This window comes from Myotis myotis, unplaced genomic scaffold (genome assembly GCF_014108235.1).
Source record: "Myotis myotis isolate mMyoMyo1 unplaced genomic scaffold, mMyoMyo1.p scaffold_m19_p_11, whole genome shotgun sequence".
Classification (NCBI taxonomy): Eukaryota; Metazoa; Chordata; class Mammalia; order Chiroptera; family Vespertilionidae; genus Myotis; species Myotis myotis.
In genome coordinates this window covers 24706586-24950378 of record NW_023416315.1, presented here as the reverse complement: position 1 = coordinate 24950378, position 243793 = coordinate 24706586, and the positions used below count along the sequence as shown (strand labels likewise).

At 44.4% G+C, this 243793-nt stretch overlaps 1 protein-coding gene and 1 pseudogene across 13 annotated transcripts; both read right to left on the bottom strand.

Moving 5' to 3' along the window:
• Positions 1-6420: 6420 nt before the first annotated feature.
• On the bottom strand, positions 6421-202637 carry RAPGEF5 (Rap guanine nucleotide exchange factor 5). Of its 13 annotated transcripts, XR_004970859.1 has the most exons (27): positions 202301-202632; positions 163508-163558; positions 161505-161611; positions 154619-154740; positions 152770-152938; positions 138995-139061; positions 123178-123226; positions 99858-99931; positions 94986-95111; positions 68210-68316; positions 67685-67773; positions 50611-50689; positions 45745-45889; positions 44500-44597; positions 42586-42616; positions 41691-41769; positions 38699-38848; positions 34817-34914; positions 31871-31993; positions 29994-30172; positions 26156-26246; positions 23142-23192; positions 22228-22315; positions 17365-17429; positions 13282-13336; positions 10498-10640; positions 10261-10403 (listed from the first exon to the last, which is right to left on the bottom strand). XR_004970859.1 is itself a non-coding variant. In XM_036327921.1 (26 exons), the coding sequence occupies exons 1-26, from the start codon at positions 202529-202531 to the stop codon at positions 10285-10287; spliced, it is 2643 nt and encodes an 880-aa protein (XP_036183814.1). In that variant the 5' UTR covers positions 202532-202631; the 3' UTR covers positions 6421-10284. The 13 variants fall into 13 exon arrangements, 9 of the variants coding, with proteins under 9 accessions (XP_036183814.1, XP_036183816.1, XP_036183815.1 ...); XM_036327921.1 differs by lacking the exon at positions 10498-10640 and having other exon boundaries at positions 6421-10403; positions 202301-202631; XM_036327923.1 differs by lacking the exons at positions 10498-10640; positions 38699-38848 and having other exon boundaries at positions 6421-10403; positions 202301-202635.
• LOC118666521 lies at positions 156493-159571 on the bottom strand (annotated as a pseudogene).
• Positions 202638-243793: the final 41156 nt, after the last annotated feature.

Sequence of the window (243793 nt, the reverse complement as noted above, 5' to 3'; positions counted from 1 at the left end):
GTGTGGATCATCCCAGGAGCTTCCTCGCTGATGATTTCTTGCCTCCATCCTCGCCCCTCAGAGGAAAACTCAGCAGTGGTCTGGTTAAAACACTCATCAGACCCATCACTCTCTGCTTGACGCCTTCCAGGGGTCTCTCCTCTGAGTTAGAGACACGTCCTGGTTCCGTATGGTCTGGCCTGCCAGCCACGCCAGCTCCTGTGGTCCTTGAACCCAGGTGCGCCTTCAGGGTCTGCCCTCTCTTGCCCCTGTGTGCCAGGTGCTCGTCCCTCCGGTGTTGGCATGACTGGCTCCCTCTCTTCCTTCCTGTCTTCTTGGCAGGGCTACACGGCCTTCCCAGGACTGCTGTGCCAAAGCACCACCAGCCCGGGGGGGGGGGGGGGGCTAAAAAACACAATGTATTGCCTCCCAGTTCTGAAGGCTGAAGGCTGTAAGGAAAGGGTTGGCAAGACCAGTCCCTCTGAGGGCTGGGAGGGAAGGATCCCCTCCAGGCCTCCGTCCTGGGTTTGTCCGCAGACGTCTGTCTCCACGTTCAGGGGGCGTTCTCAGGACGACAGTCACACGGGAGCAGGGCCACATAACCACTGCATCCTACCGTGATCACCTCGGTAAAGACCTCTGTCCAAGCTAGGTCAGATTCTGAGATCCTGGGCGTCAGGACCTCAACATGTGACTTTGGAGGGGACACAATTCAACCCATAGCCAAGGCCTTCCCTGGCTGCCCTGCCTAACACGTCACCTATCTTCCTGGCACTCTCCAGCCCCCTTCCCTGCGTGAGCTTCGTGCTTTCTAGAACCCTCCTATCATCTAGGGCAGTGGTCGGCAAACTGTGGCTCTTGAGCCACATGAGGCTCTTTGGCCCCTTGAGTGTGGCTCTTCCACAAAATACCGACTTCTGAGCATGGGCCACGAAGTTTTAGTCGCACTGTCCGTGCGCGCCCGCACGTGGTATTTTGTGGAAGAACCACACTCAAGGGGCCAAAGAGCCGCATGTGGCTCGCGAGCCACAGTTTGCCGACCACTGATCTAGGGAACTGCTACATATTCCACTCATCTGTCATGTTTATTATCTCTCTCTCTCTAACTGTTCAGCTGGATCAAGGGAAGGGATCCTTGTTATCTTCATGTCTGTCTTCCCATCACCTAGGATGGGACCTGGCACATAGTAGGTGCTGAAGAAATATGTATTAGACAGATCTGATGAAGGCTGTTGCACATTAGTGTTAACTTACAAGAAAGAGAGGGAGAGAGAGACAGACATAGGGTGGGGGAGTGAGAATGAGAGAAGGGGGGGAGAGAGAAAGAGGGAGAGAAAGGTGGAACAGAGAGAAAGTTAGGTATTGGTTGATTTAAGGAAGAGAAGCACTAGGCCAGTTGTATCCACAGGCCCAGGGTGAGCTGTCCTTTCGGCCGCCCCTGCTTTCCTGCCTCACAAAGGGAACCTCACCTCAACCCAGGCTCAGAGGTCAGCCCTTCAGCACTGGTACCGACTGACTCTACATGAAGCCAGAGACAACTGCCCCAACGGCAGAGGGCAGAGAGCGTGTGTCCATCTCCATCTCCTCGGAAACGGTGATGCTTCTGTGTTGCCCCGGGAGCCCAGAGCTTGTGAGGTGCTTAAGAGCTCCCCATCCTGTGGTCCAAAGCAGGGAACAGGAAGCAGGGGGCGGGGCCAGGAAAAGCCCTCTGGCAGCTTCACCCAGGCAGGTGCCCAGGGTCAGTCAGCCGTTTTTCTCCTGTGTTATTAATATGTGGATGACAATGTGGATGCTAACATTAGGGTTGTGCCAACTCTGCAGGCTCTAAGCCAGTGGTTCTCAACCTGTGGGTCGCGACCCCTTTGGGGATCGAATGACCCTTTCACAGGGGTAGCCTAAGACCATCAGAAAACACATATATAATTATATATTGTTTTGTGATTAATCACTATGCTTTAATTATGTTCAATTTGTAACAATGAAATTGGGGGTCACCACAACATGAGGAACTGTATTAAAGGGTCGTGGCATTAGGAAGGTTGAGAACCACTGGTTTAGGGAGTCCTTGCTTTGTCCCAGCTTGGAGCAAGGCAAGTGGGGACTTAAAAGGAAACCTCGGATTTGTAGCTCACTGGAGCTCCCTTCATTGTCCATTGCCTGCTCACCACTGCCCTGGGCACAGATGTTGCTAAATGCCTTGTTGGGCAATGGAGAGAACCAAGGATAAGAGAAGTGAAGTAACTTGCAGGCCGTGGGGTAGAAATGCATGTATCTTGCATTAATCACCAACACCCTCACCATCTTCACTAGTTATTTGAATGCCCACTAGGTACCAGGCATGACACTAAGCACTTTACATGCATTTTCTCATGTGATTTCCATGCAACCTTGCCAGGTAGGGGTCAGAGTGACCCCTGTTTTATAGGGTGCGAGTTCAAGGTAGAGACCTTCGCCAGTGCTTTCAGCTTACAAGTTGGAGCCTGACTTGAACTTGGCAGCATTCTGGCTCAGAGGCCACACTGTTAGCCCTGCTCCTTTCCTTCCAGGTGGCCCACGCTGGGTGGGGGGCAAGACAATGCAGGGTGGTTTCCCCCAGAGTAACGAGTGGGACCTGCTGCAGGAATTCAGATAGGGATAAGGGGGTTCAGGAGGGCTTGGTTGTGGATGAGCCTTGCTTGGGAGGTAGGAAAGGGGTCCAGGGCATATGGTATCCAGGGAGCGGAGAGGGGACTGGGTGCAGGCAGGGAGCCTGGGGAGAAGGCACGAGGGGCCAGAGTGCCGGGGTCCAAGACCGAGGCTTAACCCTATATCAGCTCCCCACACCAGAGGGCTGGGCTGGGAACACAGCGACAGCGACAGTGGACCAGAGCCCCCTCCTCTCCCTTGGGCGGGGGGCAGCAGCTTGGTACCTGGAGGCAGGCCCCCTGTGTGGATGGAGGGCCTTTGTTGGGTTGTTTGTGGCAGGCCTGCACCCAGGGCAGGACTGTGGAGTCAGCAGGGGCACCGGACAGGGAGCGGCGAGGCACTCCTTTCCGGCTTCCGCCCTCTGCCTTCCCTGTCCAGCTCCGGCCCAGCCCAGGTCACTGGAATACAAAGGAGCATGAACAGTTCTTATTTCCCACAGCAGCCAAGCCACTTCCTTGAATAAACCGAAGTAATTAGCTCTAGCAATCACAGGCCTGCACGGCTTTCTTTACAGCCCGGCCGAAGGATCCCAGAGGTCTCTTAGCACAGCCGCATCCTGTGGCCGGATTGCGAGGTGGACTTAGGTCTGTTTGCACAGCTCTGGTGGGGAAGGGCTCCTATATCCTGAATGCAATTCTGGTGGCCTGGGCTCCTCCGGGGAGGGCCCCCCAACCCCAGCTAGCTCTGCATCCCTGTCAGTCTGGCTTTAAGACTTAATACCTTGCAAGTAGCAAATAGGCCTCACATACACTTATTTAGCAAATGTCTGGTGCATGTTACTTTCAACAGGCATTTTCGTTAATAAGAATCAGTTCATCTTCACATGAGGGATACAAGGTTAAGGGGCTTCCACCTTATCAGTGTCCTGGGCCATCGGACCCATCTCTTTGGCCCGGAACAGATAAGTAGAGGCCAAAATGTGAAGCCCTTGTATGCCATTGAGGTGTATTTAGTTCTATAGTCTGGGAGGCGCTATTGAAGGATTTTCAGATGAAAAACACACACATCAGATCTGTGTTTTAGAACAAAAACATGCTTCTGAGAGCAGCTTGGAGATTATGGGGGGCATTTAGACTTGAGGGAGGGCGATAAGGTGGCAGGTTACTGCCATGGCTGGAGGGAGGCGGCAGGGCTGCGCTCATGCCGGGTGGGGGGCAAAGAGGGAGCCGCTGGTGAACTGGAGGACCAAGGGGTGCTGGGCTGGGAGCCAAGATAGTTCCCGGTTTGGCCTTGGTGCTGGCGTCACTCACCATCGCAGACTCTGGAGAAAGGGCCTGCCAGTAGGAGCCGCCAGGAGCCACTGTGGCCAGAACTTGGGGAAAGCCCTTGCCCCCGCCTGAGTCTCCCACGGGCCAACTGCTGTCGGGACTTCAACCTCTTTATCTCTCTCTCTCTCTCTCTTCTTTGGTTAGGACTCCAAGTATCTACTGCAGGGATTTTTCTCAGAATGCCATCATTTTCACTCATGTTCTAACTGGCAATGACAGCCTCTAACCACACAGACAACTGGGGAACCTCCCACCGTCTGAGCAGGGAAGGGGCCTCAGGACGGAGGGCTCAGTGCCCCTCCCAGGCAGCATCCCAGCTCCTGGCTCCATGCTGGGACCGGGACCGCCTGCGGGTCCTCCTGGGAGGAGAAAAGTCTAGTCAGCACCGCCTGCTTCCCCCACCCCACCCCACTTACCCGGAGAAAGCCCGGATGGTATACACTGGGGTCTACCATGGGGCGGGCTCCTTCTTCTCTTCGTAGGTGGTCTGTTGAGAAGGCCTGCATGTTGGTGCGGTTTTAGCGGGAAATAAAGGGCCAGGTAGAGTGGCCAGGCAGCGGGGAAGGGCTAGGGAGAGTGTGGGGCCATCCAAGGAGGATGGGGAATTCCGTCACCTCGTCACCTCGGGGCTGGGTGAAGCGTGGGCTCAGGAGGGGCTGCAGGTGCCGTGGGGAGGAGTGAAGTGGCCGCGAGGCAGATGTGCCCTGACAGCTGACCACAGGGGCCCCTGAGCCACCTCTGAGGCCCTCCGGCCGAGACAGGGAAGGAGCCCTGCTGGACTGAGTAGGCCCAGCTCCTCCAGGGCAAACCAAGTCACCATAAGAGAAGCAAAACCGAGAGCTGCAGCTTGACCAGCTCTGAGAGAGGCTGGGGCAGGGGTCCCAGCTCGTGTTTCCAGGAGCCCAGTGAACAGGAGCCAGGCCTTGCTCAGTAGGTGCGCGGACAGCGTGGGGGTGGGGGTGCGGGTGGGGGGGCTTTCCGCCACGTCAGGATGGGGCCAGGACCAGGAGCACTTTACTAAGGACCAGCCCGTGTAAAGCTGAGGGACCTCTGGTGTAAGGCAGCGAGTGGAAGGATGCACAGTGGCTCACTGGGACCCAGAAGGCCCGAAAGGAGAACCTGCCTGACACGGAGCCCTCAGTGCCTGGAACATGGTTCTGTGGTTCGTGCACTGGGGCCAGGACCAGAGAGTGGATTTCGGGGTTTGAAACTTTGAACAAGAACTGGCTTCTGAGTTGGCAGGAGCCCTTGCCTTTCCAGTTCGGGAAACCCCAGTGAAGAAAATCCCTGAGTACCCGGAGCCAATGGAACATCCCTTTCTTCCCTACTCCCTCCCGACGCGGAGCCTGCTCCCTCCCTTCCTGGCCTTCGCTTGGATTTTATGCGGGCCCTGCCCCCAGGGTGGTGATGACCGGAACCCGCACAGCAGGAAGCTCAGGGGTCCCTCGCCCCTGTGCTCTCCACCCTTCCCTTGTCTCACAGAAGTGCCACTTCCTGGGAAGGAAAGTCCCGAGAAACTCCTCTGGGGTCCCCCATTCCCTTTCCCACGGAGACAAGCCCTTTGCAGGATCTGGGAGGACAGGGTCTCGTGCATTAGGGACTGTTGCCCACGCGTGGGCTGAGGGAAAGGGCAGTTAATCAAGGACAGTGTCCTGGGAGACTGCACCTACCCGCCAGCTCAGGCTAAATTCTCCAGAGACACCCCCAAGCCCCACTGATCCCCAATCCCAGTAGCTTCTAATGACGATGTTTTATTTCTCACTCAAGTTACACGTGCTTCAAAGCCGGAGAGGTGATAGAGCTGCCCTGCCCTGCTCACCTGGATCCCTGAGGTCGAGGCAGGAGACGGGCAGGTGCAGGTGCCAGTAAAGCTCCGGTTTGCAGGCCACACGGCCTCTTCTTCTCTTTGTTCACCGGACAGAGAAGGGCCTTGGCCACTGTGAGTTCAACCTGGGGAGACACACACCCTGTGCGGGGAGGGACCACCACGTGGGCCCAGCCGGACACCAGTGGGCAGGACGTGCCACCCTTCCACCGAGGGGGAGAGAGGGCTGGAGGGACAGGCCACTGGGGTGCAGGGTGCGTGTGCACCGAGACACCCCACGTCCCCCCTCTGCGGAATCATCTGCCCACACCCGTGTGTCAGGGCTCTTCCCAGGCCCAGGCCATCCCACCAGGGCTCAGCGCTTCCCTGGTCCCTGGCCCTGCTCCAGTGGGTGAGGTGATGATGGCGTCGCTGAACTCTCCAAATCCTAGGATCGAAGGAAGCGCTGATTTCCAGCCCCGGGCTTGAGGGTCTGTAAGTAACTCAGGGGCAGCGTGCGTGATGCGGGCGTCTGTGGGCTGCCCGAGACCGCTTCACCCCCTACCAGCTCTCACAGGGAACAAGCGATTTCCGAGCTTCAACTACTGCATGTGATAAGCCGCCCCAGCGCGGGCTGTGCGCCCACACGCATCACGGACACAGCAAGAAGCTCCCAGGCACGGATAGCGTTATTAGCATCATCTTATATTTGGAAAAGCAGTTTTAAAAAAACACTTGAAAATACAAGATAAGGTAACAGTGACATATAAGTTTTCACCTTATATTGCCCGGCCGTTTTTACATATAAATTATTGCTTACTAGCTTCGATAAATACACAGCACAGTCATATATGTACAGAAGCAGAAAGCATGAAATCTGAGGAAGGAAATACTGTTAATGGCAATTCTGGTAATTCAACCCATGTTTCATATTTACCAGCTCCTGCAATGGTGGAAAACTACGGGGTGTGGTCCCTGAGAAGAGAGGTGGGCACCCTGGTTGCGGGCTGTCTATCGGCTAAGCGTTCCCGCCCGCTGACGACGCCACCGCAGTCCTAATGCATGACACGTTGGAAGGCCCGAGTCCTTGCTGCAGCTCACTGATTCCGTCCCAGCATTTAACAGCGTGACACGAATACAATAAATAGGCTATGCAAATAAATAGTGCTCTGCTAAAAAACGTTTAGTATGTACAGCTTTGCTTTTTACAGTAGTACATTTTCATCTAGCTTTTTGGCAAATTTTAAAAACATTTCCCCCCTCCCAGTGTTCAGCACAGTGGCCCGCTCGTCACAAGCAGGCTGAAATTTTAAGGACGTGTTTGAAGCATTGAAAAGACACTCCATGTCAGACAATGGCAGGGCACCCGATGGTCCCCATTTTCATGTTTTCCCCTTGTTTCCGAGAAGCTTGCGGTACTGGTGCCATTTGGGAACACGAGTCTGCGACTGTGTACGTGACGGCTGTCACAAGGCGGCCGGGCTGGGACGGGGACCGAGGGGGCAAGCCCAGCTCTGGGGGCCCAGGCCCCAGGCACCCTCTCCTTCTTGCAGCTGTTTCTCCCACCAGGAGGCGGTAAGCCTCACCGAGTGGCATCTGCCCTGCCGACCGGGAGGGTGGGCTTTTACTTCATCCTCACGCTGCTGAGCTCGGTGCATGCCCCACCTGACTTGCCTGTGGACAGGGTCTGGGTAAATGAACTTCTTCTAAACATAATTGATGATATAGAATAAAGTGAATGCAGGCCATCATATCTATCAGGGAACCATTTGGCAATTGTGCAGATTAAAAGGAGAAGTGACTCTGAAACGCTGTGGTCTTTGGAGCGTCTGTAAGTATGGATGGAGAAAGGAGATATTCGGCAAGGTTGCGGTTGTGCCCACAGGAACCTGCTGTGCCGATTTCTAAGCGGGGCTGGTTCGCCGGGATGCTGACATCCAGACCCGCAGGCTGTGGAGGGCTGTGCTGCAGCGAAGAGAACCACTCAGAAGGGTGGGTGATGGCGGCAGCTGGCAGGTTTCCAGGGCGGAAGGAGATTTTATGCGACCATGACAATCTAAAAGAGCCGGAAAGCAGCAGAGACGTCTCCCAGTCCACCCATCTGTCTAGCCAGCACAAAACCTACTCCAAAGAGGCTGTGGCAAGGATTTGGAGGGAGCACAGCCCACCCCCACTAACAGGGAGCTGCTGAGCCCCACGTCGGCCGCTCACTGTTGGGCAGCTCAGATTTTTGGGAAGAGCTCCATGCTGAGCTAAACCCGGCTCCCACAATTCCACCTTTAGTTCTTTAGTCCCTGGCTTACGTCTCCTCTGCGCTTCTGAAATTTCTGAGAGCTGCTGCCTGGGGCATCGCTGGAGACAGTTGCTAAATTTCAGAAAGATTGGGAGATGTGGACATTCAGAAGATGGGGATGGAAAAGCAAATCTAATGTGAACAAAATCCTCCCTTCCCTCGGCTGCCCCAGAGCCACCCGCCCCGGCTGGAGGAAATGTGACCGCACCATGCTCTCCCCCACCCGTGTCCGCCCACGACGCGGGGCGTGCTCTGCCGACACCATCAAGGTGGGTTTAAACCTGATGCACGTGTGGATTCGTTTGGCCGTGGACATATCTGAAATGAGGTCTAAGCAACGGGTGCTTTGCTGAAAAAGTTCTCTACTAAAGGAACTGCAATAGTTTTCATTGGAGCAAAGTAGATCCTATGTGAATAAAAACTTAAATGCAAAACATGGAGACAATATCAAAATGGGCTTCGATGGTTTGACTGGGAAACGCTCCTCCCTGCACGGAGAGCAGACAGGAAGGCCTGGGCGTGCGGCGAGGCCCTGCCCCCTGCAGTGTGTGATCGGCCACCAGAGAAGCCTGCTGCCCTGGCTCCAGGCTCAGGTCTCCACCAGTGGGTCCCATTCCGGTCCCAGCAGCCGGGAACATTTCTCTAGTGGGCCAGCCTTGGATGGTGCTTTCGACAAAATCCTGTTAATTTTCAGAACTGATGTTTACATGCTCGGGCAGACGCAATCTCTCTGAAAGTTCTACCAACAATCTCCCCGTGGCTCCTTCCAGCGACTCCTCAAGCTCTCTGTGGCTCCTGAGCCAGGACACAGCCCTGCTGTGAGGGGCCAGGCAGCCCCGAATGGAGGTGCTGAGGCGGCAGGAAGTGGTCTGCGCAGGCACTTAGGAGACGCACAGGCGGCCGGGCTGAGAAGTGCACTGGGCTCCCAGGGCTGGAACGGGCGTGGAGCTGGCAGAGGGAGCCGGTGCCCTGGGAGTTTAGCAACGTGGTAGGTATCTAACTGGCCGGGTGCATTTCATTGCTGTATCCCACAGGCTTTTATGAAGGGCAAGGGGACGCCAACCCGTTCTGGAGAATAGCCAGGGTCTTATTTACCGGAGGAGCCCTAATCTATAAAAATGGACATTAAAAAAAAAAAAAAAAGACTTAAAAGACTCCAGGAGAAAAAAAACACCAAAGCCGCTGTCTTGGCTGGAAGGTGAGCTCTAGGACTTGCGAGGGTCCAGCATAAATCCGATGTTTGCTGTGAGACGGGCAATCAGCACCATCTTCCTCCTTGCGCTTCTGTAGGGAGGGAGTGCCGAGTGCCTTGCACATCCCACTCCACTCGCCTCCCTGCACCGGCTGCGACCCCTGCACCCGGCGGGCAAGGAGCCAGCGGAGGCGTGCAGAGCACCAGGGCCCCGCCAGGCACCTCTGACTGCCACCCTGATGGAGCCTTCGAGGTGTCAGGCACTGCGCTCTTTCAAAAATCGTATTGTTCCCAAAAGGAGGAGAGCCTGCTTGCATGTGCCAAGAAAATCCCCGGAAGTTAAACCATGAGTCAATCTCCTAAAGATCCCTATTTTCCTTACTGGCAAAGCCATGGAGCCTAACTTGTCCACAGTTGCAAATCAGTTGTGCAGAAACGGATTTCACCGGCGAGCCAACATCCGTAAGTGACTGTGGGTGCAAAGCAAGGCCTGCCCCGACATTTCCCTTCTGGGACTCAGGGCACGGATGCCGGCGACGGGTCCTCACGGCTCCCCAGACACAGGGGCCTTTGGTGACGTCACAGTGTGTATCAACAGAGACCACGCCTTCTCCCTGGAAATCTGGACGTGCCATCACCGTCTCCCGGTGTTCAGACAAGCCCCTTCTCTGACAGCCTATACACAACAACCTGCTCCCAGGCGACGTAGAGCTGCTCCTGAACCTGCACGCCCTCACTGAAATATCTGGCCACTGCACAAGACAGGCTCCCTGGCCTTGACGCTGGCACATCTCAAGTTGAAAACTGGATGGGATCAACAATGTCCATGTAAGAAACCAGGCTTCTCCATGCCAAGATGCTCTGAGTCTTCTGCCTTCTCGGCCGAGAGCGAGAGTGGCAAGGTGAGCTGAGGCGAGGCCCTTCCCCGCCGCGGGTGGCTGAAGCATGTCTCGTGAGTTACTGATAAAACTCAGCAGCTTCTTTTCTCCCAGGAAAGGGACGTGCTGGGCACGGACGTCCTGTGGCGGGAGAGCTGCAGGTGCTCAGGGGGGCGCGGCTGGGCTCACGCGCGGGGCTCGATCCGGTGGGAGAGCTCGAACAGGGCCTGCTGGCTGTCGATGACGTACAGGTGGGTGACGTAGGACTTCAGCTCCTGGTGCTCTTTTGGAGACATGTCCCCTCCTAATTTTTGGAGGGAAAAAAAAAAACCCAGTTAATCTCATGATGTTCTGGCTGAATCCCAGTCAACCCCACAGTAAGGCTAGTGTAAACCTACCAGGCAGACTGTGAGTCAGACTCGCAGAGGAGCTCTCGATGCTAACCGGGCAGTTGCGTTCTCAGCTCGGACTCGGTTCCTTGGTCAGGTGTTTAGACCCGGCAAGGTGTTTGTCTTACCGACATGTCTGTGGTGTTTACTACCTAACAATACACAGCCTTCAGCAGCTGGGTTATCACCCCTCTCAGAGGGGAAACAGCACAGACACACGAGTGAGTGGCTGCGTGGGACTGGAACCCGGGCCCTGTGGCTCCCGGGTCCGTGGTCTGAGGTCCCGTGTCACAAGACATGCCCGTTTCGATGGCTCTCACGGGCTCTTAATCTCAGTCTGGAGCTGTGGGAAATCACTGCTAACCTGGTGAGTGCACAGACACAATTCTTTTTGGTGTCCTTATTTTTGGGGGGGAAAAAATGAAGAACTAAACGTAAGGCATGGCTGACAGGCACCGCAGGTCCCTAAAGGACACGGCTGGGCTAACATCCACCCCCTGAAAGGCGAGGCGGGGGTTTCCACTCCCCATCCAGGACCCGGGTGGTGCACTGTGACCACACATGTGCCCTGCTGGTGGCAGCTCTGATAAGGAACCAGAGATAAGGGGGCCGGGACAATGGGGCAGGCTCACTTCCCAAACTCAAAAACAAACACATCCACCCCCACCTCAACCCTGGGGCCCCCGAGGCTGAGCTGGGCCGTGGAGGACAATGTGACCTTGAGTGAGTGGCCTGAGGTCACTGGCATCGGGATTTCTGGTGGTGGGAAGGGGGGGAAGGCAGGGCCCAGGCTGCACTCAGTCCAAGCAGAGGGGCGGGGCCTGAGGAGGCTGACATTTCAAAGCAGCTGTTTTTTTCCTCCCTCCTCTATGACCATGTGTTTTGTAATCTAAGGCCTGTATGTCATGGGTGGCTGGTCATTCTTAGGTTTAATAGAAATAAGACTTTCTGGTTTCAAAAGGTAAAAAGCACCAGGAGTTGATGTTTTTACCGTCCGACATTTTTGAAAGTGACCAAAGGCTGTGTCATTCCGGAGGCCGTTTCTGGAGACACCAAGATAACGTGTCTGTCTAGTGAGCATTGGTGTCGAACACACGATGCTACCAAGGTAATTTTGTTGTTAAATGTCTGGCCTTAAAAGAGGAAGACAGAACGAATGGTTCCAATCATGACAATGGACACGTGCAGGCACTCTGTAGTTTATAGGGGCCTTGACTAACATTATCTTATTTTATCCCAAATGCTGACAGTGGTTCACCGTGCCTATCTACACTGTCATTTTGGATTTAGGTAATTCAGTCACATATATGATTTTTAAAGATAGAGAAGTATAGAACACAAACAGACCTCATAGTTATTTGAATTTCTCCCTCGCTTTGTGCTAAGGAGACTTACTCTGGTGATGGGAGGTTTGAGACAGGGCCAAGGTCAGCCCAGCCTTCCTGTCCACACTTGCAGCACATAAACCAGGGCCCAGAGTAAATGCAGCTGAAGTCTTGGAATTAGCCCATAAATAATCGGGAAGCACAGGAGGATGAAAGAAGTATGAACTCATGAGCAACATCATACTTGTGCACTTGAATGGATCTCAGGATAACGTTACTATCGCTGTTTCTCCTGTAACAGCATTGTACTTCCGTGCTTAATGGAGAATTATATAAGCATGTATCAAATGGTATTGATATGAATATTTAGAAAATTAGGTCTTGTATTTATTCGTCCTTTCGAACAGAATTCATACAGATGTTCAGTTGTTTTGTTGGGGGATGATATAGCCAGCCAAGACCAGCCCAGACCAAAAAAAAAAAAAAAAAAAAAAAAAAAATTCTTAAGAATCTGCACCCATCCTTAGAAAGTGCGATTTTGATTTTTCTACTTTACATATATTCTGTATTGTTAAAGAAAAATTGTCTTACAATGAGGATGAATTATTTAACAAAGTAAGTTTTACTTAGCGGACACCTTTGATTGATTTATAATTATTGAATTGAACTTTCTATTTTTTTAATTGCCTTTTATATCTACTGAATCTGCCCAAGGCAAGGGAAGGGGTATGGGCCAGGAAATCGGGCAGACTAGGGGTGATAATGGCTGTGTGATTAACCTCTGAGCTTCCTCTGCCCCATACCCATAGGGGTAATATCTCCATTCACCAGTCACTAATACTGGTGACAGGATCCCACCGCCCATGAGAAAGCTCCGTGAACTCAATAAAGTCAATTTCCTTCCTTCCTGCAATGTTTTAACATGATCGAAACATAATGTAAATTGTGCCCAAGATTTAGAAAAGAACGAATATTCCTACTTACGTTGGCCTCAGTTGGGAGTCTACAAAAGCGCTCAGAACACACCTTTTCAGGGAAAGGCAGCCCCAGACAGGAAATTTTTGTTGGAGAGGAGGACAGACTCTGGGAGGCTGTACTAGGCACATTTGCAACGATACTCCTATGCCAGGAAGGCTCCAGGCAGAGAGGTTAGGGACGGGCCACCCCTGATAAACCCACTGGCAATTCTGTGCCAATGGGCAAGCTAACAAGACTTCCCGGGATGGGGTGGGGCGGGAGCTTCTGACGGTCCAAAGTCACTCTCTACAGTACAATCTTGCTGCCCTATCTTGCCTCCCTCTGCATCCCAAACATGTGAGATGAAACACAGGGAGTGCAGTGTATGTGTACAGCATGCATGTTATACTTCACAGTCTGCTTACACGTTTTACCACAAACCCTTGTGACAGGGTCACCGTCTACACTGCTGCACGCGAATGTACATTGCACGCCGACTGCGATTACTCACCAAACTGGTTGGCCCTGCAGTGTCTCAGGGTCCGGACGGTGTCGGCAATCATATGCTGGAAGGCAAGCAGGACGCAGGTCAGTGGGAGGGTCACTCCGGGTGCAGCCCAAGTAGCATGCTTGCCGGGACAATGGGTAGTTACACCCTCGGGTGTATCTTGGAGCTGGACTTTAAGTGATAATACTGAGCTTGGGTTACAGAAGAGTATTTAGTCCTTGTCTGTAGAAACAGTGGCTCCCACACCCAGTTGCACGAGTCTAAAGGAGCCCCGGGAAAACACACTACAAAGATGCAGCTCTCCTCCGCCCGGGGCCCACCTGTCCCGCTGTGCTAAGGCTTTGCCCTCCAGGGGGTGCTTCACCAGCCCCTTCCTCAGGAGGCCTTACTGAGCTCCCCGTGAACCTGGGAGGCGTCGCTCTCAACCTCCTCACTGTCCTTTGTACATTGCAATGGGCTTTGTGTTGTTGCATTTGTTGTGGAGCTTTCCCTTTAGACCAGGTCCCACCGGCCAGCTCTGCTTGCCAGCGTCTACCAGCTGTCATGCATGTTGACTCCCGCCACCTGCCGAATGGAGGTTGGCATTTTTGTGGAATCAAAGGTTCATGTGTCTCAACTGGTGAGAGGAAGGGAGGCATTCACGAAAGACAAACATTTCTAGAACCTCCAGATCTCCACAAAAATGTATAATTAGATTCCCCCCTACACTCTTTGGTGTTCTACTTCAATGTCTTTCTTTACAGTCCTCTCTGGTCTCCAGGCAAAAGTCTTCTTAAACTCGCGGCTGCTTCAGACGAGATCCCACCACCTCCTATTGGTGCCCCTGCAACCGTCTTCTAAGTGCCGTCACGCTCGGTTTTCCATGATGCAAGAAATACAGCATTTAGGGCAAGGCCACCCTCCGCTCCAGTTCCCCCCATCATGTTCCAGAACAATCTCCAGACACTCTCATCCTGCTCTAGTCTTCTGGAAAGTCGCAGTGATTCCCTAATTCATTTCAGATCAAGATCCAAACATCATCCCATTATTCAGGCATCCGCACTGTTCATTACCTGGTGCCCCAAACCCCTCCGGGTGGCATCACCTGCCATGCCCTGTGCGTGTGCACTGAGCCCAGGGTCGTGCATACACAGCAAACCCACAGGGGACCACTGCTGTCAAAGTTAATACCACAGAACTATAGAAACTGTAGTATGTGAATGTGACCTACTTATTAAATTGTTCTCACAGCTGTATTTTTAAGTGGTGGAACATTAAATAGGACAGTGATTAGAGCAGGAGCTCTGTTGCATGTGTGAAGGAAACAGGCCTGACTCATGTCTGCGAGTGTATTGTTAAGTTTCCTTCCCCCGTGGGCCGCTGTTCCCGGCAGTCCCTCGGCGTCACATTGATTTCTATCGTGTGCCATTTGTGCAGGGCTCAGTCCTGAGCGTGGAACCTGAGCCCTGATCCTCATTGTTAGGCTTCCTGAAGGCGGAGAGAGGACGATACGGTGAAAAGATGATGTTCTTCCCATTGAGGGATGGGGAGGTGGAAGGGGAGAGCATTTGTTCCTCCATGAGGTCACAGGTTGGACTGGAACACGGAGAGCCGCGGAGGCAGCGTGGGGAACAGTGGGAATCTCATTAGGCCCACTGAGTGCTCCTGGGTCTTCTGAGTTAATGTGTCGGCCTGCATCAGCCCGATAGATAATGCACTGAATTCTCTGCTAGCTGGTTAAGCTAATATCCATCATGAGGAATCGACTCCCCACAAGTTAATTCAGTTACGTCCTCTCGGTTCATTATTGTGAAAGATGATCCTGTTTTAGCGTAAGTGAAACCCTGTCCTTTGCTAAGAAATATCCTTAAAAACACTGCCTCTCCTAGGAAATTCAGTTTCATTCCCCAGCATCGGAGTATAACATAGGTTATGTACAATAGATATTTGCCCTTCTAGAAAATTCTAACGACACCCTGTCTTTTTTGTGCAAGGAGGGGGTCAGCAGCAGGTGTGCTGTATCTTAAATGCCATCTACTTCTAGGACTAGGCACCCACTGTGTGTCCTAGGGCCTTATATAACGTAGCTTCTGTCTTCTGAATAAAAGTTCTCTTTAGGAATTTAAAATTGAAAATAAGGTATTACTTACATAGGCTATTTCCTTAACCTTTCTTAACGAAACAAGGGTCCAGATAGTTACTGACCACAGTGGGTGTACACCTAGGTAGACTTTCTTAGTTTTAGCCCCAATGGTAAGTATGACATCTTAGTACTTATGAAAGCAAGACCCTGGGTGACATCAGCAGGTGTTGAAGGCCTTCCCCGGGGCTGCTCGGAAAAACAGGGGAGACCAAGATGCTGGTCAGAAACAAGGAGAGCAGGGGGCCGGGGCCCCTTCCATCGCTCGATCCCCTTTGTGCTGTTATTGAATTGTCCTCTCCCTCTGCAGCACTTAGGGGAAATGACACAATGAGCTTAACCAAACCACTGGTTCGCTCCGGGAGAGGGTCAAGCACCAGTCAGCCCTTAACAATGGGTAACCGTCTGTGTACAGAGTGCAATTGTCCTCCCATATTCCAAGGAAACTTACTAGACCTTTATAGGGGATTCCACCTGACGTGACAAACCCCACCCTATATCCTCGCACACACTCTCCAAAGCTTATCTGGTGCATTGGCCAGGATTTGGAGTAAATATCCACCAAAGGTTTGATAATCCTGCAATCCTCCCATTAATCCCAAACATCAGAGATTAATCTGCCTGGAAACCAGAATGTTGGTGCCTACAGCCTTTCGTTGCAAATAGCTGCCCTGTGATCTTCAGAACATTACACAGCGACACAGAACACACCTTCAAAGAATAAGTACGGAAACCCCAACACTTTAAATGCCCATTCCCAGCTGTGTTGTTTTGACTGTATGTGGTATCTAAATAACTGAGCACTGATTCCAAAGCACTTAGTGCAGAGAGAGACTTGGAAAGTGATAGGCACGTCCACTTCAAAAATAATGAGCCGCAGAGGGATGGTCCTCGGGGGTTACACCTACGGCAAGAAGCCTGACTCCTGCCTTCAGACCCTAGGTGCATGGTCCTCGAGTTGTACGGTGGCCCTGTGCCCTCTCACCCTGTGTGTGGCGAGTTAGAGCAGGGCACTCGGGAGGCAAAGGTCAGACGCCAAACCTTGTGTGGACTCAGCAGTTTGCACTGTTCTGTGGTCATGGTCTGCGTCCCCCACCTCACTCCCCCCCTCCCTCCTCCCAGGGAACCGGGGGTCATTTCCTGAAAGAGTTCACACAAATCCATCACCATGACTGAAAGGTTAGAGGCCAGGATCTATGGACAGGGGTCACTGGTATCATTCTTAACCATGAAGGACAATCTAATTCATGACTAAAGTTCATCGGTCAGACACATCCATCCTTCTTGTCGTCCACCGGGGCTCCTTGGAGCACTCCTATTTTAAACTCACTCAGTTCTGACAGGCAACTCCTCCTCTGCCCGGGACGTGCTGGCACAGAGGCCAGGAGGTGCCCACGCAGAACAAAGCTCCGGCCACGTCCTGGGAATAACTCGGGGGAATCCCTGTGGAAAAGCTCTGGCTGGGGACCCTCCTCCTGTCAGAACTGCCTCTCCACGGTGGCCCCCTCTGTCCACAGGCTGATGACAGGAGGTCCTTCCCCTCACACGCCTGCCCTTCCCATCTCCCCTTCCTACCCACACTGGGAGGTGCCCACAGAGCCGTGCATGCTGGGACACAGAGAGACACTGTTCAAGCTGTAAAACTCAACCTCAGGAGTGTGAATTCCCCAGACAGGACTCTTACGTTTTATTTTTGGTTCAATAGCATACCCTCCATTGCTGATGCTAACCTAATGAAGTTCCATTTTTTAACACTAAAAAGCAGATTTTTTATATTTGGTCCTCAGAACCTTGCTAGCCATGTAGTTTTAATTGTAATACATTTTATTGACAATGCACTACATGCAGCAAATAGCTCCTGGAAATCATCACGTGTTCACTGAAGAAAAGGGCTGCATCCACTGGCTTCTTGGTGCAAAAGGGAAAAGTATACACTTGAAAAGGGAGAAACAATGCGAGCTACTTACCAGCTTCTCAAAATTGACGAGATTATCCAAAAACGTTTTATTTCCCTCGTGAATAAATGTTACATCTGAAAATTAAAAGCAAAAAGATACATGTACCATTAGGAATGGATCAGGAGTCAGGACTGAAGAGGTCTTGAAGCAACATAACTTATTAATTTTACTTAAACATTATGGATTGGCCCATGCATTTGACACGGCACCTTGAAATTGAATCTGTGCATTATTCGAAGTGAAAGGGCATCATTTATGTGTGTGTGAGTGGGGTGGGGGTGGGGAACGTTATAACATTAACGCAAGTATATATTTTGCACTGACAATGAAGTGTTTGACTCTAACTTGCTTCATATAAACTAAGACTTAATACTATTCTATGACCTGACAGGTCCATTATGTTTTTAGGTCAGAACATCAAGCAGAAAACAACAGAATCTCCAGAAATAATAAGATCTTAACATTTATGTATTTTTTTTTAAAAAAAAAACAATTTTTGAGAGTGTAGGGAACCTGCTTTATATAAAATGTTCAGACTCAGATTTAGGTGTCTCATGTAGATTTCTGGCTCTCCAAGTCAGTGCCTGACTGTGTACCAGATGTGAGTAGGGAAGGAGGCAGGTTTGAAAATGGCAAGGTCCCCAGCCATGTTCGCTCGGTGAAGATAACCTGAGGATGAAGGTTGAAGGCTCATGGGAGAGGAAGGAAGCGTTACGTTTGGCTTGAGCGTCACTGCATTGAGAGTGACAGAAGATCTTCAAACACAGGTCTCCTTGTGGTTGCACGAAACAGAGGCGCCCTCCCAAGAGACAGGGCTGTGAGAATTGGGCACAACGAAGGCAGCAGCTGAAGCTATGAGAACGGATGAGGCAAACGTTCAGATCAGGGGGTCCATGACGGGGCATGAGGGAATCCTCACCGACAAGAACCAGAGTAAGAAATACTTGGCAACTTGAAGAGCATGAAAATAATCAGGTTTCGTCACAGACATGGAGGGCCAACCAAATGAAAATAATTTCCCCAAATCGATTAAAACAACCTGATGTAAAAGAGGGAAAAGGACACTGTACAATCCCTGTAGATAGAAAGGAAAAGCACTGGTATTTAATCAAGACTCTGATCCTGCTGGCTTGCCGGGCCGGGGGGGGGGGGGGGGGTTGGGGGCGGGGGGGGGGGGGAGCAAGTAAGAGCTAGGTGCTCCAAAACCTGCCGACAACACACTGGGCCACCTAACTCTGCCCACTGGGGGGCGAGACGAGTTCTACATACACTTTCCTCAAGGCACCCCTTACACAGCTTCCAGCACCCACTGCAACGTTTCCCTAAGCCTTTTTCCTTTTCTTTCTTTTTCCTCTTTAAACTGATGTCCTAGCAGAAAACAATGCAGTGACACACAGTTGTCTGACAAAGTCTCTGGCTATTGTACCACCTTTCATGATTTTGCTTTCAAAAAAGACTCGCAAGTTTTCACTGTGCGACGGTATTTAGGAAAGAGCAGTCAGCACAGGTGGCTTCCACCTTTTTTGTTTGGCAAACACAGCACCGTGTGCACGCTCTCCACTCGAACCACTGCCGACAGGCCTGGTCTCTCCGAACGCCCGGAGAATTCGGGTGACACACGCCCTCTGACTGCCATCCCGCGCCTGTGATCCGAAGGATGACAGTGAGGGGCGATGAAAACAGCGACAGCTTATATTTACTGACAGCGTCCGACGCGACATTAACGCGTCGAATCCTCACAAAGGACTGAAGGTAAAGCCCCGGCAGGACAGAATGCGGAGAAACACTGGTCCAAAGAACATGCACAACTGTCCCACGCTCACAGCTCTGCACGTCACAGCCAGGATTCCAACCCGGGGAGCCCGGTGCCCTCACCACTGTCCCTCTGGCACCTCACCCGCTGGAGGGGACTTGATGTTTCTTACAACCCGTCACAGTCAACGTGCCGGGTTCCCGGCACAGGGGGCGCCTGCAGCCACGGCTCCTCTTCCTGGGGGCCTCACTTACCCTCCATCTCAGGACTTGTCAGGGGAGCAGAGGAGAGGGCTGCTCTCTGAGGGCGGGGCGGGCGGGCAGATGCTGATGGGAATAAGGCCTGGAAGCTTCTGGCAGGTGGGGAGGGAGGAGAGGCAGGAGAAAGGGGTTCAGGTGACTGAGGGTTCGGACCCTTTTGCGTGGCAGGGGTGTCATGGGAAAGGTGTGAGAGATAAGCTAGGAGGTGGCTGAGCTCAGACACTGGGTGGGAATGGCACGTGCCAGGCCCCTTTTATCCGGAGTCACCCGGACACACTCCGAACACTTCACAGCACAGAACTGCCGGCGAAATGCTCCATCTGAAGAGATGGCAAGTAGGAGAGCGAGAAGAAACACACAAGCACCCCGCCATTCCTTTTAGTTAAATACCCCACAAAACTGCAACACTGATCCGACTCTAAGGCACGTACACAACCCACAGCGACTCAGTTTACCTTCACACACCTGTCGGGTATTCCCTCTGTGGGAGGGGACCACCATCTCCAAAAACACCACTTTCTACAGACTATTCAGCTGCTCGGGACCGAGAGCCTCAACACTTCTGTAGGGTTTCCGCTTTCTTAGCAGAGTCCACAGCACAGTGGCGGGGCGAGGGGGAGGAGGAGTATATCAAAAGGCAAGAAATTCAACTGGAATGCAGGAAAGCTGACGGCTGGTAGGAGCCTCAGGCTATGTGGTTACTTCATAATCTGCAGGCTTGTTGGGTACTGAGGACCTCGAAGAATGAGAGATGGGAAGCCTAGCCCTTCCTAACACCCAACAAGTTCAGTCCAGTCCCTTTAACTAAAAGGACCCAAAGCAGTGAGCACAGGTGGGGTGGTGGGTGTGTGTGTGTGTGTGTGTGTGTGTGTGTGTGTGTGTGTGTTTTCTAAAGTAGTTTATTGCAACTTTTAAAATAATTTTGCAGTTAAAAAAGCCTAACCATTAATGTAGTTTATTTTTTCCAAAATGTCTTATTCTCAGGCATGATATATACATATTTCAAATTTTCATCCTATTTTCCTTTGGAAATTATTTCAGACAAAAATGGCAGCTTTAAATACAAAAGACTGCTAATGATGTTTATTCTTGTAGTCACAAACAATTAATGTGAAGGAAAAATAAGTGCTTATTTAACTCAAGAAAACTTCTAATGAAAAAAAGAAAAATGCGTTTAAATTTCCTAGAGCGAATGGGTGATGTCTAGTCAGTAGAAAAAAAGGGGAATTTGTTGTGCTGCCAACAAGGAGGTCTCGATAAGCTCAGTGGAGCAGAAAATTGCATCCGAGCTAAGTTGTAGGTGTGAGACACCTGACTGCATTAAGTAGTTTTTGGGGAAAATCACCACTAAACAGCAGAAAGCTCTGCTCATATCTGATTAAGTTAAGGGGGCATTGCCAGCTAATTTCTCATTAAAAACATCTGTTTCAAAGTTTTTAATTCCTAAAGTCATTCCTTTCTAAGAGCTGTCCTCACTCTATTTTTCCTATTTGTGTCTAAATGAGTCTGTGATCCTCCCCTGCCACTCCCGCTCTCCCGCTGGATGTGTCTCATTTGCAAATAAAAATCATAAGCCTGAATAAACCTATCCTAAAAGGAAATAAATGTGGAGAACCAAAGGTCCCTTTAAGTTATTTTGCTATTACAATCTCTCCTTTTCCATCCATGTACATTTAGTGGACTCTTTTCAGGGTGGATGAAGTGTCTGTGCACCTCTCAATTGTTCTAATAGATTATTGTCTTTATGGTTTCACAGAGATGCTTGCTTTATGCCAGATGAAGACCAAATGAGTAGCTGCAAGAGTGAATAGCAACTCAGTAATTCTCCAAGCTCTGCTGTTCCTGAGAGAAGCCGAAGAGGGAATATCAGCTTCGCCCATGGGGTGGGCAAAGGGGGAGGATGGCCGGGCTAGCCAGCCCTCCAGCTCTAGGTAACTCATTTCCAGAATCACATCTAAGGACCCAGTCATGGGGGCCTGGCCCAGCCAAAGAGCAGAGGCTATGTAAAAAGAAAGTGTTTCTATAAAATCCTTTCAAGGAATCACAATATGGCCAAGAAAAATGACCAAATCCGTCCTGGCCGGATGGCTCAGTTGGCTGGAGCATGTCCTGTACAACAAAAGGTGGCAGGTTTGATCCCAGTCAGGGCACATACCTAGGTATCGGGTTCGATACTGGGCTGGGGTGTGTGCGGGAGGCAACCGATCAATGTTTCTCTCTCATATTGATGTTTCTCTCTCTCTTCTCTCAGATCAAAAAGAGAGCAAACCCCCTGTGGAAAGCTCACAGGTAGGACATGTATGGAAGGTAAGAAGCATAGGCCAGATTGAAATGAGCTTACCCTGCATGAATTCTCTGGTGTGAAAGGACCGCGGAGACCTCATCAGTACATTTAGCCAACATGTCTCATGAGGTGTCATTTACGGCCTGTGCCCCACACGGCAGCAGGTGTGGGCTGCGGCTCTGAAACTTGGGCTGCCAACGTGGCACCCAACTGACTGCCTCTGGGGTCCTGCATGCCAGCCTGGTCTCGGTTGAATTGAGTGGATTGTAAACTCACAGAAAAATAAACGGCGCATAGGAGCAGGTGAAGTAAACACACAACAGTTTGCAGTCCTAAATTCTGTGAGTCGCAGAAAATGCTCTGCTGTCTGCTCACATGTAAGTCCGTATTTTAGGCAACTCAGAAATAACGGCGCATTTGAAAAGCAACCACAGGGAAACTCTGTTAGTTCTGAATGTCGAAATTATTCTAAAGTGATAAACTGAACCCTCTTTTGTTGTTGTTGTTGTCTTCTACAGTTATAACGATGCATTTCTGGAAGATGGAATTATAAGTAGAAGAGAAAAAATCGTTACCTTTGAGCAGTAAGGGCATGAACGGGATTTTGGGCGGCTTCATCTTTTTGAACGCATCTCTGTAGGCTTTGTGGTTCAGGGAGGGATCCTGCGCAGCCAAGCGGATCACAAAGAGAAAGAAAAAAATCAATCTGCTATAGAAACAGCTCTCAGCCCACGTTGCTATGCAATTTGAACATGATTTGGATATGGAGACGTCTTCCCTAAGAACGAAGGGGACAAAGGTTTCCTAGGGAAATAAACTCACTAAATTAGGGCAGGAAATCTAGGTAATGAGTGAAAGCCAGCTTATTGGTTTACAATAATGGGAAGTGGCTGCAAAAAAGAGAGACACCTTTTGATGGCCCTATTCTTTTCCTCGAGTCAGTTCTGTAAGTACAGTTTCCTCCACATAATTTCTGTCATGAGGAAACCCTGGCGTCTTTTGTCAGGGACACGGCACAGAAAAATGCCCTCGTGATGCACAGACAATGCAGCGAGCATAAGAGAACCGCCTTACTGTGTTCTGGAAAGAAACTATGATACATTTTGTACCTGAGCCTAAGAAATGGTAAGAGGACAAGAGAAGGATGCATAAGCCAGTGACTGCACACTAAATTTACACCCGTGCACTTCATAGGCTTGGAGATGGACCACACGTAACAATCTGCCGGCTGAAAACCACGCCAAAGGGCCATTCTCAGTGCTGTGTTCCACGGAGAAGCAGCATTAACCGTGTACTTGCTTCACTTCATAAGAAGCAAAGCTACATGTTCAGGGCGGGTGAATGTGTGTGTGTCTAACTACCTGCCCCGATGGAGTGCAGGTCCCCTCCTTCCTGTCCCCGCCCCCCTGCCCCCCCACTGGAATTTAGAAGACAATCAGACGCTGGCAACTCATTGGAAGGATAAGTCCCCTCTGGGTCAACTACTTACTGTTAAACTTTCAAGTTCAGAGAAAAGTTTCTTAAACTTCCCAGGGATTTTCTAAAAACAAAGACAAAAAAACACACACAAAAAGGTCAAAGAGGTCAGCTATTTTGAGAGGCGACCGGGGAAGGGTTCATGAAGTTGTGCTGACGTGTGCCGTGGCTCTGCACGTAAATCTCTCACGTGGCTCTACCCTGACTGCTCCCCGTCGGCGGTTTTCATCACCCCGTAATGTGGCTGTGGCTGTGCATCGCTCGGGAATGTGGCGAAAACCAGTTTAAAATACGTAACAGCCACGTGACTGGCATCGGGCTGGTTAGACATTCCACACACGGATGATTTTTTTTTAATAAACACTTGGATTTCAGTCCATGTTCTACCTTCATCTTCTTAAATAGTCTTGCTGATTGGGAATAATAATGTCAGCTGATATTTTTTGTGTAAATGAAATAATGATGTCTCACTGCAGAGGGCTTACGAGTGCAAGGCTGTGAAACCCTCCATGATGAAGCCTGCACTTTGACAGGTAGAATGACTGGGTTACAAAGATCAGCCACACGGACAGGCGGCGTGTAAGTGACAGCGATATGCCATCCTTCCCATCACAGCTTCGGGCCTCAGGAAGAAGAGCCGGGGTTTCCCAGCCGCCTGTCAGGTGGTCAGCTACGTGCAAAGCTGGGTGCCTTCCACACTGACGTGGTCAGCAGATGGTCTGCCTCTGAGTTCTGCCTCCGCCCCTTGCTGGCTGTGTGGATTGGTGTGAGTCTCAAAGTCCTCCGACTGACGTGGAGACAAAGCCTACGAAGCGCACAGTTCATGGTTGGTGCTGAACAAATTCCAGCCATGAATGCCAGCGCCCATGTTCTGGAAGAGATCGGTGGGACTTTCTGCTTCCAAAACACATCGAAGTCATGGAGGCAAACCCTACAGTAATTAGACTTGTAAGTTATTTAGAAATAGACGTTTCAATTTGATGGTTTTGAATTTGGACTCCGTTTAGCACAGCACACAGACAGTTTAATATGTTTGGAAACTACTGTGATACAGACACACCTATATTCATGAATGGAGGACAAATCAAATGAGAAAAGGCAAAATGCAGCCATCTGCAACTTACTCCCACCGTTCTTCCGAGCTGCAAATCTTAGTCTGTTGGACATGACACACGAATGTCCCAGTGGCTCCTCAAACTCAGAGCCAAACTGGTCACCTCCAGGGGTCAGCCATGAATGGGCCAAATCCAGTTCACAGCCTGCTCTTGTAAATAATGCCCGTACTGGAATGTGGCCACGCCCACTCATTTACATACACCTTGTGCTGACTCTTGCACTGCAGTGGCAGAGTGGAGTCCCCGAAATAGAGACCGCAAGGCCTACACAGCCTACACACATTTGCTGTCTGGCCCCTTACCTGCAGAGCTGGCTGACCCCGTTCTATTCCTTTAAATCTGCTCCTTCCCCTATGGGGACCGTGTGCTCACTCATCAGCAGGCCTAACGGTCCCACGGTCACTTCTGCTTGGTGCCCACCCCAACCCCCAGCAACTCCCAACTCAACCTCTAAGCCCCTGCTTCTCAGAGCTTCTCTGTAGAGTCTTCTCACTCCTGGGAGGCAGAATGAGTCCTCTACTTGCTCCTCTGCGGTCCGACTGGACTTGGTTCAGCACCTCCTCCATCAGAGCCCCTCTGTTCCCATCTGTCTGACCGCCCTCCTTCTGCCAAGGTGAAGACGCAGTGTCGTGCACAAAGTAGGCAGCCAATGTGCTCATGGGATGGATGCACATGGTTTGGATTTCATTTCTCGCCCCCGTGCTTGCAAAGCAAAGCTTTTTTCCAGGTTTAACTCAAATTCCACACGCCTCTAGCCCTTGCCAGCCATCTGTTCCTCCTCTGGTCAACCGGGGCATTGGCGGCCCACCTCCTTCATCTTATGATGTGCACACACGGTCTCGTTTGCTTTGCCAGAGCAGGCAAGCCTTTCGTTTCTTTCTTTGAACCTTCTTAAGGGGCAATGGCCCCGACCCTCAGGCCACCCACCCCGATGCCTTCCGTCAGGGCATCTCCCTGACCCACAGAAAGTGAACCTGCAGGTTGCCCTGAGACCTACGCTGAGACCTAATGTAAGAAAAGGAACAGGGCCTATCGGCTTCTCTCCCACAGGAGTTTGCATTGGGACCCACGAAGGGAATGAGCAGTTACTGATCAGAGCTGAACCTGGGAAGATGGAGAGAGACCAAGGAGGCCGAAGTGAGCACATGCAGGCTGGAGCCAGGAGGAGGGGTAAAGAGAAGGGGTGAGGGGGCGTATGGTCCACAGAGTGAAGTGGGCAATCAGCAGGGAACAGGGAGTGAAGGAAACAAAAGCCCAAGGAGAGAAGAGCCCCACCTCAGTGCCTGGCTCAAGAGGGATGCCCCAACTGCAGCTCTTCCCACATATACCCTTCAAGTCCATGTTTGAGAACTTGGGCTAACTTTTGTGGGCCTCTCCATCTTAGAACCTAATCAGGCTTCATCATATAACAGCAACAGAAGCAGAACCAGGATTTGGGAGGCCTGAAACGTATAGCATTTTGTGGGCCCTCTTTAAGAAAATCAATACAAAATTACTTTACTTTTGCAAATTTTACAAAGATGTATATTGTCCATGTGAACACACTGCCAGGGGCCCAGCAAGTGTGAGGCCCGGAAGCTTAATTCGTCAGCGTCTCAGCCAATCTGGACACACGGCCCGCAGGTGAGCGTTTGAAAGGACCACCATTGGTACCCATGCCACCTCAGGGAAGAGCCGAGGAAGACCAAATCTGCAGGGGTCATTTTACAGTTCTCATCGCTTTCATACACATTACACAAGCGTTTTGAAGACCATTTGATTAAAACAGTCCCTCCCAACTGGACACATTATTTTTTATGTAAACCCTTTAAATCAATTTACGCATTGTAAACAAAGGCTTTTTGCGGGCCGTCTCCCATTCAGCTTTATCTGTCCCTCCCACTCCCCTCTCTGTGAGGACCCCAAGGCTCACCTCCCAGGTCTGCGACAGCCGGCTGACAGAAGCGGTGTTGAGACCCATCACAATAGCAAAGAAAGAATTCAGGTTCCTCTGGGCTTTGCAGCTGCGGCAGAAAAGAAAGCAGAAGGCACTTTGAGGCAACATCCTTTCTCCAGGTGATCGCAAAAGACACAAGTGAAAATACTCCCTGAGGCCAGAGCTCAACCTCAAGGGCAGGGCTGGACCCTGCTCTGTAGCCCCCACACGCCGTGAGCACCCCAGTGGGAGGGTGGTGTCCCCGCCAACGTTTCTCATAGAAATGAACTGATTTCAAAGGCTTCAGCCCATCCTTACTTATCTTTAGGAGAAGATCTATGCTCTGATACCTTCTGACACTTCAAAAACTTCCTCCTTTTTAACCATCTATTTTGGATGCATGTACAGTTTCAACTGAAAATTCTCAAACTCGTCTTCCTCTATATATACTATACCCTCATCATGCTAGCTCTCCAGTTCCGTCCCTTTCATCAGCAAGCTGTCTATTTTTTGATAGACAAGCCCCTCTCCCTTCACAGGTCTAAGTGGCCCCACCCATTACACTCAGACATACCTTCTTTGCTATCCACAAAATTACTACTATAGTCTGGATATACGTAAAATATGGCCCATACTATGAGGATACTGTCTCATTTAGAGAGAGAAGGAGATAACATGCAAAATGAGACCATGCTGAGCTCCATTCACTCTGCAAGGTTATCTGTTGTGCATGACGTCAACTTCGCCTTTGACTTAATTGGTCAAAATCCCACCAACATTCACAGCCGGCTGTGAATGAGGGCGTCCGGAACAGCAGATGGAGGCATTCTGCCCATCACCCAAATACCAGGTAGGCAGCAAGCCATTCAGATGGCATTTACTGGAGTTGAAACAGACTTTTGGGGGAAATGGATTATTATTATCTATATATATAAAAGCCTAAGTGACTATCTGACCATTAGACCATCCAACCCGTAGCTATGATGTGCACTGACCACCGGGGGCAGACACTCAACGCAGGAGCTGCCAATCTGCAGTGACTTGGCAGCTGCGGTTCTTGGGTGATGCACCCGGAACCAGAGAGGAGGGAGCCCAATTCTGGGGTGCGTCACTTGAGAACTGCCCTCTCACAATCTGGGACCCCTCAGGGGATGTCAGAGAGAGCTGGTTTCAGCCCGATCCCTGTAGGCCAGGCCTAGGGACCCCACCCTCTAGTTCATTATAAAAAGGCTTCTTCTTCTTGTTATTCAGTATCATTTATCTATGTGGGATCTTACATATAATTCTCATCTTTTTATCGTTTAGCCCTCCATAAATAATTTTCTTGGCCCAGATCTCTTTTTCACTCAGACTTAAAATAAAAAGGCACCTATAACTAACATCTGACTCTGTGAAAAGGAAAAAAGAATTAAAACAGACACGATTTCTTTAGAAGAAGAATAAATGCAATACAAATATTGGATACCATTCCAGTCTGGACTCCTCTGTGACTGAGGTTCATTCATTCCATGGTAAGAACAGACTGGCTGACACTAAACATGCCAGTTTAGCAAAACTCCTTTGTCTGTGAGAGGGAATAAAATCTACTCTACCCACAGGGGTGGGGGATGGGATGGTGAGAAGGAAGGGAGACATGAATATGCAAATAGGATGCCTGAGGCAGGGAAAACACTTCGTGATCACGGAAATTATTGTTTTCCCTAGGCTACCCCTACCACTGTGATGATAAAGAATTTAACTTCGTGTTTCTATTGCCATTCCAGTCCACGGGCTAGGGTTAGAGACCAGGACCGTAAATAATTCAAGATCATGGGGCCATACGGAGATGTGAACAGATTTCATTTCCCTGAGGATCCATATAATCTTACACTGAGAAGAGAGCTGTGTGGCGTCATTTTACTCCTTGAAACATTAATCTCCCATTTCTCCAAGTAACTGGCATTTATAAGAACGTGTGTTTTTTTATTCAAAAGAGCCTCACCTTTAGGTATTTCACAGGTTGTTATGGAATGTATTGGCCAAATTTAAAAAAAAAAAAAAAAAAAGAGGAACATTTAACATAAGAGCAGCCCAAGATTAAGGCTTCTGTGCTTCCCTTCCAGGCACACCAACCAAGTCAGGCAGCCCCACTATCTCTCGCCAATAAATGAAACACTCTGCCTCTGGGGTCTTCTCCCTACGGTTCAATCTACACGCAACTCTCAGGCCAGCCTTCCCGAGGAAACACTCCGAGCACCCGCTTCCTGCACAAACATTTTCAGTGACCCCCTACCGCCTCCTCCAGGCAGTGCAAACGCTTCCATCTGAAATTCAAAATCCTTTACAGATTGGTCCCATCGGCCTTTGCAGATGAATCTCCCACAACTTCCTTCCAAACACCCTCCGCGAGGGTCCCACTGGGTCAGGAACCACGTGTGCTCTGCCCCCAGTGAACGGACAGCTGTCCACTTCTACGTGGAATTCAAATGCAGCCTCACATGTTTTCACACCCTCCTTCCCACCTTGTTGGTATGTGAGCTTCCCCTCCTTAAAGCCCCAGAATGTGAGCTCACACCGTGACACTCCCCCGTCCTAATCTGCACGCTGGCTACCTGTGTTATAAAAGCGCTGCCCCGGCCCCCCGCAGACTGCAAACCCCCGCAGGCAGGAATGGGGTGTCGGCTCGGTCTGATTTCCCCACGGTTCCTGCGTGGACCCGCACCTATACTGAGCGATCAATAAGTATTTCCTGAATGCTGGTCTGACATGTATGCAGAACAATGATACAAACAGTATTCTGGAAGCCAAAGGAGAAGTAAAGTGGGAAGGCTGGGAGGGAGAAGGAACGGGAAAGATTCCGGCTCCTGCTGCCCGCTTCCATTGGGAAGCTGTCCCAGGAGCGTCTCAGGGCACTGATCTGGTATATGCAGAGATGCTCCCAGAAAGTTACTAAAATGTCATTCCACCCACATTTACAGAGTCCCTGCTAGTCACCGAGTCTGCTTCCAGGCTCCCAGCACAATGACTGCTTAGAACTGGTCCCTGTCCCCTGGAGCCTCTCATAGCCCAGGGAAGGAGCCCTATATAAACAGGTAAGTTCAATAAACATAATAAAGGCGTTTTAAAAAAGCAAACAAAGCATGAGTGTGTGTGTGTGTGGGGGGGGAGGGGGCGGGAGAGGGGTCTGGGTAGGGAGTAGTTGACCTTTCATTTGAAACTCAGTGATGTCGTCAAGAAGGAAGAAAAACTTGCCCTACATCTTAAAGAGTGACAGCAATCTGCGGGGTGGAAAGGGCCCTTCTTAGCAGACGCAACACATGTCCATGCTTGGAGGACGGTGTGCCTGGGAAAGAGACAGCCATTCAGAGTGGCTGCAGCATGGGGTGCACCCAGCAAGGGGTGAGGCTCAGAGGCCAGGAGGGACCAGCCAGTGTAGGGCCTGCTAAGGAGTTCGTAAGGTTCACACTGTGGGCATCAGGAGGCTGAGAGCAGAATTCTCGGAAGCACCTGATTCTCAGTGACGGTTACCCCGTCCCATCACCTCCCCCATTTTCCGAGCTGCTGTAGCTCCCCGGCCACATGGCGATTTGGCAGCAGGATGGGTATGTGTGCACGGCCCGCTTACTAGCTCCATAGCACAGAGCAGAGGGCTTCAGTCTGTGATTTTGATATTTACTTTAAAATAGAAATACTTCAAATGCAGAGTCATAAATATTCATGAAGAGACCTTTCCAATCATTCAGTCACTTAACCCAACGTTTACATCCACCCTTCCTGTCACCACAAGGGAAACAGTACTCGGCAAGGAGAGGAGCGGAGCGGAGCGGAATTGCAGGTTTTCCTATGAGGAACTCACTGGGCGGCGATTTTGATGAACTTCTTCACCAGCTGCACCCGCTTGCCCAGCTGGCTGCAGAGCAGAATCTCTGTGGCCACCCAGAGCTGGACCTCATTGCAGCGCTGGAGCAGGAGGCTGAGGTTCGCCGTGTGCTCCCCACTTCCTTGTCTGCTGAATGTGAAATAGATCAGCTCTTGCTGAAAGAAAAGGTAGTCATGCCAGTGTTTATTTTCAGCACAAAGTCAGGTTGATACAAAATTCAGTCCCTCTTTAAAAGCTCTTTCTGGTAGCCATTCTCATATCGGACTATGCGACAATATATTCAATTTGAAACGACTTCCCTTTAGTTTTAGGGATGCCTCATTAAACAATGTTCACTTAGACTTCTTATATAAATGTATTTCTTTAGAATGTAAGAATGGTGCCTTTACATGGAAATCTAAGACATTCAATGTTTAAATCACTGGCTGTATGAAATCCAAAACTTGTTACGTTGGCAAATTCTAGTGTAAATGAAATACTATCATAGTACTTGTTAAGATGCACGTTAGATGCTCACAGGTAGAGTCTAGGCAAGGGTTCTCAAAGGGGTTAGTGTGAATCAGGATCACCTCTCTTCCCCCAACCAGACTCTGATTCAGGTGGTCTGTGGTAGGGACAAAAATGTCCATTTCTAACAAGTTTCCAGGCAGCGCTGATGATGCTGGTCTGGATGCCCCGGCTTTGAGAGCCACGGACCCAAGACAGTGTCAAATCTTAAATAGAAAGAGCAAGGTCCAAAATGAAAAAAATTTGAGTAAGACCAGTTACTATTTACTATATATATGGACTGTTCCCATGCAAAGCAATAGAAGATTCTTATTTCTAAATGGAGGTGTGTGTATCTACAGAAGTCGTTCACATCCTCCCACTGCCTATGCAGGACGCATCCTGTTCTATTAACATTTCCAAAGTCACATGTCATTGAGCGGGAATAACTCCCCTACTTGCTCAAATACAGATCATCACGTTGAAAATTTAATGAGCAGATATGAGGACCTTTAGAAGTTATTCCCAACTGAAAGCAAAACTCAGGGAGCACACTGGGCCTGAGTCCCTCCTGCAGGAGGAAAGGCTGCCTCATAGTGAAGGTGCCACTACAAGGCAAAGCAAGGGCAGCAAGTGGTTGCACAGAGCTGCTCGCTGCTGGCCTTCTGGTGCCTGTGAGCTTTCCACGGGCTCAACTCCTTCACTCATTGTCAGTGGCATTTTGCCCATAACCTGTTGCTTTATAAATGTTATAAGCTGTCCTCCAGGGAGAAGTTGATGGACGTAAAAGTTTGAAATATACCTCAAAATTTTCAAGAAAGCACTTGACATCTTGCTGAATAGTCTAAATTTATAGAATGTTCTTATGTAAAAGCATGAGTGTGTGTGCACATATATACACACAATATACATATGTTTCTTGTATAACTATTATAAACTTCATGGGAAAAATTCAAATATCAGTATCAACAAATACAAAATAGCTCTTCAGCCCCATTAGAGCGCTCTCTCTCTCTCTCTCTCTCTCTCTCTCTCTATATATATATATATATATATACACACACACACACACACATAATATACATATATACATATCTATCCATACATATAAAACCATGACATGTTTAAATTACATTCTACAAACATATGACTGTACCAGGAGCAAAGAAGGCATGACCAAGTATTTTGATTTTCCTCGGACTGGATCAAATATCAAACATCTTTTTGGACCATGATATTCTAGCATAACGCTATCACTAGATAATGGATCTTTTAAACACCTAGTCACATGCACAAATATTCTTCAAAAAAGAATTCAGAGTTAAAAGAGCACCAGCATTTATTTGATCTTTTCTCTCCTTCCTTACCTCGTGAATGGAATTGAAGAGACTCCAATCAAAATTCATTAATTCCAGAGCAAGATCCCAAGTGTTCATTCCCAAGATCCTCAACGGCCTTTGCTGGGACTCCTCATTTTCTGCCAATGGGTTCTAAACCAACAGAAGCAAAAGGACCCTCAGAGACCTCGATGTGCGACACTGCCCTGGCTGCCCCTGGAAAGGCACTAGAAGCCCAGATCAGAAAAGCAATCTTGTCTGAGGGCACTTCATATTTCCCCCGGTCTGTTCACCTTCAGTGAGTTACAGCCAATTTAGGAAACAGCCTTGCAAAGAGGAGAACGTGATCAATGAGTTGGCCAGCCCCCTGCCTCCCCGATGCGTGCCGCACAAATCTGATTATAAAACACTGCCGGGCAGACAGCATAATGAAAGCAAAAGCTCTGAAGCTACTTGGGCTTCTGGTAGGAATTAATATGCCAACAGGGTGAGTATAAAAACAAACAGAAGAAATGTCACGGCACACTTCAATAAAGACAGACACGGCTTCTACAGGAAATGTGCTTAGTGAGACACACATTCACACATTGTGTTACAGCGCTCGTGGTAAGCGAACACAATTTAAATGTGAAATAATATAAAAGTGACTTCATTTATACCGTGTGGTGGGGGATTATTTTAAGTATCAGTGCTTCCTTAAAATATGGCATGAAATTATTGAATGTCACCACAACTTTAAATCTACTGTCACTGTTAAATGTATTAAAAATTACTCGGCCTCTTTTCAAAATATTTGATATTTTTAAATTAAAATAGAAATACTCCCATTGGAGGGTGGACTTGAGCAGTTAATGAAATAGTTACTGAGTCGGAAAAGAAAGAATGGGACTTTGCAAACTACATGACATCGCAGGATGGAGGCAATCGCTCCGATTCCAGGAATTAACCTCTGTTTCTAAACTGCAAAATAAACTATTTGCATTTTAGAATTTTTACATATATGAATAGTAATTTTCTAATTAAAAAAAGGAATGGCAAAGGACCTTCACAGAGCTTTTCCACAGACTTGATTCTGCTCAGAGCAGGTCAAGGTACAAACTGTCCCCATGTCCCCAGAGTGGGAGGCAGAGGGGAGCTCAGCCCGGGCGGATGGCCTGGACGCACATGCAGATATGGAGGCGCTGAGGTGGGGACAAGCCAAGGCTTCTCAGGGATTGTCTGATGGGACCAGACGGAAACCAGGCTGCACGGCAGACACTTGGAGGGAGAGCCACGGGTTGAGAAGTAGCACTAACCTCTGCTCACTGAGCTGGAGGCGTAAGGATATTTTCACATGGCCTTGAACCCCTCCTACTCTCTCCCTAAATATGCCCCTTCCCTTGGTACTGCCCTACGGTTTATTCAAGGTTGTCTACCACCCTCTCGGAGAAATGCTTTCTATGTATTCCTCCATCCCATTCATCCAGGGCTCCAGTCCTGCTTTCCAAGAATATTATCTACAATATAGTGGATACTGGTGGTTTCACGTGCTATTCATCCTTTACAATGTCCCCTGTCAACTGAATTATTTTGGAGATAAAATACCTACAGCTATGATTCTAATGGGGAAATGTTAGGTGGTGTGCAGAGTTGGTGGGGGAAACATTCAAGGGCAGGATGGTGTCTGGCTCATCTTCGAATGCACTTTGTAGCATCCACTGGGACCCCGACTCGGCCCTGCCTTCTCCTCTTCTGCAGCTGGCCCTGGGCAGAGGAGATGAGAGCTCTGGGAATGCAGGTTTCCTTCATCACCAGGAGCCCAGAAAAGCCACACAGTAGATTGTGCTCCTTCATGGGGAGGGGTAAAGTCCACTCAATCTCATTATTTACTCAGAGATGCCGTGCAGCATCAGTGTGTCGTGTGTCACCGATGGAATTACATTGTGTGCAGACACAGGACGAGTGACCTGTGGGATGCTCAGAACTGGAAAGGGCCCAAGTTAGAGCCGAATATAAATGGAAGCGACCCTAGGACTGTCCCCTCCCTGATTGTGGGAAGCTAGAGTAAGCTACTCAGCCTCTCCCCACTCCACAGGGTTACTGGGATGGCAAATGAGATATTGTTTATAAATTACTCAGCACCTACGTGTCTGGTAATAAGTATCCAAAATGACAGTGACTAATATTATGGTAGCTTGATATTCTGTAGGTAATTTAGCATAAAACATGTGTTATTGTAAGCCAGTCTGATTTACCTACATGGCATATACATTCTTCAATTATATGTACACCAGGAGCCAGCTAGGCAGCCCCAGCCCAGGGGTGACTCCATGACACAGACCGGAGACCAGGAGTCTAGAGGGTACAGTCACAACCTGGTAAAACGGACTTCTTATGGGCGATGAACACTCCCATACAGAAAGAACCAAACAGGTTTTTAGAAACAAGCATCTACTTAGGTGTCCATGTTCTTACATTTGAACTGAAATAACTTACAGTATGGTTCCTACATTTCCTTAACCTCTCACTCTTCAGTGGCCTCTGAGGTCCCACTGTTGTGAGACCATTTTGCATGGGGAAGGCTGACACCCCTTCTTCAAGAAAAGGGGTGCACTCCAGGTGAATCAAATGGATGCAAACCAAGGATGGAGTTTCTCCCTTAAATCCTCTCAGGGTGCATCTCTTGGGCTACTCTCCACATGTCCACCAGAAAAGAAGATGTGGAATTAAGATCCATTGGTAAAGAAGTCACTTCTCTCAAATCCCTTGTTTCAGGGGCTCAGAGAGAAGGAGGATTTAACTGAGGAAGGGTTTAGAATTCCTCAAGTTGTGCGTCTTTGATTTGCCAAGGCAATGTTACTCGACACGTGTACTGTTGGCTAGAAGAGGAAACAATTCAATGTATTTTTCTGGCATTCATTATGAAACAGACACAAGTATGCTTTCAGTCTGACATCTGTGTCCGTGTGTTTCAAGTGCAAGGCTAAAGGTCCTCACCAAAGTGTCAGCCAGGTCTTTCCGGTAGACATATATCCGGCCAGATGCTTCCAGGGATTTGGAGATGGCCAGGTCATTGGGATGAAGTTCACGCTTTCCTATATTTAAAAAAAAAAAAAAAAGTAATTTAGAAACACACAAACAGCAGTAGGCATACAAGGTGTATCTGAAGAGTGAAACGCACCAAAGAAAAATATTTCAAAGGAAATAGGATGCAAAGTAGATGGAATTGAGTTCTGCGTAGTCTCTATAATGACACCAATGATACTGTGGGGGCAGGGCCATCACTGCTCACTATCCATGAAGGAATCCTCTTGTGAGTCTCTTACGATATTTAGTCACTCTTTGGAACACAGAACATTTTAGGGGAGAAAGTACAATTTACTCATAACCCCAGCATTCTATGATAACCATATGATGGGAATATTGGTTAACATTTAGGCATACTTTTGTTCTGATTTTTATGAGAGAGAGAGAGAGAGAGAGAGAGAGAGAGAGAGAGAGAGAGAGAGAGAGAGAGAGAGAGAGAATTCATATACATACATATATAGTGGCAATTATTTATACATATGCATACATATTTATTATGAATACATTTATTTTTGATTATGTAGTTTTATATTCTGATTTTTATTATAAGCACTTACCCATTTGTCAAAATTATTTACATGTCATATTTAATTGGTTCCGTAACAGCCTATTATACTATCATTTAATTTTCCTGCTTTTGTTGAACATTTCAGGTTTTCTAATTTTTTTGGTCATATAAATTAGATGGCAAGATGTATGCTAAATCCTAGCACAGGGCCTGGGATGTAGCAGGGGCTTGATAAACGGGATCTATTATTACCGCAGCCATAATGTATACTGCTGAAGTCAACATCCTCATGCATAAATCTTTGGCTGCTTATGATGATTTTCTCAAGATAGGTTCCCAGTAGTGGGATTACTGGGTCAAAGGGAATGAATATTTTTGAAGTTTTTGGTGCAAACTGCCAAATTGTTTTCTAATACACTGACCAACACTGATCATTACTTTTGGTAAGTTGGCTTTTTTTTTTTTTCTGAAACCAAAAGCAGATTTGCGGTTTATTGTGTATTTCTTGACTGCCAGTGAAGCTGGAATTTTTCATATAATCTTCTTCCATTTTATTTTCCTTCTTGCAAATTGTCCCTGTCCTCTGACCATTTCTCTGCCATTGCTGGAGCGCTCCTGTACAATAGAGAAATGTACTCCTCCTAACAAGACGCAGGTGGGGATTGACCACAGGAATACTTGAGTTTATTCCACTGTAATGCAATCAGCCCCCCCCCACCCCCACACCCACCCCAAAAGCAGCCCTTTCGATACCCAGCCTGGCTGGGAAAGGCGACATTCCACCTCTTTTTCTAGGTAACCTAATCAGCGTAAATGCCAAATTTTGTTTTGAACAGTTCTGCTTAATACAGAGCACACGAACGATAATCTAATACATTCTTTACAGCCCCACATTATAAAGATCAATAGCACTGTCACGCTGGGCTGTTGACGTGTGTAGTAAATGGTCCCGCACGGCTAGGCTCAGAGGTTCTTCCATCTCCTCCCTCTTTGTTTGGCTATAATTTCTTGCAACCCTCTGTGTGCCCAGATGTACCTTCAATCTGAATTTATGAGAGCCATTCTGCACTTGCTATGGGATCGAATACCATGGCGTCTGACAGTAATTTTTCCAGGTGCTCAGAAATCCCCCTTCTTTTCAGGTTTGTCACCATACTATAAAAGATTAAAGCTGAAAACATTTTAAGCTCTGAATATCTGGGTAGGTTGTTATTACCTACATACATATACCTACCCTCGGTACAAAATAGCACAAAACCTACTGAAAGCTATAAGGATAACAGTACCAGTCTTTTTAGAAAAAGCCATGAAACCTACAAAAGGCCAACATCTTTAAACTTTTTTTTTTACAGTCAATCTCATTGTCATTTTACTTTGCAGTAGCATTTGAAACATTATTTATTGAAAATTGTGTAATTAGAACAAGGAATACATTAAGCCCTGTTTTTTTCTTCTTCTTCTTCATAAAAATATGATTGTTCGGGGATATTAAGCTGCAGGCAGAAAGGTTCTTAATGGATAAAACTGCTGATTGATGGAAACTGATGGCACATTTCCAAACTGGTGGGATAATTCCAGAGAGAAGCTGATATTTCTAGTGATGATTAGCAATGAGTCTACGCATATTAATTCGCCACTGCCCACCCTGGTGAATCTGATTTAATAGAGTGTAAAAATGGTATTTCATGGCCATCAGATAGAAACTGGGTAGTAAGAGAGCTGCTCATTAATTTCCAGGTTCACACATGGCCCTGTTGGGTCCCACATGACTCTCTGCCCCCCGCACCCCCCCCCCCCCCCCCCCCCGGCCCCGTTCACTCAGGTCCTTTCTCCTCCAGCACTTCTGAGCAGGGACCCGGGACTACTTTTTGTAGTGTTACTGTCTTGAGAGGCAAGCGTTGGTTTTGATGAAACTTAATATTGTTTAGGATCATTTAATAATTTGGTCACTTAAAATTAAATATAACAATCATTTGTCACATCTATCTGGAATGTCTGAAATATTTTATTAAAAATTCAACCACTCTCTGATTAAAATGCATGTAATCCCGTTTCTCAAAGTTTTGCTCTTTGTTTTTCTAGGTCAGCGGTTCTCAACCTTGGCTGCACATTAGAATCACCTGGGAGTCTTTTTAAAATCCTGATTTCTGGGCCTCATCCTCTGGAAATTCTGTTTCTTTGTTATGGGGTGGGGCCACAACATTAGTAACAGAATTTCCGGAGGATGAGGCCCAGAAATCAGGATTTTAAAAAGATTCCCAGGTGATTCTAATGTGCAGCCAAGGTTGAGAACCACTGTTCTAGGTAACGTTTTGACGGGATGCACACCTAGGGCCCTAGGAGAGGCTGGATCTGTCCGCGTTGCAATCCACTAGCCTGCAGGTGGGACGGTTTTACCTGGCTCCGAGTAACAAAGCAAGAGAAGCAGTGTTCTGTCCCATAATGCTCTCATGCCAAGTTAAATTCTGATATTCCCCTCCTGACTCCAGGATGCTAACAAAGGGTGAAGAGCAATGCGGTCATCTGCTCCCCTCCCCCACCCACCCGCTCACCTCCTCCCATTTTTCAGTGCTAAGTCACTTCCTTTGTATTTTTCTCAGGGTTAATGAGATATTCAATAAAACCATAAGCCAAAAAGGAGGCCAGCATGCTGCAGTCTCACAGGCTCTGGTGAAAGCAAAGGGTCTGCTCAGGCCGCCGGGATCAATAGTGTCAGCTTGTAATCTGTGTGATCGTATTCCAAACAGACAAGAAACCATCCTCTGAGGATCAATGAGGCCCGAGAGGAGACAAAGCTATAAGCAGGCCTCCCTCCCCACGTCCACCTGCGGGAACACGGCCTGCGAGCTTCGGGCCTGTGGTGCAGGCTTTATTTCCTGCAATAGGGAGTCTGTAAGTATTAAATCGTCAGCCAGCAATATGCCTAGCTGTGCTTCTTTTTCCTTCCTAAAGTAATTTCATCCTTTAGCAATTTCCCACGTTAATTTAAATATGAAAACAGAGGGCTTATCTAGAGTACAAAATATGAGAAGCTTTTTAATGTATTTCCGAGCATGGGCATGCCTCTCTATGCAGCTCTCAGGGAGGATGCTCAGCATCCCACGGTACCCGGCTGTCGTCATGGAAACTCCTCTGGTGGGCGGCATCTCATTGTCCCTGTGGCCGTCCAGCTGTGGACCCGAGGGGAACGCGCCGCACCACGTTGACTCTGTACGAATGTGAACTCCCTCCCCTCGGAGGAGACCCAGCGAAAGGTTAGTGTTTGGGGAAAGAAGGGCGCTCACCCCCGGAGAAGGAGACGGCCACCAGGGCCAGGTCCTCTTCCGCGTGCTGGATCTTCTCCGCCACGACTCTCAGGACCTCCTGGGCTGTACTGGACACCTTGGCCTTCACGCTGACATACGAGTGCTCCGTGATGTACACGTGGCAAAAAACTGCACAGGACAGAAACCTAGTCAGTACACGGAGGGCCGTGGCTCTGAGGCACAGACTTTTCTAAATCAAGGTGCCCACCCTCTTCGTTTCACTAGTATGGAACACCCACAGCTAGAATACCTACTGATGCACGCACGTGGGCGCCGGAGGGCATATGCACACAGATGTGTGCTTGCACACACACGGGAAACAGACTTTATGTGCTACTGAGCGAGTCTGGGTAGGACTCGGGCTTCCCACATGGTCATGAGAGACCCAGGTGCGTGCTCACGGTGGAGCTGGTCGACCCAGCACAGGGGAGTCTGCGGAACCTGTACTTGTGAGGGTTACTGATCACCCAAATCAGTCTACTGAAATGTCTAGCATACATTTTTACTTTACCCTCCATTTCTGGACAGTCACAGTGACCCAATCAAGACCGCCACATTTTGTTATAAGAATTCTCTTAAGCTTATCTACAAATTTGCCATTTGCCATGGTTTTTGTATACAGCCTTTTTTTAATTCTTAATTTTTTTAACTTTATCTTTATTGCTGACATTATTACAGATGACTCCATATTTCCCCGCTCCCGTAGCCCACCTCCACCCCCCACCCCCCACCCAGCCTCCGCCCTCTCTCCCCTCTGGCCATCACCACGCTGTGATCTGTGTCTACGGGTTATGCATACATGCTCTTTGGCGAATTCCTTCACTTTCTTTCATCTGGTCCTCCCCTCCCCCTCTCCTCTGACATCTATCTGTCTGTTCCATGTATCCATGCCACTGTTTCTATTTTGTTTGTCAGTTTATTTTGTTTATTAGATTCCACATATAAGTGAGATCATATGGTATTTGTCTTTGTCTGACGTGCTTATTTCACTTAGCACAATAATTTCCAGGCCCATCCATGCTGTTCAGTGGTGGTGAGTTTAGTTTCCAACTAGTGGTCACATTTCTAGCCATTTTAATTTCCTTTTTATTGTCTGCAGTGCTAATAATTATTACTAGGACATTATCACCAGCTGGGTGAACGGGTCCTGGAGAAATGCTTCTTTATGATTTGGTAGCAGAAACTGTTTTAATAGCAATCGAGATAACTGACACATTACTTGCTTATTTTCTCAGCTACTTTGAACAGTAGTGTCCCTGGGACACTATTACATGATCAAGGAAACGATAACGCCCAAAGGCTGTGTTTCCAGGCAACATTACACTCTTCCCACCGTTTCCTCTTCTTTAGAAAAGACAGGAGGACAATGATATACTGAGACATTTTTCTCTCCTATTATACAACATTTTTTAAAAAGGAGTGCAGATGCTGGAGAAATTTTATATGAAATTTAAACGGCACCACACAATAACCCCAGGGATGTTTGCACAGAAATGCAAGTAAAGCAAAGACAAACTATGAGTTTACATGTGCCAACCTCAACGTAGGCGCGCCACCAGGAGGCATTGACAGTATTTAGCTTTTGGTTTCATTGGGTGTGTCACTGAGACAACAGCATCTAGCAAATAGTTGTTTGATATGTTGTCAACAGACTCCTGAGGGACAAAAAGGCCTTTTCCTTGCATAGGAACATGGAACTTTTGAGCAAGGCAAAGATCCCATCTACAAGCCACTAAATGTGATGTAAGTCACAGCTTGCTTAACGTACTGATGAACAAACAAAAAGAGGCCAGGGCCTTGGAATACTCAGCTTGGAAAACAACGCAATTAAATTGTGAGACAAACAGGCAGGGAAGGTCAGCAAGCAAGGAATTAGAGGTGAGACCATTTTGTTTGCTCTTCCACTTCTTATGACACAACAGCACCCTCGCGAGCAGCGTGATATACAAACAACACCACAGAAGCATTCTTGTGACATTGGGCTAAGTGTTCAAGAGGCTGAGCAAATGTTAACGCTCTCGCTTTGAACTGCAGTGCTGACTGAAAGGCCAGTTAAGGGAGAAGGTCTCTGAGTCACCTCGAGTGAACATTTTAATTGCTGTGTTTCCCGGCTCTGCACTTGACTCAGCCCTTATCCAAACAGGAGGAACCCGTGTTCTGTTCCGTTACAAAATGTTACCATAGAACAAAGCATGTCAGCATCTTCAGGGAGCTGTTTCCCCTCTACTGACCAGTGGGTCCCAAGCCTTTTGGGCACTGATGGGCATGGACTGAGGACATACTGGGCATGGGGCACTGCCCAGCACCACCATTTCTTGCAGGAACTTTGATGGCACATCCTTCCTTTCATTATTCTCTCAGAGATTTCTTTTCTAAACGTGCCCTGCACATGGGCTTCAGTGGCCATTCCAGCTAGTTACAGGCCAGGGGCTGACCGGGGGTGGGGAGGGGGGGATGGGGCGGGGGGAAGGACCCAGAGGAAGGCTGCATTTCCAGGCAATTTTGCACCTCTTCCCAAGAATGCGGGAAGCTCTTTGCAGTCTCCTTTCCGTAGTTCCCAAATTGGGAATTGGCCAGTGTCCTTGGGCCTGGCCAGTGTGGCTCAGTGGTTGAGCATTGACCCAGGAACCAGATCATGGTTGGATTCCTGGTCAGGGCACATGACCAGGTTGCAGGCTCTATTCCCAGTAAGGGGCGTGCAGGAGGCAGCTCATCCATGATTCTCTCTCATCACTGATGTTTCTATCTCTCTCCCCTCTCTGAAATCAATAAAAACATAACTAAAAAAATGTCCTTGGTCCCGGGGGACACTATTACATGATGAAGAAAAGGGTAGCACCCAAAGCAAGAAAAGAAAAGCCATCATTTTTTGATGCGAATGTGCTGGTTAAAGGGTGTGACAGCTGGAGTGTTCAAGCTGTAGAGCGATGGTGACTGACAGCGGCTCCACCTGCCCCCACACCATACTCACTTTCCTCCGTTTCAGTCACAGCGCCTCGATGCTGGAGCCAGTTCTCCTTAAGGCTGAACTGGTGGAAAAGGGCCTTATTCTGTGAGAAGGGAGAACAAGAACAATGAATGAATGTATTCCTGCCCTTTGGAAAGCCACAGCTGTTTACAACATGTTCCAAAAGAGCTAGCCAATTTCTTTTTTAAATATGAAATCCACCCATCCAATCACAGAGGAATAAACTGGGAGTTGCCTCAGCTAATGTATGTGGAGGTGGACAGTCTGAGCAACACGACAGACCCCCGTCAAGGCCAGCAGGGCAAAACGTTCCTCCAATTACTCCCTGCCACAGGCTGCAGAGTATCTGGTTATGACAGACACCCCCAGATTCTTCTGAGAACCCCAGTATCCTCCCTGCTTTGGGATAAAGCAGCCTTGAGATGGCCTCATACTCTGCTGTAGGACAATGACTTTCCTAAGGGAAACAGGTACCTTATCAGCTTCTATAAAGCTTGTGCCTGAAACTCACTTTACATTCTCTCCCTCAAGTTGAATAGGAAACACATTCATTCTGGCTACTACCCCCCTTTCTGGGTTGCAAGTGCAAAACTTTTTCTTCTAAGACTTTTTTACACTTGCTGTCAAGATTCTTGCCTGGAATTTTTTTTTTCTTCTTCCGTGTTTGACATTCAGATTTGCATCACTCTGGGGACACTGGGAAAACTCAGAAACTTCAAAATGCCCCACCAGAAACAAAAAACAAAAACCTGAGAACAAGTCCAGGGCACAGGGCCGACCCTGAGCCTGCACTAGCCCAGGGAGGCTGATGCAGGAGAGTATAAGCAAGCTGCAGCCTAGGTCCCCAGCCTCTGAGCCTAATCACCCCATCTCAGGCAAGAGGGGCTGCCTTACTTACCTTCCTCTGTGGTGAATATTCATCGACGGTGCTGAAAGGAAAAGAAGGAGAAGTCGGTCTTTGTCCCCAACCCAGAATAACGCAGCTATTGTCGCTGAAGACTCATTTTCAGGCCCTGGGTGGAGGCTTTTGCTTTTCCAAAAGATAAGACACTTGACCTTGGGCAGTGGGTTCCCAGGGAACCGGGCAGACACGGAGCCGTCTGCCCGACGGGTGGGTTTTGCTTCCCACCCGCAGAAAGCGAACCCTGCAGGCAGAGCCAGCTCTCTTCCCTCCACAGAAGCCCCAGTGCCCTCAGAGGTGGACAGATTTCCGTGGAGAGCATCGTCACTGTGGGAGCCAAGTGGCTGCACTGCATCTCTCCCAGGATATTTCTGCGTGTGGTGGAACTGGGGACATTCTGCAGGGCCCCAGTTCAAATCTTCTTCCAGAATCTAAAGACATTTCATAATCGTGTGCCAAAAACCCAAGGACCGTGTCTTACACCATTTGCTTACTTTAATTTATTATTTCCCACTTCTACGTAAGTTCTTTAATGAAATGTGTTACATTCCATTCATGCCTTTAAGGCATTTAAGTGTATAAAGCCAAGGATGGAAGGTTCCCAACAGGAATAAGCCTTCCACAGGGGGACTATTCTGATGTTGTTTGTCTTTCCTTTTTGTTTCATTTAATTGTTCCTATTTTCACACTAGTCCCGGGCTATGGAAACGGTAGAGTGCAGGCTCCGATAAAAGAAGGCCACCCTAATCCACAACATTCATTTCTAACATACAGTCCCCACTTACACCTCATTTCTGAAGTTCTAAACATGTAATTTTCGTGTTTGAGGGTTTATTTGCTCCCTAAAATTACCTAGACATTTAATTTGCAGGAGGATCATTCTTTACTGAAATCAAGTCAGGTTTTAAATCTCACATCAGTAATCTGGAAGGCCTGAATTAACATTTTCTAGGAGATGTGCATTGGAGACTGCTGGAATCTTAATAGAAGTTTCACCACTTGACAACAGATGTGTTTTGTGTTTGCTAAGTAGAAACCACATTGTAAATCAGAGGACAATTTTCCCCTTCAGATTAACTTTGCAGCTATAGCTGAATAATGAGTTGATGTTTTCATTTACCAAAATGAATAGGAGAGTTCGTATAATCAGAGCAAAGTCAAGTTTTGGCAATTTGAAAGACTAACGACAGATACCTGGGGGGCCCTTGGACATGCTGAAAGTCATTGAGTAAATGGTTTCCTTTAATCTTTCTAAAATGATTTTTTTTAAAAAAACACCCTTGGGGGCCCATAAAATGGAGCTTTTAAAATGCTCTATGACTTGCTGGGACTTATTTATAAAATATTTTTTTCCTATTCCACCAGAGATAGCTATGAGCCCCTAAAACAGCAAGTTAAATAGTTACACTTTTAAAATTACATATTGATATATTAAATAATTGTTTTTTGTTTTAATCCTCACCCAAGGATATATTTACTGATTTTATTTTTAGAGAGATGAGGAGGGATAGAGAGAGAGAAACACTGACGTGCCTCCTGCACGTCCCAACCAGGAATTGAACCCCCAACCTAAGTATGTACCCTGACCGGGAATCGAATCTGAGACCTTTTGGTGTACCGGACAACACTCCAACCAACTGAGCCACCTGTCCAGGGTTGAAATTATTGTTTTTAGATTGTCTTGGCTCAGTTTGTTTCTCTTGTATCAAAAGAAAGTTAAAAAGTAGTTGATAAGCTTGATTTAGTGTTCATTCATTTTGAGACATAAAAACAAAACACAATTTACAACTAGAAAAGCTAAAGAAATCAAGATGACGCTCAGATTCAAAATGAACTTTCTGGGACATCTCGAATTCTACCACATTTGCCGCTTCCTTTCATTGACTGTAACATGGAAAATGAAATACATACTGACGACGGTGCATTCCAAGTATCTTTTGAAATTCTTTCAATTCTTTTTCAAGTATTGGATATTCATATACATCATCCAGGACGTTCCTGTATATGGTCTGGGGGGGGGGGGGAGAAAAATGGCAGTTGAATTGGTTTAATGTCCATTTAGTAATGTCCATTTAGACTTATACAATGGTTATGCCCAGGGAACGGGTGGCCCCCAGGACAACACAGGGGTTCACCCAGGTACCAGGGAGACCCTAAGTGGGGTCACATCTCCGAGCCCCTCACTCGGCTGGCATGGCCCTCTTGTAGCTCTTAGGGCTGTAGGTAGGAAATGCTGGAAACTCAGAGCTCTCTGGCTGGCTACTGCAGATTCCTATGCCTGTTCTATCCTTTAAAAAATGCTACCCACATAATCATCTGGGAGGGAAAAATGTCAATTGAGTTATATTACCCAGCTGTTTTAGAAACAACGTCAGTTTAGTCAAAGAGCTGGCTGAACAGCCTTTCACTGGATGTCGAAATGACGTCTGAATTTTGAATTCGAGTGCTTTACTCCATGAAAGAGAAACAGCCAGACACCTCCCTGTTCCGAAACAGAGCCCTTCCTGGCTCAAGTCCCATCGGCCCCTCTGCACAGCTATACGGTTTGGGTGGCCAAAGGACTCCAAGCACCCTCAAATCACCTCCAGAGAGTGATCTGTGTTGAAAAGATGGTGCAGCCTATTACTGATTAGAAAAATACATCAGTTTATCTAACTCCAAATGTACATCTAGGTTAGCATCTATCTTATAAGCTATTATTACTTAAAATTCTTAAAATATGCCATAGCCTCAAAAAGGTTCATAATGTATATATTGGGAATGTAGTTTTTAAATGATAATGTTTTATGCAAATATTGTATCTATGAGACCGGTTAGTTCAAATTTATAATAAATCCCAATATATTAAATACTATTAAGTTTTGAAGTACGTTTTATTTTACCTTCCTTAATCATTTCATTTGCACTCAAACTTCCCATGACTTGTATAAGGTAACACTAAGTTAGTGAATGTAAAGTTTGCCCTCTACGTTTTTTCATAATGAATTAAAATTTTAAAAATTCTATCTATGTAAGGAATATCAGGCCTTAGAAGTCAAAGCAAATTAACACTTTGTTTAAATCATGACTATAACCTACAAATGAGTTTTTCAAATGCATAACTAAAAATAAAAGCAGTCATCTGGCATCAAGGGATAGCTGGCAGTTTCCCATTACCTTTAAGAACATTTTGGAATGTTCATCTTCATGTAGCCAGTCTTTGTACAGAGAAATCCACTGTGAAACAAGATGCAAGACCTTACGTTTCCGGCAAGGAACGTCGGAGTTTTCTTCTTTGCCTTGATACTTCTTAGCAGAATAGGTGCAAGTGGTTAAGAAAGAATAGTGCCTTGTTGGAAATAAAAATGTTCTTATGAAAGCATATTTTCTAAAGAATCTACAGGTATCTAAGCTTACAAGGAAGAAAAGAATATCTGTAGAGAGACCAAAAGGTGTAAAGCCAGGAAAAGATTTACGCACACTCGGAGACAGGCCATGCAGATGAGGGTTAGACGATGCCACTCTCAGCTGCTGACTTAGTTCCGCAGGTGGCACAGGTTACTGTCACCTCGAAGAGATACCAGGTGGCCCATTAATTTCAAGGGTGGCTCCAAGGGATCTGGCCGCACTGTTTCCATGAAAGTTACGAGAGAGCGAGGCCACATGTCCTTTGCTCCTCAGAAAGTCACACCCTGTAAATCCAGTTACTTCTAAAGTAGCCCCAAATGAGCACAGATTTCTGAAGCATAATTTGTGACATTTTCCAAATGCCCACCCCTAGGAATTTACTTAAAATAAAAAGGGACTGGATAAATGTGCAAACATAAATAAAAAGGACTGCTAATTTTAATTTCCACTGGAATAAAGAAAATATGAATGCTTTAGTCACTGAGGATAGTTAATGAAATTATTTACATATCCACTTAATGGGCTATTCTGCAGCCTTAAAACTGATAGCCCAGCAGTACATTTACTGACAAAGAACATCCCAGCATATCGTTAAGTAGGAGAATAAGAAAAGGGCATGTTAGGACGATCCATTTCCATTAACTATGCTCATTTATACGAATAATTCCATTACCTGGAAAGATATACTGACAGTTAACAGTGGCTTCTCAAGGTAATGAGATTTCAGAACACATGAATTGCTACTCTACTTATAAGTGTGTTTTCTAATTTGTATACAATGACCATGTGTTAACTATGTTGTTAACATTGTTAAAAACACCCTAGCTGGTTTGGCTCAGTGGATAGAGCTCCAGCCTGCAGACTGAAGGATCCCAGGTTCAATTCTGGTCAAGGGCACATGCCCGGGTTGCAGGCTCAAACCCCAGTAGGGGGCGTGCAGGAGGCAGCCAATCAATGATTCTCTTTCATCACTGATGTTTCTCTCTCTCTCTCTCCCTCTCTCTCTCTCTCCCTCTCTCTCTCTCTCTCTCTCTCTCTCTCTCTCTCTCTCTCTCTCTCATCTCTGAAATCAATAAGAATATATATTTTAAAAATTATTAAAAATAATAACCTCAAAGGCAACATGGTTAAAGCCCGAGGAATGAGACAGAAGCTTGGTGTTTTCCAAATCAATCTAGTGTTTTTTCCTGCAAAATTAAGATTTCTGAGTCTCCTGGACACTGGAAGGTTCACTAGGAATAGGAAAAGCTAAGCTACAACACACAGGTAGGCTTTGGGGTTGATGGACAGGTGTCTATATTCCTTAAGGCTGATACATAATTGCAAAAGAGAAGCAGATTCTATATCAGGCTTTGTACATATTTTAAAACATAATTCAGTACCTGTCTCCTGAACCTGCAAAAATACATACGACCATCTGATTTCTTTAATTTCCACTGGTGACGTAAACTCAAGCAAACATGCAAAGACTGTTAAAGTATCCATTTCATTCAGTTTTTCTCTTGAAAGGCAAAATATAAAGATTTATCCCACTTATGCAAATGCCCTTTTTTCCTTTTCCTGTAACTATCATGGCTTGACTACTATGAAGAAAAAAAAATATGGAAAATTAAGAAATACTAAACTTCTTCCTTTTAGGTCAAGAGGTAAATAAGCTTTTTATTATGGCTGCATATACATTCTACAATTATGGGCCTGCAAATTAAAGCAATTTTGAGAACTGAAATTTCAATAACTCTTCTTCATTCATCATTATCACCACTTATTTGCTTAATCATGTTCTCTACCCTACAAGATGCACTTTAAAAGTATATACTGGTTAAATTTACATTCATATTATTCTGGTTTTCTGGTATCAGGACATATTCAAATGTATGTCCACACATTTTGCTCATGCTAAATTATATTGGCTTACAAATTTAGCTGGGTGTGGGGAGAGAAATAGTGGGAAAGTATTCAGTGTAATGCAGTGAACATTAGCCCAACTGGGCTGTGAGCTTGAATAATGCTCTTTATGATGATAAAAGTTGAAAGATCTTAAATTCTATCACAATAAAAGTATCCACCTAAGATATCCCAACACAATAAAATTGGCTCTAACCTATAAATATTCAAAAAACAATGGGGGGAAAAGACCAAAAAAAACAATTTAGGCCATTCTTTAGAATGTGATAGCAGTAGGGTATAAAAGATATCGTCACTAAAATATACTTCAAACTATCTCAGATTAAATATGGATATCATATTTTTGTTTGTGATTTGCATTATTTCATAAAAGGCAGAGACTGTAAATATATCAAAATAGTCATGTAAAAAAATTCCTGGCTTAAAATGTTCTGGATTCCATGGGTTTTGATAATTACTAAAAAAGCTGCTAAGGAATTGAACTAAATTTGTATATAAGACTAGAAGTCCGGTGCATGAAATTCATGCATGGGGGGAGGGGGTGTCCTTCAGTCTGGTCTGTGCCCTCAAGTGATGTCTGACTGCCGGTTTAGGCCCAATGCCTGCGCAATCCGGGACGCTGCATGCACCAGTGACCATACTTCTCAAACAGGTGAAAGGCATCTTGCTGTTGTATGGGCAGCTACATTTTTTTGCCCTGATTATAAAAAGCAGTACATAACATAATCCTTCTGAGGCAGTAGTACCATTTTCCCCATCTTATGGGTGGAAAAACTGAAGCAGAGAGAAGTTAAGCAATTGGCTTTGTCACACAGTTATAAGTGTCAGAATCAGGGCTGACCACAAAATGTGCAAGCTGGAGTCCATGCATGTCATCCCTGCATCATCCTGTGTTTTTTTTTTTCAGTGTTAGAGTAGCCTTGCCAGGTTTTAATTTTTAAATCTAAGAGACTGTTCCCAATATATAGGGTAGGGTCTCTAGGCCTGGCTGGCGATCAGGGTTGATCTGTGGGGCGACCAGTAGGCAGGGTGCCGGGGGGGGGGGGGGGGACCCCCACTGGCACCTGCCTTGGCTGGCAGCCTGGCGCGCTCACTGGCTCTTCCCTCTGGCACCCCCCCTGCACACCCCCCCCCCCCCCCCCGCCACCACTCACTCCCACCCCGCCCTCCCCGCCGCCACCGCCACTGGTCGCCTCCCTCTTGTGGGGCAGACCCACAATGCAGGAGCCGCCCCCAGGGGGCGGCTCCTGCATTGAGCATCTGCCAACTGGTGGTCAGTGCGCGTCATAGCGACCTGTCATTCTGCCATTTGGTTGATTTGCATATTAGAGTTTTATTATATAAAATGTCTTAGTCAAAGACTCAAAACATGTTTACCGGCAAGCAAAGTTTTAGAGATTCTTCAGGGAAATTCTATGAGGCATTAAATTACTCAGTGGTAATCACAAATTATGCTAGGATCATACTTAAAAATAATCATTGGGAGGCATGTAATGTGCTATAAAACAAACAGTTAAGGGATGGTAATTCTTTTGGAAATATGCTAGCATTAAAATATAGAAGGAATCAGGTCATAGATATTTTTTCAAAACACTTTTAAAGAAGGAGAAATGGAAAAGCCTTGTAATTATTGCTAAATTTCTTAGTTAACACCCCACTTGAAAGCTGTGGAAGAAATCTGTTTTTGAAATTTTCCAAATTCAAAACTATGTTTCAAGACCAGTTTTATGAACTGGTTCTGAGAAGTTTCATGATCTCTACAGTGGCCACACAATGTAGTAAAGCACTAAAAAGTTTCTAGCTTATATTTTTTAAGAGAGACTATGCCCTTTATAAAGTTTTGAAGTACTATTTTAAGCAAAAATGCTAACGTGGAGGAGAAATGTAACAATTATTTAACAGGAAAGACCATTCCTAGGGCTCAATAAAACATAGGTAAATGCAAAAAAATAATAATAATAATAAAATAAAAAACCCATCTTTCTAACGCCTTTCACGTGGGCTCGAGTGGAATCTTCAGTTTGGTCGAATAAATCCCTGACAGCTCCCAGCTCCCTGAATGCTCCTGCAGCATCCCTCCTTCAACACTGTGAGGCAAGGAGTGTGTCTGGGGAACTGAGGGAGTTTTCTTGGCTTGGCTCTTTGGCCTTTCATCTGTTGCATCTCTTCCACTCTGCATAAATCATAAAGCTCCCTAAACTGGTCATTAACCTTCTCATCACATCCATCCTTCTGGGAGAGCATGCCGTGACAAAGCTCTGACAAGACAACGGGTGGCTCCGGGGCGTAGTTCAGACCTCCCAGGTGAGGGGGTGGCCGGCCTCCCCCGGGACCTTTGCCCAGAAACATGCTATCACACACGCACACTTTCCCTGCCAAGTGGCCTGGCCCTGACGGATGGATTGCCTTGTAAATTCACTTACTGCCAGTTCACTCAACCTCTTAACTCCGGGGCTTACCCTGGAGGCCAAATTTGCCTCCAGATTTGTCAAGTCTTGAGACACAGGTCTGAAGAAGAAAGCAATAATGAACAGTGCAATTTAGAAGGGGGAAAAGGCAGCTGCATTTCCAGGCCCCCCGGTCTATTCTGTCTCACTTCATCTTTTACCTTGGCTGTCGTCACATTAATATGGAGCATATCCGTCCTCTACTGGGGGTTGAGTAAATTAAGAAAGGCAGTTAATTCCTAAATGTGAGCCATCTGCCTGTGAGGAAGCTGACGAAGGATATTGTCTCAGCAGCGCCTGGCACAAGTCGTCCGTGGTCATGAAGACGGTGTACGTGAGGAGGAAGTCATCAAGGAGGGTTTCTGCAAGGAAAGAAACACAAGCACGCGGTAAGCAAAGCAGTGACGAGGAGGACAACGGAACATGACAAATGCTGGAGGTGGGAGGGGCTAGGAGGGAGCATTTTAGCCAGAAAAGAGATTATTTATTAAAATTAAGATTTTTAAAACTCCTCACACAAAATGCTTCAAGTGGTGTGAAATTTTTATTACAAGACTCTAAACATACAACTTTTGTCAGCTTTTCCCCCCCTAAAACAGTATTTATATTTGTGGGTAAAGGTGTTATGGAAAACCAATGCATAAATCATGTGCTTTTAGAATAAAATTTTACAGTATTTCTGAGGTATACACTCCAGTCCTACAGGGAATGAAGCTGAGTGTGCTAATAAATGAAGCTTTCTAAAGCCATTCTCCTCAGTCGAGGGCAAGAACAACAGTCATAAAACCCAGAGGACATGTATCGGATTCCAAGGGCATTCACCTTATCTCTCAAATGTATCTGTTGGAAGCTGGGAAAGTGGCGAGTGATTTTCTTATTGCTGTGAAGACAGACAGAGCTGAGTCCTCACTCCGTCCCAATTCCTCTCCTACCTCCTTAACCAACAAGAATGGGCTCCATTTTCATCGCCTCTTTGCCTTGGGAGTTCTCTGAAAAGTCCAGCTCACATAGAATGTGGAACTGCAGACCTGGCAAATGTGACCTCGAATGTAACTTCCAAATGACAGAAAAGATTATATGCAGAATACAAAGTAGAGCTTCTGCCCTAAGTCTTTATCCAATCTCCTTAACTTCAGATTCATTTTACTATACAATTTCACTTGACATTCTGGACATCAACTTTTTAGTTATTTGAAATAGTAATAACTTATACGAAAAGTGGGCTTGGCGTGTACTCAAGAGTACCTGTGTTTTCCAAAGTCTAGCCACTAAAGACGTGGAGACAGAACTGCCCAGGACAGAACTTTATAGATACATGTTGGAGACTGGAAAAATTTCAGAACCTTTAGAAACAACCAGTACCATTCACTTTAAACGTCGTTCAAAGCAGAACAACAAGGCTATGTTTAGGAACACAGCACTCTGATGAAAGAGGCTGTGGATGGCATCCACAGTCCTATGGCAGCTGCAGGGCTCGATTTAGTTCTATGGTCTGCTTATATTGCAGAATGTCAACGATAACCCTGACCCACACAAATGGTAATGCTCAACAACAACAGCATAAGAAGGGAACTTTTTCAACTGTATTTATTTATTTTAGGTAACAATATTCCTTTTCAAGAATAAACTTGACAAATGGCACCTAAAATGTGAAACAAGCCTACACTTAGAATGTATCTCACTGTAACATGTTGTAGATAGTCACTGGTCTAACTTACTTTATGGCAAAAGCCAGTTCCCAAGCAGATGTGCCTGGGCCTTGCCGAGCATGGATTAAGTCCAGTACGAGAAGACCGTGGGAATGTGTCTGGGTGGACGATTTAATGTGAGGGGAGAGGCCCAGCCTGCATTCAGAGGAGAGCCAGGGGCTTCCTACTGGAGCCCCTGTTTACAAGAGTCTTACATCTGCACAAAAAGGCAGGGGAAGCTTCATTCGGAGATCTGCCCCCAAAGTCGTTAACCTGGCAGCAAAAATGTACCACTGGTCACCCTAATAAAAAAATGTGGAGTATACCTTTGAAACTTTGTATGTCTTTCATTAAGGTTTTTAAATAGTTTAAAGTCAAAGGATGGCATACTGTCTGAATCCCTGGGATATTTTAAAGAGGAATGCTCGCCCAGAACATTTTTCTGTATTAAATATAATTGATGAAAATCCTCAACTTCTCTTGTCTGATTAGAAATTGAAAAACATTTTTTTATTGTTGCATTCAATGATAGATACAGGCAGCAGGGACGAGAGAGAGCCCAGAATCTGCCTCAGATTGGAGCCAACGACATACAGAAACCACTGGGTGATGGAGCTGAAAACCTTACCCTGCCAGCATTTCAAATGCTTGATATTCAGGTTCAGGCTCTTTGGGGGTGATTGTACACTTAGCTAATTTAATGAGATTGGAAGGATTCTCTAATCAAGATTTACTCCATTAGGAGCTGAGATGAGGAACACCATTAACTTTGACATAACCAGTCTTTCCTTTCTGGAACAGCCTTAGGTAATGAGCTGAGCGACTGTGAGTCTGGTTGGATGCTGGCAAAACAACCTGACATTCGGTTCAATTAATCAGCTCACATATGACAATATTTTGTTAAGGGCTTTGACCCAGAAATGCTTATTTCCCCAAAGTTACTACCATATTAAATATTCAAGGCATTTGCCTAATTATCTCTCTGCCATAGAAATATTAATGAAATAAGAACAATAAGGCTACATAAAAACATCTCCAGCTAAAATCCTAATGAATAGAATAGCTAAAAATTGTAAAGAATAGAACAAATTCGCAATAGTCTTGAATCTCTATTTAATTAGCATATTGTTCTGAAATTTTTCTACATATAAAGAGCTTTCCTTTATTCTTTTTCAGCACTGGTATTTTTTATTTATTTATTTTTTTTGCTGCACATGAAAGTAATTGAGTGATATAATCAAAATGACACACTTCAAGTAAAAGTGCATTTTATAATAGCCATGCTTCAAAAAAGGCTGTCCCATTGGTACTTAAAGATATTTTTAGAACCACAATAGCTATATAAATGATCCCCTGAAGACTATTAGAAAACAATAGCCATTTAGAAAGACTAGAAAATCCATTGGCATCCACATTAACTCTATAATTATCTATTACATTCTATAGCGCTTAATTAATAGTAATTTAAGACCAGGCAAAAAAGCACCTTTGTGTATAAAAGCATCTTTCATTAAAACAAATTCCTAGTTGCCATATGCACTAACATTCTTATAAAAAGATGTATTCACTTTGATTTCTAACTCTGTGAATACGTAGGTATCAATATACAAAAAAACTTTTCTTTAAAATTCTATTCATTAAATCAATCACTTAATCTAATTCCAAGTTCTTGGCTCATCACTGAAAAAACTATTTGGCCATTCTATTGGGAATACCCTCTATTCAAAAATAAAAGATTATTTTTTAGAGGCTTTTTAAAATACAGGAAGTACTCTTACAGTCAAAAAGTAACATGCTAATGGCAATCAAAACTGGAAGGCAGCCCGGCCGGCATTGCTCAATGGTTGAGCGTCGACCTATGAACCAGGAGGTGGTCACTATTTGATTCCTGGTAAGGGCACATGCCTGGGTTGAGGGCTGGATCCCCATTAGGGGGAGTGTGGGAGGCAGCCAATCAATGATTTTCTCTTATCCTTGATGTTTCTATCTCTCTCTCCCTCCCCCTTCTCCTCTGAAAGGAAATAGAATTGCAGTTTTAAGTACTGTGTAACCTGAAATAAAATAAATCAATGTGTAGTCAAAACTAGAGCTTTGGTAGAAGGAGTTCTAAAATTCATGTCTGTAATTAGCCCCCAATGACGTTAATACAGGGCTCTTCCTAGCATCTGTTTTCATTTTAAGGCATAAGAATTGGTTATTTTTATTTGGTTTTACTTGAATGTATTTTTCTTTTATATATAAATTAAAATATCTTCTCAGTCTCATTTTGAGTGTATCAAGCACTAATAATTTCCATTTTATTTCTGAAAACACAAGCGTCTCTAGAGCCTCCTGGATGTGTCTCATGGAGGAAAAGTAACTGGTTTGGTACAGACCCTTTTTGTAATCAAAGTATAGAGAAGCTGTCCTAAATGTTTCCAAAAGGTCTAAGCTTAATGCTTTTGTCTCTCTCTCTCTCTCTCTCTCTCTCTCTCTCTCTCTCTCTCTCTCTCTCTCTTTTGGTAAAAAATGAAAAAAAAAACACACATAAAAACAAACCTTGAAGACTAAAAATCACAAGGAGTATAGGGTTACTTAGGAGCAATTAGAGAAAACTACTTCAATTATTTTTCAACACTCAGAAGCAAAATGCACTTCAATAATGAAACCACTCATCTGTTAAAGTGAATTACCAAATGAAAAGAATTTTGACAGACAACTGCCTATAGTGGCCATTTAATCTAAGTAAGGTAATGTGAATATTCGACACTTCTGTACTAACTCATATTCCTTAACATACCGCTAGCAGTTTTGTGTCACCTGTATTTCTACCTCAGATGCAATGGAATGTCAGGCACTCTAAAATATGTTCTACTTAACCTTTATTTCAAGGAGACAAGAAAAGCTTTGTACTTGAAAGGGCCCATTTCTGGCCCTGGAATGTCACAACTTACCATTATTTTTTGAGGAGCAGTGCCAACATGTACCATGTAATTTGATAAGCACACTCACACACGCGCACACGCACACACAAACTTTCATGTTCATGTTTGAATCGCAGGTTAAAGCCACGCTTCTTTCTCAGTGCCTTGGTCCACAGAACAACTGTGAAACAGCCGTGGAAGAGATCACATGGTATAACTAAGAAGTAAAGCTCGGAAAGTAGGTTGGAATAAATTCCGAGAGGGACTTTGAGCACCAGACTAAGGAGGCTGGGGCACCTTCTACAGGAACAGGGGAGATTCTCAAAATGAGGCGTGACAAGAGACACAGATGATGCCTGCTGCATCAGGGAGGTCAGACTGGATAAGGGATAAGCATGTGTTTACTTTCAAACACCTTGAGCTTGAGTTCCATGGGTTTAAGTGAAGCTATTGAGCAAAAACCTCAGAGATGAGAGCTTGCTAAAGAGGGCTGGGTGCCTGTGGGCGCTACTGCAGAAGGATGGCTGAGAACATGAATTCTCACACAGTCCTGGAAAGGGGTCAGCGGGGGGCTTAGGGTTGAGCTGGGTTGTATGTTTACATTTGGGCAATAGTAAGAGAAAGATGAGTTAAGGAAGGGGAAAGAGAAGAGAGACATAGGAGAATTGGGAGATACAAATGTAATAGAAGCCAACAAGAAAGAAGGATTAGAAAAGAGAGCAGATTTTAAGTGTCAAAAAAGTGGCTGGAAGAAAGTTTATGAGCCTGGGCATTCAAAGGCCGTTGGATCTGGTGTGTGGATAGTCCCTGGTCTGATGGCTTTAGAGCAATGCCGCTGAGTAAATGGTAGGGGCATACTCTTGTTAGACTGAAAGGAACAAAGGCTATTCTGATAATCAGCTCTCACACCATCTATCACACTGTTTTCCCCCAAAGACTCCTACTGCAGTTGTGCAGCTCACTGATTAGTAACAGCAGTTGCTCTCACAAATGAGGCAGGAGGAAAAATTTCTTCATGATCAATGCAAGTATCATTTTATTTAACAGAATACATTGGAACATGGGAATCGTCATGGGTATGTGGCCTTCAATACAATCTGCCAGCATCTACCAACAAAAATTAATATCCGGTTGTGAGATTCACTCAGTCGAACATAATTGACCTCTCTGGGTTGCTCCATCTGCATGATTAATATCACATAATACATTCTTATGATATAAACAGTGTTCTTAAGAGCTGGCCAATTAAACATCCTAAAACTTGATGTAATAAGTAAAAAAATAATTTAAACATTAAACCTTAAATTAGAAGTCTGGGTCACGATTATTTCAAACAATAACTCTAATACTATTTGAATCAACTTAGAACCAGGTATGATATTTTATCTCCCAAGCACCAAGAAGAATCTCTGCTATCAGCTTTCTTTCAAAACTAGAAATATATCACAGTTCTGAAAGTTCCCCCCTCCCCCCCCCCCCCCCCCCCCGATTGTTGTAATCATTAGCACTGAGTTTCAGAGAAGCAAATTTTTATTTATTTTTGTTTCTGGTTAACAGAAATTCTAGGGATACTAGAGAGACGTTATTTTCTTCAAGGTTTAGCAACTGACAATTTTAAAGCTAAGAATCAGGACAATAGCTAGATATATTAAAGATAACAAGATATTGCACAAACTTACTAATTTAAAGTAAATGCAACTAAACACAACTAATGCTCTTTCTAAACAATCTGGTGCAAGATCTTCCACATGCTGAAAGCTTCCAATACAGGGAAATTTAGTGTATTTCCTATGCTTCAAAGTATTTATGGGATAAATATTTCAACCAGTTGCTGATGGCAGGCGCGCCTTTGTGTTCTGATTTCCAGAACAGTCATTGGAGTCTTCATCAATAACACCTAGCTGCCTCCTTTCTCACACAGGTGGAAGGGAGACGTGGTTTAGGGTCACAAAGAAAGGTGTGGCCCCACTGAAAACCTATTACCTACGGTTGAGCACTGTGCTCTCTGTTCTGAAGAAAACAAAGAAAGATACAGTTGTGGTGAGGGCATGTGCCGGGGGGGGGGGGGGGGGGTAGGGGAGGCCGGGGGGAGGTCAATGGAGAAAAAAAAGGAGACATATGTACCACTATTTGTAATACTTCAAAAGAAAGAAAGAAAGAAAGAAAGAAAGAAAGAAAGAAAGAAAGAAAGAAAGAAAGAAAGAAAGAAGAAAGAAAGAAAGAAAGAAGAAAGAAAGAAGGAAGGAAGGAAGGAAGGAAGGAAGGAAGGAAGGAAGGAAAAAAGAAAGAAAGAAAGAAAGAAAGAAAGAAAGAAAGAAAGAAAGAAAGAAAGAAAGAAAGAAAGAAAGAAAGAAGAAAGAAAGAAGCAATCTCAACTTCTGTAGGGGTTTGGAATTTGACAGGTGAGATCATTAAAGGACCACATAAGGCAGCCTACAGACTCAGACTGATAAACATTCCATTCATATGAATGTCTGCGCAAACCTCCACATCCCACTCCTGCCTGCCTCACCTGTTTCTTACTGCGCACCAGGAAGCCAGTGGTGGCTTTGGTGGGCCATGAGGCAAGTAGGGAAGGGAACAGTAGCTACTCTATGACAACCACCCTTAAATGACCACGTACTGTGTTCTGTACCAGAGTTTTATCCCCTGATCTGTGCTCCCCACATCCACCCTAGGAGGGTCGGCCTTATTTTCTCTTTTGTGGTGATGACACTGAGACTGGGATACGTAAGGGGAATAATCACCGAGTTACTACACATCGATGTTGGAAGGTGCCTAGGCCCCAAAGTCTGACTCCCTCCCTGTGGGAACCACGCCAGGGTCCCCAGGTATTTAAGGCCAATGGGAGCACAGAGGCCTTGTTGTCAGTACACCAGAATGGCCAAGGCCACTCTGAGCATGAGCCTAATTGGGGTGCCCAAGGCCAAGATACCATAAGTGGGTGCAAGGACACATAGTACACTGTGCCCTTCTGTAGCCAAAATATGATTGGTGTCACTGTTGGCAACTAGCCTTCTTTGCTCTGGAGTAATACAGAAGTTATTGACCAGCTAGTATGCTGGGGTGAGAAGCAGAGGGGCAGGCACAGAGAATGTAGCTCCTATGTGTGCAGGAGAGAGGAGAGCTCAGACGGAGCTGAGAGCTGATACTGCTACGATGTAAGGCCGAGAGCTCAGGTATAGCTACGTTACCCAGCCAGTGTGCTGGGCAGGGGAGATGGGAGAAGCTGCTGAGCCCGCAAGGCTGGAGAGGCAACTGAGGCTGAAGCTCTAAGAGAGAGAGCTCAGGTACTATTGCTAAGTAAAGCTAGGCGTCTAGAGGCAGTGTGCGGCTGCTCAGATAATAACTGTGGGTACAGAGACTAACGCTGCTTTATGGGAAAGATATGTATTTACCAACGGTGTCCGGCTGCCTGCCTGTATGGACTTCGCTGTGAAGAATTGTCTTGTCTGATGGCTATGTGGCCACTGGCTTCTGCAATGAAGACTCATTCTTATATACCCACTAGAGGCCCGATGCACGAAATTCATTCAAGGGTAGGCCTTTGCAGCCCTGGCTGCCTCGAGGCCCCCTCCCCCGCCCCCCCCTCCCCCGCCCCACCAGCACCTGCCTTGACCTGGCACTGCCCACATCCGCAGCCACACCCCCCTGGTTCTCCAGAGCACCCCCCCCCCCCCCATCGATTGCCCCGCAGAGGGTGGCCAGGGCCTCCCTCTTTGGGGCAATCATGGGGCAACGGCTGGGCCCCTGACCAATCGCATCACACCCACCTTGCCTGGCCGGGCTCCAGTGGGTATCATACCATGGTCGTCCGGACAGTCGTTCTGCCGTTTGGTCGATTTGCATATTATGCTTTTATTATTACAGATAACCTCTCATGGCTTCTCCGTCTAAAACCCACCATCCTAGAAGGTCCAGCCCCAGGCAGAGGGGCTCAGACCTAACAACTGTTACTGAGCAAAGGATAAAGGAGGAACTTGGACTAAGTTCCCAACAGTTAGTACAGTGGGCAGGGTTCTAGAAGGACCTGTCCTGGTGCAGTCGGGAAAATTTTAGAAAAATATATGGACTCAGAACAACTCAGAGCAGCAGTGCTGAGCAGTGCTCCTGCTGTCTCTGACACTCCCTCTCCCTTCCTCTCTGAAATCAATAAAAACATATTTTTAAAAAGTTAGAAGATTCACCAAGTATCCTGTACACCCAGAACAAATGAGAACAGTGACTTTAAAATAGAAAAGGATACAGACTTGCTCTAAAAATAATTTTCTGTTCACTATTTAGGTTATAACAAGATATTTGGGGCAGTCTAACAAGATATTTTAGTTTTCCCCATGTTCTGCTCAGCCACATTTAACAATTCTAAGTTCATGTTTGTTTCTGAGATTTGGGGGAGGTGGTGTGGGGCGGGGGTGGGGGAGGAAGGATTGCCAGCCAAGTAGCTGCCTTAAGTAGAAGGCAGAAGGCTGCAACCGAATGAAAAGAATGGTTTCAATTATAGAGCAAGAAAGCCCCAAGGGCAGAAAATGAAGATAATGGGAAATGGGAGGGAAGGTTATAATGAAGAAGACCGTGAAATGAGGAAAAGCTCAATTACAGGTGTGTTACAGGCGAAGATCCCCTCACTCACAGAATGTCCCTTTCAGACATGTGCTTGTCAATTACTGCAATTGGGTGGCAATGCACCCCTTAAATGAAGCAATAATTTGCCTGCGACATGCTGTGAAAGATTCACACACAGTGATTACAATCAACAAATTGCCATTCACTAATGTTCTTTCCTCACGCGTGTAAGACTGTCTGAAGTACACACTTTTACACTGAAAAATCATTTTTTTTTCCATTTTCTGACAGGATGCTCAATTTTGCTTGAGGAAAAGTCACAGCATTTAAAAATACAGACATGGACATCTGATGGGTCTCACTTTAAATCCATCAACTGTGTGGGGAGGTCCCGCCTGAGATCTCTGAGAGACAAAGAGAGACAGAGAGGGAGAAGAGTGTTCTCATCCTTTGACATTATCTTCAACGGTCTCGAGTCACTCCAGGCACTGATGTTACAGTAAAACTATGGTTTTGCTAAAATCACTAGGTTGTTAAACTCACTATTGAACATAATATGTTGTCTCCATGGATTTCAGAATCTGTTGCTCCTTCCAATTTGCTGCTCCCCAAATGCCTGACTTACATCACACCTTTAAGCAAGTTTCTGGGAATGAGGCTGGACACTGAGAAAACTGCAAGTGTTTCTACTAAAGTACAATTATTATGACAATAGACCCAAACTCATTTAGAAAATATGATACATTTAAACACTTTAAGATTTGAGAATAGCATTTTCTTGTTAAAGGAACAAAAATCCATTTTCCTTTTAAAATAACATGAACAGCACACACACACAAAAAAAAATTACAAGAACAAAAACTGGCACCAAACTGCTGGGAACCTGCTGTAGAGATTACAGAACTTTAGATGGAAGAGAAACCGCCGTAGCAGCCTTCGTGCTTAAAGGGCGGAGATCAGGGAGACAGATTTAAAAAGGAAACTAAACAAAGCTGTCATCTTCCTCAAATTTATTTTTATGAGGAAAACTGCGAGCTGTATTGAAGACTTATGTTTCAAAATAACCTTCATCCTATGACAGCGAGACAATACAGATGTAAGCCATATCTTATTTATATACAATAAAACTGACGTCTATTAGGACCTCAAATTCTATATGAACTTTGGAACTTGTTAAGCAGGGTCTTTATATTTTAGAATAGATGATAATTTTATATCCTCTGATTTTTTAAAAGTTGACCAATCAAATACACACTTTTAGCAGCTCTCAATGTGCCAGAGTATTACATTACTTGGAATAACTTATCCTCCAGCCATTCTAGGAAATTAGAAATGTACTGAACAACAAGGAAAGAAATACCTAAGGTTTCCACAGTCATCTTTCTAAAAAGATGAGTATCAAACTGGCATTTGAGGTGGAGGGAAAGCAATTCAGGAGCTGCAAATACAATGTAAATAAGAGAATATGTGCAAATGCGTATAAAGAAGAAAGCCCATTCATTTCCAAGTCTTCCATATTGGCTGCAGTGTCCACAGGGAAACCCCTTATGATCAGGGGGTTGAGAGCACTGTAACTACAGAACCACCTCCAGATGGTCCTATCTTGTTTAGTGAGCTACTGAGCTGCTTTTTGGAGAGGATATACCAAATCATGCAGCCACAGCCAAAGCCTGTGCAGAGGAAAGAACTTTGATCTCTAGCTGCATCTGGAACCCAAGTCTTGACACCTGGCTCCCTTTCCCTTCCCTGACCCCCAAAAGCAAAGAACCAGGGCATAACCCCAACCTGAACACCAGAACACTTTCAGAAGCCAAGGGTCCATTGTCCAGGAAGATCTGGTGTTGATGCCCCTTTACCATAAATGGCCAGGTGCGAAGGTCCTCCAATTAAAACTTGTCTCACCAGCATGCCTGTCCCCCCATCCCCTTAAATACCCTTAACCTAGTCCAGCGAGTGGGATGGATTTGAGGCACCATTAAGTCTCCATTCTTCTCAGTTGGTGCTTTCTCAATCAATAAACTTTTCCTTACCCCAAACTCTGACGTCTTGAGTTTTGGCCATTTGAAGCATCGGGCACAAGAACTTGGGCTTGGTAACATCATCATCAAGGGGACTGACTTTAGAGACACAAGCAGTCACGTGGGTACTACTTCATTTAGAATGTAGTGTGAAGGAAACGTTCAAAGACTCTCTACCTCACCTCCAGGCTCCAAACCACCAGAAAGGGGTTGATATTTTCCTTAAAAGCATTCAAAGAAGAAAGTCGAAAAATTCTTGCTAAGATGCCCAAGTTTTTCAAAATTCTTATAGCCAAGAGGCTTAAGATCTACTTTCTAAGGTAATTCTTGCCCCTCACATATTTCATTTCCATCTTTGGATCCTCTTGAAATTAATTTCCCATAGCTTTACAATACTTTAGTTTGTTTCTAGTGTGCTCTAGAGTTACTAGTATACTTAATCTCTAAGTATTAGAAGAGGTCATGTGGAGTCAACATGAAAATGATGCAATTAAGAAAATGCATTCCAATGATCCATTCTCATGCTAAATGGGGACTAAACAGTCCCTGAAAAGCATCCTTATCCATTAAACATCTTCCTTTGCCCATTGGTTGTGCTGCAATGAAAATGTCCACATTTCCATTATTAATCAGTGCATGTTAATGACCTTATGCTCCGGCTCTGTCTTGCTTCATTTCACTTTGCTTCATTACCAACGAGAGTATTAATTAACCCACAATCTCCTGGCAGTGTAAAAGCATCACTTCACTAGCTATCATACATGATAGCGCATGTTCAAAGGTGGTGTGGATAGATGAGTCCGGAAGATGAACCCCTCAAATGAAATCCACAGTCAAAATCTGACTTCTAGACGCTTCTCATGTGACTGTCTGATACAGCACAATCCGCTGAAGCTAGGACTTCTTGTAACCTTCTTGAAGCAGTGAGCTCATGCATTGGCCTCTCTGCTCACAGCTGGGAACCAAGCAGCAGGTCTGTGCTGGAGATTAGATCGCTCTTAAGTGGCTACTAAAACACGTGATTTGGGGCTTATAGCTACAGTTGAATGGTAGGTTTTTATTTCATTTATGCCTTTCATCCATGATTCTAGTCACTGAACAAAAATGATAAAGGAATAAAGCTAAGAATATACCTGGGTTCATCCCCAGATTCCAATGATCACTTGATCTCTGAAACAGCTTAGTTAACTTCTTTCTTAGTTTCGCTGTCTATTAGATGAGGATAATGATCCTGTATAAGGATCTAATGGAGAGGAAGTTTAATGGATTAAATGAAATGGTGTCTTGAGTAACCTTCAAATCTCTGACTCTCAAATCTAGAAGGGAACTCAAACGTCACGTGGTCTAAGTCCTCTGCTTTCACAAATGAGGCAACTGAGAAGAACATTCTACACAATTCCAATGGATCCCATCACTTTGTCAATGCTAATTTATAAAGTCTCCCAACGCTTTATTTACAGCAAACACATTGCATTCTTCATATTAGTAATTAGAAGAGAAGCTAAGGGAACTGCCAAAAACACACACAAACCAAACCAAAAGAAACAAACCCTGGAGTACAAAGACGAGAGAGCAGAAACCATATTCTTCAAACACACACACATTTGTATTAATTTCAGAGAGGAAGGGAGAGGGAGAGAGAGAGAGAAACATCAATGATGAGAGAGAATCATTGACCGGCTGCCTCCTGCACACCCCCTATTGAGGATCCAGCCCACAACCTGGGCAAGTGCCCTGACTGGGAATCCAACTGTGACCTCCTGGTTCATAGGTCGATGCTCAACCACTGAGCCACCCTGGCTGGGCAGAAACCATATTCCAATGTAAGCACGTCTGCTCCAGCTCTCCCTCCCTCCGCAGCACGTGGGGATTTTCACTGTCACTGCAGAGAGCTGTCTCAGGCCTTTGCCCTACCTGGAAACAGAAGGTGCCTGTCCCAGCTTTACTCAAAGCTCTGGTGGTGGATTATACTCTACAAAGCCTTGAAGCTGGTGACGGAGAATAATGTTTGGACTCTATTGATCAAGTGAGACGCTCCCATACTACATGCCAGGCACTTTCACAGAGGTTGTTGCCTTGTTACAATGACATGCTCCCCCTACTAGGTGCTAAGCACACCACTAACATGGAGGCGCCTATAATACGATCAAAGCAGGCTGGGGAGACACTGCCACACTGAGCATAGACTATACCAGATAACCCATGAAGTTAAAGAAAATACCAGCCATACCTTGAAGAAATCAGGTCCAGCCTAATAAGAATCAGCTGGTAGGCTCTCCCTAGTTCCCCTATCCTAGTCTGTTTGTTTCTTGTTCTTGGAAACCTGCAATCATAGTGCATTTTCATCAAACAGATGAATAAGGAATTGGAAACTAAAAAAAGAGGGGAGCAGATAATGCATTTCATTGTGTTTTCCTGAAGGCCCACCCATCATACTGCAGATTTAGAGAGAAAAATCAATAAGAAGGTTTTTCTCTGTATAATCCATGTGATGCGTAGTTTCCCCCCTGCTTTGAAACAGACATTATTATTCCCAGAAGCATCTCTAATAAAACACGCTTTATCCTCTCGAGGATGGGGAGAGGCTAAACAGAGGCAGAAATGAGGCCCTCTGTGGCCCTCAGTCCAGGGTGGGCTGTGGACTTGCCCTCCATCTCTTCTGCTCACAACTCCTCCTCTCTCTTCCTTGCTGCCTTCCTGGTCATTCTCCTGGGCTGGGGATGCCAAGTGATGCCTGCCCCATTCTGGGAAGATGAAAGATACAGCTGTTTGATTTTTCTCTAACATTCCCAATGTTTCAAGTTAGAACCTGAACCTTGAAAGAAAATGAAATCTTTGACAATGGCTTCAATCACTTTCCATGATCACAAATAGATATCCAACTACCAGGCTCAAATACTTGTTCCATTTTAAACAGGGAAGATTCATTCATCCATTCATTCATTCATTCATTCATTCCACACCATTCGCGGGGTGACTCCTCTGCCTGGTACAGCCGGGGAGGAAAGGTATGCACATAGGGGATGATGAAGATCAGCAGGTAAATAGTACTGTGTGGACCTAATTGGTTGGGAAAAGCATTAATAGATTGCTTTTAAGCATTTCTGATATTACTTTTGCTTTGAAAACTCAGTTTGATTTGGTGATAGAATACCATTATGAATTCAGGTAGCCACAGAAACACATTATCTCAGTAGCCCTGACATTCTCCTCCCACTTGTGCTTTGGCATCACTTAGTAATCATTTCAACTGGTCCTTGGTGATGTAGGTTTCTTCTGCTTGGCCTTGCACCTACACTTTCACAACTAAGTGACTTTTGTGGAGAAGAGATGGGAACAAATTTGCATCTCATGCTTAGTTATCTTTCCCAACCTCTAGTGGGTACAGGAATGCCAGGTCCAGAACAGGTTCATGGCAGCCACTGGGACCATTTATTTCCTCCCAGGTACCCCGTTCCTCCTCATTGCCATCAGGCCCAGGCGGACTACCGCCATATGGCTCCACCCTACCCCATATGGCTCCATCTCCCTAGCAGGGGTGCTGGAGAACATAAAACACCGCGGTACACTTTTATTGCAGCCCCTTCTCATTCCCCTCCATCTGCCTTCCATATGTTTATGTGACTCTATCAGGCTCTTGCACACAGAGCCTTTTGTAATGAGGACTGCCAGCCGGACCAAGATAAAGAACTAGACTTCACCTCCCTCAGTGACAAGGAGCCTCGATTACTTTCAATATGTGATTCATTTAACATTCAGACGACCACACACTCATACCCGGTTTCCTTCAATTTGTACACAAAATGAATTTTCTTTCATATTTATGATCTCTTTCAATTTTATCAACAAAAACCACATGGTGGCTCCTCTGTTGATAGCCCTGTGCATGAAGTTTTGAAGAATTGTATGTGACTGCCACATAGGCACCCCTATTACATGCACATCAATCTAAAGTTGACTTTCTTATTGTCATAAAATTCTCCTTTGATCGGAGAAGTTGTTACCATTTCCCCCTTCAAGTGTCTGTGCAACAATCTGAAGTGTGTCCTCCACAAACGCTAAGAAAAGAAGGAATGAGGAGAGGCTGACCCCAAATGGTGTCTCCACCCCCCCATTCACGGCGCTCCCCCCCCCCCCCCCCTCCCCGCCATGAGTTGCCGGTATTCTAGTCCCAGCTTAGGTCAGACCACTGCACCCAGTCTTCTGAGCATGTGGCTAAAGTGACACAGTTGATCCCAGTGTTGGTATAATTGATAAAGTGGGATAGCAGTCACTAGACACCATGCACAACACCAGTTCCCAACAGGAGGCAACTCCTGGCATTAGGAAGAGTAATCGGGGTGATTTCTCACTCCCAGTGCTCAACAGTGGGAACTTATGATTGGCCATTTTCACAGGAAACAAATGGCAACAAGAAAGAAAAAGAAGCCGAAACCGGTTTGGCTCAGTGGATAGAGCGTCGGCCTGCGGACTGAAAGGTCCCAGGTTCGATTCCGGTCAGGGGCATGTACCTAGGTTGCGGGCATATCCCCAGTAGGAGATGTGCAGGAGGCAGCTGATCGATGTTTCTCTCTCATCGATGTTTCTAACTCTCTATCTCTCTCCCTTCCTCTTGTAAAAAATCAATAAAATATATTTTTAAAAAAAAGAAAAAAAAAGAAATCAAGCGAGGCCTTGTATTGGCTTTCATAATTTCTACCCTTATCAATATGACCTGGGCACAAAGTCTTGTATTAAAGAATAAATTGTGGTGCTATTAAGAAGAAAGCATTTAACCCCCCCCCGCCCCCCCCCCCCCCGAAACCTCTACCCATGTTTAAAGGTGTCCTCTTTGCGGCAGGTGAGCTGTGGGTATTCTAGTCCCAACCACCTGTGAGAGGCTGTCTGGTGATCAGTACATGGGAACCCTGGCCGGTTCCAGGAGGTGCTCTCTGATGAACACGGGACACGGGAATGTGCTCAAGCGCACCAACTATTAACCGATGGGCACACAAAAATCCCCGGCAAATGCCATGAGAATACACTTTTCCTTTAGCTTGTTTGTGTACAAACGGTAACTCCTGATTTTCTTGCCCAATCATACCTGCGCAAAATAAAGTATTTATTTGAAATTTGAGATACTGGAGGAAACCTGATTGGGTCATTTTGCTTTGTTTTCCTTACCCACTGACACATTTCACATCTTGGTTTTTCTTAATGTCCTTTGTGATGCAAGAGAGAGCCAAACATCAGGTAGGTTCAGAGAGACCTCTGGGACCCAAGTGAATTCTTGCTCCCACCTAGGCTGTCATTTCACAACCCTTCCTGCCTGGAAAAACCGAAGGAGTTACTTTGTCCTAATACAACTGAACACTGCCTCTTCCTGCTGCAGGCAATATGTGATCGCAAACTGGGCATCCCAGGTGCTCTGGGGGCAGCAAAAAGTGCCTTTCCGTCAGGGGATCAAGTTACCGGATTCAGGCTATAGCCAGGGGCCTAGTCATCGGAATAACTGCTCCAGGCTGGAACCATTTACAAATCTGGTGAAGAGAAGCAAGTACCCTTCTGTGAACAAGAAAGTGTGGCTAGTCCTTCTGTACATGCAATAGTAGTGTTTGCAAAAGGGCAAAGGTGAGAAAGCTAAACGGGCATTTTGCTCCCAGGTTAAATAGAAAAGACAAGGAGTCCTATCAGTCAGACTTCATGAGTTATAATTTCTGGACCGAGAGGGCGTGCTCTGAGCGGCGTGTAAGCTGCTTGGGAAAAGGCAGAAGTTGCTCAGCTTCTAGTTGCTGAGCTGTTGCAGTAACTGTTGACATTTCCGTAGGAGGCTGCTCCCCCAGTGCAGAGCCCCCACAGGCCAGGTGAATGCTCATTAACCTCTCGCCTGCATTTCTTCCCGCGGAACACTGGCCTCTTGCCAACTGTCTTTAGGGAAGGTCTGGTAAAAACTGCCCAGGAAACAAGCACATCTGCCTGCGTATCCTCTTCTTTGTACAGCTACTTCCCCGGCAGCTGCTCGGATCTCCATGTGTCCATTTAGTGGATTTAAACAAAACGGCACGGGGCCGAGGGGGAGGTGCACTGAGCAGACGCTGGAGCAGCCCACTCCCGGGGCGGCCACAGCGGGAGGCTTGCTCCTAAGGACACACACTGACAAGGGCAGCCGCCGCTGAGCCTGGAAGCAGGAGACAGCCCGGTCTTACCTGTTTCTTTGTCCTGGACTTCTTCCAGGTGCAAGTCATTCAAGAGGTGCTCCAAGATCTTCTCGGGGGTCCCGGACACGACCACGTATCTGTCAGAGAGCAGAGAGTCCACCGAGTCATCCTCGGTGGAGGACTGCGAGCGGCTGCTCCACGCATCGTCCTCGTCCTCCTCGTCAATGTATTTGAAATAAGGCACATCGAAGGTGGGCAGGGGCAGCGGGCGGTCCGAGAGCCCCGCGCAATCCTTCCTCTCCAAGTGCGGGTCGCGGACCCGCAGCCGGGAGCTGCCCATTGTGCCCGGCTCCTGACAAAGGCATCCCCTAAATGCTAAGAGATCTTGGCCATCTCGGGCTTTCCCTGGGAACTGAGTCCATCTGGCTGCTGAGAGCTCTGCAGTCAGCTAGAACGCTGAGAGGCGGAGAGAAAAAGGAGGGGGAGGAGAAGGAGGCAGAGGAGGGAGCGAGGGGGAGCGGGGAAGGGAGGCAGGGAGGGGAAGCGGCAGCGCGAGCCTCGGAGGAAACTCACCTCCAATCGCTGTCGGCGCTCCCGCCTGGGGAGGCCGGGCTGCGCTGCACTTTCCTCAGCACCAGGACGTTCTGCTCCTGCTCCCGGACTGTGGTCACTTCACCATCCTGCTTTCGTCGGGGACAGGAGAAGGAAAACGGGAGAGAAAATTAAAAAGGAACTCAATAAAGCTGCATTTTCTTGAGTTGCTTTGTACCATAATTTCTCTAAAGATTCGGAATAAATTAGGAGGCTGGCCAAGAATCTCCCTTGGACAGTGTCCAGGCTCAAGTTCCACAGACACAGAAAGCATGAGGGAAACAGAGATACTTTGAAGTGTTTTCATGTCATGAGGCCTTTGGGTCTCAGGGAACTTCTGTGGCAGCAGGTAGAGTTAAGTGAGAAGATGACCTTTATGCATGGGGGCAGAAAAGGGGCTAAAAAAATAAAGCGGGTAGAAAACCCATAAAGTGGGGATAGGATTCAGGCTTCATTTTTAAAGCTATCTGAACGATTTGAATGAAGGAACCCAGAGTTTCACAAAACACAACATACAAACTACACGTGCATTCCCTCTTACCTGGTTAATGCTCATTAACAATCGCTCTTTTAGAATGGGAAAGTCATTTACATTATTCTTTAAAATTTATCTTTATTGCTAAAAGTATTACAGATGTCCCCTTTCCCCCCCGCCCCCCCCCAGGCCTTCACTGCACTATTGTCTGTGCCCCCCACCCCCCCACCTCATTTAAACACAAAAGCAATGAACAAGCCACATTAAATAGTGGTGGTAGATACGTATACTCAGTCATGTCACAGCCTTGCTTTAAAAGGTGGGCCTAAAGCTACCCATTCAATCATTCAGTTCCATTTTTTCCCAGACTTGCGATGGGCCTTCCAATTTATCATGCACTTGTTTTGCCAGAATACAAGCAACAAGGGATCTCTAGTAAGAATCTCATCTAGGCTGAGACTCGGATGTCATGGGTGAGTGCCCTGACTTTCCTCACCTCAGTCCCTCTGAAAAAGGAGAGACGGCGGAACAATCAGTCATTTCTGCACACACAGCTTCCACGCCCAGAGCCAGCGTGGCCGCTGACGTGGCTGTCGGAGTGGGCTGGCTGCTGACCCAGCAGTGTGCTGCGGACCCAAAGCGATAGACTCTCTCAGAGTGTGTCCTGTGAGATCTTCCCCATGTGCGACAGCCAGTCAGTGTAAGAGGGCCCGGAAAAAAGAACCTTAACATGCATGTCAGAAAACCTAGTTTCTGGATATCTGAGGATTTGAGCAAAAGATTAAAGCAAGAAAAGTTGACAGTAAACTAGCCTTTATCTTAAAAATGATGTTGCGTCTTTAAAAAGGGAAACATGTCTAGGGTTCCCTGCATGTTTCTGCTGTTGGCAGAAAACCCTGCCTTATAATTAAGTGCAAACATAAAGAACAGTCTTCCCCAAAGGAGAAGAGGCACTAGGTCTGGCCTGCCTTATTATCCAAGAGTCCCACAGACCTACCAGGGATCCCCATGTATGTTGTTCACCCTTCATAAGGAAAGCAGGGCACTCATCTTGTTATAACTGTCAACCAAATCAGTGATAAAATTATGATTTCAGCTCCCAGGATCCTGACTCCTCAGACAATGCAGCGACCTAGTCATTTGAGTCCTCCAGATCTTCTTAAACACACAAAAATATTAATCATTCTAAAACAGCACTATAATTTTATGATGATTCTTTTTAAATCTTTTGGTGGCAAATAATTTTCCTATGTAAAGCTGATGTATTACATTTCAGCAAGGTCAGACACGCAGTTACTGTGGCAATTAATGTGGGATATTCATTGTTAAACTCCCCAAGGACAGAGTGCGACTCCTGCAACATGAATAGCAATGTGTAATTGCTCTCTCTCATTTCTCCAAAGGGCTTCTTTTGTTATCCACAGGAAGTAAGGTGGCCAAAGAGAGGGGCACATATTGAAAAAACACATAAACAGCAGCAGAACGTGGGCCTGGGATACTGCGACTCACAGAAACAAGTAATTCTGTAAACAGTAGATTTGAAAGGACAGAAATCTTCCCCTGGTTTTCCTCTTCTCAGAAGCCAGTACTCATTTTGCATGAGCCCACCGCCGTTCTGACGTACGTTGCACATTCTCTGTGCACGTGATCTATGGCATTATTAACTTCCACGGGCCATGCACACACATACGGATGGGAAGGGCTTCCCTAATGTCTGTGCAACTAATATGCATTACAGGGCCGTGCACAGAGCAGCCACACTCTGCTGGGCAGGGGACGAGCTGCATCATATTGATGTACTATCAATAGCACCTAATGTCATAGTGGTGGTTTCCATTTCGAAAACCTGTTAAAAACAAGGAAGAAAAAAAGCAGAAAAATCAATGTATAAAGGGAGATGTAAGTTATCTAAAATTGCCATGAAAACATGATAACCCTCTGCATCATAGCTGGTTCTCAAGAAGGAAGGTCAGATTAATGCCTCCCGACCCATGCATCCTCACCTACTTGCTCTTCCTGAAAAAGAGCAGAAGTGGCATGGTTGGGGGTCTGGGAGTGAAACTATTCTAGTGCTTACTTGATTAAGAATAACAGTACTCGGAGAACTAATGACGGAAAATAGGTTCAATGACAAGCAGCTCACAAGATGCAAGTAAAGCATTAAAACACTTAATTTACAGTCATTTATTCAACAAACAGTGAGGAGCTCCTATGGCAGCGGTTCTCAACCTGTGGGTCGCGACCCCTTTGGCGGTTGAACGACCCTTTCACAGGGGTCACCTAAGACCATCCTGCATATCAGATATTTACATTATGATTCATAACAATAGCAACATTACAGTTATGAAGTAGCAACGAAAATAATTTTATGGTTGGGTCACAACATGAGGAACTGTATTTAAAGGGCCAGAAGGTTGAGAACCACGGTCTTAAGGTAAGGGCACTGTGCTGGCCACCAAGTGGCAAGCAGAGATGAGCAAAGCAAGTCCCCTGCCCTTAAATGACAGGTTAATAGGCTCCATCACAATGTAAGTCTAACTTAGCACCCTAAGATGAGGCCAAATGCAAGAGACAATACAAAGCTATAACCCATGCGATTTGATGGTCAAAGATGACTGACTGTGGGTGACAGAGAATGGGATGCTATTAAATAGGACAAAATGTGCAGCAAAACTGGTTTTGGTGAGAGTGGTGAATCCGGTTTCAGACACTTGGTGTTTTAGTAATGATAACACATCATGCTGTCGACGTTTAGCAGGCAGTTAGAAATAAAGAACGAGGCCCCTGGACAAAGGTCAAGGACAGAGACAAATCTGTGAATTATTCAAGTTTGGGGAGTGGATGGGATTAAGAGGGAAGAGGAGAGAAAGGGTATTATAAAGGCGAGGATGAAGAGAAGAAACACAGAAAGCCGGGGGAAGCGGTAGGGAATCAAGGTCATGGAGGAAACCTATGGTAGGGATGATGAAAAAGTAAAATGAAGATGAGTCAGCAGAGCCTGGAGGGCACTGTCTCAGGAGATTCAAAGAAAAAGCTTGCCTGACGCTGTCAAGGTCACAGAGATATGATAAGTCTAAGACAAAGTGGTGAGAAGATCACTTCAGGCCCAGTGGTGGGGAGAGGGGTGGGGAGATGTGAGTGAATGGAGAGGAAGTGAACCACGTCCCAGGAATATCATCATGAAAGAGAGGAGTCAGACCGAAGAGCCTGCGTGGCTGGGAAGGCAGGGTGGGGAGTGGGTATGGAGAAGATGTGACAGGTTCAGGAACACAGTGGAGGGGTTAGGCTATAAAAGGACTGAGACGTCATCCTTTCAGAGAGGATAACGAGAAAGAGGAAGGATGAAGATTTAAAAAAAATGTAAGTAGAGATAATAAGGAAACTTAGGTAGACCTAGGACAGCGGTTCTCAACCTGTGGGTCGCGACCCCTTTGGGGGTCAAACGACCCTTTCACAGGGGTCGCCTAAGACCATCGAAAAACACATATACAATTACATATTGTTTTTGTGATTAATCACTATGCTTTAATTATGTTCAATTTGTAACAATGAAATTGGGGGTCACCACAACATGAGGAACTGCATTAAAGGGTCGTGGCATTAGGAAGGTTGAGAACCACTGATCTAGGAGATGGCTTCTATCTTCTTAGTACATTGGGAACCAAGGACATGGTATGGAACTTTGTGGTGAAGTTGGTGGCCGAAGGAGATGATTGGGGGGAATAGGCTCAGAAGATGGTGAGGTAGGAGACAAGATAAGAAAGCTACGAAGGGAAGTGGAAGAGCACCACTGGAGTAGAGGTCAGATGACCTGAGTAAGTGGCACAGACCTCAGGAGTGAAGGGACTTCTGTAAGTGCATCAATGATACAAAAGGTGAGGTGGGGAACTGTGTATATTCCCAGAAGGCACCATGCTTCATGCTTTGGCCCATGGTTGGGATATGCTGTGAGGAACTCCCCTCTCCCCAAAACATACCTTAGCCCCCAGATATGCATAAACCCGTTCTTTCCCCTACTTTCTTAAAGGGATGGTGGTAGGAACAGGAAAGTCCAACAATGAACAGGTGTCCTCAGCTGAAGGAGGGGGAGGATGACTGACAGGAGGAAAAGCATCACAGGGCCTTTGAACAGAGCCAACAGGAGTACGAGGGCTTCTGAGTTTCCCCGGCTCCTCATCTTTGTTCTGTGCTTTGGGTGAGTAACTCTGATTTCTTTTCCTTTAATGGCTACACTTCTCTCCTGCCCATGAATTCTGAATGAATAATAGAACCAGTACCTTTGACTTACTTTGGACTAACTTCCATGGTCATGATCAGCTTTTGTACTTTGAAATAAAACTTTTTTCTTTCATTTACTCACATAAAAGACATTCTTATTTTAAGATGAAAATACGTATGGGGCAATAAAAAATTATATATTTTTTTAAACAGGTGAAAAATTGGTGTTCCCAGTTTAGCAGGTGTTAACTTGTCCTGAACCATGTTTTGGTGTGTATTTATATTTCCACTTACCACCAACACTAACAAGAGAAAGTGATCACTAAGGGACTTCTCAGCCCTGCTGGCATTGCCACAACTGCTTCCTTGAGTTTTCCATTAGCAGAGATAATGGAAAATAATCCTCTCCCAAGCACTCCCATAAAGCAGCCACTGGCGTTCTCCATGGCCTCGTGTCCCTGCCGCTCTGTGAGCATAAACTCTTACAAGAGGGCTTAAGTAGGGGTTTGTGGATGGGCTTTAGGGACTCAGAAACCCTCTGAAAGCATATAAAATTTTATGTATAGGCACATTTTTTCCTAAGCAGAGTTCAGAATTTTAAGTCTCAATGAATCTATACACTCCAAAAGGCACAAACCATCCCATACGAGGCAACTCATATTTATCACCTCATCTTCTTTGACGAGTCTCCTGCCACTAACTCCCTTTATCCAGATGAGATGCCCAAAGAACCCTGTTATGACACCCATCATGCTGACCTTTACTTATCCGATCCCTCTGTGTTTGCCTCGAAATTACGACATCTTCAGGGCAGGGACTGTGACCCCTACTTCTCTTTCTAACACAAAGAGGTCTGGCATGTGATAGTCACTTGATAAATGTTCATTGAACATGCAAGTTACTGAGCAAGCAAGAGAGTGAGAGAATTATCTTTAAAACAAAGAATTCTCTCTCACATGGCTCAAAGGTCACTCTTACTAGGAGGCACCCTTTACCCGCTCAACTTAGCCACTTTTCTATTACAAAGCTCATTACAATCACAAGAGATAACTGTGTTTTGAACTTGAGTGTCATAATTATTTATTCTATCTGTCAGAATTCTACCAAATGAAACTCTCATGGAACTCACACTAGTAAGAGGCCATGTAACTAACACAACATTAAGGAAGGCATTCACTAAATGGTTTTGTCCCTCAGTCTAGGGCACATAAAAAAAGGGGGTGGGCATGAATAGGTCACACTATGGGCTATGAACTGGGCAAGATGTGTATTTTTTTGCCCTCTAATCTCCCTTTCCTGCTCCATTGGGCCTCAGCCAGGATCCTCCACATTCCTCCTGTGGTCCAACGCTCCATAATCAAACTTTGTCTGAAGCAAGCAGCACCAGGCACCCTTTCCGATGGAGAACACAAAGAATCACCTAGCTTGGCACCATGGCATGCAAGGTCATACAAGTGGCACAGATCACAATACTGTTTTCCTTCAAGTTCGTGAACACGGTAACTGAAGATGTTTATTTATAGGAAGGCATTTGCTATGGACTGAATGTTTGTGTCCCCCATCCAAAATCTCATATATCAAATTACACTTCCCAGTATGATGGTGTCTGGAGGTGAGGTTTCTGAGAGGTAATTAGGTTATGAGGGTGGGGCCCTCATGAAAGGGATTAGTGCCCTTACAAAAGAGGCCCCAGAAAGATCCCTCATCTCTTTTGCCATGTGAGGACACAGTAAAATGGCCAATTATGAATCAGAAAGTGGGCTCTCATCAGACAGTGAACCTGCCTGTACCTTGATAGAAATTAATTTCTATTGTATGTAAGCCACTTAGTTTGCCATATTTTGTTATAGATGCTGGAATATACTAAGACAGCATTTATAGCAATAGTTTGTTATTACTCTTTTCATATCATAATTTCTTGGTTTAACTTTTATTCATCCCAAAAAGTTGACTTCAAGAACCATCTCCCCCAGTCTGGTTTGGTTGGCCCCTGGGCAGCACATGAGTCCTTCTGACTCAGCATTCCAAGGAGCACACGCTGATGCACTTGTTGTCTCCCTTCTAAAGCATAAACTCACTTGTGGGCAGGTACCATATCCTCTTCAGTTGTGAATTCTCAATGAATAGCCAGGTCTTGACACATCACAGATACTGAAAGAACATTAACTAAATGAATAAATAAATGAACAGAATTGTAAATGGGTAGCCTTGCCGGGTGGCTCAGTTGGTTGGAGCATTGTTCTGTACATCCAGAGGTTGCAGTTTCGATCCCTCGTCAGAGTGCATACAGGAGCAGAGCCTGTCTAAAATATTACAGAACCAGGGAAGGCCGTTCTTCAATGAGTGGGAGCTGGACAAGATGACCTCAGTGTCTCTCCCAACACCAAGATTCTACAAAATTCAGCTGTCTTGACTCTACTTTTCTCACAGGAGCCCACAGTGTTGTCCTTCGAAATAGCAAAGATGCACATGAGTTAGCAGTTAGGTGTGTCTTCTCATCTTGTACTACAGAAATTCACACACAGCTTGCAAACCAAACCGCCAGTGCCCGCATCGCATCTATTCTTGTCCTGCTAATGTGGGTACAGCAGAATGGATGCACTTATCTGAAAAAAAAAATCTCTTCTGGCCAAAACCAATTTTGCCTGAGAACAACCTTCATAAAATTTGCTGACAATGTATCTCATGATTCTTTATTCTCATGGGGAAAAAAAGTAAACCGATTTTTAAAAAATATTGCTGGCAAGATAGACCTGATTAGGAACATACTCTGAGGAGAGACTAGTAAAGCAGATGTGTGTCAAGGTGAGTGGTGGTTGAGACTGACCGGACTGCCAAGTGCTGGCCTGGCAAATACATCTTTGTGCAGAAACAGAGTACTTAAATCATGATAATTGGTTCCTTTTTAGAATGCTACATATACTAAGATTAATAACCCAAATTAAAGCCTAAATGGGACTAATAGGATTCATCATCCCCAAAGTTACAAAATCTAGGGAAAGCCTGACTTCCATGGGTGTGAAGCCAACACAAAGCTGTTCTGGAATGTGAACGAACTCCCCCAGGAAACCAGGAAACATGACCGGATAGGAAGCTCTGGCTGTGAGAGGGGAGCTGTACTTATTAAATCTTATTGCCTCTAATGATTATCATGTAAAATGAGTTCTTAAATTTAAGAGCTCTTAAATTAGGGCAAGCTGGGAATTTGATCCTGAGGCCAACTTCCTCTAGTAAACCTATGGGAGAAAAGAGCAGGAGAACTGAGGATAGACCGTAAAATCTTGAAATATAAAGCCAATATCTTTGCATCCCAAGTATATTTCAATATGCTTTATTAGCTTAATGGATCATTCTGGCAAAAAAAGAGAGGCACATTCATCTTTAATGTTTAATGAAGGGACTATTTACAGAAGTGTAGGTAGGTTTGAGGAAATTAACCGAAAAGTGGTGAGATAACCATAAACCAGCAAAGAGGGGCAAGAGTGAGTACTGGATCCCATTGGGAGCTACAAGGAGTAAGTGAGAGGCTCCCAGGGAGGAGCTGCAGTCACCGAGGGGTGTGGTCATGGCTAGGAACCTGCCCTCTCTCCTACACGCTGATGTGCTGTGGCATTTCCCAATGGCCAAGACCCACTGGACAGTGGGAGGCAAGCGATCATGAAAAAAAAAAAAATCCATAGTCCATAGAGGTCAGGACTCACGGCCTGCAGCACAGAGCAGGGCCAGAGTGAAGGAGGGATGGGAATGGGGATGATCCAGCACACCTGACCTTTCGGTTTCCAGAGAAGCTTGTGTCAACTGATGAATTTAGATGCCCCCTCACAGGCCATGCAATCCATCATCTTGATGCCAGGAAATCAACTCACACTCTAATAGCTTTAGAACAGGGTATGTTAGCATTTCCCTACCTGACTTAATCTAATTCTTGCATGCTTTATTGTCTGAACACTCTGTCTTGTCTAATACCCATATCAGTTTATTGTAATTCACACCCTACAATTTGCTTTACACTCCACACTCCCCACATGACCTTTGAGAAGTGTTATTAAATCACAGATTGTTACTGTTGATTTTTAAAAATCATACAAGCCTAAATTGTATTAAACTTTTCCCAGCAAGTCCTCCAGTTCCAGTATAAAAATTCTTGGTTGCCTGGCTGGCATGGCTCAGTGATTGAGCATCAACCTATGAACCAGGAGGTCACGGTTTGATTCCCAGTCAGGGCACATGCCCGGTTTGTGGGCTCAATCCTCAGTGTGGGGCATGCAGGAGGCAGCCGATCAATGACTCTTTCTCATCACTGATGTTTCCATCTCTCTCCCTCTCCCTTCCTCTCTGAAATCGATAAGCATATATTAAAAATAAGTAAATAAATAAAATTTCTTGGTTGATGACCAAATTTAGCAATAGGGATGTAGAGGAGAAGAGAGTGGAGGAGTGGCAGGACAAGTTCCTCTGATGTTAGCTGTGTGAGAACGGGGCTTTGGTCTGTTTTGCTCTCTGGACTATCCCACCATCCAGAACAACAGTGCCTGGGAAATGAATGAATGGCCTGCTGAATGATGGATGAGCAGGCAGACACTATACATCAGAATGGCCCAAGAGCAAGGACAGAGAGGAGGCAAAGGCAAGGAGGTAGAGGTTCAGCACAGAGGGACACAGTCCAGAGAGCAGGCTAGAGCAGAAAGGGGAAATTTAAGCTAGAAGTCCACAGAGCACAGGTCAAGATGGAGACCACCTGTGGCTAGGAACCCAGGCTCCGTAGTCAGATGTAGGCACAGAGTCAGGTTAACAGGCACAGATCACCCGCAGCAGAAACGGAGCTTGGTTCTGACTTTGAGGCCCTTCTCATCCAGGGAGAGCTCTGTCCTTAGAGAAAAGCTGGGGTCCCAACTTCCCAGGGGGCCTCCAACGGTATTGAGAGGACAGGGCTTTTGCCTCATCTGGAGAGAAATCCTACCACCATTCAATGGCTGTGTTCCAGGGGGAAGGTGGACTCCTGAAATCCCAATGTGACATTTGAAATATGAGGCTGTTACACCCTTCAGAATATGTTAAAGCACTAAGAGAAGGAACACAAAACTGTGAACGCAAAAGGCCTAGCACAGTCTCACCCTAACCACCCTATGATCACCAATGACTAGATAAAGTAATTTATCAATTCACACACCTTACCAAGCTCCTGCTAGACCCCATGCAAAGGGTGTGATCCACGTCTATTTCATGGGTAAGAACCAATTCTTAGTACAAAAATTAAACTCAGATGATGGCAGCTCTTAAAAGAACTTATGACCCAAGTCAAATTAAAGTGATAGCAACACCAAAGTGAAGACAGACCTGCCTGGGTTCAAATCCTAGAGCTGCCACTTACTAGCTGGGTGATCTTAACCGAGTTGCTCAATCTCTCTGAGCATCAGTGTTCTTGCCTGTAAAATGGGATAATAACTAATTCATGATTGACCCAATTATTAATGCTGGAGGCAGAGAAAGCCCTCAATAAATGGATGCAGAAAAATATACCAACTATTGCATTTGTATGACACCCAAGTATAGTAACATCAACGCTGGATTTGTACCAGGGCCTTGCTACAATTTTGTTTATGTGTATGTGTGTTTAAAATCCCCATTAAAAGCACACACAAATAATGTCCTCACATTTTTTTAGTTGCACTGAAAACTGATCCTTATGGAGGTGTGTGCACCATTGGGCGCCCAGAAGCCACCAGGGGAGTCGATTGCAAAGCTCACTGAACCTGAGGAAAGAAGGCTCACAGCCCCTGCTGGAGACCTGGGGCTGAGGAAATGGATCACTTTCATGGGAGTGGAGGGCTGTGTCTCTCGGCCACTCAACTTACCCTTTCATATTAAGTCTCTCTCACCAAGAAGCCATACCCTTCTAGAAGCTGAAATCTCAAAGAAGGGAGAAATGAAGTTCAGTTGTCTCTCACTCTTACCTTTTTTAAAATATAATTTCAATAGTTAGTTAATGCCTTATGAGCCCTGAGTCTTTGGGTGGGGTTTCTGATTATCTGCAAGGGAACAGTCAGCATCCTTTAGCATCAGCAAAACTGAAGCATAAACAGGAAAAACCATCAGCAGCAACAAACAAGGCGTGACATCAGCCACGGCCACTGGGGCAAAGCCATTGAACCCCGCTCCTCTGCTGTCCCTCCGTTCCAGACATGGTGGTTATTTCATTCTGCTAAGACTCATCAGATACATATACTAACTCCCCTGCCCCCTGGTTAGTGGGCCCAGAGATATATATATATATAAAGAGCTGAGCTGGAATCAACAAGCCTAGGTCAAAGGGCACCTTGGGCACTGCCTTGGACATACATGATCTGATAGAGGCCTATTGAAGGTAATTCAGGAGAAATGAGATGCCTTCAAATCCTAAATTAGATCCTTCTGCATTTCCTAACACGTGGAAGCAAAAGGGGGGAAAACTGTCAATCCCTGGGATCACTGGAGAGAACTCTGCCAATACTTTGCACATGTGAATTCCATGCCTTGTTTGTTGCTGCTGTTGGTTTGTCCTGTTCATGCTTCAGATTTGCTGATGCTAAAGGATGCTGACTGCTCCCTTGCAGAAAATTCTGTCAGTTCATGGCATCCATGCCGACTGTCTGTGAGTTATACTTGCAACAGGTTCTGCTGCACTGGGATTTGCAAAAATGTGGATGACTCAGTGCTGGGAACAGCACTTATTTCCATTTCGTATTATTGGTGACCCTCAAAAAACAATTCATAGGTTATCTGAGATTTAAAAAAGAAATCAATCTGGAATCCTGCTTCCTAGATTTTATAGAAATGACACTATACATGTTATACAGAAATGTGTGTGTGTGTGTGTGTGTGTGTAACATACATGCATAGTTATTCTAAAGGGAAAATGTCAAACTGGTATTTTCCCAAGCAGCCCAAGGTGGGATAAAAACCTATGCTAAATTATGACTCCAAGTCTCTCTATCAGGGGTGGGCAAACTTTTTGACTCGAGGGCCACAACGGGTTCTTAAACTGGACCGGAGGGCCGGAACAAAAGCTTGGATGGAGTGTTTGTGTGAACTAATATAAATTCAAAGTAAACATAATTACATAAAAGGGTACGGTCTTTTTTTTCTTTTCTTTTTTAGTTTTATTCATTTCAAATGGGCTGTAGTTTGCCCACGGCTGCTCTATATTCTTGTAGGGGACATACTTGTCACCTGGGTTTGAATAATTCCAGGTAGCAGCTTTACAAAACCTTTAACAGGACAGTGTGGATTTTAGAGCAGCCTTGAGAGCTAGCCCTCACTGATCCTTATGGCTCTGGTTTCTCCTTCCAAATTCCTCTCTCTGAAAACTCAGCTGTGTTAGGCAATGCCCCTGGTTAAGACCTAATTCATAAACTGGAATACTGGAAAAGCTAACTTTTTTATTTGTATGTAATGAATACTGTTTTTTATTACAGTTGTCTCCCATATCCTTCCTTTGCCCACCTTTCCCCAGCCCCTGCGTGCATCCCCCTTCCCCGGCCTTTGGCCATCCCACACTGTTGCTGGTGTCCATGGGGTATTCATATATGCTTTTGGCTAATCTCTTCACCTTACTTCATCTAGTCTCGCCCATCCCCTTCCCCTCTGTCAGTCTGTTCCATGTATCCATGCCTCTGGTTCTATTTTGTTGGTTGGTTTATTTTGTTCATTATGGAAAAAACCAGCTCTTAACTCTGAACACACCTAAAAGCAGCATTCTTCACATTTAAAAAGCATTGAATACCTGAAATTTGCTAAGAGAGTAGCTCTCTAGAGTCTCTCTCTAATGGTAACTGTGTGAGGTATGGATATGTCCATTAGCTTGATTGTGGCAATCATGTTACAATGTATAGGTTTATCAAAATATCACATCATGTACCTTAAATAGATATTTTTATTTGTCAATCATACCTTAATAAAACTGGAAAAATATTAAAATAAAATGTAAAGATAGCATAAAGTAACATGCTTAGAAAATGCAAAGGCTTCCAGTCAAGGAACGCTACAACTCTCTCAATTCCTTCTGTGTTTACTTGTGTGTGTCTGCATGTGTGCATGCAAATATGCTTGCGTGTCTGTGTGTACACATGTGCATGTGTGTAACTTCAGCGAGGGCAAAGCATTAATAAAAAGGGCAGCCTCAGTACTTGTACAAGTTATGGAATAAAAAATTCCTAGTTACCATAGCAACTGCTAGATCACATAGCCTGGGAGCATGGAGATACAAAGCATTTTGAGTAAACACCTTGTTTTTTCATGTTTCGTACATTCCTGGATGTTTTTAGAGAAGCACGCCTTTCGTCTCTGCAGTAACCACCTCAGAAACCTCATTCCACTGTTTGCAACAAATTGGGAGAAAGGTAAGATCCTGTCACTCTTGGTCCATTGCACAGCCATGGAAAGTTGGTATTAAAACAAGTTAAGAGAATTTGAAAATGCAACAAAATATTGTTAACGCTATTTGAGAAGCAAACAAACAGAATTAGGAAATGAAAAGGAAGAGAGGAGGTTAAAAGAAGATAAATTAAATTTGGTTGCACAGTAGGAGGTCATTCTCTCTCTTTTTCTGGGGTGGGGATGGGTACATGGGGAAAGAAGAATGAACTGAAAAGAAAGGGAAGTATTTAAGCGATGGACCCCAAAGAGTTCTCTTTTCCTGAATACTGATTTGCACCTGGGTGACAAAGAGGATGAAACCTGCCCAGGTAAGATCCTTGCTTCATAAATGGACTCACTGACGTTTCAAAGTTTGTGTCTACTCTTCAGCAAGTATGAATTCTCCCAAAGGCTCGTCCACAGTTACAAATTGACTATCACATGGACCTCCCAGCTGTTGCTGCTTTGTCATTTCCAGGTTAATTTCCCGAGGGACACGCCATTTCATTTAAAGCTTGATCTCCAATGAGTTGGAATCCTGGAGCTGGTACAACTTGGATTTGGAGAGATCTGGTCTGAGGGCTTGAGCTTGGGAAAGATTCTAAATCACCCACAATTGCCTTCTCTGCCCAATTCAGGCCCACAAACAGTAACTGAAAGCCCAGTGCTAGACGCTGGGGATAAAAGTTCAAGTAAAACATGGGATTGCCTGCAAAGAGCAGATTCTTTATGAGAGAGATAAAAATTTGCATTTTTTTAGAAGCAGTGGTTGGGAGCTGGGCTGTAGATAGGGGTTAATGACTTTAGCCAGTATAAACAAGTAGGCCACTTTCCTGTCATTTTGAGGAGTTCAAGGCAGTACAATCAAGTATTTTTTTAGTTTGTCATTATTCAGGAGTTCCGTATCTCAGTCCTCATCAGGACATTCTGAACTCAGAAAAACAATTCCAAATATTTAATGACTTGACTTGAAACATGGCTTTAATACCCTGATAGCAGAGATCTTTCTAGCAGGATATGTTAGCTCAGCCATCTGTCCCATATCAACAGCATTTCACAGAGAGTAAATTTTCAGAAGTTCTATCCACAGGAGTATTTTTAGAACATAAAAGAACAGAATGATTCTTGGCATTGATAGGCATATTCAACCAGAGTAAAAACTCAAAGCCTCCTGAATAATCAATTGGCATCCACTTAACGTGGCGACAGTTTCCCCAAAACTGTATAACACCCAAAAGTATGGATGCTGCTGAACTTGAGGAGATGTGTGTCTTCCATTTAAGAAAGGAATGTTAGAGCTAGAAAAAAACCTTACATCTTTCACCTTTAAATTTAGAAATGAGAAAACTAAAGCTCAGAGAGGTAATGTCACTCATGAAATTTGTAGTCAATATATTTAGTTTGGAGGAAGTTTGTTAACAGAGTTTCAATTCCTCCAGAATAAAATGGATTTTTTAATGTGGGTAACAAAATAGTAAATTAAATGAAAGAAAATTTTGCATGTGATAGCTAACCAAGAAATCTTACTTTCACATTACAAAAATAAATCCCAGCAACACTGAAGACCTGAGTGAAAACTCTAGAAGAAATAGTAGAAAATAAATAAAATTAAGTATTTGGCCAAAAGTTTGGGAAGGGCTTTCTAATTTTAAAAGCAATTTTAAATTAAAAACATGAACCAACAGTTTTGCTCTCAAATGTATAAAAATAAGTAAATAGGTAAGAAACAAAGTGGGGAAAACTACATGCAACAAATATGACAAAGATTTATATCCTTATATTTAAAGAATTTATTCAAATCAATGAGAAAAATCCCAATGGAAAAATGGGCAAAGGAGATAGATTATTTACAGAAGAAAGGTAAATGGATTAATATAAATTGTAAATATTCAACCTCTCTAGAAAAGCAATGTAAATTTGAACAAAATAATATCTCCTTACCCCATTATCCTGACAAAAATATTTAGTTTCTCCTCCTAAGAATCATAATCCTCAATGGGGATGAAGGTGAGGGCGAGGGCATTACAAAGCAAGTACTTCCATGTATTGCTGAAGTAAGTGAAAACTGGAACATGCTTTGAAAAGGAGTTAAACAAAAACATAAAAGAGGTAACACAGTTCATACCTGTAGGTAGGTAGTAATGACTCAGCTAGGAATTTATCCTTAAGAAATATAAATTAGGTAAAGATTTTTTTGTAGAGAAGTGCATGTCAGATCATTCAGAATAGCAAAATTTTGAAAACACGTTTGACATCCCCCCAAATGGAGAGATGGTTAAGTAACGTATGTTATGGAAACATAAGGAAAGCCTCATAATGTACATACTGGGAAAGGGAGGGGGAAATGTGGTTAGTCATCACTACACTTTGCTTTTCTTGCTTGTAGTTTTTATTATTTTAAAATTCTCTTCTCTCTGTTAACTGCTCTTCCTCTTTGCTGCCTTTGTTTTCTCATCCATTTCCTTCACTAAATGGTGGGTGCCTGTGGGGCTCAAATCAGATCTGGTTCACTTCTCTCTCTGTCCTATTTCTGTGATGCCTGGTTCACAGGTGCTCAACAAATGCTTTTCCCAATGCATAGAGGCAAGAATAAATTAATCTTAGCCAGATCTTTTAAAAATGTGCTCTGTATATGAAAAGGGGAAAATCCTCCCGAGACTGAAAATTACTTAGGCCCTCAACATAGTCAGCTCTATGTGTTGTGGCTGAATGGCACGTCTGGTAGGAACAAGCTAAATAGCGATTTGGCTGAATCCCCTCTTCACCTAGTGCCGTGGTCGGCAAACCGAGGCTCGCGAGCCACATGTGGCTCTTTGGCCCTTTGAGTGTGGCCAAGAAGTTTCAATCACACTGTACGTGCGCGCCTACATGTGGTATTTTGTGGAAGAGCCACACTCAAGGGGCTGCAGTTTGCCGACCACTGATCTAGTGTGATTCCCTCTAATGACCTCCATGAGCTCAAGCGTGGGAATCTGAGATAAGCTGCCGACGGTAGAGAAACTAAGTCTCTGGTGGCGTGATGAGGGATGCTGGCCTCTGTCTGAAGACCCCAATGAAGTTATGTAAGTGGCTGAATTCCCCTCACTCAGCTCAAGACACATGCAATTCATATGGGTCGTCCATAGGCCTGTGCTACCCAACGCTTCCTCTTAGGGTCCCCAGCGTGGGAGGTCTGCAGCTGGCCATCCCGTGTCACTCATGGATTCATGTCATCCACTCCTGGCTTTTCTATTCTGGATTGAAGCCGTCTCAAAAGGTTTGGGCCAAAAGGGGACCATCAAAACACCCTCATACACCCTTCCCTAAAGGTTCTGCAGTAGCCACACGTGGAGCAGAAAAGTAGAAGTCAGAGCTAAGAAGCAAAACTGGCAAACCTCCGAGGGCGGGCCCAGGGGAATAAGCAGCTGCAGATGTTGAATAGACCTAGGGCCACTCTGAGCTTTATTAATAAGGGTTTTTCCAGGGTGTGGCGGACTTTTCTCAGGTCTGTGCAGATCTCCTGTCTATGCCAAGATTATGCGTAATACCCAAGGGCAGGAATTTACTGACTTGGGACGGAAATGGGATCTACTGAAAACTGAGATAAAGGTCAAATTTGATTGCCGAACCACAATGGAAATGGCACTTAACGGGTCAGAAGTCATGAATACTCCTGACCACAAGCATCTGGCAGTCAACTATATTCCTTCGGACAATATGAATAGGGTGGGCTCTCTGCTTTACTCCTAGGTTCCTTCTCTTGGGTTTTAAGGGTTAGTCAGAATCCTGCCTTATCCCAGGTAGAAATCTTCCCTTCATCACCTTGTTGGCTTAGCCCTTCATCTCAAACTTGCAGGTAAATTTCCGCACCACCTGGGCCATGTGTGCGCTGTCTCTGCCATTTTATATTCTGTAGTTCTACTCACATCTTTTAAAATTTGAGCCATACAAATTCTAGAAGAGACAGTATTATCTCCATGGCTTCAACTACCCTCTGGATTACCCTGTTTTTAGAGTCATATCTGAGTATTGTTTTAATACAGAGATAATTTTTAGGTCCCTGCTTCCCTATGGGTGTTTCATAAGAACTGCTGAATGGTCCCATTTATTTTTTGCTGACAAAATCCTTTGTGCCTGCTTGCAGGAGATGCTGTGCTAATTTCCTGATGGAGTAATTGCTGATACTTAGGGGAGAAGCAGTTCGACAGAACGTTTCATGGGGACCAGGGTCATTTTGATGGGGCCAGCCTCGCATTAGGGCCCCACAAAGTACAACTTCGGGGGCACAGAGAGGTAAGAGTACAAAGACTATAGGACAACTTTCTCTAACAAACCTGCAAGATCACTGCTATTTTTATTCATGACTCTTTGCTTCTGATGACAGAGGTGAAAGGGTATCTATTTCACTAACAGACTATTATCAATTGAAAATATTTTTAAATATTTTCTTGTGTTTAATAAACTTCCAACAGAATTAATGGGATGTACAGTATTTACTGCCCATTCTAGAGGAAACTCTATAATCCTGTTGAGCAGGTGCCAGTTTTTGAATGAAATGATTTCTTACCCAAACAATCAAGACACATGACCCCTAAAGTTCTTCCCAACGCCCGAGACTCTCAGAGGAAAATCCATGGTACTCAGATTGATTGGGAAGAACAACACATCACAATCCCCCGACTCATAATAACAGTAAGCGCACTGAGCAGGGAGAAAGTGATAGCATCTGTCAACCATAAAATTTAGTTTGGGATTTCATTTTGCATTGTGCCCTTTGCAGATCATTAGCCATCTTTATTCATAAGAGTATCAGTATAGAGCTTGTTTTACCTCTATAAATCCTAGCCAAGGGAAGACCATGAAAAGTCTAAAGAATCATCTGTATGAACTATACACTCTCTCCCCTCTTTGATTGCAAAGGGCCAAAATTTTACCTTGATAAATTCCACCCCACCCTCACCTTTGTGACCACCAGATTATGACTCATTACATTTTCATGAGCCCCCTTATAAATCCCTACCCCCAAGCCACTTCCTGCCATCTTAATTACCTTATTCTCACCATTATTCTCTCCCTCTCTGTGTTTCTTGGATCTGAAGCAGCCCCTAATCCCTTATTCTGACTCAGCTTGCCCCAATCATGCCCAGCCATTCCTGGAACCTGAACAAAGAGAACATTTACAAGTGTTTGTTAAAATTGTTGAGCCTTGTTCACTTAATTATGTACAAATGTATAATAAAGGAACATGCATGTCATATCTTATTTCTCCTTTTTTTTATTATAGGAGGAAAATATTGGAAAATAAAAAAAAATGGGAAAAACCTAATTCCAGGTAAACCTAACTGCTATAACATTGACTTCAAAAGACTAAAACAAGTCCTTTTCATTCAGGAATGGAGTGGACTATTTTTTAAAAATTAAAGACAAATTTTCATGTAACGACAAATAAGAACATGGTCATGTTTTAAGTAAAATATGGGTATTTAATCTGACTTATTAGAGAAATATGTACTGCACACTTGCCCACAGTCTGTTATGTTCTGTTATGATATTTTCAGCAATCTTCTATTTTTGTTATTTTAAAACAACATTTAGGGCTGCTGTATGCCAGATGGAATTTTTCCTTTCCACCCACTTCTCATTGCAAAAGGAAAAACATGGTTCTTTGCATTCCATATGGAAAACTTTTATAAATTCCTTTTCATCATCTTTATCAATTGAAGTATTCGAACCACTCAGAAATCACCAAACTTTGGCTGAATCAATCCGGGGCAAACTCCATACAGCAGAGTGAGAACATTTAAAGTGAACATATATGCCCGCATGGTGTTTGTGAACAGAAAGTGCTCATGCTGCATGCAAGCTCAAACTTCATTTCTAAAAAAACAGGACTGACTCAAAGTCGACTTTTTAAAGAAAGCGATGATGTGGTGGCATATTTTAGGATAAAGCTAATGAACTAGACTGGAGCTATAATTGGACGTTCTGTCTTCGCAGGGACTTTAGCTCACGTCCCTGGACTTGAGCTCCTCACAGCAGAGCCTTCGTGTTTATGCTAGTTACTGCCTGGTAGAGCCAACAGAGAGGACTGGGAAGAAAGGAGAGTGAGAGAGAGAGCTTTGAGAGCAGAGAGCGAGACCCATCCTTCCGCAAACCTGTTCCCACATTGCCGCAGAGGACTCTCAGAAATTCGAATCTGACCATCTTTCTCTTGCCTACTAAATTCCTCACAAGGGCTGCCTCGTGCTCTTAGCTCTCAGCCCTGCATCCTCTGGCCCCTGTGCCTCCCTCACGGGCCTGCCTCTTCCCTCGTGCCCCCGCCCCCTACGCTCCGTGGACTTGGTTGTGCCTCCAGAGAGGCAGCATCCTCCACATTAGACTCCAGCTCATCACACATGTTCTTTCCTCCGCCTGGAATGCCCATCCTTCCACTTCTCCTGGTGACTCTTCTGACCCCTCCAATTCTGTCTCTTCATCAGGGACACGTGCAGGTCTCCCTGGACCAGCTGAGCTCCCTGGGACAAGCTTCCATAGCGCCCTGTGTAACACCCTGCAGGGAACTGAATTCCGCCTCTGTGTTCCCTGCGGAGCGTTAGTTCCCTAAAGGCAGTGATGTATGAGGGCAGCACTGGGACCCAAGGCACGTCATAAGTTGGTACCTGTGTCTCTCTGCTCCTTGATATCTCTTCATGCTATGTCTCCAAGCCTCAGTGGTACACACTGTCATGGAGAACTGTCCGTGTCTGTGAAGGACTGTCCGTCTTTTCTCTACATGTTTGTCTTAAAGCGTCCAATATACTAATAAACCCAAATGAAACTGAACCAGCAAGGATTTCTAGTGTTATCTGATCAGACAACAATCTATAAGGCAATAAAATTGTTATATTAATTCAGATCAGGTCTTGATAAGGGTAGAGAAGAAAAGAATATATAGTTGCCAGGGGTCTAGAATGAGATATACCAATGAGGAGGGCAAAGGCCAAAGAAAAATAACCTATTTTTCAATATTTCACTTTAATGATTTCTCTAACATACTAGAGATGCTATGGCTACTTTAATCAAAGAGAACTTATTAAACTCAGGGAGCAGCATCTGTACCATAGAGAATACAAGATCCTTAAAGAACATGAGTTCGATCAATCAAACTGACTGAGCCAGTATCACTTTTCTTAATTGGGCCTTTTCAAATAAACTTGGATATTTTTAGAAAAATAAACAAAAAAAAACCCCATAATGACCAATTCCTCCATCTTTAAAAATGCTGAAACTAAATCTTTTCAACTGTCAGGACGTGCAATGGGCTTCTTGTGAGAACCTAAAAATACAGCTGGTGAGCAGATGGCTCCTGCACCCAGCACATCACTGGCTCTCGCTGGCTGCCGGGCTGCTGCTTTTCTGGAGGATCTCTCTCTCTCTCTCTCTCTCTCTCTCTCTCTCTCTCTCTCTCTCTCTCTCTCTCTCCCCCCCCCCCCCCCCATTAAAGAGTACACGAAACGAACTGAACTTGTAAACCCTGAGTTTGAAGAGCATGATTGAAGCAACTGTGAAATTTGTTTATGGGAGGTATTTCCCACTCTCTGAATGCCTGTGGAATTATTTAAAACACTTTATTGAATGCTGTCTTGAAGGCTTACTGTTTCTCATGTAGCCAGCTAGATTGTACACTTCCTGGAGGCAAGAACTGTCTTCGACCACTTCTGTGTTACTCTGCTGACCAAATTAATTCTGGTTAAAAAGGAACTAAAATTATTCACGCAAGGAAGCTATTTCCTCTGAAGGGGTGCTTTCGTACCCAACCAACACAAAGTCAGGGTTTTGTTATTAAGAAAAGTAACATGGTTTCTACATAGGAGGGCAATTTAACGTATTAGGAATTGTCTATTACACCTGAATTCTGGCTTTTGACACCAACCAGCAATGTCACAAAATTCTCCTTGTCTTTAAGTAGTTTCTTGGTTAAACTAAATTATTGGTCAACTTCAAATAACGCCAAGATTGCTCTTAACTTTAATTGACTAGATGGATAATGCAACTTGAAGTATAGACTGATAATACCACTTTGCCTTTTAGTATTTCACACAGTAAGAAGAGGGCTTTCAGCTTATATTTAGGCTTTTTATTTAAAAAAGTCACAGACGAGATGAAAGTTGGAAAGAGGCAGAGACCAACTTGTAACATGTGAACTAAGTGTGACAGCAGCCAGATTGCTCCCAACCGCTTCTGCCCTAGTGATCCTTGTCCAAGGACCCTTTGGCGCAGGCAGAATTCCAGGATGAGGCTGCAGGAAACAGGGAAAAGGAAGCCCCGGTCGGGGTCGAGGGTGAGGAACCCTGCCCCGGCCGCCGACTGTGCCAAGACTCAGTTTCAGAACGTGAAAAGTCCCTTCCCACCCTATTTCATAAGTGCATGGGAAACGGGGAAGGAAGTAGGGTGGGTCCCCAGACTTAACAAAGGAATTGAAGAAAGCGGGAGAGAGGGGAGGGCATGAGGTGGGAGGTAGACAGACAGGGTCCCTAGGGAAAGTGTCTCCCAGCATGGCTGTCACGTACATTATATAGATCCTCCTTTCTGCAACTTGGAAATCAGGAACTCGGTTCAGGAGCTACTTTCTGTTGGTATTTCCACTGTCCCAGTTAATTAATACACGACACAGCATAAACTACATCTCAGGAAAAAGTTTCAGTTGTCTGGTAAATAGTGCCGTTGTATTCCAGAAAAACGGACCCGTAGCTAAACGTATATTTTAATACAGCTACTCCACTGATAAAATGTGAACAGTGTATAAGCTTTTCAAAGCTGAGTTAGGACTCCAACTAAGCAAGCACCTTTGCATTCCCTTTCCTTTGGTCCTTCTCACACTTCCCCCCACCTTTTTAGTAAGTTATTGTTCTGTCTTTCCTGCAGGGCTGTCCTCCAAATCGGCCCTCGTTCTCAGGACTATGGTGATTCTAAGCCTCTTAGCTTCCGTCCTCCTCTCAGTCCTCCCTCCAAAGGTGACCGCTGAGGCCATCAGGCTGAGTTCACTCCCAGCCCAACTCTGCTTACTGACGCAGCTGCTCAGCTTCCTAATCTGTCAAACACCAGCTCAGACCGTGTGGGTCAGGAGAGCGCCCCTAAAGTCACGGTTCGTTCTGAAGAAGGAATACACATCATTGCAGCAAATGCCAACCTTTGGCCAAATAATCCAGTTTATTCTGGGGCTTCCAGAGATTCTCGCCGGTTAAGGTTTTGTCAAGGTCTAAGAAGAAAGTTCATGTAGTCCCCACACTGTTGTCAAGAACCCCATCAGACAATTTGTTAATGAGATAAATATCCTGTGCCTTAGGAGACATACTGCAGGAAAACAAAGCAAGGTGCATGTCTCATGCATCTCTTTGGCAAAGGAGACCAACCATTCTGGCAATAAACAGAAATTTTTGTGTCTACACTGTACCAAAAAACCTTCATACAAATTCAAAAAATGCTGAATATAAAATAACACACACACACACGCACACCCCTTACCAGCCATCAGATTCTGCAAATTTCACCTAAATCTTATTTCTCATAGTTACTTCCCCGGTGTAGGCTTACATCTTTCAACGTGACTCACTACGATAGCTTTCTAAGGGTTCCCTCCAAAACTTTCCTCTCCCTCGCTCAATTTTTCCTCTAAAGAAATGTGAGAGAGATCTTATGAAGACCACATCTAATTATGCCACTTCCCATCTCTGATGTCTTTCTTTTGCCAGAAAAGCAAGTCTCAACTCCTTAGGTTGGCTTACTGGGTCTTTCATAATAGAATCCTAACCTCTCCTTCATCCCACTGCCTTCTTTCCCCATGAGTCAACTCATGTGTCTTCCTGCTGGTACCTCTGCCTAAAACACTCTGCTCCATCCTGCCTTTCAGTGACCTTAGGTCATCCTACAAGGTCAAGCTCAAAAGTTCCCATTTGGTAACACATGCTCCCTCCTCTATTGATATAATCATAGAATTAAGACGAGGACATAGGATGCCTATATAAGAAGTAATTTATTTAAATAATTAATGACTAAATGTTAATCTCACTATCATAATATTTAAAAGAAACAGCCATTTTCTGGCCCCTTCTTAAAGTCCCCACATAATTTTCAACACTTAGGAATAAATGCGGGGTAATTTTGCCTACAGCTAATTCATAGAAAAGAGGGAAACCAGGTGCTTCCTGAGAAACTTGTGATAATTATACATTTCACTTTTTTCATTTCAGAAACACCCTGGCAAAAGCTCAGAGTGAAGCGTTTCTCTAATGGCATGCATTTATTATAATCATGGCATTTATTGTAATCATGGCAAAACTTAGAAACGTCTCCTCAGGAAGCTCGGAGCCCCTTCAATTTGCAACAAGACCTACCAGCAACCAAAGCTTTATTCTACCAAATTCATGTCTTTCTCTATGCAGTACGACTTCAAAGTAGCTTTCTCATGTTGGCACATAGGTATAAAAAGGGATATGGCGTTCCAGAACTGGGGAAGCAATGCAGTTTAGTAAAAAGAATGACTCGATAGGCAACTGGGATTCTAACTGGAATGAATTTTACGGCTATCTCCTGAACCAGCATTGGCCCAGGAATAGTAGATGAGGCAGATGAACCATTTTAAAAACATTAAAAAAAGGAAATCTGTATGTCATTTCGGTCTTTGCTATTGTTATAACAAGAAGAGGAAACGGCAGACCTGGGTTTACATTAAGTAAACTGTAGTTTCCTCTGTACATGCTGTGTGCTATACCTGAGTTTTCATGAGTAAGAACAGATGACGGCTATTGAAAAGAAAACAAGGGCAGGAAAAAGAAAAATGCTGCACCCACCACATGGCCACTGTGAACTCAACGTGCAAGCACAGGGACTGATATACTGAATGCTTAAGACATAAAAGAGTAATATAACCTACCAAATGGTTTTTATTACTAATAAACTATTATAAAAAGTATAAGCATCTAGTATCAAATAATCCATTTAGTGGAGCACCCAATGAATATCAGCTTTGAATATGGAAGCAACTGAAGGGCCCATCAATAGATGACTGGATAAAGAAGATGTGGTACCCGTATATAATCGAATATTACCTGGTCATAAAAAAATAATGAAATCTTACCATTTGCAACAGCATGGATGGACCTAGAGGGTATTACGCTAAATGAAATAAGTCAGATGGAGAAAGACAAGTACCATATGATTTCACTTATATGTGGAATCAAAAGGTCACTATAAACAAACAAACAGAACAGTAACAGATTCAGAGATACAGAGAACAGACAGATGGTTGCCAGAGGGGAAGGGGATTGGGGGACTAAGTGAAAAAGGTGAAGGGATTAAACAGTACAAATTGGAAGTTACAAAACAGTCATGGGGACATAAAGCACAGCTTAGGGAATACAGTGAATAATACTGTGATAACTATGTCTGGTGCCAGGTGGGTGCTAGAACTATTGGGGAGAATGCTTTGTAAAGTATACGATTGTCTACGTGTGTATATTAGTTTCACACCTGAATCTAATATTAAATAGTCTTGAATGTCAACTGTGATTGAAAAATTAAAAATAAAAACATTTAAAAATAAAGAAAAATAGCATTGAGAGCTGATTAGTTCAACTGGTGTCACCCTATAGGAAGGAGTGCGCGGAATGCCTCCCTTTACATTCACCACCAAGGAGAAAAGCTCCTCACCTTTCCTCGCTGTCAGCTTTAGTAGGAAAAGCCTACAGAGAAAAGGCCTTGATGCTCATGTTTATTTAGACACCATCTTTCCTCCCAGAAGCACCAACACTTCAGCTGTTAGTGTATCCCTGTTATGACATCATGCGAGAAGTAAAAAAAACAAACAAAAATAAAACCTTCATGTTCTATTTTACAATCTTAAAATGACTGTTTGAAGATGACAGAGTAGATAACATAAGCAGAGTTGCACGTCTCCTACCACTAAATTTCTGTCTCAAGTTAAAAGTCTTTACCATTATTGGCACCAAGTTCATATTCCTATTATGACATATTCAGAGGGCATTATGTTCTCAATAGCTCTAACTTTAGTATTCTGAATTGAACTAAATATAAGTCAAACACAACACAGGGACCATTTAAATAAGCATAAAGTTGTATGTGGCCGAAGGCTGATGATTTCTAATCTTGGCGAAGTGGTACTCTACTGTGTGTTTGATTTTAAAAGATCTTGCCCTATGCTCAGGTAATCACTGTCCCACTGAGGTGAATGTGCAATGCATTATAAAATATATCACTCATTTTAAGGGCCAGTTGGAAAGAAAAATGCCACACCTAAGCTATAACATGCTTTTATGTCATCATTCATTAAGACTCATCCTGATTTCAGAGATGCTAAAAGGTGGGAGAGATGTGCATCTTGAAATCAATGAAGTATGGCAGATGAAAACTGTTGCTCTTCTAATTAAAATTTATCAAAAGGAATACTGCTTTTGAGAAATTTAAGCCATGGGCTGGGATATTCAAATATGCTAAGGACATAGAAGGGGTCAGGAGTCAGTCTTTGATGTTGTCAACCTTCAGGGTGCTTTTAACAACGTAAACAAGTTCCTAAACTTTTCAATGGTGCCTAGCAAAGTGAAGGCTCCCGACATCTCCATTTGTCAAATCAAACAGTAACCCTTGAAATAGTTCAGTTACGAGGCTCAGAAACTGCGAAGTTATCTGTCCCTTGCGACACCAGTTGCTATGATCTGAAGTGACACCGTGAGAGGTGTGGTTACTGCACTAACCAGCCTCCTTTCCCAGAACATGCTCCTCTCCTGCTCAGTGAAAGCCTGGCATTGGTATTGACGGCCTTGGAGCAGAAAAGGCATGAAGCGCTTTTTCCCCCTTGGAAAGGGTGGAAAATAAAATTCCTAGGAAAAACTAAAGTCAGAGAAAGACATGTGTATAAGCACTGAGGAATTTTCCCTTCATGAGCAACTCTGGCTAGCTCAGCACTGAGAGTGAAGTCTTACAAACAACAGCGAAAGTCAACAGACAACAATGTGCAGCAGAAGAAAGTGGCTCCATTGTCTCCCGGCCATGACAGCAGTGGTCTCGGGTCTGAGGCTCAATCTGAATGGCTGCTTTCAGGGGAGCCGGGCACAGCGGCCCTTCCCTCCAGTTTCACTATGTGCGAACAATATAGCTCTTGTTGGAACACAAACATTCGTAAGACACTGGGAAAACTCCCTTCTGACTCTCCCGCTGGGTGAGCGCCTCTACAATCGGTTCTTCTCATCTTGTCTATTTCTAGGGACTTAGGATACATTTGTTTGATAACTAGAACCACCCCTGTCCTAAACATAAAAGGTACATGTTCTTTCAAAATTCATATTCCACAAACTTTCTGATGGGATGAAATTCCCAAAGTCAAACTTGAAAGCCATCCGATCAGGACCATACGTAGACATGCGATCATCACTGCTTACATGTGTTCTTACATTTCTACACGATTTATTTTTGAGAAGAGTTCTCTTATAAACCCAGTGTCATACACCACTGGACCGGACCTGTCATTTTTACTAAGGAGGATGCCTTTGGGGGTGGGATAGGGGGTGGGGAAAGGGGAACATAAAAAGTCAAACCTTAAGGAATTTAAAATAAAAAGTTCTTTCCTTTAAGCATACAACCAGGAAGAAACATTTTCCACCCTTTCAAACCTGTACCCCAAAGAGGAAAAGGGCTTACGTGTTCAGATTTGTCCTGTTCCTTTTTGTCCGTCTGCAAAAACTGACAGTTCTCCCTTGCCAGCTTCTGGACCAGCTCAATGCGCCCGATGTCCTCTCTCTCCTGAAGCTTGCACATCACCCCCGCCTTCAGAGTCGGAGAAAAGGCAAAGATGTACTTAAACCCGCAGTCCCAGGACATGACACCGCCGCAGAGTTCACCCTAATGCACGCTCATCTCCTCTGTCGCCCGGATCCAGTCATGGTCTTGGTCAAAAAGCCGGCCTTTCCCAGATTGAAATTGTATGATTTTAATCTAGGAATGCCACTCCAAAAGTCTCACGGTGGAGAGCATGGATCGGTCTACTTGAAGAGAGCGAGGGCAGAGCAAACTAAATCATTTGCTACTAACGTGTGCTCCTGATATGCTGCTATTTGTTCCTGACAGCCTGTTTCCTGTTACATAAGCAAGGCCTAGCAAGAAGGTTAAAAACTCATGGGAAAGTTAGCCAGGAACCACTCCGGCAAAAAGGGCGAAGTGATACAGAGTTCTAAAAATAACAGGACACAGCCTCCTCATGTTTTAGCTCCACCAGATCATTCCATGTACAAATACACAGTTAACAAGATCACAAGGTTTTTTTAAAATTTTTCCCCCCACAACTGGAAAGTTACTATGGGTTATTAGCAGAAGATCCCCAATGTTGCATAAAATACAGTGGAAAATTTTATTAAAAATAATCTGGAGCCCTGGCTTGGGTGGGTCAGGGGTTAGAGCGTCAGCCTGCACATGGAAGGGTCGTGGGCTCACTTTTTGGTCAAGGGTATGCACCTGGGTTGCAGGTTCGATCCTTAGCCCAGGTTGGGGCACATGCGGGAGGCAATCAATCCATGTGTCTCTCTCATATTGATGTCTCTTTCTCTTTTTCTCTTTCTCTCCCTCACTCCTTCCTATCCTCCCTTCCTCTCTAAAAATCAATGGAAAAATATCCTCAGGTGAGGATTAACAAACAAACAAAAAAATCTGAAATAAAGGGCTTAAAATTTCATCAGGGTTTAGAAATGATTCATAAAACATATTTTTTATTACACCAAAGTATCTGAGTAATAATAATATGGAGAAGAATCTAGGACTTTGATTAGACAAACAATATGTTTGTTATAACACAGGTTATGAACTGTTTCTGCTCAAATCCTTTACAAAATGCTTCATACTGACATATCAAGACATGATTTAAAAAATAAATCTAAAGTTTTCTTAGCAGGAACAGCCCAAACTGGAATTTTTGTCTTACCCAATACAGGATTTAAATAGACTCAGCAACATAACCATGGTCTTAACACTTAGTGATAAAGGTACCCATTCTGTTGAGTGGCATCAGAGAAATGAGACCACACATGCAAAGCAATGGCTAAATCTTTATTCCCAGGGGCAAGGACATCTACTTAATCTAGCAGGTTCTCCGACAACGAGGAAGGAAACAAAAAGAAGTCCATGAAGTGGCCTGAATCACCAACTCCCAGAGGTCAGCAAGTGGAATTCCTCCACCCAAGTCAGATTTATATTTACAACATCCTCACAAGAGGTATTCCAGTTCCTGTCCAAGGTTGGACAGGCATCTGTTTATCTTAGGGCAGCCTGTGCATTGTGGAGAGTCAGAGTTCTTGGAAAGTCCCCTTCACACTGGACAAAACTCTCAAACCTCTGAACTTCAACCCATTTAGGCAACTGAAACTCTGTTTCTTATTCAATATGACAATCTTTCAAATATTTAACTACCCATATTTATGATAGCCTCCTTTTAGCATTATGTATATAATATATATATATTATTCATTGACTCATTCTTTCATTCACTCTCACAATAGATTTTATTTGAGCAACAAATAAAATGTGCCAAGATCAACCATAGGTCCCAGGGACAGAGTAGTGAACAACAACTACTCAAAGAAATTGCTACAGCAAAATGATGAACATTATTTAAATATTTTGACATTTAAAGGAATAAGTTTCTCTTATCTAGAAAGTTCATTTATGTCGACCATCTGTGATTTCTTCTCTCTCCACCCACGTCATCCTCAGTTGTAAATACTGTCCTGCTAGTGGAGAGAGCAGGCTGGTGACCCCGCACCTCACGCCCCTCGCCCTGGGTGTCTGTTCAGTAGAGGGAGGGGTTAGTCCTCATCCCTCTGCTCCTGGTGGGTAAGAGACTGAAGGGCACGTGTGGGGTTGGGACAGGTTGGGGTGGTGCACAGGAGAAAGCACCATGGAGCCATCACATTTGGCCACGGGAACAAGCCCGTTACCTCTTCTCACCAGCCCAGGCTCACCAGCAACTGGGCTAAGTTCCCCGAGGCTCCAATTTGAAGGGAGAATTGTTCCTCCTGTGTGTGGGTCCCTTATAATATCACCAATGAGAAAAGGGTGGGACTGAGTGGGGGATATTTAAGAAACCTTGACTATTTGGGGGTTTCTGTGTAGCATGAGTTTTTAAGGAACTCGAAACTCATATGTCATATGTCATTTCATATCATATGCTTAAGATTCTACTAGATACAAACTTTTTCTTTCTTAAGGAAATATTTTTATTAGAACCTGATACTTGGGTACACAAATTATGTATTTTAAACACGAAATGCTGTCACTTTTTTAAAAAATGGGTTTCAGATTGACTTATTTCATATTGATAATGAAATCATCTGATGATTTAACAAGGAATACTGTTGTCTTGATCTTCTGGTTTCCACATCATACCTAGATGCATTTTCACAAGATAATCAGTTTTAAGCAATCCTTACAGAACACTTATTATCAAAAGAGGCTTCTTCATTCCTGGAGAACGTTTAGCCCGGAGAGATGCCTACACGTCCTCTGTCATTCTGTAAGGCGGTTCTCTTTGAAAGTGCCACACTGAACCAGAAGTTTTCTGGAGCTCCCTTTCAGAACTCCATAATTTAGTGATCCAAGTCCAAAAACCTATGAATTTATTAAGATACTTTAGGAATGTTGCTCTGGCAGGAGAAGCAAGACAACTAACAGCTGTCGCTCTAGACGTTCACATGACTACTTGATTTATTGATGTGAAATTAATTATAAATAGTTTACCTAACACTATTAGGCCAGAAAAAAATTAATGTGTAAGCATCAGAAGAGTTATTGAAGAGCTTCACTTCAAGGTCTGCTTTGGAAAAACAAATCTGTGTAGTGTATAATTAAAGCTATTCGTGATTTTCAGTATTTGAGAAGAGAAATGTGTTGAATGTAAATGAAAAGTCTGTTTCCTTTACAAATGGAGTCATAAAAATGTTGGGCTCATTTTTCAGTGGCAAAATGAAACTTGGGCAAGATTCCCTTAGGAAAAGCTACGATGATAAATGAACAACCTTTATGACAAAAGGTGAAAGGACACAGTTCTATGTCTGCAACATGTTCTACATTATTGTACCTTTAAAATTCACTTAGAAAAAACAACATGCAAAAACTGCTATCCAGGGGAAATCAAGATGGAAGAGTCCACCTCCCAGGAAGCATGTTTACAATTACAGAATGCGATTCCATACAAACCTAGGGTATGCGAACGGATTCTTATTGATCATTACGTAATAGATTCATTTCTTTAAAAATTAAATCTTGAACAGAATTTCATAATAAAATGAATAAAATTTTTTTCATAAAAAAACTTTTTGCTCTTCTAAACAAATGGCAGAAAATCCAAATGGCAGAATAAAACACTGATGGGCTGGGATGATATACTACATCACTCAATTGTCTGTACCTATTTCCAACACAGAAAATATTAAGAATTCTTTCCAGGAAAATTCAGAAGACAATTAATAATAATAAGTAACATTATTACTATTATTATTATTATGTATTATTAGTAATATATTAGGGAAGCAAGTATTCATTTTCTCAAATTTCTCCACAGAAAGGAAGAAAACTAAGAAAAATTTCTTCCTGATTGGGATAGAAGAATATCCTCTTTGATAATTGGGAAGGACCAAGGAGCATTCAGAGTGAACCTGCATTTGAGAGAAAGCGTGTTGGCAAGGGCAGGTTCGCAATGCCCAGAGCATCCCTAGGACAGGCCTGGACCACCATGCTGGGCATCTCAGGGCCTCAGAAATCAACCAGTGCCTCCCAGGCCCTCACTGTACAGGTCAGGCAATGCAAGTCCAGGTTGGGTCATTCCTCTGGTCCTCTTCTTTTGTGGAATTACTGGTGTTAACACAGGATATTGGGTGAAAAGACCCATCCTATACAAACACTATGTGATACTGCAGCCTGCCAGAGCATGCTGGGAGCAGGGGAGAAGGCAGAAACTATGATTACATGGAATTTATTACTGTGATTTCCTTCAAATATTTTCTTAATGTAATATACTCATATACTGTAATTTTCTCTTCTGACGAAACCATATATATAAAAGCTAATATGCAAAGTGTCCCCTCAGGAGTTCGACCAGGAGACCGTGAGTTCGATCACTTGCTATGACATGTGCTGACCACCAGGGGACGGCGTGGAATGAAGGAAGGCCTTGGCCAGCAGCCAGGAAAGGGAGGCCCTGCCTGGCCACGCCCAGGCTGTGCTGTTAGCCGAGTATCCTGGGCTTCTCCGTGGGGTGGTCTGCCTCAGGGGTCCCCTCTCCTGTTCCTCACCACTTTCCTTGCTTTCTCTGGGAAGTGGAGTATGTCTCCCTACCTGTGTCTCCCCCATGAATAAAATTATAAATGTGACTTATAGAGCCTTTTTATTTTTGGTGAAATGTCTTTTTATGAGAAGTACTTTATTCTCATAATGTGACTATTTTTCCAAAACACAAAACCTGCACTCTCTCACCTCTCTCAACACAAAGAAAGGGGCCCTGAGGGGTTGTCATGGGGTTGGTCCTACCTGAGGATCTGGAACACCGTCAGCTTCTGCTGCAGGCACGTGCTTGTCACTGCTCTCCTCGTCTTGTTCAATTGCTTAAATAAATAAAAAAGAACAATGTTAAGCATATGCAGCATCCTCAGAAAACTGCGTCAGATCATTTTCTAGTAGCAATTGGACAGGGAAAAATTGGTAGGTAGATTCACAACATGTAAATATCGGTACTATTACTTGGATAGAAAGTTTAACCAGTGGAACTGGGCACTTTTCATATACATCTCATTTATTAAATCAATGGCAATGGGAAACTTTGATCTCATTCTCCTTTTCACCAAAACCTATCAAGCAAGACATCATCATGCCAGTTTCATCCTTCACCCAACAGGGAGTTGGGGTGTAGATGATGGCTTATGAAGTCCATGTGAGAATGTCATTTTAATGTGATTTTTTTTGGCTAAGAGTTTAGTGTTATATAATAAAGGAAGAACAGTATTGTATATTTGGGTTTCTCAATGCACTGTGACCACAAACTTCTGAACCGTGAAGCCCTGAGTCCACCTCATCTCCCACATTCCCCCAGCACCTCCCTATCCAAATCCTCGTCTCCCTTTCTGTGCTGGTGCAATAACCTCCGACCACAAAGCCCCTGGTTCCAGCCTCTCCCTGATACAATCCAGTGGGGGCATACCTGCTAAAATAACCAATCTCAAAAAATGTAACAAGTGCCATGCTTTGGCCTGTGTATTGCTTATCTTATTGAGTCTGAACTCTGTTCATCATTGGAGGTCTACCTTGAACTCTCTAACTTCACCCTGACATTCAACACCAAAACATATGGTACCCAACCCTGATGCAGGCGCAGTGATTTCATTATTTTTCTCCTTATACAGCTTGCTCTTCCATTTTAACCAATATTTGTTGAGCATCTATGATATGCCTGGCACTGGGTTATCCCTGTGAACAAGATAGATACACCACTGACCTCATGAAATACACACACTAGCTGGGGAAATAGCCAGTGAACAATAACCACTACTACAACTAATAACAACAGCAACAATAACTGTAAAAAAACACAACGGAATTAAAGATCATGGTAAGTGGGAGAATGACAGAAAACTATGTGGGATAGGTCATCTGGAGAGGAGGCAAGGGGGGTGGGATGCTTCTCAGAAGAAGTGATATTTGGGCTGAGACCTGAAGGCTGAGATGGAGCCACCATGGCAGGCGTGAGTGATGTGACGAGACAGTCCCGGAGAGAGTACAGACCATAGCAAATTCAGATTCTAGCCTGAGGACACGGGGAAGCACTAAGAAATTTAACATTGGGAATTGCATGATTCGACGTATTTTTTCGAAAGTTCTTTTTGCCTTCTTTGTGGAGAACAGACTTATGAGAGTCAAGACAGGAGGCAGAGAGACCAGTTAGGTGACTGTGCTCTCATCCTGGCTGGAGAGGACATAGGCTCAGACCAGGGAGGGGCAAGGAGCTGAAGAAACATGGAGGATTTGAGTTGTGTTTTTAGACAAAATGGACGCGATTTGCCGATGATTTGATTACAGGGGGTAGGTGGGGTGGGAGTGAGGCGGGGAGAAGAAACAATCAAGGATGCCTCCTAAGTAGAATGAGTTATTGCTCATATCCATCATACCATTAATTCTTTTTGTCCTCTCCATAAAAAGCAGACCCAAAAAGGCCCACCCAGACCAAAAACATACCAACCCTGCTGCCTGCGAGGTCACCCACTGCTCTTCTGGATTCAGCCTTTGCATTGTTTTATATACATTTAAATATGATGCTTTCTGCTCTGTATTTCTAAAAATATCACCTCATGTACCTTTCGCTTTTCCCTGGCTCTTATGCCCGCCTAAACATCGTGCACACAGGATGAGTTCTGCCACCACTGCTGGGATGAACAATTCCTCCCCAAGTGACCAAAATGGCACGGCTTGACTACACCTACTTACTAAGTCCTGTTCATGAAAAAAGAGGGGAGGGAAATTCTGTTAAACTCCGTGGATACCTAGGGTAACTCCCACCATCTGAGCATTGAAAGGCATGAACAGTGAATGTGGGTAGAAGCTGTTCTGTTTCCAGCAAAAAGTTCCATTCATGCTCATTCAAAGGCCCCCTGTTGCTACTGTGGTCCGATTAGGAGGAAACTTAAGAATAAAGAAAAACACGTTTTCTCTGCAAAACTGGAGGAGAATACAAAGGAAAATATGAAATATAGGATAACACCCTAAAATTCACTCAAAAATGCAATGGGCTGGAGAAGTAAGGAACTCCACCTAGTTAATTGAACTAATATAAGAATTCTCTCCTCATCCCATAATGGGAGTGATTTTCTTTGGGGAAGGGGGCAGTCTGATACTATACCCATGCGAGAAACTTCACCCACATGAAGTACCAGGAATACCTTGGCACTTAATTTATGCTTCATTTGAATTTTTGTTCTTCAAGTTTAAGTGTCAATGAAAGTGAAGAAAATCAAATTTTGGATTTTTTGTAGCCTATTAAGCTTATGTTTTTAAAACAACAATACTCTGTGGTAGAGGCATTTCTTTTTCTTACCTTATTATACTCAGAAGTAGGACATACAGAACAATAATAACAGTGTCAGGATTGAGAGTTAACACTATCTTTTGAGTTTTAGGCAACATTTTTTTTGGTTAATCCTCACCTGAGGATATTTTTCCATTGATTTTTTTAGAGAGTGGAAGGGAGCGAAAAAGGGGGGAGAGAGAGAGAGAGAGAGAGAGAGAGAGAGAGAGAGAGAGAGAGAGACACATGGACTGGTTGCCTCCTGCATGCACTCCAACTGGGGGTGGGAAGTGAGGCGTGAACCTGCTACACAGGTATCTGATGTGCCCTTGATTGGGAATCGAATTTATGACCCTTTGGTGCCCTGGCCCCGCGGTCGGCAAACCGCGGCTCGCGAGCCACATGTGGCTCTTTGGCCCTTGAGTGTGGATCTTCCACAAAATACACGTGCGGGCGCACATGTACAGTGCGATTGAAACTTTGTGGTCCATGCGCAGAAGTCGGTATTTTGTGGAAGATCCACACTCAAGGGGCCAAAGAGCCGCATGTGGCTCGCGAGCCGCAATTTGCCGACAACTGCCCTGGCTAACTCTCTAACCATTGAGCAACACCAGCCAGGGCTAGGCAAAATTCTCAATACACATAAAGAGAATCAAGGGGAAAGAGATTAGCAAAAAAGCATACTTGGGAGGAAAACCCAGTCTTATAGCGCTAGCTTCTCCCCAACAACAGTGCTGCATGTTTTTGGTCACATCTTTGAAGGCCTCAATATTTGTTGCCCGGCATTACACTTCAGTTAACAGAGCAAAAATCAGACACACAAGCAAGTTAAGGGACTTGGCAAAGGAAACTCAGCCATGGATCTCAATCAGCATCATGGACGGACTCTCCAAGGGCTGGTGGGCTCTCACCACAGCGCCCTCATCAGCAAGAGAAGACCTCCGTCTCTTCCAACACAGAGGCATCATTTTCTGGGAAATACTGAAAAATTATGACTCCAAAAATGCATTTTAGCCAGTGGTTCATATATACTAGTTGAGAACAAAAACTTAATTTATAGTGGCCTTTTTAAGGATTTACGATTTCCCCCACGAAGTCTCACGTGTGAAATACAGTCAGCTAAAAGGGAGTGCTCCGTGACCCTTTAGTACGAAGATTAACGTCAAGGAATCACTAAGGAGGCAGCTTCTCTCTCCGTGTCTCCTGCAGTGCGGCTCATGTGGTGGGAGGAGGGGGGAGCAGTTATTTAGATTTCCGAGCTGAGTTTTCTTCTCTTATCTGATCAGAATAAGAGTGGGCTGGAGAGATTTCCTCTGCAAATATTGATTCTGGGACAGTTCCCTCTCGGGGAACATGTACACGGGAATGACAGCTTCTGGGACCTGGGAGGCTCGAAGCCTAACTCTGCCAACACAAACCATTTCCTTATCTCTCAACACACAGAGTCTAAAAGCAAGAAAAGGCCTTTGAAAATAACTCACCACAACAAAAGTCACAAGCACAAGATCAAAAAGCATATATTTTGAACAGTGAACATGAGAGCCCACATGAGAACTAAGAGTGTATGTGGATTAATTAGCTCTAATTCACAGAAGAGCACTTAGTTTAAATGTCCCTATTGGTAACTCAGCCCGAGCAGGGCAGGGGGCGGGACAGTTGACAGCCTCCAAGAACTGAAGGGCTCACCCGATATCACTTTCTTGTTGCCTTGAGGACAACAGGTATTTTCTCCCTTCCACTTCCTAGAGCGATTGCTAAGAAAGCTCTCCTAATAACCCCACTAATAATATCATTCAAACGCAAAGGGGATCAATGTCCTTTCAAAGTGATGCTTATTGAATTTCTGCCGATCAACTTTGTACAAGTAAGAGCCACACGAACAATGAGACAATGATTACAAATCACTGGGGTGACTACAGTTGTTAACCGAAATTATTATTTTCAAAATCAACCGAAACTATTATTTTTTTAAATTTACAAACCTAAAATTTCTGGACAGGCAGTTAGCATTTCGAGTCTCAATGTGAGAAATCAGCAAACATAGTTAAGAAAAGTAACTGTTGAGTATTTTGCCAAGAATTAAAGTTTCATCAATACTACAACCTTTCACCTGTGCAGCATTTACAGGGAGAAAGCACTTTCATACGGGGTCTCATCTGATGTTCCCGCAACCTCACGAGTCGGGCAGGTAACATCCCCAGTCTATGAGCTTCTGCAGCCTGTCCCCGTCCTCCACATAAAATGTGTGTATCTGTGGCAGTCAAGTCTGCGTGGAGCAGGACGGAGCAGAACAGTGCTGGTCAAACTGCACATCCATTGGTGAGGACCTGCATTTCTTTTTTCTTTGGTTAATCCTCACCCAAGGATATTTCTCCAGTGATTTTTAGAGAGAGTAGAAAGGAAGGGAGAGACACACAGAGAGAAACAATGATGTGAGAGGGACACACTGACTGGTTGCCTCCCACCAGGGGTTGAGCCAGCACCCAAGGTACATGCCCTTGAACCCAGGAGGGACCCTTCAGTCCGCGGGTCGATGCCCTATCCACTGAGCCAAACCAGCTATGGTGGGACCTGTGTTTCTGTTCATGTCTTTAATGAAATAGAACAGAATGCAATAGAAAGAATATAAAACATTTTAAAAATCAATGCATCGCCACTAGTATGTGTCACAAATGTGGATGAGCTGTGTACAGGTCAGGCTCTTTTGCCTGTTCTGTGGGTTGTGGACACAAATGTGTTAGGAAAACACAGAGGTGTTTCTGGACCCAGTTCCTCATTATCTAAATAGCCGGCTATTTTTTGTGCCATTCCTGGAGCAGGGCCATAATATTTGTTTTAGGAGGTCCCGCCACAACACACCACCCACATTCAGCAGGCGGTACATCCCCTGTGGGATGACATAAAAACGAGCTTGCAGCAGGAAATGCTGATAGAGGGTGTTCAATGTTGGTTACCAGGAATATAATCACAAGTGCTTCAAAATGCTCACATCTTTGCCGTTCTTTAAAAAGTAAGGGAACCCTGGCTAGTTAGAGCATCGGCCCTCCCACCATAGGGTCCTGGGCTCGATTCCTGCTCAAGGGCAGATACCTGGGTTGCAAGTTCGGTCCCCAGCCCCTCTCGGGGCATATGCAGGAGGCAACCAATTGATGTGTCTCTCTCACATAGATATTTCTCTCTCTCTCTCTCTCTCTCTCTCTCTCTCTCTCTCTCTCTCTCTCTCTCTCTCTCTCTCTCTCTCTCCCCCCCCTCCTCCCCCCTTCTACTCTCTCTAAAAATCAATGGAAAAAATATCCTTGAGAATTAGAAAAAAAAGAAAAAAGAAAAAAGCAGCAGTTGCAACCTTCACCTTATGACTCTTTTTAGTGTTAAAATCTGAAAAATAGTGGTCACTGTTCACCATGGAGAGGTGCCATAGAGTATCCGAATCTGGCGCATCCAGGGCCGTTGGAACTTCACTTTGAAAGCTGACCTACGACCACTTTATCTCTGTCCCAACCATCTTTTCTCAGCCCCAGTCTGTTCCAGCCTGTCAGCTGAATGTGAGACTGTTGTTTTTAAACTCTCTTTTCTTGGTCCTTATCATCCGTGAACCCTCTAAAGATGCAAGCTTCCCGCAGGCTCTTTCCCGGGGATCTTATCTGTGCCTGGGGTGTCAGCTTGCACCATTATGTGGGCGAGTCCCAAATCTGCGTCTCCATCTCTTCCCTCTTCCCTGAGTTCCAGGCCCACATCTCCAGTTACACGCTGAGTGTGTTCATTTTGCAGACCATCCGTGTCTGCCGTGCGTGAGCTGCTATGACGGGTCCAGTGGCACAAACTCTGTCCTCAAGAAAGTCCCCTGTTTAACAGGGTGTGAGGACACAGAGGCCTGACATCCACGCAGAGCCCTCGAGGCAGCCACCCGCCTCCTCCTCCTCCTGGGCCTGGTGCTTCAGATGGGATCACCACCAGGCATCGCCACAGTTTTTCCTCTTCCCCAGTCCTCGCATAAATCTGTCCCTAAACCCTGTCACTTCCACCCCTGAGGTGTCTCCATCCCCTTCCTCCCTGCCACAGGCACAGCTCATGACCTCACCCTGTCGCCTGGCCAGTCTCTCCCTCAACCCATTCATTGTCCACAGCTGCCCGGGCTCCGCTTCCAGAGGCCAGTCTGATGGTGGCACCCGCACCTTCAGACTGCGGTTTCTCCCCACTGAGGGAACCTGAGAGGCACACAGGGAGCCCAGTGCTCCCGGTGCAGGAGGGACTCGCCCAGAGATGTGCAAGTTGAGTACCTCAACACTGGGGGTCCCCACTTTATTAAGAAACACTGGCCAACATTCAGGCTGAAGCTCACCAGGCCTGGAAAGCCAGGCCATCCGGGCTCAGACTCCATCCCCAGATGCATCTAACAGTTACTGGATTTATTTCATATAGAAATCAAGTTAAATGAGCTCATATACCTGTTATCCCCAAATGGATGTTTACTTCCCAGTGATGTTTTAGGACAGGTACATGGTTGGCCTTTTCCTTAGTCATATTCCCAGTGCTATTATGCCATCCTCATTTTACAGATGAGAAAACTGAGGCTGAGAGATGTGAAATAGCTTGGTCAGAACAACACGGGAAGAGGAAGTCAGCGGAGGAGAGGGTCTTATTCTTTATCTGCTCCAATATGCTATGAAAATTTAAACTGTCTAACTTCCGAGGGGAGGGGTGGGATAGGAAGAGTGAAACCAAAGAACATACATACTTATATGTATAACCCATGGACAGACAATAGGGTGGAGAAGGCCTGGAAAGTAGGGGGAGCGGGGTGAAGGGAGGGTCAATAGGGAAAAAATGGGGACATCTGTGATACTTTCCAATAAAGATACATTTAAAAATAAATAAAACGAACTGAACAGCAGTGAGACTGAAAAGACAGAAAACAGGAGGTTTATTGTAAACAGTCTAAGAACTGACTTGAATTTTCTACTAGGCCTTCAGTCTCTTGGAAAATTAGGGCCACAATGACCTACTCATCCTACATACCCCCTTCCCTACCAACGCTTGCCCTGCTTCATAACCCATGGGTTTACAGAGAGAAAATAACAAACGCCCGCTGCACGAAAGAAATGTGTAACTTTTATTAACATGTGTGTATAGGTGTGCTGATGTTCTGAAAATTCACAGCAACATAAAGAAGCTATCGTGAGAAGGCTAAAATCAGAGGTAGCTGAAAAACTGCCACCGCCCCCATCAGATTCACCGTGCCTGTACACGTGGCTGCCCTGCCCGCATGATTCATGCCCCTGAGGCAGACAGAGTTCCATTTCAGTTCCACGTCTCTGTCTTGTAGCAGAGACCCTCCCATCTCCCTTTCCTTCCACTTCTTAACAGGTTTTCACATTTAATACACGTGCAGTCCCCGGAAAAGTTAGTCAACAGCAATGATAACGTGTATCCTGTATCAATTCTTTCCATTAGACTAGAAATACACCGAGTGGCCAGATTATTATGACCACTTGACGTTTGTAGGCAAATTAGCTATAATTTCCTGCTGAAGTTGCTAGAGGGCCAGATCATTATAAACGTCTGAATAGCACAACATACCTAAGTATCGTTGCTGATCAAGTTCATCCTATCATGTTGATGGCGTATCCCAATGGAGATGGCTTCTTCCAACAAGACAATGCGCCATGCCACGGTGCTCATATTGTGCAGGAGTGCTTTCAAGAACATGAGGGAGACTTTACCTTGCTTAGGTGGCCGCCACAATCACCAGATCTCAAGCCAATTGAGCATTTGTGGGACGAAGTTAAAAGAGCCATCAGGTAGCTGGTTCCATAACCATCAAATCTCAGAGAACTGGACAGTGCTTTTCACCAGGCATGGTGTCAGATTCCTCACATCACCTTTCAACATCTCCTGGAGTCAATGCCAAGAAGAATCGCTGCAGTATTGAAGGCCAAAGGTGGCCCAATGAAGTACTGATGGAGTGTTCATAATAATCTGGCCAGTGTACGTGCTCTGTAGGCCAGCACAGTAAAGAGCTAATCCATACTTGTCCCAAATAATCCATTTGTTTGCCCTTCTTATAAGGAAACGTACCAGAAAAAACCAAACATGTTTCCTTTTAATGCAAACATGGCTTGTACATGATCCAACTAAAATAAAACCTCAATTTAAAAAATCAAGTTAAGCTTAGCTATCATTTTTCTTCAACATTTTTTACTAAGAAACAGAAAAACTTTAGTTTTCTAAGTGCCTTTCGAGGATGTTCTGGTGACAGGCAGGTTCAGGTCCATCTGCTGTGGTCACACAGTAAGGACGAGTAGCAGTGATGCTCAGACGCTGCAGGCCGTGCATTTGAAAAGGTCCCGGTGTTCTCTGCTCCTCCAGACACTTCCTCTCATGAATCCAAATTTACAGAATTTTAACTCAGGGGGTAAAAGAAAAGTGATTTCTGAACCTAACTATATGTGCCAACATGAAACTGCAAGCTTTTGCCATCTCATTTAACTCTCCTAACCCCTCACCAGCGCCCCCCAAACAAGCAAGCCCCAGAACTATAAGCCATCAGCTCCTTTTTGTTGCTGTTAATCCTCACCTGAGGATATTTTTTCCATTGAATTTTTTTCCTAAGAGAGTGGAAGGAACTGGAGGGGAAGAGGGAGGGAGGGAGGGAGGGAAGGAGGGAGGGAGAGAGAGAAACATCGATGGGGAAAGGAGAGAGAGAGAGACAGAGAGAAAAAAAGAGAGAGAGAAACATCAATGTGAAAGAGACACATCGATTGGTTGCCTCCTGCACGTGCCCTGACTATGTCCAGGGATCCAATCTGCAACCCAGGTATGTGCCCTTGACCGAGAATCGAACCTGAGACCCTCTGGTGTACAGGCCAATGGTTTAACCACCGAGCAATGCCAGCCAAGGTCATCAGCTCTTTTAGAATAAAAATGAGCCTCTGGAAGCCACTGAGTCATAGCAAGTGGCTATGGCGGAACTGAGCCTGAGTCTGTGGATTTGGTTTTCACAGCTACACGAATCTGCCTCTGGGACTGCAAACGAGAAAACACAGCAGTTCAGGTCTGCACACAGCAGGTCAGGCTTGCACACAGCAGGTCTGCACACAGCAGGTCAGGCCTGCACACAGCAGGTCAGGCCTGCACACAGCAGGTCAGGTCTGCACACAGCAGGTCAAGTCTGCACACAGTAGGTCTACTCACAGCGGGTCAAGTCTGCACCGATCCCCTTGTCAAGTAAGGTTTTATGGTAGGAAAGCATCTACATTTTAAAAATAACATTACAACCTTCTGCCACTCATACGATGCTCTTCAGATTTTTTTGTTTGAATGTTCAGCAATTCTACTGCTACATCTTCCCTTGACATGACAGCAGGATTCCTGGCAGAGGAACCACCAACTCCCTGAGAGACCTTTGTGTTTGCAACCACTAGCCAAGGATTGGTTCAGTCAATCAATCAATCAATGGAGGAGGGCAGCCCAAGAGGAGACCAGGAAAGATTTGAAAATTTCCCTGAACCCTCACCTAAAACTAACCTGCTAGACCTTAAAGGAATTTCCTTTTGTTACACATTTGGCATCCTTCCTACACTATTTCTAGTATTTGACCTTTGTCAGGTTACGTCAATTCACCAAACGTCAACTGCATTACTTGCCAGGGTGGGTGATGATAAGCACTCCCCACAGGACAGCGTGGGGAAGAGAGGATGGATGGAAGTGCTCAGTCAAGGAGGTACTTTAGAGTGCGAAACACGGTGACGTGCTTTTTACTTCTGCATTTCATCTGTGCATGGGAGCTTCTTTCTAATCAGACCCACCTCCTACTGGGGCAGAATGGAAAACGGGATGTAAAAGCAGAGTCATTACTACTTGTATTCCGACACCCAAGGCAGAACATTGTAGTAAGACAGGCTTGAAGGGCAAAAGCTGTGGAAAGACGTCCTTCCTTCTGCACATCAGGAGCCAGCTCTGGGAGGCTCCGAGCTCTGTCCCGCTCTCCTGGGTGTCCCCTGAGCTCTGTCCCGCTGAACCAGGGTGTCCCCTCGGGAGGCAGTTAAGACAGCTCAAGGCTGTCCCCAGGTTGCTCCCAGTGGACCTCGGGGAGGAGATGGGTAAAGAGGCAGCAGAGACGGGAGGTCCGAGCCATGGACCCCATCTTCCCTGGCTGGGCTGGGCTGGGCTTCGGCTCTGAGCTGATGAGGACCCTGAGGCCGGGAGTGGAGGTTCATGCCCAGACTGAGCGTGGCACACAGAGGAGACTGCCCGGAAGTCTGCCCCAGCTTGCCGGGGGCCCAGCATACTCACATCACAGCAGGTCAGCAGGGAGCACGGTAAGGCTGGGGGAGGCCAGGGCAGCCGCTTTTTCCTGAGTTGCTCTTCTCTCCCAGGATGGGAAGTTTGCAAGGAATCAAGCGGTTTTTCTACTTGCCCTGAAGACAAAGGCCAGCAAAGGAGCCAACCCTCATCAAGAGGGAGAGGCTGGCTGGAGCCTCTGACAGTTCACAACCCCAGCAAGAGGCAGTATCGGGGGGGTGAGCAGCTGGGAAGTCTCCGAGAGCCTGACCCCACCAAGATGGGCCCCTGACTGCCCCTGCGAGTCCTAAGGGGCAGCAGGGACTAGCATGGGCACCCCTGCAGAGCCCAGGGGAGCCCGGGGCACGTGGGCTCCATCGACTTCATGTGCCAGGGACTGAGAGATCCCAAAAGGAGGATTTAAACCAGGCCCAGGCAGGAGCCACGTTCTGAGCAGACTATTTTTCACAAAAACAGTTAAAATCAGGAGCAGCTAAACTGTTCTCCCTGGCAGTGGGAGCAGCGTGTGAGGACCACAGACAGCCCAGCTGCTGAGAATGAGGAACACAGCGTTTCCCACCTGCATTTCAGTGTCGCGAATAACCCTGAGCACCTGCCCCATTACCATTTTGAGTATCAGGCCAAGTGCTTTAATGGATCACAAGACAAAACAATCTTATAAGATCAGCAGATAGCAAGCTAAGCCAAATATGTTTGGGGGAAAAAGTTATGCTACAACACTGGCTATTAGCCAAAGCTATTTTTCATAGCATCGCCCAAGGCTCTGAGCCGTTATTTCCTCTCACATAAGTGAAAGGATATGTATTTTGGATTTTCAAATACAATAGACAAAATGGAGGTTATTTTAGCCCTTTATCAGAGCTTTCTTCCTGAAATATCAAGGTAATAAAACTGCATGAGGGCAGGCCCCAGGGAAACACCCTTGGAGAAGCCTGGACCATTCAAGTCAGTGTAATCTTTTGATGAGACTGTCCAGTTGGTTACACGGCTAACCCTGGAATTAGTTGACTCATGCAGGCCTGACACTACCAGCAAAATGAAGCAACTTTAATAACTTGGATTTAGGTACAGATGCTAAGCCTGAATTTGACGCCCTTTGTTAATTTCAGTGACAACGCTGAGAGGACTGGAGGGTATGAAGGTATGAGGTCCCAGGGACTGAGCCCACAGCCCAGGTGTGCCACTCCAGCACTGTGAGGCCTGATGGTGGAATCTGCCCCTTCCTGGACCAGACAGGGTAGTTACGCCACTTCCTGGGACCACAGGCTGCTGGGACAATGCCCACCCCCTTCCCTCGGCCATCTCCACTGTCAGCAAGAGGTGTCCTGGCCTGGGCTTATTGACACTCTCCCTTAATGCCCCTAAATGAAGGATGGGGGAGCCTGCTTTCTTACCAATCGTGAAAAGTTTGTGTTTGCTGCATAAGGTGCCCTTTAGACAGAGGAGAAGGTCCTACACTTAGCTCCACCTTCGGAGATAAGATCTAGAAGTGGGTCTTTTAAACACATGAAAACAAAACTGAAAATCAAAAGGAAGAAAATGAGAACATAGAAAACTAAGTTGGCCATTGGATCTGCAGGCTTTGCTCCCCATTGCAGTGAGAGGGGAGGAAAACTGGCAACATTTCTAAAAACTACCATCTGTTCCTAAGGTTACAAAGATAACCCCAGTCTCAAACGTGTCAGTCGTTTCTTCTACCAGAAAACAATAGCAGGATAAGGTGTAGACTTCCTCAATCGATCTTAAGTCTTAAAGCGAATGCTTCATTTTTATTCACTGTTTGCATTTTCAATAAATAGAAGTTAGCCACTTTTTGCAAAAAGAGAACTAGACAAGCCTTTAGCTCTATTGGCTTGGGATCTGTCCACAATTTACAAGGATATGGCTTCGTTCAGGTGCATTTATTTGGAGCCAGGATTAAAGTCACTTCCCTTTAACCTCCCACCCCCCCATGTCCTCCTCCTAATTTTAATATAGAAACTTCAGTGAGAATGTTCGCTTACTCCCGAGTCTGCCCACCAAATAAAACCTGGTAATAATTCTCTTCCTTTATAAAGCTTTTACTGTCAATGAGAACTTTGTAATAATTCTGTTATCATTCCCATAGGAAAATCTCCTTTCAGGTAGAGAAACACTGAAAAGTTAGGCAGTTGTCCAATAAATGAGTAAATAGCAAAAGTATAATATTTCTCATTCCTCTACCATGCTTAGTTCATTAGCACAACACCCTTCATAAAACACCAGCCATGCCCAGCCGGTGTAGCTCGGTGGTTGAGCATGGACCCATGAACCAAGAGGTCACTGGCTTGATTCCTGATCAGGGCACATGCTGGGGTTGCCGGCTTGATCCCCAGTAGGGGGTGTGCAGGAGGCAGCTTATTGACGATTTCTTTCCCATCAGTGTTTCTATCTTTCTATCCCCTTCACTTTCTCTCTCTCTAAAGATCAATAAAAACATATTTAAAACACACACACAAAAACAAACAAACAAACAAACACACACACACCAGCTGGCTCCCTGAGACTGCAAATCACACAGACCTTGGCATGTGTCGGTGAAAGCGGGCAGCTAAATCACACGGGGGTGAAGTGGTTATAATGCAGATGCCAAGGCCTCCATCCACACTTAATTGGGGGGGGGGGGGGGCGGGAGGGTAGAGCAGGGATTAGCACTATTAACAAATACCGCAGGGAACTGCTTTGCAAATTCGACCTGGAGACCACTGCGTTGGGAAACACAGTTTTATTTAGTCAAAGAAGAATTTTGATATAGCTTTACAGAAGGAGAGCCAGGATTATTTTTAAAAGTATGTATTCATCTTCCTAATCTCCAAACAAAACACTTATATCAAAAGGTACCATTTATGCAGAAGTTGTTCCATGTGAACCTTCTCTGACTCCAGGGTCAAAATTTCTATCACCAATCTCATTCCAAAAAACAGACTGCAATCGCTGTATTAAAATGAAGTCTTTTTATAACCTATCTGAAAAACGCAAATCGCTAGAACCACAGTTTGTTTAGCCACCTTCAAGGAGAATGTCTGATTTAGAAACGATCTAATATTAAGTATTCATGTGTCACTTAATGGATAGACTAGTATGTGAAGTAAATTTCACTTTTATCAAAACAGCATCAAGGCACTCTGCAGAACTCGGCTGAATCCAATGGCAGGCTTGGCTTTATGTACCAGGGAGCATTAGCTACTTCTATCCACACACACTGTGTTCATGTCATTTTCAGTTTTACTGAGAACGGCTCCACTTTCATGGCTGTTTATATAATTAGACTTTTAATGTGACGAATGATGGACAATAGCTGGGTCATATGGCCAAGACCACGATATCCCTGGGTAGCTCTTACCCCTCAATACAAATGACAGCAGAAATGTTCCCAGGGGCGTGGGTGTGTGTGTGGGGGGGGGGGGCGGGGAGTTATGTGTGGGGGGCAGGGAGTTATGTGTGGGAGAGGAAGGCCTTTGCAGGACTTTTACTTAGGAAAAATGTCAATGAAATGAACACAGCTCAGAAAGCAAATTAAAGGAACAGCAGTTATTATTCCTAGATTTGTATTGAATAGGCAGAGATGATTAAGAAGAGCAAAGCTGTCTCGCACTTGGTGTTGAGGACGTGGTCTGCAGGCCTAGTGTGGCACTCCAGTCACCATCTGAGCCTGACCTCTTCCTTTTATAAAAAATCTAGAGGCCCAGTGCATGAAAAATCATGCACTAGAGGGGAGAGGGTCTCTCAGCCCGGCCTGGCCCCTCTCACAGTCCGGGAGCCCTCAGGGGCGGCAGGCGACCTGGCGGCAATCAGGGGAAGGTGACGCCCCCATCACACCTATGCTGCTGCCACTGCTGGCAGCGCAAGCCTTGGCTGGCCCTGGTTACCTGCGCCTCGGGCGGCTGTGGTTACCTACGCCTTGGGCTGGCCCTGGACGGCTGGTTAGCCGCCATCCAAGGCTTGCCTGCGCCTCAGTCAGTGGGGGGTTCAGGAGGACCGAGGCCCCCAGCGGGGCTGAGGGGACTGGGCATCACCATCTTGTGGCTGTGAGCACCACCATCTTTGTGAGGGTGTGACGGTCAGTTAGCATATTCCCTCTTTATTATATAGAAGGAGGATGGGAACAGGACAAGAGAAGCCAGTGATGTACCAGAGTTTCTGACTACCAGCCTAGGGCACCAGATTCGGGTAGGAGACTGGGCTCAGCAGACGGCAGAATTTCCTAACTTTATAAAAACAGCATATGGCTAGGATTCTTCTTCTGCAGGAAGCTGAGAACCTCTGAGCCGGCAGCCTCAGAGGGGAAACTGCCCCGTTCACCATGTGTTAATGACACCCATTCGTTGCCTCAATCAGCGAATCAGCTCAACAAATTTAAACCTACATAATTATAGAAAGGGGCCCTGATGGCCTTGCTGGCTTCTGGTATGGTGCCACTTATCTGGCAGGACGGGGACAGGGTCGCTCCACCAAAAACAAAGCACTGTCTGCCCCGGGGAGCTGGGATGGGAAGGGACTTAATTTGTTAGGGACGTCGAGCCCTGCCAGGAAGTTTCACTGTGGAAAAGGCGGTACCTGGGAGATCTCCGTGTTTATGCTTTGAAATTTAAATCCATTTAAATATAAATTGCTCTCCTTTCCTGTCATTATGAGAAAGAAGTAGAATGTGGGTTTCGGATCTCTGGTGTGCATATGGTCATTAACTTTCATCTGACCTTGGGTGTAGAACTGATACTGCGTCTACGCACAGGGTACACTCATGACACTCATTTCGTTTCCTCACAGAAAATAGGTTCCCAGGAGCTGCGATGCTGGAAGCCGCTTCTCCAGCGAAGAGAAACTGTGGTCCTCCCTTTCACGCCTTTCTCCAGCCTCACACCCACCCCCTGCTCCAGACCTCAGGAAGCCCGCTCTCCTGAGGTCTGGCAACGTCGATGAAACAGGCAATAAGAGGTCAGAGTCCGGATGATGTAAAGTCACTATCCTGGACCACACAGACCCTGGCCTGGGAGCCCTCACAACCCTGAGTTCAGGGGCCTTCAGTGCTCATTCTCCTCCCCGGTATCTGATTCTCTAAAATAGAAACAAAACCCCATTTAGAGCAATAATTACCTTCGCCTAATAAGCGCTGCATACAGCCACCGAAATGCCCTGCAGCACGTTTTTGAAAGCGAAGGCCTCACAAACCTTCCATTCTCGAGTATACTCTGTTGTGGTTATAATTATTCACCTCCTTGGCACATCAGATTCAGTTACTATCTTAACAGACAAGACCATATTGAAAGATGAAAAGACAGTCATCTCGCTTTGCTAATTCCCTAAATTCCGAACAGTCCTCAGGGTTACAGGATTCCAACCAACTTCCTGGACTTGATGCTCTTAGCCCTCTCGCTGCTCAGGAGCAATCAGGGCAAAGGGCTGTTCTTTTGTAGGACGCCATTGCACGGTTATTTATCATTTCGACTTAATAGCTCTAATTACAAAAGACGGTGTCATGGGATTTTTTTTAAAAAGGCAATTTTCTTTGCATCCCAGTGGGAGAGTTAGGAAAAATTTACAGAGCATCTGCTGCGTGCATTTTTTTTTTTTTTTATTATTGTTCCTGGCCTTTACGGGTGCTATTATTTTCTCAGTTGTAGGAGTTTTACATTTTCAAGTATTACGTAAGTTTACACTGCACTGGGGATTACACTTTCAAGACTCTTGTTCTGGTCTTATGCCATTAAAATAAAAAAGGAAGATACAAGCTTTCAACCACTGAATTGATTGCTGGTCAGTAAGAACAGGCGTTGAATGGGATGCGAATGTACAAAGTCTGTTAGCAAGCAGGGGAAGAACAGTCTCGGGAAATGTTAGAACAAGGGGTTATTATAGCACCGCAGAAGGCGAGATTTTACAAGCTTCAACAATAGGCATGGTGTCAGACAGAGCCCTCTCTTCCAGGGAAAACATCCTAGACCAGTGGTTCTCAACCTTCCTCATGCCGCGACCCTTTAATACAGTTCCTCACGTTGTGGTGACCCCCAACATAAAATTATTTTCGTTGCTACTTCATAACTGTAATTTTGCTACTGTTATGAATCGTAATGTAAATATCTGATATACAGGATGTATTTTCATTGTTACAAATTGAACATAATTAAAGCATAGTGATTAATCACAAAAACAATATGTAATTATATATGTGTTTTCTGATGATCTTAGGCGACCCCTGTGAAAGGGTCGTTGGACCCCCAAAGGGGTCGCGACCCACAGGTTGAAAACCGCTGTCCTAGACCAGTGGTCGGCAAACTGTTGTTTGCGAGTCACATGCGGCTCTTTGGCCCCTTGAGTGTGGCTCTTCCACAAAATACCACATGCGGGCACCCACATACAGTGTGATTGAAACTTCGTGGCCCATGCGCAGAAGTTGGTTTTTGGCCTGGGCAAGTCTATTTTGAAGAAGTACTGTTGATATTTGGCTCTGTTGACTAATGAGTTTGCCGACCACTGTCCTAGACCCGTGGTCGTCAAACCGCGGCTTGCAAGCCACATGTGGCTCTTTGGCCCTTTGAGTGTGGCTCTTCCACAAAATACCACATGCAGGTGCGCACATACAGTGCGACTGAAACTTCGTGGCCCATGCGCAGAAGTCAGTATTTTGTGGAAGAGCCACACTCAAGGGGACAAAGAGCCGCATGTGGCTCACAAGCTGCGGTTTGCCAAGCTGCAGTTTGCCGACCACTGTGACCTAGACCATCGATCCATCAGGGAAGACCAGAATGCAGTTGATTATTTTAAGAGAGAACACTTGCTACTTCTTTCCTCTTGGTTAACAAATGCTAAATGCCACACTCAGTGGGGTTGCAAGGCCATCAGTATAGGTCCCTGCTGACCACATTGGGAGTGGTGGCCGCTGGCCAGCTCACCATCCAGGAGGTGGCAAAGGAGAAGAAAAGGCAGAAACCAAACCATGTGGAAATATCAGAGAGAACAAGACACGTTCTTGAGGATGGACTGTGAAAGACTCAGAAAGTTAAGTGGTTCAAAGTATTACTAAAAATTAAGCACAATATCTTAATTACTTAAAATAGACCCAAAGACGTCTGCCATTTTAAACTAGTATATTTAGCTCAACCATTCATGATAAGAACACTCAAAGATTAGATTTTTAAAAATAGCTTTTAAGACCTGACCGGTTTGGCTCAGTGGAGAGAGCGTCAGCCTGCGGACTGAGGGGTCCCAGGTTCAATTCCGGTCATGGGCATGTATCTTGGTTGTGGGCACATCCCCTGTAGTGGGTGTGCTGGAGGCAGCTGATCGATGTTTCTCTCTCATCGATGTTTCTAACTCTATCCCTCTCCCTTCCTCTCTGTAAAAAATCAATAAAATATTAAAAAAAATAGCTTTTAAGAGCATTTACATTTTTTTCAATAAAAAGATCACAGAAAACCAAAAGGTAGAAGGAGTTTGAGATAGCAATAATTGTACCAGCACGCGAGTCTATCTTTGCTGGCCCTTAATTTTATTATTAACATCTACTCTAAAATACCAAAATACCATTATATTATCCAGTCTTTTACATTTGAGTGATGTGTTTACAAAAGCATAAGGGTCAAGTCCAACTCAGTGCAAATGAAAAAAAAAGAATCTGTCAACTAAAAAATAAAAATTTAAACTGATAAGAACAGATGCCTATCTTGGATCTTAGTCAAGAATCAATAAAACTAAAAATCTGGAGCACCATAAAAGCCGGAACAATTCCATACATTTAATGGTTATTTTTTCCTTCTAAATGTGCAAAACAAAAGGCCTTATTTTCTACTGTTAAAAATAACCAGCCGATCTATCTCATTTCTCGTGACAAAGCCACACGAAAATCTTCTCTTTGGAATGCTTCTGCCCTGAAGGAGACTCTCTCTTGTCAATTGTGTCAGACCTCAAACCTTAGACAGAGCTTCCTGTCAGCAATCCCCCATCTTACATACATGCACGTAAGAAGGGGGCTGACTGCTAAAATGTCCCAGTAGGTGCTATTGGTGACCAGTGATTGTTACTAACAGTGGATCTTAAAAGCTGGGAGTTTCCGCAGAGTCCAGGGTCATAAAAGATGCTCCACTTGTCTGGTGGGTCCACCATGTTTGCCAGACCCAGGGCCGGCCTCCTTGAATATGTTACACAGAGTTCAACGTATGCAAACCGTAGTAACCCGGTTGTTGAAATCACACAAACATTCAAATGCCTCCTTCAGCTGGAATATAGGATTCAAGCCAAGATGATGAAACAAGAGGATGTCTGAGGCTAGGAGAAACAATTTAACTCCAATGTAAAACACTGACTGCCCCCTTATCCTTTCTAGCCCATGAAAAAGAGCATTTCGCCCATTAAAATGAACATTTATAGCCTGGCTGGAGTGACTCCGTTGGTTGGGGGTCATCCTGTGCACTGAAAGTTGCTGGTTGGATTCCTGGCCAGATCACATATCTGGGTTATGGGTTTGATCCGTAATCCGGGAGCTTACGGAAGGCAACCAATCAATGTTTCTCAAATCAATTCTCTCTCTCTTTCTCTTCCATGTCCTCGGGTGAGGATTAAAAAGAAGAAATACATTACATCTATAAAAAGCCAAAACTAAATGCAACAGGTAAACCATTTTCTACTCTTTTATGTTATATATATTTTAATATGTCAAAGAAACAATAAAATATATCGATGCCAATCAATCCCGTCTCTGGTTTCCAGCTTTTCTATCACTTGCACCTCAAAGAGTCCTGTGTAAAATATTCCTAGGGTTGTAACTCCATTAAGGATAATTAAGGCAATGAATGAAAATATTCATTGTTATGATTAAATGTTAGAGCTGGAAGGAATTGCTAAGGTTAGCATATCCTACACAACCCTCCCCTACTCCCATTCTTACCCTGCAAGATACAAACTGGAATCACTTTGCTAAGGTTCCAGAGACATTAAATGGCATAAACAGAAGAAAACCCTTCTTTCTTTTCCAAACATCAATGACCTAGGTATGTAGTTTTAAAACATCTAAATAGCCATGACTAAGCAGAGAGAGTGAAATATAAAAACTGCCAAAGAGATTTACCAATATGAGGTCTCAGGTTTTCCAGAAGGAGAAGCCCACCACGGCACAAGGTTCATGTGATCTAAAGACCACAGAGCTAAAGTGCTTTGGCTGGGAATTCCCTGGAAAAGGGAAGAAACGTATCTCCCAAGATTCGAATTAGCCAACATTAGCAGTAGAATTAGCAAACCAACAAAGAGAAAGACAAACAAAGATATCTGGGCTAATTTATAAAAATCTCGTGATGCCTTAAAATGCTATTCACATTCACTAGTTAGCAGTTAGAGGAGAAACTGTTTAAAGGCACATCCTAATGGCCTCTGAGAAGATTACAACCAAATGGATTTTTTACTAAGCTGGAGCCTTGAATCATTTATATAATTTATTGATTGGCTGTTACTTTCATTTCTGTTTATATGGGGAGCTGAAACAACAAAAAAACCCTTTTTTCTTTATACGAATTCTTATTTTAATAACCCTTCACAGTAAGACATAAATCTGGCAGGACCACCTGAGCCCTAATGAGCAGTTTTACTGCAAGACGTAAGATATTAGGGTAATCAATTCCTTCTGTCAAGCCACAGATGTACCAACTATCAGTTTAAGACTTTTTATTAGATGTTTATCAGCTTTTTTCTTCTTCTTTAAAGAAATAGTTTTAAAAAACAATAACAAGCACACACAGAAAGTGCCATTCTGCAGCTGGTATGCTTTAATCTTCATCTGAGGTTATGCTTAGAGAGAGAGAGAGAGAGAGAGAGAGAGAGAGAGAGAGAGAGAGAGAAACATTGATGTGAGAGAGAAGCATGATCATTTGACTTCCATATGTGCCGGGGATGGAACCCGCAACCTGGGTATCTGCATATTAATATATAATAATACAATATCTACAAATGAATAAAGAGATGTCTGAAAATATATACAAGACAAGAGTAACAGTGAGAAAAACTCACAGACACAGACAATAGTGTGGTGATTACCAGAGAGAAATGGGGGGTGAGGGAGGTAGAAAAGGGTAAAGGAATGATGAATGGTTATGAAAGGAGACTTGACTTGGGGTGGTGAACACATAATACAATATACTGATGATGCATTATAAAATTGTACAACTAAAATCTATATAATTGTATTAACCAATGTCACCCAATAAATGCAATAAAAAATTAAATTAAATTATTTTTAAAGGAGTAATACTGGTTATCTTTGTTGGTGACATGATGGATGATTTTTCAGTTTCTTCATACATTGATGCATTATCAAAATTTTTTCAACGAGCATGCTATCTTATAATTGTAATAAAAATAATTAAAACTATTTTATTATGAAAAAGAGAAGTAATACATGCTTATTGTATATATTTTTCCACTGAACATTTTACTACATTAATTCTTCAAAAAATAACTTTTAAAGCTGTTCAACATTCCATTACACTGATCTCCCAATTTTACCATTTCTCTACTATGGAGACTCAAGGATTGTTTCTAATTTCTTATTGTTTAAAACAACAACAGTGCAATAGATTCCTTCTACCTGAATCTTTACATGCCTCTCTGGTTACGCCCAATAGCTGGAACTCCAGTTTTGGAGTTACTGGATAAAAGTCAGGGATTCTAGAACACCGAAAAATTGCTGTCCTAAGACACTATGAATTCATGTCTCCATCATTAGTGAATGTGTGAGAGACCATTTCACTCTGTCCCTGAGAACCTGCCAAAGCTGTGTTTGCATGCCAAGCTCCATAAATCAAACAAGTAACAAAAACAGACATACTAACTTCATACAGCAACACATCAAGGCACAATCAAGCTGACTTCACATGTCTTCGACTTGGCGCAATTTAACACGCATGGGCCTTACTCCTCTTCATCTCCCTTTACCTCCTGAAAGTTCAAATTTCTTAGCCTGTCAACCAAATCCTACCTCTTTTCACCTTGTTCATCTGGCTCCAGCCGCTCTTGCCTCCTTGCTGTTCCTCAAACACATTTCACACGCTCTGCCCGAATGCTCTTGCCTGGATCCGCAGGGCTCACCCTCTCACTGACTTCAGCTTTCTGCTCAGAAGTCCCCACTCCCCACTGACGCTGTGCGAATTAGCACCCCCTTCTCCAGCCTCCCTGGCTATTGATTTGCTCTGTTTTTCTCCAGCATTGACACACTATGATATCTTTTATTATTTTTCCCAACATTTTCCGAAATTAAAAAAAAAAATCCTCCAAGGCACTGCCATCCCAATTTGTACAAACTATAAGTCTGTCTCTTTATCATAACAGGAACCAAGATCAGCTCTAGCACAACTTATTTCTAAGCCCTCCCTCCTACAATCGTTATACTGATGTCTTCTCCATGTTGGCCTCTGCCCATGCGAATACCCACAGCCCAATGCCGTTCACTGAGGAGCTCCGTCCGCTCTGCCCTCTCCGTGCAATAACCTTTCGGTCAAGATGCTGCCCTTTGCATCTTCCTTTTCACCTTCATTGCACCCAGGCTCTGTGTCCTCAACAGCAGCCAAATCCACAAAGATCAGTATAAATATAATCAGATAATTCCTACTAAGGTGTGTGTGATTCAGTAACTGAGAGAAAAGCAAATTCTTGGAGTTTCTAACTGGAAAAAAGAAAGAAATAAAAATATGTATGGCTTGTGTTCTTAAGACATTTCCATTCCATTTATTTCTTCAAATTTTGCCATCTCTTTTCTTTTGTCTTAGTCTTTCCACCTGAAAAGTCTTATTATAGTTTGACATTATCTAAGGAGCATCTATCTCCCTTGTGTTTGTCATGCCATTTAGCACTGACCTCCTCCCTCTGAACAGCAAAGGATGCCTCCTTCTGACACTCCTGCTCCCTAAGCAAGTGTTTTTCTACCTCAGTGAGTCTCCATTTCATATTGGATTTCAGCCTCTCCTTCAAAATGTATTTGAAAGCTGCCTTTCCACATATCACTTCCATCCCTTGTTTCCTACAGGGACTAGGCATCGGATCCGTGCACTCGGTCCTACGTAAAATGCTGGCTTTTAGACCTCATTACACACTTCAATTATTTTCAGGAGTAACTACTTGGAGATAAAAAAAAATATCTATTCAAAAAAGACAACCTTGATGTTGTTTATTGTCCTCTCTCATTATAATAGGCAATGCAACGTGTTTGCTTTTTTATGTTGTATATACAGACTTTTTCATGGCTGCAATGAACTAAAAACATTTTTAATTTCATTTTTCATGGAAATTTAAAATAAAGGCAGCGAATGTTTAAAGAACCATATGTAACAACCTGTACTATTTTGATGGTAGAATAAACTATTTTTAAAACAAACAATGATACTTTTCTACATTCTACACCAAAACTTCCTGAGATGCCCTCAGCTGCTCACTGCCACACGATATATGAAATATTCCCTCAGAATGAAACCTTCCTTAGGTCCATGAAAGACTACTCACCAGACTTCTTTGCTTTCAAAGCAATGACAGCTGCTAGCTCTCTCTGCACCTGATAAAATATTAAGAAAAAAATCAATTAGAATAAGAAAAATGTAGATATCAAAAGCAGTACTTTGTTTTTATATATGCAACCCAAGTTAAGAGCTATAACAATCAGAGCTAAATGTGCTGCCACTTTTTGGGTTTTTGTTTGATTTTAGTAATGTGGAAAAACCCCTGCATAGAAATTTTAAGCTAAAAAGCTGAAAGAATCATAGTGATCAAAAAGAAATTAGAGGTTGCCAGAATGTATCATGGAACATTGGTATTTTTGCTGTACTTATGGGAAGAACTTCAAAAATATAATTATCAAACACTTAGAGAAGTAATTCAAATGACAAATTATTAAAGCAGGCATGTATGTTGGCAAAGATAGAACTATTATTTATCTCTCAAAGATTCTAGCGTACACAGAAATTCTACAACAATTAAGATGGGTGACCCTGGTTTAACTGGACCTCTGCCCAAACACAATAAACGTTCATTTGAAATCTGACAGGTTTCCAGCAAACAGTTCAGAAAATATGCCACATAAAAGCAAGTGCTACCGAGTCATAGGGTAGGTGAAGTAGGAATAGGCAAGACAAACTTAAAAATCCTAAGTGCCGTAACACCCCCCTTATTTGTCCAGATTTTTGCTTGCTCATTCTCTGTCTCTCAACTCCACATATTTGAGTGCTTAAATCCTTTCCTAAAAGCTTTCCGGAAGAGACAAAAAAAAAAAAGAAAAAAAAGTTAACTACAATCACTTTCAAAGAAAAAAAAGTAATGAAGATTAACTTTGGGAAATCTGTGTTGGGCAGCAATTAAATATTCCATAAGAAGAAAGCTCATGCCCCTACAGGACACAGTCTTTGAAGCTTAGAAGTGTGTGTCATCACACTTCTAAGGTGTATGGAGGTGGAGGAGGTGGAGGTGGAGGTGGTGGTGAGTTTGGAAGGGTCCTGATAATGAATTTTAAAGGGAGAACATGGAAGTTCAAGGTTAAAGAAGATTTGCTGTTGAGATTTGTTTAATTTGTATTTATTTACTTGTAGGCAAAAGTAGCACAATATGCTAGACCCTGGGACTCCACCTAGGGACCAGGTTCACGGTGGCCAGGGCATCCTCACCTGAAGACAGCAGCTTCTGCGGCACTGCTCTGCGGCCTTGCTTTCCCTGGCTGGCAAGTCCCCGTGCCATTCAAAAGGGCATACTCTTTATCATGCTAAGTGAAGTAAGCCAGTCAGAGAAAGACAGGTATCACATGATGCACTCACATGTGGGATCTAAGTAACAAAATAAACTGATGAACGGAGTGGATCCAGAGACATGGAAGCATGGAACAGAGTGTGGAATCTCAGAGGAAAGGCGGGGAAGGTGGGCGGGTGGGAGGTAATAAACCAAAGACCTTGTATGCATATATGCATAACCCATAGACAAAGACAATAGAAGGCCTGGGGCAGGGGTGGGGGGGGGTGGGCTAGAGGGGGGTCAATGAGGAAAAAAGGACATATGTAATACTTTCAACAATATAGAATTATTTTTTTAAAAAGGGTATACTCTTGATTTAGCTGATTCTTTGATGCCTTAAAACTCTCTCCAGAAAATTATACAGTAACTAGAGTGCACGGGTAGGGTCCCTAGGCCTGGCCTGCAATCAGGGCTGATCAGGTTCCCCGCCTCCCCACCTCTCCACTTTGTTCTTCCCTCGCTTCCTCAGCGCCTTGCTGCCATTGCTAGTTCCTCACTATGTTCCGTGTCCCCCCCAACCCCCGTGTGGTCAGCGCATGTCATAGCGAGCGATCAAACTCCTGGTCTCCTGGTCGAACTCCCGAGGGGACACTTTGCATATTGGCCGTTTATATATACAGATGAAAAGACAATCAGTCCTTCTCCAACCTTGAAGTCCGAGCTCTGAAAATGCTCACGGTAGGAAAATGTGCAGTTCAAGATCGTCCAGGTAAAAGAGGGCTGGGGGAGACAAGTGATGTGTGGCCATAGGAAAACCTTCACAAATACTTGTGCAGGTAGTCAAATAAAAAACAATTGAACAAAACACCCATTATTGCATATTTTATATTTTAAAGTTGTTAATAAGTTTTATTATAGTATCACCATCTCTTTTCAGGATTGTGCCCCTTCATAGTGCCACAAATATTTGGGGGTGGGGCCAAAATATGGACCATAAACATTCACTGGGATCTTGTCAAGGCTGAACAATTCTATGACCTCCCAGGAAGACCCCACCATGGCTCAGAGACCAAAGGGAAGCAGGGGCAGAAAATGATGCTTGTGGATGGCTGCATTTGCTTACAGAAGACCAAATTCCATGCCTGACATTCTCTTCACGAGATCTCAGCTTTTCTTTCTCTAAACTGCAAATAAGGTATGAAATACAACTAGCTCAGAAAAGGAAAGTATTATATTCCTACCATTGAATGACATGACATCTTTTCAGAGATTTGGTGGGGAAAGAAAGAAGGAGTGCAAGCAAGAAGCCAATCTAGCATTTGAGGGGGAACTGGGAAGGTGATGAGAGGGGACAATGAGAACGGACTACACAGGTCAACTTAGAAGGAACCTACACTTTATTTATTTTTTTTTTTTTAATATATTTTATTGATTTTTTACAGAGAGGAAGAGAGAGAGAGAGTTAGAAACATCGATGAGAGAGAAACATCGATCAGCTGCCTCCTGCACATCCCCCCTGGGGAAGTGCCCACAACCCAGGTACATGCCCTTGACCGGGATCGAACCCGGGACCTTTCAGTCCGCAGGCCGACGCTCTATCCACTGAGCCAAACCGGCTTCGGCAGAAGGAACCTACACTTTAAAATAAAAACAAACATAAAGTAAATGAGATCACTCTAGACTCTGAATGCCCTGCATGTCTGCAATCTGGGAGGATGGAGGAGTGTTTTTTGCAGGGCCTGATGTAGACTGGCTTCCACTACCCCAGGAATGAAAAGGTTTCTAGACAAAACTTCAAAGGTAGGTAGGTTATTGTTCAGACAAAACAAACCACATTCTCTAGTGCACTGACCATCATTTCATCATTTTCAATTGTATGACTAAGGCCTGTCTTTTGGATGGTAGGGACCTGCCTGTCCTTTTATGGTATAACCCAGGGCAATCAACACTCATTCACTGACCCACAGGAGGCAATACAGGGGCAGCCTTAAAAGGACATAGGAAGGATTTAGGGGAGAGAAAAAGCTGCCCCAGGGAGGACAATGAAAATCAAAGGAGAAGACGACCCCGCCCCCCCACTAATAAGCTCCTCTCAGCAGGAATCTTCAGGACTGATTCGCACTCAAGGCCTCCTTTGCAAAGAACTGTTAGGTTTATATTAAAAAACTAAAACTTTGAGCAACTGCAAAAGCAGAAACTAGAATTCTCTCTTTTTAAAAAAATACATTTTTATTGATTTCAGAGAGGAAGGGAGAGGGAGAGAGAGGTAGAAACATCAATGATGAGAGAGAATCATTGATGGGCTGCCTCCTCCCACCCTGTCCTGGGGATTGAGCCCACAACCTGGACAGGTGCCCTGATTGGGAATTGAACTATGATCTCCTGGTTCATAGGTTGATGTTCAACCACTGAGCCACACCTGCTGGGCATGAAGTACTAAGGTACCTATTGGATTAAAAAATAAATGCCATGCATAGTCTAGCACCAGTCAAGCCTTCAGAGGACTGACATCCGGATCCACATTTTGACAACTTCCTGAGAAACCGTGAGCAAAAACCATCCAGCTAGGAGATGCTCCTGAATTTCTGACTTTCAGAAACTGTGTGAGACAATAGATATGTGTTGTTTTAAACCATTACATTGGGGGTCGCTGGTCATGCTGAAGACTCCTTTGTAGGACAATGGTGATTTTCTACTTGATCTACTTGGATGTTGTTGGTTAATCTCAGTTTCTCTCTCCATGACTGAAATGGAACCCTGTTCTCAGATCAGGCTTATGGACACATGTAGAGCCAAGAGCCACATCTGATGTTGGCCGATGTTTTTACTTAATGTGGGTGCTGAACTGCTGCCCAGGTAAATAGGAGAAAGGCATTCTTAATCCAACAGAAAGACTTTATTACCTCGGCCTTCCCTACCATGATCTGAAACCCCTGGGGCCAGATGGGTTTCAAAATTCAAACTTTTATACATTTCAGAATGGTACTCTACTTACCTCAAACCCTCAGTGAGGTCTGGGGCAACAACTTGTCATCAGAAATCACACATTAGTATTTATGCAATAAGATGTATGATTATTCATTCCAAATGAGATAAAGGAAGACTAGAAAAAGCATCAGGATTTTCCACTAAGTATGTTTAGTAGGTTAGATTTTTTTTTCTTCAGAGCTTTTAGATTTCAGAACTGAATAATGGATTGTAAACCTCTACTAATTTTACATTGAAAGCTTCTCTCCCTCATCTTTTTCTCATGTTTCCTCTTGTCAGATAGCTATGTAGTCACTACTCAAGTCTACTAAGAAATGCTTTCTTTAAATAGTTTGGAGTTTCATCTACCTCTCAGCGGTTCCCGAGCTTGGCTGCACATTAGAGCCAATTGGGAGCTTTGAACAACTACTTATACTTGGTCCCCAGCTAAATCAGATCCTCGGGGCATCAGTATTTGCTGCTGCTGTTGTTTCAAAGGTTCCTACGTGCTTCTAGGTTGTATCGCGAGTTGAGAATCATTCTTCTATTTAATAAGGTATCTTAGTTTTCACAAGACTCAACCTCTTTATCTTATGACCATTTCAACTGACAATCACTCTTTACTTTTTATTTTGTTCTCCTCTAATTTAATTAATCTATAAAGGATCATGGCCCACTGTGTTCTAGGTATTAAATGAGGCTATAACTCAACCCAATGATAAGATTCAGTTACTAGCAACAATTTGACAGACACCATCTCTTCAAGTACCAGGAAAGTTGCAGGGATGCTTTTTAAGAAACTTCAACTTTAATTTAAAATGCAGTTCATTCGATATAAAAAAAACTATGTAAATCAAAACACATCTGTATTTGGGTATGTTTGCTCTTGTAAATATCTGTATAGTGGATAATTAAATGACTGGTTAGACGTATTTCGAAAATTCCCCTTTCCTCATGTTGAATTGTTTGGATTTTCTATCTTCCATAACCAGCAGGGCTGTTCACAAAGTAGTCCTGAAATTTAACAGGCACAAGAATCCACCTTATGTCTAGCGTTCTGTCTTCTTTACTTTCTGGTACTTCGTTAGTGCCTGCAGCCTCTAAATCTGAATGCCCACAAAGTTGTTCTGCATCAACACCAAGACTCAAGAGGCAACAGAAAGAGTCAAATGCAGATTCTGGGTGCCCGGGAGCACCTCCGTGGGAAAGGTCAACCGAGAAGACACGAGCAGGCCTCATGGAGCAAGAGGCCCTAGAAAACCAAGTGAGAGCTGGAGAGAATGCAGGTCATTTGCGGGAGGACAGACCAATAGTGGCAAATGTCTTAGCTAACCGAAGCATTGTCCTTATAAATCAGTGTTTGATAGAATCACCAAGTCACACATTTCCTAAAGGTTTTTAGTAAATCTATTAACTTTGGAAACATTTACATGTTGGTTCCATGATAGAAATGTTTTTAAAACATAGAACTTATTTTCTAATTTCCTACATTAAATATAAGACGGAACATAATCCAGAATTCTTCCCCATTTTATTCCCAAATAGACTTACTCTTAAATCTCTGTAAGATTTTAAGTTAGTAAGGACTTTAACCACTCTAGGGAAAAAAAACAAATAAGTATACTTCTTAAAGTCATCAACGCACTTGCAGATAAGATACAAACTGAGCAGTGATGCTGGCTCGACTCTGGTCCTATGAATACTCATAGGCCAAGCAGCAGTTTTCGTTGTTCAGCAGAAGTCTGTTTTCCTATCTCCACGTTCATTATTTTGCTGAAGAGCTAATGTTGCCACAAATCTGACACATAGATAATGTTGCAATTACCTGTTCATGTCAACCAATAATTGAAAAATTAAGAAAGATATATAAATATCTGTCTAGACACCACTGTTCTCCACCTAATAGTTTATTTAACAAACTGCTGTTTCCCCAGTAATTGCTGTCACCACATCAAAGACGTGTTTGTTTAGCATGCCGAGAAGACAACATATGCTTACGCTTACGCAAATATATCAAGACGAGGGATAGTTCTAAAAGCTTTTTATTAACTTTATTTTTATTGTTGTCACTGTTAAAATCTTTTATATAAACTTGTTTTGAATACACACAGATATGCCTATTAATTTTACTAAAAACACTGTTATCCATTCTCAGTAATCCAATTTCCATTGTTAACTCCTACTCTGCTTGTGATCATCTGAAAACTATCAGATCTTTTTAATGTGAACCTCTGTCCAAGCAGGCATGTCCATGTAGCTGATGCACGTCCATGTAGCAAATACTTGTCCATGCACTTACATAAGAAACTTAAAAACCTAAATGCAGGACTTTATTCCCACTCATTGTGCTTTTTGGAGGTTAGATGTCACAACAATAGCCTTATTATAACCACAACACTAGTCAGGTCCCAGGTATCTCAGGGATCTCCTATGTAGGGGTCTCCTGTCTGTAGGGGGTAGACTCCTGCAGAAGCATAAAGGGATGTTACATTAGAAATACTGGATTGGGATGAATCCAGATCAAATAAGATCTTTGTCAACTAGAAAATCTTTAGAAACCTAACATGGGAGGGATTCCTGGGAGAACAAGATTCAGAACTCAAGGTCAAGATTCAAAAGCCTAAAACAGGCAAAGGAAATGTCCATTTACTTTAGGCCAACCTTGAAAGTAGTTCCAGGATTCCAGTGTCACCTGGAGCTTGCCCTTAACTCCCAGAGGCCTCTGTGGTCATCGCACGTGGGCTCCTCCTCCTCTGAGCCAGCAATGCTGTGTTTAATCCTTCTCGTGCTGGGATTTTTTTAACCTTCTCTTCTGCCATTTCTCTTTGACTTTTACCAGAGTAAGTTCTTAGCTTTTAAAGGTTCATAGGATTCGACTGGGTGCATGCAGACAATCCAGGCCTGTAGCCTTAATTATATTTGATGGCCCCTTTCACCATCTAATCATTTAATGTGATATTTGCAGGTGCTAATGAGGGCATCCATCTTTGGGGACCAGTCTACCAACCATAAAATCGTAACACAGATCCTCAGAGCCTTCCTGAAAAACTATCCCTCCACACCTTCTTAGGGTCTTTTTTTTAAAATCTTTAATTTCTTTATTGGTTAAGGTATTACAAATGTGTCCTCATCCCCCCAATAACCCCAACCTCCCCCCCAACTCATGCTCTCATCCCCCTGTTGATCTCTTCCCCTTACCCCCACCCTCCCCTACTTTCCCTCTGGGGATTGATAGTCTGATCGCTGCTCCTCTGTCTTTGGATCTGTCCCTGTTCATCAGTCTATGTTGTTCTCTATATTCCACAGATGAATGAGATCATGTGGTATTTATCTTTCTCTTACTGGCTTATTTCACTTAGCATAATGCTCTCCAGTTCCATCCATGCTGTTGCAAATGGCAAGAATTCCTTCTTTTTTACCACAGCGTAGTATTCCATTGTGTAGTTCTTAGGGTCTTATAGGAACTTGCTAATAGAGCCTAGTTCTGGAAAATGATTTATCTGTTATAAAATTTTTACCAGAGTCTGCACACTCCAGAGTACACATAATGAAGCCAGAAACCCTCAGAAGCAGTCTGAATGAATTCTCAAGTGCTAAACCACACAGCCGTGTTTACCAGTATTTAATGACTCCTGACCACTTAGAAACTAAAATGTTATTTACTGTAACTTGTCAAGTCTCATTTCATAAAATGCTTCCAAAAAATTCTATAATCTAATCCTAAATCCAATTTGTTGAGACCCATTCAGTAACTATATAGTGTTAAGTAAAGATGATGTGGAAAACTGTTTTAAGAATCCTAAATGGTTATTTTTAATTAAAGTGGACTCTCTCTCTTTTTTTAAATCATCACTTGAGGATATTTTTTCCATTGACTTCCAGACAGAGCGGAAGGGAGGGAAGAGGTGGGGAGAGAGAGAGGAACATTGATGTGAGAAAGACACATTGACTGGTTGCCTCCAGCATGCACCCTGACTGCCCTGACAGGAGCTGGGGATCGCATCTGAGATATATGCCTTGACCAGGAATCGAACCCGCCACCCTTTGATCCATGGGTTGATGCTCTAACTACTGAACCAAACTGGCCAGGAAAAAGTGGACTCTCAGTGACTACTTCTGTCTAAAAAGCTCCATCTCCCCACTGTGATGATAGCACACCCTGCTGAGTGAGCCTGGGGTGCGACGGTGCATGAAAAGCGTTAGCAGAACACCTGCACCAGGCAAAAACTGCAGATACCAGTCATTCTCAGTCTTTACCCACGTCTCAGGTGGTCTTCCAAAATCAATGGGTTAATACACTAACATCTGCAAGCCAGATTCTTCCCCATTGTACCCACACAGAAGGTCACCTCTGTGCTGTTTATAAGAGCAGAAGATTAAAAACAAGCATAATATTCAAAAGTAGGGGAAATGGTAAATCATGAAACGGGATACTACAGATCCACTATAAATGTCATAGGAGGTACTTTTAGCACTGAAAACTTATTAAGTGACAAGTACAGGCCACAAAATAAAAGGGTCATTTTTTAAAATAAAAATATACATATAAGAAAAATAACCTAGGAAGTAACAAACACCAGGAGTGTTAGTAAGTTATTTATAAGTGGTTTTATTATGAGCATTTTTCTATTCAGGGATTTTTAAAAATTGTAAAAGTCTCTAAGTCCAAGTTAAACAATCCAAGTGTCAGGTAAATAAGAAGAAAATTGCAGAGTTGAATCCAGCTCACCACCAGGTTTACCACCATTTGACACTTACAAATAGAGGAATAGATTTCACACTATTTCTACCCAGTAGTCACATGAAATTTCATCCTATTCTAACTTTTACAACAAAGTAAAAAGACAGAAACATTCAAAAATCTACCTATTTCATCACCACCAAAAAAAATCAAGTAATTTTTACTTTTTTTATATGCCTCCTGGTCCTTCTGCAATATGAATATACTCTATATAAAGCTATAACATTGACTTAAGAATACAAAATTACATTTCATTGAAGTAGCTGTAAGAAATTTTATTTTAAACAAATGCACAAAGAAGCAGCCCAATATGAGATATTCATGGATCATTCTTTTAAAGCTCATTTAACATCCCTCACACAGGGTTTCACAGTAACACTTCACAAACTCATGACTGTCAATACACCAAGTGACAGTTGAGTAGTATGTTTCTATTCAATCAAAAATGTCTATGTTTTCTAGGTGTATTGCATATCAAAATAATTTTCTTCATCTTGGGAATAGATATCCAAATACCATAGTATACATATATATGTACACATATACATGTACACACACTCGCACACACACAACACACACAACACACACACACACACACACTTCTTTTCAAAAGAGATTTGTTGAGACACGTTTTATTCTTGAATGGGTTCTACACACTTACAGTACCCGGAACAGATGCTTTTAAATAAATGTCCCCCCACTGGACTTGTTTCCATAGGCAAACAGCATATATTATACTGTTTACCAAAAACTAAATTCTCAAGGCTGGAGTTAAATTAGATTACTGCATAATCTGGGTAGGTGCAGGTTTATTTGGAAGCAGAGATGATAACTGAATTATTAATTTTAAAAAGTTGTGTGTGTACATCTATAATCTTGGAATTTGAGGCCGATTTCCAGGATGAAGAAAATCATTCTTATGTGCAACAGACTTAGAACATACATGCATTTTTTTATTGACAAATGATAGAAATATTCCATTCGGTTGTCTGTTCGGGCATTGACAATCATAGGTTTGGGAAGTGTTATGTGTGCTCCCACAAGGGGGCGGGTGAGAGAACTCCAATAGGCCCGGAGACCTGCGCTCCTCAGCTCAAGGCCCTTTGGACACTAATGAGCCCCATGACTTCTTCTGAAAAACAGGAACAAGGAATACTACACCAGAAATGTGCTACAATTCCTCTGGTGCTTTATAAATGCTCCTTGAAACCAGGTCTCTCTTCTAGGGTCTCACTTGACACTTTCTCTAAAAACTCAATCCACCTGGCCCTTCTCCAAATCACGGAGACGCTCTTAAGCCACTGGAAGAGCTGGAGCCAGGCTAAGGATTCCAAGCAGGAATTTTATGTTCCCTACAGATAAGAAATATAAGGTAACAAGATGTTCATGATCCTGTGGCAGCCAGACAGAAGGTTAGTCATTCCCTGGGGGAGTAACTTACTTTTATTCTCTGAACAAACATGCTCGCTCAGGTCTATGACAGGCGAAGAAAAGGGAGATTAACTACACTCCGCTCCTCAATTCCCCAGAAAGGAAGAGGCAGACAGCCAGGCAAAAGGTGCATATTTTTTAAAAACATATTTCTTTATGTGGTGAAAATCATCACTGGGTTGTGCTCATCATATATTAAATGTGACAGATTCTCCTCACGTTGACTAACCTAAGGTTATTTCTAGACCTTGCAAACTTGGCATAAGGTTTCTTAAGTAAGTCTCTAAAAGCCTAACTTTTTGAGATTCATCAAAACCCAAATCCCACGCTATTTCTGCTCGCTGAATCAGTACCAACTGGAAAGCTTCCGATTTAAAAAGCTGTCACTGTTATCTTCAGATACTACTGTTGAAAAAGAAATTCTCCAATGAATCAAATCCAACTTGCAGATTCATCGAGGAGTACAAACTACTGAAATCCTGGACACTGTATGCTTCCTGGACCCAGAAAGGGTAGAAATAGCATCTTGTGAAAGACACATCCTTAAAGAACACAGCTAAAGTTTCAGGTGAAAGATTAAACATGGCAAAGAAGAGGGGTTTTAAATGGGTGAAAGCGAACTATAAGAACTGGCAATATTAGAGGAAGGAGATAGCTAACAAGAGAGAAAATCTTGAAAAGTCGACATCTTTGAGTTTCACAGCATCATGCACTCAGCGATTCAGAACTGATTGTTCAATAGACTCAGTTCCTTGTGCCTCAGGAACCACCATTTCCCAAGAGAACTGTAAGGAAAAGAGGACTTGGGAGAAAAATCAAAGGTCCAAGTTAAGGGCAGGCCTTAGTGCAGGGGTCCTCAAACTACGGTCCGCGGGCCACATGCAAATACAAATATTGTATTTGTTCCTGTTTTGTTTTTTTACTTCAAAATAAGATATGTGTAGTGTGCACAGTAATTTGTTCATAGTTTTTTTAAAACTATAGTCGGGCCCTCCAACGGTCTGAGGGACAGTGAAGTGGCCCCTGTTTAAAAAGTTTAAGGACCCCTGCCTTAGTGAATGAAAGTGAAATCAGATCTGTTTTATGGGTCAAGCAGGATTCCAAATGGGGGAAAAGTGAGAACAAGACCTTAACTAGAAGGAATGCTAGGAATCATGAGAGAACAAGGGCACAGTAGACGTGAAAACTGGGAGTGTTACATCACAATTTCTGGACACTGAGCAGGGAAAAATGTTTTCGTGAAGTTGACAATATGCAGCAGTTAGTAATAATCACCTCCCTTTTGTTTTCCTTTTAGAGAAACACAGAAAGAAATCCCAAAGCAGGTTTCTTTTTCTCTAACACTTTCACCAAAAATATGGCTTACTTGCTTCTTGGGGCTTCATTTGCTTCATGGTCTTCCAGAACTTACAGCAGACACCTTCATTTATAATCTGGGTTTGATTGGCAAGTAAGATTTTTTAGCTCAGCGTTATTTCTCAGAGGACTGGTAATGCACCCAAAGACCCCATGAGAAGGAATTTAGAAAATGCCATTAAAAGCATCAGAAGCTTGGATTCTACCTTCAAATGGGATGAATCGGTGAACATGAGTGAGGGGACAGAGTAGAAAGATGCCGAGAAATTGAAACAGATGAAAATTATAAACTAAATCCGCTATGAGAAGCAACAGGAGGGTGTGAGAGTATCTAGTTAAGTGGTCCCAGAGTGTTGGGTTTTGCTCTCATCCCCATAGACCTCTCTTCCAAATTCTGAACACTTGATTTGTAATTTTAAATCATCTCTCAAGATTTGGCCACAAACTCTCCACCACTATCACCCCAACTTAGCATTATATTGTAGACACTCAACACTGTTTTCTTTCACCATCCAGGTGATGGCTGATTTCATAGGACCAAGCAGCACAAAGTCCTACAACACGTGCCCCTTAGCCTTTCATAAATGCCACTATGTAACCATACCACCAAACAGGCACCCGACACATGAAAGTCACATCTTAGCCTAACTCACATCAGCCTGATGGTTTGACAATTAGTCTGGGTGAACAAAATCCACGAATTTTACTCAAGTCCAGATAAGATGTTTGTGTTTTTGAATGTAGAATTATAGAGAAATTATCCCTACAATTTCCATCATGAAAATTTAGCCAAAAGAAAGAGAAATAGTTTAATAGCGATTGTTTGGGATGTTGCTTTTAAAGAAGCAAGAGACGGAAGTCTAGAATCAGTTTTTATCTCCTTTTAAAGATTTCTATGTTTCTGGTTTCCTGTCTTTGGATGCTTCCCAAGTACTCTCAGTTCTTTGCAATGCCTCAACGTTTAACATGTTTCCTAAATTTACATCCTAAGAATTATGGCTTTGAAAGCAACACTTAACTCATTGTAAATTATTCCCTATTTTTTGTTTACCCTGCATTGCAATACAAATATATAAAAGCCATATTATCAATTCTGAGTACTCTTTTTGTCATGAACACTGAAGGGATGCATGGTTAAAAATAAAATCATGCTCAGAACTTCAAGAGTGGGAACTGGGAGACTATGTCGTCCAAGAGCCCTTCTCGGCCCACCAGCTTTATCAGACCAATAGAGACTCACAGCAAATGAAAAAGAGAAAGTTTTCAAGGTAACAAAATTCGTAGGGTCAGAAGAAATTAGAAATGAAGCTAAGGTGCTAAGGCAGAAACTGTATATATAACAGAGAAACAGTTTCCAGATAATAATGTCCAGTGTTTCTGTAGACTTTCTATAATGGAAGGATTCTATTACATCTGTCATTTTCCCGTGAGCTGAAAACTTCTTACAGAGTTATATTGTTTAGGTTTGTGGACATCAGGCACTTGGGAGGGTAGCTCTTTGCTAAAAATCACCAGAAACATGACTGAACCATTTATATATTGGTCATGTTTGAATAAATTCAACCACTGTAAATCTGACTCATTTATAAAGCCATTTTTACTAGTATTTCTAAACATGCACTATCTTCTCATGTTCCTTTACTATGAAAACTTACTTGTGTTTTCTTCCAGGGTAGAGTTTCAGGAATTATTATTTTTTTTTATGAACCTAAACTGGGACTAAGAAACAAACTACTGGGGTTTAAAGAATGAGGACTTTTTAAAAGACAGCCAAGACTTTCAAGTTTGAATAAAAAGAGAGAACTGTAAAAGACAGTACAGTGAGTGGTATTGCTGGGAGAACATGATTGGGAAGTAGAAAAGTCTGCGTTTAGATCCTGGCTCTGTTCCATTCTACATGGGTGATCTTGGGAAAATTACTTAATGTCACAAGCTTTCATATCTATGAAACAGATATCCCACCTATTTCATAGTGCTGTTGTGGGTGCCATTTTAATGATTTTGCACCCATGAGGCACTCTTCTTTGGTCCATATTTTAAACTGCTAGAAAAATTTTCTAGAAAACAAAGCCATTGGATAAAGATTTTGTGTGAAGGATTGCTAGAGCCCTATCAAAGATGACATACAGAATGGCCCATGGGTTTATGCTCAACATCATTCATTGTCAGAGAAATGCAAATCAAAAGCGCAATGAAATATCGCACATCTTGTTAGAATGTCTATTATCAAAAAGACATGAAATAATACATGTGTTGGCAAAGATGGGGAGAAAAGGGAACCCCTGGGCACTGTTGGTGGGAATGTAAATTGGTGCAACCACTGTGGAAAACAGAATGGAGGCTCCTCAAAAAATTAAAAATAAAACTACTGTGTGATTCATCATTTCCACACCTAGGTAATTTATCTGAAGAAAAGTAAAACACTAATTAGAAAGATATCTGCATCCCCATGCTCACTGCAACATTATTTACAAAATATGTAAACAACCAAAGTGTCCATCAATAGATAAATGGATAAAGAAAATGTGATTTTATATCTATACTAGAGGCCTGGTGCACGAAATTTGTGCACAGGTAGGGTCCCTAGGCCTGGCCGGCAATCAGGGCCTATTGGGGCCGTTTTGCCCAGTCCTGATCGGGAGTTTGGCTGTAGGAGTACACTGACCACCAGGGGTCAGCTCCTGCATTGAGCATCTGCCCCCTGGTGGTCAGTGTGCATCATAGCAACTGGTTGACCGGTCGTTCCGGTTATTCAGTCGTAACGGTTGCTTAGGCTTTTATATATTCCTATATCTATATATCTATATCTATATCTCCAGAAGCAGGGGTGGGCAAAATGGGTGAAGGGAGTCAGGGATACAACCTTCCAGTTATAAAATAAATAAGTCATGGGAATGCACTGTACGGCATGGTAACTTTAGTGGATAAAACCATATTGCATATTTGAAAGTTGCTAAAAGAATAAATCTTAATGTTCACATCACAAGAAAAAAAATTCTATAACTATGTATGGTGACAGATGTCTAGACTTATTGTGGTGAACATTTCACAATATATACAAATATTGAATCATTATGTTGAAATGAATATAATGATGTGTGTCGATTATACTTCAATATAAAAAATAAATGGTGGGGGGAGGGGTTGGGTGGTGGAAGAGGGCATAGAGGGAATAAATGGTGATAAAAAAATAAAATAAAATAACTTATATAAATAAGTAAAAGTAAGCTGCAAAGGTCATGCTAAATAGTTTTTCTTAATATACTGTCAAAATTCCATTTCACATGAAGTTTTATACCACAGATCACTGTATTTAATCAAAAATTACTTTTCTAAGCTACGTTTTAAGAAGAGTAGGAAAGGCTACTTCTAACTTTCACACCAATCTGGTGTGTAAAACTGTACAAGATCAGTTTCAACCACATACATAACCTAATCCAGCAGGATTTTCAGCAATTACAATAATAAATTCCAATAATAAAGTTAAAGCAGAATTAAAGAGTCTTTGGTAAGGCTAAAACAGCTTCCCGAAAGCCAAGCCAGTGGATGAAGATTCTGTGCGAAGGATTGCCAGGGCCCTTCAAAACTGCAGCCCATGGCCAGTGACCACTGCTAGCTTTTCTATGAAGGTGGGCATAAACGATTCTTCAACCAACAAGGCAATTACCAATTCTGATTCTTGGCCTTAAAAAACACAACAAAAATGTTGCATTCCAGTACATTAAAAACCAATAACCTGGCCTTTTGTTGGCTGTGGTAATTCTTTTTTTGTTTGTTTTTTTCCTAACGAAACACAGTCTTTTCTCCTTTGTGCAGCAGGCCACAACTTTCCCTAGATTGAGTCATGTTGATTTAAAAAATCAGATTTTATGCCTCCATGGAGGTTCCAGAAATTTTCCGCCAAGAATACTAGTATCTATGGTCTTACTGGACAGGCTGCACCAAGCAGGGCGAGTCCATGCCGGGGCCTCCTTTCGCCTTGACTGGGGCCTCCCACAATGATGAGCAAACACAGGGCAAGTGTCCCCACATCACTGCCCAAATGCCTCCCTTCAAAAGCCCTGGATTCATTATTTCCGCACCCCTCGGAGGGAATGTGCGTGGCCTTACCGCCGACGTTAGACGCGCAAGAATTTCATCACTGCTTTCTTCCGAGTCTTCAATTTTCTGATGGGACCTTTGAAAAACAAAGAATGAATTACCCTTCAGCTCTGGTTACTCAAATTTATCTACCAAGTTATGGGGAATAACATGGCATTCCCACTGTTAAATACATGATTGTCTAATTATTCTCGTTTAATACATTAGTGAAAGTCCCCAAGCAAATAACGTGGTGTCGGTAGTGCCGTGGGAACTCAGTTCTGCTGCAGCCCAAATGTCCCTTCAAATTCAGTCAGCAAGAACTTCTTCACACAACACCAGCTAAATCCTAAAGATAGAGTGCTGCTCTCCAAATGCTTTCACAACATAATCCCGGCACACTGGATTTACAGATATGGGCATACACAAAGCATAAGTGGCTGTGAATATGTGCTGGTGAAGCACTACCATTCCCTCTACACTAAATGAAATCCAGATTTTGAAAATATGAATCATGAATTTTCCACTACATCTGAGTTCCAGCCAAAACAGATGTATTCTGAAATGGTCTATTACAGACCTAACACTATGACAGGATTTATGTGGAAAACAATAGCAGAAGAAGCCCTTTGTTCTTTTTTAAGAGAGACAGCCCAGTTGAGAGGCCAAAAAAAAAAAAGTGTATGCATATGTTGAATCACTACAGAGACATATATCACACAGAGACATATATCACACAGAGACATATATCACACAGTGTCAGATTGGTTTGTTTAGGCAAATCACCTTTCTAATGTAATTCATGAAAAAACGTTCACTGCAGAAACGCATGTACTAATGTACAAAATGATCTACTTTTTAAAACAAATCTTATAGAACTGCATTCTTTCTCTTGGTTTGGTCAAAGAAAAATATTAATGCCATTGAATATATAAATTGTCTCCCAGGTCCATTTCCACAAGCAATCCCTTCTCCCCTGTGGAACGGGAGGGGTCGGTGGCAGCTGCCCTGTGGAGCGGCGTTACCAGGATGGCAGTCCAGTGATTGATTCCAATTGTGCCAGTGGCAGCAGTGGGCCGGCTGGGGTGCTAGTCGGAGTGGCAGGAGGGCGGCTCCCGGCACACAGGGGAGCTAAGAAGCTCTTTAAGAAAATAAACGCTGGCCAGATCAATTCTGACATCGGCTTCCTGTTCTGCACGTGTTATTAAACCTTTTTATAGGAAACAAGCCATACCCTTCCAGAGCAGTGAGTTACAAACCACTCCCTTTATAAGGATTGCATGATGTAGGTATGAAACAGTGCGGGTGTTGTCCGATAGCTTAATCACTTATGCAGCAACGTGTTTCAAACATTACCTAATGACCTGCCCATAAAAACAATGGGAACCGAGCATGATAATTTACCGTATTCCCCCAAAACCAAGTTACATTGATGATGAATGTTCCAAACAATGAGCTTTACTATTAAAATGATCTATTCACAAGGTTTCCCTGCCTAGGCAGTGTGGCTCAGTGGTTGAGAGTCGATCCAGAAACCAGAAGGTCACAGTTCGATTCCCAGTCAGGGCACATGCCTGGGTTTTGGGCTCGATCTCCAGTAGGGGGCATGCAGGAGGCAGCCGATCAATGATTCTCTCTCATCACTGATGTTTCTCTCTCTCTCTCCCTCTCCCTTCCTCTCTCAGAAATCAATAAAAGCATTTAAAAAAAAAAAAGTCTTAAAAACGGTTTTCCTATACATGAAGTTATACTAAGGAGAGATTTGCAATCTTTTATAACCTCAGCCGCCAAACCAAATTTATATGATTAAGTTGAGGTGACTGACAGATCTGTCAGGAAATGAAGCACCAAACGCACCAAGACACCAGGGCACATCACAAGGGCTTGGATACTCCGTCTGGGTCCACAGAGAGCGCGGCTGCTCATGCTGTCCCCTGCCTCTCAGACCCTGCAGACACCTGGGGGAGTTGATGGGGTGAGGTATTTCGCACCACAGATTCTGTCATGAATGTCATTTCAACAAACTTCTGAGAGAAACTCAATATTCCCAGGGATTGAGTCCCTGGTGGTCTAGTGGCTAGGATTCGGCGCTTTCAATATTCCCAGGGAAGCCCTTGTGTTTGTGACTGATAATGACTACTTCATGAGTGATGGCTGAGCAGTTGCTGGCTCAGTGGCAAATAATGTCGTCCCTGTTCAGAAGCAAAACCATCTGTCATCATTCTCCCAGCACAAAACGTGCCTCAGCACAAGCGTTTCTAAAGGAAATGTGCCTGGGGAAAGCCGGGTGATGATCTCCAGCGAGCTGCCCGCAGCCCCTGTCCCACTTTTATCGCCTCAATCAGCACAGTTTAAGCCCGGGACCTCCCAAATCTTTCTCCTGCCCGAGCTCCCCTTGTTCTTCCATTTGCCTTCAACGGGGCTCTAGGTGGCAATTCCAGGAATTTTCACCCATGTGGGGAATCTTTAGGCTCTTGGAACTTGGCATAACTTACACTGAACTCCTCTTCCTCCTGCCCATGCCCCTCACAGCTCAGCTCCATGGTCGCCCTCTGGCCACCCCCTTCCTCCCGCCCTGCCAGACACCAGACTCTCTAGCTTCCCTTCCTCAGGCTCTGCTCTCCTTCAGTCCCTCATGGTCACGGTCAAGCCTCACTGACAGTCGAGGTCTGCACCTTCACTTGCACAAATTATTTTAACCACTTGATCAACTTCTCTGTCTCTGGCTTCTCCCCCTTGTGCTCAATCTCCTGCAGACACAAGGATTACCTTTCTGAGACCCAGATCTCATCCTGCTGTTCTCCAGACTCCAAACCAGCAAGGGCTGCCCCACTGCCTGCTGAGAGCTCTAGAATTCAGAAACACCCTTTCTTTCCTGCGATTGTGCCCCCTGCCCCTGGCATGAGCAGACACCCGCGTCTCGCCTGCTGGAAAGGGGAGTCTTGGGAGCAGAACTGGTGGGAATGAGCAAACAGTAGAAGTTTGAAAAGGGGAAAGCAAGAGAGAAGGCTAACCCTCAACCACTTGTCTTCCTCACCACTTGGGTCCCACCTCAGCTTGATGCCAAAATGCCCAGAAACACCCCACCGTCTTTCCCCAGCAAATGTATTTTCATAAAATGTAGATGAATTCTGATTATTTTATGTATGTAAATACACATCAGTGTAGTCCAGTGAAGACAACGTTGTCACATGTCAGATCAAAATAGATAATGAAACAGGTGGGGCAAGGGAGAGTAAAGCAAAGAATCAATTGCAATACTTGCATATTCCCCGTGTACTGCCCAGTGGACAAGAGAGGAAGAGGGAAGTTCCGAGTGTGGCTAGGGAAGGGAAGCACAGAAACCCGGGCTGGAATCCCCAGTTAACGGCAACGACCAGTTGACTTTAAGACAGAAAAGGACTGACCCCAGGAAGAAAGACCCCTCCCCGAGGGTGTGTGCCAGCAGGAAGCTCCCGCCCAGTGGGCACACCCCTTTAAGCATGTTCGTGGTTGCTTCTCTATGTCTCTGCTTAACAATAGCCCAAGCCTGAACCCAAGTCCTAGTGCTGCGGGCAGACGTCTTTATAAGTTGGAGAGGTTACTATCTAAGGGTAGTTGAGAGGACACAGGAGTGGCAAAAGCCTGTGGTCCTCTGCCCTGGTCCCTCTAACTATCAAACTGGACATATTATCATTCTACCCAGCTCCCACCAAAAAACAAACAAACAAAAATCCTCCCCTCCCCACAGATTTCCCTGAATTTTGAGGCACAAATTCAGCAAGTCCATCCTCCTAGTTGCAAGTCAGCCTTGATTTTCTCTCCTCTCGCTGCAAGCACAGCCACCCACCCACAATCCCCATTGCATGCACCCTGGAATCCTACTGGCTTCCAGGTGTATCTCTTATTTGACCACTTCTTACCACCTCTGCTACCACTGTGGTCCAGCCACAGAATCTCTCACTTGGACCCTGGGGCCAGAGTGGACTTATTAATATGCAAGTTAGATCATGCCCCTCCTTTGCTCAGAATCCTCAAATGACTCTCCATCTCCTTCTGCATAAAATCAAAGTCTGTACGAAGCCCTTGGGATCTGGCCTCCTGGTCGTTTTTTCATCCCTCCCTCTCTTATCTCCTCCAGCCACACTTGCTTTGTTTTTGATGCTTCTCCCTGCAGCCTCTGCACCGGCTGTCCTCTCATCCTGGAACGCCTTCCTCAGATACCCACATCCCTCAGACACCCACATCCCTCAGACACCCACATTGCTCCTCTCCTCACATCCTCCAAGTCTCTGACAACTTCCCAGAGAAGCCTTCGCTGACCCATATCCATAGCCCCCATATTTCCCACTTTATTTTTCTTCATGAAGCTTTCTACCTTTAACCAACATAAATCTGTTCATTGTAAAAATTCTGTCCTCCCCTACTAGACTGAAGGCTCTGTAGGAGTAGAGGTTTCTGTCTGTTTTGTTCATTGTTGCATTCTCAACACTTAGAACACAAACTGGTGTGACAGGCATTCAATAACTATTTGTTGAAGACAGGGTGTGGCAAACGTAGGTTTATAGCTGTGGGTACATGAAACACAGAATTTATTCTTATATTATTATTCATGGCATTATTTTCCACAGGAACAACTGCATATTCACTGAGTACCTTAAACTTCAAGGAATGCTCTGCTATGAACTACCATCCCAGGAGTATTGCTGCACAAGATATTAACTAGTTACCTCATCAAGTCAACTGAAGGACTCTGCTTATACCCAAGAACTATTCCCTCCAGTTATTCACACATTCTCCTAGCTCCCTGCAGCAGGTCTTCCTTTCAGTGAACTTTTTGTCACTAAAATCCAACAAGACTGACTTTCTTATACCTAATACCAAAGATCTGATAACTATGAAAACATATTCAATAACAGCAGCATAATTACCACCCCCACTGCCTGATCTTTTTCTAAAAAATAATTACCATAGCCTTAATGTCAATACCCAACCTAGGCAACTGCTTGACAATCAGTTACGTAATTCATAAGGCAAAAGAAAAGAAGCAGAAGTTCCCCACCCAAGAACATCTCTCAACACAAACTCTCAGCTCAACATGGTTGAGTTCTAATAAAGAGCCTTAGGAGGCAGCACACAGGAACCGTGCGTGATCTGGGCAGTAGTTTCATACCAGTCCCAGCATCATCTCCAGCAACTTGGATTTAACTGGCCTCCCTGCAGAGGTTCCCAGAATTCTCTTTGTGAAAATGTCTTCATGAGAATTAGTATAATGGATTTGAGATTATTATTCCAATGAAGTTCTCACAAAGAAAACTTACTGTAATTCTATACATGAGCTAGAAGATTGTTTAATCAAAACATTTGTGCTTCAAAATTCAAGAGCAATCAGTACCATCTTGGAGTTGGAAAAGCCTACTTCTTTTTCAAAAGTGGAAGAGGTTTCCTGGTATTCCACGGCGGGAGGTTGGAAGCATTTTCTTAGAGAAATATTATTATCATTTATTATTATTAAATATTATTAAAATTCACTAGTTCTGTCTATGTCGCAATATTGAATAGCATATGTGGGCTGCCAAGGGCTACCACAACATACAACATTGTTCCTACAGAAAAAAAAAATGTGTTAAATGCATCCCAACAACCGCAAAATAGACAAACATTTGGAGTCAAGTTGTTCAGGAGATAGAGACTGTGCATAACTGGCACCAGCCAATCCCGCTGAGAAGTCACTCATGACCTTGCTTCCAGGACTGCTGAGCCAGCACTGCTGGGCATGGCGATGTTGCCGATGCTGCAGGTGACAGACTCATCTAACAATATGAAATGTGGCCTCAGTCAGCTTTGGTGTAACATGCTCCTACTGCCATCTCAGAGGCTTTCATTTGTTTCTGAGTGTGCCTCATATACATACTACACATTAACCTATGGGTTAAACAGAGATATTCTGGATTGGGACTGATGAGGGTGGGTAACACACCTGTCTTCCAATTGGAATTCTTACAGAAAAGAGGATGTCAGGCAGGCTTGTCCACTACCTCCCACGGAAACACCCCACAGCCAGGCTCATGTTGACCTGTCCTGGTTCGTTTGGTTTGAAGGAACTTGAGAGAAACATGATTTTTAGGAGGGACTTCAGATTACTCCTGCTAGGGGCTAATGAAATTCCAGGACACAGACATTGTTAGAACCAAGACAGGAATCTTTCAAACAGGAGATATACAGCACACAAATATGTGAAAAAAAATCATAATACCCAGTAGATGTAGCAAAATCTATCTTTAGGATACTCTGCAACCAAGTGAGAGTCACTTAGACCGATCTGTGATGGTCAGAGGTGTCTTGGGAGAAGTAACATCCAGGGTGAGTTTCTGATGGGTAAGGATGGCCCTAGAACTGCGTCAGGGTGACCTGGACATGCAAGTGGAAAAATGGCAAGAGGTAAAGCCAAGGCCAGACCAGTCAGGCTCCATCTGTTATTGCTAAAGAATCTGGGTTTTAGGCTGAAAGCCATGAACTTCTGCTATAAAGCAAAGGAGATGGGTGAAGAAGTAACTAGAAGACATACAACCAAAGGTGGGTTTAGTTTTCTTGTTATGATTGAGAGAATCATTTGGTTACTGAAGGAGAATAGCCAACGGGGGGGGGGGGGGGGGGAGAGAGAGAGAGAGAGAGAGAGAGAGAGAGAGAGAGAGAGAGAAAGGGAACGAGAGAACGAGGAAGCCAGGGAGAAAAATTAGTCTTGGGCAGGAGGAGGGCTCCTCCACCAAGCTCAGAAGGAAATGGCACAGTTCACATTCTCCTGGGACAACCCAGAATCCATTTCACACCTGCTGATGGTCAGGCAAGGAAAGGTATTCTGGGACTTTTTCTTTCAGAAACATTTCCTGGGCCAGATATGAGCTTTTTCTTTCTAAGAAATCATTGCCAGCAAGTCCTCAAGAGAACACTCCTCAAGGAGCACAGACTCAATCTCTACCACGTCCAATACCTACTGACCCCAAGCGGGCGAGAAGGGCGTCAGACCAACACTCAAGTACTGTCCCATCCGCACCCTCCCCTAACACCTACGTTCTGGACAGGCCTGCTCTTCTTACTAAAGCAAATGCTATGACAAAAGGGAAAACTGGGGTGGTGGGGAAACGAGAATTGGATTTTTTCTTGAGGTCTTCAATATCATGAATATAAACACCTCGTAAACCTTCTTAAGAGAAGATACTTCTTCATACCATCAGGCTACTTACTAGTTATGCTTCTAAATGAAAGTTATCCATCAGTAGTACATTGTGAATGTGACAGGTTTCATTAGAGTCCGGGGTATATAGTTACACACTCATCTAAAACTGAATAAAATTAGTTATTACTGATATCTCCTTTGTATATTTTACATTGAGGATTTTAGCATCAATCCTGAATATTTAAACAGCTACAATTCAAAAGCTAGCACAACCGGACCTAAAAGTTCAATTTTTATTAAAATTCCTGTACTACTCTTAAACACTGACGCACTCTGACAAAGATAAGCAATCTATTACCACACCTGCAATAAGCCTTGCGTGTAAACAATGGAAATTTGGGAGGATTTAGCATTTCCTTGGGAGAAGGGGTAATGAGTAATAGCAAAGATTAACGTCAGCTGACTTCAGAGTCATTTTTGTATAAACAATTTAAAGTGATAAATGGAAATTTTCTTCACCTTTGATCCCAACACAAAACTTATGCCAAATTCCATCATGAAAAACATTTTTGCGAAATGCTAAAAAAATGTTTTGTTTACTCGCGCAGTATTTCCTCCTGCCCAAAGATCGTAAAATGAAGATCCAATTAGGAAAGTCAACACTACAAAGGGTAGGTTTAGGATGCACGAATGGCCCACGTGAGGTTGAGCTCCTCAATTAGGAAGAGTTAATCCAGCACCATTTCCTAAATGAAAGATGCTGATGGGTTTCTCATGCTGTTTCTACCTGTCAGGTGGACATGAACAGCTAGGGAAGATGAGGAGAATGAAAGGAGCGGAGATGACAGGACAGTGGGAGGTGCCAGTGTAGACTGGGTGCTAAGGGGACACAGGGACATAAATCTGGAGGTCACCACTGTGGAGTTGATATCAAATACAAGACTGGCTGAGGGCACATCCAGATGAGAGAGAAAAGGTCTGAAGAATGAGCTCCGAGATGCTCCCTGTTTAGAGGTCAATGTTTCCAAAGGCAGGTTTTATTATTAACAGGTGTGGTGAGGCCAATGACCAGGAGGCAGCTGCCACTGGAAAGATCGGTCAGTTTGGGAAGAGTTAACATCCTAATAATACTGAGGCCTCCAACCTATGAACGTGGATGCATCCTCCACTTCTCTGTCTTATTTCATTTGGCTTTTGAAATGTTTGGCAGGCACCTTTTGCACACACTTTTACATTTACACCTAAGTAATTCATAGTGGGGTGTTTTTTTTTTTTGTCCTAATAGACAGAAATAGAATTGAATTTTGTATATTGACCTTGTATCCTGTGACTGTGCTAAATCCACTTATTAATTCTGGTAAGTTTTTTGTAGACTCTAGGGGATTGTCTATGTATACAATTGTGTTATCTGCAAAGATAGACAGCTTTAGTTTTTTCTTCTCATCTGTATACCTTTTACTTCTTTTTCTTGCTTATTGCACTGACCAGTACTGGAAAGAAGTGATAAGAAGGGATGCATTAATCTTGTTCCCAATCTTAAGAGAGAAAGACAATTCTTTCTCACTAAGCATCATGTAAACAAAAGATTTTATCAGGTGGAGGAAGTTGCCTTATATTCCTAGCTATCTGAGAATTTTTTTTATCATGAATGAATTTTGAATTTTCTCAAAAGAGTTATCTGCATTTATGGAGTTTATCATATAAGTTTTATTCTTAGACTGTGAATACAGTGAATTGCATTGATTTTTGAATGCTGAACCATCCTTGTATTTCTGGGATAAACTCCCCTTTTTCATGATGTATGATCATCTTTATACATTGCTGGGTTCCATTTACTAACACTTGTTGAGAAAGATTTCTGTGCTTGTATGCATGCGTTGTATTGGTCTGTTTTCTTTTTCTGAAAACATTGTTTTCACTGCCCGGGCAGCTTGGGCAAAACAACTAAGTCAGTTGCTCTCCTTTTGTCAAGGAGAGGAACTCCTTGAACACAGAAACAGATCACAGACCATAAACACGGCATGTCGATTAAGCAGACACAAGACAAAAATGTTACTGTGAATTCAAATAACAAACTATCTTATTTCTTCCAGCAGGACCTACAATTAGGAGCCGGAGAGGGTGTGGAGAGGCAGCCTTTTCACCAACATATGTAACAGCTAACGACAGGGACCTGGAAATGTACTCCAGTCGGATGCCTTTACTGAGCAGGTTAACAACACGGGCTCTTTTCCTTCGGTCTGGCTGTCCAGCAGGATGCAGGCTTATTGGGGAGCAGACAGACTGTTCAAAGAAAACGAAAGAAGCTACATTCTTCTTTAGATGTGTCTGAGCGTGGCGGGAGTCTGATTTTAGCAATCCTCTACAGCTCTTCTAAAAACGGCATCGATGCTGACTGTCCTGTAATTGGCAGAGTTTAGTTCAGGGCTCACAGGCACGGCTATTTGAGCACCTCCACACCCACCTGTAACGGTGGCTGAATTGAACTAGCGAAGCTTCCTTGCAGCCTAAATTCCGAGTCACAGAGTCACAGCTGGAAAGAAATGTCCCACTCGCCCTGAAGGGGTCATTAGGCTGCCTTTCCCTACTCTGTCACTTCAGCAATTCCTACCTCCCCCCCCCCCCCCAACCCGGCCTCAGGTTTAAATATGGGTCAGAAGTTCCAAGAAAAGGAGCTGGAACAAAGTGCATCCTGGGAGATTTGACTGACTTTCCGTTTGAATGAGGTGCCATGTCTGATATTTTCCCCCTGAGGTAATACCCTTGACAACCGATTCACTCATTCCTTTCAAATTATCTCCTCAGTTTGGATAGAAGCGTTGAGTAGAGGAGGGATTTTGTTGCCTTACATTAGCCCAGAAACCTGCAGCAGCTCCATTTTCCTTCCTGCTTTACACGTTTCTTTAAAGTGGAAAAACCTCACTTTTCTTTTTCAAAATACCTTTGTACAGAACAGGTTGCATTCACATAGAGATAGTAAGTAGTTTCCTTCCATAGTTTTAAAAAGATTCGGAGAGAAGACAGCAAATTAGTGAGGCCGACCGGAGAACTGCATGGCTGACCTTAGTAACCTTCAAATACCACAAAGGTCAGTAGGAGGACCAGGAGACGGGCTTTCTGCTCATGAGTGGTCAACCTCGATTACTGAACCCGGCAGACATTAGAGGCAGACATTTCAGTAGAATGGATAAAAAGCTGACTGGACAGGACTAAGAATGACAGAAAAATGGAAAAAGATTTCGATACAAACAGCAAGAACAGTAAGTTACTAAAGAAAGACAGACAGGGACTGGAGACATCATGGAAGTTTTGCAGTGAAAGTAGGACTTGGGCTCCCCCTTGAGGGGTGGGTAGAATTTGACTGGACAAGAAAGAAGCTGAAGAGAGAGCAGAGCATCCTATGGGCCTGAGGGAACACGTGGGTGTGGGGCGGGGCGGGGTGGGGCGGGGCGGAATGAACGTGGATCACCGGGCAAGAGCAGGAGTTATGACAGGATCATATGCATGAAACCACAGAAAGGGCTGTGACAACTGAGAGGGCAATGTCTCCAGGCACCTTTTTCCTTATTGTGCTTTATTGTAAGTCTGGCTTCCCAAAATTTGGCCGAAAACATTCTACCATAGCTTAGCGGTTGGCTTATAGCTCTACTGTAGGAAAAAAATGCACGTCCTCTCTCTCCAGAAGAGGCTTGCAGTGGTTCAGTAATTTTATCTGTTTATAGTTAGGACTTATAATGTGGAACTGACAGACCCATAACTTCCTAATGACCCAATTTTCCCAGAGGAATTTCTACTCCCAAATGCGCATGTTCACACCAACATAAAAAGTTTGCTGATAGGCAAGGCACGCTACAGTGATTCTCAATTCTAGAGGCATGACATTTGTGTTCAGGGGCCAGTATGACATAAGATTGGAAATAACCCGGAATAAATATTAAGACCCCACTTTTTAAAACATTTTCCTTTTCAGAACTTACAAGAGACCTAGGATTTCCCTATAGACAGTCACCTCACTCACTGGCATTCCAGTCTGCGGAGTAAGGAGAAAGGACTGGAGCTACAGCGTGAGGCCTGCTTGCAAGTGGAGTTCCGTTGCCCTTGTGCCCCGTTCATTCAGGTGTGCCCATGGGGGTGCACACAGTTCCATCTTGCCCTCAGGACGGGGAACGGTTAAGAGCTGCTAACGTATGCCAGAGCCAAAGCAAGGCACAGCCACCTCTAACTTAGGAAGCAGGCCACTCCTTCTTAGAAAGCTGGTTCAAGTTTATTGAAAGGCTCCTTGGCTTTTCTCAGGAAACTTCTGACCCATATTAAAAGCACATTACACTACAGAACATTTTCTGTACTTAGACAGCTGAGTGGGGAGTTAATATTTGAAGGTTGCTTTACCCTTGCAAGGTCCTCTGTAAACAGTGGTGGTGAATTCATAGCCATTTCAGAGTCAGTCTAACATTTTTATAGCTTCCATTTGTAACATCTCAGAAAGGGAAGCTAGAATGACCCCATACTGCCTAGGAACCAGGGAGCAGGTGCTAAAAGCATGGGCATGAGAGTCAGATAGACAAGCACTCACATCCTAAACACGCCACGCACTTGTATGTCCCTGGACAGGCTACCTGACTTCAGTTTCCTCACTTACAAAACAGGAAAAATAGTAGTAACTGTCTTACAGGATTCATCTGAAGATGAAATAATGAATATAGAGCAGTGGTTCCCAACGTGGGGCACATGCCCCACAGGGGGGGCAATTTTATTTTTAAGGGGACAATTCGAGAATGAGTTGTTAACAGTGAATTTTTGTATTTTTTATGGTTCTAGGGGTCTCATGCACAGTATATACATACATATTGTGACATGTTATGCATTTCAGTCCTCTAATATATGTTTTGAAACTTTGCTATTTTTTCGTATCACTTCATATTATTATTTTTAAAAATAATTTCTTAGTGATTTCTTCCTCAGTACTTCAACTGTCCTTTCATTCTTTTATTTTTCTCTTTCATGGATGCCATGTTCTTTGGAAGCTTGTTTAGACCAAGTCAATGACCTTTTAGGCTTCCTCCACATGAATAGGAGTTCATTTTTTTAATAATAAGAATTATGTGTCACAGGGGGGCATCAGGATTTTAGAGATGCTTACGTGGGGCATGGCCAAAAAAAGGTTGGGAACCACTGAAATAGAGCATTTAGCGTAGTTCCTGACATAAAATGTGTTCTCTACAATCAAACTTTCCATTAGCCCAGTGTCTCATTAGTATTCTGATACTTATTTTTCTAAAAGCCTATATTAACTGTTCAGTGTTGTCTTTTATTTTTTTCATTTTGTTAATTCTCACCAGGAGGATATTTTCTCCACTGATTTTGAGAGAGAATGGAAGGGAGAAAGGAGGAGAAGAAGAGAGAGAAGCATCAACGTGAGCGAGACACATTGGTGATTGGTTGCCTCCCGCATGTGCCGTGACCTGGGCTAGGGACTGAACCCAGTATGTGCCCTTGATCAGGAATGGAACCCGAGAGCCCTCGTGCTGGGCCCGACAGTTTAATCACTGAGCCACACCAGCCAAGGCTAACTGTTCTTTTTAACAAGGGTAACTGATCTTTGTTATGGGTGTAGGTATTTCTCCTAGAACCCGTGAGATGAGGATAATACTACTTGCCCAGCTAACTGAAAGAGTCAACAGTTTGGGAATACATTCTAAAAACTAAATATGTGAAAGTTATTAACTGAAATTTTTAATCTGCAATACACCATAGTTAAGTAAGCTTGTCATTAATGATGTGGACAGTTTTAAGTTGCACACGCAGTATGTCCTTGGTTTTTGTTTCCCCACAATGCCCCCATGTCAGAATGCCATATCATGACAAGTCTTTTTTCACAAACCTTCTCTAAAACGAGTTAACTTTAATTCATTTTAATCATATAGTGACTCAGTATCTTCATGTGTTTTATATTTTAATATCACTTGAGGATATTTTTTCCATTGATTTTTAGAAAGAGTAGAAGGGAGGAAGGGAGAGAAGAGAAAGGGTAGGATGGACGGTGAAGAAAACATTTGGATGTGAGAGAGACACATCAATTGGTTGCCTCCCATGTGCACCGAAACCAGGGCTGGGGATTGAACCTGCAACCCAGGTACAATCCCTTGACTGGGAATCAAACCCAAGACCCTTTGGTTTACAAGCTGATGCTCTAACCACTGAATACACCAGCCAGGGCTATGACTGGTGTTTTAATTTGCCAAATGCTGCTTCTAGATTATTTTCCTAAATGTCTGTTGAGCTCTTTCTTAGGAAAGTCACAACTTGGGTAGTGAATAAGATATGAGTTACTATTTTATTCTCAACTCAAGTCATGTTTATTTCTAATTTAGATAATCTACTAATATAGCAATAATTAAATTAGGTGCAGCACAGTGTAGCTGGCAAGGCAGGGACTTCTGAGATTTGAATATTAAGTCAGTCATTTAATAGCTGATTTCACTTTAAGCAATTTATTTTACCTTTCTGAATTTGCGCTGAGAAATGGGACCAGAACAGCTACCTTTTAAAGGAGATGGTCATCTTAAAGAGCAAAGAACAGTCCCCAGACACAGTAAATGTTCTTAACGTGAGAATAATTTAACAACAGAACGAAACAGCATCCACTTACAGTTCACAGACGCCAGCTCTGGTGCGAATGACAGGCACAAGCTGCAGTAACATTTTGACACCATTTTGCCATTCTTCTTCTCGTTCGAATTCACAGTATAGATAGCTACACTCATCAGATGAAAACTGATAGAAAACGTAAGTGTCCTGAAAGTATAAATGCTGGTCCACTGTTGGAAAGAAAAAAGGTGTGGATCAGTTTTTTAAAGTATATTATTTAGAGAGTCATAAACCCAATACTAAGCTGAAAGCATCACTAAGTACTATTCGCCAGGGGTGGGACTACAATCACACAGTCTAAATCTGTTCATGTTCACAATTTACTGACCAATCTATTTTTATTATTTGAAGCTTTGACCAGCATATTCACACATATTTGATCACTTTTCTGCTTTAGGGACAGGTAAAATCTATAGTTATTCAAAGATAGTGAGGAGACATTTCTTTAGAGTCCCAAAGTAGACTGATATATGTAATTACTTTAGTGGAACACAAGTACACCATGGTGGCAAGTTCTAGATCAGTGGTTCTCAACCAGGGTGACTGTGCCCTCCCCAGGGAACACTTGGCAATGTCTAGAGATGTTCTTGGTTGTCACAGCTAGGGGGTGCTACTGACATCTAGTGGGTGGAAGAAAGAGATGCTGCAACACATTCTACAATGTATGGGCCAGCCCCTTACAACTAAGAACTATCTAGCCCAAAATGTTAACATTATCAAGGTTGGTAAACACCATTTTAAAGGAATCAGAACTGGAGACTTTTCCAAAAAATATTAACACAAAATGTTTTGTGGAATCTCTCAAGCAAGTTGATAGCATTGCTCAAAGGTAGCTAACTGGTTTTCTAAATAAGAGAAGCAGGTGTTAGGTATTACTAACTCACTAAGATTATACCTCTTTCCCCATCTGAACCACTCTTCCACAGTGGGACTTGGGTTATGCCTTTCTGAAGCTTACTAAGTTCTCTGGCCCTCAATATTTATTACCTAGAGCCGTGGTTGGCAAACCGCGGCTCGCAAGCCACATGCGGCTCTTTGGCCCCGAGTGTGGCTCTTCCACAAAATACCACGTGCGGGCATGCACGTACAGTGCGATTGAAACTGTGGCCCATGCGCAGAAGTCGGTATTTTGTGGAAGAGCCACACTCAGGGGGGCAAAGAGCCACATGTGGCTCGCGAGCCGCGGTTTGCCGAGCCGCAGTTTGCTGACCACTGACCTAGAGGGAAAAAAGGGGGGAGGGGGCTTTACATTAACCAACCAGCATCTCTGTGAAAGAGCTAAAAAAAAAAAAATCAGATTGCATCACTCCTATTCTCCAAAACCCTGGGCTCAACAACAACAAAAAAGAGATTATCAACTATCTTTTTAGTTTCTAGTTAACAGCAATTTTCTGTTCTGTTTAAACAGCTAATTTTTATAGGTCATATCTCTAACTGTTCATGATTACTTAGTCAATCAAAATGGCATACACATTCCACTCATAAAATCAGTCTCTGATGATAATTCTAAGTACAGCAAGATAAAATCACACATTTAAGGCAACTAAAAATGTCACTGATTAAAAAAAAAAATTGCGAGCAGCATTTAGAGTAGAGAAGGGAGGGGGGTAAGCGAACAGCTCTTATAGGCAGATGTCTATGAATCAGCAGGTACCTAATTATTTTCACAAAAGGTGTGAGAGAAATAACAATCAAAAGATGACCTATCATTTTTATGTATAAAATAAGACAGAATGCAAATATTTATCTGAAAAACCAATGTCCATCCAGATAACTAGAATGTCAAGTATATTTTGTCTGGTCACTTAATAAAATAATGATTCTGTGCCTTCCCAGCGTGTCCTACTAACCTGATGATAGAATCCCCATGTCCAGTAGGAGCTGCCAGACCCCGATGGCCGTGGATCTGCACTGGACGAAAGGACAGTGTTCCAGAAGCCAGTCGACCAGTTCTGACCCAACACAGCTTCGCCTGCATAAAACAAAGCCGTTCACATGAGACATCGTGGCCACTCATTTGCCAAAAGATTGGTATTTAACAGCATCCCTCCCATGTGCTTGCTTTTTAAAACAAGTGACTCAATAATACATGACATGTACCTCTGATTCATTCCTCTTTCGGATTTTAGCTCAAATATCACTTCCTTAGAGGGACTTGGAATCAAATTCTCTTATTCTTTTTCTTCAAGTCACCTTACATTTAATAATGATACATCTTTCTGAGTGAATAATATCTGCTTTCCCCACTTAAGAATAAATTTCAGGAGACCAAGGATTATACATAACTATTAAATCCCAACAACTAGGACAGTCCAGGTACACAGTAATTTCTCAAAATACGTAAGTTTGCATATATGAATTTAGCAGTCCTTTATAGAAAGATAATGCTTCTGCCTCAGCAAGACAAGTACCTCAAGTTGGTGGTGATAGATTTTGGTTCCACCATTTATAGATTTTTATCTAGTCCCTTTTTTCCCCCAAATACAATATTTAATACAAGAGACAGGATATCAAACTATCTTTACTGTTTACAGTAAAGGACAACAAAGAATGTACAAATTGTGAACAAACAGCAGAGCCAGCAGACACCACATCCACACCCCAATAGCAAAACACAAAGGAAAGGCAAGACTCTGGGCAAGCAAGTGATGATGGTCCAGGCCACACTGTCCAGGTACCAGAACAAGGCAGAGCAGGGCCCTCAGGCAGCAGGGGTTCCATACAGAAGGGCAGGAGGAGAACTGAACGATTAGTAGGTACAGGCTCCAAAATGTTTCACAGAAATGAAACCACAGCCAATGCCAGGAAACAGCAGAGCACAGTCCGTGAGAACAACAAGAAGTCATCTTTGCACGGGGCCCATTTGTAACCACACTTTGAAGTCGCTCTTTGACACAAAAACATCAGTAATACTTCATCGTACTTTTTTTTATAGAGACCATAATTATTCATCAGAAGCAAATACTGGAAGAGATCTGAGGCCACAATACTACTGCCAAGTGAGAAATATGGGAATTGCTTTCCTCTGTATTAAAAGGGAACACCTGAAACTAATACAAAATAATATTGAATATAAACTGTAATTGAAAAAAATTTTAAAAGAAGGGGAAAAGCCAGTATCTGCTGCAGCCTGCTTTGGTCATGCACGATCAGGGGCCCTGGGCCTGGCCCTACCCCAGGGGACACTGGAGGAGCAGAGCGCCCAGGCCTGTGCTACGGAGGGACTCAGTTATTTTTCTTTTCACCTTTTAAAAAGCATTCCAGTATTCCCCCTTCAACTTTACCATATTCTCACCAAACTTAAACTTGCAATATTTAGCATTGAAAGAACCCACAGGACAGTAAGTGGACCTACAAGAAACAGTTAAGTGGAAGATGGTCTCCCCATAATGACCCAAAACTTGCCCACAGAAGCACCCCCACTTTGGTGATGTGAGATCTCTATAATGGAATAAGCAGGGGGTAAGATCCCCATCTAAACTAAAAAGCTTCGGGGAAATGTTGTAAGAGGGGGAAAGACAAAAATGAGAGCGAAAACAAACCCCCGAAATCTTGCAACTCATTTCCTAAACAGACATGACACTGGCTGGCCCGGTTCAGGTAAGGATTCGCCCCTGCAGCCAGTTTTGAGTGGCACCCGCAGTAAGTCAGAGAGGAAAGGAATTTTAGTGGATGTCCTGGGTTCCTGCAGACTCCTTGGTGATCGGCATGGTCACGTGTTCACTAGTCAACAGCAAATGCTAGGTCGATGACAAAGTTGGCTGGCCCCTCTACAGACCACATCCCAAGAGTCAGCCAGTTGCTATGAGCCTCCTGTCGGCAGCTGGAACACATCCATGGTGTCTTCATCCTCCATCTCCAACGGGGCCAAGGTGTCTGCTTCATTAATTGGCTGCCCATCAAACCGGAACCTAATCTGTCTCATTGACCAGCCCTGCAGCTCACAGTAGGCCTTCATCAGCTTGCTCAGTGGGGTGTGTCTCTTAATCTTGAACTGGACCACTGAGCCATCCTGCCCGGCCACTTTCAGATTGATGTGGTCATTCTGTCTTCACTCCCTCCCTGGGCTTCTCCTCGGATATGGCTGCGCGCGGTTGTGGGGCAGTGGGGCGGCAGGGAATTAGGCATGCTCTAGAGACTCACCGCTCTCCCACCACAACTACTCTCTAGGACAAGCTTTGCCCCCCAAATCCTGTCTCATGGGTTGGCTGGTCCGAGGTCACGTCGAACCCTGGGCATCGAGTGTGCGCCCAGTTGGGCTGAGGTTCCCGGCTCTAGTCTCTTTTTAAATAATAGTTTCGATTTTAAGGGGAGAGGGATGGAAAAGGAGAAATATCTACGTGAAAGAGAAAAATTGATCGGCTGCCTCCTGCATGCCCCTACTTAGGATTGAGTGCACAGCCTGGACATGTGCCCTGACCTGGAATCGAACCAGCGACCTTCTGGTGCATGGGATGATGCCCAACCAGCTGAGCCCCACCGGCCAGGGCTTATCTAGTCTCTTTAATAAGAACAAAATAATTCCAAGAGAATTAGGCAAAGTTGGAACACAGTGGGTAATAGAGAATTTTGTTTGCTACTTTTCAGAGATTAAATCCCAGAATTTGTCTCAGAGGGCAATCCATTTGACTGTGAATCTTTTTAATATAATCTAAGCAATCTAGCTAAGGAACCTAGATCATAACACCCACAAATGCAGACGTGTGTGAAGGATTCCACTAACCACACACACACACAATATTCTCTGTAATCTGTCCTAAAATATACAACTATAATCAAAGGCTGTCCAATCTTGGTGTTACAAGAAGTATCTCAATCCTTCTTTTCCACCTTTATGAGCCTGTGATGAAAAACCCAAAGAAGAAAGCTTGCTGAAATGTGGATTTTCATTTGCAGAAATCTTATTGAATCCCACTCTCCCTTATGAGAAACTGTCACCAAAATGTTTTGTTTTTTTTTAAATGATGTATCATGTAAATGGCTATGTTCATTCTATATTTGGCACTTACGGACCAAAAGATGTTAACTTTATTTGTATTCCTAAAACAGGAAAATATTGCCTATCTCCTGTGATTGGCATAGGCACAAATAGCTGGAAATCACACAGTGACCAACAATACAAAGATATGCTGCAAGGTGCTACAGTTTCCAGAGTGAAGAAAAAAATAAGCTTTTTCTGTGGAGAGATCTGATCAAACATTCTAGCTTTTGATAATGCATCACAGTTTTTGGTACACTGCTACAGTTTGTAAGATGCTCTAAGGCAATTAAGGCAATACCGGACGTGTTTAATCGCAGGTTAGCATTAAGGCAATTAAACAGATTAACAGTCAAATAAATGGATGTGTTTTTTTAAACAAAATGAGAAAACAGATCACAACAAAACAGTTAATTAGACAATATTAACTTCTAATTCGATAGGACACCTGTCATGTGAAAGGCTCAAAGTGTTAATTAATTCCTCAACACCTCTGTCAATTAGCCAGCATCTTCAAACTAATTGCTCAAAGCACAGTTATCACTCGGATTAAACACTGTATCATTTGTAATCCTTATTCTCAGAACAGTCCAGCTCCTCTGCCTACTGTGTGGAACGTGAAAGGACACGATGGAACATTTACTGAATAAATCAAACTGTTAAATTGCAAAGGGTGGCTGGATGGATGTGCGCACATGTTTGTTCACAGGCGATGATGGCGGAGAAATTTCTCAGACACGGACTCCTCAAAACCGTGGTTAGGCATTACCTGAGATCTGGCTAACCTGCAGATTCTTTTTTTTTTTCTTTTTTTAAAAATATATTTTATTGATTTTTACAGAGAGGAAGGGGGAGGAATAGAGACTCAGAAACATCGATGAGAGAGAAACATCGATCAGCAGCCTCCTGCACACTCCCCACTGGGGACATGCCCACAACCAAGGTACATGCCCTTGACCAGAATCGAACCCGGGACCCTTCAGTCTGCAAGCTGATGCTCTATCCACTGAGCCAAACTGGTTAGGCTAACCTGCAGATTCTGAGGCAGGACGGCTGGGTGGGGCCTGTGAGTCCTGGATTCTAACTGGCTCCCCAGTGATGCTGGTGGCCACAAAGCCCAACCCCCAGCTCTACCTTGTCATTGGGAAGGGTTCCCTCTGTTTGGGGGGCAGGGCTGAGTCAATATGCGAAAACATAGCACTGCCCTGGCAGTGGTTAGCAAGGAGGTGAGCTGCCTCTGCCTTTAACGCATCCTCCCGACTTCTTTTTTTTTTTTTTTTCACAACGGCATTATGGTTTATTAGCGGGGCCTTAGTACAGGCGCCCCACAGGTGCTGGGGCTTGCCCATGGTGCTCTTGATGTACAAAGCCCGAACATTCTGCCAGTTCTTTTTGAGCAATGACACCAGGAAATTGACAGCTAAGTGGATGTTGTACACAAGCTCATCATCTGTCATCTTCACGTGGCCAACAGCCACCGCCAGACACAGCACCTTCTTCATCTGGAACTTGATGGTGGACTTCACCTCATCGACTTTGGCCACCATATTCTCATTGTGGGTCAACAAGGAAGGGAACTTGCCAGCCTTATTCAGGCTGGGGCCCAGGATTCGTGGGATCTGCTTGATCAGAGACACTGAAGCCAAAAAGGCATCATACTTCTTGGCCAGCTTCTTGACCAGCTTCTTATTCTTGTTGAGCTTCTTCAGCACCTCGATGTCCATGTGCGGGATGTCCACGGCCTTGGCCTCGTCGCAGTGCTGCTGGTCCCCCAGCACGCACACGGAGAACTTGGGGCGGGGCGTGGACTTAAGTCTCATGGTTCCTCGAGCCACAAAAACCGGAAAAGGGCAATCCTCCCGACTTCTGACTAGGCCCGCAACAATCCAGTTAAAATGCCCAAATCCACAGGATTTAAGGAGAGCAGTGAGGAGGGGAACGGAGACGGTTGGAAGGGAGCAATCTGACTACGGACAGCAGCTCTTATTCTCAGAGTATTTTCGGTGTTGTCCTGAATCCAGAAACTGTTCTGAGGACATGCAGACCTAACCACAGTCGCATGTGAGGTAGGAACGTTGTGATACGGAGGTGACTAGCTACAAGGCCAATGGGATTGCTCTAACAAAGCATTCTTTTAACAATCTCTGGAGCTGAGCGTTTGCTATATCTTAGCTTCCTTCTGTCTCTGGTTACATTTTTAGCAATTATTTCATGAGAGTGCAGACACAACTTTAATCTCAAATATACCAGTATATGGGGCGATGCTATTCAGAGATCAGCTCTGAAAGTAATTCTCATGTAGTGCATAGGGAACACTTTCCCTTAATTCACTACCAGACACACGAAAATGATGCCTTCTGGGCCACCATATTAGCACTTTGTCTTTATACCCAGAACATGCATCAGTCCTCAGATTTTAAAAGAAGGGAGGTTCTGGCCTGACCATTGGGAATCTGAAATAGCAAAAACACATGCTCTCTTCCCATTCTATTCCCACCAGTATGTTCTAACTTGGATGGATGGTTCTTTCCATGAACCCAACTAATGTATATCTCTGCATTCTTTTTTCAATCTATATCCATAGAGGTCACATAAAGAAACAAAACAGAGCAATGACAGACGTTACACATAGCCTTATGTGTAGCGAAAATGAATCCCATGAACCCTGCTGAGAGCTCAGTTGGTTAGAGCCTCATCCCGATACCCCAAGGTTGTGAGTTTGCTCTCCAGTCAGGGCTCATACAAGAATCAGCCAAGAATGCATAAATAAGTGGACAACAGATCTCTCTCTCTCTCTCTCTCTAGTCAATAAAAAAAAATTTTTAATGAATCCTATTAGGTCACTCACAACTAAACCCAAAGACTTTGTACAGTTCTTGTTTAAAAAAAAAAAAAAAATCAACGTGTCTAAATTTAGTTAAAGAAATGACCTTTATTCTGGGAATTTTTCCTACTTTTTTTGCTGTCATTTATTCCTATTTTTTATGGTATTATGATTTCACTTCTATAAGAAAGAATAATGAAAATAAATGATAGGGTTTTTTTCTTTTTGAGGCTTTCTTCTGGTATTGTTTGGTGTGGTTTAATATCTTTACTTAACATAAAAACAATAATAATATGGAAAACTAATAAAAAAAACTTTTGTTTTTCCTTTAACCTCCAGAAAATGAAAATATGGGCTCCAAACTTTCTAAGTGACCACTCTCATGGTCCAGGTGTACTTTAAAGCAGGCCTCTAACCCACCCATTGACTCTAGCGCCTCTGCCCTATCCACTAGCCAAGGCGGAGAAATGCCATCCCTACGCCAACCTGCCCCTCCCGCTCTTCACAGCACCCAAGGGGATTCTCCCTCCCACCTGGCGAGCTGAGCAACGGTTCTCTCAGCCCATGGACCTGCGAGTCCTCTCAGAGCCTCGATAAGGTCCCTGAAGGGGGACCTATATTTATTGACATCACAGTGTAGGACACACCCAATAAAATTGTTTTAAACTAGCCCAGCTCAGAGGAAGCAGAGGCTCTCTCAGGAACCCATCCACACCCAGGGATGCCAGACCCTAACTTCAGAACCAGGAGCCAACTGTCAACAGACACTTAGCTAAGTTTAAAGAAGAGACAAGTCATCACCAGTGACCCAAAAGGACACTTCAACTGACCTACAGCCTGTTCCTACAGCCCGTCTCTCTGTGATCATGCTTAAGATTTTAACACTTTTTTTCATAAGGAGAGTTTCTGACAAGATGTTAGAAAACTGTGTTACCTGTAAAATCCCTTGAGGTTCGCTCTGTCCTTGATCAGATCAGCTGCCTGGACGATAATGATATTCCTCAGTGCTCTTCCTGCACAAGAAGAATTCTCCCCATAAATCTAAGTGGAAAAAACAAATATTCCCTATAAATGTAGAACAATCATGCCATAATTTGTGAGCATACTATATATATAAAAAAAAAAACGATGACCAAATCCATAAGCTTAAGACACTTATGCAGCTACCAACACAGCTACCTATTTTATTTTACTTTTGCTATTGGTTTATGCCAGTGGTCAGCAAACTGCGGCTTGACAAACCGTGGCTCGCGAGCCACATGCGGCTCTTTGGCCCCTTGAGTGTGTCTCTTCCACAAAATACCGACTTCTGCGCATGGGCCACAAAGTCGCAATCGCACTGTACGTGCGCGCCCGCACGTGGTATTTTGTGGAAGAGCCACACTCAAGGGGCCAAAGAGCCGCATGTGGCTCGCAAGCCGCGGTTTGCTGACCACGGGTTTATGCTATAAAACTCTAATAGCTATTTTCCATATGCTAAACGGCTTTAACTATAATTAAAAGTAATATATTTTACACAAGTTTTTAGTGTAAAATACCCACTGTTTTTAAAAACAGAGTGTTTCTATCAATAGGGCAAATCAAAGAATATTTTTGTTATGTATTAACTCTGCCATATTGATAATGCATCCATGTAAAGGACTTAGAAGATAGGAAACTAATTTTTCCCTGTCTCATGGACATCCTGTATCACAACAATTTGAAAGCAGGCTGTTGTCTGCTCTGTGTTTAAGGATCGCTCCACTGCAGAGTTCATAGTTAATTCTAAGAAGTATGGTTTCATCACTTTGCCATTCCAGTGAACAGATAAAAATATTTTCAATCTTCTAATTTGCGCATATGAGTCTCTGGTTCTTAAAGGATGAAGGAGGGCATTCCTTAAATCCAGAGAAGCTTATGTCCTTTAATATACCTCCTTTCCCCATAGCTGGCCCCTTCCTCTGAGTGCATTGTGCCCCACTAACAAAGGAGCCGCGTGGCAATGAACTGTCTTCATAAGTAAAGGCTCATGAGAATTCGTATATACAGGGGGTAGGTATTCATATCTGTTCCCTTGATTCTTGGTGAACTCTTTCTGCACCTACAAAATGTTGCCTCTATAAAATATAAATCTTCGCTCAAAGCAAACAAATGGATAATATGTTGATTATAACTTAACAGGGAATGATTCAACCCCATCCTTATACTTTTTAATTTTCCTGTTATCACCTCCTAAACACAACCCTATGAGAAAGTGAGGACAGAATATGACTTATTTTTAACACATTAAAACTTAAGAAGAACGTGAACAAGTCAGATGACAGAAACTATTACCCTAAGGGAGGTACAAGTCAGCTGACACTTGACTGGTCCTGACGTGGTACCAGTATGCAGTCCCTCAGTCATTCAGGAAAACGTTTAATGATGTTGGGGATATAATCATGGAAAAAGGCCAAAAAGGTCTCTGTCCTCACAAAGCTCCCAGGCTCCTGTTGTTTTAAAAATGCAACTCTCTGTCGACTGATTCTTTAACACAACGTGATAAAGGCGTCCTCATCTTGTCTCACCAATTAGCATACGGAGATATTCTACTATTAGATAAATGTAAGTATAAATAATCCCCTTGCCCGTTTCCAGTGTTAAATACCCACTATTTTTTTTAAAAAAATACAGTGTTTCTATACAGAAAATTGAAAACATATTATGTATCAAATTCTGCCATATTGGTAATGCATTCATGCAAAGGACGTGGAAGATGGGGAAATCCTTTTTCCTGTCTAGTGAACATCTTGAATTCTGACCCAGTTATCAGGACATCTCATCTGACTCTGGCTGGGTCACCCAGTGAAGGAGACGGCATGATCAGGAGCACAGAGGGCAGCTGTAACTAGAGAATTCTACATCAGGGTCTGCGAATCACTGTTTCAGAAAATACAGTAAGAGAGAAAAGAATCGTACCTGGGAAGAAGTGTGCTCAAGGTATGGATTGGAAATTCTTCTCTGGAGAGTCTATTTTAAAAGAAAAAGAGGAAAAATTAGGACCAAGTAGAAAGAAATCGTTGTACCATCAGGGCACACAATACGCAACAGTGGGAGGCCCAGGAGTTGTCCCTGCCAACAGATGAACTTAAACCTCCAGTCACAGATCATTAATGTCCATATTCTTACTCTGTAAATACCTGGTTAACATTCACTCCAATGGGACAGGATATATCATTCAAACGGGTCCCAATCTACAGAGCCCAAGTTTAAAAAGTGCAACAGAAAGACTGGGGTGTTTTTGTACTTGTCACTTGGTTCTTCATGTGATTTTTATTCCATTTCTCCTTTCCTCACGTTCACCAGTCTAACCAAGCTTTCATCCCCAACCACCGGAACCGCTGCTGCAGCTGCATGATGGATTTCCCTGCCCTCTAGTCACGCCCTCTCAGGCCACCCTGCAAACCTCCCCGACACAAATGTCTCTAAACCGACCCCTCAACTGACAGTGGGGCTCTTACCGCTTATGTGCATCAACCCACACCCCCCGAGCCTGCCCTTCTGGGTCCACCACAGTCTGCCGCCAACCGGCAACTAGTAGTTTCTTTCCACCTCACTACCTGGGTTCTTGTTTGTTAATCCATTCATTTTTAGAGAGAGAGGAAGGTAGGGAGGGAGACAGAGAGAGAGAGAAACACTGATGTGAGAAAGACACAGCGATTTGGTTGCCTTCTGCATGCGCCCTGATCAGGGCCGGGGATCGAGCCTGCAACCCAGGTACATGCCTTGGGCCGGAATCGAACCCGGGACCTTTTAGTTCAGGGGCCGATGCTCTATCCACTGAGCCAGACCGGCGAGGGCACTTTCTGGGTTCTTTATTCTTCAAGAGGTACTCACAGAAGAACCTGCCACTCCAATACCTCCGCGCATGCCATTCTCCATAACAGAAAGCCCTCAATCTCCCGACACTTTCCTGAATCCCACCAGACTCCCAAGTTCAGGTTTTGTGCAGTTGCCTCCTAGGCGAAGCTCCTCCCACCCACCCGGTTCACCAGGGTTTGTCGTCTTTGGAGCTCTTTGTTTTTTGATTGTTCACATGCCAGCTCCTGGGTCCGTACTATGGGCTGTCTCGCTGTGAGTGCATTTGCCCCAACTAATCCATACGCTCCTGGGGAGAGGGCTGGCCGTTCCTACAGCTTCGCTTTCACAGCACCCAGCTCAGCAATGTTCATTTTTCTGTCCAGTTATTTGTAGATATTCGCATCTCTACATCCACTCGGTAACGCGGGAGCTAATTTTTCCCACCTAACAATCCAGTGGGCAGCACCATCACCCACGTGTGCTTAAGCACAATGGGAAATCACCATTTCCCAATTCAGGCAAAAGAACAGAGGAACTAACATTTACTGAGCTTTCAACCTATGTTTTAAAAGCTCCTTTCTCCTCTATTCCTACGCTTGCTGTCTTTTCAGATCCCATGGTTTTCAGTCTGCCGCCTCCACTTCTTAGAATTTGCTAAATTTACAAAATATCTCCTGCCAATCGTCGTTTTCTGGCATCTGAAGCTTCTACCAAAATGTAATGTAAGACAGAATTCCCCTTCCGCCTCTTCCTGCTCCACACGCCTCCCACACTGCTTATCTTCTAATTAAACTAAAATAGATACATAGACGCTTTACCCAAAAATGCCAATTGGTACACCCTGCTAAAGACTGGCAATGGCTTCAAAGAAAATGACATTTATAAGGTAGAGAGGCCATTTTGAATCCCCATCCACCTCCCCCTCCTGCTCTAGTCTCACCCACTCCCAACTGTCTCTTCCCGGGGCTTCTGTCATCTGAGCCTTGGTAATGTATTCACTTATTGAAATACTGAACAATTTAAAATTTGCATATGCACCAGATTTATAATTTGACGATGAATCATCATGATAAGTGATTTCCCTCCTCAACAGAGCGACTTTTAAAAATCAATATAGCAGGCCAGACCTGACAATCTTTATTACTCATCTATTTGCCTGGATCAGCTCAGAAAAGCAAATACTTCCTATGATCTAGTTAAAAAGAAAGCATTTAGGGAGAAACAAGTTCTAAAGAGCCAGGCAGGGGCACGTTCACAAAAAGAAAGCAGCCGGCTTCCTTTCTCTCTGCTGCCAACCTAGGCCTGCCTGTCTCGGCCCTAGCCTTACACTCCCAGTCCCACTCACAGCAGCTTCCCCCCGGATGGCTGGTCTGAAAGGATTGGTAAGGTGAGTAAATAAAGCAATGGGATTCTTCCCTGCTGACTAGATAACAGCGTTAGATAAGCTGCTGGCCCACAGGGAACCCACAAGAGCAACACAAGAACTGCCTTTTACAGGACACAATACCTAGACCTGCTGTCAGACACTCCCGCCAAGCCCTCTCTTAACGGGGCCCTAGGGAGCTTGGTTTTATCAATGTCCCTGGTCAGCAGCTCTCGAACTCCGCTGAGCTGAGGGAGCCGCAGAGCTCTCTGCAGATCTCCGCAAAGTCCTGATTTCTTACATTTAAAATAACTACATCACTACGCTCTCTTTTTTAGAGGCCACTCTATGTAAGTTGTTGCAAAAATAGCAGGTGCCGAAGACTTAACGGAAGAAGCACATGGAGGAGCAGTCCATCCGTTACTTCATTTTTAATAGGATTGTTGCATCATTTCATCAACAGAGGACCAGCTCACAGGAACCTGAGGCTCCCTACTCCCAATCACCTCACAACGTGCTCTGTCAGCATCTACCTGGGAGCATTACAAGAACCCCCTTGACAGTGCACCCCTCTCCCTTCAACATGCCTTCACCATCACACCTCATAAACACAATGCCCAGAAAAGATAATGATCCCCCCTTATTTCCCAATTTCCTAGAATTACTTACATTAAATGTCATGAGTCTTTCATGAAAGACATGCATATACCATAGAGAGAGGACTGCTAACAGCACAAATAAAATCAGATTGTAATTCAAATGTATTTCTTCTCCTTTCCGTTTTAAGAAACCATGAAAAAGGATTTCCTAGATGATTTTAGGCAAACTGCATATTTTAAACAGGTATTAGAAAATTACAACCTTTTAATATTCGCTTCCAGAAAAAAAATAACGGTATAACTCAAAAGGATAATTGATTAGCAATCAGATATTACCTTCATGTTTTCTTGGAGTCAGGTGTCCACTAAAGCTAAACTGTAATAGTCTGTGAGGCTGGGTGTGAACCAAGCATGAAATTCATTCCAGTCACTAAAAATATCTTGGTGAACTATACGATAGACTTAAGGCACATTTCTTATCAGCTCTTAAAGATCATCTTAATATACTCCTTGGATTGAGTTAAAATAGTTAGGCTACTGAGGGGAGAGAGAAATCAAAGGAGAAAGGCTGAATCACTTCCATCACCACAGCAGTGGGGCCCGCTCTATCACAAATACGCACCAACAAGAACCACCAAGTGTATTGATAACTTAAGAATTCAGTTCAGGACACAACTTTCTTTCACCTTCGGCCACTGTCCTTTGCCATTCTCAGTAGATGTAAGGTAGAGTAAGTATACTTGGATTTCTTACAATCCTATGAAGCCAGAAAGCTCCATAAGTACCTGGAAGGCACCTATAGTAAGAGATTATGGACTAAGACAAGAAAAGTTGTGATCTGGTAGGCGGTCTGGTAGAGTGCTAAGACGGTGGGTCCTTTTTAAGCCACAGGATACACTTACCTCTCAATCAAAACGTGGTCAAGGTTAATAGGACAGAATCCCAGCCACTATGTTGGCTTGAGAATTGCATGGTCATCACAAGTTAAGCACAATGTAAACTGGAGGCATGAGCCAACTGATGACATAGAAGGGCAGGGCAGTTCACCACGACTCCCTTCCTGCAAGCTCTGGTCACCATTTCCCCAAGGAACCTGCTCCCAGCAGCCAGTCATAGCCACAAAGGCCATTTGTCATCATATCTTCTCAGCATAGCCTGGCCACACCAAAGTCCATGATGTTCTTGCAAGCACTTTTTCCATGGCTCTAAGTTGTGTGGAATGAAAGGGGAGGTCGCAGAAATGCTTACTGAGCACCCCCCTGGTCTTGAGCACTTTCCCATAATAGTCACTGTATCCACCTATTCACATTTTTACAGACAAGAGGCCTGAGGGTGAGAGAAATTAAGAAGTTTACTTACGGCCCCCAAGCTGGGAAGTTACAGAGCCAGGACTGAGACAAAGCCACCACTCTCCTGTGACACGCTGCATGTCGTTAAGACAACAACAACTTCCCTGGCCCCGGTGGCTCGCTTGGTTGTCCCGTGCACCCACCAAAAGATGCGGGTTTGAGTCCCAGCCGGGGCACTTAGGGAAGGCAACCAGTCAATGTTCTCTCTAAAATCAATAAGCAGATCCTCGGGTGAAGATTAAAAAAAAATTTTTTTAAGTAACAAGTGGTTAAAAAAAATAATAATAAATAATTAAATAAATTATTGAGTTTCTAGTATGTGCCAGAAGTTATGCTAAATGTTTGACATGCAACATATCACTTAATCCTTCAAAAACTATGAGGTCGGTACGATCATTAATCCCTTTCTGCAGACGACAAAACTAGACTCAAAGAGGCTCAGAAATTCACCCGAGTCTGCCGGTTTGGTCTATCTTTAGTTACTGCCCCATAGACGCATCTTCTAACGTAGAATGTGGTGATTTGAGAGGAACGTAACAAACGAGTGCATTTAACTGCATGAGGACGTCACAAGTGGCATCCACTAGATCTGGCTTACGAATTAGAACCACCTAGGAAACTAAAACAAGCAAACGAAACAAAGCAGGTGTTCAGACCTCACCTCAGGCCACAGAACTAGAACCTCTAGTCTAGCAGTACCTCTGCTTTTTGCCAATCTCCCCAGGCAATCCTAACCCGGGTTTGAGAAAAACTGTCAAAATCAGTGGAAGAAATGGGCCATTTGAACCTCTCATCATCCACGACAGCCAGGAGGCTTGGAGCACCCTCAAACGTCGCCGCCTCCATCACATTTCCGGCCTCCAGCACAGCAGAGGAATAAGTCACCTGGCCAATAACGCCGCTCTGCGGCTGAGCTTCTACGTCTGGCTGGTGCGGAACAAAGAGCCAGTGTTCGCCACGCTGCACCTGTTGGTGCGGTTTGTGTTTTACATACCCCAGCCCAGACACAGCCCTGAGCCACGATGCCTGCACGTCCTCAGAGCAGCACGGCACCCTCACACCTCCTGAAAGGGCATTCCCTTCCCATGGCATCCATGGCGTTCAGCTTCATTTTTACCTCCCATTATTAAAGGACTCTTCAAGTATAAACATGTCTGCCCACTTAAAAGCTAAAGTAAAAAAAACAAAGAGGGTTCTAGGAATACCTGTGTTCCACAATCTCGCCTGCCTAGGGACATAAATCAGCAAGAAGCTGCAGATTCTTGGAAATATGGACACAACAGGTACAACCGAAACAAACCCAAAGGCGCCATCCACTTGATTGAGTCCAATCCTCGGGAGAATACCTTTCTTCTCACTGTTTTTAAAAGCAAGAAACAGTGTCGCCTGACAGGGTGGGCTTCCTCGCTGAATGCAATCACATAAAAGCCTTTAACATTTAGGAATCAGGCACTAAAGGTGGTTCCACAGTCAGATTACCAGGTTGCCTATCTCCACCTTTCACTGGAAACTTGACTTGTATTAACACCAACCGACCAGTCAGACCTGGACTCCATGATGAGCCCTTCCCACAGCAGCCAACACGAAGAAGCTCTCACTAGCCAAATCGGGGACAACCTGAGCAGCAAAATGAAGTACTACATTATAACCCACAGACTAAATATCCATGAGTACTTACAGGTAGAATAATTGAATAAATAAATGTTTTCTTGAGGGGGGAAGCTCTTCCTTATGCAGTAACTCTATGACTAAATGCAATAAAAAGAGGAAAACAGAAGTCCCCATTCAGCAAACACCACAGTGCTAAATGTTGTGGACAAGAATCATCAGCGGACGCCATAATGTGTGGGAAAAGTATAATGAGATACAGGACATGGATACAGTCCAATGAGATACATGGTGTCTCCCCAGAAGATAGGAATGAGCACAGAGGAAAAAAGATTTTCAGCAGACATCACCTGAATGTGATAAAAGTTATTATCAATCATGAGACAAGCTGACATCATTTGCCTGCTGATATGATACCCTATGGCAAGGGTCCTCAAACTATGGCCCGCGGGCCATATGCAAATACAAATATTGTATTTGTTCCCGTTTTGTTTTTTTACTTCAAAATAAGATATGTGCAGTGTGCATAGGAATTTGTTCATAGTTGTTTTTTTTAACTATAGTCCGGCCCTCCAACGGTCTGAGGGACAGTGAACTGGCCCCCTATTTAAAAAGTTTGAGGACCCCTGCCCTATGGTATGTTTATCAAAATGCATACCTGAATTTAATGAGAAAACATCAGACCATTCCACACTGAAGGTCATGCTTCTATGCAACTAGATTGCACTCTGCAAAAATAGTCAAGGTTATGAAAGAGCAAAACCAAACAAACAAAAACAAAAACAAAAACAAAAACAAAATGGCGGGGCAACCTCAGACTGAGAGAGACCGAAGGAAACTGACGAAGAAAGGCAGTGTGACCCTGGGCCAGGACAAGGACCTGAGTGGGGCAACTGGCGAAATTTGACTGAGTTCTTGTATTTGACTTTTAATGCTGGTTTTCACAACTGTACTGTGGTTATCAGGGAACTCTCTTTGTAACATGTGTACAATGTTTTAAGTCCAAAATTATTTCAAAACGAAGAGTCAAACAATAAAGTAATGGCCTCTTTCCTCCCCCCAAATAAATTCTCGAAAGAGCCCCACACATTCAACTATTGTTTCAAAAGACAGCACCTCCCTCCTAGGGGAATGCTGCCCAGCCTTCAGCGTGTCATTTTCTGCAGCTGCACCTCAGGATGACCCTACTTGCTTCCTGCTCTCGCTGGCCTCCAGCACCTTCACACAAAACAGATTAATCTTCCTGGAACACTTCCTCACATATCACCTGGGTTTTTCCCTTCTTTTGTTTCTTTCTTTTTTTTGGTTAATCTTCACCAGAGGACATTTTTTCCTTTGATTTTTAGAGACAGTGGAAGGGACGGGGAGAGACAGAGAAGCATCGATGTGAGGGAGCTACATCGGCTGGTTGCCTCCCGCACACGCCCCGAACTGGGCCAGGGATGGAATCTGCAACTGAGGTACATGCCCTTGACCAGAATCTAACCCGGGGCCCTTTAGTCCACAGGCCAAAGCTCTAACCACTGAGCACCCGGCTAGGACTCACCTTGTTTTTTTGTTTGTTTTTTTTTTTAAATATATTTTTTATTGATTAAGATATTACATATGTGTCCTTGTCCCCACGTTACCCTCTACCCCCCCACCCCCCCACCCCCCCGCTCATGCCCTCACCCCCCCGTTGTCCATGTCCATTGATTAGGCCTATATGCTTGCATATAAGTCCTTTGGTTGATCTTTCCCCCTTACCCCCACCCTCCCCTACCTTCCCTCCAAGTCCCGACAGTCCAATCAATGCCTCTCCGTCTCTGGATCGGACTCACCTTGTTTTTAAGAAGTAAAATAGTTATTTAAAAACAAACGCAGCCAGGCCGAGTGGCTCAGTTGGTTGAGTGTTGTCCCAAACACCAAAAACACCAAAACGTTTGCCAGTTCGATTCCCAGTCAGGGCATACACCTAAACACCTGGTGTTGGGTTTGATCCTAGTTGGGGGTGTACATGGGAGGCAACCAATCAATGTTTCTCTCACACATCGATAACTCTCTCTCTCTTTCACTCTCATCAATAAAAGTATCCACAGGTGAGAATTTCAAAAAAATATTAAAAACAAACACGGTTGCCTTAGCTGGTTTGGCTCAGTGGATAGAGTGTCTGCCTGTGGACTGAAGAGTCCTGGGTTCAATTCCAGTCAAGGGCACATGCCCGGGTTGTGGGCTCAATCCCCAGCAGAGGGCGTGCAGGAGGCAGCCCATCAATAATTCTCATGGTTGATGTTTCTCTCTCTCCCTCTCCCTTCCTCTCTGAAATCAATAAAAATGTATTAAAAAACAAACAAACACACAAAAGCCACGGTTTACCTTTCCTGAATGCTCACTGACAATGTTCCCAGTCCTGACCGGAGCAGTCAATGCCCTCACTGTCCACGTAGCCCCTGCTGCCCGTCCCTCCTACGCACTCTGCGTGGCACGCAGGGTCACCCTGAGGTGCAGCCGCGGACAGTAACATGCTGAAGGCCGGGCAGCATTCCCCCAGGAGGGAGGTGCTGTCTTTTGAAACAATATTTGAATGTTGTGGGACTTTTTCAAGAATTTATTTGGGAGGCAGGTTGTCATGTTTTCTCTGCAAACCATGTCATTCTCGCCCCAGGACTTGCCATGACCCCCACTCCCTGCATTTCTCCACATCTCCACACCCTGCCCTTCCTTCGGTTCATGTAAATGCTGCAAGGAGCCCACCCAAGCCCTGAGACTCCCATGGTTTATCTCTTCCCCCAAACGCTCTAACACTTGTTTGCCCCTAAAATAGAAAACCTCCAGGCTCCATTGCATGTGTACCACCTCTTCTCAACCAGCCTCGGAAACCCCCAGGGGCCTCAGACCTTTTGCGCATCTGGGACCTTCTACAGTGTGTCCCAGGGCTGACCTTTCTTCCAGGGTCGCACTGCCCGGTGAGTCTCAGGCCACATGGTAAGGAGGATGCTTCCGCCTGGAAATCCATGACACCCTTTGCCACCTTGGCCACGCCACCGCCACCACCATGGCTTTCACTTCTCAACTCAGTCTCAGGTGGTCACATGTGGAGCAAGTGTCTATAGCGAGCCTTCATGGGTTTTAGGAAACTGCGACTTTAAGAGAAACTAAATCTAATCCATATTATATAACTTTTGTGTGGAATCTAAAGAACACTATAAACCAGAAGTGGGGAACGTTTTTCCCGCCAAGGGCCATTTGGATATTTACAACTTCATCTGCGGGCCTGTGAGGGAGAGGCCAGGGGAGCTCTGGCAGCATCCTCTCACCCCAGGTTCCTCCCGGTCGGTCGGAAGAGACCATAGGATTTTGGAGAAAGAAAACAGTCCTGCTGGCAACATTCCCAGGAGTGTCTCTTGGACAGAGACCCTTCCGTTCACCCCCAAACCCACAGGGTAGTTCCACTTCCCATACTCGGAGTCTGGAAGGGCTCACTCAGAATCAGTAAGGCTCTTGGGGCCATGATTTGTGCCCAAGTGGGTACACGATTTCTACGGGCTTCAAAGGCAGCACCCCTCTCTAATTCTAGGAGCAGTCAATTCTCACATAAACAAAACTCTTACCTGGACACTGCCAAGTGGGAATCCTGGCATTCATCCCCAATTTATACTGTCTTTTCGTTATTACTACTTACCTTCCTTAGTGCTCCAAAATCTTTTAGTTCATAATTCATTTTAGGGTGTGAGAGGATGAGTATCAACCTTAGCGGTCTACAGTACCCCGTGTATAACTTATGAAATTCACGACACTGGCAATGCCAGGGTTATGACACAGACCCTCCACGATTAACAGTAATCCTCACAGCAGGGCGGTGACCCACGGGCAGACTTTAGTGCCACGGAAGGCCACGTTTCTAGCTCCCCCACAGTCAGCTAGCGCAGGTGGGGGCTCTGTGACTGCCTATCTGATCTGTGCAATTCCAGTTTGAAAAATCATTCTCTTGCTGGAGATAAGAATAGTGTCATCTCACTGGTCAGTATCTTACCTAGGCCTTCCTTGTTTTCTTGCTCTGATCACACATAAAACTCTCAGCTTCTCTGACCTTCGCTTGTTTCACGAGCCCTCCACGAGCCGGCACTTGAGTCCCACGGGCTTGTGAAACTTTACTTATCCTGGGTCACATAGCCTCCTTCCTCTCTGTACCTGTCGTTTTAAAACCAAAGGTCCGTTGAAAGCTCACATTATAGCCACGTGAGTTTCTTTCATTTCCGTTTACTTTCCTAATATATTCTAAGAGGAATACTATAGCATCCTATGTGAATTTCATTCACATTTTGTTCACATTTCTTCTTGCTGTTTCCAGAGATGGCACCCTAACAATCGCTTCTCTTAATTTCCTGAGACCAGATTCCATGAAGTGCAGGGTTCCAAACGGGGTCACTTCCTCCCCAGGCCCCACACTAGACCCGGCAAAGCCTGACCAGTATCAGGCGGCATTGACGTTGGCGGCTGCGCGCTTCCACTCTCCAGGGCCTGGACACGGACTTCGGTTTCCTTCTGCCTCCACTGAATCACCTTCCTTCTAACCTTCCCACCAAATGATTTCTTCTCACCTGTCTAGACAGCCTTTCTTTTCTCTAATAAATCATCACAGACAGGCCCTTTCAGGCTGTTTTCTGCCTCCCCCACCCCCAGCTTTCTACTCTGGCACCGCTACAGTCCCAGCAAACAGAACCAGTGACCCCTTCAGCCAGAGCGAGAAATGAAGCGCACATCCACAGGTCACCCTAGCAGCCTTCAGATGCTCTGGAATCCAGGGGATCTTTGGTTTCCCTCTGGAAACTCCCTTTCACCATAGCAGCTGCCAATCCGTCCTCCTGCTCATCAAGGGCCTCCCAGTTAAGGCTCCTGGAATGCTACTATAACTACCTGGCAGGTAGCACCCTCTTCAGGCCCCGGCTTGGCTCATCTCAGTGCTGGGAACAGTGACCTACACCCTTCCGCCTAGTGTGGTCCGTGGAGCAGCTCGGCCTCCCAGAGCTCCCTGTTGCCCACCACCATTCCAGCTCCATCCAACTCCGCCCCTCCCACATCCTCGTCGAGGTACATGATGAAATATTATGCAGCCATTACAAATATTTTAAAGATCTCGTAACATGTGGAAATATTTTGGTGAAAGCGGCGGGAGCAGGGAGTTAAGTAAAACAGAAGAGGCAGTGCGAGGTCAACTCAAACAAGTAGAAAGGAATATATTCCAAAGCGTTAAGAACAATGGTCTCTGTGTGATCAGCTACTGGTAGATTTTTGGTTCTTTCCAAGCTTCCAGCTTTTCTATATTAGGTATATTACTCTTATAACCAGAAAAAAAATCTACCTTAAAAGCAAGATACCCCACTCATCCCACTGCCCTCCACCTCCAAGCCTAAAAGGACAGTTGAAGTTACACAAATGAAAAGGGCACCTCTTCACACATAAAGGGTTAAGAACATGTCTACGGTCAGAAAGAAATCCAAACTTCAGTTATCTCTAACGTAGGTGTATTTATGGGTTGGGAAGAGTAAGATAAACCTGCAGGTAAAGAGCCAAGAAGATAGGGCAGTTTTCTACGCCTTCCTCCTTTGTGCTCAGTGGAGTCCCTTTAGCCACTCTCAGCCTGCCCTGAAGAGACATGAGCACGGGGAGAGCACGGAGCTCAAGTGGAAGGAGCTCCCGGGAGAGAAGAAGGAAGACTGAAGACCAGGAGAGGCTACCGTGGGGAAATTTCGAACGGCACGGCAAGAAGGGATGGGCCAGCCCTTCCATTTCAAAATGCCCTTGTGACCTACATATGGGTCATAAATCTACCCAAAGTTCCTTTCCTAATAGAATGCCTTGCTTTGTGGCCAAAATGCTGAATGGTTTGGGATCACTTTCTCTGGCCATTAACCTCTGACTACTCAGCACTAACAGCATCCAAAGAAAACAACTGAGGAAGTAAATACCCCAACATCAAATGTCAATAATGTGGGAGTTCCCAGTGTTTGAATTTAATTGTCTGCACACAGCCAGGTCAGATATCAGCTTCCAAGGGAAGAATGAGAGATACACAATGGATTATGCGACAGCTACACTTAATACGTGACAGGAAGGCACACGGTCAATGTACTTTCTAGTAACATCTAAACTCCCTCTCTGCCCCAGAATACAGGCACTGCATTCACTTGTCTTGGATATGAAAATTGCACATTGATTTTTTTATTAATCATGATCCTCACATATAGGACACTGGCTTCATCAGAGCCATAAGAGTTTACGTTTCCATCCCAGCCTCATGGGCTTCATTGTCCATGACTTTCCTTCCTGAATCCCTAGTGGCAACTCTCCAGTTCCAGACAAGAGCATGTTGTCAGTACTCAGACCTCCCCATGCAGACAGGGACAAAGTTCTCAAGCCCTGAGAGGAAAGGGGGTTTTAAAGAGTCTTTAAACCTGGCCAGTGTGGCTCAGTGGTTGCGTGTCAACCCAGGAACCAAGAGGTCACTAGTTCAATTCCCAGTCAGAACAACTGATTAATGATTCTCTTTCATCATTGATGTCTCTCTCTCTCTCCCCTTTCCTCTCTGAAATCAATAAAAATATATATATATATTAAAAAATAGAAGTGTAATTACCAGAAAATGAAGCTCCAGGAGTTAACACAATTGTGTGCCCATGTTTTCTTCCTATAAATGTATTTAAATGCAGCACAAAAAGTCATCGGTATAAATAAAGCCTTAAATCTGAAGGTAAAAATGAGGGTGGTTCCCCCTGCAGTGAATAGAACTTGGCTCTTTCCTGGCAAAGCACTTCCTACCTCCACTCTCACCCACATTTCTGTAGCTGATTCAATGCTAACAAAGGTTTTCAAAAGTCAATCCCCACTTCTTATTACTAAGTACATTTGACACACGTAGGGAAACTTGTTTTTGAAAGCTTTCCAATTATAAACTAATTCCATGACTCATGGCAGGCAATTCCTTCCACATAACTCCTACTTAAGTCCTATGTATCTCCAGCTGGATAGCAAACACTTCCACACACAGTCCTGTTAACCACTAGGTGTTGCATTTAATCTTCAACCATTGTCTCTCTTTTTCTCACACGCTTCTATGCCTGAGGGAGCAGCCCACTACAAGCTGAGCTGAGACACAACTGGAAGAGGTTGTGGCTCTTTATTTAAATCTTTGCCTTTTGCCCACCCAGCGTGGCTCAGTGGTTGAGCGTTGACCTAGGAACCAGGAGGTCACGGTTCCATTCCTGATCAGAGCACATGCCCCAGGTTGCGGGCTCAGTCCCCAGTGCAGGGCGTGCAGGAGGCAGCCAATCAATGATTCTCTCTCATCACTTATGTTTCTATATCTCTGTTCACTCTGCCTTCTCTCTGAAATCAATGAAAATACTTAATTAATAAATAAATAAATCTTTGCCTTTCAAACTTTTTTGACTGCAACCCACAATATGGAATACATTTTATACGGTGACCCAGGTCTCATAAACATGTATACATATGCATATAATTGAAACAAAACACTTTTAATAATCCCCTTATACTGCCTGCCAATGAGATAAACTCTGAGTTCCTTATTACATATATACTTATATTAAATTCTAATATTCCACTATAATGATTCTGCACTTCTCATATTCTCGATAAAAATACTTCCACTATTTTAGCTCCTTGAATTTTCAAAATATTCAATAGATGAAAATTGTAAGTACTTACATATCTACATATTCACAATCAGGCAGAACTGCATGACTATACATTTAGATATTATATGCGTTTATGTGCAGAAAAAGAGAAGATAATCAAGTAATCGTGGGACCCAAAATAGAATATTCAATGCATGGAATATACTTAGTCACTGATTTTTTAAGTAAAGCATCTCTATAAATAAATATTATGATTTGCCAGAATAACCAACACTCAACAATCTTACTTAAAGGAAAGAGTATCTTAGCAAAAGAATGAATAGATGTGATTTTATTTTAACCAAATTGACAAGGGAAAGGAATATGTATTGCAAATATTTCCTGTTATTTTTTATCATTAAATATTATTGCTACATTTTAAAAAGAAGGGGGCTCCTAAAAATCTTCATAGAGGTTGGATGGTTTATCTTCTACAAGAGTTTCCATTTGGGCTGTTTATAATTTAACAAAACAACAGGAGGAAGAGTAAAGGGGATGTTACTAATGATCATGAAAACATCGTGCCAAATAAACAACAACAACAAAGTGGATGAAAATTTGACTATACAATCACTGAGGGTGATGTTGTTACCTACGAGATGGGCTCTTGGTTCAGCGACCTCGGTTCTTGAGTTTGGCAAAGAAAGAATTCAGAGACAAGAACTCTAGTGCAAGAGGAAGTTTACTTAGCGCAGAGGCAGAAAAAGTGAGCCAGTTGGACTCTGTGGACTTGGGAAACAAGCTCCAGAGGCAAAGAAGAGCTTTAGAGAAAGAAAGCAAAGATACATGCCTGAAGAAGGTGCGAATGCGTGCGCGCGCGCATGTGTGTGTGTGTGTGTGTGTGTGTGTGTGAGAGAGAGAGAGAGAGAGAGAGAGAGAGAGAGCGAGCGAACGCACTTGCAAGCAAGGGAGCTGGGTTCTTTGCTTTAGGGTTTTTATTCGTTTTCTAAAGGCAGGAATTTTATGGGAGGATCTCAGTAGAATTTTTAAAAAATATTTTTATTGATTTTTAGAAAGAGAGAAAGGAGAGGGAGAAAGAGAAACACTGATCAGCTGCCTCCTACTGGGGATCAAGCCCACAACCTGGGCATGTGCCCTGACCGGGAATCGAACCCAGCAGCCTCGTGATGCACAGGATGATGCCCAACCGTGTGGCAGCAGCCAGGGCTCAAGAGAATATTCATCAGCTTTCCAGGTGTGTCCTTTTAGGGCCGTGGTCTTTACTGATCGGTCAGCACTAGGGTAGGGGGTCATTAGTCATTGCCTCAGGTCCTGATGTCAGCCATATGTCATCTGGCTTTGCTGCTTTTCTGGGCCTAGAGCTGAAATGCAACTGAGGCCTAGATGTGATCTCTAGGTTGACCAAAACTCTGTCTCTGGGGTCAACAGACCCAAGGCTTTGTTCCTAAGATTTTTTGGTGCTGAGGGCCAGTGCTTAAGGGAGTGGTCACGCAAGGACGAAGGAGGCAGGTGAGTTGGGGTGCTGGATGAGGCTAGTTTGAGTCAGCCATCTGCCTCAGTTTCCCCATCCCACTTGTCACAGAATATTCCTAGCTGCTTACTGTCCTGCCTCAGTGTGGTGGATGAAGGAACTTTCTCCTCTACCCTCAAGGGTTCTTTTGGCTATTCTAATACTCAAATAGGCATGAAACAGATTAGCAAGGGGAAATGACAAAATTTAAATATATACATATGTATGCGAACCTCCATACACCTGAGAGTCAGAGACCCCCCACATACATGAGCGTTCCAGGCAAAAAAGGGAAAATGAGGTAGATAAGACATTCTGGGCTGAGGATGAGGTAAAGCATGCTGGGGATTCAGAAGGTAATTATAGGGTGAGCACATATTCAGTAATCGGTAATTTAGCCCTGCCATGTATAGGTTACCTCTGACAATCTCTTACTATGGATAAGGCCCCTAATTCAAATTGCACTAGATAATTGGGGGTGGGGGTTCAGAAGTTTCTCTTGAGCCCGGAGGGTCTCAGTTGCCTTTAGCTCCAAATAATCCGCATACCACAGAGGCGCATCTTGGGGTGGCTCGTTCTAAACCCCTACAGTGGCAAAGTAAAACTAAAGCCCCAAATATAGACTGGGATCTCTACTTGTTTCTGTCATTAATAATGTTCCAGAATCAATGTTTCTGAGGGAACCACAAAGAACTGAAACAAAGCCTTGAGCAAAGGTTGACAATTTGTAATAAGGGTAAAGCCAATGTGAGCAAAGAAGAGGTGGCGGACATAGACTCTCTGTAGCTTAGAGAGTGACCTGGCATATATCTGCCAACTAAATACCTGTGTACTAGACACTATTTTACATATATATATATATACATATATATATATATACATATCTATATATATCTATATATCTATATATCTATATCTACATCTATATCTATATTTACCAAACATTGATATACTGTTTATCATTTGCCAGGCACTGTGTTAAGCACTTTTTATGAATGTTAATGTGTTCACTACTCATAATTACCTACGAAGGCACAGCATGGGTAAGTAACTTCCCGTGGTCATTCAGGTGTGAGCAGCAGAGAAGCCCAGCCGGCTGGTTTCAGTGTTGGTGCTTGTATTGCCTACGTTCTGTGGCTTCTCCTCTGTAAACACTCTTGGTTCCTGCCCCTTTGGATGCCTACCTCTCCAGCGTCCAAATATTCTGCAGGTCAACCTGCACTCCAATCTTTTTCTAGTAATTTCAGAGTTGGTTTCTCTGTTTGCAATCAAGACCCCTGACTGACTCGTCCCAAATCCAGTTAAAGAGACAAGCTTAGGTGAACACAAAAGCCTGCACTGTCCTCTGGCCCAATAACAAGTCAATTACATGAGAAACACTAGGGAGAGGAGGTAGACATGGGGGAGGAGGGCACATACTTGTCTTATAATTGAGCCAAGTCCTCATCTTAGAGGGTGGGAAGCAGCGATCATGAAATTTATGAAAGCAAGAAATAGAGGTGTTCCTGGTTCTCAATTTCAAGCAGAAGGCAGGTGGATTTCGCGTGGCCAGCTACAGAAGCTGGCAATGTTCTTTCTACCTGAGTCTGCTGTGAAAAGCAGCTCTGAGTATCTTCAGGCCACCATTCCCAGGACTTCACATGCAGAGAAATTTAAGAACTGGAAAAAGTCAGGAGTGATGAGAAGAAATAAACACTCTCCTTTGTATCCAGTCAGCTGCCTCTCTTCCCACAAGAGCTATCTTCTCCCTATCTCCCTCAGCCTAAACCAAGGTTGGGTTTGAGGGCAGCTGGCACACCGCTTATCTGGCACTGAAGGTGTGGACCTGGCACAGAGCAGATGCAGCCTGAGGACACATGTTGGGGAGGGAGCGAGGGGGAGGCATCCATCTCCGGCTCCATGGAGGCCCCAGGGCAGGAGGGGCTCTGAGGGGAGGCACCAGAATGGGAGCCATTTCGTTTCTCCTTCCCTAAACCAAGTAACTGAAACTTCAAAAAGTGTCCTGGAGATAAATACCACCATTTAGTCACTTAAAAAGCATACCCGCCCTAACCGGTCTGGCTCAGGGGAGAGCGGACTAAAGGATCCCGGGTTCGGATCTGGCTAAGGGCATGCACTTTGGTTGCTGGCTCGATACCCAGTAAGGGGGGCGTGCAGGAGGCAGCTGATCCATGTTTCTCTCTCATCGATGTTTCTAACTCTCTATCCCCCTCCCTTCCTCTCTGTACAATCAATAAAATATATTTTTTAAAAACAAATAAATAAAAAGCATCCCCTTTGCTCTTTTTCCTTTATATAAGCTGACTTACACACACACACACATAGAGGCAGCTCTTCATTTAAACACACACACACACACACACACACACACACACACACACACACACTCTGTCTCATAGTTTCTCAGATAAGAGTCTCAGGAATCTAAGAGGCTTTCTATGTAGAATAAGGATAACCTTTGTTGTCTCTATTTGGTCATATTTCCAACAGTTATCGCTCTCTTAACCCCAGGATCTTACTCTGAGTGCTGGCTGACTTTTAGCTGTCCGTTAACACAGGAAAAAATCACTAAATCCTAGCACCCGTCCTTCCCCAACTCACAGCCTTCTCATTCCCAATGCCTCCCCCTTAGAACAGGCCCTCCGCCCCAAGCACCTGAACTGCAACCCTCCAGGTGACTTCCCTGCCTCCCACCTCTCCTTTCTCCAGGCTGCACACCAAAGCCTAGATCAGTGGTCGGCAAACTGCAGCCCCTTGAGTGTGGCTCTTCCACAAAATACCATGTGTGGGCGTGCATGTACAGTGCAATTGAAACTTCGTGGCCACACTCATGGGGCCAAAGAGCCATGTGTGGCTCTTGAGCCGCAGTTTGCCAACCACTGGCCTAGACTAATCCCCCTTTGATGGCCATTTTACATCTGTTAGATCGCGTCCACATATAGCCTCAACCTTCTTGTGTCCCAGAAACCATACATGTATGGTGTGACGTGGTTCCCAAATGTCTATGTGAGGCACAATAAGAATAAGAACAATGTAGTAAGATTTTTATAAACATTTTTATAATTAAGTTTATTTAATTATGAATAGTAGTCCTTTAGTTATTTGTGGGGTTTTTTGCCTTTATGCTAAGATGTCTTTCTCTTATGAAATGTAAGAGCTATTGAATCTTTTTCAATCTTTATATTGCAAAATAAAAGAAGTTTGAAGTCATATGTTAGATCCCACTTTTAAAAAAATTTTTTTAGTAGGGCATTAAATACAAAATCTGGCAACCTCTATATGAGTAGATTTTTCCATTTCTGTTCACAAGGTTAACACAAAAACAAATTCAAGATCACTGATCACCTTTCCTCAATTTCCAGATCCCCTCTGTTTACCCCATTTTATCCTGCCTCAGCCAGGCCACCCCTCAAAACCCCTATCACAGGCCATGCTCTTCTCTGCTGTCTTACCAACTAGTTGTCTTGTCCTGAAATACTACCCTTGCCCAGTAATCCCCTTTAACCCTGCTAATCGAGCTCGATCTCCTTTCTCCTTCTTATAGTGTAGAGTGTCTAACGGGGGGGACAAACTTTTTGACTCGAGGGCCACAATGGGTTCTTAAACTGGACCGGAGGGCCGGAACAAAAGCATGGATGGAGTGTTTGTGTGAACTAATATAAATTCAAAGTAAACATCATTACATAAAAGGGTACGGTCTTTTTTTTTTTAGTTTTATTCATTTCAAACGGGCCGGATCCGGCCCGCGGGCCATAGTTTGCCCACGGCTGGCTAAACCAATTATTATTAAATGAGCCTTCGTGACACACTTAGTTGCAATATGCCATAGAGCTTTATTAGTAGTAAGTGGAGTTTTCTAAACTGAGGTTTAGAAATAAATTTTTTTTATCAAAACAGATTGTTTTTCTAAAGTATCTTTTTTCACTATAACTTTCTGGGAGAATAAGATGTGAAGACCAACTTCATGTACTGTTTGGTAGCACCCTAATGGAAAAAGAACCCACCAGTTGACAGAGGGTTCACTATAAGCATGGGGTGGCCTAGCATGTGCACGCCACCCTTCATGTGCCTCACGAGAGAGAAGCTGGGAGCCACTGGAGCGCACCAAGCGGCATTGGGGAAGGTGTTCGTGCCAGTTCGTGATGTGAAGGGACAAAGCTTAAGTCCTAGCCTATTCCCCCCGAAAAAGAGAAGCTTCTAGAGAGCAGGAACCCTATTCAGTATTGACACACAGTAGGCACCCCAAAGTTTGCTGAATTCAATTAAATATTACGCAGAATCAGACAAGTTACTCCACCAGACTATGAGCTCCTTAAATGGTCCTCAATCTTATTCCCCTATGGCAGTGATGGCGAACCTATGACACGCGTGTCAGAGGTGACACGCAAACTCTTTTTTGGTTGATCTTTCCTTGTTAAATGGCATTTAAATATATAAAATAAATATCAAAAATATAAATCTTTTACTATGGTTGCAAATATCAAAAAATTTCTATATGTGACACGGCACCAGAGTTAAGTTAGGGTTTTTCAAAATGCTGACACGCCAAGCTCAAAAGGTTTGCCATCATTGCCCTAGAGAATGGTATTGGTGCTGTAAAATATTTATTGATTTAAAAAATGATGAGGCTTTGTGGAAGACAAATATATGTACGTATACAACTTTTTGTACCGTTCTTTATGGGGGGAAAAAATCCCCCATACGTTCAACATGTATTACTGAGAACCTATTATGGTCTAGTCACTGGTCTGATTATGGATACAACCATGTATAAAACAGAGAATAATTCTGGCCCTGGGGAAGCTTACATACTAGTGGGAGAAGACTGATCATAAATAAAATAAATAAGTTAATTATCAATTATTTATATTAGAAGGTGGTATATAAATAAGACAGTAGAAGGAGGTAGATGTTACAATTTTAAGTAGGTGGCCAGGGGCCTCTTTGAGAGAATAGCCTTGGAGTGAAGACTTTAAGCAGGTGAGTGGTATCTGGAGAAAAAGAGTCTCAGACAGAGAAAACAAGTACAAAGACCCTGAGATGGGAGTCTGTCCAGCGTGATGAAGGCCCAGCAAGAGGGCCAGTGGGGTGACAGCAGTGAAAAAGGACAGGAATATGGCTGTATTAGACCGGAGAATGAGATTGTCTTCTTTTGTCTATAAAGCAAACTCTTTGCACTGTTAACACACCACCCACATTCATATCTAATGTAAAATATGTCAAAATCTCTAGGCAAATCAAAGTGCTGCATATGCAACTTTTGTTGCCTAATAACTAACCTTGATTGTTATTACACACTTGGCTTTGTTCTTGTCTTACTGTAACAGCAAGTTTAATTTTTGAGATCAAAGAACTGTCAGCAGCATAATCACTCAGTGAAAGTAGCTCATTACAAGTCGCCAACTATGTGTGTTGCATTTCATGTGACCCAGCAGGTCGGTTCTATTGCTGACAGACTGTTCTCATGTCTTTCTTGAGGTCTTAAAGAACAGATAAGCCTATTTCTTTTAGCAGTGTCCCAAATTACTAGTTTAGATGTTATGCAGCGCATACAATAAAATTAGATACCACCCTTACCAGCGAACTATAGATGTGAACCCGGGGAACACACAAATCCCAGCTCTCATGTGACCTCTGCTCTGAAGTGTTCCTCTCATTCCCAAGCCCAGGGAGGTAAATTCTCTCCCTTTGTGCTCCTACCTACTTTCTGTTCTATCATAGTGGCTATCATGCTATGTACTTTGTTTTTAGCACAGTTTTGTAAAACTATATTACAATACTATTAACATGTTTCTCTCTCCAACTGGACTTAAAGACTGGGATCATGCCTTAATTTATTTCTGCCTTCTGAGCTTCTGATGCCTGGGGTAGACATTACTAATATTGTTCTTCTTTCCTCCTTCAAAGCTCCTGGGAAGAGGGCAATTCCTCGGTGTCTTGAACCAGGTAACGTGACTTGCTTTGGCAAATGAGAGCTGAGCTAAAGTCACTTCAGGCAGAAGCATTTAAAAGCCTGTGTGAAATTCTCTTTCTTCACATGTTGCAGTCCCTGTGGAAGTCAATGACATGGAAATGTCATGAGGTGGAAGCAGAGCTGTGACATGGAGAGCACCCAGACACAAAATGTTCCTTTTGTGAGCAAGAAGTAAACTTTTCTTAGATCACAAGGATTTTGATGTTATTTTTGTTACTGCAGCAAAACCTGCACTATCCTGACTGACAAATCAGATCATAGGGGCATAATACAGATTTTTAGAAAAAAGAAATGATACCAGGAAATGCAAAAAAGGGGTGACCACATCGGAATTCAGTCTGGGATGTGAGAGGTAAGTGCTATATTATAAGACACTGTCTACAGTGGAAGAACAATGAATAAAATCATTAATCCACTTTACTACATCTTTTCTTTAGCCTTGCACTTCCAAAGATAATTTCTTAAATAGAAGCTTCATTTATTACAGTTATTACGAAATGAAACTGATTTTAAATTTCACAACCTTACTTCACACCACAGCAGTACCTTTTTGCATACATTCTTTGACCAACCTGTTCAAATGAGGTAATTTTGAAAATGTAATGCTGATTAGCAATAAATACCATTTGTAAACTCTTCACCTTCTAGTGTAGATTAGATAGGTAATGGCTACTTATTTGCAAAAGTTCCACTTCTCTTGGTGGGAGGTGGGGTCAGAGTTGGACATGGAGAAGAGAGGATAATATAAATGTTGTAAGAGTTTAAATAAATAGTCTGAAAAAAAATTAAGGGAAGTTGGATGAGGGACTCTCAGGGAGTCATAACATAATTACCTGTAACATGCAAAAGTAGCCTTGAGTAGTCTTGAATCACCCAAACGCCTTAAAAAAGCATCTATCATCATTGTCCATATGAAATGGAGCCCTCAGCTGGGGCCAGGTGAATGGTAACAGGGTGAAGAAATAAGAGGGCTGTGCAGTGTAACAGGAACAAACAATGGGATGAGCTGATTCAGGTGCTGGGCAAGCGACCCACCCGAAAAGCCTTAAGGGAACAAAGCTTGGAGGGGGGAGAAGGAGGAGAACGGGGGGGGGGGGGGGGGTCGGGGGACAGGAATGGTAAAGCCAAAGGAAACCAAACCCAAAATGAAGACGTATAGCTTGTTCCAAGAGAAGTAAGGAGATGAGTCTTCAAAAAAAAAACCCAGGAGTAAAGCTAACCAGACATTTCTTAGGGCCAAACCAGTGAGGAAGATGCTGAGAAAGGGCTCCTTCCCCAGCAACGGGCAGAGGGGGGACTTCCATTCTAGACCAGAGGTGGAAACCAGGTAGACCAGCAAGACCATCCTCAGGGCCCAGCTGCACCCTCCGCACTGAGCGCCTCTGTTCCCTGAGCCGAACTGGACTCCCCACCAGTGTCCTGCGCACTAGAACCCCTCGCTCCTCGCTCCCTCTCAGTGTTTCCCTCTAACACCACTTCTGGGTGGCCTCCATCTAGGGCAGCACCCCCTTTCCTGAAAATTGGGGACCCTGGCCTTTGTGCTCCAAGTGCTTTGTCTTCTTATGGGCCGGCGGGGGGGGGGGGGGGGGGGGGCACCAAGCCTTATTGGGCAAATGACCAGAAAGGAGGGGAAAACAGAGCAAAAACAAAGGGCTTATATGACTTAAATCTGTGCCACAATGAGTAACATGTGATTTCATCATGATTTGCCTCAGTTGTAAGAGGTCATACCCCTGACTCCCTGACACATCATGTTTCCTGACACATAAGTATATGAAAACCCAGGAAAAGGGAAAAACATTCAAGTTAAGTTTTCCTCATAGAGAATTTTTCTTCTTCCTAAAGAACTGTAACAGCAGAAAATTTAAGATTGAGGGCCTGTTTTGTCTTTAAACATTTCATCTATTAAGACAAGGTATTTGGATGTTGGTATTCAACCTTTGATACCCCAAAATTACCTATAGGAGTTAGGAAATAGTTTCAACCTGGGCACAACATTTCAATACCAGAGACCTGACAGACACACAGAATTGGTAGGAGTCTGTGTTGAGGTCTTGCTTCATGGGGAGGTTACTGTAGAAGATGATTTGGCTGAGCCCCAAAACCATAAAAAATGCTTTTCATCTCATCGACACGCCCAGCACTGGAACCGATGGGCAAAGGCACCCAAAGGTATAATTATTCCATTCAACTATTTGTTACTTTGTGGATGCAGTTTTGGCAGGCATTTCAGAACGTGTTCAATATACTGTGACAAAGTTAGCAAGATCAAAATACCCCATAAACCTCTTATAACTCCTGTGTATAGACTAACAATGCTAAGGGTGTTGGGGGAAAAGCACGGGTAGAGAAAAAAGAAACTGTCAGGCAACTGCAGAGAAGGAATGTGAGCTCCTCATATAAACGCTCCTCTGATTCTGAACCCTCGCCATGCAGGTTTATGCACAGGAATGATTCAGGAAAGGCACGTGGGCCTCTTTCTAGTGCAGGGTAGCTTCCAGCAGGGACCTTCTGTGGTGAAGCCCAGCACCGCTTTAGAGGCCAGGCCTCTTCCCTGCAGTCCTCACCCTCCACCTAAACTTCAGGGGCTACGCTGGCTTCCTTGCCTCAATCAGTGCCAATGCCCACTCTGTCCGTGAGGCTCTTCTCAGCAAGGTTACACCTCCTACGTCACTCCCCCAGCACTGCTCTCCCCTGGGCTCGGACATCCAGGGTCTGCTTGGGAAAGGGCCTCCTGGAGATGAGTGGGCAAGGTTCAGAGACCCATCGGATGTTGCAGCACACGGGGGCTAGCAGTAGCAGGTCTTTCACAGCCATAGGCAGGAGGGGTTGGGAAAAGACAGATTTCCTGGAGACTGGAGAGAGCCAAAGCAATAGAGGGGGGACTTCCCCAGTGGTGGCTAGTTGCTGATGGTCCCGGTCACTGCACCAGCACCACATAGAAAAAGAGAGAGCAGGAGCGACAGGTACCCGATTTCTCTCTCCTCCTGGCCTTCTGTTGACAACCCAAATCAAAGCCCGATGATCCAGAGAGCCCTGGATGAACATTCACCGAGGCAGCCTCCAAGGGACAGACTAGAACAGAAAAGGGGAGAGAGAACCTGGATGGACAAAGAGAGATTGGTCAGCACAGCTGCCGGGGCACTTCAAGTTTCCCATGCTCATCGCTTCTTTTAAAAATATGTCTTTATTTCTTTTAAACAGACAGAGAGAGATAGAAACATCGATGAGAGAGAAACGTCGATGGGCTGCCTCCTACATGCCCCCCACCCAGGCATGTGCCCCGACTGGAAATCAAACAGGTGACCTCTTGGTACATGGGTTGATTGATGCTCAACCACTGAGCCACACTGGCTGGGCCCTCACTTCTTTTTAACTGCCAGTCACTCTGTAGAAGCCAACAAGGAGGATTTTCCCATATTATCTATACTAATAAAAGCCTAGGTGACCCTCGAGTGCGACGTCGTCACAAGATGGCTGCCACGAGATGGCCACCACAAGATGGCCACACGCACAGCGGAGGCGGGGCCCAGTGGCCGCTCCGCGCAGTAAGGCCTGGGGGCATTCTGTGGGTCCACACGGCATGGAGGCCAGTCCCGGCGGAGGAGGCAGGTCGGGCAGGGGAGGACAGTTGTGGGCAATCAGGCCGGCAGGGGAGGGCAATTAGGCATCAATCAGGCTAGCAGGCAGGCGAGCTGTTAGGAGCAAGCGGTTCCGAATTGTGAGAGGGATGTCCGACTGCCAGTTTAGGTCCAATCCCACAGGGATCGGCCTAAGCCAGCAGTTGGACATCCCCCAAGGGGTCCCCGATTGGAGAGGGTGCAGGCTGGGCTGAGGGAAACCCCCCCCCCCCGCATGAATTTTGTGCACCAGGCCACTAGTTAATTCAATAAAGGTCTTAGAGTCATGGGTTTCCCCTTGGTTTGGCCTTCATCATAAAGGTGGCAAACAGAAAACCACGCAGACTCCTGGCTCAATAATGTTCTGATGATGAAGGTACCCTTTAGACCAGTGCTACTTACTAAGTGTGGTCCATGGACCGGCAGCATCAGCATCACCTGGAATCTGACAGAAATGTGGATCCTTGGGACCCATTCGTGCACCATTAAATCAAAGTCTCTAAGATCAGGTCCTTGGAATCTGTTGTTCAAGTCCTCCAGGGATTCTCACACATGCTAAAGGTTGAGAACTCCTCCTTTCGACCCCATCTTTGACAGCTTTAAGAAGAACAGCCCATGGATAACCGATCAGAGACACTTACACTAAATGGAGTCTAGTCTAGGGAGCCCCTGAATCTCTTTCAACTTCCTCACTGTGACCTTCAGCAAGATACCAGTGTCTGAGCCTAAGTTTTTGTACTTAATTGCTATCAAGATAACCAGTACCATCTCTTTCAGCTTTCCAAAGGGACTTAGCTTGGAAACCCTCAGATCTGTCATTTCAGCCAGTGATGATGATGGTGTGGTGATGGCAATGACAACAGCAGGAGCTCACACTTACTAAGCCATCTGGACATGACTAGCTCTGTCTTAATATCACTGCATATATTAATTTACTCAGTCCCACCCCTATGGGATGGGCTCTATCTTTGCTTCACAGATGGCGAGGTCCTGACCTAAAGAAAAGCTCAGTAACTTGCCTTTGAATCTGCAAAAGAAGGAAACACCTATCCCAAAGTTATGAAAACAGTGAAATAAAAATGTATGTGAATTGACGTTACTGAGTTTTTTAAGCTCTAACTTCATTAGATATTCAAGGTAAATTAGAATACGACTAAGTGGCTTTTTTTTAAGGAGGTATGTGCCAAGAGGAATGGAACTGAGTGCTTCAATTGGTGCTATTTGAAGATTTATGATAAATTTAAGATAGTAGAAGACAACAAATGTTGGTGCTAATTTGAGGCTAAGAAACAGCTTTCATTGATGATAAGAAATAGCAACAAACCTCTTATCTAAAAATAGATAAAACCACCTTGTAATATTTCCCCAGACACAGAGTTGGCTGCCACAAGTTCTCTTCTGACATCTCTCCCAGAATTCTGTTTATGGCCAGTTTCATCTTCTACAGATTTATAAATATGTTCTTTTTACTCTGTTGATAAGACACATTCTTGATTTTATCAGATTCTTCCTGCATCTTCAAATGCTCTTCCTACTAATGCATTAGCTTCCCCCTCCCCAACTCAAGAGCCATGGTGAATGTTAAAGATCCATCTTTCCATTTGCTTAAGATATGCCCCCAAAGCATTCTGGAGGTTCATGGCATCTCAATGGAGAAAAACCACTGCTCTAACCTAGGTCAAAGAGCAGGAAAAAGAAACTGGCTCCCTCTCCCATCATTGATGTCCATGAGAGGATACATGAGAGACTCATAAGGTAATTTGACCTATTCCAGGTCACACAGTCATTAAGTAAGAAACAGAAAAAAGTTCTCCCGCCAAAACCGGTTTGGCTCAGTGGATAGAGCATCGGCCTGCGGACTGAAAGGTCCCAGGTTCGATTCCGGTCAAGGGCTAGTACCTGGGTTGCGGGCATATCCCCAATAGGAGATGTGCAGGAGGCAGCTGATCGATGTTTCACTCTCATCGATGTTTCTAACTCTCTATCTCTCTCCCTTTCTCTCTGTAAAAAATCAATAAAATATATTTTTAAAAAGAAAAAAGAAAAAAGTTCTCCCTACTACATCGCTGCCAATTCTATTTTAATGGATAGAGGCATCATACTTCCCCTAATTTCTTTTTTTTTAAATCCTCATCCAAGGATATTTTTTCCATTGATTTGTAGAGAGAGTGGAAGGGAGGGAGAGAGTGAGAATGAGAGAGAGAGAGAGAGAGAGAGAGAGAGAGAGAGAGAGAGAGAAACATCAGTGTGAGAGAGACACATCACTGGCTTCCTCTGCTTGCGCCTCCACCCAACCTGCAATAGAGGTATGTGTCCTTGACTGGAAATCAAACTGGAGACCCTTGGGTCTGGCCGACACTCCAAGCACTGAGCAAAACTAGCCTGGGCTTCCCCTGGGTTCTAAAAGGTATCATCGTACATCTTCCCTACCTTTGTTTTCTACAAAAGATTTCATACCTCTATACAAGTTCACAGCACACCATGGAGGAGTAGGCCATTTGTAGTGTTTATTCATTACAGTCAACACTTGGTGTGTTAGTTTAAGCAGAAGTGATAAGCTACTCACTGCTCTCAAGAGGAAGAGGAGAGAGTAAAACAAATTTACAGTCAGCACCAAAGGCGTCAGTGTGGGGCAATCGCAAGGATTTGCCTGTGCGCCTCATAACAGCTACAGGTAAATGATTTGACAGAGTCAAATGCAGCCCAATGACAAAACCACCCACAGGGCTGCAGTTCAAGTTGCTAGACCAGTTAGGGGGGAAGTACGGGAAGACAAGCAGCTCGACCACAGAGGCCTGGCTTTCCGGACCCCTCAACTTCAGCCGGGGCTTGCTGTGCCTTTATTAGAAACCTGAATTAGGTGCTCTCTGCAGGAACACAAACAGTGCGAAAGGAAAGAAAAGCCTTTTACCCGGGGGAAGCCAATGCCCCGTGAACAAAGCAGACAAAAATAAAAAAAGGTGAACTGAGTCACAGGTGAGATCTGCCAGCTCACCACCCAAAGTCTGGTGATTCAAAGGCAAGTCTGAATCTATTGTCATTTGAGCATATTCACAGGCCTTTGTTTTAAAAACAGAAATTTATATGGGAGGTTTAACTTTAAATTTGACTTTAAAAAAAATCTGTGAGGAAACCAATAATGAATTTTATATGTCTATATAATTTCACTGAAAAGAATTTTGGTTTCTTCCACTTTAATGTTACTCTGAGGCTATTTTCATGCTTTCTCAAGAAAAAAATTTAAATTTATTCTCCTGACATTTAAATCAACGCCTAAGCAACATCAGTTTCATATCCCCTGTTAAAATCATCTTAATTCACATTTTTCACACTTCATAAATAGATATGGATTTTGTTTTAAAGCTGTGATTTACTTTGATATTTCTACAGATAAACTATGCAGCTAAATTTAGACACTAAAACATGACTCTACTATAGTTCCTGCATTCTAAAACACCAAAAATTTTAAGACACACCATCACTAATAATAGCTTTACAGGGGGAAAATATATTCCATTAAATGATCACATCATTGTAACATACATCCCTACTCCATAAAAAAAAAAAAAAGATAAGAGAGTCGGGGGGAAGACTGCAATCAGGAAATACATATTTTATTGAGAGGGAAGATACAGCAGGAGAGGTAGACCTTTTCATATGGAGCCTGCTTTCTTGGGTTCAAATCTTGGCTCTTCCACTTAAAGGATGATCTCAGGCAACTTTGCTTCTCTTCTCTGCATCTCATTTTCCTCTTTGGATAAAAATAGACAATGAGAGAATCTGCCCCATTAAGGTTGTTATAAGGACTAAAAGAGTTAATGTTCTTAAAGTACTTCAAACAACCGGACCACAAATGTTGTATAAGGACTTGTTAAATAATAATAATCATCGGCACCACCACCACCTACCAGGGCTCACTAACCTTTAGAGGCGAACCATTTTCAATCCGACTAACCGACAAAATACTTTACTTCAAGGAAGTATTTACTGACAAGAGAATCATTGCTTGAGACTATGTTAGGTTTTTGAAGAAAAAAGATTTTATAAAAAGTAAAATCATTATAGAACCACGTGCTGCTCTCCACAAAAGCAGGGTCTGCAGTGACCCAGGCTTCACGGCCTCTAAAGGCCCCAGAAATGAGATGCAAAGTTACGCCTGCACGTGCATTTTCCTGGGGTGCTATCCTCTCATTCTTCAAAAGGCCTGGGATCCAAATGTCAGGGCCATTCGCCCAGGGTCCTCACACCACATTAGAAAATAAAGAAAGATCCCAGGGTTTAATGTTACAAAAGATATCTGTGTGTTCTCAGACTTTATTCCAGGGTAAGCACTTCCCATTTCCTAATCTGAAGTTGTCAAGATATCAAGTCGCCATTAGAAGTGAAATTCTATTACCAGAAACTCCGCCCTCTGCTCCAGTCTCCCAGGCACCCCAGGAGAGGAGCCCGCTTGTTCATACATCTCATGTGCATTTGCAATGTGGACCTAGTCAGCTTCCAAACCTCCTGGGAAAACAATGGCTCTGGGATGAGTCATCCTAAGCCTTCAAGTTTCTTTTAAGAGGCTGGTATTGCTGGGAGATGATGATAGCTGCCGCTCAAGCCATTGCCAAACGATCTAAAGGGTGTCCCAAAATTCACGCAAGAAGTAATTTTGATAGAAAACACAGGTGTATAATTAAAAATTGTAACTTTTTTATTGATTCATAAATTATACAGTATAGTGTTATGTATGGAATAGCATACATAAAAACTGGATTATCATGTTGCGATAGCGAGCACCATTAACTGTTATTGCCTGAGCAGCTGCATTTTCGAAGAAGAATGGTCCGATGATGCCTCCAGCCCAAAATCCGCACCAAACAGTGATACGTTGTGGATGCATTTGTTTCTCAACAATCACTCGTGGATTTTCTGAACCCCAAATGCGACAATTTTGTCGATTAACCAAGCCATCAAGATGAAAATGAGCCTCATCAAAATTCAGTCACATTTATGCAAAACAGTCATGGAAAATTTCAACAAAAGAGTGCGTATGTGCCAGCAAAACCGTGGAGGCCATTTACCTGCTATGCTATTCCATACATAACCCTATACTGTATACTTTATGAATCAATAAAAAATTTACAATTTTTAATTATAAACCTTTCTTTTCTATCAAAATTACTTCTTGCGTGAATTTTGGGACACCCTTTATATACATAAAAGGCTAATGGTTCGTCCAGCTGACCGGTAGCTATGACACGCACTGACCACTGGGGGCAGACACTCAATCCAGGAGCTGCCATGATGCGCACTGGCCATTTAAAAATAAATGGCACCGTGGACTTGGCGCTGACAAACCAACATTTGACTTCCCCCAAATGGGACACAGGCCCCACCACCACCCTGGAGTAACACCCCACCAAATCTCAGCCAACGCTGCCAAGACTCCATGGTGCAAAATGTGGCCCCCAGCCCAGTCCAGCCTGGAAACAGTGGCTGTGGGCACCAAGTAATGATGTCATGTAGCAACACCCGGCTTCCTGTCCCTAGCAACTAGCATCCTTGGAGTATCTTCAGGCCAGGAACCCGACTTGCTTTATAGCCACGTGCAAACATTTTACAATTTAACCAAATGTTTGGGAAGCATTTTCCCATGCCTCATCTCATTTGATCCTCACAGAAGTCCTGGAGTAGGTAGATAGGAGACTCGGTGGAATCCTATTTTCTTTTCATTAGCAAGATGCAAATAGTGATATTAAAATACTTCTTCTAATTAATTTCCTTTCAATGTGCACGAATTCATGCACCAGGACACTAGTGTGCAAGAAAGACCGCTCCTGGAAGCCATTACTGAAGGCACTTGAAAGCGAGCCAGCTGGGTTTTACACTAAGCCTCAGAATGTCCGGTGCATCCGTTGTTTCAATCAACCATGTGTTATAATTATGTCAAAGTCTTAGATTACATGGTATTGTGGAAAAGACACAGATTTTGGTATTAGACCAGGGGTGGGCAAACTTTTTGACTCAAGGGCCACAATGGGTTCTTAAACTGGACTGGAGGGCCAGAACAAAAGCATGGATGGAGTGTTTGTGTGAACTAATATAAATTCAAAGTAAACATCATTACATAAAAGGGTACGGTCTTTTTTTTTTTTTAGTTTTATTCATTTCAAAGAGGCTGGATCCGGCCCGCGGGCCGTAGTTTGCCCACGGCTGTATTAGACAGTCCTGAGCTCTCTTCTGCCTCTCCTACTTCCTTGCTGGGTGACCATGAAAAAGTTATTTAATTTCTCTGGACTGCAATTTCCTCCCTGTAGGGGGCTATTGAAGTTTCAATCTAATAAAGATATGCCAGTGTCCACAATGGCATCTGCGGACTTTCCCTTTTCCATATCCATTTATGAATGATTTTTCATAACACTAAATTACCGCAAAAAGTTAGGTCATTGATTTTAACTATTTTACCTTCAGAGAAAATTGTATAACTTCTCACAAACTACTTCCAGATCATATATTACTGAAATTATCGTATCCCTAACAAGGTTTATTATGCAGATATTGTATTAAAGCAAAAAAGAAACCTCAAAGTCATCACCAATGACTTACCTCCCACCTTTCCACCTATTTTTAGCTACACAAGTTACCAATTACTGCCAATTTAAGAGATGGTGCAAGTGAGAAACTCAGACTATTATGTATGGCACCATTATTTAGGCACCACCTTAAATACTCACTATCTGTTAGGATATCCCAATTTTTAAAAATATAGAATCTGACGTTGCATACGAAAGCAAAAATAAATTTTTGTGCCTAGCTTCCCATAAATATGTCTACGAAAGCCCATTCCCCTAGAATAAGCACCCAGCTGGGGAAGGAAAAGTTTAAGCTCCAATGTGCCCCAAACTTTCTATGTCTTATCTCTATTCTTGGAAAACCTGACCCATAGTGCATCTCATTACAGAAGAAGAAACTGAGGCTTAAAGAGCTCAGAGGATGTCATGCAAGGACACAGAGCGATGGCACTGGGATTCAAGGCCTATTCTGAAGCTGTAACCCAGGCTCTTTCCCTCTGGTCTAATTAAGCACCCACCACCTGTGTGAGTGTCAGAAGGAAGACAAAGAAATGAGTCAGTACAGCATGAACTTGCCATTGAGTGCCTTTGCTAAAATTCACATGAAATTAAAAGAAAATAAATGAATCTATCATTTCTTTCCTTCTCCCCAACTAAATATTTTTAGAGGTGGCATCCATGGTGTTTACTTTATTTGTAGCCATGGTCAACATCTATGTATATAAAAGCCTAAGCGACTGTTAGGACCGAACGACCGGTCACTATGACGTGCAATGACCATCAGGGGGCAGATGCTCAACGCAGGAGTTGCCCCCTGGTGGTCAGTGCGCTCCCACAGCGGGAGCGCCACTCAGCCAGAAGCCAGGCTCACAGCTGGCGAGCGCAGCGGCAACGGCGGGAGCCTCTCCCACCTCCAAGGCAGTGCTACTGGGCGGGAGCAGCAGCGGCAGGTGCAGCGGGGCCAGGAGCAGAGCTGCGCCTGGCCCTGGCTGGGGCTCCTCCCTGGCTGCCTGCCGCTTCGTCACTGCTACATCCCTTGGCAGTCCGACATCCCTCGAGGGATCCCGGATTTCGAGAGGGCACAGGCCAGACTGAGGGGCCCCACCCATGCACAAATCCGGGCCTCTAGTAGTTGTATAATACTGTCAAGGCTAGAGCTGGTAGACAGTCAATGCTTCTGAAATAATATCAACATGTGTCCCTCGTGTCTGATCTGACTCACCTTCCCTGGAAGATGCCAGCCTGCCTTAGTGACCTTATTTAAACAGGTAAATTCATAAGCTTTTTGGATTGACTTTGATTAAGGTGGGCCTGGCTGATTTTTGCTTATGACACACAGAATGCTACTTTTAATTTTAGTATTAGTTACCATTCACCTATGACCACAATATGTACTCCCTCTCCCTGCCTGACCTCACACCCAGCAGGTCTATCCCCAGCATTTGTGTGCTCAAATGAAAAGAACATTAACGTCTGGCATTACCAACGGCATGACCTGCCCCTCTGGGGGTGACCAGGTGGTAGCAGCAGGTACTCTAAGGCTATGGCAGTTCAGAGTAAATATACCCTTTGCCCTCAGTGCATTTGAGGAAAACCAGAGTCAATTCAGAGCATGGACTATGGAACCAGAATGGCTGGATTCAAACCTCCCTCCACCCACCCACTCTGTGACCTTAAGAAGTTGCATGTTTCCCTTCCCTCATCTGTAGAATGCAAATAACAACATCCAGAATGCAACTCACAGACTTGGTGTGAGGGTTCGAAGAAGTTTATATCAGAACACGCATGGCACTGCAGTTAAGTGTCATGAAGTGTCAGTCATTGCTTTTAATTTAAATACAAAGAACAAAGTACACGCTTTGCCTGGAAGATCTGTGTATAACATGACTATGAGTGGGGCCTGCCGGTCAACTGGAGCAGCCAGTGTTTCTCAGTCAGCACAGCCTTACTTCCGGCAGAGGAGGGATGAAGTCCCAGGTAACGCGCTTCACCCTGGACAGGGCGACGGGCTACCTTGTTCCTCGTGGAGAGGGACTTTTCCGGGTAGTGACGCAGATGGAAATGAGAGGATGTCAGCACAGAGCCAGCAGCAGTTCAGCCAGTCTCTCCAGCCTCACCAGCCAGGTCAGGGGCCCTGCCCGAGGGAAGGGTGGACGGGGAAGAGATCGGGGAGAGAAGCCAGTCCAAAGCCTGAGAATCACGGCTGGGCTTTGGGGAACACGGTGGCACATCGGTGAGCCCTCTGGCTGCTGGAAATGAACAGATTTCCAGGAGCTGAAGAAGGTGGCAGAGCACCGCAGAAAAGATCACGGAGGCCAAAGCTCAGAAAAAGTTGGAGCCAGGGTTCTGGCAGGAGATACAGACGGAGGGGATGGTCGTCACCAGCTATTTTATTAGAGGGAGAAAATGACGGTCTTAGACACAGCCTGATGAGGATTTAAAAGAAACAAACACTTAAGATGAAAGGCTTAAGACCAAGGTAAAAAGAATATAACTACTAAGAGGAGCAAAAATCAGGGGAGATAAATGGTTTTCAGTAAAAAGAATTAGTTCTCCTTGGGAAAATGGCTGACTTCAGGTCCGAAGCCTGGAATGGACAAGATAAGCTTCGAATATCTTGTACCAGAAAGCAAGAAAGTATCAGACACTACTGGGGCCTTCGTAACAGTATACAGGAGACGAGGGCAAATTGAGCATCAGAAAGAATATTGACTGCAATGGACTGAAACAAATACATTAAGATCCACAGTTCTTAATGATACATTAAAAAGAGAAACATTGATTATCTAACAGAGGTTGTTAGAGCACAAATCATTATTCAGAAAATTGATTAAAGGAAAAAAATTAAGCCTTTTCCCTGTCTTTCCTGCAGAATCTAAATTTCAAGAGACTCAGATAGTCCATGAGGGTGACTTTTTTACAGACAGAATTCCAATTAATAAATGCAGGAGGAGTGATACAAAAAGGACAAGAAATAACATGTGCTGGTGAGGATGTGGGATGTGGAGGAAAGGGAACCCTTGTGCACTGTTGATGGGAATGTAAATTGGTGCAGCAACTATGGAAAACAATAAGGAAGTTCCTCAAAAAATTAAAAATAGAACTGGCATAGGATCCAGCAACTCCACTTCTGGGTATCTTTCTCAAAAACAAAAACACTAACTTGCACCCCCATGTCCACTGCAGCATTACTTACAATAGCCAAGACATGGAAACAACCTAAATGTCCATAAATGGATGAACAGATAAAGAAAATGTGGTATATATACAATGGACTATCATTTAGCCATTTAAAAAGAATGAAATCTTGCCATTTGCAACAACATAGATGGAACTTGAGGGTATTAGGCTAAGTGAAATGAGTCAGACAGAAAAAGACATATGCTCTCATTATATGTGGAATCTAAAACACATACACACACGTGCGTGCACACACACACACACACACACACACACACACAAAACCTCACATACAGGGAACAAACTGCTGGTTGCCAGAGGTGGAGGTTTGGAGGGTGCATGTGGGGTGAGCAAAATGGGTGAAGGAAGTCAAAGGTACAAACTTCTAGTTATAAAGATAAATGTCAGGGGATATGATGTACAGCCTGGCAACTATTGTTAATAATACTGTATTGCATATTTGAAAGTTTCTAAGACAGTAAATCTTAAAAGTTCTCATCACAAGAAAAAAAATTCTGCAACTATGTGTGGTGATGGATGTTAACGAGACTTATTGTGGTGACCATTTCACAATATCTACAAATATTCAACCGTTATGTTGTACACCTGAAATTAATATAATGTTATATGTCAACTACATCAATAAAAAAGATAAACATTTTTAAAAAGAGGAATCATAGATTTAGATCTAGGCTACAATCATCTATGATGCTAAAATGATTAGGCGAAAGGTTGAAAGGTAAGCTGATTCTACCTCAATCCGATAATCAATCTTAACATCTCAAAAAGAACCATCTAGACATCATGCATCTTGTGATGTGATGCAATGGATTTTACGCAGCACCACCTACGAAGGATGCTTGCCTTTGAACTTGGATCTAATCAAGCCTCTACATGTAACTGCCAGCTTACAGGAGAAATGGAGAATAGAGAAACAAGTGAAACAACACCATGGTAAGAAATCAGCCCAGAAAATGGGACATTCTACTGGGAAAATGATCTACTCTCCCCAACAAATCAATGGCATGAAAAACCAGGCAGGGGATAGGGGACGACAAATAAAATATTTCAACACCTAAGGACCTTATTTTGTTCCTGAATCCAACAAATCATAAGTAAAAGGAAATCTGAATATGGGAATAATTAAGGATTACTGTTAACATTTTTGTGTATAAAAAAAGGCACAGAAGTTGTTTCTTTAAAGGGAAAAAGTCCTTATCAGTGATATAAACTGAAACATTTATGAGTGAGATGACATAATATTTTAGATTTTACCTTAAAATACACAAGCCTCCACCAAAAAAAAGTGGAGAAAGAGGAAATAAATGAAACAAGACTGGCAAATGTTAATAACTGTGAAGCCTGGATGCTTATTATACTAATTTTTCATAATCTCAACAAATGAATAAAGGGTTTTGGTGGGAATTCAAGCTGTGCCTTATCTTACCACTAATTTTTAAGCAGTAGCTAGGGTCCTCCCACAGGTCAAAATTTAGTAATTCCCCACTTAGCCTAAAGAGGTGCAAAGAGTTTTAATCAGTGTGCATTTGGAATCCAGTATGATTAGAAGTTACTGAACCCAGGAACCCTGGGGTTCTGCAGTATTAACCAAATGTCAGCCTGATTTTCCCAGGAAGAGATTGCCTACAAGGCATTCTGGTTGGGCAACACAACCCCCGAAGAGTTTACAGGATGACAGCTGCTATCAGATTTGTGAGAGCCCAAGGCAGCGTGGACAAAAGCTACCAGATCCTCAACGAGATCTTGGTCAATGCAGAAATTGCAAACTTTCATACCAATTTGTGTAATGCACAGAGCTGCTTTTTATTTTTATTTTTTTAAACCAGGGGTAATGATTTCATGTTAACGTGTCCGTACAATCACTCAGCTGTAATCTGGAGGTGCAGCCCATGAGATACAAAACAAAAGGTCCAGAGAAGATATAGCCATGAGTCGTTCGCATTAGCCTCACTGCCCTAACCAAGGGGCTAATCAAATTACCTCAGATGCTCACAAGTCACCAACTGGTTTGGTACATATAGTTCTTCAAAGCACTTCTGTTATGGGCTGAATGTGTGTCTCCTCAAAGTCCATAACGTGAAGACCTAAACCCAATGTGATAGTATTTGGAGATGGAGTCGGGGGTTGGGGGGGTTAGACTAGGTCATGAGGGTGGGGCCTCTGTGATGGAATTAGTGGGCTTATAAGGAAAGGAAGAGAGAGATTCTCTCTCTCCATGTGCATGAGGAATGGCCATGTGAGGACGCAGGGAGGAGGCAGCTATCTACAAGCCTATGAAGAGAGCTCTGACCAGAAACCAAATCAGCTGGCACCTTGATCGTGGACTTCCCAGCATCCAGAACTGTGAGAAAATACATTTCTGCTGCTTAAGCCACCCAGTCTAGGGCACTTTGTTATGGCAGCCTGAGCAGACTAATACCGGCACACATTTCACCCATTCTTCTTTCTTGCACATTCCTACACTTTCGTTATGGAAGGTTCCAAGTTCCAAAGCCAAAGGAGGGCAAGACCGGTGAAAAGTATGAGTTTCCAACCATGGAAAATTTGACAATCTTCCCCCAATAAGAAACTGGCCATGCACCTATGAAATGTGTCTGGACTGTCTCAAAGAGACTACAGTATCAGAACTGAAGAAAGGTTCATAAAGTATACATTACTTGAAGTAACCATATTCAGAATAATTGAGAAGATAAGTGTAAACTTGCATATTGGCAAGGCACACGGCATCACCGCAGGCGGCGAGAACCACTGGCTCCGTGCAGATGAACACTAAGACCTGTTTACACAAAAGCCTCGGCATTCCCTTCCCAGCCTGCCTGGCTGCCCGCGTGCCTCCGTGCGCTGTGCCACGAAGAAGTAACTGTCAGGAAGACAGGAGCGTGATCTGACCTACTTTTCCCTGGATTCCTGCAAAGTCTACAGCTCTGGTTCTTGTCACATCTTTGGGACACAGTTCCTCGTATTCTTTGCAGGCAATCCCCTATGCTACACCGGGAGGTCACTTGTGGGCAATACTCAAACTCCCCTGCCCAGCCCGGCCAGCACGGCTCAGTGATTGACCGTTGACCTATGAACCAGGAGGTCCTGGTTCGATTCCCGGTCAGGGTACATGCCGGGGGTTGTGGGCAAGATCCCCAGTGTGGGGTGTGCAAGAGGCAGCCGATCAGTGATTTGCTCTTATCACTGATGTTTCTATATGTCTCTCCCTCTCCCTTCCTCTCCAAAATCAATAAATATATATTATTTAAAAAAATGCCCCCGGTCATGAACCCAAAGACACCCTACTACGCCCAGCTAATCCCCAGAACATCTTTCTGAGGTAGACCATGTACAGCCATCCCACCGTGGGAAAGGAAATGCCTAAGAAAGGAAGAACAGCCTAGAGAGGTTGGAGACCTACGTGAATTCAGACCCTCCTCGACCCACAGGAAGCCACAGCAGAACCAGTGGTTCTCCCTGGCTCTCAAGCTTCCACCAGCGCCCTGTGCAAGAGCTAAAAGTCCCCACGGATGTCTTTCTTTCAAAGGCAGACAGCCAAGACTTCGTTTGTTAAGTTCTAGCCCCCACATCTACCTTGTTGCAGCTTCTCAGTAAAGCCTGATTAATAATGACACATTTTTTTAAAGACTGAGTAGAACCCACCAACGGTGCCCCCGAAGCCTGGTGAGCAGGGAGACCTGAGGGCCAGCAGGTGCTGAGCCTCCTGCGTGGCCAGTGGGAGACGCCAGGAGGTCCGCAGGCCATTGCTTCTCGCACACAAAACATGTCTGACTGTCTGACCTGCTTGGGCCATCAGATGCTCTTAAACCCCAACGAGGGACACTCACACACACACACAAAATCATATCTGAACACACCGTCAGAAAGTATTACGATTTAAGATTTGGGGGGCGTGCACCCTCCTGTGCAAGGGGGCGTCGCCACCGAGCGCTAAGAGCTGGAGACTCCGGAGCCAGGGAGCTAGCAGCTCCTTCGTAACGGGTAACGTCCCACTCCAGGGTCCCCCACGGTCCCGGTGGCAGCCAGAACCAGTCCCGATGCCCAGAGCTTGCAGCGGGGCGTCCCAAACAAGCACACACGTCCCCGCCTCCTGCAAACTGGGACCCCGCACGTGGGCCCCGATGCTGCTGCCTGGACGGGGCTGGCCGCTGCGAGGCACCGCACACCTGCAGCCTCCCGTGGGGAGAGGCAGCGGCCCTCTTCCGGCGGCGCGGGTCCGGGTCCGGGTCCGGGTCCGGGTCGGGCGGCGACGGGAACCCAGGTGTGCTTGGGTTCAGTCAGGTGCATCTGGGGAGAGGGGAACCGCCGCTCACCGGGACCCCCTACGACCTCGCCGGCGCGTCCCAGCACCTCTTCTGCCTACTCCCACACAAGGTGGGTCCTTCCGCCACCCCCCAACTTCCAGACGCCCCCCGAGCCCTCCCGAAGGTGGGCGCGGGCACCACGTGCGCGCCGCCCTTGCCCACTCGGGCCGGACCCGGCCGGCCACTCACCCGGCCGCCGGCGACGCTCCGCTTCCTCCGCAGCGTGAGCCCGCTCCGCAGCAGCGCCGGCAGGTCCCGCAGCCGCGGCCGCGGCGGGGCGGGCGGCTGCTCGCGCTCGGGCTCGCGGGCGCTGGGGCTGCGGCGCAGGGCGCTGTCCGCCGCCGCCACCGCCACCGCCCGGGCCAGGGCCGGGCTCTCGCACGGCGGCTGCATCTTGACGGAGCCCACGGCCATCCTCATGCCCTGGCGGCGGCCGCGGCGCCCGCAGCTCCTGTCGCCCGCGCCGCCTCCGCGCGCCTTCTCCAGGCAGCGAGAGGGCGCGACTGCGGCTCGGGCGCAGGGCGCGCTGCCAGCTGCGGCCCATTGGCGCGCGCGGGGCCCCTGCCTGGCTCAGCCCCGCGCGCCTCCCCTCCCCTCCCCTCCCCGCCCAGGTGCGCCGGCCCCGCCCCGCGCCGCCCCGCCCTCTCCTGTGGCTCACCTTGGCCTGAGGATCTGGACCCCTCAGCCACTCCAGGAACCTGAGAGGAAAAGGGTAGGACACCCTGGACGCCGTCTCATCCATAGACGCGGGGTTCCCAGAATCCTCCACCAAACCCACTTTGCTACCCACCCCCAACTCCAGTTCCCTTCAGGCTGAAAGCCCCATTCACTGCCTTTCCCTAACAGCCAGGGCGGACTTGGACTTCGATCGAGTGGCCGGGAAGTCTGAGACACGCCCTCCCCGCGAACCCTCCGTGCTTTTTGCACAGCCCAGCCCCAAATCACAATCGCTATCCCTAGAAAAGGTTTGCACCCAAGAACTTCAACATAGGCTCTGCGTTCTGCCCCAAGTCAAACACCATGGAGACAGCATGGCCCCCACTACACTGTCCCCTCTTGGGCACACTCGGCCTGAAAAGACGAGGGGAGAAAACTTGCATTGTTATAGCTGTTTAGCAAAATAGGTGCGCGTCTAGTGACCTGAAGGTGAATCCCAGCTAACGTGTTGGAACCTGACATCCCTGAAAGCCTGGTGCCGGGATGAATGTGCTGGGTAAACTGAAGGCCAGCACGGTGTGAATCACTGTTTACACCGTTCCACACGCCAGGATAGTGAGCCCAGAGAGGAAACTTCCAGCAGGGCCTTCAAATCCAGGCGGCGTGGGTCTCCATGCCCCACGTCTTCAACAAAGGCCAGTTAGAGCCTAAGACTTGTAAGAATTGAACAAGCTTACTCACATTAAAAAAACAAATAAATAAATAACGTGGACAAGTAAGGATTACAGGAAGTCAGGGCCCTGAGCTGGTTTACTGTGTCCCCTTAACCACTCACGGGGAGATGCATGGCAAATACATATGGAAATGTGGCCATGTCAGGAGAAAGGAAGCATGACCTGTGACCTTTGACTGCAAAGACCTTAGATTTGGCCCAGGAGAAAATAAACATAAAGAAAAACAAAGGGTTGCCTTGTATGCTTGGTAATTGCCAAGTGAGTGTGGATAATGGGGATTCCGAGCCACAGGAGCGAGAAATGCTTCTGGCCTAGGATGGGCAGAGAAAAGTCCATGAAGGCCCGCTAAACTGTGCCTGAAAGCTGAGTGGGGAAGAGTCAACCAGGCGGAAGGAGGAAGGGTCCTTCTAGTAAAGCAGAAAACCGTGAGAACAATGCCAAAACCTAGCTAAGCACGGCTTGTGTCACACTGGCGGGAGAGAGCGGCCCATGATATCATGGGGAGCAGGAGATAATATCAGAACGGGTGCTGCTGACACTGCGGAAGGCCTTCAATCCTGTCACCACAGGCTGTGTGGAAAGAGCTCTGCAATAAACTGTGTAGTCCATTAGATTCCAAATACCTATCACATCTGTTTATTCCAGGCTGAAATCCCACTTGTACAAACCATGAAAGACTTACCAGTTGGCGTAATGTTGAAATACTTCAGCTCCAGCTGGAAATCAGTCATTGCCTTAGCCCCAGAATGTCACCCCATCCTCCAGACTTCCACCTGTCACACCAACTGAAGGCCCAGGAGTCCTGGTCCAGTCCAGGCCACCCAGGCTGCGTTCGGTGTGTTCACTCTGATTAGTGGGTGCTTGTGCCATTTCCTTCCTGATGATACCTTTCAAATCACACCACAGACCTCCTCTGCTCCCAGATTGCACACGTGTCTGCCCCCTGCTCCCGATTCTTGGTCTTTGCCGTCTTTCACACAGCTTCTCAGCGCAAGACCAGGGGCTCAGAATTCATCCTATAGCTTCTATGGCAGTGATGGCGAACCTATGACACGCGTGTCAGAGGTGACACGCAAACTCATTTTTTTGGTTGATTTTTCCTTGTTAAATGGCATTTAAATATATAAAATAAATATCAAAAATATAAATCTTTGTTTTACTATAGTTGCAAATATAAAAATATTTCTATATGTGGCACGGCACCAGAGTTAAGTTAGGGTTTTTCAAAATGCTGACACGCCGAGCTCAAAAGATTCGCCATCACTGTTCTATGGCATTGACCAAGGGTCTAAAACTCACTATCAATAAAGGCCTTTGGAAAGTGGGCTTGAATTATGGTAATATGTGAAAATTGCTCTTCAGCCACAGTATATAGCAGGCAACAGAGGATAGTTGGAGTGAGTAAACAGAAGAGCCATGCCACTATTTAGCTTAAGTCAATCAATGTCCCACCCAGGACCTTTACACTTGCTGTACCCTCTGCCTGGAATAGTCTTTCTCTGCAATGCTGTTCAATAGAACTTTTTGCAACAGCGGGCATGTTTGTTTTGTAGCCACTATCCACTTGAAAGGTGACTATTGTGCCTAAAAAAAACTAAACATTTAATTTAATTTGAATTCATATAAATTTAGATAGCTATATATGACTACAGGCTACTCTATTGGAAAAGAACATTCTGGAAATCCGTATTTCCCTTTCTCTACTCAAGTTTTTAACTGAAATGCCTCATTTCAGTGGTGCCTTCCATGACATGTGACTTAAAATTGTAGCCTTCCCCACCCACTCTTTTTTTAAATATATTTTTATTGAATTCAGAGAGAAAGGGAGAGGGGGAGAGAGAGAGAAACATCAATGATGAGAATCATTGATTGGCTGCCTCCTGCATGCCCCCCTGGGATCCCCCACTGGGATCGAGTCTGAAACCCGGGCATGTGCCCTTGACCGGAATCGAAACCCAGGACCCTTCAGTCTGCAGTACGACTCTATCCACTGAGCCAAACCAGCCAGGGCCCCCACCCACTCCTTTATTGTCCCCTTCCTGTCCCTCCACAGAGCTTATGGCCACACAACATTGTATATCTTTTACTTGTTCATTTGTCCATTGTCTGCCTCTCCTCAGGGACCGATATTTTTTTCTTTTGTTCAGTATCTAGAACATATTAGTTTAGTAATTGAATTTCCACATATGAGAACCCAGTTTTTCAAAAGGAGCCTAATCTGGATTTTGCAATGTTGAAAGTTAAAAAAAAAGTAAATATTATATATGCCAACATCACACAGATCAAACAAAACCACTGTAGTACTTGAGCCAATTTCTACTTAGGACATCATCAAAGCTAAATTTTATGGAAATACCTGTGTAAGAAAATACAAGTTTTATTGCCTATTTGCAGTGAAGGGATATTGGAAGGGACCAGGAAGGTAACTCTGACAATTAACTAGCTAAAAAGAGATGAAGGTCTGAATGAGGGGAGTCAATGGCAACAGAGGGGAGGTTAGATGTTAGACTTTACAAAAGGAAGTTCCTTAGGCTTCTGGCATGTGTGTTTGGAGGAGTAGAGAAGGATTTCAGGTGGTGCTGCAGATTTTATTTTACAAAGATGGCCAACACTGTATGCCTATCCCCAAGAGCTTCTCCAATATGATCTTGCCACTCACCCCCCTGAAAACACAAGGCTTATTTCTCCATCCCCTTGAACTTGGGCAGGCCCTGTGGCTACCTTGGCCAATGGAATACAGCAGAGGTAACGGTGCCAGTTCTGTAAGTAGTCCTTATTGTCCTGGTAGCTTCCACTTCCTGCTCTCTTGGAATGCTCACTCCTTGGAGGCTCCCACCCGGAACCCAGCTTCCTGCTGGGAGAAGCCCAAGACACACGGCAAATTCATGCAAAGGTGCTCTGGCAGCTGAGCTTCCGTCCAACAACCAGCATCAACTGCTGACCATCTGTGCGCCACTCTGGGACACCGGTCCAGCCGAGCCTTCATATAGCTCCTGTGCCAACCAGCGTCTGACTGCAACCACGCACAGTTCAAGAACTCAGTGCAAGAACTGACAACTAGCAGGGTCCTATCAACTCACCAAACTATGAGGGAGAATATGGAACTGTTTTAAGGCACTATGTATAGAGGTATTAGTTACACACCAGTAGAACACATGGTTCAGAAAGGCGTGAAGAATATAATCCCTTGTGAATAAAAAGGAAGGAAGCTTATATTCATTATTTGTATGCGGGTGAAGAAACTTGAAATTTCTTGCAAGTGGCTGGAATTGGCTACATGGGGAAAGGAAAGAGGAAATTTTTCATGTATAACATTTTTTAAAAAGCCATGAGACTGTGTTACCTATTTTAAAAATTCTATTTAAAAACTGGTTCCAGGTTTAGAGAAGTCATGGAAGTAGGGGAAGCTGTTCTGGGGGAGAGGGAGGTTAATTTTGCACAGCAGTTAAAGTGAGCAAACTAGAGGGCACCCAAGTGAAAATCTGACCAGCAAGAGCAGCTGCAGCTCAAGAGAAAGGACTAGAGATATAAATATGCCTGTGTCCCAAAATAGGACAGCACAGGGTGGAGCCCGACCTTGTGCTCGGGGTAGAGAAGGAGCAAAGACAGTCCACCCCTTCCCACGTTGGCCCTCAGAGAACATGCAGCAAACGCCTGTCTGTTCCCAGCTGTCTGTGGAGTGGCGACTCTCAGGGATTTTCCTCCTTTAATTTTTGTTATCTCACGTGATTACCCTGAATATCAAAGAGAGCGCCTTTTGGCTGGGATTTCCCTGTGTTTCCCCACTCCCTGAGTACCTGCTTGTCTCCTAATAAATGTACAAATGCTTGTCATGCTAATGAGCCTCCCAACACCTTGGTGAATCCTCCTTGGAGTCCATCCCTTCCCAACATCCTCTGGTTTTACGTTTTCCCCCTTTTAAGATGTTTGGCATCGCTTTACCAACTCTCAAAACTGGATAACCTAAGTGCAATTTATTTTCCTATTCAAACCTGCCAACACGTCAGTATGCAATGATCAACGTGGATTGAATGTGACCTTCCCTAGGACTAAGGTTGAGCAGTGAGAGACCAGACGGCAGATAGAAACCCAGTACTGTCCATAGTCCTCTACTGAGAATGCGAATGCCAGATAGAACTGTGTATGTGGCACTAATGCTATTTTTATGTTTTCTTGTAGAATGAATATGCAATTGGGAGAAATATAGAAAAATAATGAAACATGTTTCAAACCTAAAAAATGTGAAGCCTTACTCATTTCATTTTCAAGAATCCTAAATAGAATGATCTGCCATCAAACTGTTCATGACAACCCTGTGTGATACTGCGCTGTTATTTTTGTAGTACATCACGTAGCAGGCGTCATGCAAATATTCCCCTTGGGATGATACATCTTCTTTACACTATTTGCCTTGGTGGCTCCAGCCTGACACTGGCTGATAAGGATGGGTGCCATTCCTTGTAAATTTATCTTCTATTCATTACACTCACAATCTTGAGATAAAATCTGTCTGCTCATGCCTTTTCATATGCTATTTGTGGTTATTCTCCTGGAAATTTCCTTTAAAAAAAAAAGTCAGGTGTGAAAGTTTACCAGTTTAGGACACTTTTGCTAAAAATATATATAGCTATATTTGTGTTCAAATATCTAAGAAGACAGACAAGAGAGCAGTTAATAAGATAACTAACTTGACAGACAGCAAAAAAGCCAGGCTATCCTGTCCCATCCTCCCTGCTCTGTTCATGAAACTCTATTCATTCTGCTCTTCCCATTGGGTAAACCTTAGGGCTTACCAACAACTACCAATCTACTTTTACCTCCTCTCTTATCACAGTCTGTCTTATATTTGAATTAAATGTTTGCATGTAAGACGTATGGGAGTTTATAAATCCCTTGAAGGCAGAAATTTATCTTTGTGTTCCCCTGCAATGCAGAGCCTAGCACATAGTAGATGCTAAATTAATAAATGCATGCGTGAGCGAATGCGGGATGAATGAACAAATAAATGAAAAAAATTGTAATGAGCAGCTAACACTGCCATCCTTGTTGAGGAAAGCAGGACAGAGGTCTCAGCAGATGCACAGTCTCAAAGGTCACAGGAAAATACATTATCCCAAGGATGACAGGAGGCTATAAATGGACTCCAGATGGTGGCATGTTCAGATCAGCAGGAAAGGAAGATGAGTTTAGCATCAATATGTAGAATGATTTAGAACAGGGAGATGCTGAAAGCTGGCAGCCAGCAAAGCAGGTTGTAGAATACCAGGCATGAAGCATTAAGATGGTAATCCATAAAATCCGGTTAATGGAAACTTCTATGTTTTTCTTATACTATTTGCATCAGTGCACTCTGTGCACAGTCTCAGTGCTAATTAAGTGAGCTGATGTTTGTAAATGTTAAAGCACAGCCCCTATAGCACTGCCTTTCTGTGGGGGTGAGAGGGAAGGGACGGATAAAACGATGCCTTGGAGAAGGGTGTCGAAGATCATGCAACCAGAAGCGAGACCTTTAAGAAAATGCTTGCTTCTATTTGTGAATGTTAAACATTGACCCAAGCCAAGCACAGAATAAGCCATAAGAAAATCTGCCTTAGAGAGAGGGTTCTGGCAACATTGCATGAACTCAAATTGGTTTTTTGATGATGCTGAAGAGGTTAGATTTGGAGCTAGAGAACACTCGAAGCAGGAAGTCTCCAAAGATCTTAAACATGAAGGCCTTTAGCGTGGAGAGGATGAGAGCCCTCAAGGGGCAGCAAGGTAGTTGTTTTCAAATATAAAGAGGAATGGGACTTGTCCTATACAGCGTTAAGACCAAATTGGGAAACCATAGAGAAAAACGTTCCTCCTCAACATAATAAAGGCTTTCCTAGCCATTTAAAGTCCTCTGAACATAGGGCAGTCCTTGTCCTTGCGAAATGGGAGCTTAGACTAGACTTCATGGGATTTTGTTTCATCAAATGGATGATTGGACTCAGTGACCTGTAATGTTTCCTCCAACACAACATTCAGTTATTTCTTCGGCCCTAGTCCATACTGAAGTGGGTAGAGGGCAGCAATTTCCAAAGTGTGGAGACATCTGGGCATCCTTAAGACCCTTTCAAGGATTCCACAGGGTTAAAACTGCCCAGCCAGTGTGCTCAGTGGTTGAGTGTCAACCTATGAGCCAGGAGGTCACGGTTCGATTCCCGGTCACATGCGATCCCCAGTTGGGGCCGTGTAGGAGGCAGTCAATCAATGATTCTCTCTCATCATTGATATTTGTCTCTCTCTCCCTCTCCCTTCCTCTCTGAAATCAATAAAAATATATTTTTAAAAAGGTTAAAACTACTTTCTTAGTAATGCTAAAATATAATCTGCACTTTTTGGTCTCATTCCCCTGTGAGTATGCACTGGTGTTTTTCAGAGCCTACGGACATGTGATGCTACCGCAGACAGAATGTAGGGGCAGATAAGAGAAGCCAGCGGCTCCCAGAAAGCCAGACATTAAAGGAATTAACAAGAATGTAAAGCGGGCCGCTTTTCTCACTAAAGTTTGTTTTGTTTTGGGAAACAGTTATATTTCATAAAACATATCATTTACATTAACATGTAACTGATTTATTATTAAATTTATACATATTTTAATTTTTTTCTGTTTTAAATGTTAATATAATTAGTCTCCATAGATATAATCCACATAAACAAAAGCACTCTGGGGTCCTCAATAATTTAAGAAGGTAAAAAGGTCGTAAGACCAAAAACCTTGAGAACTGCTGTTACTGAGAGTGGCCAGAAAACATTTCTACTGAGAAGAAAGGAGGAAGAAGTGAACAGGCCAAGCAAGCCTCCTTACTTGCCCACTTCCCAGCTACTTTCATGGCACTCATATCATCTTTATCTTGACACACAGTCGGCCATGCCCCAGGTGGCTGCTCCGGGGACCCAGAGGTGAGACGGAAAGGCTCATGCTCTGAAAGCAGATGGGCCTCAGTTCCAGTCCAGCTTTGTCTACCGTCTAGTTATGTGGCCTTAGATTGATCACTTGGCCTCTCTGAGCCCCCATGTTCTGCTCTGTGTAAATACTTCTACTTCCAGCTTGTTGAGATTAGACAAGATTGATGTGAAGAATCTAATGGTGCCCCTTTAACTTGTCCAAGCGGCCGGGCTGCTGTGAGGCCCTCCCCAGCGAGCTGCAAGGCAGCTGCTGACACGGCGATCCAGCTGTGGCTGGATCCGGTTCCCACCAGCTTTCCCCACATAGTCGCCTCTCCAAGCAAACGCCAAATCCTATAAAGGTTATACAGGTTATTCCTGAAGTACCCTTTTTACTGCCAACCATCAAAATATAACTTCATCATCCTTAATAAACTAAATATAGCTGTAGAGTAGTTAGAACAAACAGTGGGTCTGGGCCCACGGTTATTGATTTATTAGCTCTGTGACCTCAGCCATGCACTTCACCCCTTTGAGCCTGCTTCCCCGTCTATAAAACAGGGATAATAAAACCCATTCTGTCGGGTGATTATAAAGGCTGGAGTAAATAATGCTTATAAAAACATCTGGCAAACTGTAAAAATATATGTGTCTGTGCCATTAATAGATCATCTATTCTGTGTTCAAAACTGGTCTAACCTAAAAAATCCACCTGGAATATTTAATCAAAATTATCTCCACAAGCACATACATTCACACAGAGTACATATTTATTGGAAATTAACGTGAAACCCCCACATATTTTTACAAGCACACGCATTTCGTGAATGTGTTCTGGGCAGTCCCCAAGATTTGTTTTCCTGTTGTGAAGCTTTATATCAAGCCCACATAAAGAGAAACACTAAGGCATATCAATCTTCATTTCTAAATAAACCTACTTAAAAGAGGTGATACTGACAAGAGCAGCAAGGAAGAGCTCTCTTAGGAAATGAAAATGTGACACTCGTCTGATTCGCTCCCTCTGACCCAGTACCTTGGGAAGGGAAAGAGGACTCAAGGAAGAGACCCTTAGGGAGTGATCATTCATAGTTGCTATCGACAGATCTGCTAACTCAATCTTCTCTCTCTTATGCCCATTGATCTAGAAGTGGGAAACGGTGGTAGTCATAGGGTTTCTGTTATTCCTGGTGTGATGTCAGGACCTGCACGGTCCAGGCTGACTCAGATCCCCAGGGACTTTGGAACGAGGCTGGGGGCGGGGGGAGGGGGGGGCGGGGGGGAAGGTATCTGTACATTTTTTACCCTTGACTCCTCTTTGTCTGTGACCTTCCTGAGGACCGATGCCTCTTCTGAATATGGAGTGAATTCCCCATTACTTTCAGTGTCATTCCCTACATGGTGAGCATCACATAACATCCCAGACCAAAACTGATATTGTTTCACTTTCCCGATGTGTAGGTTTAAAACATTCTCTTGATGCTGTTACAACAGTCACAACAGAATTTCAGGTTTATTTACAAGGGAGACACGGAGGATCAATAGGCCTTAATGTTACAGTTTGTAAAGTTTACTAGTTTCCTCAAGGTATATGGACAAGGTGATTTTTAGGTCTCTACTTATGGTGCAGACAGTAGAAGAGATAAAATGAAGTCAAGAGTCCATGCAATCTTAGGAGAGACTTAAAAGCATTGTGTATTTTATTTTTATTGTTTAAAGTATCACATCTGTCTCCTTCGTGCATTTTATTTTACTAGTAATAGCTCACTTCTTACCATCTTTCCTTATGGTTTCTAATCCAGGAATTCTAAACGAGCAGCAGGATGGTATGTTGGTCTCTGGGGCCAGACTGGCTGGGTTCAAATCCTCCCACTGCCTTTTACCCGTCCTGAGAAGTTACACAGCCGATACCTTTGGCCTCAGTTCCCTTAACGGTAAAATGAGGATAATCACAGGAGCTGCCTCACAGTAGGTTATTGTGGGGAAAGAGTGAGATATTATGTGTGTATCTCACCAGTGTATCTACAGTGGTGCCAGCACAGTGGGGAATACAGGTGTGTTAGAGATTATTATCCTTTTCAATCTGGGGTCCATAGGCTTTCGAAAGGCTAAGAACCAATTATATGAAACATGCCTGTGCACTTTTGATAAAAGAGACACAGGTTTGGCCTGGCCAGTGTAGCTCAGCTGGTTGAGTGTCATCCAGGAGGTTGAGGTTCAATTCTAGGTCAGGGCACATGCCTGGGTTTGGGGCTTAATCCCCAGTAGAGAGTGTGCAGGAGGCAGCAGATCAATGTTTCTCGCTCATCGATGTCTCTCTCTCTCTCTCTCCCTCCCTCTCCCTTCCTTTCTCTCTGAAATAATTAATTTTTAATGTAAAATAAAATAAAATAAAATAAAATAAAATAAAATAAAATAAAGGGAGACACAGGCTTTACCAGATCTTCCAGGTAGGTAATCTAATACTAGAAACTTTTAAGACCATTTGGGCAAGAGCCTAACTTCCTAATGCGAGCTGCACAGACAGAGCAAACACAAAGACGGATGTACTAGTAAGCTGCCCGTTTATGTGGAGGTGTTAATCATGAAATTATAAATTGCACTACAATGTAAAGGACTGCTCCTTCTCTTACTGGACATCTAACCAGTACAAATGGATCTCCCCCCAGCCCTCCACCACCACAAGGTACAAATCTGAAAATGAACCACGTTGACAGGCCGCACTGGTGTACGTGAGGTAGGCCAATAGCTATTGGCGAAGAAAATTCTGGAGGAATCAGAGGGAGTCTAGGAAGGACAAAACCACTGGCAATCTAACACCCCTGTTTATGCTCAGATCCTAAAACTGCTGGGAGACATGGTAACTGTCACAGGATCAGAGAGGAGAGGGAAAAATTCTGGGGGGGGAGGGGGGGCAGAGAGCAACATTTGTCTTTCTGAGGCAGCACAGACCCTCCGTGGGAAGGAGGAGACAGATGGGAGGACAGCGTTTTGCGGCTGTGTTTTCTGGAGCATCTTCCAGAGAACGCTTGACTCCTCGCAGTCACTGTCGGATATGTGTTTAGAATAACTTTCCTCCATGACAACAGGTAATCCTCACAATGTTTCAGCCTCTAACAAGAGGGCAGAGGTGTTGCTTTTCTAGCATTTCTGCCTTTCGGTTTGCACATTAATAACCTCGAATCGCTGCACAGGGCTCTAAATCATTGACGCTGCCTTGCTTGATATTTCCTTTATTATTGTTGCTTAAAAATGATTAATTCTGTCTTCTCTCTGGACCGTTTTGACAACTTCCTGGAAAGGGCCTTGCTGCTTTAAGATTACACCTTTGGTTCCCATTAGATATTTCTGGAATCCAAGTAGAGACGCTGCTGATTTCACCTTAAGAAACATACCAACAATTGAAGTTCTTTTTCCTTCCTGGTTTAATCATAGATCAAACAATCAGTATCTGTAGGACGCCGATCCTGCGCACAGCACCATACTAGCTACATATAGACGGCAGCGGCCACTCCCTTGAGGGGGTCAGGAACTAACTGGAGAGTTAAAGCAGCAGCATTGGGAAAAGGAGAAGCTGTGTGACACCCGCCATGCTCCACTGTGGAGACGGGAAGATGAATGAGGAAGGGCTCATGCTCTCTGTGGCAGGGGAGTTCCTACAAGAAACTGTCGGGGGTAAGAGCTTAAAAGGCTTCCAGAACTTTCTTCAAAGGAGGCGGAGACAGATGGGAGTTGGCATAGTGAAGGAAGATGTGGTAACTAAGGTGCACATTGAAGGATGGGCAGGATGTAGACAGACAGGCAACGTGAAGGAAGACAATCAGGGAGGTGGGAACAGCCAGCTCCCGTGACACTCAGTGCTGGGGGCCGTCTCTGAGGTAGTAATTTACGTGAGCAATGCCCTTCAGGATCTGAAAGTATACAACCTGCACACGCATACCCACTGCCCCTGGAGATGGTCAGGATAGCAAGGGAATATCACATCTTCAGTCTCATAAAGTTACTTGCCATTATTAAAACATAAAAGCAAAAAATAAATTTTTAACGTTTTAGGAAACAAATTCTGGGAAACCAAACAAGGGGTTTTGTGCTTCGCAGATCACTGCTAACCCTGTTTGCATCAGGGCCAAACTAATACCCCAAGAGGCTGCTGGGAGAAATCATCTCGCAAAACATGTTTGAACTAAAGACAGGATTAAGGCCCTTGTCCTTTTGCCAAATGACCTACTTCAAAGGAGGCCCGTTTAAATGTAATGGGTGGATTTACATGTGTGAGCAGATTTGCCCAGAGCCTATCTGAAACCTTCCCCCCATATAACACTTTCATCAATTCACAGAGGAGGCTGTTCTCCGTAATTAGATGGAAAACAATAGAATGCCGTGCACTGTCATTATTATTTCCCCACTAACTGAGCAGGTAAGCAAGCTGGCTCAGGTGCATGGAGTGAGTCAGCCACAGCTCTTCACACGGTGGTTCTGGCCGCAGCCCTGCGCTGGTTAAACACTGGTGGACCCTTGAACATTCAGGAAATTCCCTTAAGCCTGCGATACTTCGGTGCATGCACTCATATACCAGATTCATGAAAGACACAACAAAGAAACAGCTTCTGTAACAAAACTTCTCCGAAAGGGGCAAAGGTAAGTGGTGCCACCAGCAAACACCTGTGGAGGCTGACTGCCTGTCAGGTGAGGCTTGGCTAATGTGCTCATCTGGAGCCCGACCCCAAAGCCCTCCCCATCCCCAACTACGGGGCTCGGGGGTACATACATGGTTTGCAGAGGCTCAGGGAGTCCAGGATGCTGAAAGCTACGGAATGAGGAAAGTCCTTAGCTTCACTCTGAGCAGTCACTGAGAGACCTAAGCCGCTGCCACACACTCCATCCACCTGTAAGGAAAGGGGAACAGGTTAGGGCCCATGGTCCTTGGCGATGCTTTACTGCACATGGGGGTGGGAGCGGGGGAGGGGCAGCTTGCATTGTCCCTAAGACACTTGCTTCCGTCAGGGACTCCTTTCCAGAATCACCCCACCCCCACCTCTAAGGACAAACTAATTTTGTGGCAGTTATTATAGCAGCCCCATAAGGAAATTTTTGGCTCAGCCACAAGCCAACCTATTAACATGATACAATGCTGATGCAAACATATCTACCCAACATACAGATATAATGCAAGAACACAAGCTAATAAAAGCCTATATGCATTGAAAGGATTGGGCTTGCTTTCCTGTTTATGGAAGAAAAAATGCAGAGTGGACGATTGATGCAAAGGCACGTACACAGGCTGACTATAGAGCGTCCTCCTGTAGGGAGAGGTTCCACAAATCCCCCAGAGGACGGACGACGCACCCCAGAGAGAGCTCGATGCCAGTGTGTCCGCTCCTTGCATTAGAACCCACAGCAGCGCTTTAAGTATGGGTTTTCCCTGCACGTACACAGGGGTCCAGAAAGCAGGCTGTCTTAGTCCTGGATTCCCCGCATCACAGCCTAAAACGAGGCTTCCGGAGCCAGCAATAGGAGAGTGGAGATGGTCACCCCGGAGGAAGGGAGCCGAGGGGGGCGCATTACCAAGAGAGATTAGGGAAGCTTCGTCCAACTGCAGAACTCTGGGAGGGAGAAGAAAGTTACCGGAGTTATTCCATTAGAGGGCGAGAGAGCTGGGGGACTTGTACCCCAACTCCCCCCAGTCACTGGGCGCCAGCTCTGTTTCAGACCCCAGGCTAAGCCTCCACACAGCGATGGGTGCTGCGCTTTAGAGCCTGGCTGGTGTGTGCACCTGTCACACAGGTCTTCCTCGGCAACCCCTGGGTGTGAGGCCCGAGGACAGCGCTTCCAGGCGAGCATGCCCTTCCCCAAAGCACGTGTTTCTCCTGGACTTCAGGCAGACAGACGCCCACTTCCTATTTCCCGAAGCTGCATGGCCCACGGAGGCAAAGGGCCAAAGGAAGAAGCATGCGTTCGTTTCCTAGAGCCGCTACAACCAAGAATCACAGGCCCTGGAGCAGCTGGGATTGTCACTTGGCTGAGTACATGGAGGTCCAGGGGACTGAAAGCGTCAGGGAGACCTGTGTTTTACTCTCGGCTCTACTCTCTCGCTAGCCATGCGCTTTGCCTCTCCATCCCTCCGCTTCCTCGTCTGTTAAGTGGGAGAACAGTGCACTTCAATGTACAGCAAGCACTCACTGTGCGGGATTTGCCTGGCACAGCACCTGGCCCACAGAAAGCTCTCCGTGAGGCCAGCTCCTGCCATTGCTCCCGCTGCACCGGGCTTCTGTCCGCGTGTGAGCTCGTCTGGATAGTTCCCTCCATTAGAGAGCAATGCCGTGGAGCCACGGTCTGTCTGAGGCACAGGTCGGGTGGCTCGTTTTGCATTATGCCAAGCAGTTCTGCAACCCCGACCACCTGGCCATTTCATGCACGTGTCACTGTTCAATAAAGGCAGGAGGACAAGTGTAGACAAGCACTCCAGTGACAACGGGATCCATGGTGTGTCTTTAGAAGACCAGGTACACGCATTTCTCTTAAAAAACAGCAAACAATATTCAACCTCTATTGCTCTAAGGATTTATACCACAACTACAATCAAGCCAGCAAACAAAACTATTCTAAGAGATGAGGTTGTAGACCTCAAAATGCCCCTCTATGATCACACTTCAGACAAGACTGAGGACAGGAAAATGCTGTTGGTACTTCTAACATTTACATAAATGAATTATATATGTGTTCATAATTATTCCTCAGCTAATAATAACCTGTTTTCCCATTCCCCGAACGGATGGGGACTGATTGCATAAAGGGAGAGGGTGACAGGGGAGGGCTGCGGAGTTAATGCGTGAGGCACTGTGAGTGCGCTGAGTAGGTGCTGCCTGGGGTGATGAGGGTCGCTCTGCCTGGAGAAGCTGCACAGCCACAGAGCGGCCGGGCTCAGGAGGCCCCTCCTGTAGTTCTCTCCCAGCAGCACACAGGCTGGAAGCAGGGGCAGACCCTGCTGTTGGCTGTGTCCTGAGCATGTCACTTACCTACCTGAGCTCGGCTTCCCCATCTAGACGAGGTGTTCAGTTTACCCACATCTCATCTAGCAGTGACGTTCATATCGGGCACAGTCAACCATGCTGAGGGCGATTCCCCATGATGCAGAGAGAAATCAACACGATGCACTTCCTCCATGAGCAGGCTTCAATATCCCAATATTCTGGGTTTATGATGAGACACAGGCATAATAGGCCCATGGAGACCTGAATGATTCATTCCTCCCCCTCCTCCCCATCTGCTTGGAGAACCCCACCCCACCGTACAGACCCTAGAGTGAAATCCTAATGGGTCCCCACAGACCAGCATCTTAGCTAATGACTGTCCTCACCTCTCTTGACCCGTGGCCTCCTGGGCAATTCTGGGTGAGTTTATGACTTACATTAACTTATACAGGCTTTACTAGTAAAAGGGTCCTTTTCCGCCTCACAGCCTCTCTGCAGGAGAGTAACGCATAGGTGCTGTAGCAAGAACGTATGGAATTGTAAGGCAGGGGTGGGCCGCCCGGGGAAACCTGACGGGGAGCGGGGAGCGAATGGATGGTGTGGATAAGCAGTGTTACAGGACTGGATTAAGATGTCAGCCGCATGGGCTACAGGCTGCCCTTCCCTGCCACGGAAGTCATCCCTCTGCTGGGAAACAGCCGGGCACTCAGCAATGAGAGAGAGAGAGAGTCTGAGATGCTGGCAAGACAGGGCAGGTGCCTTGAGGGACAACAATTAGCAACTAAAAGTGAATGGACCAGAACCAGGTGACAGGCAGTCGGGAGCACTGGGTTTAGGTTGCCTTCCCCTGCTGGAATCCGAGCCTCCCGGCACTGACAGCATTGCCCTTGGATGCACAGTGCTTGATCAGCCTATTCATCTAGCAATGACCATTTTGATGGCTGTATACTTTCGTCTTATGTTTCCTTCATACGAGCTACAGGCATGCAGCTAGCTGCTGCCTAGACAGCCTTCTGTCCAGCGTGGGGGCTCTTGGAGGGATGGTCCCTAGGACTTATGCTGGATGTCTGACGAAGGAAGGCAAAGAGGGAGCCCTCGACACAGTTCTACTGGGAGATGCAAAATGTAAATTCATGCCACTTACTACAAATTCCCAGAAGCTCTTGAGCGTTTGCGTTTGCTTATGAAGCATGCTCTGGACTTGAGCAAATGGAACGTGCTGTGAACCCTGCCCCAGGTTATTTATCCCAGCAGCACAGGCTCAGTGCCTGAGCTTCACAGTCATGAAGGCCCCAGTGGACCCCGCTCTTTCGCTCTGAATGTAAATAAGCCTGGCGCCTTTACATTCATTCCTCCTCAGAGGTCAGACTTCTGAATGACAGAACCATCTCCGAGGCTCTGCCATGAGCCCTCTGTCAGCGGGGAGGCCACGCCACTGATGAGGTCCAGCTCCCTATGCCAGGGCTCAGCAAACCGCAGTCCCTGGGCCACGTGCAACCTGCCCTTGCTTTTTAAATAAAGTTTAACTGGAACACAGCCATGCACATTCATAATGGATTGTCTGTGACTGCTTTCGACTACAGCAACAAAGCTGAGCAGTTGTGACAAAGACCATCTGGACTGTGAAGTCTGGAATACTTTCCACCTGGTCCTTGAAAGAGAAAGGTTGCTGACCCAGCCTATGGCCCCTTCCCCAGACTTCTCTGGAGTACCTGGTGGAAGGCAGGATGGAGGGGAAGCATGGCCTCTCTGTACCCTGTCCCCTCCCTGGGCCCAGGGACCTCTCTTCTTGAACCTTCCTCACTCCTGCAACAGGGATTGCAAACTTTTGTTCTTTTTTCTCCAACCATCAGGTGCACAGAGGTGAATGGTCCATAGCACGACATCCCTGGTGCAAGAAAGGACCTCGCATTTGCATTTGCATTTGCATTTGCATTTGCCTGGGATGGGTTATTTATCCCATGTCACTCTGCAGTGTGGCCATGCACGTACCCTTACAGACTGTAGTGTCGTTGGTCATGTGTTTGTGTTTTTGATGTACATAAGTGATACTGTGCTAAATCTCACTTCATTCTTTTTCACTGGAAACCATTTTCATTCAACACCATGCCTTTAAGGTTCATCTATGATTCTTGTGTATGTCTAATTCATTGTTTCTAATTATACCTCAAAGCTTTTAGAGGAAAAGGATAGTAGATTCTTCTCTCAAAAGGTGGGGACTGGTGTATAGGTTCTTTATAACACTTGTGACACAGTAGCTCCCCAGAGAAGATACGATTCTTTAAAAGGATTGCCAACGTAAAACACAATAGGGTTTACATAAATCAGTAGGGTCCCTGAATTCTTTATAAACCCTGGTGTCAAACTTAGTTATGAGGCAATATTTCTAATAAGCTTTCAGCATATTCTCTACTAACTACCCCCAATATATCCCTACAAGCTCATCTGTAGCTGACCATTTCCAATCATGCATTGTCTGTATTGGGTTTGAATGAAGGCAGCCAAGGTTTCGGGTTTCTCAGAAGATATAAACTCAGGTAGGCCTATCCCTAACGAGTCGAGAAAGAGCCAGAATGGTGGTAGTTCCCCGACAGCTGCTGGGCTCCCAGACCTCTCAGGAGCCGGAGGGTGGGTAAGCAGGAAGTCTCTGTCATTTGCCAGGTAAATAAATGGTGTTCAGTCAATGACAGTGTTAGACTCAAGGAAAGAGGACTCAACTTTGACCAATCATTGTTCCCACAAAATACTGCAAATAGTTTCCTAGCCAAAGCTTTGAATCTCACCTATCATGAGAAGTTGTACTTTTCATGTTGCTTTTTATATTTTTAGAAAAAACTGTCTTTTGACAGTTGACACCTTTTTAGTATGAGCGTAGGAGATAAAGGGGAGACTGAAACCAAGAATTTGTGTGTACATTTACAGTAAGGGTTGAATTATCATGATGTTATCAGGCTCCTAATAGAGATTCAGAAAGCTTTTGTGGCATATGTAATGTACCATTAAAGTTACTACTATTTGCTCCGCACCCCCTAAATGTTAGGGCACTCCTAATTTACATTTAGGGCAGTCTATTGGGAAGGGGCAGTGGGGAATGAAAGAGGAGCTGATTTGCTGCAGGGTGGAATGGTCCTTTTTACTGGCCCAGAGGATTGTGGCTCCATGGATGATGGCAGCCAGGGACTGTAGCACATGCTCCAGCGTGGAGTCAGCCAGCTCCCAAGTCACCCCTGTGGGGTCCAGACCAATGCCAATGGCAATTCTGCTCATTAAAGAAGGGCTCTTGCTCGTCCACAATTCATTGCTTTTGTACCCAATCAATACCTCCTGCAACTCAATTTCCTAAACTATAGTTCAGCTCATGGCTGCTTTTTTTATCTGAACAATTCCCCACCAAAAGCACATACATACACTCAAACTTATCAGAATAAGATAACTCAAGCCAACTCTCTTTCTATCTTGTTATGAATCAATTGCTATCCACACATATCTCAGCATCACAGACAGATAAGCAGTCTTTCCAATTTGCAATGAACAAAGATTAAGAAAACCTCTCTGAAGTTTAGTCTGGGGAGAGCTATGAGACTGTACACTAACTAAGTTGAAGTACCCATCAGGATTAAAGCAAGAAATTTCATGACAGGAAAAGTCTGACATGCATCAATGAGAAAAGCATGAAACAGAACAAATTTCATTTTACAATATTTTTAGTTATAATAATAAATACCTTCACACAGAAGACTATTTTGTTAATTCTAATTAGGTATCTTTTTTAAAAAACTGGAACTAGAGATTGCTTCAATGCCAGTGCAGAACCAAGCCCCTCAGCACTCGGCCTTTCTGCTCAGAAGTTGCCCTGCTAAGAAATCGTCCTCTTTCCTGCCTGCACCCCTAACACGCATTCCAGAGTTTAATAAACTTCTCCATTAGAGCTTAATCATGCATGTTCCACTATTTGTCGTCTTCCCACCCACATTCTAAAGTCACAAAATGTCAACTGTCATTCTAAAACAAACAAACAAACAAACAAACAACTTCTCATGTCAGCTGAGCCTAATGAACAGAAAAATGTTTGGAGCTCAGATGGTGAGCCCCAGGGAAGTGCCAGGTAGCATTTTCTTATGTGAAAACACTATGCACAAAATATGCTAGATTTTCAAGTTAACAGATACTGAGAATCTACAATTACCTCAAATAGACAATTTCCATTAACAAAACAAAAGTTCTAATTTATGACTCATGAAGTTAAAACTATAAATATATGCATAAACCCAATATTTTTCACATTTGCTTTTTAATATGGAAATAATAAACCACACTCCTTCCCCATTACTGAACACTCTCAGATTTTGAATGACGAAGGGTCTATTAAAAATGTCAAGGCTACGTATGTCTCAAAAGCATTGGCCTAGATTGGGAGAGAACCTGGGAGACAATGAAACATTTGTTTGTGCCTGTTGACAACCCTTAGGATATAAGCCACTGGGATGTTCTGTCCTGCTCCTCTATCGCCCCTCATTCTGCCCTATTTCCACCCAGAACCGTTGTTTTCTATCATTTCCAATGTCTGTGCAGGAAAACTAAATGTGTGTCTGAAATTCACAAGTAACGAATGGCTAGTATGATGCTGGAGTGAGCTGGGAGGGAAAGGCTTCCCTAATATTGACAGCTACGAAGGAAATACCTCTGAACTCTGATCTTACCTTAACTGTGGAGGGTACTTGCCAGCAACTTCTACCAGGCACCCAGCTATCCCAGCTGTCCTAGCTGTTGGGAGAATTCAGAAGCCATACTGAGTTTATAAAAATATTTCCTTTTAATAGTCCTTACCCAGCAAATATGGTGATGAAAAGGTTATGGTTAGAAACCAGCTCCCCATCAGAATATTGTAATGGATTCAACTTCCCTTAGAAACCAACATATTTAATGCCATTAATATCTGAATGGGAAATTACTTTAAAAGTTGCTAGAAGGTAAACTTCTATAGAGCAGAGATTCTTATCTGTTGATTCATTAGCATATCCCAACAGACCAGTTATAATGCCCCCACCCCCACCCAGTGCCTTGATAGACAGCTGTTTTGCCTTTCCAGCCATCACAAGGCCACGCCATCAGCCCCGCCTCTCACCAGCAATGTACAGGGTCAATAGGTGGATAATTGTTGAAGCTGGATGATGCGTATCCCCTCTCTCTACTTTTGTATATATTTGAAATTTTCCCTAATAAAACGTTTATTAAAATAAAGATGCCAGACCCTGCACTGACCATGTGAAGGAAGGGACTCATTTTTTTTATACCCCCCCCCCTTTTTTTGCATTGGGTAACTGATTTGGAATTTAAGGGTAACTGTTATTAGATTTTTAAAATGTCTACAACTAACTCTGCAATGATCAATGCTTAAGGCATTTTCTATGTCTGTGATATATAAACATAAATGATATTACAGGTCATTTTATATAGTCATTTTAAGTTATCCCTCTTACTTGATGAGTATACAAAATAACATTTAGATAGCATTTAAAAACCTCCTATAATTACACTGAAAAAATGTTCCCAGTGTTACTGAAAATGGTTGCAAAATTTGCTTCCAGATACATAAAGTACTAGAAAAGTAGCCAAAAAAGAGACATGGACTCAGGATGCTGCCAGAAGAAATAATAGAACTTTAAATGTTAAACAGTTCTTTAAAAAGCTCTTCCCTGGAATGAAACCCATTTACTGAAATTGTTTCTCCCCCATCCTCCTGCTCTCATCAGAGGTGCCTTCCCGCCGACTGCCTGATCACTCGGTGGGCCTAGCGCACCCGAGCCAGTGGTTGCCGCTGCTGGAAGGGACGCGTGGAGCTTCTGGGGACCGCGGTGAGAGTGGAATGGGGACTGAGCACTTTGGGAAGTTTTAAATTGGAAAAGAAAGCGAGCAGAAGTGCTGAGTTGCCATCGTGAGGGCAAGTCTATTGCCCTTCCTCCCTCTGTAGTCACCAGGAGATGTACTTGATGATTGAGGCCAAAATTGGCCTATTTGCTTTGCTTCTTTGGTGTAAAATGAGATCAAGGATTGGCCTGTGGTGGGCATATGTTCCTCTCTGCACACGTTCTTTTCTGTTACAAATGGCTGTGTGGGTCATGCAAGGGGCAATGAAGAGTTCATCTTTCCATCATCACTTTGAAAAGTGTAATCAGGACATTTCCTTCCAAGCTACCCCTCTAAGTTTGGCTGTACCAATTCATGTGCTCAAAGGAATACCAGCAAGGGGGCCAATGTATAGTATGGGGTAAAGCAAACTCCCCGGTCCAACCAGTTCAGCCTGGATCTTTGAGACCCTGGCCAGTTTGGACCACTATGCAGAAGCCACTCAGAGCTTTCTTAAATTTAGGGAAATGTCCTGCATATTTCATTGTGAGAACCCATCTTTGATTTGGGAACCAGGATCATTGCTACTCAAGTCCAGGTTTCAGTTAGTTTCCCCAATTTTAGGAAGAGGCATTTAATGCGAAAACTTCCATGCAGTCAACACTAGAGCCTGCTTTTCGAAACCTTAATAATACAAAATTAAATGAGAGAATGTATGTAAAGCCCATAACACAGTGCCCAGCACATGGCTAAAGTCACTAAATGTTAGTTCTTATTGATGATTATCCTCGACATAAACCTGGCAAACTTTGTTCTAAATTACTGATTCATTCATTTAGCAAACAATTATTGAGCACCTACTATGTGCCAAACACTGTTGTTGGTCAACATGGATGTAGCTGTGGATAAGCCAGGGCAGGTCCTTGCTCTCATCAAATGTACATACTTGGGGAAGGAAGACTGACAGAAAAGAGTTAAACTAAATAATTTCATTTAATAGTTGCCACAAATAAAATAAAATAAAATAAAATAAGACAATGGGATAGAGAGTGACTGAAGGGAATGGAATGAGGAGAAAATTGGACTCTAGATTGAGTGGCCACGGAAAGCTTCTCCAAGGATTAGGCTTGGATGATGAGATGGAGTCTGCCCTGTGAAGATTCAGAGGTGCAGCATCCCAGGCAGAGGGAGCAGCAAGACAAAGGCCCTGAGGTAGACCCCCACCTCAACACTACACTGCATTCCTTATGTAGTGGATGCAAAACTACATTCCTCTTTGCTGTTACATTAACAGCTTCCATTTTCAAGGCTTTTTAGTACTCAGAATAAACTGCCACCAGGAGAGTTGTAGTACTTTGGTGAGAACAAACCATTTATACAAATAGTGTAGAAATTCTAATTTAACCAATCATGAGAGCTGACTTCTTTTTTTAAAAGACTTTTTAGAGAGAGAGAGAGAGAGAAATATAGATGTGAGAGAGAGAAACACTGATGGGCTGCCTCCTGCACACCGGGGATCAAACTTGCAACTTGGGCATGTGTCCTGATTAGGAGATGAACCAGCAACCTTTTGGTGCAGAGGATGACACCCAACCAACTGAACCATGCGGGCCAAGGCGAGAACGGACTTCTTAAATCAGCATTGTTTGATATCACTATTGCATATTTCATTGTGAGAACCCATCTTTGATTTGGGGACCAGGCCCATTGCTACTCAAATTCACAGATGTGAGAACCAGATTAGGAGCTGGGATGACTCCTGCTCTGCCAGTTACCTGCTTTCAGCTCCTGAACAGGTGACTGAGAACTTCCTGGAATTCAGTTTGCTAACCTATGAAACAAGAAGGATGGGTTAGGCCAGTGCATCTAAAAGTTTAATGTGCCCTCCTGTCCCCCGGAGGACTTTGTTTCATGCAGACTCTGATTCTGTAGGTTGGGGTGGGGTCTGAGCTTCTGCATTCTAGCCAGCTCTCATGTGATGCTGAGGCTGTCAGTCCTCGGATCACACTCTTGAGTAGCAGAAGTTTAAATTGTCTCTAAAGTGACTTCCAGCTCTAAATCTGTGTCTCTGTCTAGTCTTAGTATGACTTGAACTTCAAGTCCTTGATATAATTTCAATCACCTAAAGATCTGTGATAACCAAGATACAGGTGACCTTCCTGCAATACCCAACCTGTGCTTCTGTCTGGTTGTCCAGCCCTTGCAAAACAAGGCCGCTGACTCACACCAGCTACCTCCTACAGCAACTCCTATGCATTTCAGGGCAGAGACCAGTGAAACTCCTTATCACTTATCAAATCCACCATGGCGAAGTGAGGAAGCTTTGATTTCATAAGTGTGCCAACACTTGGGCTGGAATGCATGGTTAGTTTAAGCAACAATTGTGGAGCATAATATTTTAATTTACATCACTTAACTAATGAATGCAATCTTTGGATAAAATGTGGTGTTGTTGTTTTTTAAATCATGCAAAATTCCATATAGTTCTGGAAGATCAGTGAAGGATATTATTGCTAATTTTACTTTAATTACCTCTGCTGGGTTTCACCTTAAGGGGGTTGTTAAACAGGTAAAAACCCTATTTTCTTGCAATTCAAAAACCCCTCAACTCTTCTCAGCAAGATTGGTTGCCACCTTGGCTTTTTATCTCTGAAAGAAGGGGTTGAAGTGGGCTGTCAGAAGATCAATCGGGCAATGTGAGGGGAAGCATGAAGTCAATGTAACCTGCAGAAACTCCATTTCTTCATCATGACCCTTTCTCCTTCCTGTCTGCCCACTCCCTTCCTTAATCATTAAGCCCTTAGGACATGAGATTCTGGTCAGCATCAAACTGTCTTAAGAACAAAGCCTCAGGTCTGTTGAGCACAGAAACAGTTTTGGTCAAACTGAAGATAACATTTTGACCTCAGTTGTGTTTCAGCCCCAGGCCCACAAAAGCAGAATGACCCTAAAGACCACATCCTCATGAAACCAGACAAACAACTCTGTGGTCAACATCAGGTCCTGAAACAATGATCAATTATTGCCTACCCTGGCCCCAGCCAATCATCAGAGCCTGCAACCCCAACTCCCTTAATCACCATGATTCATATCTTTTCACATGTATAATTGGTCTCCATGTGGGCCTTTGGGGAGCCAGGTTTTGGAGCACAAACTTACTTGTGTCTCTGGGTTTGGCACTATTTCCTTAACTAATAAACCTCTACTTTCTTTGCTACAAACTCCTGATCATGTTTAACTGGGCTTTGATGCACACCAGCAAATAGGCCCCCTTAGTCCAGGAACGTCAGGAAATTACTAGCTCTTGTTGAAGACACTGCTCCACTATTTAAAGTAGGGAAGACAGGGGACATGATGGGACATGCTAGAATGGTGATAATGATGGCTTACATTTGACTGTCACTTCAAAGTTTTCAAAGTATTTTCTGGAGGTGACTGTGGTTATCACCATTTCATGACCAGACAGACTAAAGGCTAAGAGAGCTACGAACTGTTATCTGGTGGAACCAAATCTAAACTCAGATCTTCCATCTAGTGTAATTCTCATGGGGATAATGCTCCAATTACAGAGCATTAACCCAGGCTTTGAAAACTTTCCCAAAGTCACAGAGCACAGCGGACAGAGAAAAAACAAGAATCTGTCCAATTCTGAGGACTCTTCAGATTGACATTCTCCACTGCCAAGCTCAGGACTTGTGATTATCTTTGTTGCCTTATCAGGACCATAAAGATCTATATTTCCCATCAGATGTGCTCTCCTGTAGAGAGTTCCCTGAGGATAGATTGAGCCTAGCCACGATGTCAATAAATGACATAATGGAATTAACTGGCATTTCATTCATCTTTCAATGTTTCTTCTCCCAGATGACAGTCCAAGGGATCATAGTGTCATGGAGCATCCATCAAAGGAGAAGTAAATGAAACATGACTTATCCTCCCGAATTCTTCTCAGGCCATTCAGGAAACTCCGCGTGTAAGCTGGCCATTACAGAAAAGATACTGTAAACACTGGTTGGTTGGTTTCTGCATTTTCAACTGGCTTTTATATATTTATATTTGCCATGAAGGAATATACACGACCTGAAGTGGTGAACATACATTTCCAAACACATGATATTGCCAAACATGACTCACAGAGAAGCCAATTCTTTAGAAACATTATTCACTGTAGGAAACAAATGGCAAATGACATTAACGTGCCTCTGGGCTAAGAATTAAAATCAGTTCAGGGAAGCACAAGAAAGAGAGGTATTTATGTAACTGTGATTTCTATCTATTGTGGGCTTCTTATACTGTTCACAGGAGTCACAACAAATATTTAGAAATGATTATGATACATACATAGGCAACAATATTAATAGACAGCAATGCCTAGGTTTGCACTGCTTTTATTGACTTCCAAGACCCAGAAGGCACTTGTAACTTACAATTATATCCATGGGTGGGAGTCTCTATTAGCACTACAATACCCAACATTTTAAAAATTAATTTCAGCCCTGGCCAGTGTGGATCTGTTGGTTGGAGCATCATCCCGGGCACTGGCAGGAGACACGGATTGATGTATCTCCTCTCTCTCTCTCTCTCTCTCTCTCTTCCTCTCTAAAATCAATTTTAAAATTTTAATTTCAACCAAATGAACCAGCCAACTCACATGCCAATATCCAGCACAATGTAGGGTTGAATATCCCAGTTCCAGATACAATGGAAAGCCAAATGTCAATAGAAACATCCTGGATTTATTTCCTTATTTATATTTTCTTCTCATTTCTTATCCTTTGTTCTCAGAAAGAGAACACTGGCTTTTACAATGGGCATGCTAAACTAAACTGAGGCCCTGGCTGAATCACCCCGGCTACCCACCTATCAGTTCTCCCGTTCCATCCGGAGGATGGGGCCTTAGCTGAGGAAACCAGTGACTATGTAGAGCTTCCCAAGGACCTTTAGTCTCAGGCTGCCTGTGGGTGAACCCTGCCCCACCTGCACTCGAGAAGCAGCAGTGGAAGGCAGCTTCCGAAGGAGTGGTGGGAGCTGACGTCTCTCATCCTTTGCTCATTCAGAACCTGAAGGTGATGACTTGGCATGTTTCTACTGAGACCCCACCTGGAGTTTAGGACCACTTCCTACCGTAATTTGTTAGAGAATAGGTGTGTAGGGACTGGGCAGGGTGGGGGTGGGGACCAACTGTAAGGCAAAGGTATGGGGAATGTCCTAGCAAGGTAGAAAACTTGAGAAAAAGGCAGAGAACACACCATTTGGACCAGGTCCCCTGTTTCCTTAACCCCATAGCTTTCTTCTCACTCTCTCAAAGGACACTGATTACTTGTTAGGAGCTGATACAGGATCTGGGTCCCCATAGCTGTCCACTCTCCACATGGCACTGGGCATGGACTGCCACAGCAGTCAGAGTTCCCGAGGAAAGGAATCCTGGCACCAGGGGAACCTTCTCCCCTCGGAGAGGCCCTGGATCCCTTTCCTGCCCACCCACTCTGACTCCACCCCTTTAGATCTGGTTCTGATCAGAAAGACACTTTCCCAGAGAAGGAGTGGCATGAGGGACTGGTGCTCATTTTCAAGAATCTTGGCCTCCCTCCCTTGGTTATAACAGTGAACAAGAGCTACCTTACACCAGGTATCCCCTCTAAGGCCTGGTCTGTGCTGTAGAGAATGGATCGAGCGTGGAGAGAAGGGCTTCTTTCTGACACAATAGCTCTCGCCTGGGCACCACCACCAACGTTCAGCACTCTCCCTAGAAGCCCCCGCAAGAGGAGAAAGGTGGCTGGAAGTGTCTGTAGTCAGCCTTTCAGAACTGAAGCAACTGTGAAGAATTTCTGCTGCAGCTCTTCACCTTGCAGCAGGCTGCCAACTCTTGGAAATGGAACCCACCATCGAGTGCCAATCAGAGACATGACTTTGGGTCCAGAAAAAGCTGAGGACCCATTAGAGTTCCTTTGGGTGTCCTTGGCCTTACACCCTATTTTCACTTCCTCCCCTGGCTTATCTTGGGTAACCTAGAAAGGAGCTGGGAGATGTAAACAATATCTCTAACTGTGGAGATGTGGGACCCAATCAACAAGGAGGAGTGTGATTAATTCTAGGCTGACTCAGATGTGACAGGCGAGGACAGCACAGAGAGCAGACATCCACAAGGATTTGGGCAACTCATTAGGGAGGAATTTTTGCAACAGAAGAGGGAGAAGCTGTGATAAAGACTGGTACAAGGGAACAAGAATCCTCCACTCCCTCACCAAACCTGCCTTTCACTCCACGTGGCTGTGTATCTGGAGATACACAGAGAGATAGAGCCAAATCCTGGGTGGCACAAACAGTGTGCAATAGGGTTCTTCCTATGTTTGAAAAAGGAGGGACTCAATGTCATTGCCAACAAAGTTTCATTTCAATAAAAATTAATTGAGTGCCTATGAAATCCCAGCACTGTGATCAGAGATAAGGCAGAAATGAGAGCAAAACAATCTCTATTTCCAGCCTAGGAACAGAGCTTTAGAAGATGTAGCCCCAGAACCTGTATTAGGTTCTAACAAGCAATCCATGTTCAATCACAAAACGCGGAGAGAAAAGCAGTGGTGGGAGCTGCAGAACACGGAGCCTGCTCAGCTGCAGGCCAGAGGCCTTCTCAAGTGGGACCCATCCCAACCCTCACTGAGGGTCGCCTGGGGCCCAGGGCGCTGAGACTGCACTAAGGTTATTCTATTTGTCTGCTACAAGTAGGCATTTGGGATACATCAGTGAACAAAACAGTGATCCAAACAGGCAAAATGTCTGCCTTGTGAGGTTTATGTTCTTGGGGAATAAACTGTTCATAAATAATAGTCGTAAGACTAAGTAAGTTGTGTGGCATGTTAGAAGATGCAGGTATGGAAATAAAGGAAGTAGAGACAGGGGATCAGGGACAGCAGTTTAAAAATAGGGTGCCTGGGGCAGTTCTCTTTGAGAAGGTGACATCTGAGCAAGGACTTGAGGACAGGAGGGATCATCGAGGAGCAGGTGTTGGGGCTCCTGAGTAAATCCTGGGGCCCTCTTTGCATGAGTCAGTCAGGCCAGCAAGGGCCTCCTCCTCTGCAAAGTGAGGGCCCGGAGAGCAGGCACGTGTTTCCTTTCAGGGCCTGGTGCTTAGTAAATGTTCAATTAAAACCCAGTGGTGAGGCACATCCTGGAACAACGTTCTAAACCTATTCTGGTTAGGCCCTTCCCTGGGCTGGACAAGCCTGTGGTAAAACTCTGAATACAGACAAGTTGATGGTGTACCATTATAACAAGAGAGGATATTGAACACGACCTTAAAAACCATGTCCTAGCTTCACACTCTTAGATTATAGTCCCTGCAGAATTGCTCCAAGGGGATGATGTACTGCAAATCTAATCGACTAAGAGTCACATGGTAAGCAGCTCTCTGTCCTGCCTGGGTTGTTAAGTCATCCGGCCAGAAGTACAGGTCTCTCGCCCTAATAACTAGTGTAGCCATCTGTGGCTCCTCCCTGAACCAGACCCATTTTAGAGGCCCTCTCTGCCTCCCTGTGTCCCAGACCTTCAGCGGCTGGCTCTGTGAGCCTGGCCACCGGGGGCCCGTCCTGGAGCTGGATGCCCAGGTCTCTGCCTCTCTGGATTCCATGAAGCCCTGGCCTTGACACGAGATTGGTATCACCCCCTGGCCAGGTGTTGCAAAGGGAAGTTCAGGGGACCAAGGGAGTGAACAGATAATTATACACTCTCTTCCTCCCTCTCACGGCCTGTTCCAAGAACAGAGAACACACAGCAGGAACAGGCGACAAGTAAGAATTACGATTGTTTCCCTGGACACATGCCCCCAAATGCATTTTATTTTATTTTTATTTTTAAATATATTTCTATTGATTTCAGAGAAGAAGGGAGAGGGAGGGAGAGATAGAAACATCAATGATGAGAGAGAATCATTGATTGGTTGCCTCCTGCATGCCTTCCACTGGGGATGGAGCCCGCAACCCGGGCATGTGCCCTGACTGGGAATTGAACCGTGACTTCCTGGTTCATAGGTCAACACTTAAGCACTGAGCCACACTGGTTGGGCTCCTCAAATGCATCTTAGATGTCTTTGTTCTACATATAAGACACAGCCATAAAAATCCAAGGCTAAGTCCCACACACAAGACTCAATGCTTCAACTTTTGCAAAACACTAGGGACTCAGGTTCCTCCCAGTAAAAAAGGCCATATGATTTTTTTCATTCCTAGAGTCTGTTTTAAAATTCACACTTCCCCCCAAGCCCCCACTTCCCTCTCCCTGTAGGGAATGAACAATGCATGATACTATTCTAGGTTAGAGACACTATCTGACAGAGAGATACACCATTAAGACACGAGTGTGTGCACGTCTGTTCATTTTCCGAATTCGCAGAAGCCCACTAATGCTTTTAAGCTCTGCTTTGAAATTTTTTTAACTCAGATAATTTTCCAGGATTTTATTCGGCTGAATTCATCAAATGCACATTGTTTTTTTTTCACGAGGGATCAGCAAAGGCAATTTTCCGAACGACTCTGGAGGGATTATTTCTCTGATGTGTGTCTTCCCGGGACCTGTTTGCCTCCTTACTAGCTGAATCTTACATCCTTCGTCCTGTGAGAGGCTGGCGAGAGTGAATAACTGGTCTTTTTCACAACCAAATAATAGGAAATCTGCTCCCCACAGCATGTTCCCTTTACTCGGCGGAGGCTCCCGGGGTCATGTGTGTAAATGGGACCTGGCGTGATTTTCCGTGACGTCTGATGCCTTAGGGCTTCCCAGGGCTCCTGAGAATCTGGCCTGTGCTCAATAAATAGTCTTCGTCCAGCAGAAGAGAAGGAAATAGCTCTCTGCTCCAAGAGTGGGGACTTTTGCAGGCCCCTGCGGGCTGATTATGAAGTTCTGTTACAGGAGCGCTGCCTCCCAGGCCTCCTGCTCGGCGAGCTGGTTTATGGAGAGGACCTAACAGTAAAGGCGGAGTGGAGAGGCTCTCGGAAAGTCATTCTGTGCTCGCTTTCAGCACACAATTCCATGGACGCTCCCCCCTCAACCGTGGTTTAGGGTTAACTCCTTTGCACTAAGAATACGTTTTCAACTCCCTAGAGTGGCATCCGAGACCCTTTGCAGAATACCTGCAAACCATCCCTCCACCTTTCATTCTCTCCCCTGAGCCACACTCCTCCATAAGCAGTAGCCTACCCGAGAGCAGACTCCACACCCACCATCTTCCACTTCCAATTGCTCACCTCCAGCCCCTTCCTTATGGAGAGCCCACTACCAGGAAGCATCGCTCTCCCCTTCTGAAACAGACCCACTTTTCTGGGCCCCAGTTAAATGGCACCTCCTCCAGGAAGCTTTTTCTCAGATACCCCTTCCCAAGGGGAATTCATTTTCTCCTCCTCTCCCTCCAGCCTCTATGCCTCTATTTCATGGGGACTTATTAGAAATATGGGCAAAAGAGAGCTGTGTGGCAGATGTTTCGGGCAATTAGGAGAAAATGGGGCAAATCACATATGGGCATTTTGAATTTCACTCCCCTTTTTATTAGGAGGGAAGAGTGGTACTTGTGGCACTGAAACTTGATGGAAGTCAATCAGGAAAGGCTGGTGGGTTTGAAGAAGCAGAGTGTTCCAGAATATTCCAGCATAATTAGGGTTGAGGTCTCCATGACAGCCAGAGAATGGGACCAAGGTTTCAAAATCCACAGTGTAGAATGAGAGCTGTGATTTGGCCTGCATTTATGCTGGTGGTGATGTTTAATGAATAGCTGTAGGGAGAAATTGCCTTACATCGAAAGTGCTATCCAAAATTCCCTGTGTCTTTGAGGGCAAGAGTTAACAGGGCTAGAGCACCTATCACAGACAGCATGATGGCTCTTGTCTTTGCATCTGTCTCAGTCACTTGGCTTTGAGCATCTTGAGGGCAGGGATCAAGCCTGACTCATCTTGACATCTCCCACTTGATAAATAATGGTTATAGAATTGAATTGAACTGAATTAAATTGAATAAGCCCTGGTAAAGGTTTCTATCCTAATGGTTTCTTAATAGCATCCATAAGAAAATTGGACTCAATTTTACATAACTTTAAAAACTCCTATTAAGCCTAAACCAGCTTCCAGGAGGAAAATGCTTCTGTCAATAGGTGTGGAAATATGAAGCCACCCAGTAGAAAGGGCCTTCATCTGAAACATTAAGCCCCAAGCAATTCAGTCTAGCTGAATTTTCTCTGTACTCCTTGCTTTGGAATGTAGAATCTTTTCAAATGTTAAAACAATTCAGATACAGAGAATTCACGTCCAATTTATAATAGGCTGAAAATAAAAGTGTGCACAAAAAAAGAAAATAAAAATATTCATGCCACCCAAAGATAAATGCTTTGTTGGCATTTTGGTGTGTGAGTTTCCAACCCTACCCCTAGTGCCTCTGGACCCCACCTAGGACCCAACCCCTAAAGGTGTCCAGAGTCCTACTCGGGGACTATGGCTGCCATCCTGGTATCCTTTCCTTTCTGATTGGCTATTGTCAGAGTGCTACCTTAGGTATCACCCTATTTGCCCTTCTGGGTTCTCCCCCACTCATTTTAGGGTCTCACACTTTATGCTTTCCCTATTTGTGAAAACCTGCTCTTAGTAAAAGCTCCAAGTTACACACCCTATAACTGACAGATAAGTCTGTGTGCTGCCGATTCCAGCACTATTTGCATTTAATTAGATGTGAAAGCCTTAAAGGATTGCACCTCCACTTTTAAGCTGCAGAGCCCTCATAAAACACTTCTTTAACATTATCTCTGGAGGTATATTCAGGTGTTGGCACCCGTCAGCACCCGCTTTGTGCTTTCCTTTATTATTTATATTTTCTTGTTGAGTAATAAGTAAATATAAATGTATTACATAGTTATTCTTCTCTGATATTAAGGACCTACTTATTCTTTTCTTTTTTCTTAAGAAACTCCAATAGATTCACAATCGCGAATACAAAATTAGGTACAAAAAAAATATCAACTTAGAAGAAAGCCATGAAGTAAGGTGCTCTGAAGTTTAATTGTCAGGACCTTGACAGTAAACTTACTTCTGATTTTTTCGTTGATCCTTACCATCCAGTAAAATTGGCAAGGTATGTGCCATTAGCCCCACTTTACAGATAAGAAAGCAGGCCCAGCCGAAACCGGTTTGGCTCAGTGGATAGAGCGTCGGCCTGCGGACTGAAAGGTCCTAGGTTCGATTCTGGTCAAGGGCATGTACCTGGGTTGCGGGCACATCCCCAGTAGGAGATGTGCAGGAGGCGGCTGATCGATGTTTCTCGCTCATCGATGTTTCTAACTATCTCTCTCCCTTCCTCTCTGTAAAAAATCAATAAAATATATTTAAAAAAAAAAAAAAGAAAGAAAGCAGGCCCAGAGAAGTCACAGAGTCAACAAATAGAACCACATAGTGATGAACACTAGGGGTACCCACCCTCATGAACTAAAGGCAAGAAGAGTTCAATGATGTGATATTAAAAAACAAAATATTTGCAGGTGAGATCCAAACCCTGATCTCCTGACTCCACGCCTGCTGTTCTTTCTAATACCTCTGCCATCTCACTGAACTGAGGCCATAACTCACACCTGCCGAATCTTTGCCCAATGCTTTTCTACCCAGACCCAATGTGGATTGACCCCTAAAAAGAAAGGCACTATTATTACAGATTTGGCCTTTTCATTAAGTACAAACATGGTGAAAAACAAAACTAGGAGTGTCATCTTAATAGGCAAGGAGTCTTGAGAGAAATGTGGTTATGTCATTTCACATGATCGGGGTGCCCAGGAAATTTGGCAAATTTGTACAAAGTAAGTTACATGGTAAGTACAGAACTCACCTTTTCAAGGAACTCTATAATAAAACTTCTGTTAAAAATTTACAAGAATTTTTGTCAGTCAAAGAATAACATCCTAATTTCCCTTTCGACAGTGTGAATGTTCTTTGGGGAGAGCGCCCTTGGGCACCCTGGGAAACACGTCGGATCTGGATAGGCCTGTGAGGTGGGCAGAGAGAGAGCCTGAGCTGTGGCTTGGATTCATTCAACAATAAGAACAGGCTGTCGAAATCTATGTCAATCTTGCTAGTTTTGCTTTCCTCTCAACCAGGTGAGTGATGTCAATAGGGTTTCCTGTCCTATTTTTCAGACAATTACGCTGCCTATTGTCTTAGAAACTGTGCTAGATAGACTGCAGTCATGGCCCATTGCCCTCGCCTCTTTGGATCTCCACCCTTGATGCATTATTTTATGCTTCAGTCATTAGGAGGTGAAATCTATTTCCCCGTTTCTTGAAAATGGGCTCATCTTATGACTTGCTTAGCAATGGAAGTGACCAAGTGCTAGTTTTGAGCCTAGGCCTCGGGAGGCCTTTCGTGCTTCCATCTACAATCTTGGCCTCCTGGGAGTGCAGTGCAAACAATCCTAGGCTGGCTTGCTGGAGAATGACAGCCATGAGATCCAGTACCCCTTCCCCATCCACAGCCTGAGCTGACAGCCATCCACCACCAGACCTGTGAGTAAGGCCATGCTAGGTCAGTCAACTCCTGACACACAGCTGATGCAGACAGGGAAAAAGCCCAGTCTGTATCTTTTGAGACTGGTCTAGACAAAAAGAACCATCCCGGTGATCCACAGACTCCTGAGCTAAATAAATAACTGTTATATTAAGGCATTAAGTTAGAGTGGTTTGTTTTTGCAACTAATTGATACAGGAAACTGTAATACATTCCTAAAAATAATTGGCTACTTTGAGAGCATTTTCTGCTTAAATAATGACTAAAATTTTAGCATTGGTGGTTGATATACCATTTTCATTGGCTTTAACATCTTGGAGAGACTGCTGAAATAATCCCAGCTTAAATAAGTCCACACTGTGAAGATATTCACATGGAATCACTGATATGTTGGGCAAGAATGTTTTTCTGGCAGTCATTAAAAAGCAGAAAAAGTAGAGTATTCAGAAGAAAGAACTATTTTTGAGGGATAGATATGACCTCACACTCACTCAAAAATACTATGATTTTTCTTCTGACAACAACATCAAACAATTAAGACTTTCAAGAGAGGCTATAATTACTCAAGGAGTAGGAGTCAAGCAGGTTGGCCACCTTTTTTTGCCAATAAAGTTTTATTGAAACATAATCATGCTCATTAATTTACATATTATATGTGGCTGCTTTTGTACAACTGCAGAGATGAATAGTTGCAAGAGACCCTATAGCTCACAAAACTTAAAATATTTTTTATATGACCTTAACAAAATGTTTTCCAATCCCTATAGTACAGCACAAATATTTTTAAAGTAGATTCATTAAAGTGGCCATTATTAATCACTCCAAATTTACAAGCTCTAGACCAAACCTAACCAATCATATTGCAAGGAAGAGAGAGTAAGAAAGGGAAGAAGGGGTATGAGGGTTTTGTCACACATGCACACAAAATATAGGACTGCAACTCATGTAGGTTGCATGCATTTCCCCCTACTAAGTCACAGTTAAATTATAGAAATAGGTGCACCATAGCCATAAAGGATTTATAAAGTCAAGCTTCCGTGAGCTTTGCCCATCTGTTGTTTTTGTAGCCCATTCATTAATTATGTCCCTTAGGAATCACCAGATTCCCTGGCCAGACCCCATAGTCATGTGTCAGGGATATCAGAGCTCACAGCCAGGGAAGGTAGACAGCTGAGCTTGACATTTACTCCCTAAGCTTTGGTTTCCTTGTTTATAAAATGACCACCTGGTGGTCCCTGGGGTCCCTCCCCGTGGGGCACCGTGATTCTGAGCTGATGCTCGTGGTTGTGGTGCTGCTAACATGGCAGCAGCTGTGGCAACTAGTGGTACAGCTCCACCAGAGCACACCCGCTCACCGCACAGGCTCCCTGGATCCTGCAGACCTGCTGACCCAGCTCCGGTCTTCGGAGGGAGGCCCCAACCTCACGCTGATGAAGGAACGAGGTCCCTAATGGTGCCTCATTCAGTGAGGCCACAGGTGGGCAGATGGCAAAATGATGATGCCACCAGTTTGTCTCCAAAACGGACAAGAAGTGTCTCTATCTGGAAGGAAGTGATTCTGTACCCCCCAGTGTTAGCAGCATAACTCTGGGCAGTGGGAAGGCAAGTGCTTTTAATTTTCTTTTCACTAAGGTGCATTTCTACAGTGGTGCATATTGTGTAAAAACAAACAGAAACAATACTAGTAAAAGGTGTTTTTCAAAGGACCTCAGACACATCACTAAGACCCTCTGGATCACCTGGGCAGACTGGTGACCAGACCCTGGCTGACTGAACAATACCCCTTCTAAACAATGACCACTTCTTTCCCTTCCAATCCAGCCTACATGCTTGTTTTAAAATAGACTTCCCGTGCACATAAAGGGTGAATTGTCTTGGCCTGCCCCCTTCACCCAGGCCTGCTCAGTCTAGCCCTGTGCTTGGGGACAGCTTGATTCTGCTATGGCAGGGACTCCAAAACTGCCTGGCCATTACAAACAGTCAAGGAAGTTAATGTAAAGTACTATTTCTGGGGGCCCAGACTGGTTTAGTAGCGCAGGAAAGGGGTTCCAATGGCTGCCTTTTGAAGTTCCCTAGTTTCAATGAACCCCTAGTTTGGGGCTCAGATCCCTGTGGAACCACAGCCAGAGTCTGGGTCTCGTCTTGCTGGGAAGGGCCTTATGGAAGCTAATGGGAGAAACACAGCAAAGGGACTAGATGGTGACCTCTTGTCAATCATTTCCCCCCTTCAAAACTGTTTTATTCTCCTTATTGGTCAAGAGCCTGAACTCTGACACCATTCTGCCTGCCTTGGTTACTTGCTTCTGCCACTTTCTAGTTGTGTTACTGTGGGCAAGTTTCTTAACCTCTCTGTGTCTCAAGCTCCCTTACCTGTAAAATAAAAATAATGTTAATATCTACTTTAGAGCATTGCTGGGAGGATGCAATAAATTAATATATTGAGTGCTTACAGGAGTGCCCGGCATGTGGTGAAGCTCATTAATGGTGGCTATTTTATCATTGTTTGATTTTTATCTTTTTGTCCGCCATGCACCCTAGCACTCTTGCTTTGGACTCCTTTCTAGGAAAAGCATGGTTTCCTTGGGGGACTGGAGCCGGTGCCAGGTCAGAGAAGAAGGCTTGGGATGGGCTTGTCAATATTGTGCCGCTACACCTCAAGCATGGCATTGGGTAAGCGAGCACTTCCCAGAGGTGCTGAGGACCAGGGACAAAGCAGCTCCTTGTCGAAGCAAACATAAGTGGGGGCCGTCCACCCCAGGGCACGCTCCTCTTTCCCATTAACATGGCCGCCACTTGGAAAAGGTCCAGTGTTTTAAGATGTAATGATCGAAACAGTGGACCCCAAGCAATTAGATGAGGTAAGAAATTTCATCACTTGCCAAGTTTCAGGTTACAGTTGTGCTGTTCAGTTTAGTGTATTCCTTACTCCTGCTCTTGCTGTGAGTTAATAAACAGCCACGGCCTCGGCAGATCACAGGGAGAGGGAGAGAAAAACTTTCCTCCAACCTGTCAACTCCATACCCAGAGCAATCTGGGTGGCAGAGTTCCAGAAACTGCGAAAGCTGCCGTCAGCAGTGTAGGTGCAGCCTTCACACACACTGAAGCTGTGCTTCTGGATGGCTACTGTTTTTGAAGCAATAGGTCTATTACCAACCTCAGTGAATCAGTTCTTTATTTTTAGGCGCCCGGCATGATCCTTTATATTCCCAGGATGCCATCAGAGACTTCACCTGGTGGTTTAATGAGCACACCCCATAAAAAATAGCACAATTATCTATATTTACAACCCAGAAATTTCTAGTGTCAACTTATGTTTGGTGGTGATGTTTTTCATTTGCTAGATGCCCTTGAGGATAAAGAAATGCTAATTGCTTTGGAGAATACTCCTCCAAGCACTTGCAGTTAGTCACTGGTGGGGTAGAAAGAGCACAAAAATTCAAGTGAGAACACTTGAGGGTGAGGCGCAACTCCAAATGTTGTGTCTCTTTAGGCACTTTTATTAATCTCTCTGAGATTGCTTCTTGAACCAGGAATGACAGAAACCTTAAGAAGGATGGCAAAGAAATTAGTGCTGACAAGTGTTTCGTTTGCTCCCCTGGATTTCCCAAAGCTGTGCGGCTAGGTGGGGTCATGCGACCAGGTCTAGCCAATGAAGGATGAGTGGAAATGACATATGTCACTTCTGGCTAAAGCAATACAAAACCCATGTGTGACTATCCTATCTCTGTCTTACCTGGTCCAATGCATTGAGAAGGCCTATACAGTCATCCTTTAGTATCCATGGGGGAGGGTTCCAGGAACTACCCCAGATACCAGAATCCATGGGTGTTCAAGTTCCTTATAGAAAATGGCATAGTTTTTGCATATAGCCTTTATTAGCAGATAGGCTACAGTAGGGTATGTCTGCACACCACATTCACTGTAGTGCTCGGTGTGTGACCAAGTCAAGTTTTGTTTTTTTGAAACTCCTTAAAATTAAAACAAAACAAAACATTTTGACCTGCAATTGTGAAACTCATAGATGTGGAGATCCAACTGTATTTAAAGGGCCCAGTGGGGTGAGGGGGTCACAGGAGAACCTAGGAAAGCACCAAGAGTTGGGCCCAGACACTGTGCCACCATTTCTATGACAATACCCGTCAAGTATGGTCAAGTATTTACAAGTTGTCTGGAGTGCTCAGAAATGGATATGAGCAACTTACCTACCTATCCCCCCAACCTTCCTCCTGCTTCAACCTTGAAGGTCCAGAAAATGTGGTCTAGAGGTCCAGCTAGCATAAGCAGGAGTAGAGATACAAGACACAGAAGAAAAGAAGCCACCAACCTTTGCTCTTCCTGGACCATTGGGGAAATAGAATAAATTCATGTCCAAATTGTGACTTAAAGTGACCGGAAGGTTCTTGTTATCTGAGAAAAGTTATCAGAAAAGTTGTGGTATTGCCCTGAGTATTCATCAAGGAAACAACCCCACTGAACAAGTTTAAAGGGGCGGTGGGAAACAGAAATAAAATAGTTTTTATGGTTCCGCCCCACAAGTTCTTCTGGTTCAACCTAACAATTACATATAGGTGGGGTTGGGGAGGAGAGGGGCAAGAGGTTGCAGACAAGGCAAGCTGAGTTTGGATAAGAAGGAAGTGTGTGCCTTATCTGGTTCAAGGAATTCTCTCCAAAAGGTTCCTACTAAAACACAAGCGTTTCCTGGGGAAAGTAGCTCATGATCCCCCTCGTCTCCATAAATACAGATTGTTTGGTTAGAATGGCAGGCTTCCACACACAACCAGTGAGAGAAACGCCTGTGGCTTGAGAGAAGGCCTGAGGAAGGCGCTGAGGGCACAGGGAGGGAAGAGGGGGAGGCAGGATGCACCTGGGAATGCTCTGGGCTCAGGAGACGATGACATAGAACCAAGAAAAATGTCAGGACCTGAGGATTTGGGCAGTAGGAGCTTTCTGATTGCTGGGTTAGAAACATAAGCAGACACGGGACCCGTAGCTTCTCTAAAACTGTTTTTCCTGGGAAAAGATTCACCATGAGTCACGACTGCAGCAAACAGCTCCAGACACTCAGAAAGAATGCTCATGTGCCCTTGGTATCAGTCACACCTCCCAGAAGGCATGCTCTGTCATTCCTGCACATTATCATCCCACGGGAAGCTTTAGGAGATCTCTGATTCTTGCCTCCTTCCATGCACCTTAACTCAAGGATTCTCACTTTGGCTGCACTTGGGACCCCCTGGCCAGCTTTAAAATATATTGACGCCTGGGTTCTCACTCCCCACAGTTCCATCTAGATTCTTATTAATTGGTGTGGGGTGCAGCCTGGGCTATTTATGAGTTCCCCAGGTAATTCTGATGTGCAGCAAAGTGAGAAACTCTGCCTAAGAAAAACCTGGGGACCAGCACATCTTGGGTGGGAACCCAGGAATCTATGTTGAAACAACTTCCCCAAATCAGTGGCACCTGGGTTCAAGTTGAAGAGGCAATGTGCTGGCTGTCTCTACACTGTACAAAAAAAACACACAATATGAATTTAAATGTGTCAATTTAGGAAAAGCAGATCAATCCGATTCTCTAGCATTGTGTAGACATGCCACCTGTTTGATTAAATTTTACCCTTTTCAAGCAACTAGCCTGATATCCTATTGAAAGGGCCTCCCTGCACTACTGATTTGGGTATCTTGATTGCATTGATTGGCTCATCCCATCAGTGCTGCTACTTTTAGATGGAGGGGATCAGAGGGACTGGCCCCGAAGGACTATCTTCCCTGCCTTCACTTGGTCCCTTATCTCTTGCTCAACCCACTGCCATGCGCTCATGTGTTGAAAGCTTAGTCATGTTCTGTTGTCAAGCCCAGACAACCCTAACCTGATTCCATAAAATGTGCACTGGCCATGTCTATACATCCCTACCCACCTACCCCAACTCTGCTTTGTACTTATTGGTGACTTGAGACTCCATCTGGCCCAGAAGCAGGTGACACAGTTTTGGCCAGGATTCTAGAAGGTCATTGTATTCTAGTTATAACTAATGTAGCCCAAAGAATAATCTCCTATGTAGCAAATTTCTGTACAACATATGCATAATCAGCCTGGCCAGCATAGTTCAGTGGTTGGGCATTGACCTATGAACCAGGAAGTCACGGTTTGATTCCCAGTAGGGGCACATACCCGGATTGTGGGCTCGCTCCCCAGTGGGAAGCGTGCAGGAGGCAGCCAAACAATGATTCTCTCTCATCATTGATGTTTCTATTTCTCTTTCCCTCTCCTTTCCTATCTGAAATTAATAGAAATATATTTTAAAAAAACATATGCATAATCAGTAGAGTTAAAAGACAGCTTGGCAATAATATAGATATAGAGATAATCCACCCATATGTATCTCTTATCTATCTGTCTATCTATCTCTATCTAGGCCCCCAATAGAAAAATGGATAAAGAAACACAAGTAACAAAAGGCAAGTAACAATAAGTGCCTGAAAACCTCAATCCTTATAGGGCTCAAAGAAGTGCATACTAAAATATGGAGACTGACCAGTGAACATGGACAGTAGCCGACGGTACTTAGAAAAAGGACACTCGACTCTCTCAGCCATCACTGATGCTCATGTAAATAGATATGACCTTTCTGGAGGGGAATCCAGCAATAGGTAAAAAAAATTTAAACAGACATGCCCTTAACACAGCCACTGTATTTCTAGGAATTTATTCTTAAGAAATAATTGGACAATGCCACAAGGACATTTGTACAAGGATTTCAGGGACAACAACCTAAACCTCCACAGTAGAAAATTGGTTAAATAATTCATGCTACATGCATACCATGGACTAATCTTTGGCTCCCAAAAATGATATAAAGCAAAATTTATCAACATGGAAAGGAGTCCACTAAGTATGAAAGCTAGATGACAAGAGCATGCAGGCAGGATATAATTTTTTGGAGGCTCTGTGTAATGTGTATGAAGTCTGATATATATAATCATTTTTTGTTACCTCTGGATTATAAAATTGTGCTTGAGTTCTACGTTTTATATTTTTTTCTGTATCCTCTGAATTTTAAATATTAAACATTTGTGACTTTTAAGATCAGATAAAGTCAGTAATACCGAAATGCTCTGAAAAGTGAACGAAATACTTGGTCAGAAGACCTCGGTAGAAGGAAATCTCCTTTCTCCGCTGCCCCCACCGAAGCCAATCCATCTTGCCAGCCCCAGAGAGGACTGCACTTCAACTCTCAGGCAGATGAGCATCCATCTATTTTTAAAGCTCCCAGAGAAAAGCGCTTGAAAATTTCCCTTGACAATCCATCCCAGGGTTTATCAAATCCATCCGAAAAGAAATTTCCCCTTAGATCCAATCTGAAACACCTGCTCTGTGATTTAAGCCATTGCTTTTCTCCTTCAGCTTGCAGTGAAAATACGAAAAGGTGACTGCCATTCATCCTGACCAAGAACAATTATTTTCCAGAATATCTAAATTCACATATATCTTGCAATTTAAACACACACACTTGCTTCCAGGACACCCTAAACATAAGCCAGTGATAATTAATATATTTTTTGCCCACCTGACCAAAAAAAAAAGGTATAGTTTTTATTCATTCACACTGGATGGCTATAGTTGTATGGGCTGTTGTCATTTTTTAATTTGACAACCTAAGGGAAAAGAGGCCAGTGCCCTTGACTAAGTAGGCACTGCATGTTTAAAAATTCTCACAGCACATGGGTTGAGAATCGCTGACGTAAGCAAATGTGAAATTCTGGGCGCCAGGCTCCACCAAAGAAGCAGTGGGAAAGTCCGTCCTAGCTGCTCTGAAGCCCAGGATTCCAGTCCCAGGTTGTTTGTCTCATCGTTTCATCAGTGTTACCATCGGGGATGTAACCTGGAGCAGGAGTGGGAGCAGGAGGTGCTGCAGAAAGCTATTTCAGGCTGTTCTAGTTGATAAGGAAGCATATCACCCCAAACCTTGAGGAGAGGAAAGACAACAACAGCCCGTGTGAATGGCACACTGTGACAAGAGCTTTTCATCTCTCCATTCTTTAATTC

What these genes read in the sequence shown, in the direction of transcription:
- RAPGEF5 (XM_036327921.1), bottom strand. Translation starts at nt 202,531, where the DNA reads ATGAGGATGGCCGTGGGCTCCGTCAAGATGCAGCCGCCGTGCGAGAGC. An exon ending in TTGCGCGTCTAACGTCGGCG is followed by an intron (nt 123,227 to 138,994) that starts GTAAGGCCACGC and finishes ATATTTTATCAG; the next exon opens with GTGCAGAGAGAGCTAGCAGC. An exon ending in AGTCCAGGACAAAGAAACAG is followed by an intron (nt 50,690 to 67,684) that starts GTAAGACCGGGC and finishes CTTTCCTTGCAG; the next exon opens with AAACCCTCCTTGATGACTTC.